Below are 208897 nucleotides of genomic sequence, written 5' to 3' on the forward strand. Positions count from 1 at the left end.
CAGTTTCCAAATCCCAAGATGGTGAGTCTAAGTGCCTAAACGTCCTAGTCAAATGATAATGTAAGAAATTAAAGTAAAGTACATTAATTTGCAAATGTCACAAATCTCACAACGATGTGGGAGTATGGGTCATTGTGGAACCCAATACCATCAGATGTAGGGTTTTGAACTGACTACTGATAACAACTGGGTGGTCCCTCTCCTCTTTAGTCTGCTGGATATGGTGTCCAATGGTTTTCCAAAAGAATTTCACATATTTAACCATTTGACCTCAAAACAAATTTTCTTTGCCTCAGACATTTTGAAAGACCTTTGGTCCAAACCAAACAAGAAAGCAAAGTTTCTGGATCATGTTCATATATTTAATTCATTTAATTTTTTGACACAAATAACCCATGTACAACAGCATTTGGACAATCCATTTTCACTTCATTTCATTCAATTTATTTAATCCCACCCTGTATCTCATCAATAACTTAACATAATAAAGTTTCAAATACTCACACCTGTTTCCCAAACCTCAAATCAGGACAATGAACAAAAATAAACTTATTAGACAGAATTTACATTGTTTACCAAAATGAGATAAGAGAAATAATGTATATTAACCAAAATATGTGACAAATAAAAACAAGGTGATGTAATCGTAAGTAACAGTCAACCATTATTTACATTAAATGATAACAACATACCAACAAAGTGAGAAACAATAGTGCCATCAACAGTAAAAATAAAGTCCATCCTTATTCTGTAACCAGAACATACCTTTATACAGCAGTTTGACTCTATAGATATTTAGGCATTGCTTGTGTTGGATAGCCAGATTGTTCAAATATTTCACTCCACATACAGACACACAAAAACACAAGTGGTTAGAAATTTAGGTGATGTGAAATCTCCAAATGCTCTCATATTATAAGAACTCTCCCGAATAGTGAAAATATTTTGTATATTATTGGGTAACAATTTGTTGAATGCTTTGATAGAATTATTAATGTATAATACTTTACAAAGTCAATGATTTTTAACAGTTTTGATTGAATAAACAGATTATTATTAATCCAGACTGCTTGTTTCTGTAGTATGACTAATGGATTAATTGTGGATTAGTAATTAATTCCCCACACTTTAACACAATATGTGAAGTATGGGAGTACCAAAGAGCAGTATACAGTACAGAGTGCATGTACATCAAGGTATAGTTTCACTTTATGATTAAGAGCTTTTGGAAATTTTTGTTTTTACATCTCTGACGGGGGCTTCCCATGATAATCTACTGTCTAGCTCCTAAAAATTTATTTTCATACACATTTTCAATTTGGACACCTTTAGTTATTATCTGTAGCTCTGTAGAGTTCCCAAACATCATTACCTGAGTCTTGTTAATATTAGTAATAATGATACTCTTCATCCACTTTTTCAGTTTGCTTAATTCCTCATTTACCGTGGTTACAAATTTATAATAAATGTCATTACTAAAGAATATTTGGTGTCATCTGCAAAGAGTATGACATATGGCTTCTTCCTTGCATGATATAGCTTTAATCTGCATTTGTGGGTTGCACAGTGAACTGTTTTCTCAGACAATGATTTCTAGAAGTATTCCTGAGCCTCAGCACTGACTTCCATGACCTGTTTTTAATACAGTGAACAGCCCAAAGGTCGTATGCATCCAGTTTTGTCCTATGCAAACATACAGTCTTCCTTATTCTCTGAAGCTTTAGATTTTTATTTATTTATTTTACTATACTTTATTAATCCCAGCTGGGAAATTCCTTCTCTGCATATTAATCCATCCTAGTTAAACCAGGAGCAGTGGGCTGCCAGATCAGATTCTGGCACCCAGGGAGCAGTTTGGGTGTTAAGGGTCTTGCTCAGGGGCCCGGTTCAGCTAAGTTGCCAAACCGAGGACTTGAACCCAAATTATATTATACACTGTAGATCAGGGGTGCCCAAGGCCGGTCCTCGAGATCTACCATCCTGCAACTTTTAGATGCAACCCTTCTCCAACACACCTGAATAAAAGGGTTGCATCTAAAAGTTGTAGGATGGTAGACCTCGAGGACCGAACGTGGGCACCCCTGCTGTAGATGGTGGAATATTTAAAGTCTGAAGCAATTTTACACTGAAGAGCATTATTCTAAGATTATTCCATTTTTTGTAGATGCAGTTTATTGCAGACTGATGAACCTCTGCCCATCTTTAAATCTGAGAGGCTCTGCTTCTCTGAAATGCTCTTTTCATACTCAGTCATGCTACTGAACTGTTGACAATGAGCCTAAACACTCTTTCATTTGTTTAGATTTGTACCAATTACTTTACCAGCCTTTTTTTTGACCATTCAAACATTGCTTATTTGTTCCTGGCATCAGATTTAAAATTAGCAAAAAAAGGTAAAAAAAAAATTAGTTTCAACTTCTGATATATAGTTTACGTTCTATTGGGAATGATATATGGGTGTGAGATATGCAATTTGCTGCATTCTATTATTTACATGTAACAGCATCCCAATTCTTTTGGAACTGTAATTGTATTTTAGTTTCGAAAACTACCGTTAGTTTAATAACATTGTAGAATTTAACCCAAGATTGTTTTATGCCACAGAAATCCAAGAAAAATACAGAGGATGTGCTCTTGATGTCATGGTAGCTTGAGCTGTGCTTCAGATAAGACTGAACAATTTTATAATAATTAAAAAGCATCAACCAACAACTTCAAAGCAAGTATAAGAACCAGATTACTGAAAGTTATTATTTCATGCTAATCTGAATTAATTACAAAGTAATAAGAAGCAAAAAGTGTCCTGGTGGTGGCATTAAACAAAAGTCACATACAGAGATTGTATATGCTAAATTAGATCAAACTCAGTCTTAAACCTGAAGACTGATCAGTTTATTACAACAATTTTACAGAAAACATGTTTTTATTTAGTCTAGCTGAACAGACAAAACAGTATAATGTTCAATAAACTGTAGGTTCTTTAATTAAAACTGCAGCACTGTAAGTGTTCACGGTATTCCACTTGGACATGCATGGAAAAGTAGATATATTCATATAGTACAGATATGTACAAGATATATTCTGAAACCAACAGTCTGACAAAGGGAGTGTGAAAAACGATATGTGCAACTTTCACATTGTTGCAATTTTTCACTTTACTGCTTCTTTCATAAAAATCCTAATAAAAAAAGGCCCAAGACATTATGTAAATTGACCAATTAAAATAATAAGTTAGACAAGGACATGACCAGATTCACCTTAAAAGGTGTAACATGGGTGGTAACAAATGTTTTAAAAAGAGTGGAGATTTTCTTTAGAGGAAACAAACCAACAAAATGACTTATTTTGTTAAAGAAATTAGTCTCAATATTCATCAGTACAACCGAAAGAATGAGAGGTCATGTAGTGCTGAAAACAGCACACACACACACACACAAAAAGAGAGGTGCTCATGACACAAAATACACAAAAGCATGATTGCTAAATATAGTTTGAATTTTCATTTCATATGAACAATCGTCTATATGGGACTACTAGCTAGATATAGTGCCAGCGAGTACAATAAAATGCCACGGTCACCATTGGGACTGTAGGATGAGAGATTCAGTCAAAGTTTAAGGTTTTGACATCTTGGGGGAAAAATGGCCAAGAGGACAGAAGAGCTGCAAAAACTTAAACAGATGAACAGAAATACAAAGCAATTCAATAAAGCAAATAAATTTCATTAGTGCATACAGACATGTCTTTATAATAAAATCTGAGAACAGGAAGACAGAAATGTATGAGAAAAGCAAGAAAATCAGACAACTTGCTTCAAAGTTTATGCAAAATATATTTTGCTAAAATATTGGTGAGATTTCTAAAGAACTGGAGCTTTTTAGAAAGTCACAAGACCTTACAGCTTCTGTTGCAAATAATGTCTTTGCTGCGTTTCTCCACCAGATGACAGACATGAACTGTAATATTAAAAATAGTATTCTGTCAATTGAACAGACTTGAAGGCTTTGAGAAATCTTTAGCTAATTACCAGACCTTTTGTTCCTTGTTGGCTGTATTTCATCTGAACAAAGCATATATAAAAAGCTCTATAAAGGCTGAGTAGTTTTTCAAATCAGCAAATCTCCGTACATCGATGTGGGGATATTGGAGGCACCCATGTGGTCTTAAGGCAAAAATCATCAGGCATTGTGTGTGAATCTAAGTGCAACTAACAAGCAGTGATATACTGTGGGCTGTGTTACTTTAACGTCTGCATCACAAAATAACACTCAGGTTATTTGCTTCCTGTCTCAAAACAAGTACCAAGTGGTCTTTGGAGATTCAGAGATTTGTTTTGTTGTAATTATGGCTTAGTTTAGTTTGGTACAACAGACACAAACAGGGTTCATCGGACTTCCAAGAAGCAGGAAGGACGTCCTGAGAAGTGTGACAAGAACAGTTAAATGAAGTCCAGGGACAACACAGATAAAAACAGTTATAACAGTGAAAAGGCTGCCAACCTACCAACCAGCTGATCAGCTTATTTTCACACTTAAAAAATATGTGAAGAATGGGAGAAACTCAATTCCCTTCAGGCTAGATGACCACATTTGCCAACGAACAGAATTGAAGCCATAATCAAAGTTATTTATTTTTTTTTTTTGTTCTGTGGATTTGTAAGGATGTGCCAATTAGATAAACAACATAGCTGCAGATACTTTATCAGAACAGAACACTCAATTAGAAAAAGTAACATGCTAACAATCCAACTTATAATGCATCAGATCAGGAGTAGCCGTACTGCAATGTTCTGGTATATATAAATATAAAATCACACACAGTTAATACATTTTATCATAGAGGGGTGTATATGAGGTAAAGTTTTTGGGTCCATGTTGACATTACCTTGAGGTGGAACCATTAGCAAAAGGTCTGAGTAAAGTCAGAGAACTATATGAAGATGTGCAGGGACGTATGCTGTAATGGCATGAGTGTGGCTAACATGTCGAGAAGCGCGAGGCACTTTTCCCTGCTGAGGACTGTGACAAGCCGTGTGTGTTTTTTGGTATCTGATATGATAAAAATGTTTATGTGATGCCTGTGTGTTTGAAACAGTGTACAAGTGTGGTATCAGTTCACATAGGAAGTTCCTCATGGCAGATTTACCGGCGCAGTCCTTTACAGTCTGAAGAGGAGTCATTTTGACAGGTGAGGAGAGATGAGCAGGAAGGCAAAGGGGAGGGATATTGGAGTCCAGCCCCTGTAGTCTATGGCAAAAGTCAACAGGAAGCTCTCTCAAAAGTCTCAGTCCATTACCAGAAGGCTGCTGCTGAGCGCCAGGCCACAGCATGATGACTCCGCAGGAAGGATAAAAAGAGAAGCGTTGATGGTGGAGATGTGAATTGATGACTTTTAAAGTTGAAGATCGTCTTTTCTACCCCTGGGTGATGTCTGGGTCGTGGTGACACTGCTCATCATCTGGCAGCAGATTGAGACTGTGCAGCCATGATAATGTGAGAGGGTCCACTCTCAGCCCTCTGCTGCTGGCCCATTCCTGCCAGCACAGACATGGCCATGGCCTCAGCTGCTGCCCTTGAGTTAAGGCCGTTTTGACCTGCCGAAGGGCTGGGCGCCAAAGAACTGTGCTGAATCACTGGGGCTGGGGAACCTGTAGGCTCTGAGGTGTCTTTCATGTTCTCCTCTGCAGCTACAGAGAGAAAAAAATAAAGGCAACACATGTAATTGACAAACAAATATAATTTGTAACCTTGAACTCCCCTCGATAGCGACAAGATTTTCTTTGCAGTCTATAAGTTTAAAAGTAACATGTATTTTCTTCCTAACATTTTCATCATCATTCATCAACACAAATGGAGATACCCATCTGCGTTGCTCAGCCCGCGTAGAAGGACTTGTTCTCAACACAGACAGACATGCAGTCCTCCAAAAACATAGCCCTCATGTGGTGGTCAAATGTTGACTGGTCTGAAGTTAGCTTGAGTCCGGAGGGACCGACTTCAGCTCACAACTACCAATTTTACAACGAAGAGAACAGAGTGCCAGAAAGCTAAAGCACTAACAACAGCACTAATACAACCAATAGCAGCTAAAGAAAATAAATGAAATAACCAGAGCTAAACAACCAACAATCCAGAAACAAAAATAAAACAGAAATATTGCTCTTCTGATAAGTCACCAAATTTAAGTAGTATGTAGTCATGTAGACAGTTCAGGCTAATATCTCGATGTGGTTGAAGATTTTTTTTTTTATAGTAAACACTGTATAGCATAATACAGATTGGTAATGTGAAATTAAACATGTTTTACAGGTGTAGTTCATGTCAAATCCCACTAAATTGTAAGGTAAGCTACTTACCTTATTATGGTGGCTACAAACATTCATGATGACGATAAAGTCACAATATCAACATACGTTTGAAATAAATATATTGCTATCAGATTAATTAATCTATTAATTAATTTAATAATGTTTTGATGTAATCAGCAGAGATCAAATTACATAATGTGTATTATTAACGTGTTGATATTTTATCCTTTTGATATCACAATTATTATCAGTACCTGTATATTTTGATACTCTTTATCTCACTTTAGCTAAACAGATCTATACACTCTACATCTTTGATGGCTCATATAAATTAAGCTGCCACAACGTCAGATATATTGAAGCTCACCAGCTGGTACCAGCTCATGGACAATCAAGCTGAAAACTTTCCTGAAAAAATTCCTGTCATCAGCTGATCAATTAGTGTGTCTCTATGACACAGATTCCAAAAGACGTTTCCTTTAGGGCATTCTGTGTCTGTGTAGGGGTTCACCTAAGTAGGCAGTCTTCTTTTGTAGGGTGGTTACAGGGCAGTCCTTGTGGGCCAACAACAACTGCTTCAAATGAGCCACTTCATTCCTTAAAAGTGACACCTCATTCTGAAGAGACAGAAAATCAGGCCGATCAACAATTTATGTAACCGTTATACTGAAAACAAATCACAACAGCAACAAAACGAGACTAAACACAAATGCTGACAAACTAATTCAAAAGATTTCCAAGCTCTCTTCTTTCAATAGTTTTTTTCTGATGTTTAAACTGTTGTTTTCAATGCATGAGAGCTGGAAGAGGGTGTGTAGGTGTACTGCATAAAAATATTCAAAAACCACAAGATAACATAATGAAAATGTTAAATAAATCAGAATGGGTTTAAAAATGAAGGCTTAAGGAAACATTACCCAGTATACTTTCTAAATAATAGAATATCTTTTAAACTTTCCAAACTGGCTGGAAGCTTGTAAGCTTTAAACTAACATCACATTTCATCTTCGTCCACCCACTCCAAGCCTACTCACCGACAGTGAGACGTTCAAAGTGCTGAGTTCTTCAGCCTTCTTCTCCAGAGAACAGACCCATAGCTTGCGTTTCTGTCTGCAGCGAGATGCCGCTGCCCTGTTCCTCTCCAGAAAACGCTGCCTTCGCTCATCTGGGTCATCATCTGCCGTCCGCCGTCGACGCCCACCTGTAGGCTGTGCTGGAGATACCTGGAGGGAGAAGAGGGGAAGAGGAAACACACAGGCAAGGGGAGCGGAAGAGAGGCGAGAAAGAAAAGGGAAGTCTGAGTCACAGTTTCATTATTTAAAGCCACTACACATAATAGTCAGCTAAGCACAAGAAGTAACACCCAAATTTTCTGTAACTCAAATAGGTTACCTGCCATAAACTCAAGAAGGTTTTGCTCACTTTAATTTGGTTGTTAAAAAATTACATTGGCATGGTTGGAATTTGAGTAATAACATTTAACAAAGTACCTGAGGTTGTGCAGGTGATGGTGCGTCTGGCTGCTGGACAAGAAGCTGGCTCTGCTCGGCTTTTTGTGGTACCATGGGGCTACTGCCCATGGCCATGGCTCCCATACTGTGTCCTGATGGGCTCTGCTGGGAGAGTGCAGCCTTCAGACGCTAAAGGAGACCAACCAAATGAACAATATTAATAACAAGTACATGATATAGTGTTCACAAAACAAAGTGATTGTATGAAAAAGGTATAAAAGCAAGTGCTTATTTCCTGCATAAAAACCTGAAAGTAGTCGGTCAGAATTAACAGCAGCGGCAAAATGACATCACTGTAAAAGCTTTCTGTTAACTCCTGAACTTAATGACAATTTCCACATGAATAACTTGGAGTGAAAGTAAGTGGATTTAAGCTAATTTCACATATAGCCTAAAGTAAGCTGTGGAACAGACTAATGTTTGAGGAAAAATTATTTATAGGGGCAAAAGCCTGAATTCTGAGAGGAGCAAAATTAAAATAGTTTGCTTTCAGCAACACACTCATGTGACATCTTGATTTAGCTCAACCTGTTTGTACTGGCTTCAGTTCTGGAGGCTTTACTCGTCCTTGGAACAGTTTTCAGATGATGTACCACAACGTTTATGATGCTGCTTTGTGATGGTGTTTTTATCCAACTTGCAATGATAATTTGATATCAACTGACTGTGGCCCTAAAAGTATAAAGGTGATTAACAGCTTATTTACATATTCATCACCACCGTTTAGCATTAAGAGGATCACAACCTGTCAAACCTGTGAAAACAAGCTAACCTCTAACTAACATTGATGATTTTCCACCTAAGACTAAAGCAGCAGGAAGTCTGTGTTAAAGGAGGTAAAGTTCATACTTCGTATGAATTAATGCTAGAAATTATAACTACAGTCAGTGTTATCAGAAACGGTAGAAAAATATCTTCATACACCGCTGGGTGTTTGGGAGTCTCATAAATCTATTACAAACTGTGTTGTCAAAGTTTAATGGTTAAATAAACAAGCTACAGCAGTAAAAAGTCATATGATGAACAAACCAGAACAGACAAAGTCTGGAGGGTATAGCTGGAGACAAGAAGAACAGAAAAAGATAAAAATAGAGAGCTAATGTAGTGCTGACCATCTTGGCTTCTGAGTGGATGCTGTAGCCAGAGGGGGAGTTAGAGCCGCTGCTGCTGCCTCCCAGAGGAGGACCGGGGATCCCAGGAATGTTGGGCACCATACAGATGGGTCGAGCCAGCTGGAGACCATAAATGATGTAAAAATAAATATTGATCAAAGTTAACCAACTTCTTCACAAAAAAGATGAGAACCAACTCTGCCTTACATTAATGACAGAGGGCATCTGTACGGGACCAGGTAGCACGGGCACTGCCTGACCAGAGGGAAGCATCATCATCGGGTAATGGCTGGTCGGTGAACTAGACAGGCAGACAATAGAGAACCGATTTAGTGATACTTACATAAATGATGGTTGTTTGTCTCAATTATCTGTAAAAGGTGTTCGCTGCCTTTTGCTCAGTAGCTGCTAGGATAGCCCCTCAATGAACCTGCATTGGGATGCGCAGGTATGTTTTTATGTATGTAATGGATGGATGGATGGAAGCTGAAAAAAGCAGGTATGCAAAATCGATGGATGTCTGAGACAGAAGTTATTTAGCAACACTAGTGTTCACAGCAACAAACCGCACAAACACCACCTGTAGTAAGCCTTTTTCCAGTTAATAAGCTTTTGTTTTGGCTTATCTTTAATTGCATATTCTTACCACGACACCTGAGTGTACACAGCTTCCTTAGCATGCTGAGTTTTTGGCTTGTGTTAATATAAGAGGTGAAAAAAGAGGGACCAATTGCAGTGAAGGATAAAGGACAAGCAAGTACTGAAGTTTATCAGCCACCAGCAATTCACATTACAGAGCAAGCAAGTGGCAGCAAAGAGGTCGAGAGGGATGAGTAGATTCAATAGGAGCTGGAGGTTCAACAGCAGAGGAAAGAGAAATGTTCAAACGTTACAGGATATTTGCAGTACAGCTAATGTGAGCAATGGATCCCAAAGTCCAGACCTCAGTGCTGAAATATCATAAAAATAGCTAAATCCTTTTTGAAGCCATATTGCAATAAAAATAATGTCAATAAAATTATTGATAATGATGAATAACAGTGTTATTTTTACAATCCTGTCCATCAAAATGACACCCAGCTATTTTGTCACATCTACGTTTGTATCAGCAGCACAAATGCCAACAGAAAAAAGCCCTTGAGGGTATGTACTGTAGTTCTAGTGAGACTTCAACAGTTTCCCGTTACCATCTGAGTTTCCAGAACTGCTTGGTCTCAAAGCAATGTGTGGGATATTATCATATTAGAATTTATATAGATAACATAGGCCTAATGTAGCCCATAGCCCCTATTTTAAAAGGGCTTTAATAATGTGTATACTTAATTTTATGGGATGAGATGGACTGAGATTAGCAAAGCTCATGAGTAGGATGCTGAATATAACTCACCCCAAAGTGCGATTTGAAGGTGGTGCCTGTGTGATAACAGAAGTGGGTGACGGCATGGTGGGATGGAGAGCATCAAAGCCCAAATGTAGAGGAAGGGAACCTGGACGCACAATAGTTGGGGTAGGAGCTGAATTCCTAGGTGGTGTGTCCTAGAGGATGACAAATGCAGCAATGTAAAGCAGTGTAGAGGTGTAGATGGTTATTTTTTTCATGTCTGTCATTGTTAGAAAAATGACAAAACTAGTATTCACAACCAGCTTCTTTGTGAGGCTGTAGCAACAATGACAAACCAGAGCTTTTCTGCATTAATAAGGACACTTTGAACAGTCATGCAGTCCCTCTTCCCTCCATTTTTGTAGTACCTTTCCTTTAACTACAGGCTCTTGGTAGCTGTCTGAATTCCCAGATATAGATTCAGGGCTGCCTGGTGGCGAGGAATCAACCTCTACAGGTGCCTCCTTTTTCACCTTCACATCTGATGGCGTCTGAAGACTCATATCCAAAGCCACAGTGTTGGCAGAAGGGAGCTGAGAAGTGACAGAGACATAAGTTCACATGATTAATGGCAGTGTATGAAAAAGGAAGTTGGTATTTTTCTCACAAACCAAAGACCCACAGTTTCACTTTATGAAACATTATTTCAAGTGCAATAAAAAACTGAGGCATCTAAAAAAATCGATCTCGTCAAACTCCGGCAACAGTTGAAATTCTAATGATGCACAAATAAAGTGTGCAAGGCAGGAATTTCAAGCTGCAGTTTTTGACTTAATCAGCACTTGAGGTAAGAAAAAAAGGGAAGTAAAAAGACATTTTTCCCTTCATGGGAGTCTTTGGTGAAAATTCCTCTGGTGTCTGAACATAGCATTACATGTTATAACACATGCACAAAGTCAACATCCCCATGTCCAACTTACAGAGTTCTTGGCCCTCTTGTCTTCATCATCTTGTTCGAAAGAGCTGTCCAGCTCATTAAAGAGACCAACTTCCTCGCAGTTCTTCAGGAAGCGTGTGGGAGTAGGTGTCTGGTCTGGGAAAAGCAAGGACAATGAAAGTGATGACTATTCTAAGCAACACTATCACATTTAGCTCACACTTGAGTATAGAAAGCCATGTGATATACAGCGTTGGAACACGCTAACATTAAGGTATGCTAAACAGTCTTTTTCTGAATTATAGGAGACAATATTCGTTAACATGGTGCAGTGAGACAACAATACCTGCAATAATAACAGAGTCAGTCCTGGCTGGTCCAAATTTCAGAGTCATCTCATGCTTGTGTTTGTGTACCGCCAAGTGGTCCTCATTAGTAAACCTCTGGAACAATTGAACAAGAAGAAAAGAAGAAAGATAAGTCAGCCAAGAAGTCACTGTAACTGTGTCCTGGTGACCTGAGGAGATGAGCTTTATTGCTTTAACCCAAATATCATATTTCAAAAATCACAGACAGATGTAATACAGAACATGCAGTCTGTGGAGTAAAATTATGTGACAACCCACAAAGAAAACTTTATCTGTGGTGTACAATTCCTGCCTTGTATAGGCCTATTATAGCCAGAGGATAAAAGTTCAAATAACCTAACACCAACTAAAATTTTCTATTTACTAGATAAAGAGCTAGTGTGTATGAAGGCTAAAATCACTTTAAAAAATGGTTAAAAAAAAATAGAAGGACACACAAAAGACAATAAAGAATGAGCAGCGTAATGGGCATAAAATACATTTAAAAATAAAATGACACATTAAAAGAAAGCTTACAGATGCAAGTTTAACTCACTGTTGTCAAACTAGTTGGTGTGTAAAACAAAAGGATACTACAAACTGTGGCTCTGCATTTGTCCATATTGTGTTACTTCCGATCAGGTATCCACATTAGAAGCTACAGGAGGTCTAGCACCCGAACACATCAGACAAAAATACCAAAGCACTAACTGCCTTCCTCTCAGACATGGAACGTCTTCTTTTGAGAAGTGGCAATATGATTCACTGAGATGTAGGAGGAATAATCTTGGCTCTGGCATCGGCCTATTCACCATTCACTGCCGCCTATTTTAGGGTGCTGCGTTGCAGTTGCGAGTTCAGTCGTTGAGAGTGAAGTGGAAACACAGTCAAGTGTCAGGAGCCTTATTTTTAGCCCGACCAGAAAGCATCACCAATACAACTGTGTGTCTCATCTGTCTCTTTCCTCTGAACGAGGCGACTAGATCTTGTGGAGGAAACTATCTCAGACTAATCTCCCAGTGTGAAATAATGGCAGCTAGGATTACCTTTCCTCATGCAATAAATACTGGGCATCATATTAACAGGGCGAGCTGTTGTTGTCGTTGATGTTAACTTGGTAAAAGGAAAACCCTGAGCAAAGCCAGAAGTCAATCATCCATGTTCTATTATGGGCATGATTCAGACTTTCCTGGTGGACAACTGCTGCCTGTAAAGGGCAGCAGTAAAAAAGCATTTGGACATTTAGACCTTGTAACATTAAGGATGTTCTGTATCTAACACACCTATATATCATCACAGTGGTATTATGACATCCTTTAAAACGTGAATGCATGACATGTCTAGACACAAAAACAATATTAAATGGTCAATTTTTTTAGTTGTGCTTAACTATTCAACAGAGAGAATACAAAATAAAAAAAAGTAAAGATATATAAATATAACTGGCTTTATATTTAATGCAGGCATCTCTTGGTCAGCTAAATAATAATGTTTTAATTAATCAGCTACAGAAAATGATCTTTTACCCAAATAGAGCTACAGGAAATTTATGTTAGATGTCAAGAAAATATATATTTAAAAAAACAGTAAAGTTTTTGTAGCCAAATTTGTTTAAATAAAGGTAAGGTTAATTTTTGGTTTTGATAAAACGGGAAATTTAGCACCAGGCTACAACTCCAGATCTGTTTAGTTTGACACTCAAACAACACTGCTGGCAGGGCCACATCTGCAGACCTGCTCCGTCATCAGCGTCACTTCGCCTCAAAAAGCTCCTGTGCTGTTGCTTTAACTGTTTACTAAATTAATAATGGTATTTTAAATTAAATATGCAGAGTATTTACTTGCCAAACAAAACATGGAGTCTCCTGGTGACCATGATGTTTAAGGGAGAAAAAAAATAACCAAACTGATCATTTATTTATTGAACATGCATGCTTGATTGCTTTACATGACATACTGTTCATACCGGAAACACATAAGATGACTTTGGAACAGACAATCAAGTCTTATAGTTGCCAAATGTTTTGTAAACTCATGAACACTTTCTTCCTGCAGACCCCTGGTGAGACAATACAGAACAGACCCTAAAGACATCAACTGAACACTGCATAAGACAGCTAAATAAGCACAACCTCAGATATTGTATTTCCTGTGTTGAATAATAATCAGCCCCAGAATTTACTTCTTCTAATTTATTCTTCTTCTTCTTTTCTACAATGTAAAGCCAAGCCCCAACAATGCACCGTGTTAGTAGCATGTAAGTGCACTACTGGCAATCAGCTGAGTCACTGCCATGGCTCAAACCTGTGTCTGCAGGCGCTTCGAGTCAGCAGTGACAGGTTGAAACAATAACTGTGCTCTGATTACTCACTGGAGCTTCCAGTGAGTCATTGCAAAAGGAGACAGAATTGTCTCACAACAGCATGCAAGGTAGAACGTTACTAGTGTGGTGCTCATGATAGATGTTGCATAATTCAGTTAATTTGCTTGTGTTAGATAAGAGAAGTTTTTTTAAGAAGAAAAACCCAACACACTCCTCTAAAATCAAGCGTACTTTGAAGAACATGTTGTACTTTTGGATTAATTTCTAAAAGAGGTAAAATATTTTAACATACAAATAACTGTCTAACTCTGGAGCGTACACTGAGTCAAGAAAAATCCCATACTACACACACATCCACACACAAGATGGGAGAGTACTTACCTGTCCACAGCCAGGAGCGTTGCACACAAAAGGTCTGTCATCCCCCATTTTTACAAAGAGCTTGCAATGTAACTGTGGTAGAGGAGAAGAGGAGAACATTGCTGTGGCTTTTCTAGATCTGTGAACTGGCAAATCCTGAAAACAACAAAACAGGGATGCTGTGGCTTGTAGTCTTTAGTCTGAGCAGGAAGCCGAGTGCTATTTAAAAATAACCCTGGCACAGAGGAAAACATGCACAGAGGCAGCAAGAAGAAGTTTCCCTGGTGATACTTCCTTCACACAGAGGGGCTTCTGGTTGGCCAATGAGGAGCTGCTTACAGGAGAGAACGACAGCTACCGTGTACACAAACGCATCTCCCTCACCATGTCCTGTTCCCTCTTTCTCATTTGCCTTCAATTTCAATCCCTCCTCTTCTTACCACTCCCTCTCTTCACCTCTCCAGCCCCTTTCAACCTTTATCCTTCTTGTGGCCTTCATCTGGAATCTCCTGCTCTGATTCAGATGCCTCAGTTTGCCCACAGCCTGTTTCAGTCCTCTGCCTAGTACATCTCTGAGGACTCCCATGTGAGTCCACAGCAGAGACATCTTAAACTTCAGAGTGCCTGCTCAGACTGATCTAACCACCTCACTCGTGTCAAAGGTTAGGTTTGGAACTTGTTTTATTTTTGTTTGTTTTTTTTTTAAGATAATAAAGTGATTGAAGTCACACACCAAACATGCAGGCAAAATCTAATATTTAGAAAAGATATATCTTTACTCAGTACATGACGATAGCAATGTTTTCATAGTTTCAATATGAGCGCTGATATTTTCTTTAAAACGTTTATAGTAGTGGCAGTGATGGGGTGTCTGAGTAAACAAGAATAAAAAGGCGGAGGTGTTAAATTCTTATTTGACTCAATTATAACAGTCAAATAATGAAAAATGGGAAGTGAAAAGTTCTGCTGCAGGTTAAAGCGTTTTGCTCATCAACTCTATATTACTTGTTTAGTGTTATCATAATTTACCAAACATTAACATACACACACAGTCTGAAGCGTCCACACATCCGTCTATAATTTTTAAAACAGATTAAATTTTTTTGAGTCATTGGTTGTGCAGAACCAAGAATGTCATAAAAACAATATAAAGAATACACGTTTAATCAAATCATGGAAATGGTCTTCTGTATAGTCAGAAATGCAACAATACTAAAGTTAGCCTACACCTTCAAACAACAGGGATAATCCCTCAGATCTTCTATCAGCTGATGACACTATGTTGTTTTCTTTGGTGGCTGAAGGCTTGTTTTACTTTAATATGCATAAATTGTTTTTACCATGTAAAGCTCTTTGCGTTGCCTTTGAAAGGACAAGCACTTTATAAATAAAATTAGTTTGATTTGATAGCATATTAGATGAACCAAGAATTTACATTTTTTAACACTTAAAGAATCTAAACGGCCACAAAAATCAACTGTACTCTCTGAGGAAGCTTTCTGTGAGCAATTCTTTTTTTTTTTTTTTTTTTATGACGGATGGATGGATGGATGGATGGATGGATGGATGGATGGATGACGTTTAAAAAATTAATCAGAAACATACTAACCTAAGCCTAAGACAAGATAATTTTACTGTTTATACATTTTAATCAAAGCAGATATAAACGATCCACTGTATTTAAACATATGTAAATATTAATGGTGTATACATGGGATATCTACATTTGCTGGCTAGTTGCAGAATATAATCACAAAAATTAAACAAAATAATCTAAATTTAAAAAAGAATAACAAAACCTAAAATCCCTGCTGCGTTTATATAATGGTCAAAAAATCTCAGCCATGATGAAAAATACATTAGATGTCCCCTGAAAATGATCAGTTTAATTGATTTATTCATTAATTTGAGACAGATTAAACTATATTTCTTAATTCTGTTAAAACTGAGACATGAAATGTAGCCCTGTTGGACATTTGAACCCACAGGAAACATGTCTAAAGCTTTCTACAGAGCTCCAGTGCTGTTGTAAAGAGTTACACATGCACAGGCTCCTGTTTGGTTTCTCCTCCTGTTATGACCAGCTGAAATGGCATAAACTAAACTGAGCATGGCTCGCTGCATCCATCAGCAATTCAACCCTAATCCCATCTCAACCAAGCCACCTGACCCTGCACCGCTTCTGCACAGCTGGATAAAACTCCTTGTAAAGACAAACTGAAAGTTTAGAAAAATAACTCATTAAAATTAAATCGGGAAATTGTTGAGATGGAAGGGACAGACTGACATGAATGTTTTAGCACTCTCAGCTGGCCCAAAGTGACGTCTGGCAGCTATTACGCAATTTAATCCCATTGACAGCACAGTGACCACCAACACGCATCAAACACCTTGTTGTGTATTAAAAAAATAATAATAATGATCAAAGAAACACCTGTATACATTCTTATCAATAAGGTTTGGCTCATGAATGTGTGCTGTTGTAAACAGAGATTATATCCAAATATACTAAGAATAAAATGTACATCCAAGATGTCTTTTCTGACTTGCCTCTTAATATTTCACCTTGTGTTAATTTAACATGGCAGCTTCTGTAGATCGCTGGTCTAACTTGTTCTTTATTAGCTTTAAAAGCTGTTTTAAAGCTCCAATATACAGTGATTCAACAAACTAGAAAACAATATGAATCTTTAAAAAAGTTATTGTAATACCACTAACCACAATAACTTCTATTGTTTCTATTTTATCGGTTTATAAAGTTGCCTAACATTATTGAGTGGGACAGATTATTCATTACTTTGGCCAGGCATAAATGTCTGAAAGTTTTCCCAGTGTTGAAGTCAGTATATTTTCCTCCTTCCTCCCTCCATTTCTCCCTTTGCTGAGGACAGCTGCCCCTGAGCCAACACATGATTACTGAAGCCTTGTGCTGGAATATAACGCTCTCCCATGACGCTGAGCTTGTAACGGGCCAAACTGTTCTGTCTTTCAGCTCCACATTTTAACGAGAAAATGGCTTTGAATTGTATTTCCAGGCAAAATCTGCTCTTCTTTGTACAGATCAAAACGTCTCTAAAGCAGAGCAGTCTGGAGTCTTTCGATTGTCCCATATGCTCAGGACTAAAGCAACAGGTCAGTGCCAGGGCCCTCACAAAGTGCTTCCAATCCCTTAAGTCTATTTGTGCAGAGATGTGTCAGCAAACGAGATACTCCATCTAGCTCGTTATGCCGAGGGTGTGGACTGAGTGGGGAAATGGACACATCTGGCGTCAAGAGTGGGAACAGATTTCAGAGTTTACATCTTACTAGAGACATTTAGACATTAACTTGGCTGGCTGGCACCAACATGAAATGTAGAGTTTGATTTTGTGGAAAGTACATGATAAATTGCAAATGACAGGGATGGAAAATGCCATTTGTTGTCATAGCTTCTCATCCAATATGCAAACCTAGTCAAAACAGATGTGTTAGGTCTTCAATATGTATGAAAAACCAATGTATCGTGCCCAGGGTCTTCAAAAACTGCAGCCCAATCTAAAATCATCTGCTACATTGATTTATATGTTGACAGAAATACTGCTATTAATTTGTGATTTGCTTGTCAGATGCATGTTACTGAGCGTAAACTCTGTGAGTAATTTAAGAGTTGACAGTGTTAAATTTTACTGCACTGTGTAAAATGTCTGCAGTCCTCAACCATGTGAGACACAATAAATCAGTCAGCTAGTTACAGCACTCTTGATGCACATCCCTAATATTCATCAAAGGCCTTGATATCAAGTCCACCTGTTTTCACCTCCTTTCATCCAAGGTGACATGGAAGCGCTTAAAAGTACCCTAATTCCTCTCCCTCTCATTGAGCTGCTGCCAAAGTCTCAGTGTTAACTTGGATTTCTCCAACTCAGCAGGTGTAGGGGAACAAGTCCCAGCTATAATCAGCTACAGCAATCCAGTGTTTGATGCAGCCTGCTAGGAAACTGTCTAAACAAACTGTATTAATAGCTCGCACTGCAACCATGACGCTGGAATCTGAGGCTTAAATTGCAAGAGGGTAGGGGAGACCCCTCTAAAAGAAAGAGAAATAAAGGGTTGGGGGGGGGTCGACAAATTGCTAAACAGAGAAAGATAGAAAGCAAAAATGCTGTCAGCGGTTGGTAAGATCACTGATCTGTGCAGGATCACAGGTTAGGTCTGAGCTTTTAAGACAGAAGATCTAGGTTGTGACTGGGTGTGTGCAACAGCCAATATGTTTTTATGTAAGCAAAGCGAACACAAGATATAGTAAATGGAGCAAATGAAATCCTATATCCATGTCTACATAAATAACAAGACATAAGAGATAAATCCATATCAAGCTCGCCAGTAGTTTTCTAAAATTATATCGGAAACACTACACAGTTGTAATTTATGTGCTGAAATTTTAACTGTATCCTGCTGTTAGGTTTTACTTTTATAACTACAAATTCAGTAGAAAAATACCACATTGCCAGATATTTTGTTTTTACATCAGTGGTACAACTTTGCCCTACAGCCTATACTTAATGCTGTATAGGATTAACAAATATATAACATAAATCCTGAAGTTTCAATAACTGACACTTCAGCAAAACACACAAAAACACACCTAAAAGCTTACTTTTATTTTCATTTCCCAATTGCATAATTTACTTTTGCAAGAAGCATTTCTATATTACACGCTTCTAATGTGTTTTTTTCTGAGTGTGTCAAGATGTTTGGATGTACAGAACATGCTGTAGTTTTCTCTGGTAAAACCCTTCTCTAAATGGTGGAATGAAGTATACCTCTGCCAAAAACATGACCTACATTCCTAATGAAGGTGTTGACATGCATGGGGATACGGATCGTCGGGCGTTCAAGAGTTCAGATTGCAATACTATGGATATCACTACTACTTGAGACGTTGAGTTCTTTTGAGGTTCTTCTTGCAGACCAAAAGTATTTTTACAGTATATTCGGCCGAAAAATAAAGAATCACGGCAATATCTTTGCAGAGATCCAAGCATGCAAAAGTGTCGAATGTCAAATTGAACCCCAAAGTCCCGCAAACTTTAGTTCCTTCTACCAGGCAATTGTGACTGGATTGTAAAGGTTTCTCTCTCTTATTTTTTTAAGCCTCCATTACCTTCTGGCTGCAGACTTAGCCCTGCCTTTTCCCGTAACAAGACCGCCTATTCTTTGCGGCAATTGGCCATCAGCACATCAATCAACAGCATCTCAAATACGCATAGCTATGGGCCCTGTCAATAACAGCAGCGAGATGAACCTTATTGGTTAAAACCACGAAATCAACTTTTTTTTTTCTTTTTTTCAAGCAAAACTAATGGCTAACTGCAGAGGCTAGCGTCAAAAACAGGCCGAAGGCTCATAGAAAGTGAGAAATAACAACGATACTAACAGTTTCTGCGCTGACAACAAACACGGATAAAAACTAATTTAATTATAAACACAAGTGAGCCATTTTAAAAGGTACAAAAGATCACCAAAATCACAATAGCAGAAAAAGCTAGCAGTTAGTTGGTTAGCGTACTGACACTTGAGTGCAAAGCGAGACAGTGGATCCGAATGAAACGTTGTAGTTAACCTAACAGTTTTGACCATTACAGAAAGGGAAAGATTTAATAGTCGTAAGTACTAAAAAGTGTCGAGCCCAGCGCGTATTTGTAAGAATTTAGTGACGTCGACATGTCTTTGACTAGTTTAGAGGTAAATAAATAGTTTATAAACTCACCCTTGCGCCCCTCTCTCTGGCTCCCCTCTCCTCTCTTTTGGAATTTGACACTCCCCTCGATGAAGAGTTATCGCGAGAATTCATGAGCTATCGAGACACAGTTGACTTTCAACTGTTTTGTCTTACCTGAAATCAACTTAGTAACTTCTGTAGTGACATAAAAGATATATTAAAATGTAATCAAAAGTTATTGATTCTGCATGTAGCACATGTTTCTATTACATTTCAGGCTGAAACGATACTGGAAGTTATTAAGTATCAGTTTTTTAAAAGCTCATCTTCTCTAAGGTTGTGATTATTGTTTTCAGCTGCTTTTATAATCACTCCAAATATTTCCCCTTTTCATTCCGACCCCAGAGACACATTATAGCATGGCATATAATATATAATATAAACACCATCAGACACATAAAAAGCAGCATTAATAGAGATTATGCTATGTGAAATCATTTTAGTTGTTTGAAAATGCATAGTTTTGAATAAAAACCTTATGTCATCCGAGGCCAGCTTTACTTTAAACTTCTATTTTTCTCCCATTACAAGACCTGTACATTTCATTCACAGCAATCTCACATACCATTGACTGTGAATTTAGAAATACAGCTACAGAGACCCCTAGTGGATCATCTGAGAATTTAATATGTTCATACAGACCTCCGTATTCATGAGAAGTAGTTAAAGGTACAGTCAGCAATTTCATTGACTTGTGTTTTCCAAACGATGGTGTTAACTTATGCCTCTATGTTTTTCTTAACAAAAGAAAATACATAAAATAAATTTAAATTTCCTGCTGCATCATAAGTAGCGGCCCATTAAACATCTTTGTTCTAGAGAAAATTAGGTTTTCTTCAACAGGTTATTAGTGCAGTCATTTATGTATATTTCTTCTTTATAAACATTGTTGAATAACACTGATATAGAGGGGCATATAATAGGCTTTAGTGAAGATGTTTTATTATATCAGAATAAAAGCACAGGTTCAAATAAAAATGTATAATGACTATCTGGCTTTAGCTTTACGAGCTGGCAATGTGCATGTTAGTTCACCAAAACAGAGCTATAGATCGAACTATTAAAAACACCATTGCTTTTCTTCTAATGTGCTGTGAAAGAGTTCGTGTCAATAAAACATCAGGCTGTGATCAATTATATGAATATGGGAGGAGAATTAAGGTGACTGTAACTAAAATTTATAAAGAAGTGTAATAACATTTTTGTGAGTAAAATCCAAGAGAAAAAAGTGGACCAGAATAAAAAGGCATTTACTTGCTGTATGTTGACAAAGAAAAGAAGCACCTTCGTTGATGAACACAAAACATGATCATGGGGATTTTTTTTTTTTTGTTTGTTTTTTTACATCTGCAGAACAGGCAAACAAAATCAAGCACAAAAAATGGTCAGATATTAGACAGGTCTCAAACACACTTGCATTTTACAACCTCATTTTGTGGGTTCTTAAAGGACAAAAATCAATATTCACACCATTTCATGGTTATAACACTTCAACACTAAATTTAATAGAAAGTTATTATCATTTTGGACCAATGAGCACCTTTGAAAACTTAAAATTTAGCAGGTTAAGACTGGAAACATAATTGTAAAAAATAGAAAACAAGAAAGCCTTCATACCAACTTGGCAATTGGAACTGCACTCCCCAATGAAATAAGCCCAAATAAATAGTGAATCACATATGACAGAAGACACGTTGACATTACCTTTGTCACAAGTGAACATTTTCAGAAGACTAACTGGCACATTTTGTGAAACCAATAATATTCAGTAACCTTCTGTTGTTTCTACAGACATTGTTCCCATCTGGCACTGTTCTTTTCTTTACTCCCCAGGTGATAAATATTTTTTTTTTATTATTTATATCTTTTTTTCCATTTGGTAGGTAATGCTGACAAATAGGTGGATACTCAAACTTTCATACAAACTACTTCAATACATCTGTTCCTTTGCATTATCTGAGGAACTGCTTCTTTTAACAGATTTACTAGACAGCCTGAATGAACGCTACTCTCCTTTATAAAAAATATGTTCAACCTAAATTTTGCCACAAGCATTGATTTTGAACTAATTAATCTGTTTTTGTCCACAATCTCTGGGGCCAAAATAGTAATGATAACATTAAGCTTGCTAAATTGTTCAAAGCGGTGGTTTCTCTTCATGAGTACAATTAGAGCAGGTGGATGATTGGACGCAACTTGTTTAATTTCTATCTATTCCTATGATAAAGTCAAGAAATTCTGGTATGATCGTTCTTTTATGTGCTGTAATAAAAGTGGACAGAGACCCCACTGCAGGTTAATAAAGGTGCAGGCTTGATCCCTCACATTGAACTGAACAAACTTACCAATCTTCACTAAATTACTGCTCATTCGAATTATGTGCAACTACCAAATAGAAGGAAAAAAAGACAGAATTTTGTTAACCTGTTTGAGTGTATGTAACTGAATTAGTTTGCTAGAAAGCTTGATAAGCAAGGGGCCATTGTCAGACTTTTTCCTGTGAATCAGTAGACACTCCTTGCCAATAAATGCAGTGTGATGAGCTGTCTTATCATTATCCAGTGAGGTCAGAGAATAACCAGTTGGCTTCATCATCATCAGTCTCTCAACAATAGATATTCTTTGATGGTCTCTGGTAAAGGAAGCTCTTTCACAGCAGTGGGCAGGAACTGTACCCCAAGACTCTGCCGCACAGCACAGCGTGCTAGAGAGCGAAGTGTTGGAGCCTGAGCCACCATGTTAGTGAGCCTTGCCAGCAGCTGGGGATCTCTACTTAGCTCCCTGGGAAGGGTGCCGTCGGCCCGTCGGATCTCAAACCGCCCTGCTGCTCGACACAGCAGCTCCAAACACTCTTCCTCCTGTTCAGTGCCCAGTCCCCTGGCCAACAGGGCCACCAGTCGGGAGATTGGGGTCTGGCCCTTCAGGTTGGTCACATGGACCTGAGCTCCATATTCTAATAGAACTTTGACACTCTCCAGGTTACCCTTCATTGCTGCCCAGCTCAAAGGTGTGTCATTATTATAGTCCCGGGCATTGGGACATGCCCCACTCTCCAAGAGGGCCCTCACGCACTCTGGGTTATCTTTGAAGGCGGCCCAGTGAAGTGGGGTGTCCTTGTTGCCGTCCAGGGCATTTGGCTGGGCCCCATACTCCAACAGCAGCTCTACGCAGCTCTCATCCTTTTCTGCAGCGTAGTGCAGTGCTGTACGGTTATAGCCATCCAAAGCATTCACCTAATGAGGAAATTAAATTTGCTGAGTGGCCTTTGTCTGGAAGAGTTAACAACTCTTGGATCCCAAACTGAACTGCATTTTACCTCATCTTTGTGTAGCATCAGAAATTAAGTTGGACAATATAATTCGGAAATAATAATTTTATAAGACTTTGTTGCGTTGTTTAAATGAAGGGTGAAACAATTAATGTAGGTTGCTGATCATTTTATACACCCATAATGAAAACTCAAAAACTGCTCACAATGATGTCTTAAAAAAAACATTTTTTGAATTTTGCTTAATCCTGCGTTTTATAATCCCCACAGACAATATTATATATGTGGAAATATCTGAATTTGTTTTAAGACACATTGTCACTTACTATCTACAAAACAGACACTTTATACTCAATCATACATAAATATCAGGATCAGTAAATGCACTTTCATAATCTTTTACTAAACCTCTGGTATGGAATTAAACGCAGAAATGTTTAACTATGTGGTTTGACTTTTATTTTAAAGGATCTCTTCCTAAAAAGCTATAAAATTAATCTAAAACTTTATGGTATGACACGGAAACAGAATCAGTAAGACTCATCTATAGCATACCTCTGCACCCTTCTCTAATAGTAGCTCCACACAGTCTGCATCAGCCACCATACAGGCACAGTGCAGCGGTTTAAGTGTGCCATGCATCCGGTTGACATCAGCTCCCTAAGGAAAATAGGAGATGATAATGATAATAATACATATAGCACTTTAGGCACATTATTAATTTCAGGTGTAATAGGATAATGAGTTGGCTTACCTTACGAATAAGATCCTCCACATTGTCATGTGGGAATGAGCGGATGGCTGCAATAGTGCGGATGAGTCTCTCAGACAAGGAGTACTTACTTTGAATACTCTGCATGATGTACCACATAGTAGAGCTCATATGTAACAGAGGACCATGGCACCCGGGCAGGGGTGACACTTCAGCACACTGAAACAAATTTTCCAAAAAGGTGGTGTTAAAAGGTGTTAGATGTAATTGCATCTTAAAATATTGAAATGAGAAAATATAAAAAATAAGAGCAATAACGTTTTTCGATAATGTTTTTCACGTACATCTTAAACCACTTAATTAAGATCCGCTGGATCCTTTTCTTTTGTGTTTTCTTGTTTTCTTTCCATTTTCTATTTGCATATTTTAAAATGCTTAATGGCACCATAGGAATTGGCACAGACTGAATTGGAGAACAACGCCCATGTTAATCCAAACATTAAATTCCATATACTATTTATGAAATTAATAATTTTATTTATCCCAAAAAAATCTCAAATTAGCATTGGTCAGAACAAATGTACATTTTTCGAGTAAAGGAATATTATCAAGACATCTAATGCTGCGGCTACTGAACTAAGCTAGCTTTTAAATATCAGTCACTCGCTGCGAAACAATGTAAACAAACGAGTAACACTGACAGCTAACTCACTTGTCAGAAACAAAACTGCAGCTAAAACTGCAACAGAGATGTCCGGCCAACATTAAATGAGACTTTTAACGTTATGACACAAATCTTGTAAGAAGCAGGCGGCGAAGGTCTGGTTAAAAGAGAAAAACTGATACCTGGGTACATAACTGGGTACATTAGGATCCAGTTAGCTAGCTGCAGGCTAACGTTAGCATCGAGCTTCGAAAAAACAATCGACAACTGGAAGCGTAAAAATCCAATGACACAACTTTAAAACACTAGCAAACATACTCTGATATTGCATTAGCACCAACGATCGAAAAAAATACCGATGCTGATTGGATAACGTACCGGTTACAGACCACGGCTTGGAGGTCTTGCAGGCTGCCGTAATGGACTACTAGCTGCTAGTTTGACACAAACATGAAGCGTCACGCGACCACGCCTTCTGTCGCCTCGAGCCGTCACAAACCTAACGTTATCGGATTCTTCGATCCGGAGCTCGTGTTCCCTTTATTTTCTAAAACCATGGACATGTTCAAGGTCTCACTACAGGTTACGTCCTTGCTTTGCATACTGACACTCCCAATATAGGCATGTATGGCGGCGGTACAGCGGGTATCCACCGTCCGGGCATGCCACGAATACTTTCAGTCCATGTCCATGTTAAGCAGTCGGCTGAAAGACACAGCGGGCGATTAGGCTGGGGTTTACGGTGTTCAGCGGAACAGTAGTTCCCAACCAGTTGTATTACCAACCTCGTCCTCTGATATCGGATCTCAGTTAATTACCCTCCAAATGGACAGCCAAGGAATTCATCCAGTTATCGTTGATTTTTGGTTTTCTAGAATCTGCTGTTTTATTTTCTTTACAAAGTTTTTTTCACAACGAAAATTTTATTTTTTTAACTTATTTTTCAGATTAATATCCATCTTTGTGGAAAAGTCATTAAAAAACAAACAAAAAACCCCTCTTCAAATTAATTAAAAGTACATTTTACCATCTACTGCATGCGTGCATACATTATACGTACAAAACTGTTATTAGCCATAATAAACGTGACACTGGAACGCCAAATCAAAATAATTTATTTTTGGTGACATTTCATACAGTTCTAAGATTGTGTCTCAAACACTTTGTTGATCCATTACTACATTTCCTTTTGCCACCCCAACCCAAATTTAAAAAAAAAAAAAAACATATTGCAAGGGCAAAGCAATTTCTGTAGGTATTTGCAAGCCTGTCAACATCAACCATAAGCATTCTAAAATAATTTCACATTACTTGAGTACGATTCTCTTTAAAAACAAGTTAGTGCATTTATTTAATTAAACTAAATCACTAGCTGCTCATACTCATTGCTGAACAAAGGAGAAAAAAAAGAACAGCCAGAGTGATTGGGTACTTGTTTACTGCATTAATAAACCCAAAGTCAATGCTTCAATTATTTTTTTCTCAGCTGACATCTCAATCAGTATGGTATATAAATGACATATGCCTGGTTTTATTCTGCCAATGCGATTTCACACAACTTTGGGGAAACCAGCCTACCAAGATTGGGAGAAAAGCGTTGCGCATTAGAATTAAAATAAATAAATTTAAAAAGCAATACATACAGTGAGTCAAACTTTAAATTCTAAGTCAACCTGTTTCAAACATTTTATAAAAGGAAAAAAAAGCCAGCAAACTCACCCTAAAGGAAAAAAAAACAAAAAAACAAACTGATACCTGCTGTCAAAAGCCTCCCTCTGTAAATTTTGAACTAGAACAATTACATTCTCCCGCACACATTTCTAGTGAAGGGTTATTACAATATAGCATAGGCAACTACATCTCTACAGCTTTTCAAAAATCCAGTTCCACTGAGCCAAAAGTTTCCCCAAGACTAAATTATTTAGCAGACCTCATCAATAAAAATCTTATTCTAGCTCTCTATGATCGTAGGCAGCTGGCACATAGTACAAGAAAATATTCCATTTTCTTTTTACCCACGACTTGGCTGCCAGATAGTCTGTAGCTATCACCCTTAACTAACGGCACTCCTCAGTCGATTTTCTGACATGATGCCACTTTTATGAACAGTTCACAGATATAAGCATAACCTGGATATCCTGTGATGATATAGAAAAACCAAACCTCACCTGAAGCACCAGGCACACTGAACAGTCAATTCTTAGCTTCAACCTATACATTTTTTTTTCCATGAAAACATCAACCTATCACCCAAACAAACATGTAAACAGAGAACCTGACTGATTATCAACATTGACAAAGTTCTGAATGCATTGCAGTGGGTAGACTCAAAACAGTTCAGATAAACAGAGATAAAACTTAACATGAAAAACTTTGGACCAGGCTAGAAGGTTCACTGTGGCTAACAAGCCAGTGAGCGCTCCATAGAGCATTTCAGGCGCAAACAAAACCACACAGATGACTGTGGCGCACATCGACAGTTTCTGATGTCTGACTTATAGCGTTTAAGCCAATCATGAACCAGGATCAAAACACCACCAAAGAATGCATTTCATTAATATACATAAGACCACACTGTCCAGATTTAGGACAATGATTCAGTATCTCTGCTGTAAAAATCATCCATTTCATTACATCGGTACAACAGCACTCTGCAACACTTCATTTTGCTTAACAATCAATGCATACACAGACATCAGTCAACCCTTCAGTCATACTTGCAACCTAAGCACAAAAAAAAAAAAAATATCTGACGTATTGTTGCGAGTTAGTGATATCTTTGTATATGTACATGACATATATGCATGTTCTTTTCATCTTAGTGCATATTGTTCTTGCAGACGAACATCAATTCTTTAAAATTAAAAAGGTAGAGGGCCATTTACGTGGCCCAGCATCCCACCTCTCCCTAGCAGAGCATAAATGAACAGCCTCCACATAAATCACACTTAAATTCTTGTAAGCATAATGTCAGAGGCCAAAACAAGATTTCTGTTTCCTTTTCAAGTCGCTCATCAATGTTCTTCAAGTGTCATTTTGCCCTTAAAACCTGGATGTCAGTCCTTTAAAAGCTTTTCTTTGGACAAGTTCCAGGGTGGGAAGGTGGCTACCATAATGTTGTTGCTTTTATGTTATTCATTTTTATATAATTATATATATATCCATGTATATATTCATACATCTTTTTTCTATTCATTTTAAGGTTTTACTTTGGCGATACTGGTGGGATGTTCTGCTCTTTGCCAGTGTGTCTGTAGCCCCCCTGAGGGGAGCTACGTCGAGCTGGGGGTGGGCGCCGCTGGTCCCGGAACTTGAGGCCCCCTGCGCCCCTGGGGCCATTGCTGCGGTAGTAACCTTGAGAGTCACGTTCCCGTGGTGGCCGGCTTTCCTTGCACTCCCATCCCCCCTCCCTGTCATGGCCTTTCTCTTGCTTGTCTCCAGAGCTACTGCTGGAGCCCAGCTCTTCAGCCTTGTTCACACGCAACTCGCGTAGCGGCTGGCCTGATGGCGTGCCAGAGGAAGCTGGAGCAGGGGCTGCAGGGGGAGGGTCCTTGGGTGGCCGTTGGCACACTTCGGCATAGCTGAGTTTACGGGGTTCCTGAAGCATGGTAAAGGGGAGAAGGAGAGATTCACACTTTAAAAACTTGTAAAACTCCAATTAATACACTAAGTGTACACTAAACAATATTTTCCAGATTCTTCTGGTCAAACCCTCAGATCTCATAATCTTGATGCTCATTGGGCTAGGAGTGAAAGTTCTGGCCTTGGAAGGAAAGAAAAGAGAGAATAAAAAGTAGGAAACAACAGAGGAGAGGAATAGATGAGATAGAGATGAGAGCCAAAGCCAGGTACTTCACTACCTCACTTCCCCTCTATGCGCAAAAGATCTCATCATCAGGAAGACAACAATGCTCAATTGTTGGCAGCCAAAGACCCAGATCCTTTACCTGTGCAGGCGTGGCAATAGTGGATGTAGGAGGAGTCGTCGTGCTGGGAGTCCCTGGTGTGGAAGCAGCAGAGCATTGAGGCCTGGAGCTAGGCACAGGCTGTGTGGAAGAGGAGTTGACGGTAGTTTGAACTGGCGTGCGTGGAGTTACTCTTAGAGCAATTGGCTCTGCACGTTCACCCCTCTTCTCCTGACGAGCCACGCTGTCAGGACAAAAGGTCAATGCAACAGTTTAAGATTAATAAGTAAAATTAAAAATAAAGTATGCTCAACTTGTACTTGGAATTATGTATTACATCATACCTGGGGCCCTGGGGCCCGAGTGGTTGAGTTGTGGATTTTGTGGCTGTTTGGGAAGGACTCGACACAACCACGACTTCCTCTGAAGCTGGGGCCTGGCCTGAACCTGGGCTTACAGTGGCTTCTTTATTTGTTTGTTCTGCCTGTAAAATGCAAGGAATCGTGAGAAACACAATTTTAAGTCCAGACTGCAACAATCCTAATAATAAAATAGACATTTATAAACTGTTTCTTACCTTGTCCCGGTACAAACCACGTACAACATCCGACATTCGGTTTTCTAGCACTGGCTCTCCTTGCGTGCTCACCACACAGCCAGGCAGAGGTGGGAAATTGGTGGCAGCCAAGTCAAACTTGGGTGGAGAAACCTTTACCTCGGCTAAAGGAACAGGCCTCTGATGAAGAAAAATTGGAACAGAGTGGACAAAGATCACAATATGCGTCAGACTCTTAAAACAATGCACATGTTTTGTGGAGGTGAGAAACTGCCATTTACCGCATTCCGCTCGTCTTCTCGCCTCCTCCGTGTTCCTCTGTATGTTGTGCTCCGTCTGAAATGCACATAAATGTCAGAGACTCTGCATCATTCAGCGTATTTGCGTTCAGTGTGGTAGCCTGGATAATTTGAATCCCCAGATCGTGATTTTATTTATAAGCGTTAATTAATTGAAACTGCATTCTGACCTTTCTTACGTGTGCAAGTACGGAATAATTTGAAAGCTAAAATAAAAAAAGTAGTTTACTTAGATCACTGTGTGTGTTTGTCAGATTTTAAGATTATTTTCAAAACAGAGATTTGTGGCATCTATGTATGTAATCTATACATTTATTTAACTACAATGCCAGTTCCAAGAAGAGCTGGGTAAAATAGAAATCAGTCAGGCAAAGAAAAAGCCATATGTGAACTCAATCCAGAAACACCACCATCTTCTCTAGGCTAAAGAGTTTTGTGGTGAGATGAATAAAAATTTGATATTCTTTCTTGTCCTGTAGAAATAAGAGGACAGGGTCAACCTGGCTTCTTATCAGCAGACAGTTCAATAACCTGCATCGATGATGGCACGGGGTTGCATTGGTGCCCATGGTGTGGGCAGCTTATACATCTGTGAAGGTTCCATAAATCCTGAACAGTGCATAAGAGGTTTTAAAGCAAATTGTGCTCATATCCGGACAAAATCTCTTTTAGGAAAGGCCTTAAATATTTCATCAAGACAATACTAAACCACAAACTGCATCCATCACAGCAGGATGGCTTTTCAGGAGAAAAGTCCAGGTGCTGCACTGGCCTGCCTTTAGTCCAGACTTTTCACCAATAGAAACATCTGGTCTATCCAATCACATTTAAACTAAAAATCCAGCAATGAATGTCCAGAACTATTAAGCAGCCAGAATCATGCAACAGACGGGTCAGCTAGCCAATTCAATATATTGATTACAGTCATTTTCAAAATAATTATAATCAGCTTTAGTTTTGCCGATTAAACGTTGATATATTTTTAATTTATCATAAAACAGTAAATGTTGCAGAAAGATGTCGTTGTGCCACTTGTCCACGTCTCCTGTTTTTATTTTGGTCCATATGAGTCATGACTTCATGGCAAGAAGATATTGGAGTGAAAATGTTACTTTGTTTTTTCTTCTTCATTTTGTTGTTGCTATGGTTCTTCTTCTACGTTTCAATGTTTGTCTGGCTTGAAGTACTAGATTGTAGATGAGTTGCTGGACAGCATCATCATGTGTGTGTTGCTCCATGACTACATTTTCAGAGCACTCCACGCACAGTACGATCAAAACTGATTTTTTTTTATCTTCACGTGAGGTCTCGACCAGATAAAAAATCTCAAGATTAAAAAGTCATTATGTGTGTACCAGGCTTAACTAAACTCATATTGCTCATATATACCTATGCCCTAAATCTAAAGATAAATTCATTAGCACAACTGATAGCTATGTTAATGCATGCTCCATATTAGAAAAATTCACAATGCAAATTTACAATAAAATAAAATAATAGTTATTTCATTCATACATATTTTTAAAATTAATCGGCTCAATAATTGGTTATTGGAATTTGTTTCTGCCAAATATCGGAATCGGCCATTAAAAAAAAAATCTGTATCGGTCATCAATTATTTTACAAGTACTTCCGCAAAACTAAAGAAGTCACATCTTTGTAAGAGCAATCATTTTTATCAGATACAAACTGGAGAATCCAAGTTTACCTGCCACGCCCAGCCATGCCACTATCATCACTGGGATCCAAAGATGAGGAGAGATGTGAGAATGCTGAGCTCAGGTCAGTGGCTGTCTGTCCTGGGTTTGCTGTTGCAACAAGAGGAGCAGGAGGCTGTGGGCTGCGCAGTCCAGTCAGAGTATCCAGTGGGACAGGTGTTATAGGTGCCGTCACCTCATTCGTCCTCACCTGTGGCTTTACATGGTTTCTATCCCATCAGAGAAAAAGAAACATTTACGTCAATTTCCAGCTGAAATGCTGTTACAACATACTGGTAACCAGTGCTTCCTGTTGAACACAAAAGCCATCATGGGGTATTAAACCTACCACGATGGATGTCAACATTCAGGTTTATTTACTAGCAAATATCCACCAGTCTTATGAACAATTACAACCATATCAGACTAATTTTCTGATTTCTGTACTAGACATGATATGTTACCACAAACATTCTGGACACAGACATCCATTTGTTACATTAACCATTTATCTTTTTCTATTTGGTGCAAAATAATGTTACAGCTCTTATATATCATGCCTCATGTTATTGGCTGTGGGGGTATCAGGTGACACAGAACATCAGTTTCTGAGTGTGTAATGTGAACTTGTTGCTAAAACATTAAATTATATTTTACACTTATTTCTGTAATTTATGGTATGATGAACCTCACTGACCTAAATGTTTTCATAAATTGAGTAAAAAACAAAGCATAATTTATTTTCACTATAGTTATGATTAGAGACAAATGTTGATAGAATATCACAGACAGGCATGTCAAAGTTTAATCAGAATGCAGTTTTGAAACCAATTAATATTTTTTAATGGCAACAAATAATCAGACCTGCTGTCTTCTGAGGTCAAACTGACCTGGTCTTATGTGAAATATAAATTATTGGAAACTTTGTGTTACAGCTTTTAGTCAACTTGTTTCCAACACAACAAATTAACACTGATTTTTGTCATGTATCTTATAATAGATCTCATTTACATGTAATTATACCTCATTTTTTAGTAAAATTATTAAAATCTATGCTATGTTTAACTATAGTTATGATCGTAAGAACTCATGTAGATGTATTATGACAGACTGGTACATGACAAAGATATTGTCAGGATATTGTTTTGAAACCATTTTTTTTAATGGCTTCAGTCAGGCCGGTTTTCCTCCCAGGTCTAATTGATGGGTAAAGCTCCACATCCAGCATGAAGTGTAAAAAGGTCGCACCGTTATGTGTCACATTAACTTCATTCCAGTTTATTAGTATATATTTTATACTTTTATACTTCATATTCTTTTGTTGTGCTTAATTTACCTAATTGACATGACATGATAACACTGTCTTTGAATACAGGAAGCATAAAGTATTAGTTATTTTGAGTAATGATGACTGGTATATGGTTAAATGAGCATGTCCACGTCAAAACTGTCTGATGCAATTGTATAAATAGTTTTTCCTTCAAAACTATTTATAACTCTTGAAATAAAATACATTCAGAGAACCTGTGTGTGTGTGTGTGTGTACTGCCATGTACAGATCCAAAGTTGAGATACCTGTAGATTGGAAGTTGTGAATGTGTGTGTTAGAAGTCACGGTGTGTGCGTGTGTATACATCCACTGGTCTCCATTAAATGTTTCCAGGTCAAACTGACCTGGAGGACCACAGATGCTATAAATTTTACATAAAACATACATAATTCAACCAGAATAGTCATTACTAATTTTACAAGCAAAGAGAATAGTATGGAACCATCCATGTAATTTTCAGACACTTATATGGAAGACAACCAAACTTCTGACATAATAACTTTTGAAAACAGGTTAAATTGATGCGAACAGGAAGATTAAAACAAGCCAACCTGAGCTAGAGCTACGTTGGATTCGAAAAGTGAATCAGTGTAAACTTGACTTTAGCTAAACATTGCTGTTTTTCTTTTGTTTCTTTTATTTCCAATCTGCACAGCAAAGTTATGTTTTCTTGTTTTTGAACAGAAGTGAAATGTATGCTCTCGCTGTGGTCTTTCTGGTGAATGTAAGAGCTGCTATTTTTCCCCAGACACTGCAGATGTAAAGAGACACAGGAACTTCCAAATATATTATTATAAAATTATAAGTAAAAGCCATTAGCATTTTTAGAAAACCTTCAGGAGCTTTTACAGTTTCACAAATCCAAAGTAGAGCTATGGTTTTAATTACATGTGTAAACTTCACTAATTGCAATGCTAACTGGATCAGACTTCTACAAGAATAATATTTCAAAAGGAAACACTGGTGATACCAACCAAAACTGGACAGTTTGCTTGAGGAATGAGACGGCATGCTGCGTCTTCAGACTATACAGGAACATGCAGGCGCTTCATGATTGGTTGAAGCAGTGGAGACTGCAAATTGCAACCAGTCATAAACTGAGCAGAGCTGACAATATCCAAGAAAAAACCTGGCCAGGTACTACAGATACTTTTTATATATACACGTTCTTCTTCAACTAAGTCTTTGACCCTCAGATCTCATAATCTGAACGCTCATTGGGATGGAAGTGAAGTAACTGATTTTGAAAAGTAAGAACAAAGAGGAGAAAAAAAAGAGGAGGAAAGGTAGAGAACCAAAGCCAACTACTCCAATCCATGTTTTCCCTCTATGCGCATCATGATCTCATCATCAGGTCTGACTTATTTGTCGGGTCATCGTTAAAATGAATTTGCAAGTCACGTCAAATTGAGCTGGGATGAGCTACACTCACCTTTTAAGAGTCAGCTTTTCTCTGTTAATGCACATAACACCACATACTGTAGCACATTTAGTCAATAATGAAAGCAGTATTTAAACATTTAAAAACTAAATGAAATGGGTTGTTAGTTGTAATGGAAGTAAACAGTTACTGTAATATATGCAATATGGGTGCAAAAAAAATGCTTCTGGACCTACAAGAGGCCTTAACTGGTAAGAAGCAACTACTCAGAATAAAACAGCAGCCAGCATTTTATCAAATGACGTGACAAATCCAAAATGTTCCCTAAACATCACAGCATTTAAAATAGAATTAATGTAGAAATATAGAGGAAAAAAAAAAAAAAAGAATCTGACTTGCATTATGGATTTAGTCATTTGGCTGCTGCTGTGGGTTAAAAGATGAGTGAGGGTAGTGATGAAGCTTATTGTACAGTTTGATAGTGGTACCTGAAAGCATTTATTACATTCTTTCTTGAATAGAGGGGGACACTGTGGGGACAGTAAGAAGACAGGGAGTGAAGAGCAGTCCCCTGGATGAGTTACATTATCCTCAGACAACAATGCATTGCAGATGGTTTTACGTTCACATTGCAACTTATCATGCAAACAAGGATACAAGTGATAATATATCACATTTAGAGTATTTCTGTACTCAAAGCAGGCTGATTCAGGCTAAGTCAAAGCGCTAAAAGTCAGCAGGAAAAAGAAGTGCTTACCGGTTTCTGTTGAATGGGCGGGTGATATTAAGAGCAGTGGAACTTGTTTTGTAGTGTCCAGCAGAGCCAAATCCATTCACAAAGCCGCTGTTGGGGAACGGTGCCTGCTCAAGTACAAAAGACAGCTTTTACTAATCCTGATTCATGTCAGTTTCTGCTGTCATTTACTCTGTAGCAGTACCAAAGATATGAATGTTAATGGTCAAAATTGTTTACTTTACATGAAAGCTGTGAAAGTGCAGCTGTTTCAGCAAAGGAAAGAACCTTTTGCATTACTGCAGCGCAAAAATGTGTGTACCCACTTCACTGATTATTCAAACAGAAAGACAGGAAAGTCATTTGAATTCACTCTCCAGACATTGTTTCTGCTACAGTTGATGCAGCGCGTGTTCCCCAGGGTTAATTTCCTGCAATGTATTTGCATTGAATACAGATATTTACTCTTAAATACGAAAAGCTTGGTTTGTTGCGTTTTTCATCCAATAATATCTATACTACAGTCATTAACCATAACATACCAGTCAGACTGAAAACCAGCAGGGAGGATATGATTATGAACCATTTCAAATTTAAGAGCTTTTTCCTTTATCACTACTTTCCAGAAGAGTACACATGAACGAGTCCAGCATGGACCTGGATGAGTTACAGAAAGGTGATTAACTTCTAAATTTAAAACACTTGCTTGTTATAAGACCTTCCTATGTACTACTCAGACGACTGAAACCTAAAAACTACCACCACCATCAGAAACACAATCAGATCATTTTTTCAACTCACAACTGCCTGAGTTACAACAACCTCAACGCTACAAGAGCAAGTTTCGCATTATTACACATTCAATATAAAATTTATGAGACTTCGTAAACTGAACCCAGAGTTTTTAATGCAGATACTCCAACAGTAGGCTCGACTGATCACAGATATTTAATCTGAACAGGATTGCTTTGCATTTTGATAGTTTTCATACGCCTGTACAAAAACAGCTGGGTGAAACCAACACTTGTCATTATCCACCATTTGTTCCCCATTTTACTCACTCCATTTTGACCAGTATCAGGGTCAACTTACAGTGAGGAAAATAAGTATTTGAACACCTTGCTATTTTGCAAGTACTCCCACTTAGAAAACATGGAGGGGTCTGAAATTTTCATAGTAGGTGCACGTCCACTGTGAGAGACATAATCTTAAAAAAAATCCTGAAGTCACAATGTATGATTTTTTAAACAATTTGTATGATACAGCTGCAAATAAGTATTTGAACACCTGTCTATCATTTAGAATTCTGACCCTCAAAGACCTGTTAGTCCGCCTTTAAAAAGTCCACCTCCACGCCACTTATTAGGTCGATAGCTGCATAAAGACACCTGTCCACCCCATACAATCTGTAAGACTCCAACTACTAACATGGCCAAGACCAAAGAGCTGTCCAAAGACACCAAAGACAAAATTGTAGACCTCCACAAGGCTGGAAAGGGCTACGGGGCAATTGCCAAGCAGCTTGGTGAAAAAAGATCCACTGTAGGAGCAATCATTAGAAAATGGAAGAAGCTAAACATGACTGTCAATCGCACTCGGACTGGGGATCCATGCAAGATCTCACCTCGTGGGGTCTCAATGATGCTAAGAAAGGTGAGGAATCAGCCCAGAACTACACGGGAGGAGCTGTTCAATGACCTGAAAAGAGCTGGGACCGCCGTTTCCAAGGTTACTGTTGGTAAAACACTAAGACGTCATGGTTTCAAATCATTTGTCAGTTGTTTGTCAATGACCATTTGGATGATCCAGAGGAGTCATGGGAGAAAGTCATGTGGTCAGATGAGACCAAAATAGGACTTTTTGGTCTTAATTCCACTCACCGTGTTTGGAGGAAAAAGAGTGATGAGTACCATCCCAAGAACACCATCCCTACCGTGAAGCATGGGGGTGGTAGCATCATGCTTTGGGGGTGTTTTTCTGCACATGGGACAAGGCGACTGCACTGTATTAAGGAGAGGATGACTGGGGCCATGTATTGCGAGATTTTGGGGAACAACCTCCTTCCCTCAATTAGAGCACTGAAGATGGGTCGTGGCTGGGTCTTCCAACATGACAATGACCCGAAGCACACAGCCGAGATAGCCAAGGAGTGGCACTGTACGAAGCATATCAAGGTTCTGGAGTGGCCTAGCCAGTCTCCAGACCTAAACCCAATAGAAAATCTTTGGAGAGAGCTCAAACTCCATGTTTCTCAGCGACAGCCCAGAAACCTGACTGATCTAGAGAAGAGCTGTGTGGAGGAGTGGGCCAAAATCCCTCCTGCAGTGTGTGCAAACCTGGTGAAAAACTACAGGAAACATTTGACCTCTGTAATTGCAAACAAAGGCTACTGTAGCAAATATTAACATTGATTTTCTCAGGTGTTCAAATACTTATTTGCAGCTATATCATACAAATAAGTTATTAAAAAAAAAATCATACATTGGGATTTTTTTTAGATTATGTCTTTCACAGTGGACATGGAGTACTTGCAAAATAGCAGGGTGTTCAAATACTTATTTTCCACACTGAACATACTTTGTTTCAACACAAAATAGCACAGTATCACAGCTGGAGACATTTCAGTTTAAGTCAGATGAAAAAGCAGAGGCCAATAACTTGAAGGAGACATTTCGCCAGATTTGAATTAATAATAAAAAATAAATTAATTTAAAAAACAGAACTAGATGCTTATGAATGAACATTTTGATAATTGTGTGAGAATTAATGGTCATCTAAACGTTCATAATTGTAACAGCCCTAACTGTGTCTGTCGTAAGAGAGTAAGTTTAGTAATTCTTACCAGAGGAGTTTCAAAATAGGGTGTGGGCGAGGGAGTCCAGGTGGGAGGCACGATGCCGTAGACTGGGTACTGTTGCTGAGGGTAGACATGCTGCATGTAGAGTGGAGAGCTGTACTGGGACTGGTTCTGGGACTGCTGGGCATACAGGCTGCTGTCCATGCTACGGTAGCCATTCTTAGCAAAAAATGTGTTGATGGCCTTTATTCTGGCCTGTCAGCAAAAAATAAAAAAGGGGCACATGTGAGATGCCACATTTTTTAAATAGGTATCTCCAAATTGACAACTTTTACTCCAACTCACCATGATGGGTTTTCCCTGAAATGTTTTTACTTCCTCCCTCAAATACTTGTAGGCCTACAAAAGCAGTAGAAATATCACAAAGTTATTCATCAAGCTTCATTTTAAGAGTGAAGGAAAGTAAAGAGCAGCTGTACCTGTTGGGCGTCCGTGTCTGACTGGAATGTGATGTACCAGTTGTTGTTGTGTGCAAACTCAACACTTATCACCTTTGGACAGTTATCGTTTTTGAACAACGACTCCACTTCCTGTGAATTTGATATAAAGAATTATCCCAGGTGAACATCATCTTTTGTGGGATGCTTCCAATAATTATTTATTGCCATAAAAAGACAACTTTGGTTTACCTCAACAGGTGTAGTTTCAGGGACTTCTCTCAAAATGATAATGCACCGCTTGTGATTGGGACGCACCTTCTCCCCCTTCTCATCCACTTGTACCATGGGTGAGGCTGAAATGGGATTGAACAACAAATGTAGGCAAATGTATATACTCTGTTTACCAACCACTATCCTTAACCTCTCACTTACATCTTAACACATCCAGGATGAGATCCATGTCAGTGGTGAGGACCTTGATGCCCTCCATGCTGGCTATAGTCCAAATAGGGACAAACTGATCACTGTCCATCTGGGACATGAGGTACAAATCCTTGGAGAGGTTTTCTCTGGGGGTAAAAAGATCAATACAGATTAACCTCTTTTTGTGAAATAATCAGTCCAATATCAAAATAATACATCTAAAGCTATTAGTCCAGAGTAAATGCTATGGATATGTGCAGTCACATCTGTGGACCATTGCAGGACTCTGGCTCATATGTGAAGGAGTTTGGAGGGTTTGCCTCTTACCTAGAGAAATAAAACTCCAGCTCTTTTTTTAGAGACTCCCGTAGATTCTCAGAGGAGATGGGCTGTTCTTCAGTTTTGGAATCTACAGAGAAACAAAACGAATATGTCAGTGTCTTAATATGAGGAGAGAAAAATAAAAGCTCCATTAAGGGCTGCCTAGATTTAGCCCACTCAGGAACAAACCAGTAATAAATATCTATCTTAATACAGGTAAGGATGAACGGGCAATCTGGCTAAAATATATTGACTTTTGCAGTAGAGTCATAATATCAATGACTCTTCATAGCTAATTTAACTACGCTTGTGTGATTAAACATTCAGTTTTAATGAAGTTGTCAGGATACAACTACTAATAATCTCTGTTAATGGTCACATTCTTTATGGGAGCAACAATTAATATGTCTGCCTCTTGGACACGTTTTTCTAAATGCTCCACTTGCTGTTTTCCTCCTTTTTACACTTTTTTTTTTTTTTTACTTTTTATAGATTTTAGTGTCTATGTCCTGATTGCTAAATATATTTTTAACAGAAACCTTAGTAATGAGCTTTGGCATTAGACATTTAGCAGCAAGGACAGCTAAACATGGAATATACCACACCAAACCCAAATCTCTCCAGTGGGATTATGAGGTGTAAGTTGAAGCCATGTGCTGGATTCCTGTTCTGCTCCCTTTCCCAGCCCATCACTCAGAACCTTAATGTATAAATGGCACTCTGATTTTGCCCAGATTGTCCTTAATGTGCGTCAGGCTACACAACTCTAATCCTTTGTCCAGTGGAAACAAAAGGATTCAAATATATAAGTCTGTCATCTTTTACTAACTTTTTAAAACTATCCAACTCAGATGAGGAGTTATTTACCTGCATGGCAAATTGTTTATTAATGTTAGTGAGCTGAATTTTTCACAGTCAGGATTTTATACAAGTTAAATTAAAAGCTAGAGTTAACAGATGGCACTCCTGTCCCAACATACAACACAGCATTACGTACCTCCACATTCTTTATATGCTTATTTAAATAAATAAACCAACTTCTTTTAACACATGAAAACCTGTGTCGTAGCAGATGGAATTCAGACATTTGCTGACAGCTTTCATGCCTGGCTAGAGGGCCTGTTTTAGTTGGCATTGTGAATATTGATCACTCTGTGCAGGGGTCAAAGTTCAACCAGGCTAAACTTTGACTTCTGCCGGCACGCAAGCATGATCAGGTTGCATTTTATTGGGTGCAGCCACAAATATCATAGTATGACATAAATCATTCAAAATTATGGGCATCAGAAAACAAAAATGCCTCCGTCACACTCCACCTCAGATGCTATCATACAGTCCACAGCAACAGTAATAAATTACTTCATATGATAGAAGTCATAGTGGTGGCGTTTTACTGGACTGTGTTATATTCACGAACATTCACGAATTATATTCCAAAACTCCTGCCTGTATGTAAATCGAAAGGAGAAAATCTTGAAAAACCTCTGATTTTTCCTGAAAATGAGGTTTACTGTTCTACATTTGGGAGGTTTTGGCTTCTGTCAAACACTTTGTTCACTGCACATAAAGCAAATTAAACAAGCTACCCTGCTAATTAGCTGCGATGGAATGGTCTGCATAAACTGTTTTGCTCAGCAGCAGGATAAATTCAACTTCGATTATTTAATTAAGACATGGAGCTGATCTGCTGCTATGATGTACAGACAGTACATCTTTATATACTGTAGGGCTGCAACAATTAGGCGACAACAAAAATAGCCAACAATGAATTCACCCGGGAAAAAAAAAGAAGAATAAAAACCTACAGAGTGAGACATCTTTTTCCCTATCTCTGCTGAGAGTTGCACAATGCAATGTGCAAAAAAAAAAAAAAAAAAAAAACTACAGAGTGAGGCATCGTCTTATTGCACATGCGCAATAAAGTCTGCCAGGAGAAAAACATGGCGGCCAACAAGGGAGCAAAACGGTGGCAGAGAACGTCTGAAATAACTTCATGTTAAACTTACAAAATAAATTAAATACATGTGAGATTTGTAAAGCGGACCTTGCGTACCACGGAACTACATCTGCAATGCTCAAACATTTAAAGAGGAGGAACATCGGACTTACATAAATTCATGCAAGATTTAAAAGCTGAATCTGAAATAAGATCCACTTAAAAAAATAATGAGATACATAATCCGATTGGTCGACTAGTTGTTTTAATAGTCGGTGACTAATCGACCATCAGAATAGTCATTAGTTTTAGCCCAAATATACTGTATTGGATGGACTCGAAATATGGAGGCTGTTTGTGGTAAAGACACACCCTTTCTCACTACATGTGATATTTATATCCCACCCCAATTTGATCACTTTTGGACGTATTGAAAATAGAGTCATCTCCTCAGCAGCAGTCGCAGCTAATATGAGGAGACAGCATGTGATATGACTGACCTGAGGTCACCGTTGTGGACTCAGCGGGGGACAAGCCCACTTCTTGTAGGTCCATTCCATTTACTGCTATCTCAGCAGTAGCTGTGGAGTTGTTGTCACCCAGGACCACAGTGTACTGCTTGCATCCAGCAGACAAAGGCTCTGAATAACCTGCCAACAAGGTAAAAATTTTGAGAAACAGCAGATAGTTCAGTGCCAAAGCTTTCCAAAGAAACTGTTTAACATTAAAGTTGTAAAATGTTAATAAAAATCATTTATCAGTTTTCTGATTGATGTTTCATTCAACTGACAGAAGTGTGTCTCACCTTCAGTGATGTTCAAGGAAGGCCAAAGAGGGCTGCTGGTAACAGCCTCGCTGGGGGCCACGGGCATCTTCTGCCACACCTTGGCATTTGGGTTCAAACCAGAACCCTTTGAGGTGACCTTCAAAACAGAACCAGCAAGTCATACAAGTTTCAGCTCACATCTATATTAAATAGACAGAACATTGCTGCCAAGTATCACTCATTTAGTGTTTTTCCTGACAAATGCTTCATTGACACTGACATCTGCATACTACCAGGGTTCTTGTAAATAAATAAATAAATGAAGCCATTGCCCTGTTAACCTCTAGGAGAATTTATTTGATATTTATAAACAATCTCCTATATCCCTGTGGTCCAGCAAGAAAAAATCCTGACCCAACATAGATCTGTGGCCAAGAAAAGGCAAAATGCTGTATTACATATATACAGGTTAGGCCTTCACAAAATATCCCTTCAGCATCTACATCATGGTGTGTGCATGTGCTGGAAACATAATGTGATATGTCAAGTATGGCAAACAAATTCAACTTTCTAAATCTACACGTTTCTGGTGGCACAACTCAATCTGCCTTAAGGGATCTTGTGTACAAAGAGTATTATGTATAAACGTATAGAAGGTATTATTATAGAAATGTTTCCTAAACTTGGAACTTGTCGCTTTTGAAAGTCTATAAGGGCGCACACAACAAAATGAGGTCAGAACAAGAATGCAGAGGAGGACTGGATCACAAAAAGAAACGCATAGTTGCATGGAATAATTTTACTTACAAAAAGATTGTGGTAACTAATAGCAGTTTGCATGTGTTGCTGGAACATTTCTAATTTGTCTGGTCATATTAATCTGCTCTACCAAGTTATGTATATTGAGCCAATGAGTGTCACTTTAAACGACTGATGACAGTGTCCATATGCATTTGTGTTTGTTTTGATGCATCCACTTGTAAAATCCAAGGAAGACCCAGACACCCCCCTCTTTTTTTTTTTTTTATTAAATAGGTGATCAGTCTTGACAAAAGCAGCTTCCAATTACAATGTGTCCTGAAACTCAGTACACACCAGTTAAGAATTGATGTAACCGAGCGATTGGCCACTGTGTCGTTAAAACAAGCATAGACATTTATGAGCTGTGCAACTTGACACATGGTTACAATGCATGCTTCTGTGTAACAGGCCATAGCAAACCAAGTAGTGTCAGCTGACTGCGCTGCGCAGCACAGGCCAGGTATTTGCAACGCATGTCACTGCGCTAGCTTGATTAGCTACTAGAGCGATTAGCTAACACATTACATTACTGTGAATGAATGTCTAACGTCCAGCCAATAATCGAAGCTGCGATCACATGCAAATAGTAAACAAAAGTATAAGTGCTTCTCTATTCGGAATAGTAACTACCACCACTTTGCAGATGCGTCAAAACTTAACTTCCAAGCTAATGATTACTCAGCAAACTACTTAATGAGCGTGCTTGTTATAGTGGCAACGATACAGTTAGCTAACAACAGTGAAGCAGTAGCTAACAATCAGTGTGTAAAATTACCTGCCTGTGCTGGCAGCAAACAGTCGCGCCAAGTGCTACCGTATGTTCGGTGTCTGACTGTTGTCACACCACCACCTTGTGACTAAGCCCTGTTATAGAGCAATTACGCAAAAGCTGGTAATGTCAAACTGGTATTTGTTTAATATTTGCTTTGTTTTGGTTGATTCATACTGTTGTACAACGAATTTCTCTCGTTCCGCAGAGGGGAGTGTTGTACGAAAAGGTCTACTGTGAGCAAAAGTCGTTTAGCCAGCTAGCTAACTAGCTAAAGAAGGCCTCACTCACCATGCCGCCCGACCCTTCCTCGCTCCCCAGCGGAGCCTCGTCCTTCCCACCGGTCTTCGGTCCGGGATCAGCCTCCTCCTGCAGCAGCGGCGGCTCTCCGCTCTGGTCTGAACTCATCAGCCGCTCCTGACTCACTTCCACCCCGTCGCGTTCTCCCGGCCCCCACCTGCCACCACCGCCTCTCTCCGAAACACTGGCTGTGTTAAGCAGTCAGTCGGCTTGTCTCCTGGATTGGCCAATAGCACACTTCAACTAGCTCACTCGCTAGCTAGCCGGCTAGCAACCTAGCGTGCGATGAATCAACGAAGCGGGCTAACGACAGCTAGCTCAATGAATCAAGCTCGCACGCTATCAGACTAATGGTATAAGCGATCCCAAACCATGACTCTACTCAAACCGCAGTCCCCGTAGGCGTTTCATCAAATATTACACCACACACCGGCTTCGTGAGACGCATTCCTAACCGGGCGACCGGAGCGGACACTGGGGACATGCACCTATCTTCAGCGCAGGCACACAGTCCGCCGACGTCCCGGCTGCCACCGCGAGTTCTCGGTGACCTTTGCAGAATTCATTTCCTGTTCCCTTTCCTGTAGTTTTCTACACTATTTTGCGCAAAGAAGTTCTTCTACTTCATGTTGCAAATATAAATGTTTAATTATCTCTTTTTTATTTTCAGTTCATTTTAAACCCAAGGTGCCCAAGATTTTATTTTCCCATAGATGGTAAACAGATAAAAGAATCCATTAACGTAATCCATCTCTGATTTCAAGCCATATTTGTGCAGATGCAATGTGTGAATTATACATTGTATCTGCACAAACATGTTTTTCTATTTATTATAAAAACTCATGCTTTCTGTTATGTATAATTAATTTCAGCCATGTATAGATACATGCTTTATTATTTTTCACTGTAGTTACTGGAAGAATAATTGTTTCCCTTTCTTTTAGAGAAATTTCCTTTTTTTTTTCTAAAGTTGACTGCACATACATTTAGTTGGAATTGATACCCAGATGACACTTAAAAAGAGAGCTTAGTGATTAGCTGCAGGTTTGGTTTGTGCTCTCTGACCTCAACCTGGTTGTTGAAACAAAAGAAAGGGAGACTTGTGATGTAATCTGTTTCTTCATTGTTTCTGCCCAACTTGAGATGTAATCAAGAATCAATGATAAGAACTGAAAACACTGAAAGCCAGCAGTAGATCACTGGTGGTGGATAACAATGCCTCAACTGCTAACCATCCCTATCAAGACAAAGGCACCCAGAATTTGTTACTGTGAAACAAATTCTGGGTGTCATATAACTTGTATGTTTGGCCCAGAACACTACGTTTTTCATCTACCTATAATCTTTTTTAATACCTGCTATACGTTTTTATTTAAATATATGACATAACTGTTTTCTGTACCATGTGTTACATCAAAGTGTGTTTAAGTCAGGCATGGTTTAAAAATTCAACTGATTTACTCACTGAGAAAAGATTTGGAGTAACATTGTCTTTTCACCAAGTCATGGTGATACAGTATGGTTCATTAAATGCATTCCACTTAGCAAATTTCAGAAATAGCTACAGGTTGCATTTATACAAGAGAAGTTATTACTTTTAATGCTTTAATTCTCCATATAGATTGTTAAAATCAGATCAGTACAACAGAAAAAGATGTTTAAAATCATTGAACACTACATCTTCTTTTTTGGCTGTCACATGAACCAAATCATAGCAATCCACTTATGGTTAGGTCATGTAAAACTGTAGTAGTTTAATTAAGTGTTCTTTATAATCTCCAGAATAAAATATAAATCTGCTCCATGAAACCAACAATTCAACATTTTCTTTTAAATATGTCTTTAATCAGTTTCTTGAAGACAACTGAAGTTGTTTAAATAGTTGCAAATACTGAGTTTCTACGAGACAGAAAAGATTTAGGAAAGGAAAAAGCGACAGCAAATCTTTTATCAAGTTGCAAAGACAAGTTGTTGGAAATGTAAAATAATTTAGTAATGGAACAGAGAAAATGCCCCCTGACTGGCCATGATGGTTCTCATAAGGCTGCAGACATTTACTTTCTGTGAGAACCCCTCTTGTTGATGATATGCTCCATGTCAGCATGCTCAGATGTGTCCAGTTTGATGTCATACTTGGCCAAGATCTTCATGATGGGCCTGATTTTTAGCCACCACTGTGACTTTGGGATACGGTGCCTGCATTAAACAGAGAGGGGATCAGTTACTTTCCTTCATACTCTAAGCTCTACTTAGAATAGTCTGCCGCTGGGTGGATGTGCAGCTTACTCAAAATCTGTGTCTGCTTTTAACTCAGCAAGAGGCTGGAAAGTGAGTGCCCTCTTCCTCATGCCCAGAACACAGGCCGAGTCTGGTGTGTTAGCAAAGATGCGACCTAAAAAAAAAAACAAAAAAAAAAAAAACATAGAAATTAAAATGTTTAAATCTCTGTTGCAGAGTGATAAGAAAAATTATCCATCTACATAGTCAAATATGTTATAGAATATAATAATCAATGGAGTCAAATGGACATACCTATAGTAACAGTACTTCCATTGCTTAATGTTGGTACTATGCTCTGATCAGTCATGATATTACAACCACCTGCCTTCTTTGAGACCCACTTTTGCTGTCAAAGCAGCTCTAGTTCTTTGTGAAGACATTGGCGGCAGATTGTTTGACCTTTGAAGCAGTGGGCCTCGGTAGATTGTTATTAAAGAAGATGCCACAAATGCTTGAGCTGATTTTATTCTGGGGATTTTTGTAGAGACTTGATTTTACTTTTAATCTACATTGACTTTTCTTTATATCTTGGCTTTTTGTCATGTTCCTGCCGTATGGCACAGGCATGTTATCCCGTTGCTAGAGCCCATTGATAAAATGGAATACCAGTGCAATTACTCTGTTTATTAGCATGTCATTTGTGTTACCAAAGCATGTTCATACAATCAGACCACATGGACCAGTCCTCCAGCAAAACCTGTCCCTCAAAGCCCCACTTCACCTCACCCATCTTTGGTTTTAATGCTACAGCTAATCAGTTCATTCCAACAAATGTGCTGAAGAGTTTGGTTTTGAGAGCACGTACCATGTCTATAGCACTCTTTGAGCTTCTCAGTCAGCCACAGAACAGACTTGGCACCCATCTTTGTGCCAAAGTTCCTGTCAAAGGGTGTTGGAGTGCCACCCTGCAGTGGTTAGAGGACAAACAGGTAATTGCAGCACAATGCAGAATATAAATATACTCCCAGTGCTTTTCCACACACCTGCTGCATGTGTCCCAGGACGTTCTTACGGCAGTCGAAGATTCCTTTGCCCTCCTCTGAGTACAGGTTGAAGATTAAATCAGTGGTGTAGTTGGAATTGCAATTTTCATTCCTTTTGTAGAATGAAGAGTCAGACATTATTCTACGGTCATCTTGAAGGAAATTGAGCTGTTATAGTTATTAGATGTAGTAAGGGCCCTTTCATAGTAGATATTTTGAATGGTGATAGTATCAGAAGGCAATTAGCATTATCAATAACATCACAACTACTCCAGAATGCTGGTATCTGAGCATTTTTCTTCAATAATCTTTGCAGCATTGTAATTCTTCTGTTTACCAGAGGAAAAAGAAAACTACCTTAGAATCAAACCTCTCTTCACTGTTGTCTTCATCTTCTGCAGAAGATGCTCTACGTTCGTCTGTAGGCCAGTTTCACATATACACAAAACATGTTGCTCATTTAGCAAGAAGGTTTTAGTATTAACAATTGGACAGCAAACATAAAAAGATCCAGCAAACTGAACTTTCAGAATTTACATAAAATACAGTAAATTATTTGCTTGTATGCATTTTTTCTTGTGAATATTTCAAGAATGGGCAGGATTCCTTCATTCTTTCTTTCAAGTCAGTAAGACTGACGTGCATTATGATGCAAAACTGAAAACTATTTTAGAGGCAAGCCCTCAGTTCACCTCCAAATCTCTGATGTTGAATTTTTCCTCAAAGATGTAGGCAGCATCAGCTCCAGCAGCCAGCCCCGCCATGGTGGCCAAGTAGCCGCAGTATCCGCCCATAGTTTCTACAATGAACACGCGGCGCTTCGTTCCAGCTGCAGACTGTTTGATTCTGTCACAGGTCTGCAGAGAGGAAAAAATAGAAATGTGTCAAACTTTGTTTTTCCAGTGTGTGTCTACGTGTACTTGCTGTTTAGCCACTAACGGAGGTGATGGTGTTCAGAGCAGTGTCAGCACCAATGCTGAAGTCAGAGCCGGGGACGTTGTTGGACACGGTGGCAGGAATGACCACCATAGGAATGCACATCTCTTCGTATTTCTCTCTTGCCTGAACTAGCTCCAGGCCTCCGACATAGGCCTGCAGCAGAGGAACAGAGGAAGCCTCAATTGTTTGTGTAAAGGCAGAAAGTATCAAGATTTAAAACATTAAAAAGGAGAGAAACTGTCTGACCTCAAATCCACCAATGATCACCAAAGCATGGATGTTGAACCTTGCAATATTCTGGCTGATTTCTTCCAACATTTTGCCTGGAAGAGTTCTGAATGAAACACAGAGGAAAATCAAATAAAAATTAAAACTGAAATAAGAACCTAAATACAATATAAAACAATAAAAACCTCTTGGTGCCCAACATCGACCCTCCTTTTCCAGTCCAGCCAGTCACTGAAGTCCAGGTGATAGGCTCAACCTGAACACAACCAAAATAACAAATCTTAAAATGTTAGGTAACGAAATCTAAACTAGTTATTAGTAAACAAGAAAGACACATTTCAGAGTACATGTATAGAGGATACAATATAAAGAAAAATATTTTTGTAAATGTCTTTTTTGAAAAGTAAAAATTCTGGTTTTATAAAATAAAACTCTAAACTCTTAGTGTCATTAGTATAGCCTTATCGGTGCACAGAACTCTAGTTGTGCTCAGTACGTTAAAGTAAGGAAGCAGTGCATGCTTAATTATATATTTTATAGATTACGTTTAGACTATAGATACAGGACACTGTGCTGTTCTTACTTTTATTTTTTGCCTTTTGAAAGCATCTGTGCATCTATGGCTCCAATTCTGATTCAACTTACATCCTGTACTCTCCTTAAGCATGTTTATATCATTACTGACCCTGTATTAGCTAAACAGTCAAAGCAAGTTCTTGTCCAATGATTATTTTCTGTACCATCTGTCATTTTGACAGTTATCATAAAAGCAATGATATAACATTTCAAAGACAAAGACTTTTCTAGAAATTAAAGGTCATTTTGTCCCAAATCTTTGCACAAAACCATGTCTGGAAAAAAGATGGAAAAGTGCAGGTACCTGTCCATGAGCCAGACCATCAAAGCCATCATGAACAGCCAATATGTTGTGACCCTGGATGATGCCCATTCTGACTGCTGAACGGACTGCAGCATTCATGCCGGCGCACGGAGCTCCAATGTTCATTATAGCCACATTGATGTTGCTCTGCCATTGAGATAGACAGCTAAGGCGTCAGGTGTAAATGTCAAACGTCATCATTAATCATTTCTGATCAGTACTCAGAGTTTGGTGCATAAAAAGGTTGGCACTCACCTTAACATCTGGAGGATTTATGTGAGCCAGCAGCTTGTATGTGTTCCAGTTGTTCTCAAAACTTCTGCAAAGCATAAAATCAGGTTGACTTAGAAACAAGATAAACTGGAAATGTGGCGAACTGTTAAAGATTAATATCACCAGTTAAAAATCTTTCAATCTTATATTTCATCATAATACTTTATCAAAATACATTGTGTTTTGTCATAGGTTTTTACTACAATACTTTAATTTTCTTCCATAATATCATCAAGACTGGGAATTTCAACGGTCATAAATGATAAAAAAAAATCTCATTATAAAAGCTGTGGTCAAAGATAAAATAAGAACATTAAATAAGCCTAAAACAAACTCTTCCTGTTTTATCGGCTTGCATACCTGAGAAAGTGAAAGATTGACTTTAATATGAACCAGCTGACATTTGACATGATGATACATACTTTCCTCTGAGTTTGATTGCTTCTTCAAATTTGCCCTGAGACATGGCAGCAGTCACATCTTTGGTCTGCACAACAAAAAGAGACAAGGAAACATTTTTGCATGTCTCTTAATAGGGTAAAACACTCAGAAAGCACATTAGGGGATAATACTCTTGACATACCACTTGCACACACTCCATAAGCGGTAATCTGACTGCCTGATTCCCAGACAGGCTGACCACACAGGCAGGGGTGTCTGGAGTGGCCTCTAGCAATGCCATCACTGCTTCCACACCCATCCTGCTGCCCTGCATGACACACAGACACCTTCCAGATCAGCAGGCATGTAAGAGGATAAGAAGAGGTAGATTTGCATACTTTATTTTTGCTGTTTCATTGCGATAGTCACCAGGATTCTGTCGAAGGCCGAGGGCGTTCCTCCTCTTTGAACATGACCAAGAACAGTGGTGCGAGTGTCAAAGCCCAGTCTGTCAGTCACTAACTGGAAACAAATTAATCCAGTTTGTTAGACATTATGACACTCAGAACAACACTTCACACCTTTGACTATGTAAAGTTGAGCTTGCCTTTTTGATTTGGTCAGATGTAATTGGTTTGCCGTCTCTGGAAATGGCTCCCTCTGCCACAATGATCACATTCAGACGGGAACCTCTGGCTCTTTGCTAAAGAACAAGCAAAAGGAAATTAACATATAATAATGCATTCTTACTGGTATGGGTAAAGAGAAAGAGAAAGTTGGCTTTCTGCAAATAAAGGCAAACTCACGTCTGTTAGCCTCCTGCATAAGTGGTCCTCCCAGCCCTCATCTGGTGGCATCTCTGGAATGAAGACCCAGTCAGCACCACAGGCTAGAGCCGTCACCAAGGCCAGGTACCTGCACCCACACACAAGCAAAACACAACCATTAACAGCAGGATCCATACCCTATTCTGGCTTAAATTACTATATTTCTTCCTATGATAATACACTGTTATGCAGATCTAAATATGTTGGCCCCAAGGAACAAACTCAACATGTCAGGAACTACAACAGAAGAAATAAGTTGTCTTTTTATGCTGAAATTCTGCTTCATTGTGTCAAATTATGCAAGTTCTTGTAATTTAAAGAAAAAGAAAAGAAAAAAAAAAGATAGGGAAAAAAGCTAAATATTTTGCTTCCAACTATTTCATTAAAACCAGTGACACCTACAAACAGATGAGAAAGGTACTGACCCACAGTGTCTACCCATCACTTCCAGAATGAATGTCCTCTGATGGCTGTGGATGAACAGACAAAAATCACATTGATGTACCTGGAGATTCTTCATATACACTCAGAGCATACTATAAATGAGTAAATCCTAAAAGTTTTTTTCCCTTTACTACATCAGGCGAGAGCTTTTTCTGCCACCAGTACCATGGGCTGATGATATTGCATTTTTTCCTTCTTCCCCATCTGAAATATCATACTTTTCTTCTGATTTCCTACCTGTGCAAGTTCACAATCAACCAATTAAACTAAACAGTCTGTTTTTCACTCTTTTGGAATTAATTAAATAATTTTTTATGTGCATGTACAGGAAGGGTGGTTCAGCATTCACTGACCTCTGTGCAGTTGTGGTGATGGCGTCTACCACCTCGATGATGCGGTGTAAGGCGGAGTCAGTCCCAATGGTCATGTCAGTGCCACAGAAGTCGTTGTCGATGGAGCCGACCATGCCGACGATGTTCAGATGGGATGATTTCTTGGCTTCTTCCTCTGTAATATTACCTGTAATATTTGCTCCATTATTCTGCTGTAGATTCGTTGGTGTAATTGGGGTCATTGTTCTATTGACCTAATTTCAGCCAAGCTTCAGCTGTTGGACAGATGGTCTCACAACTGACTGAACACTTCGGTATACGTAGGAGTTTATGATTGACTGGAAAGTGCCATGGTCATATGGCTGCAAAACAAATCCAAATCCTCTCTTTTCCACCTGCATGCATGAAAGTTAGTATGAGCTGTTTGTGTCGATATGCTGTGTTTAAGTTTCTCTAAAAGTGGTGTTGTGCATCATGACTAAAAAAATCTTCATTTTGGTCACGTTTGTCAAAAGTGACCTTGTTCCAGAGGTCTTGGGGTTAGCTCAGATGTGTTCTAAGAGAGGAGAGATTTTCTTCTGTCACCTCTTAAAAACAAGCCATATTTATTTAGTCTTTTTCTAATTTAACTGTCCCTTAATTTAACATTTAACACGCTGTAGTTTGAGATGTAGCTTTAAGTTTTCTGCAGTTTCTCTGAAGATTATGCAGACTGGCCCTAATGTGAACTTGTTGGGATGTCCACTCTTGAGAAGAATGCAAAGTTTTATATTCTCTTGAAAGTTTCTCACTTGTGAGTAATCGCTCTCAAATTAGGAAAATGGACTCTAAATGGTTTGGAAGTGCATCTGATTAGCAGCAACCTCTTCTTGTGTTGTTAATTCCTTTCAAAGCAGTGAGGTTGGCCTTAGTTTTCACACTCTGCATTTTTGCTAAATAATCAAAGATGTATTGTCTTAATGTATTTTTGAGATATCTTTTAAATGTATTGTTCATCTAAAATTGTATTTACATAGTTTTTTAATATCTTGCAAAAACCAGATAACTTTTGTCCTGATACATAAAACCTTATAGTTAAGGGAGGATGAACTTTTTTCCATGTGACTGTATATGATCAGTACTTTTAAAGCTGTTCTAACAGCAGAGGTTGTTAATTTTCATCATATCTTCCCTCTTTTTAATAAGCTATGGATTAGAAAAGAGTATCTGAAGACCAAGGACAGATTGAGACTGCTGGAAAGAAAGAGCTGAAACATTTTACAGATTTACAAACAGGCCTCTTTCAGCCCATTTCTTTACCAGCTCGGACCAGGTCGACCAGCAGGCTGCTCCATTCAGTCCTGAACTCATTGGCTCCAGTCAGACTGCCGTCACCTCCGATCACACAAAGGTTGGTGATGCCCAGCTTCACCAAGTTGCAGGCTGCCTTCATTCGACCCTCCCTGGATCTGAAGTCTTTACAGCGAGCGCTGCCGATGACAGTTCCACCCTAAAATAGAGAGGAGGAACTTTAAGGCTGTGAAGGAAAACAAGCTTATCGAAAAAGATTTGTGCTTATATAACCAGCAATGTGTACAAAAACTAATTAATCAACCTCAAATTCAAATCATGTGACGTCACATCATCTGTGGATAAGTGGGAATGATACTATTGGCCAATGTTAGAAGTTGCTATAGTCCATGCCGACTTAGCAACCCAAGTTCATGCTATGCATCCTCTGCTGCCAGGCAGCTTTATTTAGACAACAGGGATGATAGAAATGTGACTTATGAGCTTCAGTCTTATTTAATCTCCTCCATCCCTTAGAGGGCAGATGTGGCCATTAAATGTCATCACTTTAAAATCTGAGTATCAAGTTATCAAAGCCTCTGAGGCTTGGAGGAAGCTGAAAACTCCAAGTGGTGTGGTTAAAGGGTCGGTTCAACAAGAGTGGGATGTTTTTCTATATTTAGGCCAAGTGTTAAAGCCACAACGTTCCCTGACTCCATATGTCTCTGCTAAAAAGAAAAAGTTTCATTTGATTCACACTGATAACATTTTTGCTATATTTTCTTTCTAAATAATTAGTTCTAATTAATTGATTACACTCACTTTCGTTTTCTTAAAGCAACAGCAGAGAATTTCCTTTGAATATCAAAACATGGATAAACTGAACCAGACATATGGGATGATACACACCTCTGACAAAGAAAAAGTGGTAAAATTTCATAACATACTTTAACTCACTGGAGACTAAACTTACCTATCCTTTCTGTTTAATACTGCTCTGGTCCAAGACTGACGAGTACAGCTCGAAACACTGATTTTCCCAAAAGATTTTGACCATTGAAATCTCACTCAATAAAAGAAACAGATGATCCGTTTGCACATGGGTGAGAACAGTCACAAAGCAGCTATTTGGCCATTTACACCCGACCCTGCACTCAGAGAAGTTTGCCTTCAGGGCTCTCTGACTGAAGTGCTTCAGGAAGTGAGGCGTATGTGTAACGGAGCTGTTAAGTCCACACAAAGGAAAGCTGTGACTGAAAGCACTATCTCGGTCTTACCCCTGCCACTTTGTATACAAACAAATGTAAATAGAGGCATCAGAAACTCTCACTTGCAAATATTGGTTACTTAGAACTAATATCTACCATAATAACATAAATAAAATGAAAGCTACATATCTGACCATACACCTTTTCCTTTTTAATTGATTAGACTGATCCCTTTAAAAACAACATAACTTGAGCTGATGGACAACACAAAAACAATATATGACTCTTGTTGAAGCTGTTTGGTAGAATTGCGTCTGATCACATGGGGATCTTAATCGTTTTATAAATTATAATGAACAACGTCTGAATGTTGGCTGTTGTGCATCTTGGTTTGTTGTTATTTTGGTATGCTGATAGCGAGGAGAGTTATTACATCATACATGAGCAGCATGACATCATCATGTGGGGATCATTTTGACTGAGGACAGGTGAGGAGATGTTTGGAGGCTTTTTTGCTCTGAACGAGTCTGTTAAGCTGCATGTCACTCACCAGTTGAAGCATCATTGACACACTTTCCCAGGTGGCAGGGCGAATGTTTTCTCCTCCATCCACCAGGCCCTGGTAACCCTACAGCACAAATACAAAGTTTGCTTTCACCATTTATATATTCCTCAGTGGCTGGTGGGTTTTGCATGTGATACTATGGTGAGTTGATGTACAGTTACACCTGTATCCAGCCCATACCTCATGAACAAAGTAGACTTTGGCTCCAGTATAGAGACCAACTCTTACTGTGGCTCTTACTGCAGCGTTCATACCTGAGAGATACAAACATTGCCTGTGATGACTAAACATAATACAGGTCACTTTAGTATTTCCTTTTAGATATCAACTATAAACTTTGAGCACCATTTTGACCTTTAAGTGACTTAGCCTGCAAGTTGGCACTAGATGAGACAAAAATAACCATTTCGAAAGAACAGGATCAAAGTTAGGTCTATGTCTTGTTTGCCATCTCACCCCGGATGTCAGTACACTAAAGGCCACGGTGGGAGTTTGTGTTGTGACAAGCTGGCATGCTGCAGCTCTTGTTTCACTAGACAGCAGCTGTGGGTGGGTGGGCACTTCTTTCCTCCATACCAGAAAAAGGTCAGTACAACTAAAATTAGCCCTAAAGAGGTAAATTAAGGGAAGATGTGAGGGCTAAAGAAACAGGTCAACACAAAAAGATTGCTCAGAAATGTGAGGGAAACGAGCTGGTGGAAGCAAAATGTCACAAGTCTAAAGATGTAATTCCTCATGCATGCTCTTGACTTTAAATAAGATTTACAGACAAACATCCATCAAAGTCTGATAGGTGGTTCTCACTTGTGCCACTCTGACATCTTGGAAAAGTCCCGTTATGACCTTAACATGTCATGCAGTCAAATCTTTACCAGGACCCTTTATTTACCTCCATAAAACAGACTGGTAGAGCCTGTTGGGATTTATTGTTGCTCTCTGACCTTCAGCAGGGATTAAGATGCTATCCAGCTGACTTTGCCCCTTCATCAGAACTTGTTTTGTGTCTTAATAATCTGCAATAAAAATGTGACTGAAAAAACAAAGCTTCATCCTCTGCTTACCTTGGGCATCTCCTCCTGACGTCAGCACAGCAATGGACCGTCCAATTCCCATCTTTGTGGGATCCATGGTTGGATGGAGATCCTTGGACATGTCTAGACAACACAGGTGTCCTTGAAGAGGGGGGAAAGAGGAAGGAGAGAGTACAGAGCGCTTTCCTTTACTTTCTGCTTCTCAGGGGGAGTCATGAGGGAGGGCAAAGCCTTTATAGACTACTGTTCCAGCTCTTGCCCCCTCCCACTAAGACCTCCACCACTCACACACCTACTCACACAGCTCTACTATATATAATCAGGCCCAGGAATCACCTGCAGTTACAGCGAAATATGATGAACAAACACCAGTGCACCAGGAGTGAAAGCATCTTGGATTAAAGGTTTTTTTTGTTTTGTTTTTTTTGTTTTTTTTTCTAGTTGATATGCTGCTGTGGAAAAACTGTTCGCTCTAGAAGTTCCCCAAACTGTGTAGGTGAATGACTGCAACTGGAAACACTCAGGCCTAATTACTTCCAGCCCTGCCCAATCAGTCTAATCACTTAAATACACCATTTTTAAAAGACGGTTAAAAGATGAGCAGCACATGTCAAAATCAAAAGGAACAGTCCACAGATTTACACTGTGACATTACCTGCAAATACAGAAGTGATCAACCACTAACAAGCCTCCAAAAGCTGCCATGATTCAGCAAAACATAACCCAAAAAACTTGATGCCTTTCTCACCTTAAAAAATATTAGGACTCGATCTTCAGAAAGATGCTTAACAGAAACGTCTTCTGCTGGAAACTGGCAAAACGAATGCCACAGAGAGCATTACAGTCCATCTGAATTTTTGATTAACTCAACTTGGCAACCAAACAAAACTTGTTTGAGAATACGTGTGGACTGATGCGTGGAAGATGTCCTATTACAGATGTTGCAACCTAAAAACACTGCAGATCATCATAGAAAACATCTTGACATTTCTTAGAGAAGCAGAAGTGTATTAATGATGGCTGCATCCCAAATGTTTGAGGTCTTGCTTCTGTCATATCTTGTAGTCTGAGTAAATAAAGCTGTCATCAACACATTTGCGCTTTCCTTATTGTGAGTGATCAAAATGCCTGCTATGACAAGTCTACAGTTAAATATGCAGGTGGCAGTCTAACGGCAGATGTTTGCTGCTTTGATGTGGTTTTCAATAAAAAAAAGGCAAACATTACTTCTGTAGAAGAATGCCAAAAGGTCCTCTAACAAGGTAATGACTTGAATACACAGAGCAGAAGAATCACTTCTACTTCTGCTTGCCTTCAAAGGAATAATAAATAATAATAATAAAAAAAAAAAAACACCGAAATGAAGATAATAGTTTTTAATATATGGGTGTTAATGCTTTGGACGCTCACCGTCCTGCAGACTTTCATTGTTTCCCTGCTCCAACACACCTAACTCTAAATAATGGCTCATTAGCAGACTTGTGCAGTCAGATTCATTTAATGTGAATCAGCTGTGTTGCAGCTGGAAGACATCTAAAGGACCAGGGTTGGGGACCACTGACACAGGTCATATGAATGCCTTTGTTCTCATTTAAAATGTCAGTCAGAATTAAACTGATTCAAGATTCAATATCTTTATTGTCATTATGCAAGCATAACATATTTTGAGGAGTCTCTTGCTTAAGTACACATAAATAAGAAAATAGAAATATAACAGGCACACACATATAGGTAAAAACAAAGATATAAAAATATATAAAAGATATAAGAACCCTCTATATTTACAGAAAATGAGAGAAAGAAAGAATTTACCCTGATTGAGCTGCAGGGTATCCCTGTCACATACAGAACACTGTGTAATAATACATCTCCTCTCAACTGGATAGTGTCACATGATTTAACAGGAAGCTGACACTATATCTTTACCATGTTACATGCTCCAGAAAAAGGCTTGAACTCCAGGCTGGCTCAGAGGCAATCTGTGGAATGCAAGACATATCTCGTATCACATAATCCGTCCTCTGCAGGAGTTCATGAAAGTGGAAAGAACATTACAGACAACCTCAGGATTTACTGGCTGGAGTCCTGAAACAGCTGCTGTCAGTGGTTTTACTGTATGACTGGTCAAAATAGATACAAATTTGAACAGAAAAGTCCAGAAAGCTAAACACATAAGTTGAAACCATTATTTATTCTTGGCTTAAGAAGAAATTTTTCTTTTTATGTTTTAAGGTATAATGACTAACACTTTTGGCTTGTTAAGACAGCTGTAGTCACAGCAGCTACAATCATTCTTGCCACTGGAAGACTTGACCAGCATTTACCGAGTGGGTTAAGCTGATGACTGATAACTCTTATGCATCAATGACAGTAAAGCTGAATGATAAAAAAAAGGCCAATTTGACTGGGTCTGGAGAAATTTTCTCAATTATATATGCGTGAAATAGATGTGTTGTGTTATGTACTAATATATATATATATATATAAGTAGGGGTTGTTCTTACAGCCCAACACCGTGTAGGACGTTTGGCATTTGCCAGAGAACACCAAGATTGGCACCGTCACCACTGGCGCCCTGTGCTCTTCACAAATGAATGCAAGTTCACACTGAGCACATGTGACATATGTGACAGAGTCTGGAGACGCCGTGGAGAACGTTCTGCTGCCTGCAACATCCTCCAGCATGACCGGTTTGGCAGTGGGTCAGTGATGGTGTGGGGTGGCATTTCTTTGGGGGACCGCACAGCCCTTCATGTACTTGCCAGAGGTAGCCTGACTGCCATTAGGTACTGAGATGAGATCCTCAGACCCTTTGTGAGACCATATGCTGGTGCGATTGGCCCTGGGTTCCTCCTAATGCAAGACAATGCTAGACCTCATGTGGCTGGAGTGTGTCAGCAGTTCCTGCAAGACGAAAGTATTGATGCTATGGACTGGCCCACCCGTTCCTCAAACCTGAATCCATTTGAGCACATCTGAGACATCATGTCTCGCTCCATCCACCAACGCCACGTTGCACCACAGACCAGGAGTTGGCAGATGCTTTAGTACAGGTCTGGGAGGAGATCCCTCATGAGACCATCTACCACCTCATCAGGAGCATGCCTAGGCGTTGTAGGGTAGTCATACAGGCACATGGAGGCCAAACACACAACTGAGCCTCATTTTGACTTGTTTTAAGGACATTACATCAAAGTTGGATCAGCCTGTAGTGTGTTTTTCCACTTTAATTTTGAGTGTGACTCCAAATCCAGACCTCCATGGGTTAATAAATTCAAATTCCATTGATAAGTTTTGTGTGATTTTGTTGTCAGCACTTTCAACTATGTAAAGAACAAAGTGTTTAATAAGAATATTTCATTCATTCAGATCTAGGATGTGTTATTTTAGTGTTCCCTTTATTTTTTTTGAGCAGTGTATTACACACAGTTCCCCATGTCAAATAAAATGCACATACATTTATTTAACATGGTTGAACTGTGTTAACTTATGTATGACACATCAAAAAATTTGATTAAAAACAAAAGGCAGTCGTATTCCTGATAACAAAATTTTATTAGGACTTTTAGCTCAGTTCTATGGTAATGTGATAAAATATTGTGAAAAATCAACGCTACACATCTTTAATGTACAGAAAACAGAAATGCAGGTTTTGATTGAAAAGTGTTCAAGTGTTTACTTGACACATTACATGATTACTCATGTTTAAAACAATTTGAAAAAAAAAAAAAAAAAATCCATTTGTAGTTTTAGTCCCTTTGAAACATTAAACAGTTTGCCATAATGCGAGGAGGAGGAGGAGTAGCAGCTTCATCTCAGAGGGAAATTTTTTTTTTTTTTTTTTGGCACAACTGGTAATGTTAAAAGAATTCATACAAGACCATCAGTAATATACATTTATTATAAACACTATACATACACTAATATTTTCAGTCCACATCTGGTTTGTTAAAAAGCTGCAAAGCTCCAAACCTTATTTATACCACTGTTGTAACTAAAAGATCAAAAAGTCTTTAAAAACTTGAAAAAAAATAAATCTACGTAAGTGACAGTGTTAGACAAGCATTACTTTTCTAGTCAATACAAAGATTAGCTTTTCACAGTTCAGTAAAACTAAATGAAGATGTAAATGTAGTGCAAATCATCTCTGGTGCAGTGGAGAGCCGTGCAAAGACAAAGGACCAGCGGAGAGATCAAAGCCAATTGGAAGAAATCTCTGGAAAACAAAATGGAGATAAACTTCTGTTTAATTTGAGCAGAGACCATTTAAAAGTTTACTTTTATGTATGTTTGCAGCATTTTAAGGTCAATGTGCGTTTTAACATTGTTTTGCTTATTTTTAGTCTAAATTGAGAGATTTGTAGTCTGTACATAAAGCCCAGTACAAACAGGAAATCATAGTGTGTAAGTATGTAAATCACATCATTTCTCTGAATGCTGCTGATAAAAATAAACTTGGTTCTAATCAGTGCAACGTTGGCCACTGGCCTGTCAGAACATTTAGTGGATGACATTTAGTGATGGTGGCTGAATTTTGCAGAAAACTTTTCATCAAACTTTCCTATTACAATTTGTTTTTCTGACACAAAGGAGGGAAGACTAAAAAGGAGCAAAATTTTGTATCATAGGTGACCCATAATTTCATAATTCAGTGGCCAGTTTATTGCCTTTTTAAAATTTAACCATGGTTGATTTACTGAGAAATAATAAGAAATAAAAATAGCTGGAGAACCGCTTTTACTTTGCACTCTTTGTTTAAAAAAGGAAAGAAAGAAAAAAAAACAAACAATAAAACATTGCATGCAATCGCATCAGCTGCGTACTCACATTAGACTCTTCAAAGTGCAAGATGGAAGCCAGCGGGTTTCCACAGCGAGGCAGAGGGGGAGCGAACCCGGGAGCGTCTGGGACAGACACAGAGGTGTAGGAGGCCACCTCCTCGTCCAAACGTAGCTCCTCCAGAGGAGGAAAACGCTTGCGCAGCATAGCCACTGCTGGATTTGGATAAGCCTTTGGAGCAGCAAGGCCTGTAACAAAAGGAAAGACACTTGAATAAAGTGACTAATTGCAATCAATCATTTTGACGTCACTTTTAAAAACAGGACTGAATTATTATTGGGTGTGAGGGATCAGCATTACCTCTGTGTAGATGCAGAACAGCATTGATCTGACTTAGTTCAACCTCAGCAGAAATGTCATTGTGAGCTGTTGGCACCTTTCCCTGATCTGATGAAACTGGACCATGCTGGTTCTGATGAGATGCGCTTTCCAGGTTCTCAAAACGTTGGACCCTCAGCTGCTTTTTACCCACTGAGAAAAAAATGACAGACTCTCTAGGTGGTGCTTGTAGTAACATATTCTGCTCCTTCTCCTCCTCCTCACTGCTGGTTTTGCTCAACTTCAACTTTTCTTCACTGGGAGCTTCATTCTGAAGATGTTAAAGAAAGAAAACAGTGATCTCCCAGTTCATTTTGATTTCACTTCATACAGATGAGGCTTGAACTGGAGACGACTCTGCTTGTACCTGAAGAGCTTGGTCCATCACGTTTATAGTCTGCTCATCTTTTGGATCATCAAATAATCTCTGGACGACATCCTGCTAACACACAAAGTAATCTGAATTATAAAATCGGTGTAGTTTATTTCTGGCTTCATAAAAAAGTAAAAAGAAAAATACAGCCACATCAGTACTGACAATCCAGCATTTCCCTTTCCAAACCCTTTTCTTGGATGTTTGTTTTCTTAGATTTATTAAAAATATTGCTGTGGACATGGTGACACTTTATTTGTAGAAGACAGTTAAGAAAGCATCAAGTTAGTCATTTTACTGTTTCTATTTGGAGTTACTGGAACCAGGTGTGACTTTCAAAGGACAAGTTTAAAAAGCCCAAAGATGATATTTATAACAATGCACTGTATGATGGTCACAACACGGTCATGCAATAAAAAAGAAAAAAATGCTGCTCTTTATTGCTTTTTTATCTTAATTAAATTTTATAAAAATGAACCAGCATTTGTTGGCATAAATGAGAAAATTAGCTGTGAAGTTTTTGTGTTCATTTCTGCTGCAAACTTTGGCATTTTAGCAGAAAGGGGAGCCCTAACAGGATGTCTGAGAAATCAGTTTCTTCTGCATTGGCTTCATTTTTCAGCTCTGGTACTTGATTTTTTATTCTTATTTTTGCCCTTTTTTCTTTTGCCTTACATTTATAATTTTGACTTGTTCTCACCTCCTGATGTAGCTGCAGGTTACTTTTGCAGTTCCTACCTCCAGGAGTGCCATATAGTGACTGCTGTGTCAACTGATGCCATTTCTGAAAGCAGAGCATGGTGAGATAAGGCAGTGGCTGTATGAAACGCAAAGTGCAAACCCGACTGCAAGTATTCAACACACAAGTACGGACCATAGCAGACATGGGCTGGTGTAAAGTGTTTCGGACCCTCTGTGGAGTCCATTTCTTCAGTGGAGTCTCTTTGAGAGCCGCTGACCACAGGAAAGAACCACATCATCTCAATATCAAGGTAGATTTAAAAAAAAAAAAAAAAAAAAAGTGGATGCTTGAAGATAACTACCAATTCTTACCAACTGGATGAACAGTTCCTGCACAATTTTTTGTAACGGGCACTCTCTGAGCCTAAAAAGGGGAACAACACAGTTACTTTCAAAAGCAAGCAGGTAAACTAACCCCCCCAAAAACCAAAAAACCAGACAGTTGTAAAAATGAAAAAAGGAAGAAGAGCAGAAGTAAAAAGACACTTGACTGGCTCATACAGTGTATGTTGAAGTGCCTCTGACAAATGGACTGGCCGAATTTTTGGGTGTTGCTCCCACAGGCCCTCTGTCCTTCACACCCTCGTCCAGGATACTTTGCAATGCAGCAGGGTCTGGTGAGAACTGGGCTGATTTCACTGATGCTGTAAGAAGTGCACAAAGAGCTCATTTTCAGCTGGTTTTAATAAAGCACAACTCTGTCAAGTTTTGTATAATGTACACACCAAACTAACGCCAACTACCAACTAACACCCTTGTACACTTATGGTCTGCCTGCCAGCACCTCCAAAGGTTCACAGAAACTGTCCATTGCTGGATTGTTAAATTGTCCAATATCTGTTAAAAAAAGGCATACACATGAGACGTATCTGGATCTGGAGGACAGAACCCAACAGAGCTTCCAACTCTGGATGTTGCATTTTTATTCTGAGAAGCTCTTTGGTCAAGTTCGGATGCTTTTAAATTTTCTGCAGAGATGAATGTGACTTGATTTGACACAAAGTACACGCAAACACACACACACATTCCCAGTATCATTGCAGCACTCCCATTTGATTTCAGTCTGATGTTGCATTTTAAGAAAAATAAATGTAAGACTGCATCCATCATGGCTGGTGTAATGCAGCTCAGTGATGGTCTGGTAATGTTTGACTTATCTCCTCACCATGTAGATGACCAAAAATCCACTTGGATAATTACCGAAATAGTAGTTGGAATAACTTTGCAACTAAGATCCCAAATCACAGCAGAAAGCTAACGGGATCTCTTTTGGGAACTGTCATCTGATCAGAAGTAACTCTGTGATGTCACCGAAGAGATCAGCTGTCTGAGGAGAGCAGAGCTTGAAAAACCATGTCATAATAGGACTGGATATCACTGCTAACTTCCTTGATTAATTCGATTCACATCAGCCTGATTTGATTAGATTTCGATTAAATCCAATTTGATGTTAATTTATTTATAGATTATGTAACAGCACAAGTTTTTATTATTAAAGACACTCTCAGATAACTATTTTTAGAAAACAATGAGCCTCCAATATCTTGGAGTAATTAGATTACTGTAATAATCTGACACATTTACATTCTACATATTTTCAAAACATTCAGTGTTTGCTTAATATGGCATCATCTCAACGAGAGAAGTGGATTTGGGGCATATTGGTGCCTTGTCACAGCTGTGAATATAATCCACCCAAAAATATTTGTCTTTCATATTTATAAAATTTCTTTTAGTTTTCCAGCCTTACATTTACAATTTTTTATTGCCAGGTGTCCAGAATCAAACAAATTAAAAGTACTATTTTAAAAATAAATCAGAATTTGGCATTATCTCAGTGAGAGAAGCTGATTTTAGACAGAAACGACACAGACAACCTTTCAGTTGTGTACATATGCTAAGATCTCGCCGAGCGTTGGTAAGTCATGCAAGAGTAGGGACACTGTTGTCACCAGAAAGGGAATCATATTTAACAAATAAATAAATAAAAATCGATCTCAAGAGTTTTATTAATCAATATCGAATTGATTAAATTTCAAGCGATTCAAGTCGATTAGCGATTCATTTTTAAACCAGCTCTATTTGATAACGTCAGATCAATGTCGGAAAGCGCTCACGTGTTTGTCACAGGTGTCTTTTGTAAGTTTTTAAACCAATAAAGCGATTGGTAATTGGTAATAATTGAGTAATAACTATTTTGATGACATAAAGAACGCACGAGGATGTCTGTATTACTGCGACACCTGCAAAAATAATGCAGTTTTCCTATTCTAACGCTAGATTCTGTGTGAACACATGGTCAAAGTTGTTCCTACTTATCAGATCATTTCTAAGTACAAGATCGTAAATTCCACACTAAATACGCACAGATCTGTAAGCATTGTTGATAAAGAAGGGCCCAGTCTCTGCCATCTAACTGGAAACTTACAATTTGCAAAAACTCACAACTCAACCATTTCTCTTGCGCACTGCTGACCTGTAGTGGATCCAGCTTTTTGTTGATTCTTCATGACAGACACTCGCTGAGGCTGCAAACAAAAGGGTTTGTAAAATGTGTGACGCTGACATTCCTACATACTAAAAACACTTAACAGAAAAAAAAAAACTTCAGTAAATACAAATACCAAAACAAGGTGCTATTACACATCTGATGAAACTAACTCACCAGATAGTTGTATGCTTTGGATTGTGAAGTTGCAGATATTCGACCCATGATACCTACTCCCTCGTTCCGAAGGATGCTGAGCAAAGCTGCATGGTCTGGCTGGAAGTTCTCCACTTTGTGAGAAAAACAACTAAGAAACATGTCAAACTTGCCAAATTTCACTGATAATTATGACAATATCAAGATTACATAAACTTAAGATACTGCAGGTAAAATAAAAGGAAAAGAAAAGGCTGAATCTTAATTGTGTACTTTGAATCATCTCAATGCAAAAGATGCACACATTCATCCAAAAGTATCAGTGAGACATCACTTAAGCAAAGCATAAATGAAAGTGAACTGTTAAATAGTAGAGAAAACCTCACACATACCATTTAAAGCTTTTGAAGGATTCCCCTGCATGGTTGGTTGTGCAGTCTGACCTGCATTTGATATCTTGGATGCATCTTTGAGACTGAGCAGGTTCATGTTATCCAAACAGATCTCTGCACTAACAGCAGGCTGCACAGAGGAAGCAGCTTTATTCTGATGCATTGTGCCACTAGCAACAGATGACTGAGGATTGGACAAAGTTTTTGATGCGTTGAATGGACCAGACTGTCCCAACAGCTGGGATACTTTTTCAGGGGTCTTTCCCTGAAACTTCCCTATAACTTTAGTTGAATCCCCTTTGCTGCTCAGCGCAGCTGGACGTTTAGGAGGTTTTGCATTACAATGTTTGTTTTCAGATTTAACTGCATGAGTCCTTGATTGTGGAGCAGGTAAGGGCTGTCGATTTTCAGCAGTCCATTTTGTGTTTTTCGGCTGGGACAGGTTGAAAGGTAAAGGTCGGGTGTTTGGCTTTTTCTTCTTAGCTTTCCCCTACAGGGAAATTAATAAAGTATTACACAAGGATAATCTAAGTACATAAAATTAATTTCTTTTGAGCTAAAGGATATGAAAGAGGCACTTACAGACAAAGCTTTCTCTTCCCACCTGAGGTGGGACTGGTTGAAGTCAGAAGGTGTCTGAAGATGGAGAGACTTTGCGAGTACTGGGAGCCTGCTTACACCTAGTTGCAAAGGTGGCCTCCGACACGATTCTGCTGCATCTTTGTTCTCTCCGTCTTTGTCAGAAAGGCAGGGTGAAGGCAGGAGTTTGAAAAGCTTTGGTTCAGCTTGTTTTTTGTTCTGCTCATTCTTCATTCTGTGTTGACAAAAAATTAAAAAAAAAGTTTTTAAGTGTTAAGTTTACTTGTTAGTGCTTCTACAATACCCATGTCTTTGTTCAGACTGCATGAAAAGTAGATCAGTCTCAAATTGAATCTTTGGGCAAAACTGTAGGGAATGTTATATATAAATAATCAAATTAACTTTGTGTGTTCAGACAAGATCAACCTATTTTTATGGGCTGCTGCTGCAAGGACATCGTCTTTAGGAGAAAAAAAAATGTTTTTAGGAAAAAGTTTTCAGTTTCTTTAGATACCACAAATACAGTTTGGGAGAGTAAAGTAATATGATTCAGTACAGACACGTAGAGAAAAAGTACATAAGAGTGGCTCTAATTTATTAAAATACTTGCCTCTGAAAGTCGCAGCGGATTTTGTTCTGACTTTGCTGACGAAGGACTGGAGAGGAGTCCATGGTGACTGGAGGACGCGAGAGCTGAAGATGGAAACAACTGGTGGAGCAAGAAGCAAAACTATAAAAACGATGCTCAGGGTTTAACAAGGTGAATACGAAAATTGACACAATACGTTACATTAAGTGTGTTTAAAGTTAAGATATGAAACAGTCAATGAAACACCATGTAACCAAATGCCAACATTGTCCGCTGTACATGATCTAAATCACAAATAAGTAAAAGAACTACTTAGGAATAATATGAAAATGATATGACAATAACGAATTAAAACTGCAAACACATGTTAGCATGTAAACTTATTCACAGTCTAAACCAGGACAATGCCATTCAAACAAAGAGGTTAGCTTTAACCAGAGTAACAGAAGGCTAAAGTTAAAGCACACGCTACACACGACCAGTTGTTAGATACTTCACTAACATCCGGAATTTAAAGAGGCCTCTACTACTTCGTTTAGAAATTCCAATCATATATTTCCATTGCAATATATTCGTAATAATAATTCATTAGTTTTACCAGGCGCTTTATGCTGATTTAAAGATCCCCCTTTCAGTTCTTTGCCAAAGGCAGCAGGGCTGTTAACTTCCTGGACATTGGCCGTTTGTAAAAGGCGCGCTTCGCTATTGGTCGTAATAAGAAGCCGAGTCAACCAATAATTGCTCTTATGTTGGCTGTGACGATTTCATGAACCAATGAGCAACGGACTTTGATAAACAACGCCATGGTAACGGTACGAAAGTTGTTTTACCACGTGACCAGTTTTTACTGCGGCCTTCCCGGATAGATAGATAGATAGATAGATAGATAGATAGATAGATAGATAGATAGATAGATAGATAGATAGATAGATAGATAGATAGATAGATAGATAGATAGATAGAAATACCTCAAGCAAACCTTCTAAAAACAACTGCTTTTTCTCAGTTCAGCTGTAATTACAGTTCAAACATACCAGCATTTGGCATAACTACACGTGTTTAATATATTTACCATATATCATTAAAATTCTTTTAAAGTATTTGTATCTTTAACTAAGCATTTTTCATTGTTATGATCTGATGCCACCACTGGAAGGCAGGACCAGAGCACAGATAGAGGGAACGCTCCCTTTCTAGCTGTAATCATGATCGTCCACCAGGTGGCGCTGCCACAGGGGTGCTACAGCCTCGTGCAGTATCTGTTTGACAGCGCCAACTCAGTGGGGTGTGTGTGTGTGTGTGCGTGTGTTTGTCTGCCTTTCACTCAGGGGCCCGTGTCAACAGCAGAGGGAAGAAGAAGACACGTAGAGGAGGAAATCAGAAAATATCGCTGCAGCAGACATGGACCTGCGGTCTGAGCTGCTCAAGTCCATCTGGTACGGGTTTACAGCCCTGGATCTGGAGAAGAGTGGGAAGGTGTCAAAGTCCCAGCTGAAGGTGAGTGGAGGTTCCTCTACCTGGACGATGGGACTACAAGACATATTCTTTTTCTAATCTAAGACTTGGGCTGCCTAGTTTTCTACTTCACTTTGTATTCTGTCACACAGGACAAAAGTTTGAGGTTTTTATAAAACTAAATCTATAAAAATGTTTTGTTGTTTATCTCGTCATATTTAAGCCTGTGCTTCAGGAAATAAAGATGTACAGTCTGATGTTCACCATCAATATTTCCTGTGTGAAGCTCTTTTTTTAACTGCATACCCTGCAACAAGGAACAAATTTGTTCCCCATATTTCAAGTAAAGTGCTTACATTGCTGAAAGAAAGCACAATATGCACCTCTGTCTGGCATGAGCAAGAGCGTTACAGTCTGCTCTCAGTCTGCATATGAATGGGAGCCCTCATCTCCAAGCTGGGCTCACACTGGGCCTCGATGTGCCATCTTGTAGTGCAAAGGGACATCTGGCACTGGAGAACAGCCTGTTGAATAGAGTATACTCAAAAGAACATTGTTACAGTGAGAGCAAAGACAAAGTGGAAACATGCTGGTGATCGTCGTGTCTTGCCACAGGGCCTCAGCGAAGCCACTGTACATTTTGTTGATCTCACTGTTATGTCAGTAGTGCTTCATGTGGCTCAAACTCCATTTACAGCCACCTCCACGTTCCTACAATGTGCTGGCTGGCACTTCAGGCTCCTAGCGAGTTGGCCTTGTGACTGGGCTTATCCCCTGCGAACATGCAGCCTGTTTACAGGTACCTCGTTTTGTAAAGGCACTCAGGCGAGCAGTTTGCATGTCGTGGCCTCAGAAGCTCACAGATGTTGTAGAGTACTGGAGACAGGATGTGGTTATGGCTCAACACACAGAGTAGGTGTCTGATAACATGCAGCAAATATCTCAAGATGTTGCACTACTTTAGTCAAAGAAATTTAATATGAGGAGGAAAAATATTTATTGAATAAATAAAACATTAGTCGTTAAATTTTACCCACAGCACATTGGTTACACTGTAATTTATATGACAGTTTATCATTCATTTTAAATTCCGTTTATCATTAATTTTGAGTTATCATTCAGCTTCTTATTTCATGTTGGTTATTAGTAACAAAACAGGCTCTAATACCGTGCCTCTGAGGGACGTTATTCACTATGCAATAAGCTCACACATGTTGCAATGTACTTTCTTCTACAATCGTAACTGTAAGTTACTATCAATAGAGTTAGTGTGAAAAACAATAACATTAATAGCCTTGTGGTGAATTAGAGCTCAGTTAACCTAATAAATCTATAGACTATAGTATTTAAGAACGTTGCATTTTAAGTAAAAACTTCCTCTTCATCAAAAGTGACATGCAACATTTTTCTCTTTGCAACATATTAAACAGGGGAATATTCTTCCACATAGAAATTTGAACAACCCAGGGGATTTAAACTCTTAGATACCTTAAACTAATGTCTCAGAGTTTTATTAACTTGTGATTTGCTCTGGCACATATAAGCAAAGGCATGTCTACAAAGAGGAAGGTGTTGTCTTCAACAACATAAGTCAGAATCCACTTTGAATTACATGGAGAGCCTAAAGCCAAGTTTTATTCAGGGCTCTCACAGTTCTCACTTGGATGCATATGAACAAGCGGGGCAAAAAGGATGCCTCAAGAATCTATTGGAGATACAAGCCTTTTGCTGTAGAAAGTCTCCCAGAAAAGAGCTGAAAGATTACTGTCTGGCGCAGCATTTAGAAGTCATGATATGTTTCAAAGGATATGTTAATAATGTACTTTACATGCAGGATGCTCAAACTTTTCAAGTCATGCCTTTTATTCACTATTAGACTAGAAAGAATTGAAGGACAATTTAATGTCTTTTAGAAATCAGGTTATCTCTTAACCACTTAATATAACAGAAATGTTCATTAGGTCTATCTGACTCCCAGATTCACCAACAGCTTTTTAAAGGAATGAAGGGTGGCTGAAATAGACTGAACACTTAAAATGTCATCAAAATTCATATCTTATTTTCTCATCTCAAAATACAGAACAGCAGAAAACCAAAGCTCTGAAATACAACATTACAGCACCTAATTTAGCAATGATAATGGCAGTTAAAGTTTTTTCCTTTCTTAAATATTTCCTCTCTGTTCATTGTGATTTTTCAGGTTTTGTCTCACAACCTGTGCACAGTCTTGAGTATCCCACATGACCCAGTCGCTTTAGAGGAGCACTTCAGGGATGACGATGATGGCCCAGTTTCCAGTCAGGGTTACATGCCTTACCTCAACAAATATATCCTGGATAAGGTGACTAATAGCACAAGTTTTTTGCTCTTGTTGCATTTATGCAGTTAGGTAGTTTTTAATGATAGCATTTGTGTTGCTGTAGGTTGTGGAGGGATCTTTTGAAAAGGAAAACGTAGACGAGCTCTGTTGGACACTCACAGCAAAGAAAAACTACCAGCCAAATAGAAGCAGCAGCTCTGTTCTACCTGACAAGGATGCTTTTCGACTCTGGTGCCTTTTTAATTTTCTCTCTGAGGACAAGTACCCCTTGGTTATGGTTCCTGATGAGGTGGGCTTCACTAGAATACATGCATTCTTTTCACTTTCTCCTACAAGAATTAACACAACAAGATCATATTGTGTGAATGTCCCTCTTGTGTCTAACCTCAGCCACATACATTTTTTAAATTATTTCGCTCCATTGTTGACTGTAATTGTGGGACTGTAGTCAGTAATCTGTGACCTAAAAATAGAGTTGGATCTTGAAAAACCGTGAACATTGGCTGAAACTTCGTTTTGCCACCATGGAACACGGTGCTCTTTTCATGCAACGGTGTGGGCTTGTTTCTCACTTGCAACCTCTCATTTTGGTTTCCTGTCATGCATTTTTCACAGCCGTTGCCAAGACAAAGCCTCAAATTTCAAGGGCAGAGAAGTTTCTTTCATGCAGAGTTTTAAGAGACTGTCATCCACTTTAGTTTTGCTACAATATTCTCACACATACCACAGCACAAAGAAATCTGTGGTGTTGTGAGTGTTACAGTGTTACTAAAGTAGGTTTAGCCACCAAACAGCACAAATTACGTTGCGTGCTATTTTTGTTAATGGATGTGATTTTTAACGATGGTGTTTTTTAAAAAAATTGAAAAGCAGAAGATCAATTTCTACATTTTTTAAGCTCTACAGTGATGTCTACAAAAGGTCATTTAGGGGAGTGATACAAATGAAAAAATTATTTCAAGTAATGAATACTGCAAAGGTACATAAAATAAGTACTTGAAATGAATGCCTATGACTTTTTGCCCCATTTTGAGTGTCATTACCACTTATTTCCATCTGCAGGTGGAATACCTCCTCAAGAAGATATGCATGGCTATGAGTATTGAGTTCAATTGTGTTGAGATAGAGGACTTCTTCTCCCAGGACTCTGTACAGCAGAGCGGCATTACTGTCTGGATTTTTCTAGAGTTGATGAACTCTGGAAAAATAACCAAAGGAATTGAAAAGAGCATTATCAGCATGGCCATAGAGGAAGTATACAGGGAGATAGTTGGTGATGTTCTCAAAGAGGTAGGAGACCGATATGCTACCAGATAAGTCTGTTTCATTCCTATCATACTTTACTTTGTGTCAGTGACGTTATGTGTATGTATTGGTATGGATGTATACAGGGTTATCTGTGGAAGAAAGGTCAGCTGAGGAGGAACTGGAAGGAGCGCTGGTTCACCTTAAGGCCCAGCAACTTGTACTACTATACTGGGGAGGATCGCAAGGACTGCCAAGGAAACATAGCCCTGGATGGGAACTGTTGCGTGGAGGTAAGCAGCTGGTGATGGTTAGTGTTCAAAGCTAAACACACACACACAACAATCATCCTACGCATTTGCTTTCTTCTGCAGTTCTCAACATAGCTTTGTAATTACATAAGGGTTGGGTTTCCCCTAAGGTGCCACATGATGAAGCTAAAAGGAATGGTTAGCAGATATTAGTTTGACTAATGGTTCAGCCTTTCCGAGTCTATTAACTCGAAAAATATAACAAGACCAGGATCTGGATGTTATATCATCTGCATTGTAGCATATCCTGCTCAGAAACGTGTTTGCATCATTCAGCATTAAAGGTCAAAGGAGTATTTGAGCTGAACTAAATGGCCACAAGTATCATAAACCCATATATATTTCATTTGGACTTCTGAAAGGTGACAGATAGAAAAATGTTCTGCTCAGCAGTTTACTGCACTGAAAATGAAAGTGAAAACTGAAGACTGACGTTGCTGAGAGGGGAGATGTCTACATTAGTCTTGTTTTCAGGTTTCCATTCTCCACGTCTAGTTCATTATGTTCTGCAGTAATTCAAAAGTTTTACATTCTGGGTTTTGTGATTTATTTAAATTGATGCTAAAACACTGAAACTTCACTAAGTTTCCATTACTCAGTTTTATTGTACTACCGTTGAAGACAGAGATTGTTCCCCCGCTTCTCATAATTATGCTATAATCAGTAATGAACCTGGCCCATTCACAGCAGTATGAACAGATGATGATCGGTATGTTTGATCTGTCAGGGCTACACCTCTAAATTTATTACACCTGCACATGCGTGAGTCATATTGTGACAATGGCTTCATAGATGTTACCCAGTTTCATGTGAAATTTCCCTTAATACTGGCCAATGAGTTATGAGATCATAGTTACCTAATAACAAACTCAAGGACGAATAAAGGTCTTATCTTATCTTATCTTATCTTATCTTATCTTATCTTATCATATCTTATCTTATCTTATCTTATCTTATCTTATCTTAACTTATCTTATCTTATCTTATCTTATCTTATCTTATCTTATCTTATCTTATCTTATCTTATCTTATCTTAAATAAAACATTTTTTAATTTAGGTGTCATAATTAACAAGATTAGGGAAACTATTAAAATAATAAAAATATAACGTATCAAACTGAATGTTATTATGTACACACTGCACCATGTTTCATTATAGAAAGTATTTTTTGTCCTCATCAGTGTATACTTAATATATTGTTGGAACAAATGCAAACCAAGAAAGAGAGAGAAAAAAAAACATCTCAAGATGAACAAATATGAACTGATAAAATGTATGTTTGTTGTTTGATCAGGTGTTGCCAGACCGAGATGGAAAGAGGTGCATGTTTTGTCTGAAAACTCTTTCCAAGACTTATGAAATGAGCGCCACGGACACCAAACAGAGACAGGAGTGGACTTCAGGTCAGAGAAGACTCCTGCTCTCTGACTCATAAATCAATCTTAAAAAGGTCATCTTCCTCTCAAGACATTAACATAATCTTCTTCACAGCCATTCAAACAGCCATCAGGCTGCATGTGGAGGGTAAGAAGTCTCTCCATAAAGATCTGAAGCTGAAGAGACGGGAACAGCGAGACCAGCGGGAAAAAAGACGACAGGCCAAAGAAGAGGAGCTACAGAGGCTTCGGGCCTTGCAAGAAGAACGGGAGCGCAAGCTGGCGGAGCTGGAGCTCTTGAAGGAGGCACAGAAACAGGCTCAGGTGCTCTTGGAGCAGGATGAACAGAGGAGGCGACAACAGCATGAACAGCTCCAGCGTGCCCTGGAGATTCAGCTTCGTGAGGCTGAGGAGGTGAGCCTGGAGGCCAAGAAGGAAAAATTCACAAAGCAGAAAAACAAACACAGTGAATCATTTCTTCTTTCTGTGCATCTCCAGGCCCGGGTCAGCATGCAGGCAGAGATGGCTCTAAAGGAGGAAGAAGCAGAGAGGCAGAGGAAGAGGATTCATGAGCTAGAGGAGATGCAGAAGCGTTTAGAGGAGGCACTGCAGCAAGAGATTAAAGCCAGACTGGATGAAGAGGCCTTCCGCTACGCTCAAGCAGGGTAAATATTGATCCATATATGCAGCCATTAAGATATGTAACATAACAGTGCTTTAAGCTGTATATCAGGGTCACTCTTGCATGCAGACAAATATATTAAACCATTGAGGTTATGTTGCGTTAAGTTCCTCAGGAAGTTAAGCTGCCGGCAAAGGAAGTTGTTAAACATGGCTGTCACATGAATCAGTATGTCACTATCCTCTCTCAGCTAGAATTTCGTGATGCACTGATCATACAGGATGCCTCACTAAAGGCCCTGTGTGGCCGTGGCAGGTCTAAAAAGTGTAATATTTGTGTTTTCTGTTGGGCTTAGGTTACTAGCTGAGGAAGAGGAGAAAATGAAAGCCCTGATGGCCTTGCAGGAGGAGCAGGAGGAGTACATCCTAAAGACACAGAGGGAGAAGCAGGAGCTGAAGCAGGAAATGGAGGCAAAATCTCGCTCTCTTGAGGAGGCGCAGAGGCAGCTGGAAGAGGTCCGAGCCAACCGGCACAGAGTTGACCAGGATGTTGTGGTAGGTAGCGATAGGTTTGGTAGGAGCAAGTCTTAGACATAATTAATAAGTGCCTATGGGCAATAAAATTATTAATGTAAAACATTACGGGGCACCTCTGGAGAAATTCCAGAAATAATAACTATATCTTAAAATCAGTCTCGAGGGTCTGACTCTGTATGTGTCAGTCTTGGACGAGAATGACAAGCACAGAGCAGGTAATGATGGCTGTGAATCTGAGCACTGACCGCAACCAGCAGTCATTACAGTACACCAGTGGAGAAATTCCCCTTCACATCTTTACTAAAACTGGCTTATGAGCTATGAGATCATGGTTACCTAATAAACCCAATGACGAATAAAGGTCTTAGGTCATTTTAAATAAAACACTTATTTCATTTAGGTGTCATAATTAACAAGATTAGGAAAACTATCAAAATAATAAAAATAGAACGTGTGAAAAATAATGTTGCAACAAAAAGTGCAAAGAAATTACTATATAATGCTATAATATAGAGAATCACCTGTGTTGGTGAGAGGGTGACTGTGTCTGTGTATGCATGTGTAGGTGTCAATGTAAATTGAGGTGATAAACAATGGGGGGCAGAATGGGGACTTTACTGTATGGCTGGTGAAGACACAAGATGGCCACTGTTGCTGTAGAAACAAGGAGGCCACAAAATGGCTGCTGTTGTCATGGAGACCAGTAAACATGTGGTTCTTTGTCTATGTAGCCACATGTGCTAGCATTTAAAAGCAACAACACATGTGATACAGTAGAATATGTTTGAGGTCCCTTCTTCTGTCTAGATTAGTAAAAGACAAATCAAAATGGTTGTGTGTTGGAATTCCAAAGATGCCAGGTTAGAAATGCTAGTTTAGCATACGAGAGCAAACATGACTTGTCTAAAATAACCTTTAAATTTCGACAACATAAACTCAAAGTAAAAGTCAGTGAAAACCAAAATTAAATGGCAAATTATACAGTTAAGCTGACCATGCTAAGCTATGCTATGCTAAAGCTAACATTGATGCTAACTGCTAAAGCCCAGTATGTGTTTTTTGTTACCACAGTCCTTTGGAAATGGTAGATCCTTAAGGATATGGAAAGAGATCCTTTGTCCAGCTAAATCCAGTTGCGTGTCAGTTATGTTGAGCTTGCTGCTACCCAGGAGAAGGAGACTGGTCTCAGCTGGAGAGGTCAGCAGAGTGGCTAACCAAGCTGCTATTTTGGAGGAAAACTTCCTTGGTTTGAGAAGATTTTACATCTGGATTGCAGCTGCAAAAAAGAACCGAGAGAGATTGGCTGCTTCTGTCAGGCTGACCTGAAGATGAGAGAGAAGTTGAAATTACTAGGCTTGATCCTCTGGTGAGGACCATGAGAAGGGAGGCTACACTCCCACACATGAATGGAGACATCTTGCGGGTGGTTGGTAAATGGACTTGTAATCATATAGCACTTTTCCAGTCAGTTTGACCACTCAAAGCACTTTACACCACATGCCACATTCACCCATACACCAGTAGACACATCAAGAGGCAAGGACAATTAGGCATGTAGTCAGGACTTGATCCACCGACCTTCCAGTTAGAAGACAACTGCTCTTCATCCTGAGCTACAACCGATGTGTTCTCGACACATCAGCCGGGCAGAACTTTCTTCTCGTGGGGCTCTGAGACGTATTGTGTGATTGCTCAGACATTTAAGGTGGGCATTGTTAACTCGGAAAAGAATGAAGTGGAATGTTTTGGCTGTGGCATTTCCCTTGTTTCGATGCTAAACCGGTTTTAATGAACAGCTGATCGAGGAGGTGAGAAAATACGTAAATGTATAGAACACAAGTAGAAGCAAGAACTTTGTTCTTGTTCTCGTGGAGTATGTAACAAGCTTAAAGAAGTAAAGTCGGTTTGGATGATGTGTACAGAACAAGTTGCAAGATGTTCCTAACTTATGAGAGCAAAATGACGTAATTTTGTTCTTGTGGCCTCGAGAACAAGAAAAAAGTTTTTGCATCCCACGGAGTATGTAACAGCCTTTAAGCTTGTTACATACTCCACGAGAAGCAAGAACTTTGTTCTTGTTCTCGAGACTGCAAGAACAAGAAAAAAGTTTGTATTGGTCCAGTCATTTCATACAAGAAGCTTCATCTGTGATGGGGTGGAATTACTTCATGGGGAGTATCTGTGTTTTTATGTCCATGAGAGCAAAATTACATCATTTTGCTCTTGTTGCCTGGAGAACAAGGAAAAAGTTCTTGTTTCCCTCGGAGTATGTAACAGCCTTTATCCTGAAGTTGGGGAAGTTTGTGGGAATGGCTACCTGGAAGGGATGTTTGTTCTCTTTAAAAGAAAGAGTGTCAATGGATCATAGACTGTATATAAAAGATAGATGTGAGGTCCGTAGGTTTCTGAAGAGCTGAACTGAAGCTCATTGGGCGGTTCCCACTGTCACCATAGCGACACGTGTGGCGTCATTCCCAGAAAATCCAAAAATGGGAAAAGAGGTACAAGCTAACAGAGTTAGGTGGGCAAAAGCTAAGGCGTGCTGTTAGCCGGCTAAAAACTATTGTGGTACTGCACTCTCCCTTCTTGTCACGGATATCAGATACCTGTCAATCAAAAGGACACACCCCTAATTATGCTGAATTTCAAGATTAAATGCCCCCCCCCCCTAAAATAATCCGAAAATGCTTTTTTTTTTTTTTGTACCAGGCTTCAAACATGTTGGTTCTTTTAAACATGGTAGTCTATGGGGATTGAATCTGTTTTGGAAAGAGCCCCTAGTGGATGAGGGGTGAACTGCAATTTTTTGCACTTAGCATAGGCTTCACATTTTACTGGCGGAGGTTGCCGCTTACAGTGCACAAATGAATGCTTGGTTCTGTGGTGTCTCAACAGTAGAAAAATCAAACAAAAAACATCAAACAATCCAAACAATTACCTCACAGAACCGTAGAGTTAAGATTTTTTTATTGAATTTAACCTGATGATCAGATGCAGGACCATCAGTTCTGCATTAATTGAGGAGATTATGTTAGGACCAAAAAATATAGAAAGAAATAAGATGTTTGTGCTACTACTGAACTAGATTATTAGGTTAAAGAAATTACTGTGCGGTGGTCTTGGTGGTCTTATTACTTGGTGGTCTAGGGGCTGCATGGGTCAGTGGGTAGAGTGGTCGTCTTGTAACATGAGGGTTGCCGGTCCTATCCTCGGCCTATCGAACTAATGTCAAGGTGTCCCTGAGCAAGACATCGAACCCCAAACTGTTCCTGCTGGGTTGTGGTTATCTTCCACCATCAGTGTGTGAATGTGATGTATAATGTAAAGCGCTTTGGGTATCATTCCAGATACAATAAAAGTACTATATAAAATACCATTTTTACCATTTATCACAGAGTTGCTGAGAATCACCAACAATAATATAAGATGCAACTGCAACATTTCCCAGTCATGTTGGAATAATTAACAATAATAAGACATTTAATTTTATTCAGACTTCATAAATGCTGTTTATTATTTGTTGTAGTTACAGAAATGTGAATAAGTGTCCCTCCTATCCCGATAATATTCAGCCGTTTGTTTACTTCCTGGTATTTGATGTTTGTAGCAAAAGGATGTTTCAGAGATTTTTCATCTGACAGGCTGCCCAAAGAAAGCTTCGCCAGGCAAGCACCAATGTCAAACACTGGAACGTCCAGATGAACAGACTGATGAGGCCGATTGGACCAGGCGGTAAGTGTCCATATATATAAAGAGGTGGTACATTCAAAGACATGACAAATGCAGTATTTGATAAGCTGGCTTTTCACCTCTTTAACTCACTGAGGTTTGCTTGCCAGTATATAGCAAGTCCATCAAACTGCTGTCTGATGACAAAACCTCACATTGTGTTTTAGTGGTTTTGTTTTCTTGTTTTTCTTTTATGCTGGTGTCAGCATTAATACTAAGTTTCAACATTTAGAGAAATAAGGACAAATGTGTGGATGTGAATATTAAGCAGAGTGATTTTTTACAAATGAACAGATGTTTGTTTAATTTCATTATGTCCTGCAAATAAACTTAATTAAATTGTATTCTTTATCTTCAGACAAGTATGTTCCCTCATATCTGCACCCTCCTACCTGAAGTGCTTTATAACAAACCTGAGATTTATTTTAGCTTATTTATTCTTTTCTTTCATGTCATTTTTTTTTTCTTTTAGAGAAAAGACCATCTCTGGGAAGCTCTTTCTCAAGCTTCCAGATCCCAGCACAGAGAGACCCTGGGCTTCGTCTCAGAAGGCGATCAGGGTCAGAGGATCAGGATGAGGAGAGCAAAGAAAATGTCGACAAAAGAGCTGGGTGTGATATAGAGAAACGTCACTCGCATGCCTCTAACGGAGGCATGGATATCCCCTAAAACATGAATCAGAGAGGTCACTTGATTTACAACTAGTGACGTTTTCTGACAGGAAGGATATGGTTGTCTGTTGTCTGATGTGTGAACTTATGAAAGCCATGGGACATCTGGACATAAAACAGAACTTACTGTGCTACCATTTTTAATAATGTTGAATTTACTGACTTCATATCGAAAGACAGCAGTGAGAATTCCCACTTTTCAGCAAACTGCTCTTTTATCTGCACCTCGCATAAGACCTGTAATGAATAAAAATAATACCTCAGTGCAAAGAAAAGAGCTAGAAGAAAGACTTGATGGTAAGTTAGCATGTTTAAAAAGAAATACATTCATATAGTGTGTGAAGGAAGCTCCTTTTGTTTGGCTTTGTAATTTGAAAAGATACCCATGTTTGGGGATGGAGGGAGGTAACTTTTGATTCAGAGAGATGATTCGGTATTGGTTTTTACCACCATTTTGCTCCTGAAAACAGGAAAGAGACTGAGAGGGGAGGGGAGAGAACTTCCTGTTTCTAATGTGACATAACATTATTGTAAATAAAAAAGTGACTTGATGCAGTAAACAGATTTTGACCTGTATCTCTTCTGAGTTAGAAAATGTGTAACACGGTATTAAAAGACAAACACTTTCAACTAACTAAAACAGCTTAAAATAAAAGAAAGAAAGAAAGAAAAAAATACAAAGCACGTGGAAGATTTTGACGCCCACATCCGTTTTAGTTTATCATTTGAATCTACCTCATTTTTGGAAGTAAAATGTGTCATAGCTGTCTTACTGTTTAAACCTGAGCAAAGAGAGACATCACCTGACAAACTGTGCAAACTGCACGCTGGTTGGATTTATTCATTTATTTTTACCCCAAATATCTTACCCAAAGGGTTTTACAGAATACAAGTTATTAATCTTTTCATTTTATTTGTTAGTGGGAACAAAGAATTTTCTCCTTTTGGATATTTTTTTTTTATTCTTAAATAATCTGTTAAGCAGGTTAAATAAAGTTCCTGACATATAGTAACAACTAAAGGTTACAAATAAAGAATAAATACATATTAAGTATGATATTAAATGTATATGTATATTTTATGTTAATACACTAGAGACTTTATTTCCTGGACTTGACACACATGATTTTGACACAAAAATAGCAGCTTTAATAGCAAAAATCTGTTAAAAAACAACAACAACAAAAACACTACCTAACACTTGATTCTTGAGAGAATTATATATTTTATTCAGAAGTACTAAACCCATGAGATTATGGGTGCAGACTCATGGCTGATTAGCCTGTTTGTTGGGCCAAAAGAAAAATGACCAGCAAGGCTAACCGAGTACACTATTTCTGGATTAGATTTAATGGTTCTGGATATTTAAGCTATGAATATCCTTTTATTTTAATCCAGCAAAGTCCCCCTCTTTTAAAAAGTGTTTCTAATGAAAAATAAACCAGCTCAAGATTGTTGACCAATTTCAACAGTAAATCTACTTCCACACATAGCACGCAAATTCAATGACTGGAGCTATATAAAGAAAAAAATATTAAAAAAAAAAAAAACAGTACATTACAATTTAAGCACGATGGGGATGTTGTATATTTGGACCAGTTCTCTTGGTGGGGAGGTGAGGGGAAAGATGGAACAGTGCTTTGTGATTCATGTCACCAACAAATGATCTCTGAAGAGACCATAAAATGGATTTGTACTTAACCTGGTTTGGTTTGACAATTCTGCCAAGAAAAATAGGAAGGGAAGTCGGGAAAACAATGTCGAAAAAAATGGAAAAATCTAAGCCCACAAAAATCCTCACATATGCACTCTGCATTAAAAAATATTACCTCAATAAAGAATATTGCCAAAGATAATATGCTTATGCAGTTTGTTTTATTTGTTCACTCACAATATATTCCTAAGTATGTGGAAATCTGTATTTATGCAGAAAGTAGGAAGGGCTTACAAGTTTTGAGGCACCACTGAGCTGTTTGCATGTGATGTGTGCGGGGCGCTGTGTCCTGACATGTGACAAGGGGAGGAGGAAAGGGGGAGTGAAGCAAAGGAAAGGAAAGCAGAGTAGAAGCAGCAAAGCAAGGAGCGACAGACATAGAGATAGAGAGAGAGAGAGAGAGAGAGAGAGAGAGAGAGAGAGAGAGAGAGATTACCATTTAACTTTGCTTATATGCATGATTTGTGGTAGCAAACAGCGGCGCCAGTTCTGCTTTTCCTCGTTTCTTAAGCTCGGTAGTTTATCAGCCCGGTATTTACATGAAGGCCTGAATCTGTCCAAGTTTATGTCAGTTAGCAGTCTGACGTTAGCCTCTGCTATTAGCCTACTCCCTGCTGGTGGTGACTTCAAACAACTTGTCAACAGCCGATCGATTCTGGACAGGACTGCTTTCACTCTCTGTTTGTTTTAGCTGGTTGCCATAGCGTAAACATTCTCTGAACCAGCGGCACTACTGGGAGAGGTAAGCTAACTTGGAAGCCAGCTAACGTTATTTAAAGGAACACACGGGAATGCGGGTTAGCTACGCTAACAGCTAGCTAATGATAGTACTCAGTCAACATCAAGGTTAGTAGCTCACTGGTTGAGTTAGCTAACTGAGCCGATTCTTCGACGACCGACGGGCAAGCAAGAACAGCTCAGTGATGGGTCTAACATAGTTTTCACTGTCTCTAAAAAAAGTTTGATGGAAGACTCGTCTGTAACTTGGCCGTCCTTTCATATCTCAGACGCTTGTATACAGTTACAGCCCCGTCAGTGACTCACAATCCCCAGTAAGTTAGCAGATACTTCTGAGAACCAGTGTGACAGGTTGTCCATTGAACTAGTCTCAACACCTTTAATACCCTGTGTTTTCTTCCTCGAAAACTTGTGAGAATGTGGTCAACCATACTTTTTGCCTTTGGAGACCGTGTAATTGCAGTATTCATATTGAAATCTGCTTCATAATAAGCAGAAACTGCGGGGTTTGTCACAGCTCAAAGCTACACACATAGAGGAATTGATCCACTAGGGGGCCACGGGGTAAAAATATTACCCCCACCTCCTCCACCAGCTTCAGAGCAGCACAGTGTGTACACAGTGCATGCACCCTTTCCCCTTAAAGCAACCACCAAGTACACCGAGCACCCTGCCATGGACCTGAGGCAAACAATAATACAGATGTCTCCAAGCTGCAGTAGAGACAGAGGAAATCTGGGAATGTTCAGGATGTGGAAAAGTCAGACCAAAAACAGTTTGGACAGGAAATCTTTTTTTATTTGAGTCATAGGTTTTTAGTCCTTATTTTTCTCCTGACCTGAGATTTTTAAATAATGTCATTAATCTCAAAGACAAATTATTACATGAAAGTGTGGGTAGGCATGTTGAAGTTGTTACGGGCAAAAAAAGTGAGCACTGTTTAACTGGATGATCAAAACAGGGGATTTTAGTGTTGTGGGGCCTTTGGTTGTCTGTTACAATTGCTCCACAGATAATCCAGATGACAGTGTGTGTGTATATCATGTTGAAAGCCTGTTACTATCAAGGACATTCACTGCCTGCTCAAACAAAACCAGTTGTAACTGACTGACTGTGGGGTAACCAAACAAACACAGAGTAAAAGATTAATGAAACAATTGCTTCTGTTTTTAGCAAAAGCAGCTATGATGGCTACGTGACAAGCGATGAGCCACTGAGTCAACTTCAGCAGGAACCATGGAAGGGTTTCAGCAAGCTGCTACAGAACAGCATGACAGGGTAAATGGATACAGCAAGCCCAAGTCCCCCCATGACATGGCTGATGTCAGGTGGACGCCACCAGAAGGAGAGTCCGGAGGCTCAGACAGCTGTGGGGGGACAAGTGTGTCGGAGCTGACAGACTTTCAGGAGTTAAAGACCAGGGAAAGCGAAGATGAGGAAGAGAATGAAGAAGTCCTTGCTTGTAAAGACCTTAAAGGGGACCAGAATAAAAGACAGAAAGAGGATCAAGATCAGGAGAAAAATCACAACAAGCAAAACAGTTGTGCGTCATCCAGCTACACAGGTAAAATCTTGACTATATTCCTCAAAATATGAAGATAACATAGTTAGGCACAAAGCATAATTCATAAGAATTATTATTGCATATTTATTTATTCATTCATTTTTTTTTTAAATGCAGACCTTTCCCATACTTCATCACCCTCACTGTCAGAACAGCTGCGTCTTGGCAGAGAAGACAATACAGGGTCTGGTATCAGTGTGGAGTGTAAGGTCTGCGGGGACAAGGCCTCTGGCTTCCATTACGGCGTACACGCCTGTGAAGGTTGCAAGGTAAGACAGCTTGTATATAACCACATGACGTCTTAGTAAGATTAAAAAGGTTGACAACAGCACTTTTCGTACTCCCCCAACGATGCGAGTTGTTAAACCAGTTGCGTTGTTTCTGATTCAGGGCTTTTTCCGGCGGACCGTGAGAATGAAACTGGAATATGACCGCTGTGAGCGTTCCTGCAAGATTCAGAAGAAGAATCGCAACAAGTGCCAATATTGTCGCTTCCAGAAGTGCCTGGCTTTAGGAATGTCTCATGATGGTGAGAATTAAATCAATTTTGCAAATTAGTTTTAAATTTTATTGCTATGATTTACTACTTTAAATAAAATCTAAGACTCAAAAAGGTATCTGATAGGGGTTTAGATTAGTATAATCTTATTGAATCTCTCATAAACAATAAATATCTACCATTTTAATAATTGTTGTTTGGGAAAACATGTAAACTAAATTTCTATCATTATCAAAATAAAATGTTGTAAATACTGTAATAAAACCCGGCATCTTTACTTGCTTATTATGTGAATGTTCACTTAAAATAAGTGTTGTGATTGTGTGTTTGCCCAGCGATCCGATATGGACGTATGCCCGAGGCAGAGAGGAAGAAGCTGGTCGCAGGCCTTCTTGCAGAGGAGCTGAACCTCAGCAAACCAGGTGGTTCAGACCTAAAGACCTTGGCCAAACAGGTCAACACAGCTTACTTGAAGAACCTCAGTATGACCAAGAAGAGGGCCCGCAGCATAATGACAGGCAAAACCAGCAGCACCTCAGTAAGTTTTCTAGCAATCAGACCTCAGATTTTTATAGTAATAAATAAAATTCATTAATGGCAAATTATTATTATTTTTTTACTTTTTCCGTCTGATTTTTCTTCCTCTAGTTTTTTTTTTACCTGTTTAGATACACATTTATCCAAGAGTTGAAAGTGGATGTCATTGCATCTCTTGTCAGAAGAACATGGTTTTAACTGCTCTGCTTTTTAATAGAAATAGTACACAATACAACAGAATTGAGTGCTTCTTTCCGCATTGGGGTCTTATATTCATTATAAAGTATTTGTCTTTTGTGATAACAGGAACTATTTTACTTGCATCTGAAAATTTAGAAGAGAACCAGAAACTAACTTAATTTATTGGCCATTTTTTATTCCTGTTTTTACTCAGATTGTCAATATATAATGTCCTTAAACTGCTTATCAGCTGTACAATAGTTCTAAATTTTTATTGTTAAAAATGTATATTTTTTTCCACTCTGTCAGCCTTTTGTGATCTATGACATGGACACGCTCTGGAAAGCAGAAAGTGGTTTAGTATGGAGCCAGTTAGTTCCAGGTGCACCTCTGACCAAGGAGATAGGAGTTCACGTGTTCTACCGCTGTCAGTGCACCACAGTGGAGACTGTACGAGAGCTCACAGAGTTTGCCAAGTGCATTCCGGGGTTTGTGGACCTCTTCCTTAATGACCAGGTAAGTCACTGTCACCCCAACAACATGTTTGCTTGTGTGTAGCTTTCTACAAAACACTAATGGACATCCCACTCTGTGCTCCTGCAGGTGACTTTGCTCAAGTACGGTGTTCATGAAGCTATTTTCGCCATGTTGCCATCTCTCATGAACAAAGATGGACTGTTGGTGGCCAACGGTAAAGGCTTTGTGACAAGAGAGTTTCTGCGCAGCTTAAGGAAGCCCTTCAGTGAGATCATGGAGCCCAAGTTTGAGTTTGCTGTCAAGTTCAATGCTCTGGAGTTGGATGACAGCGACCTGGCCCTATTTGTTGCTGCCATTATTCTCTGTGGAGGTAAGCCTGAGGGTTTTGCTGGTAAAGTATGAAGATTTACTGCTTGTTAATTTTAGTTAGTCTGTAACACACTTAATTTTTCACATGATATTAACAGATATTTCCACCATTGTATGTTTTAATTCTTACTGAAATCTTAACTGGAGCTTAGGCAGTAATGTCATGTGTTGTCTGATTTATGCTATGGAGTTGGAGAAACATGAAATATTGAGCACATCAGTTAGAGTGTATAGATATTTTTGGAATCATTGTTTACAAGTTTACAAAACCTTTGATTTTCTCTGCTCTTCTGTGGTGCACCCACTGCCTCACTTGGATGACAAGCTGTCAGCTGAATCCTCAGATTTGATGTCATTGTAGAGTAGAACAGCTGCTTTTTACAGAGCTAACAAAGAGCTATTTTTTCTTCGTTACTTTGCCATCGACTGCGTAGAACCCAAACTACTTCCACACACTTCTTCTCAGATGCATTCATTTTGTAAACTTTGCCCAAGTTGGCTTTACTGCTTTTTGTCCTCCATTAATGAAACGAACACAAGAGCACTGGTAGTTTAACAAGGGATTAAAATGGCCATATTATGCTAGTTTCAGGCTGATTTTAATATGTGAGTCCACAAGGGCAGAAATTAATCAAGCATTTTTTACAAACACTTTTATTTTTTATCGATCCTCTTCGTAGGCCCTCAGATCAGCCTCTGCTAAAAACAAGCAGAACGCCCTGAGCCCCTCCTTTCAGCAAAAGCCTGGTCGCAAATCCCTCGTTGTACAGGCCCTTATTCATCCAGCAGTCTTCGGTGAAGTACCGGTCACAAATACAAACATTGGCGCAACTCTGTGGCTGGCTCCCAAAAACAAACTCCATTGCTGTCTGGCTGTTGATTCCTTTGGGAATTTGAACAAATACTACTGTCCCTGACAGCCGAAGCAGCATTTCTTGTGTGACATTTTGACACTGAAACCTTACACTGAGTGGTGAAGGTGGGTGTGCCTTTCTGCTCGAGAGTGTGCACAATCTGGAGAAGATGACCTTTAACTGAGTCCCCCCTCCCCTGGAACGTCACTAAAATATTGAAGTAGAAATAACTCTCTAAAATCTGTTGTTTTCAACGCCATGGAAACATGCGTTTATATAATTTTAAAAAATGGCGTCGCTCACTTGTCTTGAATATTTAACACTATAACGGTAGAAAGCTCAGAAAAGTCAAAGTAGCGTAATGGAGACCCTTTAAACAATGAAGCTTTTAGGAAATTTCTAAAGCGCCCTCTGTGGATGGTAGCAAACAGTCTGTCCACTTCCGGTCTGTAAGCTGAGTTTATGAGCCATTCATTAAAGTTGAAGTGATAGAATTTAAAGATATAATAGCTCTTTCATTAATTGCAAAAAAGTCTTGGATACAATCGTCATAATTTTCATCAATATTTTACATAATTTACATTTTTTGCTTCATAAGACCTATACAGGTCAGAAATTGTGAGCATAAAACTGTGGATGTTATGTTTGTTAGTAACGCTTTAAACCAATCAGGCCAAGTTCTGTCATCTCAAACAGAACTGCAGGAGAGCAGCTGCACATTCAGAAAACTGCAGCTGCTTTTGCTCTGCTTTGTGACACTTCTGATACATGTGTGAAAGTTGGAAAAATGTTCTAACCGACATACGTGAAGTTTCTCATGAGTCATGCACAATACTCTAAGTTAAATCCAACTTTAAGAAATGTAGGAAAAAGGGGGGAAAGCATGATCAATCTGTCAGCTGATTATTCCAGTGATTGTTTGGCATTGTGAGGTTTCATGACATCAGCTCTCAATAGTTGTGCAAAACCAAAACACAATAAGCATTAAATCTGCAAAGTGGAAGGTTTGTCAGCTTAGATTAAATGGAATCATGTAAATTAACCACAAATTTTTATTATATATATATATATATATATATATATATATATATATATATATAAAAGTGCATTGCAGAGAGTCCGGGGTAGCTCTGCTTCACCAGGTTCAGACATTTTGTGTCTTCAATGTTATTATATATTACCAAATGATTCATATTAATGTTTGCCGTAATAGTTAATCAGTCATAAAAGCCTCGCTCGGTTGCTCTGTAGAAATTGTTAGTCATCTTTTTTTTTCTCTCTCTCTCTCTTCCTCAGATCGTCCGGGGCTTATGAACGTGAAGCAGGTGGAGCAAAGCCAGGACAACATACTCCAGGCCCTGGACCTCCATCTTCAAGCAAACCACTCTGACTCTCTCTACCTCTTCCCTAAGCTGCTTCAGAAGATGGCTGACCTTCGCCAGTTGGTTACTGAAAATGCTCAGCTTGTCCAAAAGATCAAAAAGACTGAGTCAGAGACCTCGCTCCACCCTTTACTACAGGAGATCTACAAAGACATGTATTAGAAATCTCCAGCACAGACTGATTTTAGCAATACTGTTACAGACTGAATCTACGGTTATAACAACACACTGCATCCGGTTCAAGCACTGTTCCACAAATATGCATGTATTTTTAACATGCAGATGAGGCACAGACACTTGGTAGGGCTAACAAAATCAGCAATGTCTTCACAATGTCAGCATTGCCCTCAGCACAGTAATGTGTGTATGTGTGACTGCGTGCGATGAGCATCTGGAATCATTTGCTGCAAGCCTTAGTTTCCCACAACGGTCACTTAACAGGAAGAGTGATATGTTTTCTTATGGAGGCTGCTCCTGTTTCATCCTCAGAGCAAAGTGTTTAGAGAGAGCTGCTTCTTACTCACCTCGCCTCTGCTTTGCCTCAAAGGGAAAGCAATTCATGTTCTTACACCAATGGCATTGTTGAACTTGGAAAGTTTTCCGTTTTTATTTCTTACAATGAGTGATTGTAATTGTTCTGACTTCCAGTGAAGCTGAAGATGCACAAATTGCTATTTGTTTACATCATTATTATCATATTCATCATTAATTACCACCACTTTGCCATGTGGTTTAAACAACACAAACTGGGCTGGCTCCAGCAGTGTAGAGAGCTCTCAATGCAACTGTCTGTGCAATACCATTTCCATTTGTCAATAAATGTGAGATCCAAGTTACTTAGGTTTTGTTTTGAAGCCATCTACCCAAGTGGTAATTTTTGGACTGTGCTGCCCGAGTCTGACACTATAAACACACAACCCTCTGAAATTCAGCATTGTTTTTGTTTATGCAAAATACAGTGAAGTTGCCATGTTCTGGGTTGTGTTAGTTTAGTTTTTTTGTAATTATGTTACTAATTATTTGTAATTGTTGATCATATTTGTAAAGGGCAAAACGTGAATTATCTTATTTCATGTGTTAAGTATATGTGTTTGGTTTTACATGACTTCCTGTTTAGTTTAGTTCCTACCAAATATATCATCAATCAAACCAACAAACCTTTCCTTAACAAGAAATTTGGATTTTATGGTGGAGCAGAATTGATTTTAAACCAGCATACTGAACCATAATATTGTTTTTTGGAAATTTGATGATGATTGAAAGTTGATAACCAGAGTTTATTATCATATGCTGTTTTTGTATTCAACATATACACAATCGTAGATTACTACTCCTTTTGTGTGTCTGGTTTGTCTATACTGTTGCCCAAATTTAGGCATTTTCAGATGTTTTTCCATATTATTCCTTCTGTTTATAATTAAGATACACTAAAAGGACTTCATGCCAGCTCTGGTGCACACTTCAACGGTCTCCTCTTTTACTTTTAACTGTCTTGATTCCCATCTACCTCTAATATGAGTATTCCACTATTCCATCAAATCTCTGAAATTTTGCCTTAATTTCTGATGTTTGTGCACATTGCTAAATTAATAAGACATGCATTGTGCTGTGCTACCAAAGGCAGATTGATGATGAAAGAAATTACACCAAAAAGTATTTGTAAGCTACCTATTTGCAACTGCAACTGTTGGATTGACATATTCAGCAAAAAACGTTTTGTGACTTGAATTTTTATTTTAACCTAATTGTCATGTAAGCTATCTAAAAGTTTAATGGGTTTTCCAAGTATAAAGTTTATTAGAAATATTAATGGTGATTTTTCTCCTATTTTTTATTTTTATTTTTTATTTATTTATTTGGAGCAGTTCATAGCTAACTAATTATATTGTCACGAGAGACTGCTGTAGTTCTGCTTGTTTTAATTTCAGCGCGTTCTAGTTTGATTGACAGCCCTGTGGACCAATAAGGTCTGGAGTACGTAACGCAGGAACGCCAACATCCTGCTCCTATTGGTTAGTTGCCGCGTTAATTAGTAAGAATAACCAGCTGTAAACTATTTAGTAAGGAGGGTTGTTTGTTTGGCGGCTGGCTCAAAATACAGAGGATGGACTCGACACGTAATGGAAGCATCTGTAGGTAAGCAGAAAAACTAAAAATGTAGGCAGACAGAGAAGTGTTTTGATTTTTAGAAGAAACAACTTGAGGTACCCTTCAGTGGGGCCGTTATGACAACAAGAAAACGTTTAAAGTAAACAGTGATATTTCACTTAAGCAGAAAGAGTTTTAGGATATGGGGTTACAAATAGTGTAGATTTGAAGCAATCAAGAGCTTGCATCGTGATCAAGTATTATCCGGAAGTTGAGATGGCTAACACGGACTTAGCAACGACAACAAACCGTTAAGGAACTCTTGCTTGTTTTGGGTTTTGCTCCTCAGCTTTTTTTTTTTATTAAACTTTACTGCTAAAGCATTGTGAGCTTTTTATTTACATTTTATTTATTTAGATAAAAGCTGTATGGTAACGGCAATTCCTCCTCTCATTGTTTGTTGTGCTACCGCAGAGGCTACAGTAACAATGTCGTTGTTTTCAGACGGTTTTCATTTTACACGTGCAGCTTTAAAATAAATTTCTGGATAAATAAATAAACCTTCTTGTCCAATTATTTTTGTTTTTAAAATCGTCGTTTTATGCCTTTTTTAGGTATGAAATGACTGTGGATTTGTCTGATATGCACCAGATGCCTGTTAAAAATGTTGGAATGCACATTCTGCTTTTTAACAGTTCTCTACAATTTAAAGAAAATACATTTTTAAAAGTCAATGCTCAGCTGTGCAGCAACGTTTCTCGTTCACTGAGTAAAAATCCTTAGCATACTTCCTCTATCTTAACCTTTGATATAGCAAGTAGCTCTTTTTATGAGTGATCTATCTTCATTTATAAATATGTCGACTTAAATCAACGCACATATTTGTTTCCATTTCCGCTCACTTTCAGAAGCCTGGTCTTTAAAAACATTACACACAATTTTTTCAGTACCTGTTTTGAAGCTTCAATTTTAATATTGAAAGACAATATTACAGCATGCTTCATAATTTGAGAAACATTTCTTATGGCTTCCTACAAGTGTCTCTTGCATTTCTTATCTCCCTTTGCATTACCATGTGCCTGGTATCAGAAAAGGTGATTGTCATTGGTTGAGATGGCTTCATGTGCTGTTACAATTCAGGTGCATGGCTATAAAAAATCTCCTAAAACTAAACGTCTTTTTTTGCTTTGTGTCTGTAGTTTGTGTAGGGCAAATGTTTGTCACAGGTACTGCTAGTGAATAACAAAACCTTTTACAGGGGATAGTTTGCACTGAAACCTGAATTTCTGAAGACTGATTTGACAAATGCATCGTCATTTTTAAGGCCTTTCTATTTACTTGCTGCTTTAAACGTTTCAGTATTTTAATTATATCTTGCATGAACAGTCCAGCATTCTGCTCTGTTAAATACATGATAAACAATGAAAGTGAACAGGTGAGAATGTGAAGCTATGACAGTCATGAGAGCAAGTGTGGAAACTGACTTTCTTTTTTCATTACAGACATTTCCTAAATGGTTATTGCAGATTTGGTCCTAGATGTAAGTACCGACATGAGTGGACTGTCATGCCATCATCCCAAATATGTAGGTACTTTCAGAAAGGTGGATGCTGGTATGGCGAGCGCTGCAGGTATGTATTTATTTGTTTTTCCTCTTCCCCCAAGTAACAAAAGCAGGATCCAGAGTTTGTTCATTGTTTCCACCACCAGGTATCTCCATATCCTGCAGCCTGAAGTTGGGACAGCTGTTACTGGTAGAAGGGGTTCAGTGCCTGCTGTCTCATCCAGTGTGGCTCACGCTCCATCTATAAGAAGAGGGTCGGAACCAGCTCTTCTGCGCACTGTTGCGATGTCCAGGCAGGAATGCAATGGTTTAGAGTCTGCAAATACTCAGCATGATGTTGGGCACCTACCTGAAGATATTGCAGAGGAGCAGTCACAAGGTATTTTCTTTTTTTTTTGTGTGTGTGTGTTGGGGAGGGGTCACATGTGCAACTGTCCAAATCATTTCTCACTGTGGTCATTTCTTTGCAGAAACTGATTTGGAGTCTGTTCAGAGCTCAGAGAATGCCCTAGCAAATGCCAGCCATGGGAAAGATGAGGTTTGCTTCTAATTTGCTGGATCATTTAGTAAATTTAAAAAAAAAAAAAAAAAAAAAAACCTAAACTACCTTGACCCATTGGTTCCTTTACTGACTCTAAGGTTCTTTCTAGGGGACCTCATCTAAAACACGAGTAGATGGGGCTGCTGCTGCGGTGGCGTCTAGTCCTAAAAGTAAATCGGAGGAAATGGAGGCTGTCCTGCAGAGTAAGGACGTGACCTGTGGCATCTGCATGGACAAGGTCTATGAAAAGCCGGATGAGAGGGGCCAAGTTTTTGGGATCTTGCCAAACTGCAATCATCCCTTCTGTTTAGAATGCATCATGACCTGGAGGAAATCAAAAGATTTTGGGCCAGATGTTGTAAGGTGTGTTTTTGTTGCCACTGAAAGTAAAAAGGAAAAACAAAACCAAAGTATTTGATCCGGCATCCCTGTGTGCTTTTCATACTCCAGGACCTGCCCACAATGCCGAGTACGATCTGCCTTTTATGTGCCAAACAAATACTGGGTTGAAGGTCCTGCAAAGGAAAGTGTTATTGCTGCATTCAAGAAGAAAGCCAGGTGAGATTCAGTTATGAAACTAACTTTCACAGAAAAGTCACCAGACTGCTGGTATGTAAAGGTACATTCTCTACAATCTTTTGATTTACAAATGGGGAGCAAGGTGGGGCTCAGTGACTTGACTGAGGACGTTTTGACTCATGACATGGCTGGAGAAAGCCATTCTTATAGTTAGAAATTGACTGGCTGCAGCTGAGGCGTTCTAGTGACCGTCTTCAGTAAGTAGTTTACAGGTTAAACCTTCTCATTGAATGTAAATGTGTCTTTGTGCAAGACAGTGTATCCAGTTTTGCCCCCTAGTGTAAATTGTTTTGGATATGCGTTTGCTAAATTGTAAATAAATTACAGTATAATCAAAGCTACAGCTGTTTCTCGAAAGTTTTTTGCATCATCCTAACTAAAATTCAACATTTGGTGAGGGCTTTAGTCAATTTTTTTTTTTTTTTTTGGGAGGTGGTTCTCAGATGTCACTCTCTGACTTACCCTGATTAACTGGATTTTTAATATCGCAACTCAGAACTACAAATCCATTCTGAAGACTTAACGGGTCTTTTTTTTTTTTTTTTTTTTTTTTTAAACTATAAACTTAAGGCCCTTTTTTTTAATTCAAAACATTTTGGATTGAAATGTCAAGCCAGAACTGAACTTGTGTGGTCCGTCTGAGAGACGCACATGTGCAGCAGAAGCCTTCAGCTGTTCTCTTGTCTATGTTTTCAGTAAGAAGACATGCTGTTTCTATGACCGAAATGGATGTTGTCCCTTTAAAACGGAGTGCCTTTATCGACATGTTGAACGTCCAAATCGTGTAGCATTTTCAGTAAGTACAGTTACCCCCCCTTTTTTTTTTTTTTTGTTATAAATTTTCTGTAGTTTGTAATAAAAATGGTAGTGTTTGTGTAATTCACTGTTCTCTTGCTTCCCAAAGTATGTCTCTGATGATGAAGATGAGCTAGACCTGCTCAGATTTTTCATAACCATGACTCTCCTTGGTGGCGACGACGATACCGATGATGAGGATTTTTCCTTTTATCTGTCTGAGGAGTATGGCATGTGAGCCTCCTTTGCTCTGACATTGTGTGAAACGCTGAATGTGGCTGTGAAAATTAATAGTCCCCAGAAAAGTCAAAATACATGGCTGTATTTGGACTATTCTGTCCTCTTGAAACTTGTATTATAACAACCTTTTTTAGAAGCCTTTTATCAAGATCAGGGTTATCAGTCATAGCTCACAGAGAACCAAGTGTGTTCAGGTCTTTGAATTGGTCACACTGCAGCAGATAATCTCTTGAGCTCTCCTACAACCATAAAGAAACTAACTGTGAAATTATGTTCTTTGGTGTGGTAAGAAATGCATGTTGACACTTGGTTCTTCACATCACAGTTTGACATTTGATGCAAGTGTCTGATTCCTCCCTGATCTTCTAGTTCACATGTTGGGGTTTATTTAATCCTACCACAGCTTTAGCGTTTCAAGCATATTGATCTTCCTCCTTTTGCCTCTACTGAGATTTAATGAGTTCTCACTTTGGATTTGTGCCCCACTAATTAAGGCAATTGGTATTTTTTAAAGTGTTTATGGATGGTTGTTTTATTTGCTTGACGTTGGTGTACTGTACCCCCTCCTTGCTAATGTCCCCAAACTGACTCCTGTTTAAAATAACTGTCATGACCTTTTTTTTTTTTTTTTTCTGTTTTGTTTTTCATGAACTTCAAGAATATAAAATATTAGGATTTTATTTCTTTTAAACAAGTTGTACCTGTACACTGAAAATAAAAATGTTTCACACTTTGTCTCACTAAATAGGTGTTGGTTTGACATTTCTGACATTTGACATTATAAAAATTGAAAAGAACAGTCCATTTGGGAACTGTGTGTATATTGTGTGTGTATGTGTGTGTATGTGTGTGTGTGTATATATATATATATTTTTTTTTTATTTATTTATTTAAATTCCCCTGTTTTGGCTAGCTTGTTACAACTTGCGGCAAACTTGGAGAATAGGTGAACGCCAGCACGACGTAGGAAGTTATTACTTGGGCCTGTGCAATATGCTCCGGTACAGTAGGTGGCGCTATACGTCTAATAGTTGGCTTTTACTTCAGTCAGCAACTGTAAAGAGATATGAGTTAAGTGGCGGGCTTGCAGCTGACCAGGTCTAATGAAGAACGGGGCAGATATGCAGCACTTGGCCAGCTTGTCAGGATCAGTACGTCTGAGTCGCTTTGACGCGCAGTCGAGGTTGTTGCTTCGGGCGCTGATGTCTGGAGCTTCGGGGGCTCACAGAGCGCTGACCGTCCTCCACAGGCAGCAGCGGGCAAACCCGGATTTCTCACTGCGTAACCTTATTCAAGCACTCTGTCAAGATGAAATTGCCTGTCCAGAGGCTCAAATTGGGCCACTTGTTGTGTAAGTGCAATGGTACTGGCTTTCCGCGGTGAAATGTGCTACTTTTTAGCTAGACTTTAACCGTTAATGACGGGAACGTAGCTTTGACACTTGTTTCCTTAAATTGGATGTACCCAGTCGTGGCTAACTCAAATCTATGGTCTAACTGCATATATTTTATCAGCTTGACAGTATGGATTGCGTGAGTTTAGTTAAAACTATTTAAGGCTTAAAATAAATGCATATTGAACATGCAGGTGGAACCAAAGAAAATAGAATATCACTGATTTTTTTTCAGTAATTCAACTTAAAAAGGTAAACTAATATACAGACTCATTATATGCAAAATGAGATTTCAAGCATTATTTTGTCACACTAATAAGCTAATTAAACACCTGCAAAGGACTCCTGGGCATTTACATGGTCTCTGTGTATTTCAGTAGAATTTCCAATCATGGAGAAGTTTGCTGAAATGACAGTTGTTCAGAAAACCATCACTGACACCCTCCACAAGGAGGGACAGCTTTAAAAGGTAATTGCAAAAGAAATTGGATGCTCTCAAAGTGCTGCATCAAAGTTCATCAGTGAAAAGTTGAGTGGAGGAGGGGAAATGTGGAAGGAAAAGGTGGAACGACCAGCAGGGATGACTGCAGCCTGGAGAGGATCGTCAGGAAAAGGCCATTGAAAAATGTGGGGGAGCTTCACAAGGAGTGGACTAAGGCTAGAGTTAGTGTTTCGAGAGCACTAACATAGACGGATCCTAGTCATGGGCTTCACATGTCGTGTTCCTCTTGTCATGCAACTCCTGAACAAAATGCACCGTCAGAAGTATCTTACCTGGGCTACAGAAAAAATGAACTGGTTTGTTGAGCAGTGGTCCAAAGCGCTCTTTTCTGATGAGCAAATTTTGCATCTTATTTGGAAATCAAGGTCCCAGAGTCTGTAGGAAGAATGGAGAGGCAACAATCCAAGACACTTAAAGTGCAGCAAGAAGTTTACTCAGTCTGCATTGATTTGTGGAGCCATGTCATCTGCCGGTGTTGGTCCACTGTGCTGCCCTAATGGTTTGGGACACTAAATGTTGTAACTTTTCTTGGTTGTGTTATAGCACCAAATAGCTTTGCATGAAAGAGTTACTTCTAAGAAGTATTTTTCCATTTTGAGCCATCAGCTTCTTCTTAAACGGCTATAATAGTTTAAAAACTGACATCAAAAGCACAGAAGAGAAGAAATTTTGACCTACTGATGTCTGCTTAATACCATGAGTAGTTCATCTTCACTGGATAATGCTGAACTAAGTCTGTCAAACTGTGTTTTTTCCCCCCTTCTTCATCTCTTCTAGTAAACCAAACGTGTGCCTGTTTTCAGCATCGTTCAAACAAAATCTGCTGTTTTTCATCTATCTGGTGCACTCTGTTCTGCCCAAAACCACTATCTTCCAGCTGCTGAGTTGTCTCAGCCAGGAGTCTCATCCAAACCCCTGGATTACCGCTCTGTGTAGACAGCTGGAGAGAAAGCTGGGGACCCACCCTGATGAGCCTTTATACACCAATGCATGCTGTCAGAGGCTACAGGAGTTTTCAAAGCGCTTGGTTGGTTCTGGTGTGACTGGAGGATGGGCCAAGTGCTTCAGCAGTCAAACAGTAAGCTCTGAATCTCAGAGCACGTTTGATGTAGATGAGCTGGGAGCACAAAGGAAAAGGAGGGGCAGTTTTGTCCATCTGGACTCGGACATTGAAGAAACAGGACGGCAGAGCAAACGAATGAAGTTGGAAGTTGGTGAGCCTGTTAGTTCAGAAGAAGAGACTCTAAAAGCTACAACACTAGGAGGATCTGAAAGTGCTGCTCATGCAGAAACGCCTACATCGGACGGTGTGTGTGATGTCCTGCCTGAACACATTAAGGTGAACAAACTAGAGCTATTTTTATTCCATAAAAGAGCAAGATTTTTCAAATGATACTTCCCTTACACAATGGTCATCAAATGCATTAAATATTTATCTTCACACTGCTTGAAACAGACCAAAACCACAGTAATAAAAGTGATCTCTTGTTTTTGTCTGTTTAGGTCTCTGTTGTTCAAATTCAAGAATTGCTGGAGAATCAGGCTGAGGTAATAGAAATCTTCTCTATCTTGTTACTACTGCAGTACAGACTGGTTTTGACATCAGGTACTACTACTATTTTCTGTATTTTTTTTGTTTCAGTGGGACCAAAACTCCACAGATGTGTTCAAAGTGCTGAATGATTGTAATCCCAGTCAAGTATGGCCTTAAAATATGTATATACATCCATCCATTATTTCACGAGAAAAAAAATATTGGAATCATTATTTTAATATTCCGGCACATAACGGCTGCACTGGATTTTTGCATTTTTGATAAAAACATTCAGTTTAAGTAACACAATAGTTACAAGTTTGTTCAGCTACACTAATGATGGGAGAAATGTCATTTTAACCAAGCAGGAGGCACTTCCAATGATGTCTGTCTTTTACAGGTGGAGGTCTTATGTAACATGTTGAGACTGCCTGACTTACCAGAACATACTCTGACAAAACTGTGCAACAGTATTTTGTCCCTCTCTCCTGACCTGAGCTACAGCACCGCATCATCTCTCATCAAGAGCCTCCTGCTGGAGAAGGTACAACACGGGACATGACAAGGATGCAGACAGAGGTGCTGTGTTCGATACTGACGAGATGTTTACTTTACGTCACAGGTCCTTGTACTGTCAGAGCCGGCCTCCAGATGTCTGGTCACGGCAGTGACATCACTGTGTAGCCGCTATCCCAGACCGATGTGCCACGCTTTAATCGGATCAGTGTTGGAGGAGAAAAACATCGGTGAGGTGCAGGTGCTGCCCCTGAGTCTTGTAAATAATCATTATTGTGGAGCAAATGCACTGAGATGAGATTTTTTTTTTTTTTTTTTTTTTTTTTTTGTGGCCAAATCATTGAGCAGAAACAACATGCACCAGCTTAACACACTTCACATATAGTTGTGACTTGTTAGTTTATTTTAAAAAAGAACATACAGGCTAGACAAGTAATTTGGTGATGCTGAAAAGTTCTTTTAGAGATTGTGACTGCGGTTTGGTAACTTCTCTGTGCCAACATGAAAACGACTTGTTTGAAGAACACAATGAAACTGGAAGCTTTAAGAAAAGAAAAGGTTTCTATAGTTTACATAAATTAGAAATGCCTGTTTAAGCTATTTTTTAACCACAGTACAATCCAAAGTCCTCATGCATTAGTTAACATTATTGTTAAGCATTTCCACTTTTCCAAAGTCTTGAAGAAGCCCCTATCTGTTTTTGAAGGTTCTCATTCATCCAGGTCATGGTCAGCTTGACTGGGTTCAGTTTCTTGAAGACATTTCACTATTTGTCCAGAACAGTTTCTTTAGTTTTTTAGTTTAGTTTTAAAATGAAATTTAGAGGATTCCTTTAGGGGAGGAAGAAGTCTGTGAAACGACTGAAAGTTTAGAATCTACAACCATCGTTGAGGGTACAGACTCACTCGAGGTCTCGTTAAAGTGGCCAGACATCGAGCCAGGCCTTTCAGTGTGGAGTTTGCATGTTCGCCCCATGTATGCGTGTGTTCTCTCTGGGTACTCTGGCTTCTTCCCACAGTCCAAACACATGCATGTTAGGCTAAGTGCTCATTACAGAATTTCCCTCAGAGGAAGTGTGAGTGGTTGTTTGTCTCTGCTTTGGCGTTGCGATGGACTACGGACCTATCCATGGTTTATTCTGCCTCTCGCCTAGTAGCTGCTGGGTCAGGCTCCGCCCCCACAACCTGCACTAAAATAAAGAGGTATAGAAAATGGATGAATTGATGGATGAATGGGCAAAATCTTTTTTTTTTTTTTTTCTCATGTCAGTGAGCAGAATTGTAGATAATCCATTGTACTGATTTGATGATATCAAAAAGTGTGTGAAATCAGGTAAGAAATCAAATGCAGACTATGTGTTAAGAGGCTTCAGAGCAGCAGTTATCAAGCTTGTATGAATTTAATGTTCTGCTTCTAGTATGTATTACAGGACAGATGCTTTGGAATTAATGGAAGTCAGGTTGAAAGCCTCTTTATTCAATATTTGGATCCAGCATCAGTTGATCTTCTTATTAAGACATTTTTTGTTTTCAGGGCATCCACAAGCAGAGCTTCTGAACAGACTGATAGAGGGCTGTTTGGATTCCCACTACAGGCTGCTGGTGCTCCAGTAAGATTAAACATTTAAATACTATGTTCAGTCCAGTCAATCAAATCACTGATGCACGATTTATTTATTTATTTGCTTGTCTTTTGTTGTTTAATTGAATTTCAGAATGACATTCAGAACTACTTGGAGTGAGGCAGTGCTCTCCATTATCCACAGCTTGCTAGACTCAAAGGTAATTGTTTATTTATTAATTCACTTAATCATGATATTCATTGTCAGTGTGTAAACTTTTTTTCTTTATTTTTTGCCTGCCCAGCCTGTGCTGAATGAAGACGTTTTCACACAGTTTACCCAACAACTCGTCAGCCAAGCTCCTAATTTAACTAAGTCTGTGAAGTTTGCAAAAATGATGCTAACAGTACTCAGCAAATACAGCAGCCATGTAAGTTTGCTAAATTATTTCATGCATGCTGGCTGAACAGTGGATTGGACAGTATTTGTAATAATTCTAATTATGCATCCATCTTTTTCCAGGTGACTGCTGAACATAAACAGTCCCTGTCCAGTTGTCTGATGTTAAACGAGACATTCCTGAAGAAATCTCTTCACGCTGCTTTGAAACGAATCACACACACATAGTGCAAGTATTACATGTTAGTAAACCTGCTGAAAATAAAGCACCTAAGTCCATCAAAGAGGAAACTTTACTATTCCAAGCACTTAAAATTACCATAACATTGTTTAGCTTAATTTACATAGTTTATTCTGCTGTAATATTTAATGTGGTGCTCTTTGTGTGTTTTAGTAAAATATAAACTAAGCGCTGTGGTTGTTAATGTTACAGTTCCCCAGACATGAGTTGGCCATGAACTCACAGGTGTGCACAGCTAAAGAATGTTTTAAAACACCACTGTGATGATGTAGCTCATGAGTCCTTGTTATAAAGATTTTCTTGTGCTGTTTATTCTGTTATTGAGTTTGTTTGTTTTTTTTTTTCAAACAAAATTCCCATTATGCTCTGATCAAATTTATTTCACATCAAAATGCGTTGTGTAATTTAACAGCGTATTCACTCAAATTGTAATAATGAATAAAACTTTGACATTGGTGACTTTTGCTTTTATTTAATGTTAAAAGACAGCTTCACTGCATTTGATGTGTAAAACTGTCATTTTACTGTACTTATTCTAACTAGATGAGTTGATGCACATTTTACACACGTTTTTGACAATTTAGCCTTTATTTTCTCAAGATTAACATCATCAAGATCAAGATTGTTTATTTGTCATTATACAAGTACAACGAATTGTATTCCAGTACAACCCGTCCACAGGATCAGGCAGACTTAAACAGCAGCTGCAACACACCTATATTCTATCTTTTACTTCCCAGTAAAATGTATTTTGAGCACTTTCATAATATACAAAATTCCATAAATGCACCAGTTTTACTGAACAGCAAACATTTATGTCCTATTTATTTCCTATTTTAACTAAGTTACAACACAAACTACAGTTAAAGCCTAGACCTTTATTTCAATAAATTAATTTGTAATTTCATACAACTTTCTTTTCCTTTGGTTTTCTTTTTATATAAATGTCTATTTTGTGCGCTTTCAGTGCCTTCATTTGAAAAGGTTTGAGCATAGGGTTTGAGAGCAAAAAAATGGCCTCTCTTGATGACGTAGACGTTGCTCGCGTTTATTTTGCGTAACTTCCGGCAGAACTTCCTTTTTCAGCGTAGCAAGAGGAGAGGGTGCGTCGGCTAACATGAGGTAGGCTATGATTTAGTAAGTAAATATGTTTAAACATGTATTTAAAACACGTGATGTGTATCAATCGCAGGGATTTATGACTTCAAATTTGTATACATATGTGTATCGTATAGTTTTTAGAAGTCAGTTAAAATTAAACGTAGTGAAGTGGATCATCTGCCGGTGTAGCCGGAGGAAACCGTACTGCGTTGTGTGGACTTAATCCGCAACCATCCACAGATAAAAAGCGCATATATCATCGCAATCCTCAATTAGAATTTTACAGTACATCTCATAGATGATATAATTCACATTTTTACTGCACTTACTGGTTACATAATACCTCTTTGATAGCATCATAGTGCAACGCTACCGAACTACATTGAATGGAGCCTTTCATACAGTAACAACTATTTTAAACATATCTTAATATTTTGCATCCTACAGTAAGGTCTCCAGGGACACGTTGTATGAAGCTGTGAAGGAGGTCCTTCAGGGTTCATTGGCCAAACCTAGGAAGTAAGTATATATCAAGAAAAGTATTGGATCTGAAACAGAAGTGTTTTTTTAGGCGTACAACCCAGAACTTTTTTGTAATCTTCCATTTGTTAATAGGTTTGTGGAGACTGTGGAGCTGCAAATCAGCCTTAAAAACTATGATCCCCAGAAGGACAAGCGTTTCTCCGGCACTGTCAGGTTCGACCTTTTACTGTCTCACCCAACCTTTTCCCTGTTGGCTTCCAGCCCTGTCTGAGGTTCAAAATATCCTTGTATGTAAAAAGTAGAAGAATTAATCTAGATGGGGCAGGAACAGACATGGAGAAGTACTTTGGGTAGTCTGACTGAACCCACTCAGCTTTGGCTGGTGAAGGTGAAGCAGGCGGACCCCTACCCTGGGTCTTAAAACATGAGGGGAGGCTTTGAGTGGCTGAGCTGGTAGGTTCACGTCCTCAAGCCGACCAATTTTACTTTATATATATCCAGAGAGGTCAGCCGGACACCGGCCACTGTGGTGGTAAGAATTTTGTCTACTTGCACTATGAAATCAGGAAAATGTCTTTTGGAAACATTAATTTGTTTCTGTACATTAACCATGGTTTTATTACAAATCAAACTTTCAAATGTTATTTTTTTAAGAGGTATACTTATTTCAAACACTATACAACAATACTGGTAAATGTCTTTACTACAGTGGATGCCTTTTTGAGTGTCGTGTTGGGAGTATTTTGCTAACTGCTCTGTGAATGTGCAGGCTGAAGAGTCTCCCCAGGCCCAAGTTCTCCGTGTGCGTCCTGGGAGACCAGCAGCACTGTGATGAGGCTAAAGCTGCTGAAATGCCCCACATGGACATTGAGGCTCTGAAGAAGCTTAACAAAAATAAAAAGCTGGTGAAGAAGCTTGGTAGGTAGTTTGCATAAACTACACTAGGCAGAAACCTGATCATTAGCTGTTAATGCTATCCTAACCTTACTGTTTCCATTGTCTTCTAGCCAAGAAGTATGATGCCTTCCTGGCCTCAGAGTCTCTCATCAAGCAGATCCCTCGTATCTTGGGACCTGGGTTGAACAAGGCTGGCAAGTTCCCCTCCCTGCTTACCCACAATGAAAACCTGAACACAAAGGTGGACGAGGTTAAATCGACCATCAAATTTCAGATGAAGAAGGTGAAAATATTAAGTTAAATTTCCAATACCTTCATTGTTTGAGTTGATAATTGAGTCAGTGTTTAATGCTGCTGTATATGCTGCAGGTGCTCTGTCTGGCTGTGGCTGTTGGACATGTGAAGATGACGGAGGATGAGCTCGTTTACAACATCCATTTGGCTGTCAACTTCCTTGTGTCTCTGCTGAAGAAAAACTGGCAGAATGTGCGCGCCCTCTACGTCAAGAGCACCATGGGCAAACCCCAACGCCTCTATTAAATGCAGCTTTTCTATTAATAAAAGTTGGAAATGCTCCAAAGTTTGTTGCACTGGGTGATTTTTCTTAGATATCCTCTTGAAAGTAGTCATGTCATTTAACAGTATAAAAGAATTGGAATTTAAAATGGTAAAAAAGGCATATCATTCTCCAGTTAAAAAATAATATAAACCTGGGCTTTAATATTGTAAATATTTGGACACTGATAGTTTTTCTGTTTAAGCCAGCGGGTGTATCAAACCTATCATTTCATACCTGTACACCTTGAGTGAATTTAAGATAAATGTGAAAAGCAAGACACTAAATTTTGATATTCAACTGCCCCCTTTGTATCCTGGTCTTATGGATAGCTGCATACTGGCTTTTCTCATCCTGCAATATTTAATGGTACCCTTTTTAAAGAAGGGAGTTGATCTGAAGTGTGTTTGATTATCCAGTTTTGTTTATTTTGTTTTCCTTTTTGCAAATATGTGCTTTAGTTAAAATATTTTCTCCCAAAAGTTTCTGACCATTTTTCCTGTTGTCAGGTGTGTTATGAGTTCAGAATGTGGGTTTGTATTGGACCTGGAAAACATGTCTTGAAAGCAGCATATATTGCTTTCAAAAAGTAGTCAGAATAAACCCCAAGATTTGGGGAAGTACTAGAGCGGGACACAGCTTCCCATGAGCCTCTTGGGTCAGTCATCTTGCTCTGGTTTGACTGTGGATCTCTTAATAGGATTATCTATTCTCGGGACAGGAGAGAGACAGAGGGCAGAATGAACTAAAGACAAGACTTGTAACGATATCTCTACTTTTCAGCAGCAATGAAAACCCCGCTTCTCACTGTAGATGAGATTTGTCTAATTTCATCATTTAGTTAAAGCATTTGGGTTATTCTAATGGGCACGATGGGTGACTCTCTAATGGGCGCTGAGGTGAGATAAATAATCTACCAACCGCTTTATCTGTTTCTGTTTACACTTTATATATCTAATACCTCCATGATATATTTTAAGGGTTTACAGCCAGACGCGGGGACAAGCAGACAGAACTTATCCACCAAGCCTGACAGTGAGGACAGCGAGGAAGGTAATGCTTAATGGCACGGTCACTGAACGACCATCAACTGTTGTTAGGACTCTACATTAAACTGGATTAAAATGTTAACAGAAACCAGTCATGAAGAGCCACCAATCACAAACTGGAGTGACCTGTCCATCATTGAGCGTGTCGGCCTCAACAGGTGCAACACGGCCGCATCAGAATATAGTTAAATCAACATTTCAGTTTTCCTGACAAGTGTTTCATACAACTTTTTTTTTGTTTGTTTGTTTGTTTGTTTGTTTGTTTTGTTTTCACAGTATGGAGATGTCAGAGAACGATTTGGAGGTAAGCTGATAACACTTCTCATTTTCCCTGAATGTTTAATTTAGCAGATTTGCCATTATGTTTTGGCTTTTTGCAAATTACGTTTGATTTAGGTATGAAAAAGTAAAAAGAGTTGAATGAAATACCTTGTCTCTTCAGGGCCTAACATGCAGGCTTGCACTGCTTGCAGTAATGTGTTTTTGCCCCCCCAGACAGCCTTCTCTCAGATCTCCCTGGCCTTTCGCTGTGATCAGTACACCCTGAAACAGAGACTGCAGGCGGAGGAGCATGCCCGAAACCTGGCTGAGGAGAACATCCAGCTTGAACTGACCAGAGGCAGGGAGACCCTGGAGGTATAATATGAGGCAGCAAATCTACAGCACAGAAAAGCTTAAAGACTTTTCATGTATTTCATATTTTGTTATAATGCACATTTGCCTTAAATTCAATCAACTTAATGTTTTTCCTTATAAAGTATAATTATAATCATAGTACAGACTGTACATTATTGTTTTATCATTACTTTTACAAAACACCCCAAAATCTCTGTACTTTGTTGCGTAGGATTATAAGTGATAATAAAACAATAATCAAATATTAAAATATCCCATTTTAAAATTTATTGAGCCTTTGCACTTCATGCTTTTAGAGGCTCCTCTCTGGCCATTTACAGCTTTAAGTCTTCTTGAGTATGATCATACAAGCTTCTCATATATTTTCTTTTTTGGTGTGCTAAGGGTTCTTGTCTTGCTGAAATGTAAGCCTTCATCCTATCTAGCATCTTGAACATCTTTAAAAAGCTGCCACTCAAGTTTGCTCTCTATTTTCCTCAGTCCATCTTTTGCTTATGCTTTCAATCATTGAAAAACTTTCCCACAGAGGGCTGATGGTCACTCACTAACGTCTCATAGATCATTTTTCTGATGCTACAAGAGAGCAGGTGCACGTGTGACTTTGTGTGTGTTTACAGGCACTGAAGAGCGTGTGTTTGGACAGTAAGCGCAGTAATATCCTGCAGAGGCTGGAGTTGTGTCTGGATATCCTTGGTGGGACAGTAGAGCGAATCTCCACCACAGCGGAGGTGCTCGGTGCTGTGCACCAGGTACGAGGAAGCTCCTTTGCTTTTATGCTGTAAGAAAGCAGGTTTCTTGCTGTCAAGTCAGTTAGGACGACGAGCAATAACATAAAGAAGAAACAGTAACTAATCAAAGTACTTATTTATAAAGTCTATTAGGATTAGTTTTAAATGCAAATTAATGTCTGATATTCAGGATTTTCAGGAGATTTTATGACTCTGTTTCTAAAGCCTACCAAGTTAAAATTGATCTGCTAACTATATGAATGATTTCTTTATATTGCCCAAGGCTAGCATCTGTGTTTGTCTGGTGTAATAACCCTATATCTTACAGCTGTTTTGTTTTCTTTCCTGGACAGGAGGCTCGAGTGAGTCGAGCAGTGGAGCTCATGGTGGCTCACGTGGAGAGTCTGAGGAGGCGTCATGACAGAAACGTAGCAGAGCTGGAAGAAACCAAAAAGATGATGCAGCAGCAGAACCCCCGGAGACGCAGCATCAATCCAACAATCTCAGCAGGTTTATGAAGCTTTAATGTGTTTGATAGTGTTTTTATTTTTCTGTTTTCTGCTGTCATGAGCTAAGCTGAAACTGGATTTCCTTTTGCAGATGTAGAGGAAAGTGACAAAATGGGCTCTAATCAGGTATAAAGATTATGGCTTGCTTCTACGATCTGCCTCATCTGAACTTTTATATTTAAGTTCTTTCTTGCCTTGTTTTTCTATCAGAATGTTTTGCGTCGAAGGATCAGTGCATCAGTCATTTCCAGCCAAACTCAGGTGAGGAGGTTTTTTTTTGTTGGTGAAGTCTCTCTATTTTTCTTGGAGATGATCATCCTTAAACCATAACAAATTTCTTCTTCACAGGAGAAAAAGAAGCGAGACTCCAGGAAACGGGTCTCCTCCATTAAGAAGCCGTCCCCCGTGTGCCTGTCTCGTTCCCTGAGCTTAGAGTCCAGCTGTTTAACCATAACCAGGGATGACAGCTACTCCATGGATGACAGGTCAGCTTGAGACTTAAGTTTAAAGTTAATGCTTTGACTCTGGACCTTGTGGTTGTATTTAGCATTAACATATCTTTTTTTTTTTTTTTTTTAGACCTCACAATCCAGAACGACCAGAAGCTTCAGCTCCTCAACCTCCTCCAGACCCCACCCTTGGTCCAGCTCCCAACCCAGAGATCCCCACTTCTGAGCAAGCGCCCCCCATAAAGACACAAACCAAAAAGTACGGCAGTGTTCTTGGACTAGAACAAACTAAGAGAAACACAAAGTTATTACCTGCGGTAAAGACCAACTTGCTGAAGCTTGATCCTGTGGCAGTGAAGGATTTCTGTGCTTCCCAAAGGCTTTAAATCAAATCTACCACATGGCATGTAAAGTCCACAATGTCAATAAAAGACTCAACTTTAAAAAATACATAGAAATGGACCTCATAGGAAATGTAATTTAGCCTTTAACTTGCTCAATAAGTTAGTTAATATGAATTTTACACAACTTTGTCCCTCCCGTAAACTGGTTTTAATGAAGGTTGCTATTTTGTCTGTCACGTGTGTCTTATGGATGCATTTAAGTGAAAGCTTCTGTGGCTTCATTACAGTCCCACTCTGGACACTTTGCGACAAAGACACAAGGGCAAAGCAGCTTTATCAAACAAAGGAAAGGAGAAAAAGGTGACGAATATCTACAGTCAAAACTCTATGGGCACGTAAGTAAACATAAAAAATACATATCTTTGAGATGACTAAGTTTTTTTTCCTTTACCTAACACTGACTGAGAGCTCTGCCCAGGTGTGGAACCCCATGCAAACAGCACCCTCTGGGTCTCAGGCTGTATCACTGCCGATGGACACGTATCTGCATAAACCTGCTTCTGCTCATCTGTGTCATCATGCTGACTTACTTCTTCTGGAAGCTTCATGAAGGAGAATTTGAGCCATGATCTGCTCTCCAGGAAATATTATGAGCATTCACATGGATTCTGTAATTGTGTTGAGAAAGACCAGTGTGTGGAAAAGTTGTCTGCAAGGCTATTTGTGTATGAATATATAAACATTTTCATGGAACATTTTCATGTTTAAATACTTTTATTTTTACACTCAAAATAAGAATTCAACAAGTTTAATCTTTGGTCATATTATTTATTATAAATATACAAAAAAGATATCAAAATGCATACAATGACGTGGTTAGTAATACAACACCATACTGCAGTGAAAACATTCATAAACCACTGTTAAAGGTATCAGTGATTAATAATTAATAGTTAATAGGAAATGTTAAGATTTAGCTCACATCAGATCAAATTAAAAAAAAGATTTATTTAACTGTCTCTCACCCTCTCTCTCTAAAATATATATTCTTTTCTTAAAAGTCTATGTTTCAATGGGGGACTTTAAATAATAAATATGAAGGGAAAATTATATTAAAAAATGAAAAAACTAATATGACATCTACTGTAGGTGACTTTTGTGCAAAATGTGTGCCAGCCACAACAAAACTCTGAAATTACAGCAAGTCTATGGTCCATCTGACACATTTAGAAGATTGGATTCACCTAGCATCTACTATGAGACAACCTAAAATAAATAAAACTGGCATACCACCTTACGTTAAAATTTAAATTAATTACCGATACCGGTACAGATAGGTCCCCATTTACTGCCTCATGTCAACAAATAATCTCACAGAGAGTCCAGAGTCTTAATAAATACAGAGTTAAATCAAAAGGAATGACTCAACATAGCGAAGTAGTGTTAGTTACACCTGGCTCACAATTTCAGCATCCTCAGCCACAAACCACTGGACCGGAGTCCCATCAGCAGCCCGCTGGAGGATCACATGACCTGAACCCTGTGAAAAAATGTTATGACATTAGTATTTGCCAGGGATAAGCATGCGGTGCAGTTGTAATTATAAATTTGCTCATTAAGATAACATAAATGATTTCTGAATAATTTTTTAAGTAAAAGATTTTCCTCCTCTGTGGATAGAGCTGAAGCTACGATAATGCAACAGATGGGTTTTATCTGTTTCTCTCTGGCAGCAAGCTTATGCAACAATTAGAATAGATTTAATGAAGGTTAATAGAACTTTAGCAGATTTTGAGCTGCAGATGCGAATAATTATGTTGTATATAGACCACACAATTAATCAAGAGAATAATCAGTGACTTCATTGTTTATTTAAGTAACTGATTTACATCCCTAATACATTAAAAAAATTAAACCTCTATTAAAGATTGAACGACTCTTGTCTGACCTTCAGTTTTAAACAGTATTCAAGTGTGTTCAGTACCGACCTGTGTAAATATAGGCAGGTGAGGTGAGGTGGGGCTTGTGACACCCAGTGAGCTCTGCTGTTCACCACAGTTTGGCCGTAACTTCTGCAGCTGGTTCCTTTGATGCCAGGACTTCAGCTCCTCTGACACAATGTCGCGGGGCATCAGCCTGACAGCGTGGTTCGGGTACTCTTTCAGAGAGGGTGCCCGCACCAGCCTGGTGTAAGGTGGAGGGGGTTTTAAGATGCTCTTTGGGGAGGATGCTCCTCTTTGATGGCTGCGAGCTGCAGGAGGGGCAGAAATAAAGCACTTCCCTACGTCCAGACCTTGTGGGGAGTAGGGGTTCTCCTCTGATGTGGCTCTGGAGTGTCCATGGCTGGACTGAGGCTGGCTGGTGTTTTTGTGTGGGCCAGAGAAGCTGGAGAGCCCTTTCGTCTGTGCTCCGAAGTGGAATCCGTAAGGTGGGGGGCAGAGCTTAGGGATCTCAGTGGGGCCTTCTCTTCCAGGAGAGCCAATGTAGGAGGACGATGAGTGCTCTGAGCTGCTGTCTTCTGAGCTGGACTGGTAAGGATGCAAGGGAGAGTAATCTGGAGAACGCATCATAAAGTCTGCCATGCAGCGCTGGTGAGGCAGCCGGGCTCCCTCCCGATTGTTCTCTGAGATGAGGTGCTCCATGTCGGCAGACACCTTTTTTTTGGGAAGTCTGCAAAATTAAAGAAGAGAAGTTTGAGAAGTCTAAAGTGACACTTTTTTGATTACCAGATCTGTATTTTTGACATGACTTCTCTGTGTACCTAAAGGACTGGGAGTATTGTCGGCGTACAAGCAGCTCCGGAGTGGAGGGGGCGCTGGTGGAGTGGTTGTGACGCAGAGCCGAGTTCCTGACATACTGAGTGAGAGGAATCCTGCAGCTTTCTGTATTCACCTGTTTCCCTGCTGGACTACTGCACAAAGCAAAACACATGCATGACATGAGAAAAGTAATGCAGTACAGTAGGAGGAACCTCTAATATGTACTAACAATGTTAAACTAAAAAATATCTTTGTCAAAGAAAAGTAAACATGCAGGTTGCTGACGTCAGTATCTCTGACTTTCCATCTTGGTTGTATATTTGAAGGATTAAAATCAAACTTGTTTCCAACCTGGACCTGCTCCCGCTGATGGACTGAGGTTTTGTGACCCTCTGGTAAGGCTGGTCCAGACTGGTTTCTTTCCAGGGAGAGTTCTGGATGGGAGAGCGCTCATACTCCACACTGAGCTGGCTTGAAGGCTGAGGAGCTGACTGCGTGGTCTTGTCTGACAGCTGGGCAGGGTCTGAACAGGAAGGAAGCGAGACGGGGCTGGACGAGTCCATGTCTGACAGGGGTTAGAGAAGACATCAGTTATTTGGCAACAACATGTAAAATGATGCATGTATAGATCTTAACTCACCATCATCCAAAGCCACCACATCAGAGAGGGAGCTGTCATCAGACAAGCCCACATCTAAAAAATAAACCAGACATTGTTAATAAACGCAACAAACTCACTCAGTGTTACAGTCACTGGCCTGAAGATGGCAGCAGTGTTGCTCACCTTTAGTTTGGCTGCTTGAGATGGTGACGCTTGGTGAGTTGCACTCACTCTTGATCCTGTGCTGGAACACGGCTTCTTGCAGTTCCTTCACTTTCTTCTCCTCCCTCTTGCACTGCTGCAGCCGAGTCTTTTTCTGTGGTTTACTGAGGTTTTCCTCGAGGGACAGCTTGCGGACTGCCTCGTAAATCTGCCGCTGGAGTGCCAAGTCAGTTTCTAGTGCTTGCAGCTCTGAATCCTAAAATAAAGACACAATCTGAAAATTAGTTTCAGCTGATGGCTTGTAGTTTCCTCTGCCTGTTCACTTATTTTACAGACATAAAGACTGATAGGGTCAGTACCTGTTGATCCTTACTGATCAGACCTTCATCCAACTTGAAAGAAGCTCCAATCCTCCTTCGAACTCGGGGTGGCTTCTCATCAGGTATCAGAGGATAGTCTGAGGGCAGTGTGCCAGTCAATTCCTGTGAAAACAGAACGGAAATGTTGATTAAAAAAAAGGTATGATTATTGCATAACAGAATCCCATGGCTTATTATATCCATAAAAAAAATCTGCTAATTACTGGAGGTCCAGGGGTCACTTACTGCCTCCCTGATGCAGAGCTTTCGGAGCTCCAGCAGGCAGAGCTCCAGACGCTCCTCCAGAGACTGGTGCTTCAGCTTCAAGGCTTTAGTGTTGGTGCTCAGGTCCTTAAGTGGGGATGTGGGGCTGTCTGGACCTGTATCAAATGAACAAAGAAGATCAGCTTTTCCTCATCAACATTTGGAAAAGTGAAGAAAAAAAACAGTTGGTGGGTAATAATGATGTTTTAGGCTTGCATAGCTACATTAAGCACTATACTGGACAGGATATATGTACATATGTGTGCTGTTTTATTTTTAAAGTTGCTTTTTATGCGCTGAAAATTTTAAAGTACCTTCATCTACTTTACTTACAAGCTTTGAGCTTTGAAATATTTGATTTATCCAGCATTTCTTCAGTAGTATTTGTGAATGTTAAGAGCCATGTTACTTGTAGGAAATTTAGTAAAGGAGTTCACTGACATGCTTTAATGACAGATTCATTTAAGGCTATTCATTTATTTCCAGGGGACGTCTGACAGATGTATCAGTATTATTGTACATAAATAATTAGATAACTGAAATGATTCATAAACAATACTCCCAGTACAGACATTATATTTAAATTGAACTGATTAGTGTGTTTTTCAACTAAATACAGAACATAGTTTTAGTTGTAGCAAAATGAAACGATCTTCAATGTTGACAATGTTTGGTTCTGTTATGTATGTCTACCCAAACCTGCTGTTGGAGGACAGACTGAGTGTTAACTAATAGTATTGTTGTGTTTTGATACTGGTATGTAGACTTAAATCTCCACTTGAAGTTTGTACTAATCAGGTGTTGCACTGATTATTTTTTCTTGGTGTTGTCCTTACCAGAGTGTAGGATAATCCCACTGTCAGTGTCACTGATCTCCTCTTTACTCTCGACGGCTGTCATCTTGATTATTCGCGACTGTGTTTTTGTAATTACCTGTTATGATAAACAAAGTTAATTCAGATTAGCAAAGTAAGCTGGGTCACTTTCAAGAATATATATTCTCCCTCTGTTTTTCTGCCACATGGCTTCATTCATTCTCCCACGGCTGCTTTACTTAACAAAAGCAAATGACTGGCGGGTGCTCTTTTTACACCTTTATCCATTCAGCTCTCTATCCCCCTCCCCCTCCTCCTTCTCTTCTTTCTCTCTCCCATGCTCCATCACAAAAGAGGCAGACCCCCGTGGTTGACTCGGCACATGTGCAGGGGTTAATCTGAATCGTGGTGCCATGGTGACGGGGCACGGGGCGGCTGGCTAGGGGAGCGTGTCGCCATGAGGCGTGTCAGAGGGCATTTAAAGAACCCGGACCCAGAAAAAGAAAGCAGATGGCAGCAGGAATTACCCCACTCATGGACTGCACCTGTTCTCCCCGCGTACACCCCTCCCTCAGCTCCTATTCAACCAGTGTCCAGAAAACCCTCTGGGGGCTTTGAAGTGAAAGAATGTCTCAATGCTGGGCTTGTCCACGCAGCATCACATCACAAGGTCCCCGCTGACTCGTGCAGGATGCTGCCCATTTCACTTACACACTGAGCACGATTCATGTTTGTGGCCTGCCCTGTTGCATTGTTGTTCTCAGGAGAGCATGTGACTTATAATTTACAAGTGGGTTGCGGAGTGGAGCAACAGCAGGAGGAAAAAAACAACAACAACACCAAATTAGGCACATTGTTTAGAGAAGAGATGAGGCCAGGAACTTGTGTAAGGATGAAAATGACATGTTATTCCTCTCAACATGCTATGACCAGCTTTGGCTTCAACTAAAAGACCAGAAGAATACCAGAGGCCACATTATCCTAAATAAGATGATTAAATTGTGTCATATGCTTGCCTTACTGCAGTGTCACATATTCCTAATGGCATAGCTTGGTGACTCTTAGAGCAGCTTCTGCATTGATGTTCTTGATGTGGAATGAAGGGGAGCTAAGATGACATAAAGACAGACATCACATGAAAGGATGTGTTGTTAAAACTTCAATGTGTAATCCTCAAATCCTGTCTCAACTATTGTGTTTGGAGATTGATATCAGGTCTTTTCCTGTAGAGATGACGAAGACTCAGGGTCTGTATGAATGAGAACCTTCTCTGACAGGATATCATTGTGTATCCCATACGTCTGACCTATTCAGCACAACTCATGTGAACTGAGCAGCCAGTAGCACAATGAGACATAGCTAGGCAGCTTGAGTCAGTAAAACAACACTACAACAAAGGCCCTGTATCCCCCAACCGGCCTCAGTAATCTACTGCGGGCGCAATATCTGCTGACAACTCAGGCCTGAGCAGTGTTGTTGGGTCAGTACTGAGACAAGCCTACTCTGAGAGGCAAAGAAAAGAAGTAGCACAGTTTTAAACATGTAAGACCTGATGTACTTCCAGACCCACAACTCCATATTGCAGCGTTTTAACACCAAAGATGTCAACAAGAATCCAACTTGGTAATAAGACACATTCAGGGTAGTGTGGGATTTACCCTCTTACATGCTATAACTGTCTGCAAACTTTCACAAGAGTGTATGACTGGATGTCAAAGCTGAGTGAGTGGGCGGGTTTGGTCTAAACTCTTGCAAGATTTGCAGTTTTTTGCCAAAATGCTGACACCGTTTGTCATAGCTTTCAAAAGAACCTGGAGTTGTGGGAATGTTGGAGTTGTGCTGTAAGGGAGAGCCACAAACACAAGACATTTCCTGATTGAATGTGGCATGAAGTGATGTACATGTCCTCAGGGGATGGCTGCTGATAGCACTGTCTTAACGGATGCACTCTTCATCGTAATTGAGGGAGGGGTGTGATCACTGCTAATCATGACTACCTTGAAATATGTTGGATGGGAGATCACTGTACCATACATCCTCACAGTTTACTGGACTGTGACGGCGTAACATCTACGGAAGTTGATGTTTATGGCAAGAGATCATGATGTGGATTTACTGTCTCCCAGACTTCCCCCACCACCCTTTCCCATGAGTCCTTAGAGCTGCGTATTCCTGGATTGCAGCCATCACCACCGTGCTCATTACCACTGTGGTTGGCCCTGGAATTACCAACGGGGACCAGCCTTGCTGAGGAAACAGCGAGGATTGCCTGAAACCAGACCAGGGCCTGTTCGAACCCTGTAATTAAGATTCTCCTCTGAATGCTGATACTATGGAAGAAACCAAACAACTTTACAGCATGCTTTATTTCAGAGTCTGATGAAAAGCCACAATCCATTCAGCAGAAAAGATCAACTCCATTTACAATATGGGTTGCTTGAAGAAAAGTGCATCAATATGGGGGTGTAGTAGGAAAAAAAATGGTATTGTATTACAAATTTGCCTTAAGAAGCAATGCTCAGTTGGGAAACTCCACAGTCAAGTGAAATGCAGACAGGAGACTGTAAAAACATAAATTCAAAAGCTGTAGCTGTGAGCATTTTCTTAAACACTTTCAGCCTCATTCCTTGGTCAACATTCATTCAGACCAACCCAATTAAGGAGTGTGAGGATCCTCCAAGAAAGACAATGCTGCAGTAATAATTAAGCATGTTGCCAGTCGGCTCCTGGTTACTGGAGACCATATGCTGGCCAGACAAACCGGCTATGTCACAGCACATTGACACGAAGAAGAGATGCCTCATTGTTTCCCAGAGGCTTAAGGGCTAGCTGTGGATTGAGCTGCCTAGTCCTTCTGACCATCATCTCTGATGGTCACCTCTGGCCATTGGCAGGATGTGGTTACAGTTTTTTCACCCTCATTGGCCCACCACAAATAAAACTAAGAAGACTCCAGGGGTAATGACAACACAGAGGTGCTATTTCAACACTATAGTAATGCCTCACATCTGTCAACATGTGGACTGGAGGTGATTATGTTTATTCTGCTGCTGGGATCACAAACGACACCAATCAGACTGTGGACCCATTAAAGTCCAACAGTAAAAGCAACTTGTTATTATTCATGGTGGAAAAGAGGGCAAATTATTTACCTGTACTGTTTGTTTCTGTTGCTTGAAGCAGCTTTGTCTGATAGCTGTGGCACTAATAAAAAAAACTTAAAGGATAATAGTCCTGCATCCACAACCTTTATGCCAAAATGAAGTGTACTCACTGTCCAGAATTATCTCAGATAAATGTAAGAATATTACCTACAATACATTTACATGCAAGATACATTTTAGTGTTACAACTGCTTAGAACTAACTTTAACAGGTTACATTACTGTATTTAATTGCAGTTATATGCCACATCTTATTTATGAGTTTCTTGTAAGGTGATAATTTCTATTAATGAAGTAAAACTTCATTTAAAAAATGTAGAACTAAACGAAATGGAATCCTGTATTACTGCTGTTAATACAGGATTTAGTTACTTTCTATCCCTGCAGAAGTGAACATCACATTATATATATATATATATATAAGGTTTACTTTAAGTTATATAGAGTTTTTACACGACTGTCTGGTTGTTCTGTAACGTTTAACAGCTTTTAAAGTAATTGTACTTCATCCGACTTTAAGTATTTAGTGCTTCTCATTTTTCTGTCGTTTCCCTTTTAAATAATGTTGCTAAACTGCAGCAAAGAGTTTTTACATACCTTGTAGTTTGTGGTGCTCTCCTCTACAGCATCCTTTCTGAAACTGCAGGAAAGACTTTCTCTGGTCAGACGTGACAAAAGTGCTTGGGACATCTGTTTCAGACAAATCCAATTCTTCTATCGAGGGGAGAGGGATTTGTTCATTTTATTTATTTTTTATTTTGAGCTAAATATAATTTAATTTACATGTTAGTTTTGTTTAATATTAGTTTTGTGAATTCTATCAAAATATATCTGGTTTCATATAACAAAAATAATATATATATATTTTTTTTTCTGCCAACAGACTCCCCTGGATTCTTTTCAAATGGTTGGGTCCGACGCTGCTGACTTTCCAGACACGCTCTGCGTATTGACACAGCACGCGACCTGCTGAGAAGGGGGCTTCTGATTTGTGAAGAGGCACAAAAGAATAATAGAGGGTCTGAGGCAGGAACAAGTTTTACTTTAGAGAGAGAGAGAGAGAGAGAAAGAAAGAAAGAAAGAAAGAAAGAAACAGCTGGCAAGTAAACAGCGGTGAAGAAGACAACCAGTTTGGCTTTAAACCACAGCATGGTGCTGACATGTGTGTATATGCTCTCAAAGAAATAGTGAATCTTTACAAGGCTAAAAACTCCTCTGTTCTTATGTGTTTTATTGATGCTTCTAAAGCATTTGATAGAGTGAATCATAAAAAGCTATTTATTAAGTTAAAAAAACAGGGAGTGCCTGGGTACATTGTGAGGGTTCTTGCCTACTGGTATGCACACCAGAAATTGCATATCAAATGGGGGGGTTGTATATCTGCCTCATTTGGAGTGTCCAATGGAGTGAGGCAGGGGGGAATTTTGTCACCTGTCCTATTTAACTTATATATAAATGAGCTGTCTGAGCGATTAAAAGCCTGCAGAACTGGTTGTCTTGTTGGGGGTTTGCTGGTGAACCATCTGATGTATGCAGATGATCTTGTCACTTTTAGTCCAAGTAGTGCTGGGCTGCAGCAACTTCTTAATATATGTGCAGAATACGGGGAGGAATACGACATAAAGTATAATGCCAGCAAGAGTGCTGTCCTAATCTGTAGAATTAAGCAGGATAAATCGCTGAATTTTCCAGTTTTTAAGCTTTGTAATAGGAGGCTTGATGTTTGCCATCAGATTAAATATCTTGGTTATATTTTAAGGGATGATATGTGCGATGATGAGGATATATACAGACAATGTTGCAAGTTATATGCACAGGCCAACATAATTGCACGTAAATTTGGTTTTTGTTCTAGGGCAGTAAAGGTGTCCCTTTTTAAAGCATATTGTACACCACTCTATATGGCCCATTTGTGGTCATCTTATAAAAAATCAGCCATCCGAAAATTACAAGTTGCATACAATGATGCTATGAGAATAGTACTCAAGGTTCCCAGAGGAGGAAGTGCCAGTTTAATGTTTGTCTCTGCTGGGGTGAGGACATTCAAGGCGCTGTTGAGGAATTATATGTATAAGTTCTTGCAGCGCCTGGATGTCTCCACAAATGCACTTGTGGTGGCTCTCTCAGATCCCCTCCAGAGTTGTGCCCGTTACTCATCCAGTTTAAGGATGCACTGGATGAAATGTCTGTATGTAGTTTAGGTGATCTGTGTTTTTTATGTACTTATTTATTTACTAGTTGTGTGTTTTATATGTATTGTATTTGTGATTCATATGGACTTGAGTCTGCTAATAAACTTTAATTAAATTAAATTACACCCCTTTTATCCTCCATGATGATAAAAAATAAAAAATACATAAATACTGAACACTGCAGGCATAAGCTACATGTAACGTATTCTATGTATTGTGGTCAGAAATATACTTTAATTGCCTGTTGTTTATTAGATTTTTTGTGCTGAATAAATAAATGTCTTGATTATATTAAGCTACTTTTCTCTGCACTGTGCTGTTATGTGCAGAGAGGAAAATAACTAAGACACGTGCTCGAAATGAGTACAACTGTGATACATTTAAGAGGGGAACTTTTCTCTGCTACATTATAATTTTGTAGAAGTATTTTCAATAACATTTTATGCAAATATGTATGCAGCATTTCTGTGTGAGATACAGCTAAAAAGGAAAGAATAATAATAAGAAGAAACAAAATGGTGTTTCAGTCTTGGCTTTTCTTACTATCCTGAATGTCTGCAGTGCCTTTACCGGACCCTTGGGTATTTCTAACCTATAGGCTACATCCTGAAAAGCCTCCACCAGATGGCCTGTCCTTTCTCCTCTCAACCCGTGATGGAATGAAAAGATTAGCTAATTAAACAAAGTCCCATATCCATGTGAAAGAACTGTGAGAGTCCTTGGGGAGAGGAGCTGCTTACAAATCAATCCCCTGTGAATCATGTCAGCACAACAACACATCATTGCAAACCATGAAGACTTTTATTTCCACAGCACACACAAACACCCTCAAAATGAAAAAGTTATGACAGAAACAGGTATACAAACGTGAAAATTGTAATATTGGGGAGATTCTTATTGATACAAAATAGTTTTGTTAAAACTTTCCTGTTAGAAATCACATTGTGGTGAAGAATCAGTCTATGAAACCAGTCTTATGCTACTTAATCCAAGAACAAACAGAAAAATCATGCCTAACAGATTAAATTAAAAGTACAATCAACACTGAAAAGAAAATAATATTAAAAATCAGTCTCAGAACATTCTTTAAACCAATATTAATTTGCATGTAATTCTTAATAAAAAAATAATTTAATAAATGACGAGCACTTCCCTTTCTCAGCAGAAACAGAACAGTAAATGAGTTTTAAGACGGGATTTATAAATATGGACAAGGTTTTAGTATGCTTGTATAATCTATGCTTCAAAATGTATGTTGAAATGCTTCAGGAAAGGAGAAGTATCCTGGCACCTGTGGGATGCTCAGGCACTGAGCATGAAGCGGTAGGGCCACTATGGTGAGAGGCTGCACTGGCTGGTGGGATACTTTCAGGATTGATCAAATGTCTGAGTGCGCCTCAGGTTGTCCCTGACACGGACAAACTCTGGGATCTTCTGCTGGTTCTCTCGCTGTCTTATCTCTTCCTGCTCATACTGGAAAAACAAAGGTTACATCAGTATATCAGCTTACATACAGGGTCACATGGAGTACCAAGAATAGTGTTTATGTTCACAATCTAAATTTTGTTTAGTAATATTTGTTCAAACTTTGGAGAACTAAACAAGATAAAACCTTGGGAACACTGTTCTGTCAACACAGATATAATATTTTCATAACTGGTTTTGCCTTCACAAGTTTGAACTTCATGATATTAAATATCTCTCAACTGTCTATAGACCCCTCACCTCCTGCAGTTTCTGCTGCCTCTTGCGGAGCTCCGTCTCCAGATCCGAGGGCCGCCGTTGTGCCATCTCCTCCTCCTTGTGCAACTCCAGTCTGCGTTGCTCTAGCACTCGCTTCAGCTCTGGTTTCTCCTCCAGCAGGAGGCCACTGCACAGTCAAAGCCACAGTTTGGTAATACAGTCAGTCACAAGTCATCAGACTTGCATGGTTTCAGGTGTTGACAACATGAAGGGGTTGTCAGTGTATGATGCCCTGTACCGTTTGTGGCTGAGCAGCAGCTCCCGGTGCAGGTTCTGGTAACTCGGTGTCTCTGCTGAGGAACCATTGAGTTTTCTGGGTTGAACACCTTCAGCACTGCTGCAGTCTGCTGCGGAGGTATGAGACAGAGGCTGATGGCAAACAGTCTGACTGCAGAGATCTGTTAAGAAAAAACTCAACACTGCTATAATCTTGTAAGTTATACTTATGTGCTGGTATATTCTTGATTATGTTTGATAAGTGTGAGTTTGTTTTAAGTTGTTGAAATGATGAAGTTAATTCTATCAAACTAATGGCATTCTAACATTCATCACGTGTGATTGATAGATTAATCAAGCCGGTATTCAAATAAGCTCAATGACTCTTTACTTGATTGTAAAAATAGATAACACAATCAACTATTTAATTATTAACATTTCAGTGATTCTATCAGTCAAAAATCCCAGTTTACTGTCAGCTGTATGAGCACTTGTTTTCATTAGTAACATGTATTTTCATCAGTCTTTGCTTTCTGTAATTTATGATACCTTTTTTGGGTTGTCCATATCCAGGTTTCTGTGAAAATTGATAGAGAGAGAGAAAAAAAAAGGTTAATTAATGATTTCATCACTAAATGACTTCACAGCCACTAAATCAACCAAACATGTTATCGGTGATAAACCTAATCTGGATCATCAAATCGTCTTTGTTTTGATCTTTCCTCTGATCGGGCAGACGCTATAATTAGATCAAGGTTAAAAGTGACAGCACCTGTCGTGCTACTTAAGCAGGTGGAGTGTTTACAAAGGTGACATAACAGCTCCGTCAGACTGTTAGAGACACATGGGATTTGGCCTGACTGTGATGGTCTTAGGTGAGGTTTGAATAGAAGTCTGCTTGTGGTGAAAATCGTATGTCAGAAATTCACATAGGATGAATCTGTCTGTAACACAGTTAGACATAAACTGCTACACCAGATAACCAAGAGAAAAGAATAACATTAAGCAGGGAGCTGATGGTACAAGCTGTTACTGGTCTGAGCACAACCTGTCTCATAGTGGAGGCTGCTGATAAGACCAAGTTTCTGTCAAAACCTTTCCTGTGGCTGAACATTATGATCTTTAGCCATTGTGTTTGGGGCTTGAGCCTTTTACTGTTGCTCTTACAAACATACAGTAAGCCTCTACATCCTGTCCCTCCCGGGCCCCTGCAGGGAGGTTGAGCTGGGAGATAACCTGTCATGTGTCTGACCTGATGGAAGCCATTGTTCATCTCAAGACCTGCAGGACCATTATGTATACGAGTCAAATCAATCTGATTAAATAACTACTCAATCCTGCATGTGCAGCTAGTGTGAATATTATCGGCAAATCACTATGTAACTAGTTACTCAACAAGAGTAAAAACAAGATTATTCAAATGCTTATGAAGACAGGAAGAAAAACAAACAAACAAAAAAAAAATCCAACAAATGTATTATTTCTTTACTTTAAACATTTATCAAAATGCTGAAATACACAAACTGTGATAATTAAATTGATTTCATAGGTTTAGAGTCACTGTACTGTACTTGCTGGGTATCAACAATCTTGATACTCCTATCTACAAGACATTCCCAGCAAGGATGTTGTAAATGAAAGCACTGGGACAAAACGTGTCCATACAGAGATCAAAATAAGCCAGGGCTATAAACTCTTTGAGCTAAATGTTTGACATATGGCCTTGAGACCAGATCATGACCTCTTCCTCGACAACCAGCAGCAACAGTCTAAGAAAACAACTTATAATAACTCACTTTTTTTACAGCTGAACCCTCCATGGCAGGCTGGTGGAGGTCCCCGTTTTAATCCATTGTTAAAAGACTTGCACGTCCTTGCTCAGTCTCGGTTTTCTGTTTCTTTGCTCCATCCAAGGCCAACATATTGTTGATGAAGGATCCACAGACTCAATATACCACCTAGCAGTAGTCAGTAGTGGTAGTAGACTCTCAAATCTCATTACGCCATTCAAGATTACCTCACAACCCCCACAGGGGATTGGATGCTAGATTAGTTAATTACCACAGACACATGCAGCTTAAAACCAACACAGAATGGTACAGTTACCAGTTGATTCCTCTCTTAACAAACCAACACGGTTATCTGCAGTACATGTTTTTGTGTTTGCTGCAATTCTTAAAACAAAGACAAAAGAAATCTGTGAACAAGTAACAGTTGTCATAAGGGAGTTTTTAAGGATCATGCTGCCTCTGCGAGAGATGAACTTGTTTTTTTTATGTGGTGTCAGAAAAACATCCAACTGCAGACCAAAATGCCTTATCATGAGCTGATGTCTGGAGAGGGGGTTGTTGCGAAAATAGTGGTCTGGTCCATAACATTGCCTGGACCAGACCATGGTCCCTGCCACTAGAGGTACTACATCAGTGGTCCGGACCACTGTAGTGAGTGGTTCCTGGATTTTTTATGGTAGAACAAAATTCATCATAAATAAAAAAGACATTTGGTAAAATATGAAAAATCAAGTATTAGAGCATTAGATTTTGAGTCATTGGTAGATACCATTAAAATTAATTTATAAAAATTTTTTTTTTTTTTTTTTTTTACAAATTTTCACACAACCTTTCTCCCCATGCTTCCACTTTATGGAATAATAGAGTGATAACTATTAATAGGAAGCCAATGTTTAAACAGAATTGATATGGAAAAAGGCATTGTCTTTGTAATGGACTTTCTGGACATAAATATAAATATTTTATCAACATTTTTAATAATAATGATACTATTATTATTATTATTATTATTATTATTATTATTATTAGCATATACCATTGCTGCTACAATCATATGCTGTCATTATTACACTGTCACTTTTACTATTATTATATTGTCATCTCACAAGTGCCCTTAAGTGTATCTATTCTATTTTTCTACTTATCTACTTCATTTTATTGTGCTTTTTTTGTGTATTTTGTGTACTATTCCGGAATTGCCTGTAAGACCCAAAGTCAAGGAAACACATTTAATCACCCACAAATGGCAGAGAGAACACAGTCAGTTTATCCATTTAAAAACAAAAGGTGACTAAACTACAATGACTTAAACAAAATAAAATCATAATAAATATTTGGCCTAAATTACAGTCAATTAGTTCCAAAAAACAAAAGTGCAGCCTAGCAGATAAGGAATGCAAATGAGTTTGAACCATCTACAATGAAATATAAAACATGGTAATTATTTTTTTAAAAGCTGAGTAATCCATGGGTGGTGGTTGGGGCATTAAAATGATCTGAATCAAAATCTTTTGAGTATGTGGTGATGAGTCTAAGGACTCTAAGGACTCATGACAGTGGTCCTGGGCAGGGGGGCAGGGGGGCAGGGGCGTTGTATTTATAAAATAAAGCGCTTGCCATGACACTCAGACCCATCCATTGTCCATCCATCCATCCATTATCTTGACCGCTTATTCCATTATGGGTCGTGGGTGAGCTGGAGCCTATCCCAGCATTTTAGCAGGTGAGAGGCAGGGTACACCCTGGACAGGTCACCAGCCTGTCGCAGGGCCAACACAGACAGACAAACAACCATTCACATACACACACTCTCTCCTAGGGAGAATTTAGAATAACCAATTAACCTATCATGACGGTGGGAGGAAGCCGGAGAACCCAGACAGAACCCACGCATAGACGGGAAGAACATACAAACTTCACACAGAAAGGCCACCGTCCTCAAGGTTCGAACCTTCCCCCAGCCAAGATTCGAACCGGTGACCTTCTTGCTGTGAGGCTGCGGTGCAGCCCGACACTCAGACCCATTACAGTAAAATACAAGAATGAAAGGGCAATACATTTAAAATATAAATTGCCATAATCAAACATTAAAAAAAGTAAATCAATTTAAACAATCGTGCAGCAGATTTTTATTTTTTCTCTTTATTAATACTTATAATATATATAATATTTTGTGAGGGAAATACACTATTTAGTTATCTGTTATTTCTCTATATTCCCAATAAAATATAAATGTTGATAACATCAGAGAAATTTGGATATAGGTTAACTATGAAGTAGGCATAATGTCAAAAGCCTAAAGGATGGAATATTGTATATCTTCAGTGACAGCCACCTCTTATATCAACCCAGAAACTGTTTGACAGAGTGCAGGAAAGAAATGCTCAAAATATTTTATTGCAACTGTACAGAAAGAGCATGGGTTCACCTTAAAATTAAATCTACATTTTAAAATGTCTGAGACTGGATAGATTTTATTTATAATTTTATTTATAATTATTTATAAAAGGACGCATCAAATTCAAAGCTCTGCATCTGGCTTACAAAACAATAACCCAAACGGCTCCGGTTTACCTCCACTCCTTAATCCAGAGCTACACTCCCTCTCCACAGTTACGCTCAGCCAGCAAAAAACACCTACTGCACCCACCACAACGTGGCACAAAATCAGCAGCTAGACTCCTCTGTTGTCCCCCGGTGGTGGAACGATCTACCAAACTCCGTCCGATCCGCAGAGTCCTTATTAATTTTTTAAAAGCAAGCTAAAGACTCAGTTGTTTTTAAGTTGTCAATTTAAGAATGTCAATTTTTGGGGATCTCAGTGGGGTAACTCTATATGGGTATCGCATGGCACAGAACACTCTGTAGGAGTGACAACCTTAAAAAACAGGTTTAATGGTGATGTCCTTCCTATAGAGTGAGCCCATATCTTTTCATTCTGTTAAAAAATACTGGAGCCTGGTGAGACCAATTATCCATAACCTAATGTTTCTGAATGAAAATAAAGAAGCTATTATTTTTTAAAAAAAGACATCAGGCAGGTGCAGTAAGTGCCTTTGTTATGTAAGCCTCTAACCTCTGTAGATGTGTGTTGTCCTTAACATCCTCCACATGGTTGAACTGCATGTCTTTGTTTGTTACCCTACTGAGCTGTGTGGTTTAGGGCTCATACCAGCCTTGTGAAGAGGACAGCATAACCCAAGAGGTTAGTGTGAAGCCCTGCATTATTTCAGAGGTGTAAACTTAAGTTCTGTAAAGCACAACTCAGTTCTGATCTGGTTGGATCAAAGACAACATTTTACCGTGTTCAGCCTGCTGGACCACATGTCTGAGAAAGATGATGATGGCTCAGTTATAGCATTGCATGTGAGAAATGACAAGTGCTCTGGTTTCTATTAAATGTCAGACTGATGCATGTCTCATTGTGTTTGATCAGGTTTTTGAAGCTGTTGTCTTTATGTACTTCCTGGTGGAGATGCTCATCAAGATGGCAGCCCTGAGTGCGTACGGCCATAGAACTAGCTACTACTTACGTCCCTGGTGAAAGAGCCTCATTTGTCTGTTCACATCACGGCTCGACTGGGGAATGGCACTACAAAGATGTGCCCCCTTACTGGGAGGATGGGAATGTCTGTGCACTGGCTGCTCCTCACCAGGATAAACCTGGTAACTGGGGAGTCTCTGCGACAGCTGGGCCAAGTGATGGAGACTGTGTGGACTGGAACATGTTTTACGAATGTCACCCTGATGGTCCAAACCCCAACATGAGCTCTATCAACTTTGACAACATTGCATATACATGGATCACAGTCTTCCAGGTAAACTGTCAAATCTAACAAGTTGGTTTCAGTAAAAAAAATAAACAAACAAACAAAAAACAATTATGCAAATTTGTTGCCTCAAAAAAAATAAGTTTGGGTTTGTTGAACTTAGAATAAATAAGAAATCTGAGTATGTTGTCAGTGCATGAAGTTGTACAAGAAACTTGATGTGATCAAATCTTAGTAAATCAGTGGTGATGTGTTATTTTTCAAGTTCACCTTACTTAGACTAATTGACAAACTTAAACCATGTCATTTATGTTGATTCAACTTCAGTACATTAATTTATTCAGCATCATGTTCTCCAGTACTTATGAGTTTTTTAAATTTATTTTAGATAAATGTCAATAACAACTTGATTCAAATGAAGTTATTTCCACTAATTACTTAAGTTATTTAAGGAAATATTGAGGCCAGTGGTACAGTTTACAGTTCAGGAAATCTATCTCTGTCTGTATCTAGCTGGGTTTTCTGAAGAGTGTTGACTTTTACTGCTTTCTGTACCTCCAGGTCAGCACTGTCGGTAGAAAACCATAATTCCCTGAAGTTTATATATATATATATATATATATATATATATATATATGTGTGTGTGTGTGTGTTTGTGTGCGTGTGTCCGTGTGTCTGTAGTTTTTCCTAACCACACGAGGTCGTCATTCTACTGTTTTTCCCATCAATTTCCCATGATTCCGCGCGGCTTTTACCTTTAAACCGGATGTAAAAAAAACTGTCTCTTACAGTGTGAATGGCGCGCGTGTGTATGGTTGTTGAATTTTCAGTGTGGCTGAATGAGGTGTGTTTGGGGGTTTGTGTGTGATTTAATTCGTTTTTCTTTTTAAAATCTACACAGTGATCTTATTTGATCTGGTCGGAGTTCGGCTCTGCTCTGATCAGAAATGATAGGAAAAGCGCTCTCGAGCCTCCGTGGCGATGAGAAGCTGTCGAGTTAAAACTGGGGCCTCCACGCTTCGTGCTGTGGTTAGAAGTGATGAATTGATCAGATATACTAGTTCTGGGTGAGCTTTGAGGTTCGCCTCGAGTTTCACAGTGGACTGTGAGTAAAGAGGCGATTCTGATCTTACCGCAGCCGAGAAGCAGACTGGAGCCCTGGACAATGACTTGTTTACAACAGTAGCCTCTAAAGATGGCCAAAGTTCACGAGACACCGCTTTTGTTTCCCTCCCTCCCATTTACTATTACAGGTTTACCTGGCAGATACTTGTAGATACATGGATACTTCCAAACGTGGACTGGTTATTGTGTTCTGTTTTTTTCTGTTCTTTTACAAAGAATGGCCTTTCTTTCTTTCTTGCATTCTTGCTGTCTTGCTTGCTTGCAAATCAAACCTACCTTCGGATATGAAAAAAAGCTACCTTACACAAAGTATCTAGACTTCATATTTGGTAGAATTTAACAGAGTGCAAAGCTATCACTCATCCAAGTTATAAAACTTAGTCTGCTCCAAATTAAGCATTAAAACCATGTTGTTTATATTATAATTTGGGACCCCTCACTGATTTTGATACTTCATTGTGATTGCACTGTGTTTTTTCTGTTTTACATTATTAGATTAGATTAGATTAAACTTTATTGATCCCACGGACAGGGAAATTCACTTATTACAGCAGCAAAGCAGAGAAAGTGAAAAAAGAAAGAATAAATAGATAAACTTAAGAATTAAATATAACACAATAAACATAAAAACAATAACAGTATAAGGTGACGGTATAAATGACTGTGTAAACAGTGTAAACAGACTACAACATGACAGCCTGATTCAGGTGTTACAGATTGTTGAAGAGTCTGACAGCAGTTGGGATGAAGGACCTGCGGAGCCTCTCTTTTTTACACCGTGGATGTAACAGTCTGCTGCTGAAGGAGCTGCTCAGGGACCCCACAGTGTAATGTAGGGGGTGAGAGGTGTTGCTCATAATGGATGTCAGTTTGGCTAACATCCTTCTCTCCCCCACTTCCTCTACGGAGTCCAGAGGACAATCCAGGACAGAGCTCGCTCTCCTGATCAGTTTATTGATCCTGCTCCTGTCCCTGTCTGTGCTGCTCCCTCTCCAGCAGACCACAGCATAGAATATGGCTGAGGCCACCACAGAGTCATAAAAAGTCCTAAGGAGAGTCCCACACACTCCGAAGGACCTCAGTCTTCTCAGCAGGTGGAGGTGACTCTGGCCTTTCTTGTAGAGGGCGTGGGTGTTTGTAGACCAGTCCAGTTTGTTGTTTAGGTGAACACCCAAGAATTTATAGTTCTCCACCACCTCTATGTCCGATCCCTGGATGTTCACCTGTGTGAGAGAGGATGCTTTCCTCTGGAAGTCCACAATCATCTCCTTTGTCTTGCTAGTATTTAGCTGGAGCTGGTTACGCTCACTCCAGCTGACAAAGTCCCTGATGACTGTCCTGTACTCCAGATCGTCCCCCTCAGAAACACAGCCAACAACGACTGTGTCATCGGAGAACTTCTGGATGTGGCAGTTTGTGTTATTGTAAGTGAAGTCCGAAGTGTAGAGAGTGAAGAGGAAGGGAGAGAGCACCGTACCCCGAGGAGCACCTGTACTGCAGAGCACCACGTCAGACTCACAGTGCTGCAGCCTCACATACTGTGGTCTGTTGGTGAGATAGTCCTTAATCCATGCAGTCAGGTGTTGGTCTACTCCCACACTTTCCATCTTCACTCTTAGCAGTGAAGGCTGGATAGTATTAAAAGCGCTGGAGAAGTCGAAAAACATGATTCTCACAGCACTTCCGCTGACCTCCAGGTGTTGCAGTGATCTGTGCAGCAAGTAAATCACTGCGTCGTCCACTCCAATCCCAGGCCGGTAGACAAACTGCAGGGGGTCCAGCTGAGTGTCCACCAGGGGTCTCAGCTGTTTCAGAATGATCCTCTCCATGGTCTTCATCAGGTGAGAAGTCAAGGCAACAGGCCTGAAGTGGTTGGGCTCCTTTGGGCACCGTATCTTCGGTACCGGGACCACACAGGAGGTTTTCCACAGGGCCTGGACTTTCTCTAGGCTCAGAACCAGAACTTAAAGTAAACCAGGGCTGTCTTTTTAAACAGGACATATATTTGTGCTTTATTTAAGTACTAATCTATCAAAGTAGTAAAAGTGATTGCAGTAAGTTTATTTATTAGAATTTCGTCATTACACAAATTGTAAATTCAAAATAAGTAATAAATTCTTACAGATGATAGTCCATTCATTACTTTTTAACATGTAACGTGGAAACAGGTGAAAAAATATTTAGAATTTTAACTCAGTTAAATGAATAATGTGTGCACTAATTATATGTATCACCTGCCAGAAAACAGCTGATTGTGTGCTATCCTGTATATTCAGAATATATGTGAATATTCAGATATGAACTTATCTGTACAATAGATGCATCAATGTATTTGTGAGACAATCGGAGACAGTACAAACACTAATCTCGTTTTAATAGAAACGGCTTTTAACATATCTATCTCGCGATATTCAACGTTAACTTTGTCGTCGTCCTTTGTATATACATGTGACTTTTTTGTCCAATCATCTTTCACCAACAAACTAGCCAAGCGCGCGAGGGCGAACCACTCGCTACCTTGGCAATAGGCTAAGTCCTATTTCTGTAATTATGGCCGAGCCCAGTAAAAAGCTGCGATTCAGTAAAATCGGCAGCAGTTCTAAAGATTCTTCCACAAACACAACGAACGCATTTGGGGGCAATGAACTCGATGGAGATGGTCGATTTGTGGAGGGTTCCATACTTCGTATCACCATGAAAAACTTCCTGTAAGTAATTGCTACTCAGCTACCAGGCAACAGCGCATAGCAAACTGCTGTCAGCCTGAAGAAACGTGATTAACTTTGCTAGTGTAACACATCTATTTTGTTGTGGTAATCGGTGTTACAAGTCCGTAGATGGTCGTCGGTAACACAGCACACGGACATGGATTAAGTCTTGTCATTTATTTCAAAATCACCTGAAGAAAAACTTCAGCTTTTAAAGTCTGTCTGTGACTTAGCGTTAACTCATATCCTTCCGCCCCGGCAAAAATAGTAGATTTCAGTAATACATGACATGTAGTGCAAATCAATGTACACTCATCAAATCAATATTACAGAACTTGAGGAAAAATAAATCATGTTACACTAGCATAAATGTTCACAAACTTAACACTTTAGCTTTGACCCGTTTGTGGTTATGAAGAGAACCTGTACCTTTTGTGAATGTGAGATTTTTTTAACTGTATATTTGTAAAAAATTTTTGGGAAGACTTATTTTTTTGTCATTTTGATTAAGAAGAATACTTGTATTATATGTAGATCCACACAAGAATGACTTAATGTTTGAGTTATTATTTTTTTTTTTTTGCCATTTTAAAACATTTTGGAAAATATGGGGGAAAGAACAACTTAGGATAAGCTCCATACAGGAATCCAAACAAGAATTTTCAGTATGTTAGACATTGCTGTCTTCCAAAACCTTCAGTATAAACATGACAAAGTCCCAAGTATTTATTCCATCAGTTGTTATTTCAAACCAAAAGGTCTTCAGTACGGGAAACTTCAGTGCCACATAGAAAAAATATATATAGTATATCAGTTCTTCAGCCATGTTAACGTCCAAGATAATTTTTTGTTTGTTTGTTTTATATTGTATGAACAGGAGATGCATGCTTTTTCCTTAAAATGAATGTTTCTCATTTCATGAAGCTAAATTCTAACTTCTATCAAACACCCACTTTGGGGCACTTCTATTAAAGACAGTGGGAACGTCTTAGATGTCTACTTTATACTCGACAGGACCTATGACTACTCTGAGGTTTATCCTGGACCACATCTGAACATGATTGTTGGAGCAAATGGAACTGGCAAATCAAGCATTGTGTGCGCCATCTGTTTGGGTTTGGCTGGCAAGACTGCGATTCTGGGCAGAGGAGACAAGGTAAACAGCAGAATAACACATCCACAAGTTGGTGTACTTAAAACTAATAAAGAATGTGACGGTATGCAACGCTCTCCTGTTATCTCTGCCTGACACTGTTTTTGCTTTGTTAGATTTTATTTAGTTTTGTTAAAAAGTTGCTAAAATTTCATGGAAACGAGAGATGGACACAAAGAGAGACAATGAGCCTTGAAAGTAATGAAACAACACTGTCAAGTAAGAAGAGAAGATGACCAATAACTGAGGCTCAGACGGTAGAGCCTGAGGTCATCCAATGATTGGAAGGTTGGTGGTTCAGTTCCCACTCCCCCAGTCAATCTGTCGTTGTGTCCCGAGGCAAGACACTTAACCCTCTTAGCCTCTAGTATTGGCATTGCTGGTATATGGTGGTGGTCAGAGAGGCCACAGGCGTGGATTAGCTGCCACATTTCTGCCAGTCTGCCCCAGGGCAGCTGTGACAGCCCTATCAATTGCTGGGCAAGGATTTAAAATTTTAATTGCATGAAATGTTGCGATTAATCGCGTTGTTACATGCAAAATGTCATTTTCCTTTAAAAGAAGGCCTTCTGCTATATAGAGAAAATGCACTAAGTTTTGGTTTACAAAACACTAAACAGATTTAGCAGCAGTTTTCTCTTTAAAGAGCAACAATTATAATATTTCTTAATATATATAAAATCAAATATTCATGAGAAAGAAAGATGGCATTTTCTGGATTTACTAACTAAAAGATAAAAAGTCAGCAGGATGAATTTAAAGCTGTGAAGCTGCTTCCTTCTATAAGTTACACCCATAAACATCCGGTTTATGGGTGTAACGTCAGATGTGTAAAACGTGTGGTATCCACAGAAAGTCCTGAATCTCAGCTAACAACTCAGTAAAACCATTTCTGTGACCATCAAACACAGTTAAGACAAAACACAATTAAAAGACCAGGTACACAAAGTCCGAAAAAATATGTAAATAAAAATTTTGGCTACCTGTGTCCACCCGTCGGCACGAACAAGGACAAACGATACCTCTACTGAAAGCACAGTTTCTCATTGTCTTTTGGGAGCAGTTTCCCATCCAAAAATCACAATTTTTTTGCCCATTTGACAAACAGTTTGAAAAATCCTGGAGGAAACCCTAAGCAGTGTGTATGATTTTCTAATATCTAGTAATAAACCCACATTTTTTAACCAAATAAATATCACCTGCCTCACCTTCTTTCCAAATAAATGCTCTGTATTTCATGTGAATGTCAATTATGAAAACATAATCATGAGTACTATATTGCATACTAAGAACTTATCACTACATGACCCTAGACATACTAACTAATTCCAGTTCTTGTCATAATTAACAGTTTATTTTTTTCCTTTTTTATAGGTTGGGCTCTATGTCAAACGTGGGTGCCAGAAAGGCTTCATTGAGATTGAACTGTGAGTTACGTGAAGTCAGTTGCACTCAAACTACCCCTGGTACTAAGATACTATTTGTGTGACGTGTTTTCAGGCATTCCAGATGAATCAGCTTATAAACCAGATATTAACGGGGATAATGTTATTTTACAACACAGGCAACTTCAGCTAAAATATTTAGCCTGCAAACACTACATCAGCCAAATAATCATGTTAAGAATACATATTTGTGATCTTAAAATCACTCTGTGTTGTTTAAGGAACAAGAGAGGAGGTAATATAGTAATTCACAGAGAGATCCACGTGGAGAACAATCAGTCGATTTGGATGCTAAATGGCAAATTCTGCAGCCAGAAAATTGTAGAAGAACAGGTCAAGGCTTTGTGTATCCAAGTCAGCAATCTTTGCCAGTTTCTGCCTCAGGTATGTTTTTGTCACTTCGATTTAATGCTTTACATATGAAAAGAAGCCACTGATGGAATATGCTGCTGGTTTACTCTATTTTTCTCCTTCCTGTTGTGGTGGGTTTTTCCTCCCAAAGGAAAAAGTAGGTGAGTTTGCCAAGATGTCCAACATGGAAATACTGGAGGCAACTGAGAAATCAGTGGGACCACCTGAGATGTACGAGTATCACTGTGAGCTGAAAAACTTCCGCAGCAAAGAGCGGGAACTTGAGGTAAAAATGAAGCCTGCATTTGCAGCAGGTGACAATTCTGGGTTTTATCATTAAAACATCAGGGCAGGTCTGTAGACAGTTTGAGGAGTGAGATATGTTTTTAATTACAAACTGATGACAATAACAAAGTTTGATGATTTAAATCTATTTATATAAACATTAAATTTTATAGCATCTATACTGTCACTAAATATCACTGTGATTGCCCGTCTTAAATATTGCACGGTACTGTGCTTTTGGGATGTCCCAGATGAACCCTCACTTATGTCCCCAGTTCTGCTTGGAACAGTGTCAAGGACCAAGCAGTAAAGCTACGAGGACACAGAAAGTAATCTCAAAACCTGGGTTTTTATTGACCCAAAAATCCAAAAGAATGAATAAACTAGCCGGCCATTAAAAGAGGTCAACTAAATTTAATGATACTCAAAAGTGTAACTTAAACAAAATCACACTTAACTGAGGGAAAAACTGACCTAACAAAATGACACAATGAGGGTAACTCATAGTGGTTTGGCCAAACCAAATAACACACACGGGGGAAAACAAAATGGAAGACAATAACTAGACAAAGACTCCAAACTAGCTAAACTTGAATGGTTGAAGGTTGACAGGAGCTCCCACACATTTAAAACTGCTGTTTTGTTTGGCTGTTGTGCAGCCCTCCTAAGCAGTCAGTTGTTAAAATGGGTTTGTAGAATGGTTGAGGGTGTCATTGCTTTGACATGGCCAGGAGCTGATCCCAGCCCGGTGATGAACCACAAGCTTTGAATAGACAAAAAAGTACAGTACTTTGCAATGTATAGGACAAAAACCCAGGTGTAACAGTCATCACAATAGATATTTTTCTTTTTATAAATAAAGTACAATCACAGTTTCCCTATATATCATTTATAAGTGCCCCATATTTAACGTTTGTATTGGCAGATTTGTTTCAGGATTTTTGTGGTATTTTCTTTGTTTCTCTGTAGAATGTTGTGAAGGAGAAGGCAAGCTTTCTGGAGAAAACCAAACAGAGAAATGAGAGGAACAAGCATGATGTAAATCGCTACTATGAAAAAAAGAGGCATTTGGATGTAATTGAGCTCCTTGAGAAGAAGAAACCATGGGTGGTGAGTCATTGACCTCAATTATATTATCAATCCGTCCGTCCGTCCTTTTTTTGACGTTGATCCGAGGTTGGGTTGCAGAAGCAGCTGCCTAAGCAAGGAAGCCCAGACTTCCCTCTCCCCGGCCACATCCGCCAGCTCGTCCGGGGGATCCTGAGGCATTCCTAGGCCAGCTGAGAGGTGTAGTCCCTCCAGAGTGTCCTGGGTTTTCCCTTGGGTCTCCTTCTGGTGGGACGTGCTCGGAACACCTCAGCAGGGAGGTATCCAAGAAGCATCCTGATCAGATGCCTGAGCTACCCCATCTGGCTCTTCTCAATGTGGAGGAGCAGCGATTTTACTCTGAACCCCTCCCGGGTCACCAAGCTTTTCACCCTATCTCTAAGGGAGATAGCCCGGCTACCCTGCAGAGAAAAATAATTTCGGCTGCTTGTATTCGCAGCCTTGTTCTTTTTTTCACTACCCACAGCTCGTGACCATAGGTGAGGGTAGGAACATAGATCAAGTGGTAAATTTGGAGCTGTGCCTTTTGGCTCAGCTCCTTCTTCACCACAACAGACCGATGCAGAGTCCGCATCACTGGAGTCGCCTGTCGATCTCCCGCTCCATCCTTCCCTCACTCATGAATAAGACCCCAAATACTTGAACTCCTCCATTTGGGGCAGGACCTCATTCCCGACCTGGAGAAAACACTCCACCCTTTTCCGGCTGAGGACTATGGTTTTAGATTTGGAGGTGCTGATTTTTATCCTAGCCTCTGCACACTCGGCTGCGTATCGCTCCAGCGAGAGCTGAAGATCACGGCCCAGTGAAGCCAGCAGAACCACATCATTTGCAAAAAGCAGAGACACAATCCTGAGGCTACCAAACCGGATCCCCTCAACACCTTTTTGCACCTAGCAGCAGAGGTGTGGTCCATAAAATTCATGAACAGAATCTGTGACAAAGGGCAGCCTTGACAGAGTCCAACCCTCACTGGAAACAAATCTGATTTACTTCTGCCAAAGCGGACCAAGCTCTGGCACTGGTCATACAAGGACCAGACAGCTTGTACAAGGGGGTCCAGTGCTCCATCCTCCCGGAACACCCCCACAGACCCTGAAGAGGGTGTAGAGCTGGTTCACTGTTCCACGACCGGGATGAAAAACACCAGTCCTCAATCCAATGTTAGACTAATGGATGGACCCCCCTCTCCAGGACCCTAAGATGGTAGTTGAAACTCTTTCTGACAGGGGACGCCGCCAGATGTTCCCAGAAGACCCTCACAACACGTATGGGTCTGCCAGGCCTGACCGACATCCTCCCCCACCATCTGAGCCAACTCACCACCAGGTGGTGATCAGTAGACAGCTCCGCTCCTCTCTTCACCCGAGTGTCCAAAACATCCAGCCGCAAGTCCGATGATACAACTACATCTATCATTGAACTGCTGCCAAGAGTGTCCCGGTGCCAAGTGCACATGGACACTCTTATGCTTTAACATAGCGTTTGTTATGGACAATCCATGACGAGCACAAAAGTCCAAAAACAAAACACCACCTGGATTCAGATCAGGGGGCTGTTTCTCCCAATCACGCCCCTCCAGGTCTCCCTGTCATTACCCACATGAGCAAGTCCCCCAGCAAAACGACAGGGTCCCCTGAAGGAGTGCTCTCCAAGACCCCATCCAAGGACTCCAAAAAGGGTGGGTACTCTGAACTGCTGTTCGGTGCAGCAAAAAAAACAAAACAAAAAACAAAAACAACAAAAAAAACTTTTTACTTGGCACAATGCGGTCAGACAAGTACTGTTCTACTGGCAACCACCATACCCAGACTCTTCCATCTGATTGCCAGATAGTGAAGCACAATTTGTAACTCCAGAGAACTGATCCAGAGTCTAGTGGTGGTTTTCTCTACACCACTTTATCTGACGCTTTGCATTGCTTTTGGTGATGTATGGCTTGGATGCAGCTGCTCAGCCATGGAAACCCAGTAATGAAACTCTCTTCGTGCTGTTCTTGAGCTGATCTGAAGGCCACATGAAGTTTGGAGGTCTGTAGCAATTGACTCTGCAGAAAGTTGCTGACCTTTTCACTAATTCACTAAGCTCCTGAGAGCGACCCATTACTTCACAAATGTTTGTAGAAACAGTCTGCATGGCTCCGTGCTTGATTTTTATACACCTGTGGTCATGGAAGTGATTGGAACACCTGATTTCATTTATTTGGATGGGTGAATGAATACTTTTGGCAATATAGTGTAGCTCCTAGGATCTTCGAGACGTGCAAAGCTCCTCTTGAAGGTGGCTGCTCAAGGAGGAGCCCAAATATTATGCATGAAAGGGAAAGAAGAACCGTAGTATAAGGTAATACAAAATAAAAAATACAGACTGCATTCTTTTGATTATGTCTGTTTTCCTATGGCACCAGGAATATGAGACCACCCGTAAGGAGCTTGAGGGTGTGAAGAAGGAGCGAGATGAGGCCAAAAGGCAGTTTTCTGCTCTGAAGCATTCCCAGGCACCCATGCTGAGGAAGATTCAGCAAATCGAGGACCAGCTGAAGCCCACTGAGGCAAAAATGAAGGCTAAGGTGACAATGAATAATGTTACTCCATTAAATGTCAACAACATGAAAATATGATTGAAAAAGAGAATATGTAGGCGCTAATGTTACTTTGAAGATATCAATGAACTGACTGTTGACTACACTGTATGCGCATTATACATTTTAAGCGAAATAATTTTATTCTTAGTTTTTTTTTTAGTTTTTCAAAAACGTGTTTAATATAATAATTACTATAGACTTTAAAGGCTTTGAGTATTATTTTCTACAGTTATAAATACTGGGCAGGCCTTAATCCTTATGTTAATATACTTGAGCAACAGACTTTGGAAAAATAAATAAAGCTACATTAATGTATGTTAAAATAAATGTTAAGACGAGGTTGATGTTTTTCAGACTAATGCCATCAAAGACGCTTCTCTGAAATGCAAACAGAAACAAGATCAGTTGGATAGAAAACAGAAAGAGGTGAGAGAAAAACACTGTAGCTGCTAAGCTGACCATTTATTCTTGTAACTTTATTTGTAAGTTCAGAATCAACAACTGCCCATTGATCTATACAGATTGATGACATTAAACAAATGCTGAGACTGAAGCAGAATGAGGAGGAAGATCACCAGAAGCGAATCAGCAATACCAAGCGAACCATTGAAGACCTGAAGGCAGAGCTTGCCAAAGTCAGCGACCAACCAGATGTAACACCAAGGATCAATGCTGTTAATGTGGAGCTGAGGCGCATCCAGGTGGAGAAAGCAAAGATCGAAGGAGAGAAGGCTGATCTGCGTAGGGAGAGAGACGGTACCATTGCTGAGTCCAGAAGTGAGTGTGCCAATGTTCAAAAAAGAATAATTTTCATACATAAAAGAAAATCTGATGGAATATAAATTTTAAAACTCAGAAGACTACTCATGTAAAATCATTTTTATTTTTATTGCCAGTGTTGGAGAGAAAGCTCAATGATATGAATAACATGATGAATGCCAAAGAAGACAAGCTGCGAGGATGCCACAGGGACACATACGCTGCCCTTATGTGGCTTAGGCACAACAGACAACTCTTTGAGGGGAATGTCCATGAGCCCATGATGCTGGTGGTGAGTCCCACTGATTTACCCCTGCAAAGCTACTCAAACCCATTTCCAAAAATATGACATGTTTTCTTTGAAGTTTTAGTTGTTGCCAGTTGTTGTACTTTGATGTGATGTGAGATTTATTACATTGTAATATAGTGCTTAGAATTGCTAGACAAAGGGGGATAAACAGCGTTACCTAAATGAGTCCACATCGGTAGTGCAATGCAAAGTGTTTTCTTTATTAATTATTTTGTTATTGGAGAGAATTGTTCTCTCTGCAACAGTTCTTTATAAGTTAATGTAAATGATGTTCAGAGCGTAATTTAGACCACCATTATTATTATTATTATTATTATTATTATTATTATTATTATTGTAATTATTGTTATTATTATTTTATTTTATTTCATTTTTTATTATTATTTTTATTTATTTATTTTTTTACTAAAAATGCGGAATGTGCAGTCCTAATGGTTATTCTGCCCTTTTCCCCACAGATCAATATAAGAGATAATCGCTTTGCCAAATATGTAGAAAACCACATCCCATTTCATGATCTGCGAGCATTTGTCTTCCAGAGGAAAGACGACATGGAGAAGTTCATGATTGAGGTCAGGGTGCACACCAAGACTGACTGTGTTTGCATACTGTGAAGATGACTAATGAGCATGTTTATTAATCACTAGTTTGGACTTGCATTTGATTTTTGTTTCTACTCTGATGGAGCATAGCCCTACAGCGCAACGTTATGATCACTTCCAGCAGATATTCAAACTCCTCCATTCCACGGTGTAGACAAATGCGTTGTGGAGGACTGGGGGCAGGCTGCTACTGATGCATTTCAGACACTGCTTATATGTAACAGTGTTGATTATTATTCACCAGATACTATTCAATAGATGAACAATTTATGTTTCAAGTATGGTTCCTGTCAATATTTATAATGAAGGGACTGAACATGTTGTAAATGTGTAAAATGCATTATTTGCTCACCAGGCCTTCTCAGTGGGTAAGAAAATTACAATAATGAGTTGTGAATAAGGCTGCACGGTGGTGTGGGGGTAAGCACTGTTGCCTCACAGCCTGCTTTGAATCTTGGCTGGGGCCTTTCTGGTTGGAGTTGGCATGTTCTCCCTCTGCATGTGTGGGTTTTCTCCTGGTACTCCAGCTGCTTCCACAGTCCAAAAATATGTATTGTTGGGTTCATTGGTGAGCCTCAACTGATCCTAGGAGCTGATTAGTCTCACTTGTCCCTGCATTGGCCCTGTGATGGACTTGTGACCATCCTGCCTCTTGTCTCATTGTACCTACTAGAGGCTCCAGCCCCCCTAGGACCCTAAATTGGATTAAATGCATACAGAAAATGGATGGATGGAGTTGTTGATATTAGCACTATCTAGTTGTAGCACAATCCACTCCTGGCACCAGGCTGCAATGCTCGAAGGTCTATTTTGGTGAATGTAATTGATGGATGTTGTGCACTGTCATCTAGAAGGACAATGACAATACTTCCAAGTGCAAAGTAGTTGGGTGTAATGATATTCAAAGTTTAAAGAAAAAGTTTGGTGTGGTCTTTCCTAACATTTAGGTCCGGGACAAGCAGAATTTGAAGGTTAACTCCATTTCTGCTCCAGAAGAGTCATGTTCCAAGAAGGAGCCATCCCGAAATATTGAGTCACTGAGGTGAGAGACGGTTCATTGTGCTTGCTTTTGTCTTTTTTTTTAAGTCATTGCCTTCAGCTATAAATAATCTTGTGGGGAAAATATTTTCTTTCTTTTTTCCTTGGTGTGTCAGGAAAAGCATCCTTTAAGTCAATCTCAATGGTACAGCAAAAGAGGCCAAATTAGACAAGGGGGAAGTAGGTCGAGACTTAATCTTTAATGAAGCTCACAATTGATCTGGCCAGTGATACAACAACACTGGTTAAGTAAGTGATGGGAAATGTCTACTATTGACTAATCCTGTGCTACTTAATAATTGGCAAGATAAGTAGCTAACCTCAGCAAAGATTTAACCTACATAGAGTTTTGAGTTGTCCTTTTCCTGTGCTACACTGGACTACTTTTTGTTTGGATAATATAACCAAGCACAGAACAATATGGTAAATGTTAACCTAGCCCTACCTTTTGTCTTTACCCATCTTTTACAATTTCAGTCGTTTTGGATTCTTCTCTTACCTTCGCGAGATGTTTGATGCCCCTGATGAGGTGATGAGTTACCTTTGTCAGCAGTACCGGGTTCACGATGTGCCTGTGGGAACCGATAAAACCAAAGCCATGATTAAAACGGTAGAGTCCTGTTATCACACAAATAAAGCTCTCAAAACAGAACTGCAGAGAATTGGCAAAGAGAATACTTTTCTGTGTATATACTCTCTATCGATCTATCAATTGATCTATCGATCTATATATCGATCTATATATATATGTGTATGTCATAGGCCTGTATTACTTAAGGTGGTTCACTTTCAGCTTTTTTGTCCACATCATATATTGAAATTTTTGCCATTTTGCAGGTGATTGAAGAACCCTACCTCAAGGTGTTGTATACAACACAGGAGAGGTACACTGTAAAAAGGTCATTTTATTCCAACAAGATCAGCACCAGTAACTCTGCAGTACACACCTCCCAGTTTCTCACCATCACTGTGGATGCTGAGGAGAAACGGCAGCTGGAGCAGCAGATAAAGGTGAGATCCTGTAGGTTTGCACAACCTTAAAATGTTTCAGCATCTTTTAATTTAGTCTTTCTAGAGCTTAGCTAGGCAGAGTAAAATTGTTCATCTTTGTCTGACCCACAGGCCTGTGAGTCAAAGTTAAAAGACATCAGTGAACGGATGAAGGCCTTGCAGAAGGATGGTGCTTCACTGGATCGCAGTGAAAATGAATTGTTGGCAGAGAAAAAGAAACTTTCTGAACTTAAGGGAAAGAAGAGACAACTGGAGCAGAAAATTAGTACCAAACAGGACAGGTAAGCCTGTACAGACAGATATTAAAATTTCATATGAGCAGACAGGCTTGAATATGAGATTGTCTTTAGAGTAGCATTAGTGCGGTTAATTCAGACTTGATGAGCAATCTAACTCTAATTTTTTTCCCTGATTATAGTCTGAGGCAAATGGAACAGAATGTTATTGACCTGAAGAAGGTTGAAGAAGAAACTAAAGAAAAGGTTGCTGCTGTTAATTCACAGAAAGTGACCATAGTCGCTGCATTCATGGCCCAAATGAAGGTATGGATGAGCAAACTTTTAACCATGCCAACCTGTTTTATTTCCTTTATTGTTTCTGGATTTTCAACTCATTTAAGTTTTTATTGCAACCTAACTACAGTTTAAGAAGCATGCTGGAGTAAAAATCAATTCCACAATGAGCAATATTTCTCACAGTTTTGTAATTACATTAAATGATTCTTCATTGTTATGGTTGGAATCCTTTTTTTTTTTGTAACTTCAATTTTCCTGTCTCTCCGTCATCTGTAGCTGAGAGCCACTCTGACAATGGAGAAGGTGCATCTGGCTTTGGAGACAGTGGGGTTGACAGTGGAGAAAACTAAGCTGGAGAATGACTGTAGAGAAAGTACCTCTGAACTGAAGACCATGGAAGTATGTATCTCAAGCACAAACTTCTATGTAACAGTCGGTTTTAGTGTGTGATTTATAAATTGTTATGTAGTGAGGTCCTGGCTTGAGTTGTGCTTACTTTATTTTTTTTCTTACAGCAAAGATGCAGCCATCTGGACAAGAGGAAGATAGAACTGACAGAACAATGCAAAGCCATGCTAAAGAGAGCAAAGTCAACTTGCAGGATGCAGCTGGATGAGACATTACCCGAAGACCTGCGTAACGTTAGTTCAAAATTTTTTTATTTCACATTTCTTTATTTCCAGGCAGAAATGCCTATGTAATATTGTCCAGTTGCTGTTGTGAAGGTGTTTTGAACATCATGTACTGATATTAGTATTAGGTTATGGATCTTTTTCTGTTATTGCAGGCTTTCAGCAAGTTACCCGATTCACTGGAGGAAGTTGATGCCATGTTAAATGAGGAGCGATCCAGAGCTGAGTGCTTCACTGGCCTCAGTGAAAATGTAAGAGCACAAAAAGATCATGCTTTCTTTACCACAAAGGGTAACTTTTAATTCTCAGAAATTAAGATTAATTCTGCACCAAACTTTATCTCTACAGTAAAGTCGATTCAAAACTGCACAAACGAACATATTTCATTCATAGCGACTTAATTGAAATTTATTACTTTAGATTGTACTTTTTTGTTTTCTTAACTCTGAAGGTTGTTGAAGAGTACAACAGGAGGGAGCAGGAGATCAAACATTTGGAGAAAGATCTCCAAGAAAAGACAGCTGCCCTGAACGTCTACAGACAAAACATGTCCGAGGTGCATTACTATGTTATTTCAGCTATCCTTTTAAAGAAAAAAAAAAACAACAACAAAACAACAAACATAGCAGGTAATTTTCCATATGAGATAACGGCTGTTGTGCATAAAAATCTATGTTTGGGCTTTATGTGTTTGTTATAGGCTAAGCAACGCTGGCTGAACCCTCTGAAGCAGCTAGTTGAACAGATAAATGACAAGTTTAGTGAGTTCTTTCGCTCCATGCAGTGTGCAGGTGAAGTTGATCTGTACTCAGAGAATGAGGTAAGTGTAGCTACAATGGTTACACTCACCTTAACATAAAAACTGGTCTCACTTATATCACTTATATTTTTAATATATATATATATATATATATATATATATATATATATATATATATATATATATATATATATTTTTTTTTTTTTTAATATATATATATATATATATATATATATATATATATATATATATATATATATATATATATATATATATATATGTTTGGCTCTACTCCGATAAAAGTTACATTTGGATAAGATTGCAATTATCATCCTGCGATCTTTCTGCAGGAGGAGTATGACAAATATGGGATCCGAATTCGAGTGAAGTTCCACAGCAACACTCAGCTCCACGAGCTGACGCCCCATCATCAGAGCGGAGGGGAGCGCAGCGTCTCCACAATGCTTTATCTCATGGCTTTGCAGGAGCTGAACCGCTGCCCCTTCAGAGTGGTGGATGAGATCAACCAGGTAGTACTTAAGCGTTATTTATATTTGTATGTTAGAGTGACGCTGCTCATCTGGAGAGGATTCACACACCACTGTTGCAGCCTGAGATTTCCATCCATAAAAATGTAAACATAGTATAGTAGCTGAAGTTTTTAAAATAATAGTTTAGGTATATTTTATGTAACACACAGTAGGAAGCAGTCTTACCAATCTGCTGAGGATTAGAAAGGTTTTTTCAGATATAAGCACAGTTTATTAGGTGTGTAATATCAGCCAATTTAAAGGGGCCGGAGTGTTTTAGTTAAGTCGAAGATGAGCAGTGAAGACAGGGAGTTGCATCGAAACCATTTTAAGCCATAATAGGATTGTTACTGTTAAAAATGCCATTAGGTTGTATGTAAATGATACATACTGTGGTGTAAAATGTGCTGATAGAGCTGCTGCCATCCTTTGCTAGGACACTTGTAAACATCATTTTGAATCTCAAGAGTTCCATTTTCATGATTAAACGTAAGACTTAAAAAAGTTTGAGTTATTCAGAATTTTTTACAACCCTCAGCTCTATATTAGTGGTACGTCAATTCAATGATTAACAATCCAAATGGAAAATATTGATCAACTGACAAAGTATTAACTTGTTAGATGCATTTAAGGATGTTTATGATTAGAAAGTCGGACTGTCCTTGATTGATTGTTACAACTAACTTGTAAAGGTATTTTTATTTAATACTCTGTAGTATAAGACTTAAACTATATCCTGCGTTAATGACCAGTTTGTGACATTGGCACACAATTATTTCGAATTGATGCAATCTCTATCAGGACCAAACTAGTGATATAGATTCCTACTTTATATGTGCAGATTGATTTATTTTGAAATGTATTTATTCACCTACTTGCATGCTTTCTGTTACTGATAAGGCTGTGCTTATTTACTGAGATAAGTGTGTGAATCTCCTCCTATTTGTAGGGAATGGATCCTATAAATGAGAGGAGAGTCTTTGACATTGTGGTCTCCACAGCCTGCAAAGAGACCACCTCCCAGTACTTCTTCATAACACCAAAGGTGAGTGTTCCTTCTTTAGAGGCAAAACCAAGCAGACTCTTACTGTCTCTTCCTGTGGCAGCAAGCAGTTGCTGTCAGACAAGGACCTGATGCCAGTGAACTATAAAGATATTATGCTAAAGAGCTGTTTACTAAAGGTTCTCTGAATGCCATCTATACATCCTTTCTTTGTAATCAAATTTGATTACGAACTTATTTGTGATTAAACGTATCCAAAGTTGTTTTTGTGATGTACTGTACAGCTACTGTTTCATGTTTGCACATTCATGACATGCAGCACTATTCATTTTACTGAACTTTTACTGACTTCCACTCCTACTTTGTTTGTCTGCAGCTGCTTCAGAATCTTCAGTATGGGGAGGAAATGACTGTCCTCTGTGTCCATAATGGTCCCTACATGCTTCCTCCTAATTCATGGAACACACAGGCTTTCATTAAACAGTGCCTTCAGAGAAAAGCCAGAAAATAAGTTGGCAGTCATTTATATGTGATTAAAATGTAGATTAACTGTTTGGGTCTACAGAAATATATTCTGTTAAATATGTAAAGTTTGGATTGTTAAAAGAAGCACATTGTTCAGTGCATGAATGTTCTGTTTTTTGTTTCTAATGGCATGGCCATGATAAAAATTTTTTTAACTATTTGCACATTTTACTTTTTATGGACCAATTTGTAAAGTCTTTGGTTTAAACAAAATATAGAAACTTACGTTTATACATTTTAATAAAAATTTTGCTATTTTGTTTATATTTACTGAGAAGTGTCAGTTTAAACATTTTATTTCCCAGGCTCAGAGTTTCATGTTGAGCTGTTTTTGTGCTCTAGATTCTGTTCTGAGAAGTTCTGTGGAAAAAAAAAATTATTTATTTGAGAAAGCGGCTCAGTTCATATATCATATTATATTTTCTCTGACAGAACGTAGGACACCAGGGCATTTCTTAACTAAACCTTTGTGATGGATGCTGCAAATTGGGCACCTCTGGTTAAACCCCTTTGATATCCTTGCCTTTTCCAGGTGTTTTCCTTCCTATGCTAGCTTATTTTTCTACAATAAACACAATCTTATAAATAAACAGTTTGGAAATCTTGAAATACTAGAAGAACATTTACAACATTCACCTTTTTGTACAGACTGCTTTTAGTGCAAGATTTCCGTGTAGAACAAGTCCCTATGAGCTTATTGTAGACCAGTGGTTCCCAAACTTTTTCTGCAGAGCCCCCTTTCCACTGAAAACAATGTCAGCCCCCCTCTGATCCCACCACTACCACATGCACCCTGATGCTTTCAAAAAAATGCTTGAAGAAATGGGCCACGAAGTAGTCTTAATTTATTTTCTGCTACTTCGTTAACTATAGTTAAAGTGTCAGTGGCAGAAGGAACGATAAAAGTCCTCTGTTCATGTGAGATGTTTTAAACTTGAAAACTGCAAATTATCTCAGGTGAGTTGAACTTTTGAAGAGATGGATTCTGCTTTAGTAAAACAATTCTGCTTTATAATACAGTTTGGTTTATTTCTAAAGTAATCAACAGGCTTTTCTTTGTGTTCAGGATGAAAAATCCCCAAGTAGTGTTGTAACTTGTTTGGCTTCATACTGTCAGATGATAATATTTTGAGACTTCATGCTTTGCAAGCAGTACAAATAATTGTACATTTTATTTAGCCTTGCTGTTAAATAAAATCATAACTTTCCGTCATAACACTGCCTATCCCCCAGTTTGGGAACACCTGCTATAGATGGACTTAAAACTAAATTAGAGGTGGAGTGACATGAGCTCTGTGTTTACAGCATAGAAGATGTAATGATATTTTTTTCCAGTCAGAAAGATAAAAATAAAAATAGCACTGCAATGCAGTCGAGTTTGCTCATGTTTACTGCTGTTTAGGTCACTGATAAAATTTTAGAGGTTTGATAATTAGTTTCATATGTATCATATTTGATAAATACGCCCACTGTTTCTGAAACCTTTTGCATCATTATTGTAAAAACTTTGCTCAAAACCCTGTTAAACACTCTGATACCTGTCTACTGCCCCCTGGAGTGTGCATGTTGCACTACAATAATAAACTATACAAATTTATTTATTTATTTATTTTACATATTGTTAAAGGGCCAAATAAATACTACCACTGAGCTTTAAGCAGACTGCCATTTGCTAAGAGTAGTGAATTTATAGACAGGCTGATGTAAGGCTCACAGAGGTTTTACCATATAAGGTGCTTAGGGTCTTAGGTGCCCTGAAGACTGGACTTAGCACAACACCATTTGTGTAAACATATGTGTTTTCACAGGATTGGTCACTTTAGGACTAAGGAATGTCTTTGTCTGAAATGTATATAAAGATGCCTTACGCATGTTTTCAGGGGGATTCTCAAAATTGGCCAGAGACCTCACTGAGATTCATATCTGTTTAAGATGTCACTTTTTGTAATACACAATCATTTTTTATACATCAAGCTGATGTCCAGAGCTCTTCTTTTTACCTGAAAGTATTTTTGTCACGTCGCCTGCGTCCACAAAATAAACAACACATGCTCAACACACCAGAGGATAGCAAGCCCCAAATCCAGCCCCCACCATTACCGCCCTTCACCTGCCTCCCACCACACCCCACTCGTATGCAGTAGACTGGGGACCCCCCCAGGGCCTGCAGCCACCCTGTCAGTAGATCCAGCATGGATCCTGGCCCCTGGGGCAAAAAACTCCCCCTGCCCATCCCCAGTGGCTCCCAGGAAACAGGGGTGTGAGAGGACCCCATTGCCCTCACCTTCCCCGCTCATGACTATTTGTGTGTTGTTTGCGATTAAAATTGAGGGGTAGTCACCACACCGTGCTGGGGGTGAGGCCACCCAAGCAGCCCCAGCCAAGTCAATTTTTGACCTTTACTCATCTCATGTCAGTTTCCACATTTCAGATAGGGGCAGACAGGAAATCAGACACAGGAGCAGGGTAAAAGCTTCTGGTATTTTTCAAAATAAAACCCCTGTGCAGATTTGAGCTGCTGAACCATGTAAACATTATGTATTTAACTGGTCAGGGAGTCTCAGTGTTGTTGTTTGTCATCATAGACGAGACGTTTATCCTGGAAGTGAAGAATCACAAGATTCTCCATTCCTCCTGTGATTTTGTGATCTCGCTGATCCTGCTAGGTGGACTGCACTTGCGGGTGGTTCACATCTGTAGCCAGAAGGCAGCCCTTACCAACATTCAGCCCCCAAAGCAACGAGATCACAATCCTCCACCTACACTAAGCGATGGAGGTAATCACAGGGGACCAGAGGGAATGAAATTTGGCTAGCTGGTTCTTTGAGGAAGCAGACATTGACTCATTACTGATGTGGTTTAGTAAGAGGTTCCTAAGCTGCTGAGAGCCTAGATTATTTTTGGTTTTCCAGTTCACAAGGACAGTTTCACAGGGAGGTCGGGTTCCGTTGAGTTCCTGGGCAGTGCTCTGCCGGGGGGGATGGGTGGCCCTCAGATCTCTGGGGTACCCGTTCTCCATGTGGCCCGCACCACGGCATCCGGTGCCTGCTGGGCCTGCTCACCGTCACCCTGGGCTGCTCTGTGCCCCTGCCTCATTGCGCCAGGGGGCTCCGGTCTGGGGAACCCTCTGCTTTGAGCTGAGTGGGGCTTTGGCTGCCCTGGGCTCTGCACTCTGTGGACCTGCTGGACTTTTGGGGCCTGGAGCTCCACCCGTCTCCCCATGATTCGTGATGCGGCGTGGTCACAGACCCCTTGCAAGCACACATTTCATCCTTGTTGCATGGTCACACACGCACATTCACACGTGCATGCTTACAAACATGCTCCTCTTTCCTTCTGCTTCTGACTAGATGTTACTGATGTTTGTGTGTTGGGATGTTTCTCTACAGGTACGTTTGATGACTATTGTACTTTTTCATGTTGTCACTATCCTATTTTCTTTATGTATCATGTAGTACTGTGGTAGTTTATATTGTTTTTGTGAATACTGATGTGATTTAGGCAGCCTGGACAACTTTTATTTCCACATTTCAATTCTGTCCTCTTTTTCTCTCTTCCTCTATCTCCCTGTCAGGTTCGGCACTGACATATCAAGACTAAAGAAAATAACATTACAATAAAAATATTCCAAACATCAATGGCAGCCATTTATATAACATGTCTCCCTTGGAAGAGCAAATCTGTCCAGCAAAATATGGCACACAGACTGCCGTTCTGTATGTTAGGATGCTGGACATGACAGGGTTAAAAAAAAAAAAAAAAAAAAGGAACAGAGGTAGAGGTGAGAACTGATGCTCCATCTTTGTTGCCAATGTTGTGTCCAGAAAATACACAGACCACTACAATATGCTCACCTAGCTTTTCATTGCCAAAACCCACAGCATTCCCTACTAGAGATGTGATGTTCATGAATGAATCAATTCTTTTGAATGACTCTTTTAAATGAACGATGGGAACCAATTCACAGCTGTGAGCCATTCATTTGTGTGCCATTCTTTTTATATACAAATTTTTGACACTGCCTTCATCAAATCAAATTAAATCAAATCTAACTTTATTTATAAAGCGCTCTTCATGCCATAGGCAACACAAAGTTCTTTACATGATAAAAAACATAAGAATAAAAACAATGAAATCTTTCACACAGTCACACGCACACATATACACACACACCAAGCCCAATCCCCCCCTTCCAGCTAAAAATGACTGAATGAATAAAGAAACGAATGAATAAGTAAAATGAAGTTGAGTTGAGTAAAATGAAAATAAAATAAATAACGTGACATCATAGAAGTCTGATGTCCAACACGCTCCATTCATGTGAAGCATCTATGGGCAGAGAGTATTGTTTGGAAACAAATAATGTGAGTTCTATCCAAAACATTTACTAGAAATTCACCACATCTATCATTAATCATGGTCATGATGGGGGGTAAGGGACACTGATGCTGTAAGAGATGTGGATCCAGTCAGAGGGCAGATTCAAATCAGGTGTGCTCAAAAATGCATTTTTTAATTGTATTTTTGCCAGTCTAATAAAAAAATCAAAAATAGTGTCTTTTAGGGTACACTCTGGAGCACGGCGGGAAGGATTTGGCCAGCCTGGCAGATTTTACAGATCGGTGCTACGACTAAATTGTCATGGAAGGCAAACCAAGCATCAACCTCTTCTACCTGGAATAGGGTCTCAGGGCCACCCTATTCTGCCTCTGGCCCCCGTAGAGGCGTGGTCACTTTTGCACGATCACACTCATCTCTGTTCACTCCTCATTGCTCATACTTGTTATGCTGACACAGTCTCTGAGTTGTCCAGTGGATTTATAACTAGGAGGTTCTTTTGTTTAGAAGGCAAACTCATACCTATAGTCACTCTTGGAACATCTCGTCCGCCTGCTGGCAAACCACAGAGCAGGAGCACAGGTTCAACAGTGCACACACACACACACACACACACACACACACACACACACACACACACACACACACACACACACACACACACACACACACACACGTGTCATGGTGGCTGTTTTGGGTTGCTCAAGGGCAGGTGGATGTGTCTTGGACCAGCGGGAGGATGCTGCTGTACTTTTGGGAGAAAGTCTGTGACTTAATTCTGTCCTGTGCAGGACTGCACAGAACAGAACACCATGATAAATAGTAGTTTATTTGTATTTAGAAATGTGAGGGACACCATTTTTTTGTAGGATGGTTTAACCGATATTATTTAGGTGCTGTGTGATGGTGTGACGAGGGGGCAAAGATGTGATGCAGGTTGAAAATCTGATACTGCTGAAACTAACTGTGGCGATGCCTGCTGTGGTGATTGGTTATTGGTGAGCTGTTTGTAAATGAAAAGAACACTTATTTACAAGTAAAAGAAAACTCAGAGCTCTAAGAACTGACTGTGGAGATTCTTTCCATGTATGTGAGATGCTTTACCCTTCAGGACTGCTGACTGTTTTCCTGTTTTGAGGGTCACATAACATCTACATCCCTACAAAGGGTGTAACCAAAACAGTGGCCTATAGGGACCAAAGGCACCCCTGAAATCTGACTGGCCCTCCAGGTGCTACCCCAAGAATGGACTATGAAATTATAACAAATATTAAGTGTAAACTAATCTTTAATAACAGATTTGATTTATAAAACTTTCTCAAAGCAATTTACATTGAACTTATTCAAACACTCCACGGTCACACCCTGTGATGGTAAACTTCATGTGTAGCCACAGCTGCCCTGGGGTAGGCTGACAGAAACTTGGCTGCTAATCCACCATACATACAGGCAGGTAAAGTGTCTTTCCAAGGACACAATGACAAATTGACAAGGTTTGAACCACATTCTTGGTCATAATGCAGAATTCATACAGCATCATCTCACCACCTGCTTTTTGGGTGATAGTATTTGTCAGTCCAAACTGTGTAGATTTTATGAAGAGGATGTAAAAGTAATAAAACTACCACATGTGACAACTACACAAAGTCAAATGGCCAATATTGCTAAAGAAACATGGATACTAGACACCATATGATGCAGGATCATTTCAAGCAAGCAATTCTTGATGTTTAAAGAACATAATTGGCTGTTTTGTTTTTACAAATTTTGTTTTACTTTTTACATTGAAAAACTACTTTAATAAGTTAAGCAACCCCCCCCCTTTTTTTTAAAAAAAAAAAAGAAAAAAAAAGAAAAAAAGAAACGTGTGCCTCATTTCCTCCTAAACATTGTTATAGACCTGCTTGTGGCCTTTAGTCAACTGTGCCACACTTGAAACCCAAATTTCTGAATAAAACTTTTCATATGAAAATATTTAGTCTTGTGTATTTTCATCCACATTCTTGCCAATTAAACCCTTTTCATGTTTGCACTGAGAAAAAGCAAGATAGAAAAGTTTTATTGCATTTTTTGCCTTTTACTTTGGATGATAATAAAAAGAATAAAGTTTTTTTTAACATAATTTAGTAAAAATAGCGAAATGGTCAAAACTTGAAACAGTATTATAATAACAAACACTTTTTTTTTTTTTGCTTTGGCATCACATACCCTTCATTTCAGTTCATTTGCACAAAACCAATCATATCTCGGTATTTGCTCATGGTTGAGGGAGGAGCCACGCCTCCAGCAGCCGGGTAGGCTGCACCTGAGAATACAAGTCGGCACTCTGCTCCTCCATCTCCATCACTTCAGCATTGCCAGCACGCAATGATGACGCAAGACCTGACACAACTGAGACACATGAGACACTACACTTACTGTAGTGTTATACTGTGGCTGCTTTTTGCGCAAACTGTTGCAGATTTACCCATGTGCAAAGAGGTGAGAGGATTCATGCATTTTTTTTTAAGCTACTGTTGAAATTGTTGTTGATAAGAAATAACTCACAGGTTACAAATATAATTTGTTAATGTGGATATTTAAATTCGTGGTGGGTCATGAACTGGGAGTATTTTGGTGAGATACAGCCTGAAATTCAGACTAGTTTAAATCCAACAAAATATCTAAGTGGGTATGGGACGTGAGAAGTGGGAGCAACATTTGTCCTGCTGTATCTTGTTTATCTGTGGGTCTGAATAATGATAACTGAAATTTGAGAGATATTTGCAGGGGAACCTGTTCAAGCTGTGTGTTTAGAAGTTGTATCATTAAAGTACTGACACATGTTATCACAGGCAATTTATTTTAGCAAAGATATTTTGGCCTTGTTCCCATGTTTTGTTTGAGAAATATATGTTTCCTGTGCAAGAGTTTGCAAGCGTTTGCTCCCATTTGTGTTGTTGTTATAGTTATCATAATATGATGACTATATGTATGTATGTATGTATGAATATTAAACTTGTTTTGCTGGAACTTCCATATGTTCCATATGTGTCCTGTTCCTAAGCCACCTTTATCTGTTCTCAATTTGCATAACAGCAGTACCTTTTTGATTATACCCATTGCCACTTTCTTTATCAAACTTACGTTGAAACTTCAGAATGAGTAGTACGAATTTAGTAAATTTAGTGAGCTAATAAAGTAATTTTAGTGAATTAATAAAGGTTAAGTTTATGCGAGAGTCCTGGCCGGAGAGTCTGTTTCCATGCAAGTTTCTTTGACCCTGAAGCACAGCTGTCATGATGTCCCGTTGCCTTGGTTTCCTCATGTTTGTTTAAAGGAAGCGATTAAGTTAAGGTACATCTCCAATTTTTTGCATTTTTACAAGAGACGCTCCCATATTTATTCATTTTCATTTCAAAGCACAGCTAAAACAGGAGCTGTAAAAGAAAAACAGGGACAAAGAAGTTCTGCTGCAGTGTTTCTGTTAACTATTAATCCCACTAGGCTGTGTGTGGGCTTGGATTGGTCTGCTAAGTGACGCTTTGTGGAATATTACACCCTGTTGTTGACCAGAGACCAAATCTTGAGATTACACAGAGCTCAGTATTCATGGATTGTTTTAGTTGTTAACCTTTATTGTTACTGCATTTTCCAAAACATTTCCCTTTGGGTGTGACAGTGTTTGTCGCCAACTGTAATGGTAGTAGCGTTACACCTGCAACTCCAGTAAAATAGTAAACAACCTCTGAAGGCTGCAGAGAAGCTGCAGCACATCCTTGATAAGTGAGAAGAGATGAAAAGGCCTCAATGGCAAATAGTAGCCTCACCCTTTATTTGTAAAAGAGGCTGGACTGATTAGAGGCCAAAATACCAGAGGTATAATGACCTAGTGATCTATTTTTAGCCCGACCTATGTCTCCTTATTATGCACAATATGTAGACATTCAATCAGTATTTTGGTTCAGTGGAGTTTTCTGCCTGTTTTGGTTCATGTGATACAAACTAAGTTTGTGTTTTGTGTTGCTTGTTGGACAAAACACCAAGATTTATGGCATCACTATGAATTGTGAAAAATCAAACAGTGAACTTTTTCAGTAAATGCCAGTGCCCGGTTATGCATCAGTCTAATTTTGTATTATTCCACTATATTCCACTGCATATTTTACTAAATGTGCTCTATTATCCAGCTGTGGGAAACTCACACCTGTGTTTTTTCCCTACAGTCAGATTATCACTTTGAGTACACTGAGTGTGACGTACTCGGTTCAAGATGGAGGGTGGCGGTTCCCAACAAAGCTGACACATGTACAGGCCTCCCAGATCCAGTCAAAGGCACTCACTGCAGTGAGTTTCCAAATCTTTAGTCTTCATCACAGTTTCATTCCAAAATGTACATCTCCATGGAGCGCTTTTGTTTTGGTGATTCATCTCTTTTCTTGATTTTAGGCTTCTCCTGTAATGAGGGTGAGTTCCTTGACATGCAGTCTCAGCAGTGCCAGAAGTGTGCTGCAGGGACCTACTCTCTGGGCACCGGTGTGGCTTTTGAAGAGTGGGACAGTCTGCCACCTGGTTTAGTCACTCATGGGGTGATGACAAATGAGGGGCATGCTCTCACAGACTGCTCCAAGTTAGTGTTTGCTATACCTAATTTGTTTGATGATAAAAGCAACCCTCCCCCTTTTCTCTTTCTTATCACACTGTTTCTACTAATGATGTGCTTGTAGCTCCACCTGGAAACCAAAGGGTGACCATATAGCGTCAAACACAGATGAGTGCACCGCAACCCTATCCTATGCTGTGAGCCTGAAAAAACCTGGAGCATTGTCTTTTGAGTATTTCTACCCTGACAACAGCATCTACTTTGAGTTCTTTGTGAGTGTCTTTTTTTTTTCTGTGTGACTGTTGCTGACAACCAGAGGGGTTATTTCTAAATTTTCATCCTTACTCATGTAGGTTCAGAACGACAAGTGTCAGTCAACAAACTCTGAAAGCCGGTGGATGAAGATTTCAGTGAACGACTGGAGCCAATACAAGGTTTACACTTCACCGCACTTCTATAGCTTCTTATTTTCTGAAGAGGTTTGATGGTGGAGGTCTCATTTGTTCGTACTGACTCTGTTCAGGTAGAACTGAGGAATGGCAACAATGTGCTGTTTTGGAGAACCACAACGTATGCTCTGCAGGGTAGTGCTGTCAAACCTGTGCTGTTAAAAAACATTAAAATCTCAGGTACAATAATGCTTTTAAGTGTATGTGGGCATGTGTGTGTGTTCAAACATGTCTACTCCCCAGCTCCCTGAGTCTACTAATGATTGAATACTGATTGAATTTTTTCCTCCAGGGGTGGCCTATACATCTGAGTGTTTCCACTGCAAACCTGGCACCCACAATGCAAAAGCAGGATCTGCACACTGCACCCCCTGTCCTTCTGATACCTACTCCAACAAGGGTGCCACTGTTTGCCACCAGTGTGAACAAGACAAATATGCTGGTATGCCTGTTTGTATTTCTAAAGCTCTGTCAACAAACATCAGTCATTATCATGCACAGCTAATTATCACAGAAAGTCATTGCTTTTTTTGTGTGCAGTTACACTCATGCAAGGCAATCAGCATGCATGTACAACACTTTCTGCTTAAACGGTTACTGATAGGTCTTATCTCTAAATCTTGATGTGAACTGTGCGTTTTTTTCCTCACAGTGTTTCTCTTGACTTTTATATTTCCAGAACCTGGTTCTGGGAGCTGCAAGCCAAGACCTGCCTGTACACACAACGATTACTTCTACACTCACACCCCCTGTAACTCTGAGGGAAAGGTAATGCTGAAGAAATAGACTAGTTTGGTAGAAACAAACACAGACAGATGTTTTTCTTGAAAAAAACAACCCCAAAACAAATAAAAAAACAAAAACACCCTGGCTTATGTCTGGTTTGCTGTATGTCTTAGACTCAGCTCATGTACAAGTGGATTGAACCAAAGATCTGCAGTGAGACTATGGAAGGAGCAATAAAGCTTCCGGCATCAGGGGAGAAGCAAACCTGTCCACCATGCAACCCAGGCTTCTTTGTCACCAACACCTCCACCTGTGAGCCCTGCAGCATGGATTCCTATTCAAATGGAACAGGTGGTAAATGAGTCCCTTCCTTTAACCCATTTTTTTTTAACTTTAGAGTAATCTGATGGATTTTAATTCACAATGATCCACATTTGATGATGTTGATTAAACATTACAAAAGGGTTATTTTATTATTTACTAAATAGAAAGTAATATTATTTCCTCAGATTATAATTTTTGTGGTTGTGTGCACAAGTGGAAATGTCTGTAGATTGACTGAATTATCCCATCTGAGAGCATTAATTTAATACACAAAATACATAACTGGAAATATGATGAAATATTGCACTTACACCTTAATATAAATACATTTACAGATATTATAATGACTCATGTTATTGTGAAGATGTTTGGTGTAGGGAGTGTAGACAGTAATGCTGAGTTTATTTATGTCATGAATTACAACCCTAGAGATGCAACAGAATCAATTAAATTGCTTTGAAGAGCAAAAAATATGGCTGAAATAAAAAGAAAGCAAACTAATGTTAAACAGGTTATTGTTGTCTATTAAGTCTAAATTCTTGCAATAAATGGACTGTCATCTGCCTCTGCTTGTATGTAAATTGTGTCATAAAAGCATGGTTTTCCATGACACTGTAAAAGATGTCACTATATAGTGATAGTTTCATGTTTTACTCTCACAGTTTGCACAAAGTGCCCTGTTGGTACAGAGCCAGTGATGGGCTTTGAGTACAAATGGTGGAACACAATGCCAACAAACATGAAGAGCTCCGTCTTCCATCAAGAAATCACCAACAGGAGCGCTGGTAAGAGACTTAATATCAGAGTCACCACACAATACAAGGGAGACATTGTAACACATCCAGTATTGCAGATTAATTCATTTCCACCAGACCAGTTATTTGAATTATGATAACACACTCCAGAAAACAAGGAAGAAGCAGGATTTTGAAACCGCCTGAGGTGAGGAGATAGCACTAACAACACAAAGGATAAGAAATAAGAAAAAAGACAGAACATCCTGTTATTTCCAAATAGTTCAAAAGTTTATAAATGGCTTCTGAGTTAAATTAAGATTTACAATTAAACCCAGAATGACCTGTCATATTCAGAAACTTTTATTATTGTCACATAATGTGAATATGTATGTTAGTGAGTTATTCTTTGAGTGTGTGTTTATCAATTTCAGGGAGGATGATACAGTAGTGTTTTTTTGGCTTGTTTTTTTTGTGTAATGGTAGCTTGGGAGGTGGCTGGAGAGTATGTCTACACCACCCCGGGAGATCAGGATACTGACTACCTGATGCTCACACTCACTGTTCCAGGATACAGGTGAACTTTCCTCATCAGAATTACTCATAAAGCATCTTAGTATATGCAGTGTGTCCCAAATTTGAGTTCTGATCATTATGGGTAATTATATGAGAAGAAAATGTAATAGGATTTAAGAAAATATCTCTGGTATCTATACAGGATGCCTCAGTCCATGGCCAAAGACGGTGAAAGGAGTGAATTATCGTCCATCTCCTTCGTCTTTGAGACTGTTTGCACAGCAGACTGCAAGTTTTATTTTCTGGCGGTGAATAAAATCTCTCATGATTCTTGTCTCATGAATTCATCATGTGTAAAAAAGTTCGATTCTGTACGAATATCTGAAGTGAGTATAATTCTATGCAGGGGTACAATAAGTGGAACAACAATGTGGTGGAGCAGTGGAAAGGTAGCAGCAGGAAGCAGTCGTACTCCTACCTGATCCAGAACAACAGCACCGTCAGCTTCACCTGGACGTTTCAACGGACTGAGAAATTCAATACGGCAAGTCTCATGTCACACATCCAAAATATCACAGCCGATCTATGACTTTTCCACCATTTTAAAGAATATTTCATTGTGGTTTAAGTTAGTCTCTCAAGACCTATAAAGTCAGTTTTCCATAAATAAAAAGAATGAATTAAACAAAACCCAAAGGATTAATTCCTTCTCCTGCCATGTAGTCTTTTATTTGTCTGGTCAGCATTTACAATTACAATTTTATATTTAAATGTTCTGTTTGTTGAATACTACAATCTAAATATAGAATGTGATTAGAATGAAAACTATTTATGATTTGGCATGATATACTTTTTTTGCACATGTTGTGGGATTTATCCTTTATAATATTTTCTCTTGAAGACACCACAAATGCAGCATGTAAAGCACAACGACTGTTACAGATACATGAGGGTTTGTTAGAGAGTAAAAAGCTGAGTCAGCACAGTTTAGCAGTGGTTGCTGTATGTCTGTTAACTGTCTCTGGAAAATGTTTTTACAAGCTGTCGTCAGGTTTCCACTGAATAATAAGTGAGTTGTACTGAAAATTCAGTGTTTGGTTCCTGAAATATACCACTGTGCTCTAGATGGCAGTCTTGAGCTGTAAAAACTACTTTGTGCTCTATTATAGTCGTCTGTTGCATATTTTAAATTCAATGAAGGTAGAATATGAATTAGCTTCTTTAGGCTGAGCAGGCAACTGCAATATGAGTGCTGAATGACATTTTGTGCTTCGTTTTCCCTCAGGAGAGAAAATACAGTGCTGACGTTGCAAAGATCTACTCCATCCACATTACCAATGTGCTCAGAGGTGTGGCTTCTCAGTGTCACCGTTGTGCTCTGGCATCTGTTAAAGCCGACTCCGCCTGTGTTCCCTGCCCACCAGGACACTACATGGTCAGTGCGACAGGGGTGTGTAAGAGCTGCCCACCAAATGCCATCATCAGGACCAGTCAGCCTGTTGGAGATGCTGCTTGTGTTCAATGTGGACCAAACACAAGGAGAAATTATGTAAGAAGCTAAATTAAACAAGGTTACATCTAATCCTAAAAAGTCTTACAATTCTTAAAAGACAAACAAAATATACCCTCTATTGTAAAGTAAGAAAAAAAAGTACTGCTTCAGTATTTACCAGATGTTGTAAATGTACCTGCTGACACCCTGACCTCGACCTGCAGGCCCACACAGCTTGTCTCAGTGATTGCAAGTTAGATGTTCAGACAAGAGAAGGGGTCCTGCTACACTATGACCTCACCCCCTTGTCCAACATCACTGGTTTTGACAGCAGCCCCCGCTTCACCAACAAAGGCCTCCGATATTTCCATCGCTTTAATTTGGGTCTGTGTGGGACAGAGGTAAGAAATGCTGGGATCAGAAGGTTGCTTGCTTTTGTAAAATTCAGTCTGATGTCACATTATTGTGTTCCTCTTACAGAGCCGAGTACCAGCCTCCTGTGTGGACAATGTAACAGAGAGCGGGAGAGTGGTTAAAGGTTACATCTGTCAGTCCACTGTAGTTCCCTCTGACATCAGGAGTCAGAGCATGGTGTCCTCCCAGCCCTTCCTCATTGGTGACTCGCTCATTGGTATGGGTTTAATCTGCAGCATTTGCTAAAGAGTTTACTAATCATCGTCATACTGAAAAGGTAGACAAGTTGACAATATCAGTTGACGTTTGACATCAGTACTATGGAATTTTCTGATAGACCATCGACACTGATCAGAAGGGCTGAATCCTCCGTAATGAATGTGCATCAGTTTTATTTACCCAGGACGGCATTTTTATGAGAGAAGTAGATTTTTTTTTCTTTTTTTCTCATCTACTTTGACCAATGTTGTTTTGGAGCAACTCCTGGTGACTGACAGTAGTATTGCATTAGAGCTTAGTGCATTTCTTTACTGCTTCATGTTTTTGATCTACTGATTATGAACATTTTTTTCATATCCAGCCTGCCATTATCATCTTGTTTAATGTTACCCATCTAGCTTTTTAAAGCTTTTGCTTGTGACAAAATATCTGCAAAACTAGAATAATCCTGTCAGCCACAGTTAAACTTAGTGTTATGTGTCAGTTTGCAGTTACCAGCATGAGAATGCATTTTTTTTCAGAATGGTGCTATTCTGCACTTCCTATGAGCTCAAAATGCATTTGTGCATAGACTCAAAAAACCTCATAGCATATAAGCTGATTCTTGTTGGTTCATTTGACAAAAAGTGAAAATCACATGAAAATGACTTTGTGAAGATGTTAGCAGAGAGAAAACTGCTGATACTGGTTTAAACTGTGTGTCTTTATCAGATTATAAAATTGCATGTCTTTTCTTTTTGAAGGTGTGACTACTGAGATGAACCTGGGTGATATCTCATCTCCGCTATGGTTGTTCCCTCCATTTTCAGGCCTGCCAGATGTCATATTCTACTACAAGTAAATAAGATAACATTTAGTCATTTCCTGTACTAATCCCTTATTGCCCAGGTCTTTTTCCCATTTTTTTCTTTCTATAGATGCAGTTTGTCAAATTTGATACAGAATGGACCCATTTTATCAAACTAGTCAATATTAGGGGATATTCTCTGGGGAATCATGGCTGATGTTTCATATTTGATGCTGGGGGTTTTAGCATTTTTTTAAATCTGTGTGTGTGAGAATTAAAGACAGTTGTGGTAATTAAAGGTGTATCCGTTAGTGGAATATTTGTATGGATAACTTGTTTTTAATGTTTTCAGGTCCAGTGATACAACTCAAGCTTGTAAACAAGGCAGGTCAGCCACCATCAGACTTCGATGCAACCCCACAGTCACAACTAAAGATCACATCACACTCCCAAGGTACCACACACATTAGCCAAGCACAGCTTTTGATTGATGCTTATACTATGCTACAACAATCACATTTAGCACAAACATTTGACATAAAGCTTACTGAAGCTCAAATGTGTACACAGCAGCTTCTTGAATAGTCACTTACAAGAGCAGTATGCAACAGCTGGTGACATCTAGTGGAGATTTAAAGTGCCACAGTTTGTAAATTTTATTCACTAAAGAATCTCGCTCCCAGTGTCTGGACAGGATCATTTACTCTGTGTCCTTTTAATGGCAGTATCATAGTTGTTCTGTTTATTCTAAAATAATGAACACTTAAAAATTTGCTTAACAAAATATTTGGATAATAACAACAATTTTTCACCATACAATCAATAAGTTCTCATGAATCTTTGTTATTGTTATTGTTAGATACTGCCCTGTTTAGACTTATAATTGTCTCTCTGGTCTGGTTTTCCTCAACAGTAACTGCTCTGAGGGGACATGTGACGGTTGCGCTTTCCATTTCTTGTGGCAGAGCCAGCATGCATGTCCTCTATGCACTAAAAACCACTACAGAGAGATCGTCAGTGCTTGCATCCAAGGAATACAGGTAGTGCTGCACAGCCACTGACTAAATTAACTTTGAGCTCCACAAATCCATCACAGGTCCATCATACCTGTTATGTGAAAAGAAAAAGATTTTCCATTTAATGTAATAGTTTTGTTGCAAAGAGAGGCATTTTTATGTAAGTGATATATTGACAGTTTAAGATATTTTTTTTTCTAGCACCTAACTGCACATTAGCTGTAGCTAAAACAAGATAGCAGTGTCAGTCAGGAAACAAATAGGTTTATGTCTTGAAATGTTAAGTTGTTGTAATAAAATTGCAACAAAATATCACTGATTTAAAGTTAACTATATGTGGTCAATCTGATCTTTTGTGTGTGTGTGCGTGTGTGTCTTAGAAAACCACCTATGTGTGGCAGCAGCCTCTGCAGTGTTATGGGGGAGAGTCACTGCCTGCACAAAAACTCAGCACTTGTGTGACTCTGGATTTCTGGTTGAAGTTTGGTGTTTCCATAGGAGCACTGGCTGCTGTGCTCCTCATTAGTATCAGCTGTTATTTTTGGAAAAAGACACGCAAGTGAGATCATTGTGCATTTTCATCAATGTTTCTAACAGCTAATACAATGACTAACACTCTAAGTTTTAAGTGTTATTCCTATCATCCTCTATCTGCAGGCTGCAGTATAAGTACTCCAAGTTAATGATAAGTTCTGGAGGTAAAGAGTGTGAGCTGCCCACTGCTGACAGCTGTGCAATAATGGAGGGAGAGGATGCAGAGGATGATCTCATGGACTTCACCAAGAAATCCTTCTTCACAAAAATTAAGTCTTTCTCACGAGAGGTCAGTAACCCCTTCATTCCCACTGAGCCACTAAAGCAACTGATTGTGCCTCATAACATTATCAACATATTTGCAGAGGACATCAGATGGATTTGACTCAGTTCCACTCAAGTCATCATCTTCACGTCACCAACCAGAGGATGAGGATTCTGATGATGCTTAAATCAGAGGATGAGCAGATCCTTAAGCACTGAGGGGGTCTTCAGTTTTAAGGTGTTAAATGTCTGTTTAGCTCAGGTAGTCTGTGGAGTTCAAAAACAGAGGCTGTATTTCATTTATTATTAAATAGTCTTAATAAAGGAATTCATATAAAGAATTGAAACAGTATTCAGCAATATTTGTCTAATTCTATAATGGTAAGCCTAATAAAAGCAAATTCTCCATTAGGATTGGGGATTTACTGTATTTTATTAAGCCAATGGCATTTTTCAAAGAGATTCAATTGTGGAAAAAGTTACATTTTTGTATTTGCTAAACTGTGTACATTTTCATAACTCTTATTCCATACATTTGTCTCTTTCTTCATCTTCTTTTTCATATTAAACTACCCTGTCTATTAAGTTAGCACTGCTGTTTAGACTTATAATGCAATTTGACAATATGTGTCTTTTATGTGCAGAAGCCTATTTGTTTCAGCTGTGCCTTACTTTTACTATACCTACTTATGTTGTAGAGACAAAAAAAAAAAAAAAACCTGTACCTGGACCTGTAATGCTGGCTTCAGGTATCCTTCTTTTAGAACATGTGAAAGGTGATCTAAATAATAAATGATAAATAAAAATTTTTATTGTTTCAACTGAGGTGAAAACGGACTGAATGTAATCAGAATATGTAGATCTGCATAAATAAATCTTAGTGGTATATTCATTTGTTGAGTATTGTGAAAACACTACTTTCACTCTCATTCAAAACAAAAAGATGTTAGCATGTTAATGCTACATAATTTATAGTTAATCCATACATTCGGGCGTAATACTAAAGACATATAGAGGCTACTTTATTTTTTATGTTTAACTTCTAAAAATGTAACCATTTTTTTTTTAGAAATATGACTTGAGAATTTCGTTTTTGTTGGCTGTCTTTTCGTCGGGTAGCACCTGAATGCAGCACATATGCCTGTCTGTACTCGTCGCTCAGCCATGCGCTCAGCTGTCTGTAGTTGTTCATCTCGCGACATTTTACGATGTGTGAGTGAAATCTCGGGAGCTGTAGACTGGAGGAGGAACAAATAACTTAAAACTCTACACACCGTATGCAGTGATTCTGCAACTTTTCACGAGAAAGCACTATCGAAACTTTGGATTGAGTTAAATTATCTAGAGACGAGAAATATTTAATTTTGTCCTGATTTTGTTATTTGCGTAAAGTACAACTGTGCACAGCTTCTGTTAGCCACCCCAGGGCAGAAAGTTGGTTGGTGGTCGGCAGTTGGTTCTGCAGGAATGTCGCACAAAGAGAGACCCAAGTTTTACCGACAAGAGGTCAACAAGACGATATGGGAAGTCCCGGAGCGGTACCAGAACCTGTCCCCGGTAGGCTCTGGCGCCTACGGATCCGTTTGGTAAATAACCTCTTACGCAAAGTTACGTGAAGTGTGTGGAGTCTGGTCACTTTACCTCACCTCCATTCATTTAGACGAGGCCTGTGCTGCAGAAGCTAAAGTTAGATTAGCTAGTACTGATAGCTAGCAAGGTGGAGCCAAGATAAGTCTTTAAACAAGATAACATCTCGACAGAATGTAATTTAGTTCTGATATATATGTAAAATTAAAAAAATATTGTAAAAATTAATTAGAAGATAAAAATAAAAACGAAATAGTTGCTGCTGATGTGATTTCAAGATTATGCTTTATTTGGTTTGCATAAATATATTTTTGCATATTGTGAGGGTGAATTGTGGAGGATCAACAACCACCTTAATAATCTAAGGTTATTGTAATTAATTTGTAATGAGAAAAGACAGCCAAAGAGTTTCAGCTTCTCAGGTATAATTTCCCCCATTTTACTTATTATAAAAGGAATATTCCTAGTTTTTAGTATTCATTAAGTTATTTCTAATTTTTAAACGTTATTTACTTCACAAATAATACACAGAAACTGAATATAAAAATGTTCATGTCAAACACTAATGCCTGACAATTCTTCTCAATGCAAACCAGATATGATGTGTACATTCACCAACGTGTATATTCTCAGCATATCTTAATTTAAAGATTGTTAATTTCTTAAGAGAGCTCCACAGTGATTGTTCTCAGTAAATATTACGCAAATCTGTAGCACTAATGCATTTAGATTTACAAAATTAGAGAAAATGTCACTTTCCATGTTGGAGGTCCTTGGTGACAGGGTGAGCTTTCTTTATACAGCTTTATACCTTTATGATAAAAAAGATAAGCTTCCTGTGGATAGACCTTTGCATTGGTGCAGTGATTAAATAGGTTGTCCTTATACTATCTAGGACACAACATAGTCAGTGGAACACTTGGTTTAGAGAGCAGATGTTTGTTTTGCAAATGGAAGCAAACAGCTGTGCTGTTGCTGGGCAGTGGGATAATCTGTTGCTGGTCGGATTACTAGCCAGTTCATTGACTGTGATTGTTTTTTTTTTTTTTTTTTGTTTTTTTTTTCCTTCTCTAAACAGCATACTGGTATTTGTTAATGGTGTTTAAATGATGTTAGGGTCACTCAAATTTCTTCATGTTTAAAGCAGATATATAAAAAAAAATGAAATTACCTGTAGTATTCATAAATTGACTTAAAAAATTAAGACACACAGAGGTTATTGTATTATTTTCTAATTGTAACAGATTAAAGGCAGAAAGCCACCATATTCGACCAAGTATTCACTTGAAACTTGAAGCATTTTTGACATAGTCCTTGGGTATCCAGGAATTTAACACAGGCCAACACTTTGTTTAATTGATAATATGTGTTAATGGTTGGATCACATCATTACTTACATTTAGTTGTTGTTAACAAACAAAAAAACACATTTTATTCATTATCTGTCAATCTTAAATATATCAATATTTTGATTAAAATTGGCATGTTTTAGTTGATTTCTAGAAATAATATTGGCTGATATTGGTGGAAAACACTGCATCAATGGAAAGTTCCTCAGTGAAATCACCTGGAAGTTTCTAGGCAGCAGCCATTCTGAGCTGCTTGAATTCTCCAAATACTAAGCAAAAGCACTTCGATGCTTCATTTCTATCTCACGTAAGACAGGAAAAGACCAAAGGAGACAAGAGCATCACATAGTAGCTTACAGCGTGAATTTTCAATGGCACACCATTCAGGATAATTCCTGCCATGTCTAGTTTGTATAAAACAATAACAGTTATTGCATATTGCTAATTTGGTTCGTATAAAGTGGACAAGAAAGAGAGATTGATCATTTATAGTCTGCATGAAATGGCAATGCATGAATGGATGGGACAACCAGGCACAGTTGTGATATTCCTTCATCAGCAGATAGTAGTTACACTATGGCAGAACCATCTCAGCAACACCAGCTACATACTTACGTAACCTCATGTGAATGCATTATCTCAGCACCGTAGTTGTTTTTCCTATGTCCTTATGTCTTCCTCACATCTTTACTTCAAATGGCATTTTCTGGTAAAGGACAAATGTTAAGGAAATGATGGGGGACATAATTCTGTTTGAGTAGTTGACTGCACCACTGTTGACATTACTTAATCCAAGAAATGCTGGTTTTGGATCCCAGTACCAGTCTGAGAAAGCTGTCCACCAGCTGTGATTATTGAGCTGTGTAAGAGGAAATGCTTGTTTTTGGCCCACCAGTCATCCCTTAGAAAACGTGACACTCATGTTCCCTATCTGCTGAGAAGTGACATTTTCTGCTGATGCTGCCCTTTTCTTTGCCTGTAGCAACTCCAATTTGGTTTTGAGAGCAAACTCAGCCCATTATGAGCCTTATTGCACCTCTGAGGTCATCAGCCTAAACGGAATAAGCCCACTTTTCCAAAGTTTATTCCCTTTTAAAATGTTAATCTTCACCACTTGGACGTTTTTGATCATTAAATAAGGAAAAAAAATGGACTGCATCCATGTAGGTGATATTACTGTGATTTAAGCTCAGGTTTGCCCTCTGTCTTTATCAGCTCTGCATATGATATGAAGACGGGTTTGAAGATCGCTGTGAAGAAACTGTCTCGTCCATTTCAGTCCATCATCCATGCCAAAAGAACATACAGAGAGCTGCGATTGCTCAAACACATGAAGCATGAAAATGTGAGTGCCATGTTTTTCTCTTTCATTTGTTCTTCCTGGTGGGAAACGCGCTTAGAGAACACAGTATTATCAACTGCAGCATAGTGTTTGTTTTAAAATCGGCTGCTTGGTGTAGCATTTAATTTCTCTACCCTCTGTTTTAATTTGACTGTTTTTATTTTTTCCAGGTTATTGGCCTTTTGGACGTCTTCACCCCTAGTACTTGTTTAAAGGATTTCACCGATGTGTAAGTTGAATTGTTTAAAATACTTCCCTTGATCACAAATTTTCTTCTTGGCTCTCTTTAACTTGCTTTGGCTGCATGTGCATAACAACAGTGATGTTAACACGGCCTTCAGTTTCTCAGCAGCAGACAGTCCTAACTGTGACTGGAAAACACCTGGAGGCAAGCCAGCAGACTAAACACACTGGAACATTTTTTAGATAGTTCACTCTCCTACGAATTCACTCTCTGGCTGTTACAAGAATGATTCCATCACTAGTTTCCTTCCTTACGTTTATTGAATTCTAGCTTTGTGGAGCATAATGTACCAGCTTTGTTATTTCCAAACAGGTAGTTGTTTGTTGATGTTGAAAGTTGTTAGAAATGGGAAGTGGATAGCTGTTGGTGACTGTGTCCAGATGTAACATCCTCCTGTGTTGAGTGCCAGACTGTCTCACTTCTGTGTGCTTACATTATGATTGCTGGTTTCACTGGGCTTCTGATATAAGGCTCAGCCTGATACCTGAAGCCACTTTCTCATTTGAAAATGATTATTGACTCATCTGTGCTATTTTGGAGCAGGGAATGCAGCACCCTTACTGTTATACAAGGCTTTAGTCAACAATATTGGAAGCTTGCTTTCTAATAACATGCATGCAACTAATTGTTCGGGAATTTTACACAAATGGTTGGAGACCGTGTAATATTACAATAAGAAAAGGCAGTCTAGAGCACATCAGTGTTTACTGATCGATAACTCAGTCTCTGCTTGATTTGCACTTTCTCAGACAGCCACAGCGAAGTTTATGCTGCCATCAAAAGTAACTATTTCATAATCTAGTCAGTCAGCTGTAACTACTTGTTCTAGGTCTTGACTGTTGTTACGTAAATGTGACCGAGTTTTTAGGCCATCTGGGAGTGTGTTTGGTTTCATTTGCTGAGGCTAACATGTGTGTAATCCTAACATACGTTATCTTTTGATCACTTTCTTTGGTTGATGACAGTCTAATAAATAATTTAAACTTATTAATAAATGGTATTTGCTGTTTCCAGGGTTGTTTGTGCTAATTTTTCTTAAGGCTTGTTTCTTATTTCACCAGGGACCGTCAGAGATGGGTCCCAGATAGTACAGTTACCTTGGGAAGCAACTCAGTTCTGACACGATTACAATCACAAGAAAATCCATCTGGCAGAGCTACAAGCTGCTTATTTGCTGCCAAAATGCAAAAGTTTTAGTGTGATGGTAGTCAACACTGGTGTTGATTTGATTGGTTTGCTTGTGATGATATTAAACAGATGCTTCCTCTGTTCACCTCTGTCCATTTCCAAGTGGTCACTATGTAGGTTTTACAAGTGGTTATGTGTAACAAACCATCTTGTATGTCAGGTTAACGCTACATTAAAAAAAAAGATTTGAGCACAGTTGAATCTTTGGTCTCTTATTCTTTGTACAGACATTTAGTTCATGTGGGTGGAAGCCCCTTCAACTATTCAGTACCCCCAAGATTCATTTTAATGCCAAGTTTAAAAAAGGTCTCTGGCAGAGACAGCTGGTGCTTTGAAGTTTTCCTCCTGTCATTACTCATGTCCCTTTATATCTCTGCTTTCTGACCTGCATTTTCATGACTTATTGTAAGTTTAATCTTTTCACTTATGGTACTATATATGTAAAAAAAGAAAACCAAAACAGTTTTGTTAAAACTCTTTGGGAAGACACCAGAGGCAGCATTGGCTGGGAGGGGAAATCTCTGATCTTTGCTTGTGGCTAGTAGCTCACATTAACCTCTGCTGACACACAGTTGTAAACTGTTTTATTGCATCTTAGGTAACGTTAGCACAAGGATTAAATTAGGAAAACCAAATGACAAGACCTTGCTAGTGTTCTCTTTCATTAGTTTTAATTTGCCTCCGTTTTTCATCTCATTGTATTAAGAGTACATTCATGCAGACATTTTGCAGAATTGAAATGTATAAGTGATTGGAACATTGTTATGCTAAGGAATATTGGATGTTTTCCTCTTCTAGCAGTGACTCTGTTTGCTGTTGTAGTGTAGAGCTGTTAGCTCAGGAGGCCCCACCTTCCTCCTAGATTAGCATGATATCGTAGGACTAAAGGCAAATACAAGGGCACACATGCAGACTAAACTTTAGTGGTAAAGAGACACAGAGGGTTAGACTGAATAAGCAGGTTGGTGGGACGTAACATCAAGAAAATATCCAAGACATCCAGGTACTTAAGTCAGGTTTCTTCTTCATTTAAAAAAAAAAAAAACAAATACAAGTCCCAACACAGAAGCTGATCCTTCTCTGTGCTCTGGCCATAGCCCTGTTTCTCTAGCAGAGAGGAAAACAGAAGTTACTATTTATATGCCATTTTTCCAAGGCGGGTAAACTTTGGATAGTGTCTGTCCCTGTGTGTGCTTCTGAAAGCAGGTTCACACATGCACGGGTGCTATTTTAAGCCCTTGCTCTCTGTGCTGTGTGAGTATTCATGAAATGGGTATTTGTTGAGGTGCAGACTGACGAAGCAACACTGAGCTTTGGCTCGAGCACTGCTCCTGTCGTCTTCTGTAAGCTCTGTTTAGGCATTTTAAACAGCTGTGGGATCACATTTGAATTATTCACAGATGCAGTACTATTAAGCTAATTTATCAGGTATATTTGTTAAATAACATTCCATTTGTTAAGTGTTTGGCCTTTCAGTGTCTCTAGAGAGAACTAAGAATGAAAATGAGTAGGTGCAAAACCGGTTTAAGCTTTTATGCCCAAATGGAAAATTAGCTGCAGGCTGCAAACAACACCAGCTACATTAATTCAGAGGCGCAAACATAATTATTCTAAAAAAAAATTTGACTTCATATGTTTTGAACACACTTTAAGTGTAAAATTTGTGGCCGTTTAAACTTAACAAGTTTTTTTTTCCACTGGCAGGTATCTTGTGACTCATCTAATGGGGGCCGATCTCAACAACATTGTGAAATGTCAGAAACTCACAGATGACCATGTGCAGTTCCTCATATACCAGATCCTCAGAGGATTAAAGGTTGGCTTATTTAGACAGCAGATATTCAGCCGGGGAAGGGGGGTTACATCACAGTGGTTTTGTTAAGTTGTCATTTGTATTTAATTATTTTCCAATTCTCTTTAATTGAACTCTGTGAAAATTTCCATGGGAATTTTATCATGTTAAATTAAAGCGGATGTTTACAGAGGCGTTTCGTACTACGTGTTGTTCCCCATTGAAACAATAGGGTGTTTCTTTTGTCCATTTATTAAAAGCTCTGTGTCATCAAGTGGTGTGAGAGCTTTCAGGTAACAACACTGTTTGCAGTGCAATGTAAAAACTCTAGATTGAGCTAACAGGACTCATCTGCTGGCATCCCTTAACAGTACAGTTTGATTTACAGAAGCATAATTTTCAACCTGTAATGGCTTTTACAGTAACTTTCTACTGTTTACTACATTTTAAAATTTGGATTTGGGAAATCCTTACTATCTTTGAATTGAGTCTTTATGGACAAACATGAGAGGGAGTTTTCTTATCTAGTTGAAGACAGAGAGTGAATATTTTCCTTTCAAACATCCAAGTTTAGATGTTTTCCCTTTTTACTGTGAATTAATAAACAATCCTCTTTCTTTGCAGTACATCCACTCAGCAGACATCATTCACAGAGTAAGTGTTGTGATATATTCTTTTTTTTTTTCTCTGTCTTTGACTTGGACCTGGGGGAAAATGTGCATCAAGGTTAAAATCTTTAACTTCGCCAAATCAGACTTGTAAAAATCCTGAAAAGAAGTTGTAAAAGAGACCTTCACTTTTTGTAATGTTATGAAATACTTTGTTAAACTGTAGCAAAAGAAAATATTTATTTTCATATTTGCTTATTTCTAAGACATGACTGGAGGTTTGTAGTCTCTCATTCATTCATGACTTTCTTCCCCAAAGGATTTGAAACCTGGTAACCTGGCAGTGAATGAAGACTGTGAGCTGAAGGTCAGTAAACTCTTGCTCAGAACATCGCTTCATCGCCGATCTTTGTGCAAATTGGATGTTCTTTTTAAAAGCACTTAATTTGCTCCCAGATTTTGGACTTTGGCTTGGCGCGGCACACTGACGATGAGATGACCGGCTACGTGGCAACCCGTTGGTACCGTGCCCCTGAGATCATGTTGAACTGGATGCATTACAATATGACTGGTAGGTGACATTAAAAAGGACACATGGTGTCTCTGTTCTATATTTCAGGATAATTTGACAAGTGTTGGTTGTGTTTGTGTTGTGCTTCTCTGTGTTTCAGTGGATATTTGGTCAGTGGGGTGTATTATGGCAGAACTTCTCACTGGCAGAACTCTGTTTCCTGGCACGGACCGTATCCTTTCCATTTGACAGTTCAGAGCTCCTTTAGCCACTGATATTCTGAGATCGGTTTAGACTATAAATCTAATAAATTAAACAAAATATTTACATCATCACAGGGTTACTGATTTAGATGTTTTTTGCCAGCATAATTAAAAATGATTTGCAATTCTTTCTGTCTTTTCACAAAAAAAAACTGCTTTTCTTTTCCAACAAAACGCTGGCGGAGTTTTCCTTTTCAAAGTTGTAACACTGATGGTACATGTTTCTATTGCTCTCTCCAGCTTGACTCATAACCTTTTCAGTAATATTTCCCATTTTACCCTGTCTGTATGCATCATCGGCTGAGGTTCACTTCCTACTTTGTTGATGATCTCTGTACGAGCATGTCATCTGTCATCTTTGGTTACACTTCAGTTTGTCTTACTCCCTCTCCCTGCCCTCTCTTGCTGAGCTTGTGTTTCTTAATATCTTTTAAAAACCTGTCTATTTGAATTCACTGTTTTATCTTCCACAGGTTAAATTTTAAACTAAATACATCTGAACATAACACATGATTTCTAAATGATGCAAGGTTAATGAGGAGGTCAGAAGACAAAATTTTCTCAATTCAGTGTCTGGTCATCCTTCACTGTATGTTTTTAGACATTGATCAGTTGAAGTTAATCATGATGCTCGTCGGAACACCAGGGCCAGAGCTCTTGATGAAAATATCTTCAGAGTCTGTGAGTTCACAAAGCTATGCAAGATTTTTCTCTTTTGCTCTTAACCTGCCGCTCTGCTGTGCAACAACTTCATGGTTCTGCTTTCTGACTGACAGCATGTTTTCCACACTCCGGGATTGTGGGAAGTCAGACTAGCGTTCTGCCTCTTTAAATGAAGGGATTAAGTGTTTGCTGTGAGATTACTGTAACACAAGTATTGTGTTGTTTCTGTTCTCTAAATCTAACATTGCCCGCTTTTCACTTTATTCACATTTTGCTTCACAACCTGAAGTTTGCTCTCCAGCTCAATGTTGTTGCTCACCAACAGTTTTGTCACATGTTTGGTTGAGAAGAAGCCTCTTAACCAGCTCTGCTCTGTCGCTTTACTCACCTTGACACAAGCTTCATAGATATAAACCAGCTTCAGCAGATAATGCGTCTGACAGGAACACCCCCAGCAACTCTAATAAACAGGATGCCTAGCCAAGAGGTGAGCAGGACCTACAGTCACTGTCTGTAAAAGAGACTTGTTGCACAGCTCTTGTCTCAGTATCCTGCATAGTTGTTGAGTGCCATGGTAGTTTCTTAACAATAAAGCTTTCATTTATTTTGTTATTCAAGATTTGTAACATTAATGGCTTCATCAGTCTGTTACAAAGTGACACCGTTCACAATCTTCACACTCATCTCTGTGCTGTTTTCTGAATCTAAGTGGAGAAGCAGCAGCAAGAGCAAGGACATATCCACCTAGAGAGTGACAGTAGCAGGAATATGTTAAGCCTAATAGAAGTCTGTGTGGTTTTAAAGATGGCAGTGTTAATGGCTGTGCCACAGAGTGCTGGGCTCTTATGATGGCTGCAATATTTACGCCCAAGTGAAGGATAGGACAGCTTCAATCCTGAAGTGAGAGTTGAAGATTATTCCTTTATTCCAGCTTCGTGCATGACAATGAAAAGGTGATTGCAAAGAGCAACTCTGGGCTTGTTTGGAAAAATTGCATTACAAAAGCTTACTGCTCGTATACGATAGTTACTAACAGCATTTGCCGTTTTTAAGATTCTTTTGTCTGTGTTTGTTCTTCTTTGTGGCTTCAATCAGTAGGTTTTTACTTCATTGTTCAACATTTATTTTTATTATTATTATTATTATTTTTTTTTCATTTTAATTTCATCCATCCATTTTCTACTGCTTCTCTGGGGTCATCTTGCGGGGGCAGGCTTCTCTCTCTCCGGCCACATTCACCAGCTCATTTGGGGGTATCCCGAGGCATTCCTAGGCCAGCCGAGAAATGTAGCCGCAGCGACCGCTGAAGCTGCGTTCTCTTAGACTGCCGGTACCCATCAGTTGCCTCCGGATTCCCACAGGCCAAAAAGGCCTGACAAGATTCCTCCTTCAGCTTGACGGCATCCGTCACTGCTGGTATCCACCAACAAGCTTGGGTATTTTTGCTGTGACAGGCACCGATGACCTTATGGTCACAGCTCCAGTTGGCCACCTTAACAATAGAGGCACGGAACACACCCCGCTCAGACTCAATTTTCCTTGTCTCACCTGGGACATGGTTGAAGCTTTGCTGGGTATGGGAGCTGAAACTCTTCCTGACAGTGGACACCATCAGAAGTTCCCAGCAGACCCTCACAACACGTTTGGGTAACAAAACAAAACGCCACTCGGATTCGGATCAGGGGGGCCGTTCCTCCCAATCCTGCTTCTCCAGGCCTCACTGTCATTGCCCACATGAGCATTGAAGCACCCCCAGGAAAACGAGAGAGTTCCGGGAAGGAATGCTCTCCAAAGCCCCTTCCAAGGACTCTAAAAAGGGTGGGTACTCTGAACTGTTGTTTGATGGTTAAGCACAAACAAGGGTCATTACCCGTCCCCCCACCTGAAGGTGGAGGGAGGCTACCCTCTTGTCCACCGGGGTAAACCCCAACGTACAGGCACCTATTCGGGGGGCAATGAGTATGCCCACACCTGCTCGGTGCCTCTCACCGGGAGCAATGCCCAACTGGGCCCCATGAGCAAAACCCCAGCCACCAGGTGCTCGACTCCATACCCAACCTCCAGGCCTGGCCCCAGAGGGGGGGCCCAGTTACCCATGTTCAGGCAAGGGAAACCTGGATCCATTGATTTTACTCATCATAAGCATGTAGAGCCACGCTTTTTCTGGTCCCTCCCCTAGAGACCTGTCATACTGCACTGTCATATGACCTTACTGTACTTCATTTTATTTTGTTTTATTTAAAAACTTGCTCTTAGTATTGAGATATTTCTTTTTTATGTCAATAGGTTTACTGTTGTGAGTGACTTAAATAAAATCTAGTAGCAGAGCATTCACTCTTTACATGTAGTTTTAACTTATTTTCAACATTCTGATATTAAAGATTTTTTTTTCTTCTTTTTTAAGAAGTCTGTTAAATATAAGGTGTCCTTGTCATTTCGGGAAATTCTGTATTTTAAAAGTGATATTTTATGCTCAGCCATCATAGTCACCTGTGTATGCAAGGAGGATAGATCTCTGTCCTGGGGAACACGCCTTGTGTGTTTGTTGAATTTGTTTGTACAAGGCTTCAAGCTGCTGCTGTAGTGTCTGTAAATAAAAATACAGGTTTGATTTATTTGTTGTTTTATACAAGCAGCATACTTCTCAATACCTGACAGAAGAGACAGTCTATGCCTGCTGGCAGTTGTTGACATGATGTGGTAGGTTGGATGTGTTGTGAATACAAAGGCAATAGGATGCAAATTAGGCTATATGAGGTGGAAGATAACTTGCGATAAGATTTAGGAGTGCTGTTGCATCATTGACAAGTGCAGGCTGTCGAAGGACATATTTCTTAGTTTGCTAGTCTAGTGCTGAATAATTTCCTTTTGTTTGGTTTCTGCTTTTTTTTCTATATGTTGTCCACAAATCATACAACTTTTATGAATACATGGATTTCCAAGCCACACCATTATATATAGATTAAATAAAGATGTAGATTTATTAGATCCAAAATGTGAAAATTCATACAGCAGATGAATAGAAGTGTAAATGAGTAAGAATAGTTGTTGAGGGAAGAGGAATGAAAATGTAAATTGAATACAACTCAAATTCAATCATTTAAAAATGATAGAAAGTAGTTGAAGACTTAAGAGTGGACATGGAGAGCGAAACTTAATTGCATCATATATCGTTTGGGAAAGCCTTTTAAGCTGGAGAAAAGCAACAAAATTAAATATAATGTACACAAAGCAAATGGAATGTAGTTGAGCTCACAAGTAATTTCCCCACCCTTCAGTGTGTATGAACCCCTATTACATTAAGCAGGTAAGAGAAGGATTTTCCTCTAATTTGAAAAAATAAATGTTATGTCCTGACATAAAAGTGTGTTATGGTATGAGATTGAACATGTCCACTCTGTGGCATTGGTACATAATTTCCTTTGGTAGCCAGAAAGTGAATGATTTAATTCAGATGATGACATTGAGATTCTGTAACAGATTGGTAACTCATGGCAGGTTGCTTCTACTGACATTTTTATATATTCCTCTATTTTCTCAGGCCAGGAATTATATCAGCTCCTTACCCAACATGCCCAAGAGGAATTTTGCTGATGTATTCATTGGTGCCAACCCACAAGGTAATACATGCAAAAAAGATTTTCTATGCAGTAATTCTAATTCATTTCTATTTACATGTTGGATTTTTTTTCCTTTTCAAGCTGTGGACCTCCTGGAGAAAATGTTGGTTCTGGATACAGACAAGCGGATTACAGCTGCTGAGGCTCTGGCACACCCTTACTTTTCTCAGTACCACGACCCAGAAGACGAGCCCGAGGCGGAGCCATATGACCAGAGCTTTGAAAGCAGAGAGCTGGAGATCGATGAGTGGAAACGTATGTCATCTTTTCTGTAGAATAAATTGAAAATGGAAGAGAATTCTCCAGTATGCAGAAGAATTCTGATACTTATTCTGATTTTGTGACGTTTTGTCTCCATGTCTTGCAGGATTAACATACGAGGAAATGTGTAGTTTTGAGCCGCCTATCTTTGATGAAGATGACATGGAGTAATGAGATGAGCTGCCTGCTTCAGTCACAGCCTTTAAACAAGTGCATTAGTGTTAAAATTTCAGGCACACATCATAGTTTTTGCCACTTCAGAAAACATGATCAGTGTTTAAAGAAATCATTATGAGCACAAAGAAAGTGAGATCTACAGCAGCATTTATTATCCTATTATATGAACTACTAATGTTGATGGTCTCATGCTGGGAAATGTCCGCTCTTGCCAAAACCTGAAATGATTTTATTTTCTGCAGATTTAAAAAAAAAATTCAGACTTTAATGACTCAACACTGTGACACTGAGATGCTGAAACACCTGGACCTATAGCTGTGCTACTTTGTGTTTTTAATTTTTCTATAGAGTAACTTATGAATAAGCTTTTGGCTATCAGTTGAAAAGAAATATATTAGTGTACCGCTCCCCTGGCCATGCTGTCACATCCATCATTGGGAACTTGTTTTTTTGTTTTTAATCTGTGGGATTCTCCTTGTAATTAAAAAGCTGTAACTTGGTGGGATTTCTTACAGAAGTAGATTTAATGTTTTTGGAAATTTGACTAATTCAGAACTTGCCTACTCTGTGTAGTTGTTAATCCTTGGATCTTACCAACAAGATTTCCCATATTTCAATACTTTTTATTTAAATAACCTGTTAAACTCTTACACAGAACAATTTGAGCCTCTACTTGTTAAAGATGCTTTTTTGATTATGTCCGGGGGGTATTCATTGGTATATGCTCAGCTCAGAAGTATGTAAATATATGTGCCATAATTTTTAAATCTGACTTTTTGTGGTTATAAAGCAATCACTGTTAGCATATATGTGAAAACATTGTGTGTCTATTAGTAGTGTTGTTGGTTTACAGAGATTGTCATGCTATTACCTATTTTAGTGTGTAAAAAAGGGATTTGTATTTATACTGTGTTGGGGTGGTATTTATAAGCAACAATTGAAAGAATCCCTGAAACTATTTTCCAGTCCTGCAGGGTAACTGCAATCTCCAGACCTTTAACAAAATAAAGACTTATTTTTAAGAGACTGAATCACTTAATGTTCTCAATTTCAACCCATTTGTGCCCTCCTTTGGTGATTTCATAGATGAATGTGAAAAATATTACCATGATGCCAATATTATCGACAGTTTTTTTTAAAAAATATTTGACAATTTTTTAGTGTCACCAGATGTGTTAACTGCCCTTTTTAAAAATTTCTTTATCTGGTTTCTCTTGATGACACAAGTTTGCATCAAGTTTTGCATAGTGGGTTTTAATTTTAAAAACAAAATATATTTTTCTCTTTAGAAGTTCATTCATATTTTACATGTGCTACATGTGAGCATGTGTTTGTGTATCATGTAGAACTAGACCATTTTGGCTATAGCTTTAGTCAAGTACTAAAAATAAAAGGTTTACGCAATAGCTGGAATATTTTTCAGAGGCACTAAATAAACTAAATCTGCATTGTGCAGTTCACGGTTTCTTGCTGCCTGCAGCTTCAATGGAGTAAAATCCATGAAACGGTTTGATGCTCAGGTGGGAACGTCTGGTAATCTCCCCTTCAGCAAAACGATCCAATGCGCATGCGTGGACCATTCGCTCACTGGAGGAGTTGCTAACAACTAGCTAGCGAATCCTGCTGAAATGGAGAGGAAAGGTAAATCTTATGCGACACTGCTTATTCTGTATTATCAACGTTAGCTATGTATGTGTGCACTGTGTAATTGGTATCCACATGCTGTCACAAATATAAATTTTAACCAAGCTCTATACATTGAGTTATGTGATTTAATTCAACGCCGCTATCACGCACTGAGCTGGAACGAGCTACGTTAGCTCTTTAGACATTAGCTTTAGCTACAGTGAGACATGTCAGGATTAGCGCAATACCATTAGCTTTCTTGCTCCTTCTATTTTAAACATAAATGAAAGCACTGACCCCATGGTCTGTGTATATTGTTATACATGAGCTTGTCATCCTAGTGAATGAGATTACTTCGTGCTACAGTAGCGTGTTGTACAGGAGCGGTTGTCTAGGTGGGTAGCTTAGTAATGTTACTTGACTGGGTACTAGGACTGGGACACCCACACGTGTGTATTTGAATGTGAGTAACCACAAAAAATGTACAAAATTCAGGACATAATCAACTGGTTTATAGGCTGTGGGACAAGACAGGTGTATACTGATCCTCAGACAGTTTTATGTCTGTTTGTCTTGGATGTCAGCTGCAGATCAAAAGGCAAGCAAACAATAGCACCGTAATTTCTATCTGGTGTCTTTTCAGTTCTGGCACTCCAGGCAAGGAAAAAGAGGGCAAAAGCAAAAAAGACCAGCAAAAAGTGAGTATTTTCTCCAGTTTGGCCTTATTATTTTGCCTTTGTTCTGGGTGGTCTCATATCAGCTGAACTAACGCAAAGGCGATTGATTGTTGTGTTTTCACAAATTTACTGTTACTACAAGGTTCCTTTATGTAAAGCAAGTAATAGCGTAAACTCCTGGATGTGAGACTGTCACAAGGCTCTGACTGCTTGCTGGAAGTTACAATTTATTGTGATCTGTGCATGATCCATAAATTAAAATGAATAAAGTCTAATTAATGCATCTAAAAATGGATCGATCTCATGTAGTTAGTGTCCAAGTTTGCATGGTGTTTAAGTAAGGACAATGCTTTTATCCATAATGCTTGGGACGTTTCATTAAGCCTTAAGTAATCTATCTGCATTATTTGTGCAGTATACTACGCCAGAAATAAACTACCCAGTGCCCTTCTGTGAAAATGGTTATGTATAAATGCAATATGATAATGTAATGTTTATACCTACACCTGACTGTTGTTTTCTCTAGAAGTAATTGTTTGGTTTAACTAACAATATACTAATCATGACTGCACTAGTGGCATCCTCCAGAGTGTTATATAACAGCCTGTGCTATATTTAAAACTAGAGAATGAAGGAGCCCACATCAGCCCACTGAAGCATGGTGTTTCACTGAAAACAGCGCTCCTAGAAATACTCACCTCTTGACAGTTTTATCTACAAGGTCATAGCTTGAATGTCCTTTAACCATTGGCATGATGTGATTCTACAAATTGAATATAATTTAAACAGTACTATCCATGAGATGTTTTTTCCCCTTATTAGTGCACAATTTTAGATAATCATAGTAGACAAGGAGAAGGACATTGCAGATTATGTGGAAAACAGCGATCCATATAAAACACTGCAGCCCAGTTTTAGGAAAATGTGTTTCAATTGGATTTCCGCTCTCTTTTTGTTTTCATAGAAAAGAGCAGCCTTATTCTCCACTGCGGAGAAAGTAATATTAGACTGGTGATCTTCAAGTCAATATTAGGAATTAAACTGTAGGAATTGTAGGCAATAATGTTCACATACAAGACAAGACCTGTGAACGTTCAATCACTTTTCTTTTTTGTTCCATAGCTGCATACAATTGCTAACTGATTTATTGCCCTTAGATTGTAGATGTTCTGTACCAATATTTAAAGTTTTTTTTAATGCAAAAAACAAATCAGTTCCTTCAGAATATTCACTTTGTATTCAGAATGAAGTCTGTGAAGGCTTTTCCTCAAATGCCCAGCGCCATAATATTACCTTTCAGACGTACTCTTCAGCTGTTATTCTGAAGGCAACTGAACATGTTGCTATAAAGCTCAAATAAACACCTCTATAAGATAATAGGCAAGACATAATAATATTTATATATAACCATTAACAGCACAGCATAAGTCTGAACTTGTGTAATCACATAAATGTAGAAGTTTATATTCCATAATCTTTAGTACATGATCAGGTGTTAAGGGAAATATCTCAGATTACATTATTAAAGAAATAAATACCAGTGCTGTCTAAACTTTTTGTTTCTCCATAGCGTACAATAATTACGTGACACACTAACTTTTCAGTTTGAACCAAATGAACAGAAAATTATGCTCAAAGTGTTTGATCTGTTGGTCAAGCTTCTACTCCGTCTGACTACATAGCAACATTTTCAGCTTCATTTTTAGTTATGTTTACCAGAACCCAATTTGTTTGTGTGAGTAATTATTATGACTGAAGGACATGTTAAGAGGAAATTGTAACTCTAGAAGGATATGCAGTGTTTTGTTTTTTTTTTTACATCGCACACAGCTGTAATAGTGGACATAGCATCCGCATATGAAGTAAAAGATCATACTTTTCTCAGGATAACGGATAATTCTCTGCACTCCAAGTGCAGTTAAATTCTAATGAATAAACCCACAAATTACTTTTTTTTTTACATGAACTGTTTAGTAAGTTAAAGCCTCTAGAAAAGTGATCTTTTCTGCTACGTCAATTCATCATACACACCAATTTCTATTACTAAGACAACATAACCCGATGTTCAAAGGATACTGTGACCACAGTGGCCTCAGTGATACAAACAGTACATCTTACTTGATGTACTGTTTGTGTGCGCTGTAGCCCAATCCATCATTGTCAAGGGTATGTCTAAGTAAAGCCATTAGGTTTATTAACAAGTAAATGACCATTGTATAAATCAGTGGTTCTAAACCTGGGGGTCAGGAGGTCATTTCAGGGGTTTGCCAGATAATTATGTATAGCCTAAATGTATCAAATAAATCTGGGATTTATACCAGGGCACTTTGGACTTTGGTCCAATGTGGTTATTTTCAAGGGATCCAAAGTGTGCAACATAGCACAGACGCCCTGGTTCTCACACTGAATGGTGACATCCTTGTCAGTAAAGGTTGGATGGCATTTTCAACTTGCTTCCCCCCTTTTGCAAGTTTGGATGAAGCTTGGATATTGTTTGTTTGATGGTCTTCTGGTTGGTAGCAACTATTACCAGGTGTTTTTTTTTTTTTTTTATCCTAATGTGGTTTCGCACTGAACCATGAACTGAACGGCAATGTTGTTTCATGCTTGCTTTTTTTGTGGGCAGTGATTTTTTTCTGTCTACCAATTAATGGGTTTTATCATTAGATGTCAGTAGCTCCGCCTTAACTGTACCGTAGCATTTTCCTATGGGCCTACAACTGAAGGGGGTTCATAAATGGTGCGGTATGGTTCAGTTGTATGGGCCCCTTTTATATTAGAAACACAAAATAACGTACTGGACAACACTGGCACAAACCAAACCACTCAGTGGAAATGGGGTTTTAGTTTCTGCTTCATCTGCTGCCTTCTGTGTGCGCCAGACACCTGTTACCTCACCACTCCTCCCCTATGTTTGGGGTTGGGAAAGCATGTTTCCAGCAGAAAGCCTTCTGCTGTGATGTGCTTTTGTGAGCAGAATCTTCAGAAACGGACAGAATCATAGTGTCCAGACTTTCTACTGAAAAATCTTTGTGTGAAAATGGGTTTTCTTTTAAGTTTTGTATAGATGCAAACTATTTAACATTTCAGTCTTAAACTGTCAACACATGGCTAACCTTGATAAATTATCACACTAAATCTTTTTTTTATTGTTTTCTCCAGATCTTCTTCTATAACACTTGGTTAATTACTGGAGCTTGTTACCGTAGGTACCAAGATGATAAGCAATACCCAAGACGCAATGTGCTGTGATGTCATTGCCCTTTATTTAGTCAGTTTATCATATTGTCTTTCTTTTCATCGTCTTGGAACTTTCTATTGAACTTTTTTATGTGTGGGGAGAAAAAATTGTTTTTTTTTTTTTTTATTTCTAATTTTTTTAATTCTTTGTATACTTTGTTAAAATACATTTGCTCTTGTGAAGTAATTTCTTCTGGGACTTCTGGCCATTTTTAAAACTTGTTATAATGAGGAGCAATGCCAACGGTAAAGTGTGAGATCACAAAGTGGACTTGCTTGAATTATTTAAGACACAGTGGGATTTTGGAAATGCCATGTTGTGTGTTTCTCCTAAATATGACTGCAGGAACATATTCTGGACACAAATTCCTCTTTACCCAGCTTTCAAAGACAGAGTGACTATACTACACACTTTGACTGTGTTTTTGCTGCTTATTCCTTGATGCATTTGCGTTTACAACAGATCATAAGTGCAGCTTCAGATTGCAGAAGACTTTAGTCACATGCCATTCTTAAATTTTATTGAATTGCAAGTCTCAATGCCCCTATATAGTTAATGAAATCTAAATTAAGAAATGGAAGGAACTATAATGGCTTTACTTCACTGCTTTACATTCAAGGTCTGTCTCACACTGTCAGTGTTTCTGACATTAGTCAGATTCTGACCTTCCACTTTGTTAATTATTATACACACCCCTCCTCATTAACACTGACTGGAAGTAGCAAATCCACAAACCAACACTCATGGTTGGCTGTTATGATGCTCATGCAATGCCTGGAGCTTTAAAAATGAGAAAATACTTAAGACTCCAGCTAAATTCTAGTTAGTGTGACAGGATTACTCACAAACCTGATTTAAAGTACAGCCAGTTAAAAGTTTGTGTTGCACTCGAGCATTATATTTGAGCAAACCAGTATGTCTTGCAAACTCACACAAATTGGATCAATCACAGTTATTATGGCCTGCATAGTTGTGATTCTGGGAAGGGCATATAATACTAACGGGAAGCTACAGCATGTGCTACATGGTAGGGTACATGTTGATGCCACAAATATGTCAATCTGATGTTGAAGGATAAAATTTGCTTTAGTCGTAGTGCCTGCCTTCTCGGATCCCTATAACAAGCTTATCTTGGAAAGCTGATGACAGAAAGTGGAGTGCTTCACAGCATTAGTGTGAAAAGGTAGTGGCTGCAGAGACCATCTATTTTGCAGAGCAAAAGTCAAGTTTCTATCATTGTAGATCTAAACATGAACTAATTTTTATAATGTTATAAATAGAAAAACATTCAGATTCTTTCAAATATTACTTTTCTTAACTTTTCTGATAGCCTTCTGTGATATTTGCTGAATAACTGTTATAGATGTTTAGTCAAGTCACTGTTAATTTATGAGGACTGTGAGAGTTAAAACTAAAGAATTTAAGACAAGAAAGAACATTTAAGGGAATGTGTTTCTAAGGAAGTATTTAACATTTTCCATCAGGCAACCAGCCAATCCCCGAGCTCGACAGCAGCCCCAGCAAGAAGCGTCGCCTCAGGAACCCGAGGAACCTGAGGAAATTCTTGGCTCTGATGATGAAGAGCAGGAGGACCCCAACGACTACTGCAAAGGTGAATAATGGTTCATTCCCAGTTCCTTATTCCTGAAGAGAAACCTTAGCCTTTCAAAACGGAGGGGTAAGGCCAAGTTGAGGAATTGGGATTAGTCCAGTGTGATCAGATTCACAGAGGAATCCAGTGTTTCTGAAAAGCCAAACTGAAGAATGTTCTAAACGCATTGGGTTAATTTGAGAACAAAAACTATGATGAAACAGTTATTCATGTTTTATTACCTCAGTGTAAAAGCCAAGATGTGAAAGTATTTATATGATGGTTAAAGTAGCCAAATACTGTTTTACTTACTTTGTAACCAGTTTTTAATGTGAAGAAATGCTATGACTATGCTTCTACTCTTATTGTATTTGTTTAACTGCCTAATTGGTGTGCATTTTCTTGTCATCTAGGTGGCTACCACCACGTGAAAGTTGGAGACCTTTATAATGGGAAATACCATGTAATCCGTAAACTGGGCTGGGGACACTTCTCTACTGTGTGGCTCGCCTGGGACATCCAGTATGAGAAATATTTTATAGCACAGTCTTGTTGCAAGTTTTTGGTTTAGATGCTTGATGTTTGATGACATTCATGATAGCAGTTGGTTCTTGTTCTGTTGTGATAAAATCTTATATGTAGCTTCCTGTTAGTGAACATTACTTGCTTTGTGGTTGCAGGGCGAAGAGGTTTGTTGCAATGAAAGTGGTAAAGAGTGCAGAGCACTACACAGAGACGGCAGTGGATGAGATCAAGCTCCTTAGATCTGTAAGTTTGTTGCACAAAATAGATTTTAGGCTGATATGCTTTTGAATTGAAGATTTACAGTATGTGTATAATGTAACTCAACAGCAGTCTCAGCAAGAAGCATCGCCTCAAGAAGCAGGTGAATGCTCAGTGAATAAGTTTGACATCAGTGATATACATGGACTTGTAACAAGAGATTTGTAAGACCCCTTGTTGGAAAAAAAATTATCATTTATAAGTTGGAACATTCCCTGTCACTGGTTTAAAAAAAAAAAAAAAAACAACAACAAAAAAAAAGTTGCTGGTCACATTTTCATTGTCCATTACTTTTTAAGTCATCTCACTAACTAAACCAACCAAAAATCCTCCATGATGGAAGACCTGCAGCACAAACCCAACGTAAATATGTTTTAATATCTTTTGGACTGTTTTTTTTCCCCCATTTTCAGGTTAGAAACTCTGACCCTGTTGATCCCAACCGTGAGATGGTGGTCCAGATGTTAGATGACTTTAAAATCTCTGGTGTGAATGGAACACGTATCCTTTACAACCAAACCCCACTATCACTAAAATAAATAGCTTTCTAATGGAGAAACTTAAGTTTGTGAAGAATGTTTCTGTCCTTTGTTGTCAAATTTAACTAAAAAGTTGTATTCAGACAAACCATAAACAGCAGGTGATGGGTGTAATGAATGCCCCCCTGTGTGAAACAGACCTCCACCAATCTGAATGCCATGGGGATAGCTACAGCTGTAATATGAGAATCCTTTTCTTTAGTATAAATAATGCTCTGCCTCTTGTTGAAGCTCCACGTTCCCTAAATAGTTTTTTAACTGGTGGGTTTTCAAATTTTTACTACTTTCACTGCATTACTACCTTAACTGCTTATTTTCAGATGTTTGCATGGTGTTTGAGGTGTTGGGACATCACTTATTGAAATGGATAATAAAGTCCAATTACCAAGGATTGCCCTTGCCTTGTGTGAAAAGCATCATAAGACAGGTAACATGAGATCCACAGTCTCACCTTTTCAGTTCCGATGACTCATGATAAAGGTTCAGTTGTCGCTCACAATGGTTAGAGTCATATAGCCTGCAGGCTGTGTGAAAGCTAGAAACCAGTTGGGGCAGAGCATGTTGTGGTAACTGATCATATAAACAGTCACGTAACATGACTGTGGCAAAAACAAGTTTTTGGAAGGAGGGGATCTTTGCAATGGTTGAGCAAATCAGTCAATGTATCAAAACATCTATTTCTGATTCAAATGATTTACTTTTTATTCATTGTTTTGTATTAATAGCAAATATCTCCTAGTGTTTCCTTGCATTACCCAGAGTTGTGTCCCTTTGTAGGTTTGTATCAGCCTTTCTGTTCCATACTGAATGATATGTGAATGTTAAAGAGACATAAATGGAAGGCGGGTAAAACATTAAAAGGGCTAAGTTGAGGCTTAATGATTAATTAACACCTGCAGTGCAAAACTTTTGTCTCCTTCCTCCAGCTGTGAGTATAATAGCACAACACTTGACACATGCTTTCGTTGTTAGACTTAGCCCTCTATAAATATCAAGTATCAGGATTTTTCTCAGATGCTTTTGGTTTTAAAGCCATATGCAAGCGCTGCACCTTAGTGGCAATGTTTCCACAGATTTAGATTTAATACTCCAAATAAACTCCAAAATACAGACAGATTTACTCGCTGCAGGCAGACATAATCAGTAATGTGTAAATGTGTTTAATGTGCACTTGAATGTAACAAAGTCTCAAATGACTGGTTTAATTTTTGTAGTAGGATACTTATTTTCAATGGGTTTATTTTTTAGGTTCTTCAAGGCCTGGACTACCTGCACACTAAGTGTCAGATCATCCACACAGACATCAAACCAGAGAATATCCTCATGAGCGTTGATGAGCCTTATGTCCGAAAGCTTGCAGCTGAAGCCACAGAGTGGCAGCGGGCTGGTGCACCTCCTCCCTCTGGTTCCGCGAGTATGAGACACACCTACATACAGCCACATACACTAAGTCACATTTACATACGAAAGCACAGCTTGGGAAAAACCTAAACTCATCCAGTGTTCTCTTCTCTTCAGTAAGCACAGCACCAGCTCCAAAACAGGTACAAATCTATCATTAATAACTTTTTGCACAGAGTTCTGCTTCCTGGAATTTCTTCTTTAAAACAAATATTTCATTATCAGCTTCTCATATTTCCTTTTAAATCTCTGTTAAGACTGTGAAAATGTCCAAGAATAAGAAGAAGAAGTTAAAAAAGAAGCAAAAGCGTCAGGCAGAGCTGCTGGAAAAATGCATCATGGACCTAGAAGAGATGGAAAAAACTACAGAAACAAGAGAGGATGATGAAGATGATGAAGACCCACAGTCTCCAAAGGGACGGGCCTGTGCTCCCCTCAGACAGGTGTCTTTTCAAGAGATCGGAAACGAGGAAACAACAGGTAAGAAGCCAGCACCACAGAAGTTATGTGTAGTGATGGCTATTGCTAGGATTTAACTGATAATGGTTTAAATACTGATTCTTTTCATTTATTCAGACGTTCATCAGAGTAATGTTTTTTTTTTTTTCTGTCTGCTTATTTCTTCCACCTTTTTCACATAACCAGAGACACCCCAGCCACTCTTTGTCAGATCACTGTCTCTTCAGTTGTTTTTAATGGCTACCCATGGTTGTCATAATGAGATTCATGTCACTCATGCTTGCATACAGAGCGATTTCCTGGTCTGCTCCCAGCTATTTACTCAGACTTGCTCCTTTGATCACTACACTCCTTTTAGGATCTTTGTGTGGTACTCAGTTTTTGCACACAAGACAGTCATAGACCTGACTGTTGTCATTTTTGGTTCCACAATGGTGGTGCAAGCTATCAAATGCTGTCAGAGCAGGGGAGTCTTGTTTTATGCAGAAGAATCCTTAAAGCTCATTTCACTCTTGGAACACACCTTTCACACCTCACCATCCTTAATTTGTACTTTCTCTTCACTTTTTGATTTGGGATAAATAAAGAATATCATTTTTTTTCTCTTTCATACCTGCTTTTCTCATTTTTTAGATCTAGCACTTGATGCCTATGCCATGGTTTCTTACTACACTGAAGCTTTAGTTTTGTTCTCATTTTTAAGTTGCTCTAGCTAAAATTTATCCTAAAATAATCATTCTAAATGTCATGCACTGACTTCACATCTACATTGACAATATTGCTCACTTCATTTTGCACTTTAATATGAACTGATATCATCTGTAGCTTCAGCCAGTGTTATACTGCAGTATAATCACACAGCCATACAAACCTGGATCTGTTGACCAATGTTAAGTGCAATAATGCATGACATTATAGTACAGCTAAATATTATAATCATTAGCAGTTTAAGTAGCTGTGATTTTAGGGTCAGCTCTGGAGTGAACAGCATTAGGTCACCCTCATCAAATGATGACTTATGGGTCAGGCTTAAGTGTCTGAACCTTGATGTCCACTGATGATAGCACTGAATCAATGACACAAACTGACTGTGGAATTAAGCAGAAATGTTAATTAGCAAAGCTAACTTTGTCATGAGTTAATACTAGCAACCCTTTTTATTGACCATAGAGTGTGTTATTGTGACGTGATGAAGTTGGGGCAGTTGCATTTTTACTTGAGCAGGCGACATTGTGGGTCTATACTCTCTTAAAATTAATAACCTTCTCCCAAAACTTTCAGAGAGCAATATAAATGCAGAACACATGAAGATGGGACCAGATGAGCCGTCACAGGTCAACTGTAATGGCCATGTGGAGGTGGAGCAAAGGCAGCCCCAGTGGAGGACTGAAGACCAACACAATGGCAACACAGAATCTCCAGAGGAGCAGCACAAGGAGTCCCCTGTCCACCCAGTGTGTAATGGTGTGGGCTCTACAGATCTCAGTGAGCTGTACAATGAAATTGAGGACAGGGGTGCTCACAGCAGGGTAGCTACTGAGAAGCATCTTCCTGCCCGGCTGGAGGAGGGAGAGGTGGAACAAAGCATTTTGCAGGACGAGGGAGAGGACGAGACTGACTGTCATTACAGAACCCAGGAAAGCCTGAGAAATGGTCAGTCATCCAAAATCAGTATGCCTTCAGAATTTGCAGATGTTTAGTGGAGTCTTTTTGCTCTGGCTGTGTAACAAGTTGAAAAAAAACCTCTTCATGTGAAATTTGAAACATTGTTGGTTGGGGCCTTATGTGATAATAAATCCATTCTTATTTTTCTGCTTCCCTTTCTGCTCTGATGTAGGCAAGTTAACAGCGGGATCCCTCCTAGTTAACCCTCTTGAGCCAGGCAATGCAGACAAGATCAAGGTTAAGATTGCAGATTTGGGAAATGCCTGCTGGGTGGTGAGTAGTCTTCTAATGACCTGAGGGATTTCCTGATTAGGGCGGAAGCCATTCTGCTAGGGACAGCTGCAGTGTCATCTGCAAACCAAAATAGAAATCCTCCAGTATTCCATTTTTATAGGCTTTACAGATCTTAATTTAAAGAAAATGCTGGCACATGTTCTCTAGACCTTTGCAGAGCAAATGAAGTCAGCACAGCAGACAAAGTATAATTCTCATATTTTATTCTTGTAGATAAAATATCTCTGCATTTGAAGCAGGATGTAGTCTGTAGATTGTTAGGTTCATGATAAAGATTTTTTTTTGTTTAGATTTGTTTATTTTTCTTCCTTTGTTCCAACCTTCCAGCACAAGCACTTTACAGAAGACATCCAGACACGACAGTACCGGTCTTTAGAAGTTCTCATTGGTTCTGGATACAGCACGCCAGCTGATATATGGAGCACAGCTTGTATGGTGAGAGAACACACCAACAGTTGTTTATAATCATAGGAGTAATGTTGCCAAAGTGCTCTGAAAAAATGATCAAACAACTACTGTTTTTTTCTTCAAGTGAAGAAATAGAAAATGTAATTTCTATAATCAGATTATTCGAACTTGTCATGTCTGACTGATCATCATTTAAATGTGTTTGTTTGCTTACATTGTTTTATTAACATGTTTATTTAGATGAGTTTTCCAAGTCAATGGTAATTTACATCATTAATCATCATGACCATTAATTTACATCATTAATCATCATGATCATTATTTTAAAGAGGATATTATTTCTTCACTATAAAGATGGAATAATTTCAGACCAGTTTGAAGCCCAAAGTCTGTTGCTCTTTTATTATCTGTAATACCAACTTTAACTTGAGTTGACGTCTTGTGACCCATTTATCTACAAAAATGACCTGTGTATTGGTTTGCAGACTGCAGCATCATTACTTGACCAAAGATTTTGAGACTGTGTGGACACAATGCTCAAGATGAACATCATTTTTGTCATACTAACATTTGATTTTAGGGCCAGTTATAGTTCATATATTTGATGCAGTTAATGTATATATAAATTAACTGTATGGATCATTTTTACACACATTGCATTCCTGTATTTAAACAAATAGAGCCTCACTCCTGACTATTAATTCCAAATACACTTTGCCATAATTGGAGCAGACATTACTTTTAAAATTCTGAATGTCTGAACAGATTCATGTACATGCAGAGCTATGGTTATGTGCTGTATCCTTTCCTGTGTTTATGAATGTGTTGTTTCTTCAGGCCTTTGAGCTTGCCACAGGGGACTACTTGTTTGAACCACATTCTGGGGAAGATTATTCGAGGGATGAAGGTATTACTGGATCTTCCTCTTCCTGTCCACTCTCTGCTTTATCCACCTTTTAACTACGCACCATTAATCTTAAATGCTACATTTGGTTGCAATTCTGCAATGTATGCTTCACTGGTAAGAGACAGTTTGTGCTGGTAGTAGGTTGTAGCTTTTATTGCTACTGTGAAAACCTTCATGGTGTTTCTCATGGTAAATTGGCTCTGATTTGTTTTATCCTTGTCATAAATTATTTTAAATATCCACACATTTAGTGAGTTTCACAGTATGCAAGCTACGTCCTTTACTCCAAATTATTGTGTGTTTTCCGCAGTAAATTGTAGGGCACATCACTTACACTTCACAGTGTTAACATTTAAACAAAGTGATTTTAGATGGTCTGAAATACAGAAGAAATGTAAAGTAGTAGTCATGTGAGTGTGTAAAGTTTCCTGTGTTTATTTCCAAACACCTCAAGCCACTTTCCTGCACTGGAGATGGGGCCATCTCTTCACTTCCTTACTGTCCTTTCTTCATCTCATTCTCACGCATGCTCCACATTTCCTTACTCAGCTCCTCATGTCTTTATGTAAATATCTGCTTATTGCTTTGCTTGAGGTTTTTGTACTGACTTGATTTCTGCTCTGGCATGCCAGGTATGTGCTGACATTCAGGCTTAGTGCAGCTGTAAATTGGCTTCTTTACTTAAAGCACATTAACTCACTAATCAAATGCTTTGACCTCTATCATATACAGTTTATCTTGATTGACTTGTGACATCTTGTATCAGATTCTGCTCTGTAAAGATTTGAAGGCAGTTGTTTGATCTTTATTTTAAAAATGTTAATACTCATTGTTTTGTTTATTTTGTCATGTGGAAGTGTATGACCTACCCATGTTGTAATGCTTGTTGTAGCTTTTGACATCTAAAAATATGTTTTCCATACATTTGTTTCTCATCATACTAGTCTGTCATTGTCCAGTGTTCCTAATATATTGTTCCATCATTGCCATCTCCTCTCCTGTTCAAACATTGTGCTTTCCCGTCTTCACTCCTCTGATGTGCCTCATTTCCAGACCATCTTGCTCTCATGATTGAATTGCTTGGTAAAATCCCTCGCCACTATGCGCTGAGTGGGAAATACTCACAGGAATACTTCACCAAGAGAGGTATGCCACTCCTCTGTCTATGGCTCGCTTTGGGAAAGGTGGACATGAGAGTGAAGGGCGAAGGATCCTGTCAGTGCACTTTAACCCACCATAGTTGTTTTCACACCAGTTGGTGCCATTATAGGCAATGACTTTTAACAGAGCCATCAGACATTGATTTGAGTTTCAAAGGTTCTGCCAAAGACTGGCTGTAAGAAGCTCTTATAGTTCCTCCAAAAAGTCAGTTCAGTGACTTGGCTGGATACTTGAAATTGTCTTGATCCATTCTGAGGATAAGTTCATGATCTTTTCTTCTCCACAGCAGTAATCACATTGAAATAAAGTTATTAGATCCTCGATAAAAGCAACTAGAACAAATGTATTATTTCTTTGGAGTATTTCTGTTCATTGCAATAATATGCATACACAATGTGCATATTAGGAAAAAATATTAAGTGACTGAAAAGTAGATGTAACTTTTACTACATAATTAATTTAAGAAAGTTTTAATTATGAAATAAAATATCACTCTCAAGGGGGTTAACTTTGAATCTTAATGAAAGGCTGTCATAGTTAAGAGCTCATGCATTCCCAGTTGTAGTTTCAATTAGCGATCACTGGTATGTTATTTCCATGCATCACTGGCTGCAGTTAAAAAGCTGGTTAGTGAAAACGTTGAGCTCTTGTAATGCCTGGTGGCCCTGTTTAATCACACTCTGCCCTAAAGCAATATGTGCCGGCAGCTCAACTCTTCGCTCCTTCAGCCCTCTGCCCACACACCCAGAGTGGGCCTGTGTCTGGGACACAGTCTGATCACTCTGTTGTTTGTCTTCTCCTTTCCTCCTGCAATCATCTGCTGTGTAGATCATATAGCACTGATCATTGAGCTGCTGGGGAGTGTCCCACGCAAACTCATAATGACCGGCAAATATTCCAAGGATTTTTTCACCAAGAAAGGTAAAAAGTGAAAAAAAAAGAAAATGGATATGTCATGGTTACTGTAAGTTATTTATTTCTTGCTTTTGATGATTCCACCTTGGAGTCAGCTATATTTACACAGACAAAATATTTGGAAACTTAAAAGTAATCATTATTTTTTTGTTTAATTAAAGATTTTGTAAACACGATTTTTTTTTCTTCCATCTAGACCAGTGTGTCTTAATTCTGATCCTAGGTGACCACTGCATGTTGTAGCGCTTTCCAACTCCAGCACACCTGATTCAGATTAATTGAACTGCTTGTGAAGTTCTTTGCAAGGCTGCTCATGTTGTTTCATGATGTTTCTCTGTCCCAACACATCTGATTCATATTAATGAGTGACAGTGCAGAACTTGATAGGCTGCTGGCTCCATTTGATTTAAATCAGATGTGTTGGAGCAGGGAAAGATTGAAAGCTTGCAGGACTGCAGCCCTCTAGGACCGGAGTTCCCCACCACTACTCTAAAACACACAGGGCAGTGGTCCCCAAGGACCAAGATGGTGAAACTCTGGTCTAGGCCATTAATGACCTTCTTTTAAGATGGAAAATCCAGTAAATGAGCTCAGTAGTAGCATAGTATGACATGTTTGGTTTGTCTGCAGGAGACTTAAAACACATCACAAAGCTGAAGCCCTGGGGCCTGCTGGAGGTGCTGATTGACAAATATGAGTGGTCCTGTGAGGAAGCTGAATCCTTCACTGACTTCCTTCTTCCAATGCTGGAGCTAATCCCTGAGAAAAGAGCCACGGCTGCAGATTGCTTGCGCCACCCCTGGCTTGCCCTCTAGTGGAGACCTCCAGCCCTTCCTACCCACTTCCTCGAGAGACTGCAACAGATCACTTTCCACTTTGGGCATATCGGATGAATATTTATTTCTCTTTTTGTTTCGTTGTTTTGGATTTCTTATGTTCTTGGTATTAAGCTATTGCTTCTCCATGTTTGCTTTATATTTGTTGGTTCTTCTCTTGGTGTGATGACTTCAGGAATCAAGTGGATTTTATTACTTTATGGTCACATTGGCTCCAGCTGCTGTGCTCGATTCAGCCACCAAGCAAACCTGTCATTGTACTGCTAGTGACTCATCCTTGTTTGTTACACTCCTGCACTAAAACTCAAACAAATTAAGGATATGTAGCCTTTCATTTTTGTCCCCTTTAAAAGGACTTTTTTGTCGTACATTTTCATTAGTGCTGTGTTCCTTTTTATAATTATTTCATCTTATATCACACATGATCAGTATACATTTTGTATTTGTAAAGTAAGCTTAGGAAGTTGCACACTGGGCTGACATTTACACTGACTGTGGTAACATTAATAGCATTTCTCCATGCAGGCTTTGTAGCAGGGCTACTTAGTTCGGTCCCATGAGGGCTGTGGCCCTGTAGATTTTGCATGTATCCCTGATTCAACACACCTGTCTCAAATTAATGAGTCATGCAGAGCTTGATAGGCTGTTAGATCCATTTTAATTTGATTCAGGTGTGTTGAAGCAGGAATACATTGAAAACCTGCCAGATTGCAGCCCTTGTTGGACTGAATTGAGTAGCCCTGACTTATAAAGTTCTGCACAATGACTCATTCATTTGAATAAGTTGTGTCAGACCAGGTAGACATTAAAAACCTGCAGGGCTGCGGCCCTCGTGGGACCGAACTGAGTAACCCTGCTTTATAGTCTTACTGGCACTGTCTGATAAGTAGGTCATTTTTTTTTTTTTTTAGAAATAAAAAATCCATTGTCACCTGGTATTTAGTGGGTAGTTAATAAATGAGTTTTTGTTCTCATGGGAGGCTGGCATTCTCATACACTTATCACAATTCAGGTATGTAGTGTTGAAAGGTTTCAACAAGACAAAATGTTAAGTCCAACTTAAAAGGAAAAAAGTGAAAATAAACTGTATATATCTGTACCAAAGAGTTTGCCTTTATGTATATTACAGTTATGTACAGTTTTTAACAAATATTATATCGTAGCTAAAATTATTTAGCTGGGTAGTTGGGTTTTAATAAAATGTATGGAAGATGTTTGAACTCAATAATGTCATTGTTTTACCATAGAGCTGGTAAGATCTGATGTTATGTAATGGTGTCCCAAAACTGATCATATCAAAGTGTTATCTGTTGAGACCTAAAGGTAAAAACTAAAATTTACATTAGTGTCAGACTCAAGAACATAGAGTGTGTGAGCTGTTTAAAAAGAAAAAGTACAACACACCAATAAAAACAGATCTTCATACAATATATAATGACCATGTCTATTTATTAGGTGGTATGGAATATAATGATCTTTGGAGACTTTTGTTACACAAGATCCAGCTAAATCTTGATTATTTAAACCATTTAAACTTTTTAAAGAAATGTAAATACTTTGAAATGATTATCAAGAAATTTTAGTACAGCTTTGTGAAATGGGAATCCCAAAGGTTCATTTTTTCATCATGGATTTTCTGTAAAGGAAGAAAAGATATAATTAAAATTAATTTCAACCAGTCTGAACATTTATAGGTTATAGCCAGTGCTGTAAAACCTGAGAGAACACAAGGACAAAACTAGTTCTGTCAGTCTGCAACAGCACAGACTGTTTGGAAATGGTTTATAGACAAATTAAATGTTGAAACTTCCAGCAACATGTTTTTAAATTACAGATGGTCACGTTTAAGCCATCATCTTGTCTCTTCACACTAAGAGGAAACTGAAGAGAAAACTATAAATTATATTAAATTATATTGGATTAAGTTTTCATCTCAACAGAAAGTTTCAGTTTTTGAAAAAATAGCTATTTTGTTATTCTGTCCATTTACAAATACATGCTTCTGAATTGTATGCTGATCCCACGCTGGATGTTAGTCTAGAGGAAACTGGATTATTTCTAACTAGAATTTAAAGTTGTGATCTATCTGAACACTGGACATTTTCCAGTTCACTCCTAAATGAGCTCAGGCCCAGAGATGGCATCAGGTGTTATTTGTAATCTTACGTATGTTGTCAGTTGTATTTGAACTGTGCTCACTTATTATTTTTTAATTGTACTAATTGCTGCCCAAATAGTCTTCTCAGAGTAATTAACCTTTCCCCATATTCTGAAAAATTAACCTCTGTGATGCCTTTCATACACACTCCTGTAGCCAGTGAGATGCTACTTTAAATAAAATTTTAAAAAGTACTTTATTTTTTCATTTTATATTTTGCTCAAGATCACTACAGAACCCTAAATAGACTTTTTTTGTAGAAGGCATCTGCTATTTGAATGGAAAAGAATCTTGAGTCAAGACTTTATCGTCTTGTAACCTTCACCTGCTCCATCCAACTCAAAGTCATCTGGCAGCAGCTTGTCTTGCCGGTTGCCGAGGGTAAAGGATAGCAGTGAGAGGAGGAGGGCGTCCAGAATGCTGATGATGGCCAGGATGTAGGCCCAGCGCACTGTGCAGTTTCCCAGACTGTATTTATCTGTTCTCTGGCCACACATCCTCTTCACCTCTGGAGCATCCCAGCCATCCGGGTAGATCATACAGCCCATCACCATCAAAGCAGCTGCAATTTGAGGGACACAGAAATGCCAAAACCTTACAATAAATACCTCCTGTGTGCTCTCTCACTTTCTTAAATGATTATGGAGGAGGTTCTTGGGATCCCCCAGCACAGGATAAAACGTGATGCACCTCCATAAAGGACAGAGAGCGCCTGAAGTTTTTTGGATGACCCAATGTGCTTTTATAAAAGTTCTTAAATGTTAAGTACTCTTCATCTGGTAAAAGTTCCTCTGGGCTTCTTGCTATTCCAAGACTACTTACCATATGTTCTTCCATTGAGCTGGCAAGTTACACAGACTTTTATCATGGTTAAGTCTCTTGGCTCTGGTTTGTTTCTTGTGCAGTTTTTATATCAGTTAACAGCACAGCAACACCTTATCATGTTACATGTAACTAATCCACCACCAGAGGTGTCAATGTTTGGACTGAAACAGGATCTCTTATTGGCTTCTACAGTGAAGAACAACACTGAGTACAACCACACAGCATGCTTGAAACCAGAGAGGTGCGAAGGCGGATCATGACAGAATGACTTTATCACTCGTTCCAGACTTGCAACAGAGTTTTGCTTGATAGATACTGATGGAACTAAAGGATTTAAGAAGAAAAAAATAAAGGAAAATAAAGAAAACCTGTCACCAATGTCAAACCCCGACTAAAATACTGAATATAAGTCGCCTTTTTTTCAACTTCCAATTCACACTAGAGAAGATTTTGGTGCAGTTATTGTATACCTACACTGGGCCAACAAAACCATCTATCATGGTATACATTATGATGTATCTTTGGCCCTTGAGGGCAAGTGTCCTGCAGGTTTTACATATTTCCCTCCTCCAACACACCTGATTCAAATTACAGTTGAATAAGTTTATGACCTGAAAAGGAGAGATAAAAGATTTATAAAAAAAATTAACTAAATTCAGCCTTTAAAGTTATACATTCTGGATACAGGCTTCTTTATGCAGAGTGGACCATTTCATGGTGTTACATATTGTACTACATTATTTGAATGGGGGTAAATCTAGTATACATGCTGATATTCTTATAAAAAAAATTAAGCAGCATATTTTGCACATTAATTGCTAAGAAATGCAAAACAGTGGAATAAACTAAAGAAACGTATAAAAATGTAGCTGAACCCTGCAGCACTGTGACCAACCTGAGGCCAGCTGCATCCACGCACAGATCTTATAAACGTTTCCTGCGTTGCAGAAGAAAAACAAACCGAAGCCGACCATGGTGCCCACCACCAGCAGCATGGAGATCGCAACGAAGAACATGGCGGTTCTGAAGGCTGGGGATGGGATAGAGTTGAAGTCTAGGACGCTGCCTTTGCAGGTGAGCTCCGAGGTCAACGCGTTGCCGATGCAGTAGTGGAAGAGGCCGAAGTAACCGGCCTGCGGGGTGTTGACGCTGTCCCCGATCCAGTAGGGCTGAATGAAGACCACCATAGTGATGATCGAAAAGCAGATGGTGAACACGGCCCACATGACTCCGATGGCTCGTGAATTTCTCACGTAGTTGGTGTGGTAGATTTTGGCGGCCTCCTGGGCTGGAAGCAGATCCATGTTAGCGACAGAAAGCGGAACAAAGTTGGACTTTTACAACTTCCAGAAAAGTTGTTGTTCAAAGCTCTCTGTCTTCAGTAGGTGTGTAAAATCCGCTGTTCACTTCATATTCCCCAGGTTTCACACGCGCCACATTACATGCGCACACACGCACACTTCTCTCAGTTGGTTTTGTTTTCTGCATGGAGACCGGTCTCAGGATTCAGCACCCTGGACAGCACCGCATCACTTTACTTGATGACGTCGTCACAAATTGACGCCCCCGCGACTGCATCTTGTGTAAAAATACAGACCCACCCGGACAGGTGGAAATTAACTAAGTATCTTTTTTACCGTAATGATTTACTCTATAAGAACTCACTGTGCCATAGACTGGGACTGACTATGTTTTTGTTAAACAATAAAAATTAAGAGTGGAAATACAAACCCTTTGTGATGACATTAAACTTTCTTGCATTGGACAACCATCAGTAGTCCCTGAGATTCTTCTACAACTTGACTGTAGCCAGCTCCTGCTTAATTAGACTGGACATATTTGAGAAGGGACACACTTGTGTATATAAAGTCTGATAGATAGTTTATGTCAGAATGAAAACCAAGCCATGAAGTGGAGAGAACTATATATAAAAAAGAGTTTAGTACATTTTTGAACATTTTAGGTGTCCAAAAGGACAGCAGTCTTCATCAAATGTAAATGGAGGTGGTTTGAAAGTGTCAATAAATTCCCTAACTCTGGCGGCCCAGACAAACTGAGTTTCAAGGACAGTTTGATCAACTAACAAGTGAGCTGCCAGCTTTGTAGCCCATCATAGTCCCAACCCATCAATGCAGTGCTGTTTCATTCTAAAGGGAAATGACAACCAGTCAGACAGGGTGACTGTAGCGTCACTCTTTTTTTTTTCCCTTGGGGTGGGGGGGGGGGGGGGGGGGGGGGGGGTATATTTGGGGCTTGAGGAGTAGTAAGAAAAATGTAAAAATAGAAAACAGAACGTTACCCATAAGGCCCTCATGGACACAGACGAAGGGTAAAGTCTACATGTCACTAGAAACACTTGTTTTTCTCTTTGTGTTTTGGAGTAAATTGTTTTAAATGTTAGAAAAACATAAAAAAAACAAAACCTAAAAACATAAAAAGAAAGTTTTTACCTACACTACAACTGTTTAATGTACTAATCTACAACAAAACATATTTTATGTTCTTTATGTGTTTTATGGCCAAACTTTTTAAAATTTGGTGTCTTAGATTTAAGCAAAGCATTGTGTTTGACTGCCTGAAACAATTCCATGAAAATCTTAATTTAGCTCCTTCTTTTGAAAGAATTTGATTTAATATTTGTCAGAATAACAAATACACAACTTTTATATTTTTGTACGATATTAGTAGATGTCATGTGTACATGTGTACTATAAAGTACACTCTTAATGTTCCCTCCAAAACACATACAAAAATTAAATAATCATTTTCTTTTTCATACAGCTATTTTATGCTTTTGTTACTTAAAATAGATGTAAACTACCATTTAAAACCATATTTCTGAAATGGTACAGAGTGGGTTTTTCTTCTTCTTTTATTTGGCACTTCATTAACTCACATATGGGAGCTTTCTCCTGAAATTTATTGCTAATGCACAGGAAGCATAAAATAAAGATTTGCTAATATCAAATTTAATATTGCTCCAACTGAGTCCCCTAATTGAAGCGCTGCTTATCTGAAAACAGCTGACAGTGATGGAAGTATAATAAAGAGTTTATTTAGATTAATAAAAAAGGGTAACCACAAAAATAGATTGTGACTTTTGATTGTTGCTGAAGGTATTTAGATCACATGGTACAGAATTGTAGAGAAACCTGATGAGGCTCAGAAAAGGCACAGATGTTGCTAAACTAACAGTTAACAAATGGGCAGCTTCCAAGTCACACAACACAGTTTTGCTTTCCAAAGCCGACTCATCTGTAATGCTTGATGCCAAAAGACACATATTTTGAACACCGGTGGATCCAGCTCTTCGTGGATGTTGATCTCTCTGTGACTTCTTGCTGTTGACAATACTGGTCTTTTACATTCATTGCCCTCTGTGGGTTGGTAATCTAGCAGCACCAAATGCTAATTTCTTTTGCAGCAGCTTCATTGTAATTTATTGTTACTGGTGCCATATTCATTTTAGGGCAGCAGCTTTGGCAGGAGGCTGACAGGAGCAGCTGGACAGAGCATGCCACCATCTGTGCGCTTCATCCTCCAGTCAGAGTTGGTAACAAGGAGCTTTGGGGCTTCATGTAAAGAGCTGCAGAATTCAGGGTATCACTGATGGCTCACTGCAACTGAGGAGCTGCTAGTGAGTGGTTACAAAGAGGGAAACACCAGCTCAGCCTGAAAGGCAGAAAAAGGGATGAGATGGTGAGGAGACAGCTTAGGTGAAAAGGTCAATCAAATCCAGGCTGAACAGGAGAAATATGTTGGGCTGCTTTTGCATCTCGTTTTAATGAGGTATAAGATCTGATAAGTCTGGCAGCTAGAGAGAGAAGAGATGTGAAGGTGGAAAAAAAAAAGCCTGGTAATGGATTGTATCAAAGCAAACAGATGTAGATATATCTTGCACTTGTTAAAAAAAATTAAAATCAATCAAAAAAGCCTCTAAATAGCATATCAAGAACCAAAGTGTGTATCTTTGGAAAGTTGGGTGCAGAAGACACACAAGCAGCAACATGTGGATTTTTTAAATTCTACATAAGACAAATCATCTGTTTATTGTATGATGTCTCTTTAGCCCAACTGCTGCTGGAATTAAAACCACACTATTTTTAAACACATTTCCAAAAACTGTAAACCAAACCCAACAGACCACAAGGTAAGAACTATTTGCCATTTGATGTAAAAGCTGAGATGATGAATTTTTGTTATGACATGAGCAAATCAGCAAAATTTGAATTCAGCCCTGGTCATGACTATAAAGATGCTCTACACACCATTTTCCACAGGTGTGCAGAGCAGTAGTTTATTTGTACTGCCTTCCTATAGCATCGCTGCTAAAGTAGACAGCCAGCTAACGTATATATCATGAAACCGGAAGTGCAGAAAATAAAGTTATGACAGCATTGTGGCTTTGTGACATTGAATGAAATTAAACCTAACACGACGTTGCATAAGTTTATTTACTGTATATACACAATTTGTATGACACATTTAGAGCTGAGTCAAAGGGCAAAGCTTTTGATTTACCAGTTTCTACCCTCACCACATCTCTTGGCTGGCCTGGGAATGCCTCTGGATCCCCCACGGACGAGCTGTCGAATGTGGCTGAGGAGAGGGGAGTCTGCTTTGGCAGCTGCCCTTGTGACCTCACCCTATATAAGTGGTAGCAAATACATGGATGAACAAAAATATACACATAACATTTACAGACACATGATAAAATCAATGAAAAACATTCAGCAACAACTGTCTCTGTATTTCTCTGTGTACAACCTGAGCTACAGGCGGCGTCATTACAGGCACCTGGACCCAGTGCTCACCTGACGGACTTTCTAGAACTAAATTTAACTTGTCTCATTTATATTTTAATCTTAACTTACTAAAACTATTTTAACTAACTTATTTAATTTATTGTACTATCAGGTACGGCACACTACTGCTTGATATAAAAACAATATATCATTACCTATACAATCGAACAGGAGCAGTCCTGCAATAGCATTAAACAACACAACATCCTCTTATGAAGCTTCTGAAATGAGAGTCATGATTTCTGACAAAGATCTCAGGTAAACCATTTCACCCTTCCTGTTTCTGCTTGGAAGGACTTTTATAATGAGTCCCATAGGCCACTTGTTCCTGTGACTGTGGCTGTCTTTCAGCAGGATGATGTCTCCCTCTTTGACATTTGACCTGTCCTTTGACCAGTTTCTGGACTCTACAGCTCATAGAATGGGGTCCACTACGCCATACTTCCAGAGCACCCCCCACAATAGTCCCCAGGGGACACGATCAAATGCCTTCTCCAAGTCCACTAAGTACATGTAGACTGGTTGAACGAAATCCTATGCCCCCTCCAAGACTCTGGAGACAGTGTAGAGCTGGTCCTCTGTTCCATGACTGGGATGAAACTCCTCAATCAAAAGATGTAATTTTGTTCTCATGGCCCCAAGAACAAGTAAAGCATTTTCACTTCTCATAGAGTATGTAACAGCCTTGAGGCCACTATCCACTTGCAGATGAAACATGTGCGAAAGTGTCCAGAAGAACTGTGGCCACTGATGGCCACCGCCCATTTACAGCTGTCCTTGGGTTTGAAGTAATTTTTATAACCATTTTTTGTGCTAGATATCACATTCTGACACACTGCACCTTCAAAATTCAGCCAGTAAATTATCTATGATCAGTATCTTCACATTACCGAGTGGAGACCATGATTAGCAATATGCTAAGGATATTTTTAGAGTGACAGACCTACAGATAATTATCACTGCACTTCACACTTCGCCAGATCTCTACCATGAGATGTTTTTCGCCTCATGGTTAGGGTGTCAAATTCATAGTACTCCTGCTGTGGTTTAAGCACACTGCTATCATACAATAATTTAATTTTTACCAAAACAGTTGATTGAAAAATATTACATACTAACTACTCAGCACAGAACAGCTGTCACAAAACAGATTGCAGAATTGTTAGCAAATGTTTACAGGGATAACAGCCCAATATGTGAACAGAGGTACTTGTGGATTTTCATATCTTTAATAATGCAAAATAATTATGAAAAATAAAACAATGGCTTATCATTCTATTCTGTAGACAATATAGTTGCAAGATAATTATTGCACCCATGACATAAAACCTAATTATAACCAAACATATTATGTTAGCCAAAAAAGGATCATAGAGCACTAAGGAAGACTTGAATCATGCCCATCCCAGTCTCCACTGAGTCCTTGTGTGTGTGTGAGCCATGACCTATAATTTGTAAAGGTTTGCCAGTGGACTGTATGCGCTTTGACACAATGTGTGGCTGACATGTACAGACATCTGAGCTGCAACACCCATAAAAAGATGTCTGAGAATTTCCACAGGGCCCAGAAAAATGCTGCAGATTGTCATTCCTGCAGGAATTAATGTGTATGACTGGATTCAGTCACAAGCCATTAAACCTCCCCGGGTCCCTTCTAAATGGGCGAGCTCTACTTCCTTTGCTTCATCATATTTCTCTCCATAATCCAATATGAGGTGTGTGAGCTGCTATAAAATGGCCTGTGGCACTTCTAATAACTTTGCCAGCTTTATTACGTTTATGGCCAACTTTCATCAAATGAGCAACATGCCTATTCTTTGATGTGATTAGAGTGTGCTGCTGAGACAGGACTTAGAGTACATCATCATGTTTTCTAAAAATGCAACTGATTTCATGCTGTTATTAGGTTGATTTAGTTGCTGAGTTTTACACCCAGGACAATGTGCGCCTGTGCTTGTAAAATGTGCCGTTTTCACAGTTAAAATTTATAAGAAACAACCAGCTTTTCCCACATTCCAGTAGCTCTACATACAGCTGCTAATTACATTGGAAGGTTATTTCATTAGCATATCAGCAGTAATTTCAACACTCAGATTTCTTTGGAGACGTGCTTAATGAGGAGAATAATAAGATTTAGTCAGTCCTCCATTTGGTATTCAGTTTAACAAACCTCTCCAATCAGTATGCTGGAGCGTAGTAACAGAGGAGAAATCTGTTTCTCAGTGTATTTTTACATTCTTCTATTTTTCCTTCACTTTAGCCAAACTAGGGTTATGCATGTCAAAATATCCCCCTAAACTCCACCTTGTGTTGTATCACTAACCTTGCCTCTGCTTTTTTTTGACTCTGTCTATTTGCAACAGCAATGCAGGATGATAATGAGCTATGTCAGTCCAGCACAGGTGTCTTAATAGTTGCAGCTCAGCCAAAGACAAGAGATGAGTATCCCTACTTGCATACATTGCAATTCTGTCAGCAGCAGCAGCAGCAGCACCAACAGCAGACACCTGAACCCTTGCTAATGCTGTCTCCCCTTTATTATGACACGGCAGCCTTGCAGATGCTTGTCCAATCAACTCTGCAGCCAATTTTCTCTCATCCCATCTCTGTTAGAAGCGGCATTGTTTGGCAGCAGAAGGCAGAAGAGGATCCAAACCCCAGTTAGATGCATCTTGTTATTTCAGACAGAGAAAAGAGCAAAGGAGACACTGCTGTCATTGGGATGACTGAGGCAGCTTCCATGGTTACAGCTCTGGAATGTGTGTTTGGCATCATAGTAATAAGAAACTGCTCTGGTGCAATGAAAAAAAAAAAAATGAAGTGAAAACACAGCAGATGCCTCAAAGTGATTTTTCTCTGATGAAATTATCTTTATTATCCCAGATTGTCCAAGAGATGGCAGTATACCATTTAACTGTTCTGAGTCAGCTCTCCTATTTGAATGTACGCATGCAAAGAGGGTAGATTTAGCATGTAGTCCTCCGATACTTAAGCTTAAACAAATATCCAGATGAGGAACAGACTGTTGTCACACATTTGCATTTAGATTTGGTATTTTTACACTGACTAATTCACAAAAGACAAGAGATCTATTTAAAAATCAACGTAGAACAAACCTTTTGAGAGTATTTTTATTTCAGGGTATTCCTGTGTTATCTTTTGATGTTGAAACAGACCCCAAGTGTATTTTCCAAGTTCTTTGTGGTGTGATGGTCTTTGAAGAGCCCTGGCTCTAGAGTTAATGTATAACACACTCAATCTTAATTCATTTTCATTTCCAAAAACCTTCTTTAAAAGTGATTCCCTCGTTGCCTAGCGCTGATTCTCACATTGAGATCTGGGAATAATGCATTTATTCCCTGATGCAGATGCTCCCCTTTGTTTCTGTGATTGAAGCCCAGTCTGTGAACAGGATATCAAGTGTGAGATGAGGTCATCACTCAACCCTCCTGACAACCTGAATCCCTGTGAAAACACTGCCACCAAATGCTTCTCTCAGAATGGCTCTTATTGGTGCAACAACACCTCTGAGCTCACATACGCACACGCACGCACGCACGCACGCATGCACGCACACACACACACACACACACACATTAGGATAGGTAGTGGTATAGTTATGCAAGGACATGCGCAACAAGAAAGCATTTTTATCTCAGGGATAAAACTCTTGCTTTCTTTCCTTTCTTCTCTCCTCTGGTTGTCTTGGTGCAAAAACTGTGTGTGTGTGTGTGTGTGTGTGTGTGTTGTCACTTGTTTTTCACATGCCCTCAGATGATTAATGAAAACACATGATGTGCTGTTCCTTTTTAAAATGTCACCATCAATATGTTTGTCAATACCCTGACTGGAAGACAGAGAATCCACCACACAGAAAAGAATGGTACTCTTTAAGTGCTTATTAAGTTTATAGTATGATGTTGTGTGTGAGTGTGTGTATGTACCACAAGAAATCAATCTCTTTCAGCTGTATGGCTGAGAGAGTTTGACTTCAGCTTTGCATTCACGAGTGATGCTCCAGTTTTATAACCTCATGGCAGAAGTAATGTGAGGGCAGATCTGCCCTTTTAACACTAAAATTGGGTGAGGCTGTGTTTTAAGAGCTGTGGGGAAATTCCTGCTTTTAATTGAACTGTGAAGGAGTTTTACTCCAGAATCAGCCCACTTTCCAGGTCAGTTTTCTTTGCATGTTCACCCCATAGATCATGAAGGTGTGTGAATTTTACAACACATTTCTTTTTCTTCTGGTCATCCCACTGGATACAAAAAAAAAAAAAAATGAAAGTATTCACACTGTGCAGGTTTTGCTGTCACCAGGTAGCTCTGTTGTTATAAGTTATTAAGGGTAAACAATGCAAGACATATTACCAGGAGCTGAACGAATAATCTGACATATGTGATTCCAGAGAGTCATAGTAGTAGAATAAAACTCAAGCCAGCAGGGGAGTACTTGATTGTGCTATATTGACTAGAAACCTAGGTGGGATCGGGGTGGGGGAGGAACATTCAACTTTGGCTTTGGCTCTGTGCAATAGTAGCAAAACCTGCTTACACCTTTTGATTGTGTGGAATAATTTTGACCTGTTTCATCATTAAAGCTTCCTCCATCATTACCTGCGTAAGTGTGTTTGTGTGTACTGTACAACTATCCTTGGGGGAACTGGTTTAAATTTTTAACATTTTGTGAATATGAGGACATTTGGGGGATTAAGAGTTGGATTTAGGGGTTAATATTGGTGTAACCCCAAATCCACCAATATTAACCCTAAATCCAACTGTGATTGTGATAGGTAAAGTTGAAGTAAGAGTCAGTAAAATGCATTAGATTAGTTCTTTACCTGATAATGACAATACGAGATGTGTGTGCATGTATAGCGACAACTTGATGTAATGATCCTATTAAAACTATGCTGGTCCACAGTGCAAAAAAACTGCAGTTATGAAGCAGAAAAGGCAAAAAAATCTTTTACTATGACTGCATTCTTAACACTCATTAATCTTATCTATACAGAAATGGATCTTATGTTATTATCTATATGTTAAACCCTGATCCACGCTGTCACTCCCTGATGGAGCTTAACTGTCACGTGTGGCTGTATGATGACATCGTTTACCTGTGATGTCTCTCCACATGACAATACACATATGTTTAACAGCTGAACTGATAATGTGGAGGGATGGATGATGTTGCTACACTGCTGACTTTTATGTAAGAGACCACAAGATCAACACCCTTCCATTACAACATTGTCCATTGTTGTTTTATTTTTCTGCCTTCCCCTCACTAATGAGTTGTTATGGTTGGATTAGAAGATGAAAGCATGTGGTCTGGAATCAGCTTGCATTGTTAGGATTAGATGTTACTACATATATGATTAGAAAAATAAAGACATAAATATGAAATGTTTTAATATTCATGTATTGCCTTCAAAGTCATGCTACATGGAAACAATAGTTTGCACATACGCTGTCATTTTTTTGTATTCCTTCACCGCCCCCACCTCTTGTCCTAGGATGGAAATCATGTTTTGCTAATTACTGTTCCTTCTAAAAATTCAAAATGATCTATTTGGTTGTGTTTATGTTCAAGTTGAGATGAATGTTTCCACATTATCTCACAAATTGACTGACCAATTGCTTATAGTCAGCAAGAGTTCATCTACCTTGCAAGTCTGAGGTGTACAGCTCAGCATGTGGAGAAATGGTGAGAGTACAGTTCTTTCTGGTGCACCTGTGCTGCTGACCACCTTTTTAGACACACAATCTTCTAACAAACTGTTTGTTAGGTAGTCATAACTCCAGGTGGTTGTGCAGACATTCACTTTTTAGTTTATGAAGCTTTTTCAAATAACAGTGCAGGCTAAATTGTGTTAAAGGCACTTGAGAAATCAAAGAACATGATCTTTACGGTGCTGCCTGATTTGTCCAGGGGAGAGTGGGCTCACTGAATCAGGTGAAACTTTAACATCAGACACACTATATAAAGCAAACTGTAATGGGTCCTGAAAGGTGTTAACTTGCTTATTGAAATGAGCCAATAGCGATCTTTCAAGAACTTTCATGATGTAGGGCAGGGCTATTCAATTCGGTCCTACGAGGGCCGCAATCCAGCAGGTTTTCCATGTATTCCTGCTTCAACACACCTGACTCAAATTAATTAGTCATTGTTCAGAACTTGATTGGCTGTTAGATCCATTTAATTTGAGTCAGGTGTGTTGAAGCAGGGATACATGGAAAACCTGCTGGATTGCGGCCCTCGTAGGACCAAATTGAATAGCCCTGATGTAGGGCAACTGGTCTGTAGTCACTGAGAGCAGATGGCTGAGGCGCAAGCAGAGACTCCTGTAAAAGTTTTTCCTGGCCGACTTCTACATGAACTATTGTACAGGTTTATTTCAAATGTAAACACAGAACAATTTGGGAGATACAAATGCTACTTTTAAGGCTACTTGCCTTTTCAAAATGTAGAAGGAAACTATGTTGCTCTTTTTTATATAGGATGAATACACCATGTCCTTGCAGCATATCTTCATTTGTGTGTGTAATATAGCAACTCTTGGTGCAATTTGACTTCTTTATGTATTTCAAGAGTTCTTTGTGAATTTTCTGCTAGTAGTAACATATTATATGGCTAACTAATATACAATAAGCACATGTATTAGTCATACATACAGCTTTACTTTGAGAACTGGTACTGTCTGTTGACGAAAAATAAGTCAGGGAAGCTGTCCAGTCAAAGCATGATCTGATCTATCTGTCTATGTTTATGAGCTATTTGTTAGTTTGAAGTAAAAATTACAGCATGGGTGTATACTTTGATTCAGATAAGGAAACCAAACTACCTGTACAAGAGTGAACACAACCTAAGTCTTGTGTATATAGTGTGTTTTATGTGTGGATCGTGAAAATAAAAATTGTAAACTGTCTATTTTAATTATGTAGATATACAGGAACAGTACTGTTGATAGCAGGTCAGTGTCTAACTTGCAGACCAGAGTGGGTGATAATCCTCGCTAACAAGACGTCATCATGGGTATCATTATGTTTAAAACATTTGTCTGAAGTGTGTTTTGTTACTGGGATTGTTTTAATACACTACAGTTGTGACTTCCACCATGTCTTGTAGCAATTCACTGTGTGATATTAACAACCCACTTAGGAATAAAGTGAATATAAATGGCACCAAAATGTAGTGTGAAACTTGGCCTAAGAGCATCTGTGCCTTGCTATGTCTTCTTCCTACATTTTCAGAAAGGTTTTTAAGGCAAATTCTATCAAAGAAACATAATTTGCATCAAAAGCTGATGAAACAGGAAGTGGTTATGATGCCAGCTCAGCTAAACCGGTACAACTGTAACATGCTTCAAAGATGCTCTGCAAAGTTATTTTTCAATCCCATATTTCTGAACATTTGTTGCTTCAGTGTTTTATTCCTACATCTTGTCTCTGCTAGAGGTTTCGTCACCCTTGATTTACAGCTCACATTAGCTTTTTGAGTGTATTTATCACAGTTCTGGTGGCACAAACAGAGAAGAACCCAAAAAACTACTTCTCTGGGAATTTAGTGACTTCTTTTTACCCAAAATAGAAAGGATCGGTGCTCCATCTCATAAAGTTGTGACTTTGGTTTGATATTGGACATGAAGGTAGAACTAAGAAATTGAGGCATGTAGACCTGAGGGTCTTCAAGAAGGGAATGTTCAGTTGTTGACTTCACGTGCTCTACCTGTAGGGGTGGTCATGATTTTATTGTCAAGTGTGAAGGGCAAACTGTAAACAATGTGAGACTGTAAGTAATGAGTCCTTTCCCTTCATCTGCTCTTGACTGGCTTGATTGTGGAGTATAATGCAGACAAGCAAGCTGTCATTTCTATGGAAATGAAAAGCGGCAGCCATTGGTGTTAAGGAATAGCTCAAAGGGGTTAAAGACTGATGGTGTTAACGACACCACAGCAGGCCTGTATTGCTACCCGCCATTGCCACTGATGAGTTTTTTTTTTTTTTTCTCAGTCAGTGATGACGTCCTCAGGCTTCTGTGAGCATGTGGATGGCCATCAACTCCTAAAATCATGCTGGTCGTGTAATGAGGAAATCCATGATGGCAAATTGTGCTCTGGGCACCTTTTGGCTGTGCTGGCTCCACCAGAGGGCATGTGCACAGAGACAGTCAGGGTTGGTGGGGGGTGCTTCAGCTGGTGAGCAGGATTTCCTCATTATCTGGATGTGAGAGCCACAAGGGTGGACTAATACAGAGGGCTGTGTAGTCACATTAATCATGCTGTCACACATGCATAGGCCTACTCCTGAAACAAGAGTTCAAGCCATCACATGCTGGTGCACTGCATAAGACAATAAGTAGTTGTTGAGGTATTCAGGCACATACAGCAGGACTAACACTCTGTTTTTCTTCTTTGCTAGAAGATTTCTCTTGGTATTATTCAGGGACGTGTGCTGTAATCTAGTTTTCCGACTCATCGGTGCTGTGCTGCACCTGCATTAGCTCTCTGTGTGGGAGGAATCCTGCTATTTCTCCTCAGTGAGCCATTGGTGGTGCACAGTGTCTGCTGTGAGCCACACCATGCCACTGTTCACATTTTACTGGCTCTGTGTTTGTGCACAGGGGATAAATCCGATGATTTGCATGGATATAGCTTTGAGAAAACACAGTGATGAAATCCCTCCCACCCAAAATGGAAATCAGGCTACAAGAGAAAATTATGCATGCCTCCTGGCACTGCAGGGGCAGAAGGTTACAAGGTGCAGTATTTAAGAACAGTCCTACTGCTTGCTCAGCCAGTAGATGAGGTCAAAATGTATTTTCTTCTTCCTAAAGGATGCATACAATGCAGTTAATGCCATTGATAAAAAGGGAACTTTTTATTAAACATCATTCTAATTTCATTAAAGACGAGCAGCGGAGTTCCTGAGTTTCTGTCAACGCAAACGAAAATGCTTCAGTTAGCATTTTGAGGCAGACTGATTAGTCAGTGTGTGCAATGCTGCTGCATCAGGAAGGTGAAATGGAAAATTTAGACAATGCTGTGCACTGGAATTCAGCAGATGAACAGATGATGCATTTCTCTCAGGCTCCCTGCCTCTATTAATTTTCTTTCATTGATTGACACTGGACAGCATGACGTTTACCGTTCATGCAAGCAGGTGTCGATAACGAAGGAATTTATTGCCATTTGGCTTCTGAAAATTAATAACAGCTCAGTGGAAGCTGAGAAATAGTGGCAAGCGTGTGTTTTTATTACTTCTGTCTTTGTGAGAACCTGCCTGAGACAGAGATTATTTTTGCTCACTATTTCTAGGGCACGTTAGAGGGCTTGTTCAGTGTTAGATTTAACCAAATGACACGGAGGGGGTGTTTCCACAAGTACAGTATCACAAACACGTGTGTGGTATTGCATGTCCATGTCTGTGAGCATCAATCATTTTTATTGAAGGAAACGTTTTGGCAGGTCTTCACTTCGTTGTTAGGCTAAGTGAGGTTTTGGGGTTAAGATTAAAAATAGTTTTAAGTCAAACCAGCAAGAGGTGATTATAATTTAAATTGTCAGGCAGTTCAGTGGACATTGCTTTTTTTAAACATGAGAGGCCAGGGTATCGGTTATTTGCGCACAAGATGGAAGTTCAACATTAAGTCATTGTTTAGTGTTGTGTTCATCAGCTTCTGATAGAAATATGTGTCTTTGATGGTAAAAACTCTATTATCAGCAACTGTTTACATTGTCGTCTGTCATTTGAGGTTGGTTAGGGATTCTAGCAGATTACCAGACAAATGGCTGCTTAAGTCCGAATCAACAGACTGGAAAAATATCTGCTGAACTACTCTGTAGAGCAGAGAAGTGAAGACCAAACAACAGTGTCCTCAATTGCACTGAAGTACACAAACATGCGAATTCTCTTTTCAGAACACAACACGATGCTGTCAACTTTGCGCTGGCTTTGTCTGGCTTTCTGACATTTTAACTTTCTGCAGCCTTTGAAGATATTAAGACTTTTCATGAAAGCCTTGTCTGTTTCTGTCAAATACCAGGTTGAAAGAAGAACAGCACTCTTTTATTTTCAAGCAAATTTGGTGGCTCTTTGAGTGTTTTGACTTTTGTAGATAATTACATTTGTAACGATTGTCTCCTTTTCCTTTTCAGAGCTGCCTAACCACTGAGGTACCGAGCCAAGTGACCTATCAAACCTGACTGCAGGTGTTTGCCACCCATTAAGTGCAATTTACAGGACCGCTTCACCAATTTTACATGTCAAAATAATTTTCCTGGAGTACTCTACAGCCTGAAAGTTTATTATAATTACCTTTGTGGATGTGAAAGTGCTCCATCAAGTCTTGGAAAATGTTTCAAGATCTAACAGATAAATCAGGATTGGATTTTTTTTTTTCTTTTAAATAAAATGGACATACATAAAAGATGTAAAGCAACAAGATGCACATTGTGGAGTTTAGTTTTCTTTCAGTCTGACTCATTGTAAAAATGAAAATCACTGTGTCTCTTGTTCTCTTCTGTATCTGCCCTGACTTGAATTTGTCTCGCATTTGCCCCAAAAGCTTCAGAAAGAGATATTAAGAACTGCTGGAAGGCAGCAAAAGAGTTTGTTACAGAGTTACATTTAGTCATGACTTTTTAATGAGTTTTACGACCCAGAGACAAACAAAAGGTTGAAATTTTTATGCAACCAGCAGTCTTATGCAATCTGCTGCATCTGTTGGATTGCAGAGACACAAGCTACCAATCTGGTCAGACAGCAATCACATCTGACACTGCTTTTAGTTATTCTGGTTTGATTGAGTCTTTAAAATGTCTTATTTTACATGAGCAGAAAGAGAAGAAAGTAGAAGTCGCATCAGATGTCAATCAGTCCATTGATCACAAGGTTTTGTCTTTGAAGCATCACTTCTTCAGAGCAGGCAGTTTGAAGCATCCTTCATGTGTTTATCAAACACAATGTGAAGATGAGATTAACAAAAACTCATCACAGTCCTTTTTTAACATGTGACCACATCTGAGGGAGACAACAGCTTTGCTTGAACATGCACAGAAACAACTGGAGCAGCACACAGAAACAAAAACATGTGACAGGCAAGACAAATGCAGCCGATGAGCTGCTGCCGGATGATAGCAACTAATTAGAGAGTTTTCTCTTCCGCTCAAGGGGCTGTCTTATGATTAAGAGAGCCCAATGAATATGTATATGGTTTGAGCACAGGGATGGCTGGATCTAGGTCAGGCTGCTGGTGGATGACGAGTTGCTTATGAAGTGAAGCGAGAAGACACACAATGTTGGTGCACTATTCAGAGAAGTCCTCAAGAGGCACTCAAATGTGAGGGACCTTAACTTTCCCAGATTATGTCTATAACAAGTTTGGCATTCACGGGGAGCCGGCTCATCCTGCTGAGAAGTCCTAAATGACTTCTCTGGGGATCGTTTCTGTCTGTTACAGCTTGGCATTTACATACAGCAACTAGGTTCATTGATTGGATTCTGCAAACAGAGTGTGAAGCAGACATTTCACCATGATGGTAGAGTCACGTCAGAGTCTAATATTGTGTTGAAAGAATATCTTTTGCAATTATTTCAGAGATTCTTTCTGACAAATAAGTGAAAAATAGTCATAAATAAAAAGTTGTGGATTTGAAAGTCATAAGTCAGATTTCCCAATGTCCATTTAGCTCTCTGAGGTAAAGTGGATGTGTTTTGAAGATTGTGTTTCAGCCTAAAATCTCTTTTCTATACAGGATAATTACTATGGTAAAGGCTGTAAAAATACCTAAATAAATAAACAAAAACAACACAGAAATGTAAACGGAAATGCATGAGAGAATATGGGATTGATGTGATTATTATGGGAAAAGTTAAATATTTTCATGCTGCAAATCAGCTGATTCAAATAAAATGGTTTTCCATGACCCAATAATTTGAGTCAGGTTTGTTGCAGCAGGGAAACATCTAAAACCAGCAGAACAATGGCCCTTGAGGACCAGAGTTGCAGATCCCTGTCCAATGCTGTATCGAATCTGTGCAGAAATGTTGCTGAGTTCTCTGGACAGGAACACACTAATGCCAGCGATAACAAAGACCACCCAGACTGTTGTAAGTGAAAGGTGTTAAAGCCAGTTTCTGACATGGTGTGAGGCATACACCAATGACCATGGCATCGAATTCTGTGTGAGAAATGTGTGAATGAAGTTGATTAGAATTTTTGAGAGACATGTGCTGTCATCACTGCGATGAACTGGCGACCTGTGCAGGGTGTACCCCACCTGGGATAGGCTCCAATTTCCCCGCGATCCTTAATTGGATGAAGCATTACAGAAAATTAATGAATGAATGCTGCCATCAATGTGCATGGTTATTTCAGCACATCTCATTCTCACAACTTACAGTTTCATGTACACAGTAAGCATGCTTGACTGGCCTGCCTAGTCCAGACCTGTTTCTTTTTGAAAAAAGCATGGGGCATATAATAATAATAATAATAATAATAATAATAATAATAGACTGACTCAGTTCCCAAATGATTAAAATGTCATTAAAAGTAATTATGGCTTATTCATGGTACATTCATAAAAGTGGCTCCATCCATGTTTTTTATATTACTGGTATAAAATTTGAAAATGGCTTATTGTTCCTGAAGATAAGTAATTTAGTCTGTGAAGACACTGGTAAACATTTTTTTGGACCAGTTTCTGTTAAGAGGTTAAAGTAATGAGAGAAAGTACCTGACTGCCATGCAGCTGAGTCTTCCTCTCCTCCTGTCATAGATGTCTAACCAAGAGATCTGTCAAAGGATATGAGAAACCCCCCCTCCATTATTTTCTTTCATTAAAATGTGCAAGCATTTCTTTCTATCACTTGCAATCACACACGGGAATATTGAAACATTATACGATTCCTGCATGCATGACAGCTCTCAATAAATTCAGTGATTTGTTTCAGATCTTTTTTCATTTTGAGGGAAATTGCTTGAATGTATTACCTCATATTCTATGTGCAACATTTCAAAGCAAAGCCACAGAAAACCAAATGTGGGTAGCTAAAACCCTACTTGTCACTGAAAATTCTCAACATGTCATCACAGAAGAAAATCTAAGATTCGCTCAACAAAAGGATTTTGTCTCTGATTCCTGCTGCTGCTTCCAGTCACACCACACAGAGCAGGTTACAGGCTGAAATACGTCTGCTGAGCTATATAATAAGGAATGTCTCCGCTTTATGGGACAGTGAATCTCTGTCTCAACATAATGAACTCCCTGACAGGGAAGTAAAACAAAACTGTTTCCTGTCACTACAACTGAAAAAAAGCGTTAGTGTTGTAGTGATGGTGGGGGAACGGCTGCTGACATCCCATTTATTGGTGTTCAATCAATGCAGCAGCTCAGATTCTGCTACAGTGATGCTGTGACACATGCATGCATCCACACATAAAGAGAAGGCATGTCCTATGATCCTATCTGTACTGGCCACATCTCGTATTTTCTCTGACACATGGAAGATAAGTGAGCCAGGATCTGACACTTTTCTTCCTTGCAGGGTTAGTAACACACCACCTCACCTCAATGCAGCTGTATTGGACAATGCAGTGGTGCAACAATGGACTAAAGACCATCTTTTGTTTGAGTTCAATTGTTCTTTTATTCTGTTATGTATGACTGGAAATTCACAGATTTCTTCTCTAGAGAAGCCTCAGTATACTCTTTATTTCTAAAAAGAGGGTCAAATTTCAATATATCTGACTGCCGAGCAGTTCTCAAGGCTGTTTTAAGTGAGCTTAGGACCAGGTAAGACAGCAGCATTTCAGGGCTCACCTTCCCATATGGCTAATTCTTTGCATGAT

The 208897-nt window shown here is 39.1% G+C and overlaps 17 protein-coding genes, 1 long non-coding RNA gene and 1 other non-coding gene across 31 annotated transcripts; 12 read left to right on the forward strand and 7 right to left on the reverse strand.

Moving 5' to 3' along the window:
• Positions 1-2955: 2955 nt before the first annotated feature.
• On the reverse strand, positions 2956-20069 carry atf7a (activating transcription factor 7a). The gene is made up of 12 exons (XM_042004620.1): positions 19968-20069; positions 14240-14311; positions 11535-11631; positions 11232-11344; positions 10680-10844; positions 10318-10466; positions 9138-9231; positions 8931-9050; positions 7798-7947; positions 7342-7530; positions 6819-6924; positions 2956-5686 (listed from the first exon to the last, which is right to left on the reverse strand). The coding sequence occupies exons 1-12, from the start codon at positions 20049-20051 to the stop codon at positions 5454-5456; spliced, it is 1572 nt and encodes a 523-aa protein (XP_041860554.1). The 5' UTR covers positions 20052-20069; the 3' UTR covers positions 2956-5453.
• Positions 16269-36108, forward strand: LOC121652080. Its single transcript, XR_006012556.1, has 3 exons — positions 16269-16279; positions 18367-18372; positions 35909-36108. It is a non-coding gene; the product is annotated as an uncharacterized LOC121652080 (long non-coding RNA).
• asb8 (ankyrin repeat and SOCS box containing 8) lies at positions 21211-25308 on the reverse strand. 4 transcript variants are annotated; one of them, XM_042004621.1, is made up of 4 exons: positions 25002-25308; positions 24002-24178; positions 23803-23907; positions 21211-23212 (listed from the first exon to the last, which is right to left on the reverse strand). In XM_042004621.1, exons 2-4 carry the CDS (start codon positions 24128-24130, stop codon positions 22577-22579), a joined length of 870 nt encoding a protein of 289 aa, XP_041860555.1. In that variant the 5' UTR covers positions 24131-24178; positions 25002-25308; the 3' UTR covers positions 21211-22576. The 4 variants fall into 4 exon arrangements, with proteins under 4 accessions (XP_041860555.1, XP_041860556.1, XP_041860557.1 ...); XM_042004622.1 differs by lacking the exon at positions 25002-25308 and adding an exon at positions 24806-24952; XM_042004623.1 differs by lacking the exon at positions 25002-25308 and adding an exon at positions 24672-24766.
• Positions 25723-43607, reverse strand: LOC121652076 (la-related protein 4). 2 transcript variants are annotated; one of them, XM_042004618.1, is made up of 17 exons: positions 43069-43607; positions 41247-41364; positions 40942-41091; positions 38512-38593; positions 38194-38330; positions 38011-38114; positions 37801-37911; positions 37667-37720; positions 37367-37576; positions 34549-34652; positions 34280-34321; positions 31092-31310; positions 29366-29420; positions 29106-29264; positions 28873-29012; positions 28571-28772; positions 25723-28221 (listed from the first exon to the last, which is right to left on the reverse strand). In XM_042004618.1, the coding sequence occupies exons 1-17, from the start codon at positions 43183-43185 to the stop codon at positions 27829-27831; spliced, it is 2397 nt and encodes a 798-aa protein (XP_041860552.1). In that variant the 5' UTR covers positions 43186-43607; the 3' UTR covers positions 25723-27828. The 2 variants fall into 2 exon arrangements, with proteins under 2 accessions (XP_041860552.1, XP_041860553.1); XM_042004619.1 differs by lacking the exon at positions 34280-34321 and having other exon boundaries at positions 43069-43606.
• A 1298-nt stretch (positions 43608-44905) lies between these two features.
• LOC121652238 (ATP-dependent 6-phosphofructokinase, muscle type-like) lies at positions 44906-65889 on the reverse strand. Of its 3 annotated transcripts, XM_042004901.1 has the most exons (23): positions 59545-59611; positions 54748-54858; positions 53867-53940; positions 53672-53749; positions 51944-52133; positions 50666-50831; positions 50294-50338; positions 49848-49956; positions 49649-49744; positions 49471-49563; positions 49244-49369; positions 49083-49147; positions 48643-48706; positions 48388-48534; positions 47693-47763; positions 47526-47613; positions 47280-47432; positions 47033-47197; positions 46698-46759; positions 46341-46452; positions 46163-46262; positions 45364-45469; positions 44906-45273 (listed from the first exon to the last, which is right to left on the reverse strand). In XM_042004901.1, exons 2-23 carry the CDS (start codon positions 54836-54838, stop codon positions 45132-45134), a joined length of 2343 nt encoding a protein of 780 aa, XP_041860835.1. In that variant the 5' UTR covers positions 54839-54858; positions 59545-59611; the 3' UTR covers positions 44906-45131. The 3 variants fall into 3 exon arrangements, with proteins under 3 accessions (XP_041860835.1, XP_041860837.1, XP_041860836.1); XM_042004903.1 differs by lacking the exons at positions 44906-45273; positions 45364-45469; positions 46163-46262; ... (17 more) ...; positions 53867-53940; positions 54748-54858 and adding exons at positions 58484-58933; positions 59857-60145; positions 60242-60313; ... (8 more) ...; positions 65214-65312; positions 65791-65889 and having other exon boundaries at positions 59545-59744; XM_042004902.1 differs by lacking the exons at positions 44906-45273; positions 45364-45469; positions 46163-46262; ... (17 more) ...; positions 53867-53940; positions 54748-54858 and adding exons at positions 58484-58933; positions 59857-60145; positions 60242-60316; ... (8 more) ...; positions 65214-65312; positions 65791-65889 and having other exon boundaries at positions 59545-59744.
• Positions 65890-66451: 562 nt separating this feature from the next.
• On the forward strand, positions 66452-78022 carry LOC121652240 (differentially expressed in FDCP 6 homolog). Its single transcript, XM_042004904.1, has 11 exons — positions 66452-66689; positions 68848-68988; positions 69071-69256; positions 70030-70257; positions 70359-70505; positions 71819-71927; positions 72016-72314; positions 72399-72565; positions 72878-73076; positions 76700-76790; positions 77260-78022. The coding sequence occupies exons 1-11, from the start codon at positions 66594-66596 to the stop codon at positions 77454-77456; spliced, it is 1860 nt and encodes a 619-aa protein (XP_041860838.1). The 5' UTR covers positions 66452-66593; the 3' UTR covers positions 77457-78022.
• Positions 78023-79495: 1473 nt separating this feature from the next.
• ppardb (peroxisome proliferator-activated receptor delta b) lies at positions 79496-87218 on the forward strand. Its single transcript, XM_042004905.1, has 8 exons — positions 79496-79914; positions 81084-81474; positions 81592-81743; positions 81865-82003; positions 82309-82511; positions 83000-83206; positions 83294-83537; positions 85687-87218. The coding sequence occupies exons 2-8, from the start codon at positions 81147-81149 to the stop codon at positions 85932-85934; spliced, it is 1521 nt and encodes a 506-aa protein (XP_041860839.1). The 5' UTR covers positions 79496-79914; positions 81084-81146; the 3' UTR covers positions 85935-87218.
• A 535-nt stretch (positions 87219-87753) lies between these two features.
• Positions 87754-92337, forward strand: mkrn4 (makorin, ring finger protein, 4). 3 transcript variants are annotated; one of them, XM_042004907.1, is made up of 8 exons: positions 87754-87908; positions 89363-89491; positions 89571-89803; positions 89895-89962; positions 90075-90328; positions 90416-90523; positions 91241-91340; positions 91449-92337. In XM_042004907.1, exons 1-8 carry the CDS (start codon positions 87877-87879, stop codon positions 91575-91577), a joined length of 1053 nt encoding a protein of 350 aa, XP_041860841.1. In that variant the 5' UTR covers positions 87754-87876; the 3' UTR covers positions 91578-92337. The 3 variants fall into 3 exon arrangements, with proteins under 3 accessions (XP_041860841.1, XP_041860842.1, XP_041860843.1); XM_042004908.1 differs by having other exon boundaries at positions 91241-91334; XM_042004909.1 differs by having other exon boundaries at positions 87846-87904.
• A 284-nt stretch (positions 92338-92621) lies between these two features.
• On the forward strand, positions 92622-98180 carry fance (FA complementation group E). Its single transcript, XM_042004861.1, has 10 exons — positions 92622-92930; positions 94252-94813; positions 94978-95022; positions 95117-95173; positions 95409-95552; positions 95631-95754; positions 97058-97133; positions 97239-97305; positions 97390-97515; positions 97608-98180. The coding sequence occupies exons 1-10, from the start codon at positions 92683-92685 to the stop codon at positions 97710-97712; spliced, it is 1554 nt and encodes a 517-aa protein (XP_041860795.1). The 5' UTR covers positions 92622-92682; the 3' UTR covers positions 97713-98180.
• A 578-nt stretch (positions 98181-98758) lies between these two features.
• rpl10a (ribosomal protein L10a) lies at positions 98759-100786 on the forward strand. The gene is made up of 6 exons (XM_042003891.1): positions 98759-98847; positions 99274-99345; positions 99442-99522; positions 100079-100227; positions 100317-100489; positions 100576-100786. Exons 1-6 carry the CDS (start codon positions 98843-98845, stop codon positions 100744-100746), a joined length of 651 nt encoding a protein of 216 aa, XP_041859825.1. The 5' UTR covers positions 98759-98842; the 3' UTR covers positions 100747-100786.
• A 139-nt stretch (positions 100787-100925) lies between these two features.
• Positions 100926-105106, forward strand: LOC121651580 (inositol 1,4,5-triphosphate receptor associated 2). Of its 2 annotated transcripts, XM_042003889.1 has the most exons (12): positions 100926-101815; positions 101897-101969; positions 102088-102115; positions 102307-102447; positions 103065-103196; positions 103529-103685; positions 103776-103810; positions 103895-103945; positions 104033-104169; positions 104264-104392; positions 104765-104872; positions 104956-105106. In XM_042003889.1, the coding sequence occupies exons 1-12, from the start codon at positions 101728-101730 to the stop codon at positions 105104-105106; spliced, it is 1230 nt and encodes a 409-aa protein (XP_041859823.1). In that variant the 5' UTR covers positions 100926-101727. The 2 variants fall into 2 exon arrangements, with proteins under 2 accessions (XP_041859823.1, XP_041859824.1); XM_042003890.1 differs by having other exon boundaries at positions 101703-101969; positions 102285-102447.
• A 174-nt stretch (positions 105107-105280) lies between these two features.
• inavaa (innate immunity activator a) lies at positions 105281-113239 on the reverse strand. The gene is made up of 10 exons (XM_042003888.1): positions 113198-113239; positions 109459-109555; positions 108605-108738; positions 108359-108481; positions 108021-108255; positions 107877-107930; positions 107588-107801; positions 107239-107388; positions 106466-107147; positions 105281-106017 (listed from the first exon to the last, which is right to left on the reverse strand). The coding sequence occupies exons 2-10, from the start codon at positions 109520-109522 to the stop codon at positions 105925-105927; spliced, it is 1749 nt and encodes a 582-aa protein (XP_041859822.1). The 5' UTR covers positions 109523-109555; positions 113198-113239; the 3' UTR covers positions 105281-105924.
• A 2421-nt stretch (positions 113240-115660) lies between these two features.
• zgc:195245 (uncharacterized protein LOC565483 homolog) lies at positions 115661-118628 on the reverse strand. The gene is made up of 5 exons (XM_042004302.1): positions 118548-118628; positions 117301-117328; positions 116774-116882; positions 116518-116662; positions 115661-116265 (listed from the first exon to the last, which is right to left on the reverse strand). The coding sequence occupies exons 1-5, from the start codon at positions 118569-118571 to the stop codon at positions 116161-116163; spliced, it is 411 nt and encodes a 136-aa protein (XP_041860236.1). The 5' UTR covers positions 118572-118628; the 3' UTR covers positions 115661-116160.
• Positions 118629-123134: 4506 nt separating this feature from the next.
• On the forward strand, positions 123135-123443 carry LOC121652432. Its single transcript, XR_006012618.1, has one exon.
• A 2460-nt stretch (positions 123444-125903) lies between these two features.
• smc5 (structural maintenance of chromosomes 5) lies at positions 125904-141962 on the forward strand. The gene is made up of 24 exons (XM_042004630.1): positions 125904-126144; positions 127159-127300; positions 128672-128724; positions 128964-129126; positions 129245-129379; positions 130348-130488; positions 132893-133054; positions 133424-133495; positions 133591-133846; positions 133966-134120; positions 134597-134710; positions 135688-135782; positions 136256-136388; positions 136616-136789; positions 136901-137070; positions 137208-137331; positions 137581-137703; positions 137820-137945; positions 138092-138187; positions 138388-138492; positions 138637-138756; positions 139047-139226; positions 140176-140271; positions 140606-141962. The coding sequence occupies exons 1-24, from the start codon at positions 125987-125989 to the stop codon at positions 140738-140740; spliced, it is 3228 nt and encodes a 1075-aa protein (XP_041860564.1). The 5' UTR covers positions 125904-125986; the 3' UTR covers positions 140741-141962.
• A 5486-nt stretch (positions 141963-147448) lies between these two features.
• On the forward strand, positions 147449-157957 carry elapor1 (endosome-lysosome associated apoptosis and autophagy regulator 1). The gene is made up of 22 exons (XM_042005108.1): positions 147449-147573; positions 149298-149418; positions 149521-149701; positions 149799-149946; positions 150028-150108; positions 150198-150303; positions 150416-150565; positions 150803-150891; positions 151023-151200; positions 151836-151958; positions 152394-152484; positions 152626-152731; positions 152830-152967; positions 153709-153972; positions 154140-154316; positions 154396-154546; positions 155292-155385; positions 155688-155789; positions 156249-156375; positions 156732-156910; positions 157009-157174; positions 157251-157957. Exons 1-22 carry the CDS (start codon positions 147460-147462, stop codon positions 157335-157337), a joined length of 2973 nt encoding a protein of 990 aa, XP_041861042.1. The 5' UTR covers positions 147449-147459; the 3' UTR covers positions 157338-157957.
• Positions 157958-158336: 379 nt separating this feature from the next.
• mapk14a (mitogen-activated protein kinase 14a) lies at positions 158337-171885 on the forward strand. 2 transcript variants are annotated; one of them, XM_042003829.1, is made up of 12 exons: positions 158337-158735; positions 161301-161430; positions 161598-161656; positions 164564-164675; positions 165276-165305; positions 165579-165626; positions 165716-165830; positions 165931-166002; positions 166635-166714; positions 170238-170316; positions 170398-170571; positions 170684-171885. In XM_042003829.1, the coding sequence occupies exons 1-12, from the start codon at positions 158617-158619 to the stop codon at positions 170746-170748; spliced, it is 1083 nt and encodes a 360-aa protein (XP_041859763.1). In that variant the 5' UTR covers positions 158337-158616; the 3' UTR covers positions 170749-171885. The 2 variants fall into 2 exon arrangements, with proteins under 2 accessions (XP_041859763.1, XP_041859764.1); XM_042003830.1 differs by lacking the exon at positions 166635-166714 and adding an exon at positions 167104-167183.
• Positions 171886-172222: 337 nt separating this feature from the next.
• Positions 172223-188477, forward strand: srpk1a (SRSF protein kinase 1a). 3 transcript variants are annotated; one of them, XM_042003719.1, is made up of 17 exons: positions 172223-172395; positions 173024-173078; positions 177783-177910; positions 178303-178411; positions 178570-178657; positions 179086-179173; positions 179532-179638; positions 180460-180625; positions 180730-180755; positions 180870-181092; positions 182353-182724; positions 182909-183009; positions 183358-183465; positions 184276-184345; positions 185399-185491; positions 186335-186427; positions 187052-188477. In XM_042003719.1, exons 1-17 carry the CDS (start codon positions 172383-172385, stop codon positions 187234-187236), a joined length of 2025 nt encoding a protein of 674 aa, XP_041859653.1. In that variant the 5' UTR covers positions 172223-172382; the 3' UTR covers positions 187237-188477. The 3 variants fall into 3 exon arrangements, with proteins under 3 accessions (XP_041859653.1, XP_041859655.1, XP_041859654.1); XM_042003721.1 differs by lacking the exon at positions 185399-185491 and having other exon boundaries at positions 172227-172395; XM_042003720.1 differs by lacking the exon at positions 186335-186427 and having other exon boundaries at positions 172238-172395.
• A 329-nt stretch (positions 188478-188806) lies between these two features.
• Positions 188807-191697, reverse strand: lhfpl5b (LHFPL tetraspan subfamily member 5b). The gene is made up of 3 exons (XM_042003722.1): positions 191136-191697; positions 189741-189977; positions 188807-188893 (listed from the first exon to the last, which is right to left on the reverse strand). Exons 1-3 carry the CDS (start codon positions 191542-191544, stop codon positions 188883-188885), a joined length of 657 nt encoding a protein of 218 aa, XP_041859656.1. The 5' UTR covers positions 191545-191697; the 3' UTR covers positions 188807-188882.
• Positions 191698-208897: the final 17200 nt, after the last annotated feature.

The sequence above is a fragment of the Melanotaenia boesemani genome, chromosome 13 (genome assembly GCF_017639745.1).
Source record: "Melanotaenia boesemani isolate fMelBoe1 chromosome 13, fMelBoe1.pri, whole genome shotgun sequence".
NCBI lineage: Eukaryota > Metazoa > Chordata > Actinopteri > Atheriniformes > Melanotaeniidae > Melanotaenia > Melanotaenia boesemani.

What these genes read in the sequence shown, in the direction of transcription:
- asb8 (XM_042004621.1), bottom strand. Translation starts at nt 24,130, where the DNA reads ATGAGCTCTACTATGTGGTACATCATGCAGAGTATTCAAAGTAAGTAC. An exon ending in TGGAGGATCTTATTCGTAAG is followed by an intron (nt 23,908 to 24,001) that starts GTAAGCCAACTC and finishes TATTTTCCTTAG; the next exon opens with GGAGCTGATGTCAACCGGAT. An exon ending in TATTAGAGAAGGGTGCAGAG is followed by an intron (nt 23,213 to 23,802) that starts GTATGCTATAGA and finishes TTTCCTCATTAG; the next exon opens with GTGAATGCTTTGGATGGCTA.
- atf7a (XM_042004620.1), bottom strand. Translation starts at nt 20,051, where the DNA reads ATGAATTCTCGCGATAACTCTTCATCGAGGGGAGTGTCAAATTCCAAA. An exon ending in ACGCTCCTGGCTGTGGACAG is followed by an intron (nt 11,632 to 14,239) that starts GTAAGTACTCTC and finishes CAATTGTTCCAG; the next exon opens with AGGTTTACTAATGAGGACCA. An exon ending in AGATGCCCTCTGTCATTAAT is followed by an intron (nt 9,051 to 9,137) that starts GTAAGGCAGAGT and finishes TATGGTCTCCAG; the next exon opens with CTGGCTCGACCCATCTGTAT.
- rpl10a (XM_042003891.1), top strand. An exon ending in TCATTGGCCAAACCTAGGAA is followed by an intron (nt 99,346 to 99,441) that starts GTAAGTATATAT and finishes ATTTGTTAATAG; the next exon opens with GTTTGTGGAGACTGTGGAGC. An exon ending in TCAAATTTCAGATGAAGAAG is followed by an intron (nt 100,490 to 100,575) that starts GTGAAAATATTA and finishes TATATGCTGCAG; the next exon opens with GTGCTCTGTCTGGCTGTGGC.
- mkrn4 (XM_042004907.1), top strand. Translation starts at nt 87,877, where the DNA reads ATGGACTCGACACGTAATGGAAGCATCTGTAG. An exon ending in TTTGGGCCAGATGTTGTAAG is followed by an intron (nt 90,329 to 90,415) that starts GTGTGTTTTTGT and finishes TTCATACTCCAG; the next exon opens with GACCTGCCCACAATGCCGAG. An exon ending in GCATTCAAGAAGAAAGCCAG is followed by an intron (nt 90,524 to 91,240) that starts GTGAGATTCAGT and finishes CTATGTTTTCAG; the next exon opens with TAAGAAGACATGCTGTTTCT.
- LOC121652240 (XM_042004904.1), top strand. Translation starts at nt 66,594, where the DNA reads ATGGACCTGCGGTCTGAGCTGCTCAAGTCCATCTGGTACGGGTTTACA. An exon ending in ATGGGAACTGTTGCGTGGAG is followed by an intron (nt 70,506 to 71,818) that starts GTAAGCAGCTGG and finishes TTGTTTGATCAG; the next exon opens with GTGTTGCCAGACCGAGATGG. An exon ending in TTCCGCTACGCTCAAGCAGG is followed by an intron (nt 72,566 to 72,877) that starts GTAAATATTGAT and finishes TGTTGGGCTTAG; the next exon opens with GTTACTAGCTGAGGAAGAGG.
- smc5 (XM_042004630.1), top strand. Translation starts at nt 125,987, where the DNA reads ATGGCCGAGCCCAGTAAAAAGCTGCGATTCAGTAAAATCGGCAGCAGT. An exon ending in ATGAGCCCATGATGCTGGTG is followed by an intron (nt 134,121 to 134,596) that starts GTGAGTCCCACT and finishes TTTTCCCCACAG; the next exon opens with ATCAATATAAGAGATAATCG. An exon ending in TCACTGGCCTCAGTGAAAAT is followed by an intron (nt 138,188 to 138,387) that starts GTAAGAGCACAA and finishes TTAACTCTGAAG; the next exon opens with GTTGTTGAAGAGTACAACAG.
- srpk1a (XM_042003719.1), top strand. An exon ending in CGGAAACGAGGAAACAACAG is followed by an intron (nt 181,093 to 182,352) that starts GTAAGAAGCCAG and finishes CAAAACTTTCAG; the next exon opens with AGAGCAATATAAATGCAGAA. An exon ending in TATGGAGCACAGCTTGTATG is followed by an intron (nt 183,466 to 184,275) that starts GTGAGAGAACAC and finishes TTGTTTCTTCAG; the next exon opens with GCCTTTGAGCTTGCCACAGG.
- LOC121652238 (XM_042004901.1), bottom strand. Translation starts at nt 54,838, where the DNA reads ATGTCCAAGGATCTCCATCCAACCATGGATCCCACAAAGATGGGAATT. An exon ending in GTCAGGAGGAGATGCCCAAG is followed by an intron (nt 53,941 to 54,747) that starts GTAAGCAGAGGA and finishes TGTATCTCTCAG; the next exon opens with GTATGAACGCTGCAGTAAGA. An exon ending in TGTCAATGATGCTTCAACTG is followed by an intron (nt 52,134 to 53,671) that starts GTGAGTGACATG and finishes TCTCTATTTTAG; the next exon opens with GGTGGAACTGTCATCGGCAG.
- lhfpl5b (XM_042003722.1), bottom strand. Translation starts at nt 191,544, where the DNA reads ATGGATCTGCTTCCAGCCCAGGAGGCCGCCAAAATCTACCACACCAAC. An exon ending in GTGGATGCAGCTGGCCTCAG is followed by an intron (nt 189,978 to 191,135) that starts GTTGGTCACAGT and finishes CTCAAATTGCAG; the next exon opens with CTGCTTTGATGGTGATGGGC.
- LOC121652076 (XM_042004618.1), bottom strand. Translation starts at nt 43,185, where the DNA reads ATGAGTTCAGACCAGAGCGGAGAGCCGCCGCTGCTGCAGGAGGAGGCT. An exon ending in CAGACACGGACGCCCAACAG is followed by an intron (nt 37,721 to 37,800) that starts GTACAGCTGCTC and finishes CTGCTTTTGTAG; the next exon opens with GCCTACAAGTATTTGAGGGA. An exon ending in GAGAAGACGAGCGGAATGCG is followed by an intron (nt 29,265 to 29,365) that starts GTAAATGGCAGT and finishes TTTCTTCATCAG; the next exon opens with AGGCCTGTTCCTTTAGCCGA.
- ppardb (XM_042004905.1), top strand. Translation starts at nt 81,147, where the DNA reads ATGGAAGGGTTTCAGCAAGCTGCTACAGAACAGCATGACAGGGTAAAT. An exon ending in ACGCCTGTGAAGGTTGCAAG is followed by an intron (nt 81,744 to 81,864) that starts GTAAGACAGCTT and finishes TTTCTGATTCAG; the next exon opens with GGCTTTTTCCGGCGGACCGT. An exon ending in TTTAGGAATGTCTCATGATG is followed by an intron (nt 82,004 to 82,308) that starts GTGAGAATTAAA and finishes GTGTTTGCCCAG; the next exon opens with CGATCCGATATGGACGTATG.
- LOC121651580 (XM_042003889.1), top strand. Translation starts at nt 101,728, where the DNA reads ATGATATATTTTAAGGGTTTACAGCCAGACGCGGGGACAAGCAGACAG. An exon ending in GAGCGTGTCGGCCTCAACAG is followed by an intron (nt 101,970 to 102,087) that starts GTGCAACACGGC and finishes TTGTTTTCACAG; the next exon opens with TATGGAGATGTCAGAGAACG. An exon ending in AGCTACTCCATGGATGACAG is followed by an intron (nt 104,170 to 104,263) that starts GTCAGCTTGAGA and finishes TTTTTTTTTTAG; the next exon opens with ACCTCACAATCCAGAACGAC.
- inavaa (XM_042003888.1), bottom strand. Translation starts at nt 109,522, where the DNA reads ATGACAGCCGTCGAGAGTAAAGAGGAGATCAGTGACACTGACAGTGGG. An exon ending in AGCTCTGCATCAGGGAGGCA is followed by an intron (nt 108,482 to 108,604) that starts GTAAGTGACCCC and finishes CTGTTTTCACAG; the next exon opens with GAATTGACTGGCACACTGCC. An exon ending in CTCAAGCAGCCAAACTAAAG is followed by an intron (nt 107,931 to 108,020) that starts GTGAGCAACACT and finishes TTTATTTTTTAG; the next exon opens with ATGTGGGCTTGTCTGATGAC.
- zgc:195245 (XM_042004302.1), bottom strand. Translation starts at nt 118,571, where the DNA reads ATGGAGGGTTCAGCTGTAAAAAAA. An exon ending in AGGGTTCAGCTGTAAAAAAA is followed by an intron (nt 117,329 to 118,547) that starts GTGAGTTATTAT and finishes CAATTTTCACAG; the next exon opens with AAACCTGGATATGGACAACC. An exon ending in GGCAGCAGAAACTGCAGGAG is followed by an intron (nt 116,266 to 116,517) that starts GTGAGGGGTCTA and finishes TTGTTTTTCCAG; the next exon opens with TATGAGCAGGAAGAGATAAG.
- elapor1 (XM_042005108.1), top strand. Translation starts at nt 147,460, where the DNA reads ATGATGACGCAAGACCTGACACAACTGAGACACATGAGACACTACACT. An exon ending in CCTGTAACTCTGAGGGAAAG is followed by an intron (nt 150,892 to 151,022) that starts GTAATGCTGAAG and finishes TGTATGTCTTAG; the next exon opens with ACTCAGCTCATGTACAAGTG. An exon ending in TTCCTATTCAAATGGAACAG is followed by an intron (nt 151,201 to 151,835) that starts GTGGTAAATGAG and finishes TTACTCTCACAG; the next exon opens with TTTGCACAAAGTGCCCTGTT.
- fance (XM_042004861.1), top strand. Translation starts at nt 92,683, where the DNA reads ATGAAGAACGGGGCAGATATGCAGCACTTGGCCAGCTTGTCAGGATCA. An exon ending in TGCTGGAGAATCAGGCTGAG is followed by an intron (nt 95,023 to 95,116) that starts GTAATAGAAATC and finishes TTTTTGTTTCAG; the next exon opens with TGGGACCAAAACTCCACAGA. An exon ending in TCAGCAAATACAGCAGCCAT is followed by an intron (nt 97,516 to 97,607) that starts GTAAGTTTGCTA and finishes ATCTTTTTCCAG; the next exon opens with GTGACTGCTGAACATAAACA.
- mapk14a (XM_042003829.1), top strand. Translation starts at nt 158,617, where the DNA reads ATGTCGCACAAAGAGAGACCCAAGTTTTACCGACAAGAGGTCAACAAG. An exon ending in AGATCCTCAGAGGATTAAAG is followed by an intron (nt 164,676 to 165,275) that starts GTTGGCTTATTT and finishes CTTTCTTTGCAG; the next exon opens with TACATCCACTCAGCAGACAT. An exon ending in GATGCATTACAATATGACTG is followed by an intron (nt 165,831 to 165,930) that starts GTAGGTGACATT and finishes TCTGTGTTTCAG; the next exon opens with TGGATATTTGGTCAGTGGGG.